This window comes from Neofelis nebulosa, chromosome 7 (genome assembly GCF_028018385.1).
Source record: "Neofelis nebulosa isolate mNeoNeb1 chromosome 7, mNeoNeb1.pri, whole genome shotgun sequence".
NCBI classification, from domain to species: domain Eukaryota; kingdom Metazoa; phylum Chordata; class Mammalia; order Carnivora; family Felidae; genus Neofelis; species Neofelis nebulosa.
Window position 1 is genome coordinate 97290096 of NC_080788.1, and position 288358 is coordinate 97578453.

Here is a 288358-nt window from a genome sequence, read left to right on the forward strand (position 1 = left end):
CCTCATCAAGTGGTCGCCCTGCCGTGGGGTGACAGCCACAATGATGAGGAACTCATAGTTTACCTTTTCATAGCTGAAGTCAAGAGCAAGTAAAAGAATTGAAGTTGGGCTTTAAGACTACACAAGTATTGGCTGTGATATAGATGAAAACTTCTGCGGTGTGAAAATTTTATAAACTTGCCCATGATAAAAATTAAGTTAAATAGAATAAAAAGGAGAATAATTATTATTATAAACTGTTTCGGTTCATTTCCAATATTCCTTGCTTTACTAATCTATAAAAAATGGACTAAGGATATGATGGTAAAATTACTGACTCGCTACACACGCTTTAATGTCTAACATGTGCACTGATTTCTTTTTATTAACACTCCTCCAAACTCATCCAAAATATAGTAGTTTGCTTGTATAATTATAATAACTTCTCTATTTGTTGCCCCACTTCTCTCTCTATTGTTAACAATCAAACAAAATTTCTCAAAAATAAGTTTGAAATGATGAGGGAGAAAAGCCGCTCATTTCAGATAGGAGAAATACACTAAAAAAGAAAAAAAAATCAAAGTCTCCCACGCAGAAAGAGCCAATGATGGTACCTATAGGTCTAGTCATTTCAAGGCTGTCAGCAATTCTGATTGAACACAGTTTGGGTCAGTGTTTTTATTTTTAAGGAAAAAAAATACCCATATTCAATTGCAAAATACAGGAACATTCTTATTTTATGCTGGTTTCAAGAAGCAAAGCTTTAAGAATGCTTCTTAAAGGGGCACCTGGGGAGCTCTGTTGGTTAAGTGTCTGACTCTTGATTTTGGGTCAGGTCATGATCTCTTGGTTTCTCAAGTGGAGCCCTGCATGGGATTCTGTGCTGACAGCAGGGAGCCTGTTTGGGATTCCCTGTCTCTCTCTCTCTCTCTTTCTCTCTCTCTCTCCCCACACACTGTCCCTCCCCTTCCCTCTCTCTTTCTCAAAATAAATAAACATTAAAAAAAAGAGAGAGATTGCTTCTTAAAAACACATGATTCCTATTTATGAAGCATTTTCTATTTCTTTGTAATTCAAGGTTGCTTTTAGGAGGATCTGCCACTCTGGGCTCATCTTAAAATGTAGGCCTTTGAGAAATATAACCCTTTTCTTTTGAGAAATATGAAACTCTCATAGTTTGAGAAACTTGATGTGTTCAACCTAGTATAGAACTAGACTGAAGGCAAAATGTCACCTTTGTTTCCTTTTTCACTCTCTGAACCATTCTCTACCCAAAAGCTAGAATGATATTTACAGAATGCAAGCAGGATCATATTCTCATTAAGACACAGCAATGATGATTTTGTGCACTGGGCATGTATTCCTTCTGCTCTAATGGGTATTAAATAGAATCTGGCCCTTTTTTTAGTATACATGCTATTGAAGCAAGCACTAGAATCTGGTCTTTTTATTCTTACAACTTTAACTCATACTGAAAATTTAAATTATCTACATTAGAGCCACACATTTTAAAAGGACAAAAAAATGAAAACTGGCTCCCTAAACATGATTTACTGTCCATAAATTCTTGCCCAGGGGGAAAAAAAAATCTTAGGTTTCAAAAAGTTCTAGAACTGAAAAACAGGTTACTTAGCTTGGCCTTATCAAGGTAAAAGACTCTTTTATCAGAATGATAGTTCACTCAACTAGATTTATCAAACAACTGTTTATTCTTCTGAGTGCATTTTAAAACCTCAACTCTGTTTCCATCAACCTTAAAATTTTTATATAAGGAAGTTTGTCCATGAAAATAAGCTCTACATTGAAACCTCTGCCTTAAATTGGACGGCAGCAATATAAAAAATATCTTGTCCTTAACCTGACCTTAGGTATCTGTCAAGACCGATATCTCTCTTTATACTGTAATTGATCAACAAGGCTCTGCTTAATCAACAGATTATTTTGGTGATTTTTTTTAGGAGGTAACTCCTTAAGCTGCATCATAGTATCCTTCATCTCTGGCTTCTCTCCTTGTATTTTTATCTGGTTGAATTATTCCCTTTCTTCAGAAGTCTGTATAAGTATTCCCTCCTCAGAGGGACATAGGACCTGCAATTTCCTACTTTTCTCTATTACAGTCCACTCTCCATTATATTTATAACTATTTGTAACATGAAATGATGTGATTGCTTACTCAATGGTGCTTTGCTTGTTTTCTCTCTACTGATATATTCATGAGGAGCTCAGGAACTACTAAGTTATTCTACATAACTATATCCTGAATAAATGTGGAAAGAAAGAAAGAGACACTGAGGATACAAAACAATGAGATACAATTCTTATTCAAACACTTCTTGGGGGGTCAAATAAAGAAAATACAGAATTTAATATCTGTTTAGTCCCGTGTACATAAGTGCTCCAAAAGTAGTGCGAACTACAGCAATAAATGCTGATATTAAGAAATTAACTTGACAAATCACCTGCAGTTAGAAAAATGACGTGTCTTGAGTGATTGAAAAGGGAAATTACTGGCCAGGAAAAAAAAATCTGCTAAAAAGGAGTCTGACCTTACAGTGATGCTGTCAACAACAACAACAAAACAGACAAGTAGTTTCTAAATATTCAGTGCTGAATGAAAAAGTGTTACTGTCAGGCATGAAACCTGATCCCGCACAGTGCCTGACTAGGCACTCAGGGGTGAGGTTTGAAGGACAAGTAATATTGCCAGACCTTTACAACTAAAAGGCACTTACTACGTTTATCCCCTATTAGGAAAGCAAAGTCTCTAATTAATGTTAATTGAGTGGTGATATATGGGTTTATTGGCACTGGACCGTTATCAATTGATGCATAACAAATTACTCCAAAATTAAGTGACTTATAACAATAAATATTTACTAACTCAAACAATTTATTTTTTAATAGTCTAATATTTGAATAACTCTGTATGGCAGCAGATGGTGACTACACTTATTGTGGTCAGCAATGAGTAATATATACAATTGTCAAATCACTATGTTGTACTCCTAAAACTAAAATAACATTGTATGCCAACTGTGCGTCAATAAAAAAAAAAAAAAAAAGTCAAAACATTTTTTTTTTAATTTTTAAATTTTATTTAAATCCAAGTTAATTAACACATGGGGTAGTAATGATTTCAGGAGTAGAATTTAATGACATCAGTTACATATAACACCCAGTGCTCATCTCAAAAAGTGCCCTCCTTGATGCCCATCACCCATTTAGCCCATCCCCCCACCCAATACCCTCCAGCAACCCTCAGGTTCTCTGTATTTAAGAGTCTCCGATGGTTTGCCTCCCTCTCTTTTTACCTTAACAATTTCTAAAAGCTGGATTTCCGGACTGACTCAGCTGAGTGGTTATTAAGGGGTCTTTTATGGTGTTTGCCAGGACTGAATGAAAGTTTGACTAGGACTAGGGAATTCACTGCCAGGATATATGTGTGCACACATACATAGATACCTCCATACATATCCATATACAATCAAGCAGTCAAATAGCATTTATTTGATTGGTTGTTTGCTGGAAAATCTTAGCCAATACCAAGCTTCCATAAATTTTGTCAACTCATAAAACCTTAGGAGGAGTTCAAGCCTGATAAGTTTTCTGTGAAAATGTATGCTAAATTATCAGTTTGCTGGAGTAGTTTGCAAGGAGATTTGCCAGGGAGAGCCACAAGGGACAATATTTCTGTTACTCAGGATATTTGGATCCTAAGAGAAGTATTTCCATAAACCTCAGGGTGTTCTGCTGTGAAGGTCTTCCTGTTCAGGGCACTCACGAATTATGTGTGAACTCAATTCACACAGGTCTGCTTGCTGGAGGAACAGTGAGACTATGTGAAGAAAAACAGTATTTTTTACTGTTTTAAAAAGATAGCTCTGTAGAAATTCATGAGAGGCCTAGTACTGAAAGGGAGGTCAAGTATGTTAACTGTCGGAATCAGAATCCATGTGAATATACATGTACACACATATATGTACACACATGTACATGCACTCATGTATAACACATATTTGCATGCATAAATACATAGATGGAAAAATATATAAATGAGTGTATATATCCAATGCAAGATAGAAAACTAAGAAGTTCACTTGCTTGTCTTACCTCCTATTTAGGGGGAGAAAAGATACTGAGGATGCAGAGACAGTAAAATAGAACAAAGAAAACGTAATTGGAAATGCTGTGATTGGGAAAATTCATCAGTAAGCACATACCTATATGGCTTTCTGGGTTACTGAAAGTAAAATAATCAAAAGCATATCAGATAAATTTTTTCTCATTTTATTTTTTACTGTTAATATTTTTATTATTGATATTGTTTATCTCTTTTTTTTTTAAGTTTATTTATATTTGATAGACACAGAGTATGAGCATGAGCTGGGGAGGGGCAGAGAGAGAGAGGGAGACACAGAATCGGAAGCAGGCTCCAGGCTCCAAGCTGTCAGCACAGAGCCTGATGTGGGGCCTGAACCCACGAACTGTGAGATCATGACCTGGGCCCAAGTCAGATGCTTAACCGACTGAGCCACCTAGTCGCCCAGATAGTGTTCATCTCTTACTTCTGGCATTTCCATTTGAGTCATCGTTTCTCTTTGTCCTCAGACATGATGTCTTTTTCCACTAAGTCCATTAATATATTAATAATAGTTATTTTAATGCTCCTTTGCAATTATTCCAGCATCTGAATCAGCTCCAAATCTGTTGGTTTCTTTATTGTTCAATAAGAGGTTTTTGTTTTCATTTTTGTTTTAGGTGTATCCCATAATTTTGACTTCCTGCTGGACATTGAACACAGAACAGTAAAGAATGAGATAAATAGCACTTCTATCTCCTCTCCTCTTATGCTCTCAGGGCAGGCACTCGGGCCAAGCTAGTTGGAAGATGATCTGGGTTTGGGTACCATTATTGCTTCTATCACCTTCAGTGCAGTACAGTTTCAGAGTCTTTTAGTGATGAGCTTCTCTTACCTTCTGCTTTGAGCAGGAACTGGTTGCCTGCAAGTTTTCCTAATCTAATGCTCATGCTCTGTTCTCAACTTTCTGGGGTCTACACCTGACAGAGAGAGCTCCCAACACCACACTCTTGCCCCTCCCCAGTAGCGAAATATCATTGCTTGTTTGTTGGTGCTAGGCAACTTCAGTTCTTTGATGGTCACCAAAACAGTTAAGATTTTGGAGTTTATTTGCATTTTTCTTCTTATTATTTAGGAATGATATACTTTGCAATGCTTTACATTATGAACAAGGGTAGAAAAGCTTACCTTTCTTTTTGAAACAATTTTCCGGGGTATATATTCTTATTTAAAAAGGTTTTCTTACTTAATCCTTTAATATGGCACTCCACTGTGTTTTAGCTTGCATTGTTGGCAAGAAGACTGATATCACTCTTATCTTTGCTTTTTTGTATATAATGTCTTTTCTCTTGCTGCTTTTAATACTTCCACTTTATCACTTTTTTTTTAACAATTAGAGAATGATATATACTTTAGTATGGGTTTCTTGTTATTCTTCAGTCTAGAAATGATCTATCAGAAGAGAGAGAGCTCACTGGGCTCACCTTGACAGCTTGCCTTCTTTCTTGGATACTGTCTTGCCTTGCAGGTGACCCAAGTGCATATATTTTGAAATTTGCTGTTTCATATATTTTGTTTAAGTTACACTTTGTTTAAGGAAGAAGGGTAAAGTTAGTCTTTTTAATCTCATCTTGACCGTCACAAGTTTCGTTACACATTTGATTGACACAATTTTTAAAATTTGATTTGTTTTAACAATTAAGTAAAATTTTCCTTATTGAGAACTGTAGATTGAGAAATTATATTTATATTTTTGTATTTTGTAAATTCTTTTATTTCACTATTCTTAAACAATTTGGATTTCAATATGCAGGTTAATGGGATTAGTGGAGCTCCTTGTAGTTCTTGTAGTTTTAGATCAGGTACACAATCACATATTATATGTAAAAATAATAAAATAGTGTAAAACCACATACTCACCACTTTGCCTATGAGGCCCACTAAGTGTATAACGAACTAGGTTATTAAATGAACTTCCAGGTATTGAGACACATGCTACCTTATAGGCAACAACATATAAAGAGAGGAATAAAAAAAAACATGAAGTAACTTACACAAAAATTTTTGCAATGATAAGGTAATTTCTCTGGATAATTATTAATTATCAAGGCTAAACCATATATACATTTTAAATATACCATATGCAGTGAGGCACAAAATGAGAATTAACCGCCGTTCACTGATTTTTAAATTTTTTTTCATATGATTGAGACTCAGTTGGAATAAAGACATTAGTGTTTTCTTCAATGCATTTTTATTCATATATATGTTACCACAAATACATCATTCAAAGACACAATGTGACCAGATTCAAAGACATACTATAACGTTATAGACTTCAAATTTATGTAAGTTTGAAGCCTTTGACTGAATTATGTGATGAAAAAAATACAAGAATGGAGGAACTTCTGGTTTCCAGTTTGACATGAGAGGATCTTGGAAGTCAGCACTCCATCCTAACACCAAGAAAAAAAGCTGAACAAATTAAAAATCAACAACTCGTCTTAGATCCATGAGGGAATTGAGGTCATAGGCCAAACCACTGCCTCCAAAATTATAGAGACAGACAGGTAGGTCATGAGAATCACAACTTGCCAAGAGGAGAAACCTCAATGGGAATCAGTACCCAGGTACAAATACCTAGGCTGTAATTGATAAGTTGCTGGAGGTTCATATGGATAAGTAAGATTAAAAACTCCAGGAAGGGCCAGTCTCACATGGGTCCCCCACACTTTTGTCAGTTTTAACTATAAGAGTCCTATCAGATTCTCAATTTGTTCAAAATAATAGTAGAATCCATGTATTCAATGATTATAGCTTATGTGTAAGTGAAATGAATAAATAAACAAATGGTAAATAATAGGATTAATAAAACAAGCTCTTTGAATATGCGCATGCTTTCCTTTCTTCTCAAAGCTTTTTTAAAAGACTTAAAATTATACAAAGTAATAAACATACCAATGCATTATTGGATTTGTGACATTTATAAATGTAATATGTATAACAGTTATAGCATAAAAAGGGGAAAGAGAAAATAGAGCTGTATGGAAATAACATTTTAAAATCTCAGTGGAATTAAGTTTATTTATACATTTAATACAAATACTGATAAGGTAAGATATATATGTAAACCTAGGGCAACCGCTAAGAAAATAAAAAAAAAAATACAATGAAGCGCTGCTGGGTGGCTCAGTTGGTTAAGCGGCCAACTCTTGATTTCGGCTTAGGTCATGATCTCACAGTTCATGAGTTCGAATCCCACATTGGGCTCTGTGCTATCAGTTTGAGATTTCCTCCCTCCTTCTCTCTCTGCCCCTCCCCCCCCCACATGCTTTCTCTCTTAAAATAAATAAATGTTAAAAAAATACAGTCAAAAAAATCATCAAAGAAATTAATATGTTACCCTAGGCAATACTCACTCAATGAAAAATGAAACAATTGGGGAGGAATAGAGGAGTAAAACAAACAGGATGTAAATATAAATCCAACTATATCCATTTTAACACTGTGAATGGATTAAAAACCCAATTGAAAGACAACTGTTTTTACATAGGAGTAAACAAACAAACAAACAAACATTGTTTAACTATGTATTGTCTATAGGAGGCACATTTTAGATGCAAATACACAAACAGATTGAAAGTAATGGATGGAAATGACAAATTATGCAAATAGCAACTATAAAAAAGTTAGAATGCTGATAGTATTATAAGAAGAAACTAGACTTTAAAACAGAAAGTGCTGCAAGGTATAAAGAGGAACTTTTTAAACATTACAAGTGTTAACCCATTAGAAAATATGACAATTATAAACACACAGAACCTGACAAGAGAGCCCCAAAGTACATACAGCAAAAGCTGACAGTATAGAAAGAAAAAATTGGTAATTCAAAAATAATACAGATTCAATATTACACTTTCAATAATGTGTAGAACTGGGCAAAACATCAACGAATATGTCCATATCAGTTACTATCTTCATCCAATCTATTTATTCTTTTCTCTCTTGTCTATCGCTGCCATAACCTCACATATATTCTTCAGGCTTCTGATAATAATTAGCAAAATCTAGATATTCTCCTTCAGTTCAGACTTCAAAATTGTTTGCTAGGGCATTAGAGATCCAGCTCTGATTTAGGACTGGATGCAGAAACATGTGGTAAAAATGTGTAAGGTATAGGGCATGTTCTTTTGTAAGGAAAATACTTAAGGTAAAGTAATTGCGAGGTCATCATAGAAGATAGGATTAGTCTTAATGGACACGGGAAAAGCAGAAACATCTGTATCCAAGATGTGCACACTCATTTCAATTCATCAAGATGTCTTTACTACAATTATGTAGGTCTCAGTCTTTCTGATAAATAAGGGAAATTTTACTTAGTACATCTGGAATGGTTGTGAATTTAACTTACATTGTAATACAGTGCTTGCCATATCATATCAGAATTCATTGTCTGTCTTTTTTTTTTTTCTGCAAGATTTTCAAGATGTAAGATCTTGTACAGTAGTCATAAGAATAGAAATTTGAGGAGCGCCTGGGTGGCGCAGTCGGTTAAGCGTCCGACTTCAGCCAGGTCACGATCTCGCGGTCCGTGAGTTCGAGCCCCGCGTCAGGCTCTGGGCTGATGGCTCGGAGCCTGGAGCCTGTTTCTGATTCTGTGTCTCCCTCTCTCTGCCCCTCCCTGTTCATGCTCTGTCTCTCTCTGTCCCAAAAATAAATAAAAAACGTTGAAAAAAAAATTAAAAAAAAAAAAAAAAAAAAAAGAATAGAAATTTGGTCCACAGAATTTGCCTTGAGCTGAGAAGCTAAAACTTACAACTTGTCATTTACCTTTTTAAATCAAATTCCATTACAAGGAGCCATCCTATCTCAATTCTGTTACGAAATACTGCATCATTCATAGATCAACGTCAGAAGCACAAACGACTCCAGTTATTTTAAATAGGAAAGGAATTAAAACAGGCATGTTGGTGTTTACAATATTAGTGGGAGTTCTGAGGGAGAAAGTTCTAGATTGGATCATCTAAGAATGATTCACAAAATAATGCTGGATTGCTCCACAGAGGCTTGCATTAGTGTGTGCCTACGGCGAGAAGCGGCAGTCATTCATAATAGAACTACTTCTCCCATCTGGGAAGCTAGAGAATGGACACTGGAAAGACTTTTGCTACAGAATGACTTCATGTCTCCCCTGTATTACTTACCAGACCTAACAGCAAGAAGTTGTAGGAAATAGTCTTGGGGCTCATTCCATCCTTCAAATCTCAAGAGTACATCTCTTTGCTAAAAATGTACTTTATTTCCAATCTCTTCTAATAGGTAAAAGTTAGAATGGGGGGTAACTTTACACTTAATCCAGACTGTCCAGAAAATAAATAGAGTCAATATCATAGTAATTCTATTCCCATGTAAAAATACACATGAATTGCAACTTATTTAATGGCCATTTCTTTTTCTCCTTGGACTCATATTTCCAGGCAGTTTCCTCCCAGATTTTGGTAATATATACATTTATAAGTTAAAAGTTTGTAGTAAGTATACATTTATATTTCTCTGCAAAAAATTTACGCATATAAAATGAATTTAAAATGTATGCAATTACCATGTTGCTTTAGAGTGTCATCTTGAATAATTATTCTGAATTATGTTATTATTACAGTTGTTACTGAGATCATATTTAATCCAAGCAACAAAATATATCTTGATTTTGAAATATAACTATCAAGTCATGTAAAATTACATAGGGGAAGCATTATAATGGGTGGGTACGTCTTATTAACAACTTTTAATGTATCCATAATTTAGTATTTTTTTTTTTTTAATTTTTTTTTTTTCAACATTTTTTATTTATTTTTGGGACAGAGAGAGACAGAGCATGAACGGGGAAGGGGCAGAGAGAGAGGGAGACACAGAATCGGAAACAGGCTCCAGGCTCCGAGCCATCAGCCCAGAGCCTGACGCGGGGCTCGAACTCACGGACCGCGAGATCGTGACCTGGCTGAAGTCGGACGCTTAACCGACTGCGCCACCCAGGCGCCCCAATAATTTAGTATTTTTTAAATGTTAGAATGAAACATTATTTCGTGTTCCTTAATAACAAAATGAAAAGAGAGGGTATGGGCACTATTATGAGTGGGGCTTATGGAAGGTGCATTAATGATTGTTGCTAAGTCCATTATCTCAGTAGAATACACAATGGTAAACTCCAGCATATTCCTATTAAATTAATCTAAGTCCAACACACTTATGGTGGGAATGAATAAATACAAAGATAAATAGTTGAGGAATGACAATGACAAGGTGTCTTATTCCAAAGAGAAAACAAATTTATATTTCCATAAACTTGTCAAAAGAGGCATGAAAATGTGTCTTCTGGGACTCATAAAAATGTTAAAATATATTACTACCTATTTGAAAATGCAAAGATAATATTTTGGATTTAAATATGGATTTTTTAACCACTTCCTCCTTGAAATATGTAGCAGGTAAATGAAAGTTTTCACCAAACTTTTCCTCATTACTCAGAATTGTGAAAATTAATAAAGGATATGTGTTAGCACACTTTTTACAAATTTGGAATATTTAGGTACTAAGATGGAGAGACACTGTCTTAATAAGCATCACTCATTTGTTATCTGATTGACATAGTTGCTGACGCCTGCAATTTTAGTGGATACACTCATTGCTTTGTCTCACAGGAGCAATGAATTGTTTTGCAACAGAGAAGTTCATTGACATAAAAAAGTCTCTTCTCATGACTATGGAGAGTGGAAGAGTGTCTTTAAAATAAGCGAATGGATTTATGCTGATTTTCACAGCAAAGCCCTTTTCATTTTATGGCTTACTGTCATATTGTACCCAGGAAAGCATTTGTAGAAGATAGAATAGATTGAATTCATGTCAAGAGCAGTAGATGATACATACTTCTCACAGCAAATGACTTTAAAGGAAAAAATCTCATTAAGCATGTTTTTCATCAGAGATTAATGGATATCGAGGTTTTCAATATACCTCTTAATCTCAAGAAAATCACTAGACAAAATTCTATTTTGTTTTAGTGTTAGGATTTGCTGCCAGTTCCTAGGTTACATCAGGAAATTCTTATCTCTAAACGGTAATAGTTTTAATATTTTGATCATTCTATATAAGTGAGAACAAAATTTAATTCAGAAATTAAAGAAACAACACTTTCTGTTTTGATATACCTATAAAGTTTCCCTTGTTTATAAGTGTACTGCTATTTTTGGCAGTACAAATAAATTTTTATATTTGAACAAATAAATTTCAGTTCTATAGCCTTTTAATCTTGAAAATGGACTTTCAAAACATGTAGCAGCTGAAAGCTTCATTGTGCAGCCTCATAAATAATCACATAATCCACTGGCAGAGACATAGAAATGGAATTGGAATAGCATTTTGTAGGGTTAATTTAGTTTCTGGTAAATGCTGAAAATTTTAATTGGGTTTTTTTATGACTATTTTGAGAATACAGTTGTATACGGTTGAAACAAATTCATTCCCCTGTGAACAATGCAGATACCTTAGTATCCCAATGAAAGAGAAGGTCACGTCTTCTTATTTAGAATAACAAATTCATTTTATTCCCCAGATTCAGAAAGGAATTTTAGTGTTATTGGTTTTTAATCACACAGTATCAATGTACTCAAGTGCATACGCAAGAGTCAGAGAGAAGCTATTTCCATCTATTGCTTTTTATTTTCATTTCCTTGCCTCTCTGTCTCTCTGTCTCTTTTGATCTTTCACTCTGTGTCCGTCTCTTTCTCTCTCTGCCTTCATAATTTTTTTCTTTTAAAAAAAATTAATGTTTATTTATTTTTGAGAGAGAGACAGACAGAGCATGAGCAGATAAGGGACAGAGAGAGCGGGAAACACAGAATTTGAAGCAGGCTCCAGGCTCTGAGCTGTCAGCACAGAGACCGATGTGGGGCTTGAACTCACAAACCACAAGATCATGACCTGAGCCGAAGTCGGACACTTGACTGAGCCACCCAGGGCCCCCATGATTTTCTTATATGATTTATGGGAAAGTATATTTGCTCAATTTTGAAATAGAATTAGCAGAGTATATGTGACTATGACATATGACATTTTAAAAATATGAAAAGTATGTATGCTAAAAAAGTCTCCCCATCCCAGACACCAAATTTGAGCCTTGACTCATCACTTTCAGGTGGTTCTTTCCTTCCAAGAAGTAACCACTGATAAACATCTGTCATATAAAGTTCCAAAAGTTTTACTTGTGAATACCAATATACACAAGAAAAAATTGCCTATTATTCTATTTCATGTTCATAACCACTATTAACATTTGGATGAATATCTGTCCAGAAATTTTGCAGAGAAAATGTTTACTGACATATCATAGAAATTTACTGAAGGTAACGTTAGCTGAAATGAGGAATTTATTATGTGAATACAAGGTTTTCATTGCATTAAACTTAAGACTACAGCTAGGGCTAGGGCTCCTGGGTGGCTCAGTTGGTTTAAGTGTCTGTCCAATTTCAGCTCAGCTCATTATTCCTGGCTGGTGAGATTGAGCCCCGCATCTGGCTCTGTGCTGACAGCTTGGAGCCTGGAGCCTGCTTCGGATTCTGTGTCTCCCTCTCTCTCTATCCCTCATCCACTCATATTCTGTCTCTCTCTCTCTCAAAAAAAAAAAAAAAAAAAAAAAAAAAAACATTAAAAATTAAAAAAAATAAAAATAAAAGACTGCAGCTAGGACTGAGACATGAGCTGGATTCACAGACCAGAATGCTCTGGGTTTTTTTTTTTGTTTTTTGGGGGTTTTTTTGTTTGTTTGTTTGTTTGTTTGTTTATTCAGCCTCTGATATTTTCTTCTCCCTGAGTGTTAACATTGTCAATCCCTTTTCCTGAGATCATCTTTCTCTGTTTTCCAGACATGGAAACAGAGGTTTTTTCTGACATCCCACAAGTTTACACATTACAGACAAAATTATATAATACATTCTCAGAAGACATTTTGAGAAAGATGTAATTGGTCCAGACTGGCCAAATGGTCATGGTTGCCTGGATTTATCAGGCATGGTCGAGATAAGAGTAAGGTTCCATGATCTATAAACAATGCATCCTTACAATGAATCCTGAGGATCTGGAGAGAGTGATACCTAAATAGAGCAGTTAATTTTCTGCTAAGAAATAATTCAATATATGCCTTCTCTAATTATTAATTTTTACATTAACCTCAAAAATATGGGGATAAATAATGGTTTTTTTTTTCAATTAACAATATGTCCTTAATATATTTCTATCTCAATACATTGTACATCATTTTATTAACCACACAGTAGTTTACTATATGAATATATCACATTACTTAACTAGTTCTATATTTGGCATTTGGGGTACTTAAAATTTTCACTCTTCTAGGTAATGTTTTATATATAGTCATGATTATTTTCTTAAGATAAATGTTCAGAGGTAAAATTGATTGATTAGCGTACATATATTTTTACAGATTATATGTTATATCTCCCCTCCACCAGAAATGTGACAATTTGTTTTCTCACCAATATCTATTCCTTCCCCATACATTGACATTATTGTTATTTTAAAAAATCCCTTGATCCTGGGGTGCCTGGGTGGCACATTAAACGTCGGACTCTTGGTTTCTGCTCAGGTCATGATCTCAAGGTTCGTGGGTTTCAGCCCTGCATCAGATTCTGCTGACAGCACAAAGTCTGCTTGGGATTCTCTCTCTTTGCCCCTGCCCCGTTCATGCACGCCCACGGTCTCTCTCTCTCAAAAGAAATAAGTGAATTAAAAAAAAAAATCCCTTGATCTTAATGTAATATATATTTGGCAATACCTATTTGAAGCAAACATTTTCCTTATTATTTGGCCTTGAAAAACCTGTGTGATTTTTCTCAGAATCTAGAGAAAAGGTATTTTTCCTTGGCTGTTTTATTCCTTCAGCCCAATAGCAGGTAGCTTTTTGGACACAATATGTGCCCATTCAAATAATTGGACTTCCTCTCGTGGTACTGTCGAAGATGGTAGAAATACAGAAATAAACTTTCTCCCTGCTTTACTCTGTTAGAGACCAAATGACTTTTACAAGCTTCTTCAATTGTTAAACATCTTTGTTTAAATAAGCAAAAGCAATTAGGCATTCATGTATGCCTTACTGGTCTCAGAGATAACTTTTGTAGCAAGGATATAATCAGATTTATTTACTCTTGTCATCGTTTGCATTTATCTGGAGATGTGCTCTTTCAAACTATTGATTTAACAACTTGGTACATTTAGTTCTGGAATTGGTTTAGGAAAGGGGGTGAGAAATGGAAATTTTGATAGATTGACTTAATGCTATTTGATATTTTCCCTACTTTTTGTGAAATATTGCTATTTCAAGTTCACCAGTAAGAGTAGCAATGTAATAATTCATTTACCTTTATAACATGTATTTAAAAATATTTGTCATCAATATTTACATGAGAGATAATTTCATCTGAAAAAATCATTTATCTTTTAAAAATCCATGATCACTTCTTAATAGCAAAAGTAACATGCTTAGTAATTTTTTATTAAAATAGCTTTTTTAAGATTTAAAACTGAATATGACATAGAATTTTGAATATTAAGATTCACAATGAAATAGCAGACATACTCTACATTTCCATTATTCCATTTCTAAAGATTTTAAATCTAAATTAATTTACAAGTTAATTTTCTATGTAACTTTGAGATTCTAATTTTTATTGTTTTGGCATTGTGAAAAATTCTTTATTTGAAAGAGTTTCTTCAAAGTCTTGTGAACTTAAACCTCCTTTCAGAATTCCAAAAACAATTAATTCCAGACTTTTCTGGAGATTTCATAAAGGTGGTAGGCATTCATCTATATGGTAGCATTTTGAGAGTTCCCAAGAAGGCTCCCCTGTACCATGTAGTGCTCTGAAATGCATTTTTAAAAGAATTTGATTTGCTGTAAGTCAGAATTTTTACTTTATGTAAGGTCTGAAAAAATTGCTTGAAACTGCAAAACACACCTTAAGCCCAAAAACTCTGTTAACGCTTTTGGGTCAGGCCTCATATTAGTGAAGAAGATAGACCATTACATGAATTCAGAAGAAATTGTAATACTAGGACTCGGTTGGGTATGGTAGAAATCTTGGTAGCTTGGCATTTCTTTTCATTTCCACCCCAGCTTTAAAAAGTGTGTCTTTATAGCATGGGCATTTGCCTTCTTGCTGTATCTTGAGTGTGTTGATTGTTGGTGGGTATGTATGAATGTGTATGTGCGGATGTTAGCAGTGAAACTAGCCATGCCATTGGAAAATTTAGGCTTTATCACCCATGCTTCTTTGGAAGACCAGAATGTTCACACTTATACTTTAGCCTTTTTTTTTTTGCTTTTCCAGGAAGGAAAAATGAATGGTAACATGTTGACTAATTTATATGATCTTGCATGGCATGTGACTCATCCCCACAGAGGCCATTACAAAGAGGGCTGGGCTCACCACCAGATAGTTATTTTACCTCTTTGCCAAATAGCAAGGAAAAGAAGCTGAGAATTAGGATGAAGTCAAAGTTGTTTAATCAATGCAATTTATTTTTGTGCATAAAAAATCAGGAAATGGTCAGATATCTGGATGAAGGGGACTTTGACAATTTGTGAGTTCATTAATGATCATAATTTGGTGATTCTGAGTCATAGTGCCTGTCCTGTGTCACTCATGGCAAAGAATTAGTAATAACAATGTAGTGTATAATATTTATATTTCACTGCACTATCATGCAAGCATCTAAAAATAGACATGGTCCATTACTAATATATTCTGAAATTGGATGGAAATAAATGAATGTTTATTTAATTATCTACTATTTGTGAGTTATAGTGCTATGTAATAGAGATCATCACCCCACATCTTATGTAGCACACACATTTTATATAAACCTATTTTTAAAAATTACATTCTCACTAGGACGCCTGGGTGGCTCAGTCAGTTAAGTGTCTGACTCTTGGTTTTGGCTCAGATCATGATATCCCAGCTTGCGAGTTCAAGCCCCGTATCAGGCTCTGCCCTGCAGAGCCCACTTAGGATTCTCTCTCTCTCTCCCTCTCTCTCTGCCTCTCCCCTGCTTGTGTGCATGCACTCTCTCTCTCTCTTTCTCTCAAAATAAATAAAGTTTAAAAAAATCACATTCTCACTACATTATTTCCTGATACTTTTAACAGGTACAACTTTTTGATTAGACAGACATGATTTTTCCCATTTGCTATACATGCATGTTTGTGCCCTGGAAATAAATAAGAAAGAAATGCCATTTTAAGGTCCTTTTGAATAACCAGCATGGGCAGGGGAGTGAAGTGAATCAAAAGCCCTCCTACTACTGAAGTAAAATTTTGGTTAAAGTAAAATCACAGTAATATCACATTCAAGCTTTTAATGCCTGTATTTGTACATGATTCAATCATTTTCTGAAATACATATTACAGCCAAATATTAGTTTTAATCATATTCTTTTGGGGGCATGTTGTGTTTAATTGCCCATTTTATCAAAGACACTTTTCCTGTGGCAGCCTCTTTCCTTTCCAGTGGGTTTGAACTTCAAAGTTTTACACTGCTGAAATTACAAGGCATCTTTTAATTAGACAACTGTCTTTGTTCTCTATTGGTGCATATGTGTTTCGCCTGCTAATTTTGTTAATGATTCTTCATATGATATTGAAATTATTAATGCAGGTCCTGGGGGGCAACTACTAATTGGTTTTCTATACTATAGATTGGTTTACTTTTTATAGACTTTGTAAAAATAAAAGTTTTTATCTGTAACATCTGGTTTATTTTACTCCGGATAATTATTTTGAAATCCATTTATTTTGATGCATGTACCCCTAGTTCATTCCTTTGTATTGCTGAGTAGTGTTATACACAACAGGGTGTTTAACCACTTGCCTGTTGATGACATTAGAAACTTTACAATTTGGGAGTATTACAAGGAAGATTCTATGAACACTCCTGTATGTCTTTGTGTGGATGTACATGTTCCTTCTGTTGAATAAATACCTAGAAATGTAATGGGTTAAACATTTAAAAAACTTCCATTTACAGTGCTCTCCATTCCTTTGTGTTGACCCATATTTCCTTCTGCCAGACAAGTAATTCCTAACATTATTATTTTTGTTAATGTTTATTTGTTTTTGAGGAAGAGAGAGAGCATGAGCAAGGGAAGGGCAGAGAGAGGGGGAGGCAGAGAATCTGAAGCAGGCTCCAGGCTCTGAACTGTCAGACACAGGCTCAGAACTGAACACAGTTCAGGCTCCAACCCACAAGATCATGGCCTGAGCCAAAGTCGGATGCTTAACTGACTGAGCCATCCAGACGCCCCAACATTATTTTTTGTAGTGAGGGTATGTTTTTGATGAATTATTTAAGTTTTTATAGGTCTCAAATGTCTGTATTTCATTTTAATTTTTGGAAGATATTAAAAAGGGTATAAATTTTAGATTGTCAGGTTTTTTTTCCTTTCAATACTTTAAACATGTTGTTGTATGATTTTCTCTCTTCCATTGTTTGTGGAAAAAATTTGCTTATCATCCTTGTCTTTTTCCTATACAAATATGTCTTTTTTGCTCTGACTGCCTTTATGATTTTCTTTGTAAAATTGTTTTGAGAAATTTTAATTTGATGTGTCTTGGTGTAGTTTTTATGTGTTTTGTTCTTGAGATACATAGAGCATGGTTTTGTTTCAATGCATGGAAATCTTTGCCCCTCTTTCCTTCACTAAAATTCTTCTTCCAAGATCATCAATGTCTTTTTATTCCGATGGCCACTACATAGGTCATCACTTTTCATACATCTTGCCCTCTAAGCGGTGTTTGAGAAATGTATAACTTTTTCCTTCTTGATATCCTATTCTCCTGATTTTTTTTCCTTTGTGTCTCTGGCGATTCCCACTCTATCTCCTTTATGGGTGGTTCTTTCTCCCCTTTTCTTCTTTTACATATTGGTATTTTGTGTACATAACTACTCTTCTCTTTCCATGCTGATTATTCTTGCTGATTTCCCTTGTCTCCTCTTGCTTCAGTAATCATTTAAATACTGATGACTATTTCAAAAACCTTTGCTGAATTCCAGGTACACAGATCCGGTTGTTTACTGCACATTTCCTCTCGGATGTTTTGCAACAGGCTCCTCAAACTTTGCCAGTATCACATTGAGCACACTATCATCCTACTAATTTTGCTATTTCTCCAGTGTTTTCTGTTTCTGAGTGTTGAGTAAATGTGCAAAATTACCATCTGCCCTTAATTATCCTCTTTGGACTTGTCCGTCGAACTACTTGATTGAATGTACCTACAAAACCCTTTTATATTTGGCCTAATTCCCAGCTCCAGTTTTTGTTGGCTAGTACTGTGTGTGGCCATCCATAGTCTATAAGTGACCATGAATAAATTGCTATGTTGCTACCTAAATCTATTATTAACTTTGCATAAGATAAGAGACAATATGCTTTTTTTTTCCAATTTATCATCCTTATCAGAGCAAAGGTTTATAAAATTATAATCTGAGATTCAATTTGTTGAATTGAATTTGTTAAGAATTCAGTAATTATTTCTAGACAGTGTTATTTATAGGCACACAGAGTTATACATGGCTTAAAGTTTTTAGGCTATGTGTATTTTATCAAATTCACCAAGTATTGTGTAGCTTTTTCAAGATTCTAGCATTTATTTACCTTTTAGCTGGACTTTGCTATTTTTTTTTTGAAGTAAAAGTTTATTTTCCATTTAATGTCATTAACCCTACATTAACATAAATGACATTGCTTGCCTTTCAAATTCTATTAATTTAATCATGTTCAAAAGAACATTTTATGACATTTAAAGAATATTAAAGTTGTGCATAAATTCTCTCTGCATAATCGTGTTTATGTTGCAACAAATAGACTTGAATTATTATTCCAATTTGAGTGTTAATGGATTTTAACACTTTCATATTGCTATATAAGCATTTATGTCATATATTTTATGGTTCAAAAAAATCTTTTTTCGTAGTCAAACTGTTGTCAAGAATAAGTTAATGTCTTCTTTCTTTGACTCTCATTTTTTTATTTACTTCTTACAAACAAATTCTATAGTAATGGCAAAAATGATAAATATATCTACACTATTTCTACCACTCAAATAGTTAATTAGCCTGGAATAAATGTAATAAGAAATCTTTTATGGTAGTGTTAATGGACTATGTTAAGCAATGGAAACGTACTTTAATACCACTTTTTCCCAAAGGAAACTCACTGTGAACATTAAGGACTTGTTTATTCTACAATGATTTGGCCAGTGTATGTAAGATTTGGTATATTCTTTACAGCAACAAAAGATTGAAACAAAAATCATATAAATACCTTTCATTCAAATAACTTATAACCTAGAAGTCAGGTTGGATGAGAGAAGAAACATTGATATTTATAATACATGATATTAGGGTTAACTTGGACTCATATATTTGGTATAACATAAGGAAATTAAAGTTAAATGATAAAAAGTAAAAAAGAAAAAGACTTGCATGGACCATTAATATCCTATGGCATACAAGGGCTGTGTGAACAGGTGACACAGAAAAATCCAGAATGGATCACCTCCAATTTAGAGTCATAACAAAATAAATCTTATGGAATAACAGTTAAATCTTCATTAGGATTTTGTTAGATAAAAGTTTGGGAATAGGGCAAAAATATATTTGTATAAACTGAGGTATGATCACAGCTCAGGAGAAACAGTTATATTTTTAAAATATGTAGGTTTTGAATTATTAAATAAATAGAAATCAAGATAGAAGAGCAATTTAGAGAGATGTTAAGATGGAAACCTCAAATGAGATTTTCAATTTGTTGGACAGTAGAGAATCTACCACTTAGTCTTTCCAAACGTGGAGTAAACACAGTCAAAGTGATACTTTTGGAGTCTAACTGATAACATTGTGCTAAATTCACCAAAGCACGTGAGAGTAGGAAATAAGGAGAATCTGAATTGAGAGTATCAAAATAGCTTGCACATTAATTACAAACATGGTCTTCAGGATGGATGTCCACCAACAAATGATTTGTGTGAGAGTACCATTGAATCAAACCTATATGGCATTGAATTTATTTCCTTCTAGGTATTACCTGATATCTGAGCTAACCCCAAATGTTTTGTTCCTCTAGATTTTGACCAAACAGGCATGCACCCTACCCAGCTACCCATGTATATCTTTAATTAGGCCATATCTCCTTAGTGTATATCAGGCCTGAATTTTTTCCCATGAAGCCATAGTTTTAAGTTAAGGAAGAGCAGCAGATGTAACAAATCTCTGAACCAACTGTTCGTGTGATTTTTCTGGGCCCTCTGTAAGTGCTTGGGTTCAATTCTGACAACACAATTTTTATCATATAATGGAATGTTGATGCTCCTGCCCAAAATGATGAGTTGGTGAATTGCACAATACCCATTTCATGATAAGTAGCTGTGGTCATTTGGCCATTAATTTCAGTTTCAGTTACTGCTCAGTAGCATGCCAGAAAGTGAAACGTTTCAAATAGTGAGCTCTTTCATCGTGACATCTTGGCCTTTTCCTAGAACCTAGAAGTTCTGTGTTGTGACTCTCTAATTGAGTTTTGCCAGAGATTACATACAGAATCCTTATTAAACATGGATATTAACTATAACATTAAATGTGATCTTGGACTACAGCTTGGACCTAACTGGATAAGGCCTCCAGACTTTATTGGGGTCTCATACAAAATTCTCAAGCTTCCAATTCACCTGGAAAATTGATGGAAAGAATACTCCCACATGTAATATATGCTTTCACAACTTATAGAGGCCCACACACTGTTATGCCTTTTAAAGGTCAATAGAGCAAGGTACAATAATTTAACGTAAGGAGTTCAGACTAAAATAGTCTTACTAAAACATTTGCAAAAAACTTGTCCAAAGTGCTTTTTAGTACCTAATTAAAGAGAACAGATACAATATTTGAAAAAGACTTCCAAAATTTCTTTCCTTTCCCTGATTAAAAAAAAAAGGTTCAAAGTATGGTTTTGGTGTAACATGATTTATATCCAGTTACCATCCCTTAATTTCCTTTATGTTTACTAACCTTAATATATTATTTTTATACTCGTGATAGAAAATTTCAACTATTATCAGATAACTTCAGGTAGGTTGGCTGAAGAAACACAACTCAGTCAAGAGAAAGTATAGATGGTGTAGTACTATTTGCTGAAAACAAAACAAAAACAAAAAACCCGAGAAAACCCACTTCAATAAAAACTCAGTAGAGCATCAAGTTTATCAGTGATTAAATTAGCTGTTAAGAACTTCTAGATAATGTTATCTTTAGAAGCCCAGTATGAGATATCATTAGATTACCCAAGCTGCAAAGACAACCAGACTCCCAGCATTCCTCTAGCAATATAGAGCAGCAATTATTCCCAAGTGCTAACGAGGGTTAGACTTTACTGCTTTCAATATGCTTATAGGAGCTTACTCTCTTGACTATCCCCTCAGTTATATTAGGCATGTGACAGTAATTTGAAAAGACAAAGTGAATATCTTATAAAATGTAATATAGTGTTTTAACTGTTAAAGTGGTTTTATAAAGTGGCCAGATGGCAGGATTTTCTTAAAATGATAGGTAAGTAACTGGAATAATTATAAAAATGAATGAAAGTAAGTTTCAGGTGTGATGAAAGGAATCAGATTGGTTAGGCATATTCAAGGTCATGTGCACTGTAGCTAAGATACAACTATATTTAATGAAGGCCATAGCAAGATGAGTAAAAGTTTAGGCAAAATGACTTTAAAGGAGGCTACATTTCAGTAGGTTTCCATAGGCTCATATCAAGATGTAGCAATGGCTTTAGAAAGGTTCCTGGATGACTGAAGAACATTTTCCTAAGTGACACTGAATACTAAAAGGACTGTAAAAGCGGTAAAGCAGAAGTAGGATTGCCAGGATAAGAGAAATTACTGCCATTTACCTGGAAAATTTCTCCTGAGTGTTAGGTTTATCAAAAGTTGTTCACACCTGAAGAATGCTAAACTCTGTTTATACAAGGCATGGGACTCTAAGATGATTTTCTCTACTAAGGTAGTAGTGAAGGTCAAGTCCTATAGGCAAAACTGAGGACCTTGGTAGTAATAAATAAGCAAAGAGAAAACATTGGAGATGTTAATTAAGCTAATCAAATTCATTATTTTACTCCAAGAAGAATACAGAGCCTTTTCTCTGTCTCACCCTCTCTCCTTCCTCCAGAAAACCTTTGAAAAGGAGATAGATCTTCATGACTCAGGGAAATAGCTATTTTAGCCATTTTGTACATTGTCTTTTCCCCATATATTTACGTTGTTTGGAGTTCAGACCAGGAGTTAGTAAACTTTTTCTGTACATCATCAGATAGTAAATATTTTAGATTTAACAGGCCAAAGGTTCTGTTAAAACTACTCAACTCTGCACCTGTCACATAAAAATAGGCATGACAGGGGCGCCTGGGTGGCGCAGTCGGTTAAGCGTCCGACTTCAGCCAGGTCACGATCTCACGGTCCGTGAGTTCGAGCCCCGCGTCAGGCTCTGGGCTGATGGCTCAGAGCCTGGAGCCTGTTTCCAATTCTGTGTCTCCCTCTCTCTCTGTCCCTCCCCCGTTCATGCTCTGTCTCTCTCTGTCCCAAAAAATAAAATAAACGTTGAAAAAAAAAAAAAATTTAAAAAAAAAATAGGCATGACAGTATGTAAATGTAAATGAATGGGCATGGCTGTGTTCTAATAAAACTTTTTTTTTTTAAATATGTGACAGTTTGGATTTAGCCTATAGGCCAGAGTTTGTAGACCCTTGGTTTAAAACACAGACTAAACTACCGTAATAAAGAGATTCCCCAAATATAGTAACTTGGCAAGATACACATCCACTTACCTTGAAGATAATGTTCCAGAGTTAAGCAGTTTAGGACTGGTTAAGAAGCCATGCTATCCTCATTCTGAGTCACTCACAGCCTCTCCTTTAGGTCTGGATTTGACGCTTCCTGGTCCAGTGATTAATAAATTAATATTTTGGGTACCGCATTGCTAATACATGATGGTGGAGAAGAAACAAGATAACCATAAAAACAATCAGAGAAGCAAGACAAAAAGGAAATAAAAATAAAACAATATTTTCCCCTTTAGAAAATGGAAAAATTTGAGGTGTAATTGGCTGATAACATACAGGGTAAAATCATGAGGCATTTTTTTCCATAGACATGGAGTTAAGTTCCTTCTTGAGACTTAAGTCCTCCTGTCAGGGGGGAGCTTTCTTGCTTATTGTCCTTTGTAAACCTAAACTTTCCATTGGAATAAATCTTCCTTTTGTATTATTCCACATATCCACATATGAGTTAGACACAGTACTGTCTCCTTTGCCATATTACACGTTTCACACTTCCTTTCTTTGGGTTTGGGCCCTGATGTTATCTTAGAGGTGGAACCATTGGGTTTTATAAGCCAAATTTCTGGTATGGTTAACAATATAATTCTTTTGAAAACTCAGAAACTTTCCAGTTTATTTGTTTTTAATCAGTTCTTTGTGAATGTAGACATAGCTCAAGATATATTTGGACATAGGTTTTAGGCCAACATTCCCACAATCTCTGTCTTCAACATTAAGAGTGTTAAGCACACAGTTAAAGATGATATTGTGTGGCCACATGTGTCTATGTAAGTCCTGGTCTTTAGAATATCTGTGAAGTGACATGTGCCAAATATGGAAGTTGCCTTCAGAACCGAATGTGTTCTCTTCTGGTTCTTTCTTCCTCCTTCTGAGTATGAGATTAACACCTGGTCCGGGATGCCTACTTCCTAGTGATTGCATGATGCACAAATAAATGGTTCTTTTGTTTAAACCACTGGCTTTTTAGGTCTATTTTTATAGCCACCTGGCCTCTACTTTAGCAGCAAGGCCATAGTGCCTTCAGAGGTTGCTTTTGTTGTTTTATGATTTCTTAGCCAACCAATTCATTCACAATCTGTTCACTTAATATAAATAGAACTCAAAACTGTATTAGTAATAATGCAGGGTATAGATGCCAAGGGCATAAAGTAAGAAATATGGAGAAAACAACTATTTTACTATATTTGCTTATAATGTTTATAGCATAAGCAATAATGTAGTTCTGTTCCAAATGGCTTTTTATATATGTAGCACTCTTAATTTTCCACAAAATTCTTCTGAAGCAATGTAATGAGTCAGAAGTTTATGCAAAATATGAGTAATTCATTCCTCCTCTTTATAATAATGGGAAGACTTGTATCCATCTTCCTCTAATAGTCTCCGAAAATGGATTAAAGCCACAAACCACCTATGCAGGCACGGCATGAAGAAAACTATACTCAGGTTGTATGCCTATGCATATCAGTATCTTTAAAATCATATCTTATTGATGATGACCATATTAATATTAACAACTGATTTTCTTGGACGTTTTCTATGCACCATATTCTGCAGTAAACAATTAGAAGGTATTTTAAAAGGAAATGAGACTAAGTTTGAGCTCAGCTAGAAAGAGAGCTGAGATTTAAATTTTTAACATCTGAGATATGGAAAAATTAAACGGACTCAGTCAAGGTTTTGACAGCTGAAATGCATAGACAGACTTTCATCTTACAATAAAGATTACTTATCTCTACGTTCAGATCTGATAATTACAAGTTTATTATTATAGCTGATCTAGCTTGAAAGAGTTTTTCCTCACTCAGATTGTTTTGTAGGTTGTCTAGGTAGCCAGTTTTAATTAATAATAAAAAGTTCCTCCTAAAATCTTTCTAGGTTGAAGATAGTATCTTTCTTTATATTTTCCTTGTAATATTTAGATTTAAACGCTGCATGAGAAATCCTGTGTTGATTAAAGAAGCAGTCAACGGTCAATATATCCTATTCTCCCATAGGGACCAGTGAGTTATTTTATATTCAAAGAATGTTCTGTGAAAACAGCAAGCGGTGAGTCTCAGTGAGATAGTGAGCAGGAGCTGTACGTACACAGTGTCAGATTGTGTAACACTAGCATGAGAATGCAACAGAATCTGCCTCTGAAAGTCATCAAGTGTAACTGAAAGTAAGTCAATGGGTAAGGTCCCTGCAATAGGAGGCCTAATATTCCAAGACAGGTCAGAGACCAAATACTTGGTCTGGTTGGGAGGAAGGTAGGGGTCTAGAAAACTAAAAGAGGAAATTGTTTACCTCCTGGTTTAAGATTTAAGACATGGAATTTTGCCATGCATGCCTCAGTAAATGATCTGTGTCTCATTCATACTCTCCTTTCTGAATCTTTCAACTTGGAGAAAGAATTTTGGAACAGCTGTGAAAAATTGGGAAACTGAAAGTATATTCTGTGGCTTTAAAGCCAAAGTAGTGAGTTCCATCCCAAATCTGTCTCTAGGTGAGTAAAGGAGAAGGCTGGCTCTTTTCTTAGAGGAGGCTTAACTCTTGAGGGTCTAAATATAATTTGTTTTTTCAGATAACTATCTCCAACTATATTCTAATGAATCCTCCTCTCATGCTGGGAAGACATCAAGGTATCTTGGCTCCATTTCAGTATCTCTGTCACCTTGTGTTAATAGAACAGCTTCATTTCTGTAGTTATTTGTTAATTTTCATGTAAAAATTTACATATAAAATTTGGTTATTTTCATTTTTAAAAATTATTCTCAACTCAGTTCAAAGTTTGATCTTTTCTTGTACCTGAGGTCAGATCACCTCCCTGGCTGTGGCTCCCTGAAATAAAAAAGGATCTGACATGGCTTTAGAACACTTCTTCCTTGTCTCTTTTCTATGCATGGGCTCCAGGGTGGTGCTCAAGTTGCAAGAATAGGGATTAGGCCAAGGCAAGGTCTTCTGACTCCCAATGAAGGTCTGACTCTGATTTAGTCTGTTCTTATTGATCTTTATCAATAAGATAAATTGATTTTTTATTGATCTTTATCAATAAGATAAATTGATCTTTATCAACACAGTCTTCACATGAGTATGCTCTCGGTATATGCCAGCAAGTTGAGCCTGCCTTTATCAGTAGCTGCCCACAGCCCCTTCTCCTCAGCTAAGCCCACTGCTCTTCATTGTGAAGTCACAGACACAGCTGAAGTTTTTGTTTCCCTCATCCTGGGCCCCAGACACAAGAGAAATGACCCTCCACGTCCTTCTCAGGCATACCAAAGCCACTTCCCCCTTTATCTTTGTGGCACACACTGGCTCAACAGTTCATCCGTATTCAGAAAGCAGAGATGGACACTACCATTCAGTTCGAATATCACACTTTTCTTTCCCTTGGTAGAGGAGAAGAATTAATAAGTCATAAAAGCCATAAGGCCAAGCTCCCAAAATGTTCTGGGGAGCATTTTCTCCACCTTTTGCTCTTATCTGGATGCCAGAGGCATCAGCAGGTTCTAAAGCTCCGCAAGCATGAAGATGGAGAATACGATTACTGACTCCACTGTTTGCAAGTATAGTCTTTGCTCGCAAGTGATTTGGGGGGCCATTTGGCTTTAGGCCTCTCATCCCTGGGCCCTGTACTTTATAAGAGGTGGATAACATTCTCAACCATCTTCTTATGCTAGCTTGAGGGTAGAGTTAGGAGCAAGGAGCTGAGTTATTAAACTTCTTAATTAACCTCAAGGAAAATTGTCTGCTCTCACCTGCTCATAGCATTTTCACCTAAGACTATTGGGTACATAGTAATTTTGTCCTCAGCTTTAGACTCTAGGACAATAGGCTAAATCCCGTTCCATACTCTGGAAGACCTCATTAGTCACTTCAAGATAGAATCCTGATGTGACTCACTTGTTCAACTAGCTATTATAGATGGCCAGAGGAAATTGATATTTATTCTCCCATACTAACACCACAAAAATAAAACCCTCTTGTTCTCCTACAGAGCATGTAGATCTCCTTTTGATTGGGAGTGCAGACTTCTGTTCTTCAAATATAAATAATGGAAGGAGGGTAGCAGTAGAAATCACTTTAATGAGTACAAAAGGAATGTGCAATTCTTTTGACAACTGAGAGAGACTGAATTCTTAAAATGAAGTCATTAAATTTCAACACTAGAAGAGACTTCAGAGACTATGAGTCCAGCCTGATTTTTCCATCAGAGAAAACCAAAGTCCAGAATGGAGAAGGATGTGCTCAAGGTTTCCCAGCTATATTGGAAAGACGAGAACTAGAAACAGACGACAAATGATTTCCACAGAAATTCTAAAGTTGTTTTGTCAAACTGCACACACAATGAGCCATCATGTATGCGTCACTGGAATAGCACACTCATAGTTATGACAGGAGAAATAGTAAAGCACTTGCCAGCATCAGTATTGAATACCATGCAGTCAGGAGAATTCCTTCATTGCCTCTGCCAGGATGAAATAAGCATCAGTGTCCATCACCTGCCTGGCTTTTCAGGCTTATGGATGGAGCCTCATAGAATCACTCAAGGGTAGGTGTCATGTATATTCCAGAGGGTAAACAATATGAGATTTTCACTTCCTGAGTATATGTGTCTGATACTACTCATCCTCACTAAGCTCTAATAGTCAAGATATCGAAAGAATTTCAGTGAGGGAAAACAGCTGCCAAATTGAAATACTACCCAGCTCCAGCAAAACTTCAAATGACATAGATCAGGGTGAAAGAGAACTGATGGTCTTTGTAAAATGAAGGCATATGTTAATTTTTCTTAAAGTATGAATTTCAAATCATCCTATTAAACACTTTGACATAACTTAAGTCTACTTTCTCTTCTTACCCTTCACATTGTCCCTGTAAGAAATAAAGCTCATCCAGAATTAGTCTCAATGTATATTTAAGGGATTAGAAATAATAATTTAATCATCTATCCTGTCATGCAAAATGGCTAACTTTAAGATGGCATCTTTTATATTGGTTGTAGTCTGCTTCAAATAATAAAAACTGTGTTCTAATGAGCTGACATTTCCATCGCCCTGAAGAGGTTCTGTAATTAGGCATCTAAAAACAGTGGCACAGTTATGCAGTTGTAGTTATTTTTAATTGCTTTATTCCTAATGAGGAAGCATTTTGGATTAACTTGCAACATTTGTAGTGGGTGAAGTAAACATCTTGATAAAAATGATGTTCTCAAATATTTCCCTCTATCCCCAGATAAGTAAAAGGTCATTTTTCTTCCTTTTTATTTTGTTAACCAAAGGTAGTCTTCAGCCTTCACTTGGCTATTCAATAAAATTAGCTAAAAGTGGAAACTGCTGAATCTTTTTCACTATGTGGAAGCATTTTGGATGACTGCATCATTGACAGATAACAAGCACGAGGCCACACATATTTTGGGTAAAATGGGATAGGCAATTAGTCGTACAAGTTCATTGTATATAATGGTTATGTCTGAAAAAGGTACACTTAAGACCTATTTACATTGATATTAAAATTATTATAAAATGCTGAAATTACACATAGATTTGGGTAGCCTTCTAAGTGCTTTCTGGTTATTAGTGAGTCCCTGAATTTATATCTCAGTAACAATCCCACTTAGATTCTCCTTAGCATGCCTCCTTAAGCTATCAGATTTCTCATGTTCCCTCCAATGTGTCTGTTAGAATACCTACTTGAATGCCAAGGGTAAGTCTCTCAATTCCTCTAAGACCACCACTAACATGAATGCCACAGTGGTGGTAAGCTTTGTGAAAATGTAGGAGAATGGGTCTCTTGCCAGTTTTGTCACCTGAGATCCAGAAATAGTACTCCTATGCAAGGGATTTTGTATTAGTCAGGATTCTCCAGAGAAACAGAATCAATAGGAGGTGTGTGTGTGTGTGTGTGTGTGTGTGTGTGTGTAAAGAGATTTATTTTAAAGGATTGGGCTCACATGATTGTGGAAGTGAAGAAGTCCCCCAAATCTACTGTCTAAGGCCTGAGAATCAGGAAAGCTGATGATGTAAATTCTAATCTGAGTCTGAAAGCATGACAAGACTGATGTCCCAACCCGAAGACCCTTAAATAAAAAGGATTCATTCTCTCTTTTTCCATCTTGTGATCTATTCAGGCCTTCAGTGGATTGGGTGAAACCTGTCCACATTGGAGAGGGAAGTCTGCTTTACTCACTTTATAGATTCAAATGTTAATATCACCCAGAAAAGTTTTCACAGATGCAACCAGAATGATATTTAACCAAATATCTGGGCACCCTGTGATCCAGGCAAGTTGACACATAAAATTAACCATCACTCTTTCCTTGAGTTGCTGGCTTTTGCTTCCATTATCATGTCAGTAACTTCTCAGACTTCAACCTCCCATGACTCCATGAGAACAAGAAACTTCTTTCTTTCTAACTAGGCCCAGAGACATCTTCCTGTTTTTATTATATAGAATTTTTTTTCTTTCCTTAAAAAGCACTCACTAAAAGGATAAAAATCTGCTTATAACATAACTATGTGATCACATACCATAGAGGCACTTCGACCCTAAAACCCAGATCTATCAAACTTAACTTCTTATCTCTAAAAGACCCAACATATTTTTTCCAGAAGAAAAAAAAAAAGTGCACCTGAAGTTGTAATAATGTCTCATTGTCTCTTTGGAGTAGATTTGCAATGAGACTCTTTACCTCTTGGAGCCTACTTATTCTTAGACCCAGAATTCTGTTGTTTAGACACAAGGACTTCATATAAATACAGTTTCTTCAAGAAGAAAGTTCATCATACTATGTCCTAGGAGGGGAAACTCTGCCCTGAAACAAGAACAGGGGAAAATTTATTTCCCTCCTAAAAAATTGATACAGAGGTTCATGATATCATCCTCCTAAAATATCTTCAGATTATGACTTCTATGTATATCACATTTTAATTCTGAATTCTCTGGTGTCCTGAAATTCATACATAAATTTTTAAGAGTAGAATGAAATAATTAAGAAAGTGAAACATAAAAGGATTTGCTTTCCCTTGGTAATGCCTCTCGTCTTTGCTAATCAACTCCAGAGACAAAGATGGAATCCAGTCTTTATTTCTAGGCAGTCCATTTCTTAGATTATTTGTTAATGTCTTATTGTCTCTCCCTATGGTTTCAATTTTAAATTAAGGTATGCTTCCCTAGATAGCTTTGCTTGAAGAATTTTCTTTATATAATCACAGATACTCATAAAACCAGCCCAATGCTGATTAAACCATAATAAATTTCTTCAAAATGCTATTGAAAAAATTATGTTACACTTGCCAAACTACTTCCTTAAACTTTGGAAAGATGTACACAAGAAAAGAACCTAATAAATCACTTAGGTTCTTCATTTTATAAATCAGAAAACTATAACATAGGGAGGCTGAAACATGCCCAAGCCCCCGAGAGATTGGAGAATTGTGGCTAAACCTCAAGAGTTCAGTTTCCCAGAACCACAGTCTTCCACATGAAATATCATAATTGAGTATACAGAGTTTCTGAAACTTGCCAGGATAAAAATGTTATAGTTAAAGGAATGTGATGTAGATTGGATTACAAAAGATAAAATCACCCCTTTCACTTTTTAAAAAATATATATAAAAAGACTAAGTCCTAGCTCATTTTAAGTAGAGAAACAATTGAATTTTAAATATTTCTTAAACATTGCTAAAACATTTTAAAAACATGATTTCCATCAACGTGGCATGCCTAACTAGAGAAGTAAAATGGATTATTCAATGATAAACATTTAAATATATATATATATTAAAAACTTTAATCTTTGGCATATTTCACTTAGCATAATGCCCTCTATGTCCATCCATGTTGTCACAAATGGCAAGATCTCATTCTTTTTTAAGACTGGTAATGTTCCATTATATATGTTATATATATAATTCCATTATATATAAATATGTGTGTGTGTGGGGGGGGGTAAACCATATCTGCTTTTTTCCATTCTTCTATTGATGGATACTTGGGTTGCTTCCATATCTTGGTCATTGTAAATAATGCTTCAATAAACATGGGGTGGATATACATCTTTTCAAATTGGTATTGTTTTCTTTGAGTAAAGACTCAGTAGTGGAATTACTGGATCATATGTAATTCTATCTTTAGTTTTTTGAGGAAATTCCATATGTTTTCACTTTTATGTGGAATCTAATTAACAAAATAAATGAACAAACAAAAAACCATATTCCTAAAGATAGAAAACAAATTGGTGATTCCAGAGGGGAAGTGGGCAAGTGGATAGACGAAATAGATGAAGAGAATTAGGAGGCACAAATTTCCAGTTATAAAATAAGTAAAGGATATGAAAAGTATTGCATAGGGAATGTAGTGAATAATATTGCAATAACCTTGCATGGTGACAGATGGTGACTACACTTATCCTGGTGAGAGTTGAGAAATGTAAAGAATTGTCAGATTAATATGTTGTGCACCTGACACTAATAGAACAAAGTATGTTAATTATACTTAAAAAACTCCTTCACTCCCTCTAATACATATCGGTTTCATTTGCTGCAAATAACTGCAAATTCAGACATATAAAAAAGGGATATGCTTTAGAGAATAAGGAACAGAGCCATAGTTTATTTTTAATAGCTGGGAAATTGACAAACAGAATTGCTTCCCATCATCTCATCTCTTTGGAATAAAAGTTAACAAACCCAAGACAAAATAAATCTCTTGTGGTGAGGAGAATGAGAAGGTTTTATGTAAATAAACTAAATTTTTAAGCAAATTTGTGGAAAATATCAAGTTGATGGAAGCTAGTTAACAAAGTGAAGGAAGAATAGCCCTAGGCTAGATTATGGTAGAAAGACTGTAGAGCAAGTAAGGAACAGTTGAGCACACACTCACAACCACATAGAATCACACACATATACATAGACACACCACATTTATCTAAGATTATGTCTCTTCATTATTTCTATACTTTATATGTTTTCATTCTTTGTGCCTAGTCTTTTTTAGCCCTTACATTCCACTATTGAGTTTCCTGTTTAGATTCATCTTTCTGGAATCTAATAATATACAAGGAATCAAATATTTTATTCAGAAAAATCATTAGTTTTCTGATTACTTGCATATCTGAAAATGCCTTTTTGTTTGTTCACAGATAAACTATAACGTGGCTTGCACACTAACCAAAGCTTTTTAAATGTTAGAGGTTACTCCATTTTCTTCTGGCATTTAATGTCATAAAACAGTCTTGAGTCAGTTTGACTTTTATTTCTTTCTAGGTTTGGTACATTTGCATGTTCATTTTTCTTTTCCATGCTTGAAAGATTATTGGATTAGTTCTTTGTTTTTGAAGGTTAAACATGTGTATAAACATGGATCTCTTTCTATAAAATTTATTTGTAATGTTGTATGCTGGTTTCAGAAATGTTTTGTTTTGTTTTATTTTGTTTTAGATAAGGAAAGATTTGTCCTATCATGTCTTAAATGGTTTCATTTGTTTTATTCTGTCTTCCAGAGACATTAAATATTCTAAGTTGTAAAATACACAATTTTTAAAATATTATCTCTTTTCCTATAAATTCCACCGATTTAAGCTTTTTCTCTCTTTCTTGGGAGTGTTTATCAAGTCTCTTCTCTGCTTACCTATTTTGTTTTTTGCTATGTGAAGTACTATATTTATTTTACCATAATGCAGGCTATATTAATCTTGGCATTTCATATGCTCATAATGTGTTCTCCTTTTTTTGGACAAACACTATTAGATCATATTTAGAACTACAGGTTATATTTTTTCACTATCATTATTTTTTAGACTTCTCTAGTATCAGTACAAAAGAAAGACCAAGGAGAATTTGTTCTTCAAAAAACCATTGAAAATGGTCTAATAAAAAAGAAGAAACATTTCTTTGAACACATCCATCATTTAGGGTCCCTAGTAGAGAGTTAAGGAGTTGGTATAAGAAAAGAAAGAAGATACAGGAGAATAAAAAATGGTAGGTGGAAAGTTCTAGCCCTCTGTTTGGTGTAGGAATCCCCGTGAAGAGTCAACTTCCATATACAGAAATAAAAAGGAATCTACGTGAAGGTTTTTTGAGGGTTCAGACTCACCCTCCTCCATTCCCTCTTCACCACACACTTATCTTCTATGTTATAGAACTTTATCATCTCCAATCCAGAAGCCATAAGTTATAGCCTAGAGTTTTTCCCAACTGCTTTCTTAATCCTGCAATTTTCATTCCCTGTGTAGAGAATTCATGTAAGTCATGGGAAAATTAGGAGAAAAGGTGTTAAGTACTTTTTCTCATGTTCTCATCTTATCTAGAATTTGCTTATTTTAAGACAAATGATGAGGGACACCTGGCTGCCTCAGTGGGTAGAGTGTGTGACTCTTGATCTCAGAGTTGTAAATCTGAGCCCCACATTGGATGTAGAGATTACTTAAAAAAATAAAATATTAAAAAAAAAAAAAACAAGAAAGAAAGACAAATAATAGACTAGGTGGGGTTTTGTTGTTGGGGACATCACACAAAAACTGTGCTAACAATTCAAGTTTAGGTGTCTCAAAATCTGTAGTGCAATATACAAGAGTGTGGCAAAGTTTGTATTCATCTTCCCTTGTATGGAGGCTATTTATTATCATCACTGTGTGAGTACAATGAGCAATCAGCTTCTGTGATGGTGGGCTACGTATGAGATGACTCATTGCTAAATACTCTAAGCAATTGTTAGAACACTGGCAAAGTCACATTGGCCCTTCTTACCAGTCAAGTCTATAAATATCCCTGGCATTCTGGGGAATGAGTCTCCTGAACATATATCATCATGGAATATTGACAGAAAATCCAGATTGCTACCCAAACTGTAAGGAATACAAATGAAGGATTTCCTACCTGGTTGTGTGGAAAGAAAAGAGTGTGTCGTATAATGTGTATCAATGAATCAGAAGACTGAAAACATAAAATAATTTGAACTAGTTTAGTGCTGAATCAGATTGTAGCAACACAAAATGCAGTGAGACAAGCATGTTTAATTAGAAAATGAATGTCATGAATTTGAGGCTGGAGGCAACAATCATACTACTTGAAAATTCTTGGATTCCATTGCAGGTATGTGGGTGGCCTGGCAATTCATATTTATATAGGCATAAACATTTACATTCTCAACATTTACTATTATCACTGACTATTTCCTATTTAATTTCTATTAAAATATGTATTTGACTAAAATTAGTGCTATTCCATTTGTGGAGATGTACTATAAATATTCTAACGCCAATATAAAATTTGCTTATTTACAAAAATGCAGGTATGTGGCTTTGAGGATTTACCATTATTTCTGGCTTTGTGAAGACATTACTCAGTGTTCAGGGCTTATGCTTTAAAAGCTGTGTTAATCAGAGTTCTCTAGAGAAACAGAACAATAGACTATGTGTAGATATATAAAGATTCATTATGGGGATTGGCTCATGTGATTATGGAAGCTGAGAAGTCTCATGATCTGCCATCTGCAAACTAGAGGCCCAGGAAAGCTGGTTCCAGCCCAAATCTAAAGTCCTGAGAGCAAGGGGACCAATGATGTAAGAAGAAGTCTGAATCCAAAGGCCCAAGAATCAGGAGTGCCATTGTCTAAGGTCAGGAGATGGATTTCCCAGCTCAACAGAGAAAGCAAATTTGTCTTTTCCTTCTCTTTGGCCCGGGGGGGGGGGGGGGTTGAATTATATTCATTCCTACTGGTGAAGGTGATCTTTAAAGTCTTTGTGTGCAAAGGCAAGTCTGGAGACATCATCACAAACACACCCAGAGATAATGTTTTACCAGCTGTCTGGGCATCCCTTAGCCCAGTCAGGTTGACATATAAAATCAACTGTAACAGTGGTTAACAAGTTTAAAAAGTCTGTGATCTTGTTTTTACTCATACTAAAGCACATCATTTTTACTTTATCCTTCTCATTTTTAAGTTTCTAACTCTCTGTCATCGAGCAGCGCAGGTGAAAGGAGAGGGAAGAGGAGGAAAAGCAGTCATGGCAATAGAAATAACATTGGTAATACATTAATTGACCACTCCTGAGGTGTTAGAGCATATGCTGGATGCTGTTTATTGACTGTCTTCTTTAGTCTTCAGAAAACCCTACTATCAATGAGCCCTAAATCCAGAGTTTCATTTTTAGCCACCTTGCCATCCTACTGGGTAGACTTTCCCCATTGAGTCACTTGGAATGAAAAATTATATATATTATTGGTTTGTCTACTTATTTAATATATTTATCGAATTACACCCATGTGTCAGACCTGTGATAGGCCCAATGGATACAATTATCCAGATAAGATAGTATCTATTTTCACAGAGCTTAAAGGCCATTACATTTCATTTCAAATTACTCATTTGTTTATCTTCTCTTTTCTATGTTTACTAATTATTCAAAACTATATCATTAAACATTTATAACATTTCAAGTACTGTGCTAGAGAAATAAAATGTAAAGCAAAGTTCCCTTTGCTCAAGGATTTCAAAATTGAATGATGCAGATAGACAAACTGGCAATTATAAAAAAAAAAAATGATGTGTGCTATAATAGAGGAATTCTAAGGCTATTAGAGGACTTTTACAGGGCTCAGAGGCTCAGAGGAGATTGCTAAATAGAAAAGATAAGAGAACCAGGCTTCACTGGTGATCAGGAATTAGTCACACAAATCTGAGAGAGGTAAGAACCGGTAAGATATTTCGGGCAGAATAAATAATAGGTGCAGATACATATACCGAAAGAGGGAGAGCAGGGGTCACTAGGATGATATGGCTTAAAGTAGGACGCATGAGGAAGAGAGGTTCAAGTCTTGAGGAGATTTTGCAGCACAATGAGGAATTTGTCCTTGGAATGACAGAGTCAATTGATTTATATCACTAAAGGGAAAGATAGGATCAGCTCTGCATTATTGAAGTCACAGAGAAGATTGGATTATACTCAAGGAATGAGGTGTGTTTTGGGAGAAATCTGGAGTTCAAGAAGAGGAGAGGATCTATTGCAGTTAGACCAAAAGAAAGAGGAAGAGAGTGTAAGGACGCTTCAATTAATTTATCATTCATGCCTTCTTACAAGCCCTAGAAGAGGCATGGATAAACAGTCTGACTTAGAAATAAATCAAGCAAATGTTCAAACTGCATCTGGCAGTGCTCATTACATTTATCTAGTTGAATATATATGTGCATAGTATTACCCTGTTATTTTCTGCTTTAAAAAACAAAACCACTAGATCAGTCACTTATTTTATTAGCCATTTTAAATGCAATAAATAGTACCTTACTGGTTTCTTTTACAATCAGGGGGGAAAAATAAGTAAAACTTTTTGAAATAATTCTAAAATATGTGTAGATAAATTTATAATAGCTAAAGCTTTTTGTTGAGTTAAAATAGCAGGGGATAATTTGTAGACTAGTCTGAAACACATTGAAATATCATAGTTTGTTTGAAAAGATTTATGGAAAATTACATATTTATCATAGCATTATGAAATAATTCCATTATTCTGCTGTATTTAACAATTTTATTTCTATGACTTTCTTTACTCAAAAATAAGAAACTCTTATTCAACTCTGTTCCAGGGTATATCAAATATGTACATGATCCAATCTCTGCCTCATCATTAATTGAGGGTTCACTCTGTGACAACCCTGTAGTAAACAAATAAGCAAAATCTTTCCCTCATGGAGCTCACATGTGGAGCTGAAAGTGTAGGAAATCAGACAACTAACAAATAAATTAAAAAAAAAAAAAACTCTCAGGAACAAATGCTATTTAAAAAAAAATAAAGCAAGTTTATATTTACCCAGTGGCTGGGTTTGGGGGATTTTTAGATAAGGCATGCAGAAGAAGGTTTCTTGTAGGGAGTGCTATTGAAGCTAAAAAGTGAATGACAGGGAGGTGGCCATGACAGGTGGAGAGAATGACTATGGATGGCCCTTTTGAAGAAAGAAAAGCCAATGTGGCTGGAGCAGAGAAAGCAGGAGAGAACATAGGGCAGTGTGAAGCAGGAAAGAGGGGCAAGTGCAGACTGGAGAGGACAGGACCATGTAGGACCTTCTGAACTGATTTTATTCTAATTGCAGAGGGAAGCCCTTAGGAAAAACATGATTAAATATGGTCATAGCAATTTTTCTGGATCTAGACACTAGTCTTACAATGCCAGCCTTCAGATCCAACTGGTATGAAGTAGCGAACCAATCCCTGAAGAGCTAAATCACAGTCATGATCAAAGTGTATTTACTGACATCTGGAAGTTTGGGCAGCTCACAGCTTGGAGAGATACAAGTATAATTTCTGCCAAACTTATTTTGCTCCCAAGAATTCAGTTCACACACACTTCCAATCATTTTTAACATGGTTATTTTTATCCTTGTTTTATTCCTAAAACAACTCTCAAAAGCTTTTATTCATATATATTTTGATTCATCTCCTCATAAACTCAGGATACCACAAAAGATCTCTTTAGGTGGAAAGGAGAAGGAAATTCTTTGTGCTTCCCTTTCATATTCTTACCTACAGCGATGTTTGTCATCTGTCAAAATACAGTATCATTTTACCTTTTAGCAGCCCAAGGAGCTCAGACGAGTAACAGACAAATCCCATTCAGGTCCTCTCCATGCTGAGGGTGGTTCTTGTCCCTACTCCCAGGACACCCTCCCACACATACAATTTTAGATTTGACACATATAATAATACATCTGCAGTTGTGCCTTAGGCAGCAAACCTTTTGAAAACATGCAAGGACATCAAATCATTCTTTCTACCATCAAGGGTGCAGATGGTCACTTATGTTTCTCTTTATGGCATCTGCTACCCATCCCTGAGAGTTCTGTCGGCCCTACCTCAGATTATATTCTTACCCACAGAATGGCAGCAGCATGGGGAAGGAGTAGTCAATATCCACTTTCACTTTGCATTTGTGCTGCTCATTTTCTCATGTACAAAATGGTAGAGTGTATTCTGGCCTGAATGTGGATGGGTGTCCTTGTTTAAAAAAAAAAAAAAATAGTTCAAGGATGTTGCACCCTTCTAATAAAGGTTGTTGTATCATTCCTCTGCAAGTTCAATCAAAAAATAACAATGGTCATGAAATTAAACACTCCTAACTACCTTTTGTTATTGTAAGGTGACGATTTAACATTTAACCTTGTGACTCTTAGCTGAACAGTAATTGATCCATTTTCCACAGTCTTCTTTCAGCAACTTGAAAAATGCTAAGGAAAAGGAAACTAACTTAAAAAATTAGCTGTGCAAGCATGTTTTACCCGTTATTTCCTGCCATATTTGCAAAATAAAAAAATCCAAAAACAAAAGAAAAAGGCAGATAGTTTATCATCATTATTATTACTATGATCAGTATTTTAAAGTATAAATTGTTACTTCATTTAAAAATTTAAAATATGAAATATCTTTTTAATTTATAAAATACACTTATCCAGCAAATCCTGCTATTTTTTATGTATAAAAAATAAATGAAAAGAGCTACTGATGTGACCTTTTACTCATTCAGTAAATAGTGGATGATTTTCAGAATACTTCTTATAAATTTAAATATTAAGGTTGTTTTTGTTTTGTTTTTGTATTTTCATGTAAGTTAGGTGAACTATATAGTTATTTCCTTTCTTAGAAATCATAAGAGGGTGGAAATTCAACAAAATCATAACTAAGGCAAGAAAACCACAGTGGTTATTTTCCACTCCCCACTTTGATTTCTGCCTAGGGGCCCCTGGGTGGCTCAGTAGGCTAAACTTCTGACTCTTGATTTTGGCTTAGGTCATGATCTCATGGTTCATGGGATCGAGCCCCATGTTGGGCTTTGCACTGACAGCAGGAAACCTGCTTCAAATTCTCTCTCTTCATCTCTCTCTCTCCCCCACCCCCCTTCATGCTCTCTCTCTCTCAAAAAATAAATTTTAAAAACTTAAAAAAAAAAAAAAAGAATCCTGGGATGCCTGGGTGGCTCAGTCATTTAAGCGTCCGACTTTGGCTCAGGTCATGATCTCGCGGTCCGTGAGTTAGAGCCCCGCGTCGGGCTCTGTGCTGACAGCTCAGAGCCTGGAGCCTGTTTTAGATTCTGTGTCTCCCTCTCTCTATGACCCTCCCCCATTCATGCTCTGTCTCTCTCTGTCTCAAAAATAAATAAACGTTAAAAAAAAATAAAAAAATTAAAAAAAAAAATGATTCCTCCCTAAAAGTGAGTTTCAGGAAATACAATAAGTTTGAAGATGTATGTGGTATAGTGTTAGTCTAGATCAAATAAATCATAACTTATTCTTTCCCTAGAAAGTAAGTGATAGGATTTATGGAGTATAGAAGGGAATTTTGTTTTCATATTGCATTTCACTGTTTAATATAAGAATAATACTTTTGAGAAAAATATGAAAGTAAAAATTTTAAGTTATCAACATCACAATAATGATTGGTCTTTTTAAGCTTAATAAAATTGAGCTTACTTTTGATTTTACCTTGAAAGTATGAAAATAAAGTGTACGAATCTGGAAATTTTGGGCAAATATGGCCTGGTCCAAAGAAAGCCATGACTATCAAGTCTAGTCAGTAAGAATGTCTTGGTCAAGAAGATATTCCTAGGCATATGAGACATCAAAGGTTATCAGAATGTTTCTTCACATGTTCAATTATAAGGGGGATGAACCAAGAACATAATACCCCATCGACATAGGCGACGGTGCCTTGACAAGCCCTGCACTTCGCATAGCCATTCTTGATTATCTGGATAGTGTTGCCCTCCCCCCATGTCAGTAACATTTTTTAATGAGAAACATCCTCACAGAAGTGAAGAAAAGAGTAACCAGAGGTGAAGCAGCACATTGTCTTGGCAGCTTCACCTGAAAAAAAAAGTCCGGGTAGGAGTTAGCACATCAGATGGGAGTTGAGATTGATGATAAACAGATTTTAGGTTATGGATGAAATTGGTAACTGATAAAAACTGGTTTTTATTCTACTGGCTTAGTAGTTCTGAGTGCCCATAAGTCAATTGTTCCAAAGCCACATTGCTGTGGTTCCTCTAGTGCCTGTTATATCTATTGGAGGAGGGAGATACAAATGGGAAAAGAAAGAACTGGGGGTGTGTGAGTGTGCTTGAAATTCTAGTCATTATAGTAGCTTGCACCTTAGATGTAGCTCCCTACCTCTTACTATGGTCCAAGAAGTCTGAGTCCATCTGGTGGGACTGTATACAGGGATCAATACGTTGAACCTCAAAGTTGTTATCACAGGAAACCTAAGACCATACTTGGATGATACATTATTAAAAGTTAATGAACGATGACGAATACCTCCAAAATGGAAATTGAAAGCTATTTCATTTATTGTTACATTTTTATGTTCATAGAATATTTGGAAATGCCTATTTCTGATTTAAGGATATAAAGGTGTTTCTCCATAAATTTTGAAAGAAAAGGCATCATTAAGCCTTTTTGCTCAAGGTGAGATGTCTTATTGTCGAAAACACACAGAATTTTAAACAGTCGTGATGTAGTTTGCTGCTGTTGGGCTATTAAAGGAAGAATTGTAAAAAAATGATTTCTACATCAGTAGAAATTATAGGGGAACTCCCATGTTTTGATGCTCCGTATTCAATTAGAACCATGAAAGCATGTTCTCTCCCCATTTTTACCAGGAAGTAACAAATATATTTCTTCATACACAAGCTAAGTTCTTGATGAGGTTAATTTCCTTCACTACATTAAATCCTCTGTAAATGATTTGAAGTCACTGCTCTCTGACAGCAGTTCAGTAGTTTATGTTCGTGATCACAACCCAGTTCCTAGTATTAATGTGTCCACATCATGAAAGCTGTCAGGAAAATTGGTATTAATGAGGGCTTTTCTGGAAAACTCAGAACAAAGGCCAAGTGTAAAATTCTATGGACAATGAACTCTGTCTTAACTTCCATAGGCTATGCCTTTTTACCAGAATTAAAATGCACCAGCAGAAAGACTTCACTATGAACATACATTGCACTTTTGGAAAACTAGAGGGTTTAAATCTATAGTGGTGGAGGCTTTCATCTTTCATGGTGCATGCTTCATGCAATGCAAACATGCTTCAGTATACACTTGGTCAAATTATTTAAACTTTACTGGCTTCAGAAATAAAGAACAATTGAGCACACTTTGTAACACAGGTAGTTTATGATGTAAACGATGAGGTGGCCTCTGAAACCCACCTCACAGACATGGACAGTCTAAGACTCCAAGGAGTGCATAGTAGCTTGCCTCTTGCTATACAAATGTTAAGGAAACAAGTTACCAGGCACAGAAATAATACATACATACATACATACATACATACATACATACATACAAATATATATAGATGATAGATTGATAGATCTAAATCCTCTACAACCTACTCTTTACACATCTACCAAAAGAGATTAGTCATTCTTTTGCAGGGGGTGAAGGTATTTCCATCCCCTCAAGTGGGATTTTTAGAAATAAATTGTCCTTGGGGCGCCTGGGTGGCTCAGTGGTTAAGCGTCCAACTTTGGTTCAGGTCATGATCTCATGGTTTGTGAGTTCGAGCCCCATGTTGGGCTCTGTGCTGATAGCTTGGAGCTTGGAGCCTGCTTTAGACTCTGTGTCTCCCTCTCTCTCTGCCCTTTCCCAACTTGCACTCTGTCTCTCTTTCTCTCTCTCTCAAAAATAAATAAATGAAAGAAAGAAGGAAAGGGAACAGAGGGGAAGGGAAGGGAAGGGAAAGGAAGGGAAGGGAAGGGAAGGGAAGGAAAGGAAAGGAAAGGAAAGGAAAGGAAAGGAAAGGAAAGGAAAGGAAAGGAAAGGAAAGGAAAGGAAAGGAAAGGAATTAAAAAATTATCCTGGGGGCACCTGGGTGGCGCAGTCGGTTAAGCGTCTGACTTCAGCCAGGTCAAGATCTCGCGGTCCGTGAGTTCGAGCCCCGCGTCAGGCTCTGGGCTGATGGCCCGGAGCCTGGAGCCTGTTTCCGATTCTGTGTCTCCCTCTCTCTCTGCCCCTCCCCAGTTCATGCTCTGTCTCTCTCTGTTCCAAAAATTAAAAAAAAAAAAAAAAAAAAAAAAGTTGAAAAATTATCCTGGGGCACCTGGATGGCTTAGTTGGTTAAAGCTTCTGACTCCTGATTTTGGCTCAGGTCATGATCTCAAGGTTTGTGAGTTCCAGCCCCACATTGTTTGGGCTCTGCACTGACAGTGCGGCGCTTGCTTGGGTTTCTGTCTTCCTCTGTCTCTGCCCCTGCCCCGCTTGTTCTCTCTCTCTCTCTCTCAAAATAAATTTAAAAAGAAAAAAAAAAAAAAAGAAAAAAACAATTGTCCTGGAGTTATATAAGTTATATAAGTGATTGTCTCTATGATAACTTAACCACTGTTGTTTCTATGAAAAGATGATCTTCAATTTCTAAAGTATTTTAAAATGTACTTTAAGAAAACAATACCCTTATAAAGACTACCTGTACTCATTCTGCCTCTCAATATTTTAAAGTGTAAACAACCTGTTTTCCATCAGTAACTTATTGACCATCTGTTTGTAATATCTTATATTCATCCATACTGCTTCTAAGACAGTGTTCTTGCTGCTGAGCCATAACTTGTGGATATGCAGGTATATAGTTCATGTGGGAGTGTTAGGGTGGCTTGACCATTGCAAAGTTGTTAAAAAGAGCCCTCAAATTCTTATCTGCACCAGCCATCATCATTAGAAAAAAATTATCATAGTTTACATGGAATTCCTTTACTATTTTCCAGGTATAATTCAGGTTAATTCAATACAAACTCATCCAACAATGGTCAGATTTTTACGGATGTTTTACTGTTACTGAATGGTCTAGTAATGAAGCTAGTTTTATGTGAGATCTACAAAACATTTTAATACTATTCATGTTTTAAGACATTTTGGGAACTTCTGCCCTATGTTATTCCAAACTGTGCCTTCTAGAATGTACTCCATGGTCTCTAACTTGGTATTCCATAAAAATAAACAATCTACGTATGACCAATTTCACTATTTGAGCATCCCTTCAAAAGTATCTGGTTTGGGATTTACTGTTAGGTATTCTGGTGATTGTCCAAATCTTATTTTGAGGGTTTATATTCATTTAGGGTAAGAATTCATTATACCAGGTTCTCTTTTAAAAAGCATATGCCTTTAGGAATATTCTTATAATAAGATCCTTACCATAAGTGGATTCAACAGTTAGTTTCCTTTCTTCCTAGACATTAACAGGCAGAATATGAAAGCAAGATGCCCTTAAAATGAAGGGATACCATACAGAAAGTAGAGATAACACTCCTGAAGTATTGAGAATGCTATTTTGGAAAAATTTTTTAAAAGCCTCTACAAAGTTGAAAGAAACTCCAAATCTTCAGTCTTGAAAATTACAGAAGTTGTCTCAGGGGAAAAAAGCCACTGGTTTTGCCCACAAGTTTCTTAGTCTTTTGAAGATAACTAAAACTTTGGGTGCCTGTGTGGCTCATTCAGTTGAGCATCTGACTTCAGTTCAGGTCATGACCTCAAGGTTCGTGAGTTTGATCCCTGCATCTGGCTCTGTGTTGTCATCTCAGAGTCCACTTCAGATCCTCTGTCTCTTGGTCCCTCCCTGCATGCATGGACTCTCTTTCTCTCTCTCAAAAATAAATAAACATCAAAAAAATAACTAAAACTTTCACTTTTGATTTCTCTATTGACAGAGGGGATATATACTTTACATTGGGTATAAAAATATCCCAGCCTTTCAGAATACATAGTTGATTATTATAAAAATTAATGGATAATACATATGAAGACACATTTTTGGAGTGATGAATTGCTCTCTGAAAGGACAAGTACAAATGACAAGTGTCTTCAAATTTAAAAATAAGTCAGCTTTCTCTCGTTTATTTGCTATACTCAATCTGTGTCACAGTGACTCAAGTTTAGTTTCCACTTAAATAACATTTCAGGAAACAAATCACATTAACTTGATGAGATTTCTTTTTACTTCATACTACTGTTTTTCAAAATTACGAATTGCCTGTCTTGACACAAAGGCATCTATGATGATTAACTTGGCTGTTTACTCAATTATTTCTTTCTAAAATTAGAAATTTCAAAGTGCTTTTATATTTAAATGACTAGCACTCCAGCAACACTGCTGATCAATCATTTGAAGCTAATGATTAAAAACAGTAAATGTTCTTCTCCTCTCCAGAGCTACTCTAAATAGTGTGTCAAACTCAGCAGGTTCTATTTATCGTCACTGCGTTTTAACAAGAGCCACCAAGTATGAGGCAGCATAGATGAAACAATGTTCTGGGTGATTATATTCTTCACTTACTATCTGCTTTAAGTGGTTTTAGAAAATGTCGATTTCTCAGTTAGCATATTTTATTTAGCAAGCTGTGTTCTTTTAGGATTTGTTATTCCCTAAAAAAAGTTTTGTACTTTGAAAAGCTGCTTGTTCATGTTTCAGTACAGCAGAGAGAAGATAATAATTTCCTAAATGGTCCCAAAAGGTACTTAATTATTTATAGAGAATAATGTGTGTAAAACAAAGAGTGAACAGTTGATACATCTCCTTGTAGAAGCTGTAATTTGGATATACACAAATTAATTTGCTTTTATTAAATTTTTAAATCATTAATTCAATCCAAAAATGATAATGGTTTGTCTATATGATACAAAATAACAATGAGCTGACTGGCTTGAACAGCAAATTTTCACTAGATTTTTTGTTGTTGTTGTTGTTGTTATATTAGCAGCTTCTTGTAGTTTAATAGGAGTCACTTCTGAGCCATTTCTTGATATTACGATGGAAAAAGAACATAAGAGGCACACAATTTGTTCATCAACTGGCTGCTTGTTTTCAATTCCTTTTCATCATTCCTTTCCCTCTTCTCACCATGTTTGTTCTTGAGTACTCCAGGGCTCAGTCATCCTAGGTCTCCTCTCTGCAGTCTTTTCCAAGGTGACCTTGGTTCATTTTATAGATTTATATTCCAACCAGCTCTCGCTTTACAACACCTCTATCCAATTTACTACTCAATATGGTGTTTTTGGTACTTTGTCCTTCAACTTTTAAGAGTTCTTTATATAGTAAAAATATTAGCCCTTTGTTTGAGGATATGATCTACTAGTTTGTCAAAGTCTTCTGATTTTGTTTATGATTAATTTTGCCATGCATTTTAATGTAATCAAACTGATCACTTTCTTTATATATGTCCCTATACCATGGTAAAAGAATAATTGACTCAGGTTTCTTCTGGTACTTGTATGGTTTTATGTTTTTCTTTGAGATCCTTAATTCATTTAGTTTATTTTCTCCTATGATATGAGATATGGGTTAAATTTTATCTAGATGGCTGCTCAAATGTCCCAGCATTAGTTCTTAAAAAGTTCATCATTATCCCAGTGTTTTAAAATACCTCCTGTATCATATTGCTAAATATCTGTATGTCCTGAGGTTTATTTCTGGGCTTTCTATTTTATTCCACTGATGTAATGTTTATTTGTAAGCCAGTACCTCAGGGCTTTAATTTTAGGGACAGAATAGTATGTTTTAATGTAGAGCAGAGGAAGCTCCCTTCATAGATTTATTTTTCAACTTTTCTTGACTTTCTTTCTTTTTTTTTAATGATTTTTAGGGATACTTTATTTTAATTATTTAATTTAAAATGTTTGGGTCAGAAGGTCAGGTCTTTTGTTTGCCCCCACACCAGGTTGATTGAGATATAATTGACATATAACATTATATAAGTTTAGTGACACAAGGAAATGATTTGATATATGCATATATATTGTGAAAAGATTATCAGAGTAAGGTTAATGAACACATCCATTACTTTGCATAGTTATTGGTTTGGGGAAGTGAGAATTTTTGAGATCTCTCTTAGCAATTTGCAAGTATATATTACAGTATAATTTAGCCACTATGCTGTATATTAGATCACCAGAACTTATTCATTTATCACTGAAAGTTTTTCCCTTTGACAACCTTCACCCATTTCCCCCCACCCCACCTACACCCCTACCCCTAGCAACCATCACTGCACGCTATGCTCCTATGAGTTCCTTTTTTGAGAGTCCACATATGAGTGAGATTAAACAGTATTTGTCTTCCTTTGACTTATCTCAATTAGTACAATGCCCTCAAGATCCATCCATATTGTTGCAAATGTCAAAATTTCCTTCCTTTTGTATAGCTGAATAATATCCCATTATATATATGCGTACATCTATTCATATTTACATATGCTATATCTTCTTTATTCATTCATCCATAAATGGGTACTGAGAGTGTTTCCATACTTTGGCTATTGCAAATCATGCTGCAGTGAACATGGTAGGGCCCATATATCTTTGATATTCCTTTTTTTTAAATTATTTTCTTCTTATATATACCCAGAGGTATATATAAGAAGGATTGCTGGATCATATGGCAGTTAAATTCTTAATTTTTTGAAGAACCCTCATACTGTTTTCCACAGTTAGCTGTAACAATTTACATTACTACCAAGAATGCACATTTTCTTTTCTCTATGCCTTAGCCAACACTTGTTATTTCTTGTTTTTTTGAAGCCATGAAAACATTGGTGTGAAGGTCATATCTCATTGTGGTTTTGATTTGCATTATCCTGGTGATCAGTGATGCTGAGTACCTTTTCATGTAACTGTTGGCCATTTGTATTTTTGCAAACATTTCGATTCAGTTTCTCTGCCGGTTTTTTAATAAGATTATTATTATTATTATCATTATTATTATTTTTGCTATTGTGTAGTATGAGTCACTCATGTTTTGGTTATTTTTTTGCATAAATAAATGTATTTATTACACAGTTTATTTTTATTTTATTTTTTAAGTTTTTATTTAAATTCCAGTTTGTGAACATCCAGTATATTATTTTCAGGGGTACACTATTGTGATTCAGCACTTCATTCAACACCCAGTGCTTATCACAGCAAGTGCTCTCCTTGATCTTCATCACCCGTCACCTATTTTACCCATCCCCCATGCACCTCCCCTCTGACAACTACCAGTTTATTCACTACAGTTAAGAGTCTGTTTCTTGGTTTGCCCCCTCCTCCCTCTCTTTTTTTCCTTTTGCTCATTTGTTTTGTTTCTTAAATTCCACATATGAGTGAAGTCATATAATATTTGCCTTTCTCTGACTTATTTTGATTACCATAATGCTCTCCAGCTCCATCCAAGTCATTGCAAATGGCAAGATTTCATTCATTTTTATGGCTGAGTAATATTCCATTGCATATATATACTACCTCTTCTTTACCCGTTCATCCGTTGATGGATGCTTGGGCTGTTTTCATAATTTGGCTATTGTAGATAATGCTGCTCTAAACATCAGAAACCATGTATCCCTTTGCATGAGTATATTTGTATTCTTTGCCTCGATACCTAGTAGGGCAATTACTGGATTTTAGGGTAGTTCTATTTGTAACTTTTTAAGGAAACTCCATACTGTTTTCCAGAGTTGCTGCATTGGTTTGCATTCCACCAACAGTGCTAGAGGGTTTTCCTTTCTCCACATCCTCACCGACACCTGTTGTTTCTTTTATTGTTGGTTTTAGCCATTCTGACAGGTTTGAGGTGATATCTCATTATAGTTTTGATTTGCATTTCCCTAATGATGAATGATATTGAGCATCTCTTCATGTGTCTGTTGGCCATGTGGATGTCTTCTTTAAAAAAATGTCTCTGGTGCCTTGGTGGCTCAGTTGGTTAAGTGTTGGACTTTGGCTCAGGTCATGATCTTGCAGTTTGTGAGTTTGAGCCCTGTGTCAGATTCTGTTTTGACAGCTGAAGCCTGGAGGCTTCTTTGGATTCTGTGTCCCCCTGTTTCTCTCTGGCCCTCCCCTTCTTGCACTCTCTCTCTTAAAAATAAACATTTTTGTAAAAAAATTGGAAAAAGGTCTCTTCATATCATCTGTTTATTTTTTAAATGGATTATTTGTTTTTGGGTATTGAGTTTTATAAGTTCTTTATATATTTTGGATACTAACCTTTTGTCATATAGGTCATTTGCAAATATTTTCTCTCATTCTGTAGGTTGCCTTTTAGTTTTATCGATTGTGTCCTTAGCTATGCAGAAGCTTTTTATTTTGATGAAGTCCCAATAGTTTGTTTTTGCTTTTATTTCCCTTGCCTCAGGAGACATATCTAGAGAGAAGTTGCTATGGCCATTGTCAAAGAACTTACTGCCTGTGTTCTTCCCTAGAATTTTGATGTCTTCTGATCCCACATTTAGATCTTTAACCCATTTTGAATTTATTTTTGTGTACCGTGTAAGAAAGTGGTCCAGTTTCATTATTTTGCATGCTGTTGTCTAGTTTTCCCAACACCATTTGTTGAAGAGACTGTCTCTTTCCCATTTGATATTCTTTCCTACTTTGTCAAACATTAATTGATCGTATAATCATGAGTTCATTTCTGGGTTTTCTATTTTGTTCCATTGTTCTATGTGTCTACTTATGTGCCAGTACCATACTGTCTTGATTACAACAGCTTTATAATATAACTTGAAGTTCAAAAGTGTGATACCTCCACCTTTGCTTTTCTTTTTCAAGGTTGCTTTGGCTATTCAAGGTTTTGTGGTTCCATACAAATTTTTAGGATTGTTTGTTCTAGCTCTGTGAAAAATATGGCATTTGAATAAGGATTGCATTAAATGTGTAGATTGCTTTGGGTAGTATAGACCTTTTAACACTACTGGTTCCTCCAATCCATGAACATGGAATGTTTTTTCATTTCTTTGTGTCATCTTCAGTTTATTTCATCAGTGTGTTATAGTTCAGAGTGTAGGTCTTTCACCTTTTTGGTTAGGTTTATTCCTAGATATCTTATTGTTTTGGGTTCAGTTGTAAACAGGATCTATTCCTTGGTTTCTCCTTCTGCTCCTTCATGTTTTCTATATAGACTATAATGCAATCTACAAACAGTGCAAGTTTTACTTCTTCCTTACCAATTTGGACGCTATTTATTTATTTTCCTTGTCTGAATGCTGTGACTAGTACTCATAGTACTATGTTCGAGTGGACATCCCTGTCTTGCTCAACACCATAGAAGAAAAGGTCTCAGTTGTTCTCCATTAAGTATGATGTTAGTTATGTTTTTCATAGATGGCCTTTATTATGTAATGGTATGTTCCCTCTAACCCTGCTTTGTTGAGTGTTTTTATCATGAATGGATGTTGTATTTTGTCAAATATTTTTTCTGCATCTATTGCAATGAACTTATTCTTTCATTAATGTGGTATATCACATTGATTTGCAAATATTGAACCTTTGCAACACAGGAATAAATCCCACTTGATCATGGTGAATGATTTTTTTTAAATGTATTTTTGGATCTGGTTTGCTAGTATTTTATTAAGAATTTTTGCATCCATGTACATCAGAAATATTGGACTGTAGTTCTCTTTTTTAGTAGAGTTTTTATCTGGTTTTGGTAGTAGGGTAATGCTGGCCTCCTAGAATGAATTTGGAAGCTCTCCTTCTTTTTCTATTTTTTGGAATAGTTTGATAATACACATTACCTCTTCTTAAGTGTTTGATAGAATTCACCTGTGAAGCCATCTGGCCCTGGATTTTTGTTTCTTGGGAGTTTTTTAAAGTACTTATTCAATTTCTTTGCTGGTTATCAGTTCAAGCTTTTATTTCTTCCTTTTTCAGTTTTGGTAGTTTATGTCTAGAAATTTGAATTATATATGTCTAGAAATTTGTCCATTTTTTCCAGTTTGTTCAATTTGTTGGATTATAGTTTTTCATATTATTCTTTTCTATTTTTATTTCTGTGCTGTTGGTTGTGTTTTTTTCCTCTTTCATTTGTGATTAATTTATTATTTATTGGGGCCCTTTCTCTTTTCTTTTTGTTAAGCCTAGCTAGAGGTTGATCAGTTTTATTAATTTTTCCAAGAACTGGCTCCTGGTGTCATTGATCTGTTCTGTTGTGGTTTTTTTGTTAGTTAGTTTTGTTTTGTTTTAGATTCTATATCATTTATATTTCTGCTCTGATCTTTATTATTTCCTTCCTTTGGCTAACCCCTTGTCAGATAACTTGTTTGTAAATATGTTCTTCCATTGCATAGGTTTTCTTTTCTTTTGTTGATTATTTTGCTGTGCAGAAAATTTGTAATTTGATGTAGTCCCACTTATTTATTTTTACTTTTTTGCTTTTGTTTTAATGTCCAAAAAATTATTGCCAAAACCAATGTCAAGTAGCTTTTCACCATGTGGTTTCAGGTCTTATATTTAAGTCTTTAACCCATTTTATACTCATTTTTATGTATGGTGTAAGATAGGATTTTAGTTTCATTATTTTGCATGTGTTTGTCCAGTTTTCCTGGAACTACTTATTGAAGAGACTGTCCTTTCTCCATTTTGTGTTCTTGGTTCCCTTATCAGATATTGACCATATACGCATAGATTTACTTCTGTACTCTACATTCTGTTCCACTGATCCATGTGTCTTTTTATACCAGTACTATATTGCTTTCATTACTGCAGCTTTATGGTATGGTTTGGAATCAAAAACTGTGATGCCTCATCTTTGTTCTTCTTTTTCAGGATTGCTTTGGCTATGTGGGGTCTTTGTGATTATAAATTTTAAGATTTTTTTAAAATTTATCGGAAAAATAATTAAAATCTTTATAGGGAATGCATTAAATACATAGGTTTTGGTAGTATAAACCTTTAACAATATTAATTCTTTCAATCCATGGACATGAGATATCTTTCCATTTGTTTTTGTATTCAATTTCTTTCATCAATGGCTTGTAGTTTTCAGTGGACAGATTTCACCCCTTACGTTAAATACAATAAATATTTTATTATATATGATGCTATTGTAAATGGCATTGTTTTCATTATTTTTTTCAGATAATTTGTTGTCAGTGTATAGAAACTACTGATTTTTGGTTTATTTGGTATCGTGCAACTTTACTGAATTTATTAGTGATAGAAGTTGTTTGGTGGAATCTTCAGAGTTTGTTATGTATACAATCATGTCTTCTGCAAACAATTTCACTTCTTCCTTTCTGATTTTGATGCTTTTTATTTTTATTTTCTTACCTGATTGCTCTGGTTGTCTCGCACATATTGAATAGGAGTGATGAGAATGGGCACCCTTGTTACATTCCCAAACTCAGAGGCAAAGTTTCAGCCTTTCATTATTGAGTATGATATTAGCTATGAGCTTGTTATGTATTTATATATTTTATACGCCTTTATATTTTGAAGTATTCCTTCCATACCCAAGTTACTGAGAGTTTTTATCGTAAAAGCATGTTGAAATTTGTCAAAATGTTTTTTCTGTGTCTATTGAAATGACCATATGATTTTTATCTTTCATTCTGTGATGTGAATCACACTTATTGATTTGGGCATTTTGAACCATCCTTGCATCGTAGAGTTAAATCCCCCCTTGATTATCGTGTGTGATCCTTTTAATGTGGTGTTGATTTCACTTTGCTAGCATTTTTTTTTGAGAACTTTTATGTATATATTCATCATGGATATTGGCTAATAGTTTTGTTTTTCTTGTATCTTTCTGTAACTTTGGTATCCGAGCAATACTGGAGGTAAGAGGTATTTATGGATCATGCTCTGATGTCATGGACAAGGAGTTTTGATTAACACTAGGTCACAAATATTTTCCCCTATGTTTTTTAAAAATTTTATAATTGTTGAGGTTGAGTTTTTGTTTACCTGCATATGGTTATCATCAAATAGTTTCACCTTGTTTTCTGTCGGGTGGTGGAGGAAAACACCTTCTTTTCCTCCTTTTATTTCATTTGCAAAAATTGAATAATGTAAAACTATATTTATAACACGATTTGAAGACCAAGAATGCTGACACTGTAAACAATTGTAAGCAAAAAGAGGACAAAAACCATACCAAATTCCACTGCAGGACATCTTAGGCCACCATACTACTCTTGCCCAGGCACAAGGATTTGTGGTCAGCAAAGACAAAATGAGAAAATCTCTGACAAAGACATAAAAGGGAGACTAGTCAGAGGAGCCTAAAGATGATTTTTGGTGAATACCAAAGTTTTTAAATTCAATGTGAAAATACTGGAAAATTATCTGGGAAGATCAGGGCATAATCTACAGAGAAGAGACTTTTTAAATCTATGATTTAAAGGAGGAGGCATTACTGAAAGGGGCAAGTGTGATTTAAAAGTACAAATGCCATTTACATGGATAGGAGAGACTTAAAAGAGACTTTCAAAATACACAGCTTCTGGGGAAGAAAAGAGGCAAAAGGAAGGGAGAGGCACCCTTCTTTTTGGTATGGAGGAAAAGAAGACTAGGAATGCAATTTGGGGGTTCTACAGGGCAAAAGAGAACTGTGAAACTGGAAGGCTAACAGTACTTCTTCTATAAACAAACAAGCAAACTCCTGGATTGCTATACTGTATACTTTTATTTGGAGAGAAAAGTTTTGGAGATGATAGTTGTATTACAGCCATTGTCCTTAGCTACTAAAGAATATTTCTGAATTCAATTTCTCGATATGTTGTGAAGAATTTTTTCATGTATATTCATAGCAGAGATTAACCTCTAATTTTACTTTCTAAAAATGTACTTATCATATTATGATGTCAGATTTGTTCTGGTTTCATAAAATTTCTTGATTCCAAAGCTGGTCATGATGGGGCCAACATAAGTTTGAAAACTTTGTTATTCGGGAAAGTAAGGAAATGCTAAAATAATAACAATAAAAAAATAAATATATGGGGCATATTACAAGGACACAGGAGGCAGTTGTAAGTGACATCTATTGGCCAAATCTTGGATAATTTGAGCAACAAAATAGGAATCCATGAGTATATAGCTATCATAAATAAACAGATAAATAGATTTTTTAAAAAGGAGAAAAAGGGCTTTTGCTCATAGTAGGATGCCCATTGAGAGCCTCTACGTGTGAAGGGATTGCAGGAGGTGGAAAAACGTTTTATAACTATCATACTGAAAATTGGCTTGGGCAAGAATCATTAACAATGGCCAAAGCTAGAAGGGTATTTTTTTAATGAGACATAGACTATTTGCATGCCCCGAAAATGTCTTCCCACAAATCTGTATTCGTTGAAAGGAAAAAATATATATATATATAAAGTGGAGAAATAGGACACCACCTTAACAGGGTGAAAAAAATTAATGTCTGCTGTGAGAGGAAGATTCACATCATATGCTTCTTGATATGATTTTCTTTGAGGAACACGACATCATTTAGGTCATTCATCAACCTGGAATGAAACATGTGAATCTAATCATGATAAACATCAGACAGATCCAAAATGAGGGTACTTTTATTTACAAAAATGCAACTAAATCTGGAGCCAGAAATATACGACATAATCATAAACATAAGATCATGCAACATGAGGGGCGCCTGGGTGGCTCAGTCGGTTAAGCAGCCGACTTCGGCTCAGGTCATGATCTCGCGGTCCGTGAGTTCGAGCCCCGTGTCGGGCTCTGTGCTGACAGCTCAGAGCCTGGAGCTTGTTTCACATTCGGTGTCTCCCTTTCTCTGACCCTCCCCTGTTCATGCTCTCTCTCTGTCTCAAAAATAAATAAATGTTAAAAAAAAAATCATGCAACATGATCATAAAACATCTTAGAACATAAAAAAGGGCCAGAAAGCTATCAAAGGCCACTTGAATTGTGTCAGAAGTTCTAGGGGGCCAACCTAGCTCACTCTAGCAAAGATAGAGCAATTTCTACATTAAGGAAAATAGTTGTAACAAGTTGAAACAGATCAAATATGTTTAAATCCATGGTTTCCTAACAATTAAAAAACACCTGTTCACAGTTGGAGGATGCTAGTAAAGCAAAATGTTATTTTGCAAATAGGCAATTTAAGAGAAAAATCAAGTATCTGTCTTGGTTTACCTACAAAAACTACCACTATAAAACTTAACAGTAAATAAAAGAGTGTTTCTTCCTAGAGAAGTACTCCACCTAATAAATGGAAGGTTAGAGTTAGAATGTTTCACAGCTTCTGGTAACAAAGGATCCAGGCACTGGGCACCAAAGACTGTTAACCAAAATGGAAGACAGCTAGATATTGTGTGCTGGCAGATGGAAGAATACACTGTCCACTTATAAGGTATCCTCACCACACCAAGAGACTTGTATCTTATCCAGCTTCTAGATCAAACTACAGATGATAGAGAAACATTTTGAAATGCACCATGACATGCAATCAGCCAAATCTGTACAGTGTGGAAACTCTATGGGACAAAAATCTTGTTTTCTTCAACAAATAAACTGAAAGGAAGGAGCACCTGAGTGGCTCAGTCCATTAAGCATCCGACTTTGGCTCAGCTCATGATCTCGTGGTCCGTGGGTTCGATCCCCGTGTGGGGCTCTGTGCTGACAGCTCAGAGCCTGGAGCCTGCTTCGGATTCTGTGTCTCCCTCCCTCTCTGCTCCTCCCCCACTCATGCTCTGTCTCTCTCAAAAATAAATACACATTAAAAAAATTAAAAAATAAAAAAAAAATAACTGAAAGGAAAAGAGAAACAGGATGAAAGTAGAGTCTATAGAGTTAAAGACACTGAGGAGCCATATCAAACAGCAGTGTACAAACTGTATTTGGATCATGTGTAAAGTCCTTTAAGTTTGATTTTATGACATTTGAATGATAATAGAAATTTGAGCACTGACTGGGTGTTTGATATTAAAAGATTGTCAAAAAATTTTAACTGTGATAATGGTAAAGTGGTGTTGTGAAACAAACAAGAACAAAGCAAAACAAAAACCAAGACCAAAACAAAAAACTACCATAAAGAACACTTGTATTTTACAGATAATTAGTGAATTACTTATTGATGAAATGATATGAAGTGTGGGATTTGATTCAAAATAACATGGGGGCTAGAGAAGTGGGAGCGGGAATAGGTGAAGTAAGATAGGCTATCGGTGATTTGTTGAAGCTTGGTTTTGTGTTCACAAAAATTCTTTACCCTCTTCGTGTACTTTCGTACATGTTTACAAAATTTTATGATTAAGCATTACGAAAACTCATTGTGATCAATGAGCTACTCTGATACACTATAGAAAGAAGTAGTGACATAACACCTTGCTGAGCACCTTGCTCACATGGCTGATCAACAAATATGTATTTAATAAATTAATAAATTTATATTAACACAAGAGAAAACTGGAATATAATATCAGTGTGTAAATTTTCTTTCTATGTCTCATTACTTATCCAAATCTAATCATTAAAGTGAGATCCTGTTAGATCATTATTAATTGTGGGTTTGTTTCCATATGAGATAAACTGATGAATTAAACATGAATTTGGTTTCACCTAAGGAACTTAGTCTTATGTGACCACATATCCTTTTAACACAATTTTTAATTGTTAATAGAGAGTCATGTAACTTGTACTTTCTAGTCTTTTCTTCCACAAATATCCTTTTTACATCGAAAAAGTCTTTAATAAGAGAGGAAGCCCTGTTATCCATTTCCCTCGTGACGCCATGTTAACGACAGGATTTCAAACTTCCACACTGAATTCTTCTCCCTGTAAAGTGTTTTAAGGTCCACGTCTTATCTCAAATGTTTTCCATCTCTTGAGGAAATGTTTCACATCGTTAGCAGCAATCGTGATACAATAGTGTATTTAATTAGGTGTGGAGTGTTTTGAGAAATCTTTTTTTTTTTAATTTTTTTAATATTTATTTATTTTTGAGACAGAGACAGAGCTTGAGTGGGGGAGGGACAGAGAGAGGGAGACATAGAATCCAAAGCAGGCTGCAGGCTCTGAGCTGACAGCACACATCCCGATATAGGGTTCGAACTCACTAACCATGAGATCATAACCTGAGCCAATACGGACACTTAACTGATTGAGCCACCCAGGCGCCCGGAGTGTATCAAGAAATCTTAAAGAAAAAGTATTTTTAAGAAAATGAAAACATAATTTCCCCAAAATGAATTAGGTTTATTTCCCCGAAACTGAGAGTGGCCAGAATTTCCAGACTCAACCTGGAAAGACACCATGCCTGAATGGGTATGGATGGAACAGTGTGGAAACCAGTGGTTCCACTGACAGGTGTGTGTGTGTGTGTGTGTGTGTGTGTGTGTGTGTGTGTTTCCTTTGACAGGTAGAAATACTGTAGCCTTATGGGCCCCTAATTCACTTTGAGTTTAACTCCTCAATATTACTGCTATTTGTAGCAGACAGATTTAAGTGCTCCATTATTGGTCATGGAAGCATCAAGTGGAACAATTTGAACAAGACCTTGTTTCCTAGCATCAGGTTGTAGAAACTGCTTTAAGGTCTGCAAACTTGTTCCTTTTCTCTTCGACAAGATTGATAGGTCAGCCAACCGTGATGGTTCTCTCCAGAAAAGTATGCCTTTATCTTCTGAAATCAGATATATACTTTAAGCCTCCTGACCAAGACAGTAAAAATCAGTTCATTTCCCAAAATTTAAAGAGATTATCTATCTTGCCAATAGTGGAGTCTGATTTCTCAGTGTCCATTCTTTCTCATCACCATTTTATAGGTTGTAATAAAATGCTCTAGAACATACACGTGTAGAGGAGCATACCTAAGTTCAAGTGCTTTACTCGTAGCTTTAAACCATGTGTGTGTGTGTGTATATATATATATATATTTATTGATTTGTGGTGGGCCACCCACCTGGGCAGCTTAGAAGCTTAGTAAGACTCATCTGCCAAGTACCAAAAAAGAAGAAAAAAAAAGTTGTATGTGTCATATGGTTACACTTCAGATATCAAATCTTCCTGACCTTGTGTATTTTAAAGAAAATAAATCTAAAATAAGAAACTGCTAGTTTGAGATATATATATTTTATCATATTTAGCTTGACCTATGAGTTCAGTAACATTTTTCCAGTATATTATTTTTGAGCTTCAATTACAAGTGAATTTTGCAATGAAATATTCAGCAACTGATGTATCAATAAAATATGGAAAAAAAGATTTGATAAAATATTATTCAACCTCTAAAATTACCATGAGGTTTACAAAGAAATCTGAGAAAGTATTTTGCATATCCTTCCTTATGTTTATATTTATTTTCATATATATGTATGTCTATAAAGAGAAACATTTTTTTTATAAAAACAAATTTAAGTGCAGCAAATTTTAAAAGGAGCAATTTGAAATGTCAGTTCTTTAGTTATTCTTCCTAATACAGATAATGAGAAGAAAATGTGTAGGGAAGTGGGAGGTATATATAACTTTGTGATTCAGTTAGGTACCTATTCTCAGATAATAGAAGTAGGTATTATCATAAGAATGAATAGAGGTTTAAGTGTATGCCTATAATTATGAGCATACGTGAATACAGATCCGATTCCGAACCTACATTTTGTAAACTTGGTAATCCTTTTATGGCCAGTCCTTAGGTCACATTTAATCTCACCTCACCCATTAGCCCGTCACAATGCTGCTAATCAGGAAGAAGAAGGAAGATGTAGCTGGTAATAAACAATTCTTACAAATCTGAGGAACCAGCTTGCGATTTGAAATCTTATCCTAGTTAGGCACATAAGTACCATGCCAGACTATCTGGGTTTGATTTCCAGTGTTGACACATCACAGTAATTTGATACCTCTGTGCTTTAGTTTTCTCATCTTTAAATAAGTAAAAAACTACAACCTCATGTCATCATAGCGAGGGAAAATGTGTGGATATTTGTAAAAGAGTAAGAGCAGTGTCTTAGAGTAAGTCTTTATTTTGTCGGTTAGCATTGTGTGAATGGGTCCACCTTGGCTTTGACTTTTTTCTTGCAGAAACCGCTATTCTACTTTTTCAGCCTAAGCTTCCCATTCACACCAGGGCAGTTTCAATTAGTCAAACACAAGATTTAAGGCTTGTATTTATCTTCCTAAAAGATATGCTTAAGCCCTAACTCTTGGTGGCTGTGAATATGAAGTTATTTGAAAACAGAATCTTCGCAGCTATAATTAAGATACAAGTTAAGAAGGGGTCATACAGGAATATGGTGGACCTTGAATCCATTATGGCTAGTTTCTTTATAAGAAGAGGAGAAGAGGCACGGAGACAGACACACACAGGGAAAAGATGACCATGTGATGATGGAGGCAGAGACAGAAGCACTGCCCCTGCAAGCAAAGGACTATTAGGGTTACGGACGAGCCAGCAGAAGCTAGGAAAAGGCCAAGGAAAGATTGTCAGGTTTCAAAGGGAATATGGCCCTGCCAGTTTCTTGATTTTGGAATTCTAGCCTCCAGAACTATAAGACGATACATTTCTGTTGTTTTTTTTTTTTTAATTTTTTTTTAACGTTTATTTATTTTTGAGACAGAGAGAGACAGAGCATGAACGGGGGAGGGTCAGAGAGAGGGAGACACAGAATCTGAAACAAGCTCCAGGCTCTGAGCAGTCAGCACAGAGCCCGACACGGGGCTCGAACTCACGGACCATGAGATCATGACCTGAGCCGAAGTCGGCTGCTTAACGACTGAGCCACCCAGGCGCCCCTATATTTCTGTTGTTTTAAGCAGCTCAGTTTGCGGTTCTTTGTTACAGCAACCCTAGGAAATGAATGCACATGGCATTATATTATCTAAATAACCTTGCAAAGAACATCACTCTTGTCAGGCTTGGAATCCGCATGCCCTCTCTATCTTAAGATATGGCGAGGCGGGAGCCATGAGTTCTTAACAGATCAGTCCAGGTTGCCTGGACCACTTCTAGGAGATGTTGATTTCTCTCATTTTGATTCTTATTTGTTTTTCTTTTTAATGTTTTTTTTTTTTTTATTTTTGAGAGAGAGAGTGTGCGTACACAAGTGGGGGAGGGGCAGAGAGAGAGGGAGAGATAGAGAATGCCCCACGCAGGGTTCATGATCTGAGCCTAACCAAGAGTCAGAGGTTTAACTGACTGAGCCACTCAGGGATCCCTGATTCTTATTTGTTTTTTTTATCAGTGCCCATGTTCTGTTTCTTGTGCATCACTTATAGTCAGATTTGTGGACTCTCCTCTTTTTTTTTTAATATTTCAGAACATCTAACTTTTTAAAATGTTAGGGGGGAGAGGGAGAGAAGGAGGAAGAGGGGGACACAGAAGGAGACAGAGAATCACAAGCAGGCTCCATGCTGTCAGCACAGAGCCAGAAGTGGGGCTCAGACCCATGAACTGCGAGATCATTACCCAAGCCAAGATCGAGAGTTGGACACTTAACCAACTAAGCCACCCAGGTGTCCCAGAATATCTAATGTTTTTTTTTTAAGTTTTTAATTTTAATTCCAGTATGATTAACATATAGTGTTATATTAGTTTCAGGCAGATGATTACCAGAACGGAGGTTGGTGGGGTGATGGGTGAAATAGGTAATGGGGATGAAGGAGTGCACTTGTGATGAGTACCAGCTGATGTATGGAATTATTAAATCACTATATTGTACACGTGGACTCTTTTTAATGGAGTTATTTGTTTTAGTTTGGAGACTTTGTTTGGCATTGAGTATGTCCTGTTTAAGTTTTGATCACTAATGGAAAATTTTCTGCATGTGCCTCTCCTGCCTATACTCTCCATAGCGTATGACCAATTTACTTCCAAACCTCTTCCTGGCCTTTGCTTCAACCCATATACAACCTTGATGTTCCTTTGACTGTTGGAACTGACTTTCAGAGTGATTTCTGACCATTGTGAAAAATATTTACCTAAGTTTTCTAGCTAGTTAAATTTCAAATGTTCAATGGACTGATGTCTGTACAGTCTATTTAAATGTCATCTTACCTGTACATATGGAGGATATTATTCAAGTATTCTTCACCTTATAATTTATAACACTGGTAACTTAAGGAATCTCTACTTGTCTCTGTTTGCAATACTTTAAACTGTACCTTTCATGGCGTGATATAAAATTACCACTATATACAATGATTTATGTAGAGGCACCTGTATATACAATTGGAGTATTTGGGGACCAGGGACTGTGTGTTCTCCCTGCCCTTTGTGCATTAATTTAACAAATTGTTTTTATGTTCTTATGATAGTCCAGGAACTGTGTTAAATATGGGAAATATTTATGCCTAAAAATGCAACCTGCAGGGGCATGTCTGGGTGGCTCAGTCGGTTAAACATCCATCTCTGGCTCAGGTCATGATTTTGTGGTTCATGAGTTCAAGCCCACATCGGGCTCTGCACTCTCAGTGTGGACCCTGCTTCAGATCCTCTGTCTCCCTCTCTCTCTGCCCCTCCCTTCCTTGCCCACTCTCTCTGTTTCTCAAAAATAAACAAACATTAAAAACAATGCAGCCTGCAGGGATTCTGTATTCAGCAAATACTCAATAATTGTTCAGCTTCCAATTCATATCCCAATATATCAGATTAATTAATTAAATATATGAGAATATAAATTCTGGATTCAAACATATTATTGTTTTTACCTCTTTAGTCCACTCCTCCAAGTGGTGACCTTCAGAATGAGTGATGAAACTACTTGCCCTGAATACACAACCATTGTCTGTGTTGTGATCCTTCTAATAGTGTTCACATATCAAAGCAGAGCTCATTTGAAAGTCCATTTTGAATTAAATATTTGAGGCACTACAAGAAAAGCCCTCCTAAAAATAATCTATGCTTAACTGAATCCTTTTTATCTAATGCCCTGTTCTGACAAAAAGGTAATTGGGGTTTTTGCATGAGATTTCCCTCTTGTATTCATGCTATCTTATTGGTTATGGCTCTGCCAGAGTCTGGCTGCCACTCTTCTCCATTTTTCATTTTATTAGTTGAAACAGAATTTTATACAAGTAACTATTAACACTGGTACATAAGTCAGACCTTATAATTAGGTTCCCATTATATCATTCAGTAAGTATATATTTTACAAAGGACATAGTATTAGGGTGCAAAGTAAAGAATGAAGGAAAAGCCTACATAAAAAATCATAAGTTCATTTTTAATATATCTGAGAATAAATATTAAAATATGTCCTAGGGGCACCTGGGTGGCTCAGTTGGTTAAGCATTTGACTTCAGCTTGAGTCATGATCTCGTGGTTCATGAGTTTGAGTCCCACATCGGGCTCTCTGCTATCAGTGCAGATCCCACTTCAGATCCTCTGTCTCCTTCTCTCTCTCTCACACACACTCAAAAATAAATAAACGTTTGAAATATGTTCTAATAAATCATATTTTTGCATAATCAAAACCTACAGTAGTTATTTCAGTTGTTGGATATGTCTCCCCCAACTGCAGTGTCATTTTGTTAGTGACCAGGGGTAACCATGAAAACTCTAGCACCATGTAAAGGTTTGCTGTGGGTCAGAATTAAAGAGCCTGTCAGGTAAAATTTCCAGTGACTAATGGAACATTTCTAGTCTCTGATGGAAAACAACACCAATGGAAAAGATCCATGTCCTGTTGACTGAATATCATCATCATCCTTATACAAGCCATCATTCTCCATGATATTTATACATTTTAAAAATTCAACAGAATCATATCTATGAATACTACTTTGAAGGAGTGTCTTTGACACTATTTAAAACACCATAAGTTAAAGATGGGGACACATTAGTAGGCTAACAATTACCTATGAATGAAAGCCCCAAAAATATTTCTGATTATGAAAATTATGTTTATTAAACATAAAGCCTTGCATATAAATATTTGCATTATAAATATATAACATACAAAATGTTTGTATTATCTATGTATGTGTGTGCATGATATATAAAATTGTTACTCTCTGTTCCACTTATTTAATGTTTTGATGATTTCAGGGAGAAATTCATACCTAATATTTTTAGCAAACAAAGCCATGTCTCATCAAGACCATATTGCAGCTAGTTCTAAGTCAGCTCTAGAAATCTAATCTCTTAAGTCTGTTACCTTAATTCTAATAGCTATGTCTTTAATTTAAAATTAGTACCTATTAAGAAGCACTGCAATAGTTTAATTTGCTTTCTCTTTAAATATATCTTCTGTTTTCCATTGATGGTTTAGAAAGTTTGGGAAATTCAGTTCTATCTTACTTCCTTCTTTTGAAAATGAAGTTAAATTATATTTGCCTTATCAAGATTGTCCGCATACTAATGGCCTGAAGGTTCTGAGCATGCACATGATTCATGGGTAAACATCTGCATTTTGGCCACTAGAGTTAATGCCAAAAACTGTTCTACAGATATTAAGATTAAACCTGTAATAGGCTGGGAATTAAAAGGCATGCCATGTTCTTGATCTGAGGTGAATAAATAATGACTTTACCTTTTACAGAAGCGTCAGTATGGAACTTGCCATGGCAGTAAATTAAAGGTGGCAGGGAATATGCACTTTGAATGCCAAGTATCCTTCTATCAATTAAAATCTTACTTGTGTCACTAAATGCTAATTTTAAATGATTTGGGGGTCTTGTATATTTTTATTGATGACGGTGTCAAAAGGATGTAAGTTCTGAATAATTGTACAAACTTCACTGTGTTACAAACAAAAGCTAGTAAAGAGAACTTACAAAGCAGAGAGATTAAATATCAACCTTGCCTCAATGTCCCATCGAGAATGGATCCCTGGTGTGAATACGTACGATATCTAAGTATTGTGACCCAAGTCACAGCCTTTACTCTTATTTACTTATTTGGTTTATTTGGTGTATTAGACATTTTTTTAAATGTTTATTTATTTTTGAGAGACAGAGTGTGAGCGGGGGAGGGGCAGAGAAAGAGAGAAAGACACAGAAGCTGAAGATGCTCAGGCTCTGAGCTGTCAGCACAGAGCCCAACGCAGGGCTCGAACTCACAAGCCATGAGATCATGACCTGAGCCAAAGTCGGATGCTTAACTGACTGAGCCACCCAGGTGCCCCATATTATACATTTTTAAATTAAAAAAAAAAAATCACTTGGGAAACAAGCAAAAAACAACCATTCCCTCCTGGTTGCTGATGATGACATTTATGCTGTTTTGTTGTTGTAGGTGCTTTTGTTTACCTTTTTTTTGTTCGTTTACATTTTTGCCTCTAGGAAAAGGCAAATTTTGAAATTTTTCTGCACTCCACTGTCATCATCCAGAAGTTATTTGTTGATGAAAATGGATGCAAATATTTGTCATAATATGATAGCTTTAGTTTTAAATATATAACCAGCACTAGTAAAAAGTGTGTCTTCATAAGAATAGCTCCTGTAACGTATTTTTCCTGTATCTACTATAATTACTTCTTATATAAATTGTTATAGACTTATGTTATATTGTTACCTATAGACACTTCATGACATTCTACTATTATTTGAAATATCTGATATAAAATGGTTTTTAAAAATGTATATTTATTTATTTTGAAGGGGGAGGGGCAGAGAGAGAGAGACAGATATGGGGAGGGGCAGATAGAAAGAATCCCAATCAGACTCCCCATCATCAATGCAGAATTCAAAGTGGGGCTCTGTCTCATGAACCCTGAGATCATGACCTGAGCTGAAATCAAAAGTCGGAAGCTTAGCTGACTGAGCCACCCAGGCATCCCTGATGTAAAATGTCTTTAAAACTCAAATATTGAAGTTAGTCATATGCAATATTTTCAATGCTAATTAGACTTTTACCATCAAGAATTACAGTAAAGCTTTGGTTTGAGAGCACAATTTGTTCCAGAAACACACTTGTAATCCAAACTTGTATATCAAAGCATATTTCAAGAACCATTGGCTCAGTTGTGATCATGTGATGTTTGGCATCAGGTACTACTCATTTTGCAAGACATCACTTATTTATCAAGTTAAAATTTTTTATCTTGCAGAACACTGACAGAACAAGTTACTCATAATCTACGGTTTTACTGTATATTGTTTTTCTAAGTCATTACCTGAAAGGCTGCAAGTGTTTTTTGTAGACTTGAATGTCATCCATTCTCCACTTTATTTTTTTTTCATATTGAAGCAAGAATGCTGTTTGACAAACTCAGATATGAACCAACTATTCCCCTACTTGAAATGATTCAATGGCTTTGCTATTTCTTAGGACACAGGCCAAAAATCAACATATACATTGGGTCTTTCACAATCACGTTCTGTTCACTTTGTTTTGTCAAGTCTTCTACGTTCTAGCTACATTAGCCTTGAAAATCATTGCCGTAGTCCTTTCTTACTCAGGTGATTACCAGAACTATGGAGCTTCTGGTCTGGCAGTCCTCAGCTATCCTTTACTAATTGAACATCTCTCACTCCTCTGTCAGATCTTAGAGGTTAGTTTCTAAAGAAGCCTTCACTCATTCTGCCATCCGCACCTCCCCACCCTCTGTCTACACTAAGTCTCTGACATATGCTCTTATCATCCTGCAATTTTCTTCTTGGCACTTAAGACCATGTATTTTTATTAAATATTTATTTGTAGTTTTACTCTTACTTCTACCTCCAGTATCTACTACAGTGTTATAATACATGGTAAATATTTAATAGATGTGTTGGCAAATGTTTTGAAAATATAAATGAGTGGATTGAAATTACTCAAATATCCCATATGCCCTGATGAGGTTGACAGAATCATTACAAATAAATGTTTTTTTTTCTCATTTCATTCCATCTTACTTTTACTCAACTAATGTGTCTTTGTTTTTTTTAAGAATATAACTTATTGTCAACTTATCTTACATACAACACCCAGTGCTCATCCCAAAAAGTGCCCTTAATGCCCATCACCCATTTTTCCCTCTCCCACACCCTTCCATCCACCGTTAGTTTGTTCTCTGTATTTAAGAGTCTTTTATGGTTTGCCTCCCTCCCTCTCTGTTTGTAACTATTTTTTCCCCTTTCCTTCCCCCATGGCCTTCTGTTAAGTTTCTCAAGATCCACATATGAGTGAAAACATATGATATCTGTCCTTATCTGACTGACTTATTTCGCTCAGCTTAATACATTCCAGTTCCATCCACGTTGCTGAAAATAACATGATTTCATTCTTTCCCATTGCCAAGTAGTATTCCATTGAATGTATGAACCGCACTTCTTTATCCATTGATCAGTTGATGGACATTTAGGCTATTCCATAATTTGGCTATTGTTGAAAGTACTGCTATAAACATTGGAGTACAAGTGCCCCTGTGCATCAGCACTCCTATATCCTTGGTAATCTCCTAGTAGTGCTATTGCTGGGTCATAGGGTAGTTCTGTTTTTAATTTTTTTGAGGAACCTCCACACTGTTTTCCAGAGCGGCTGCACCAGTTAACATTCCCACCAACAGTGCAAGAGGATTCCCATCTCTCCACATCCTCACCATCATCTGTAGTTTCCTGATTTGTTCATTTTAGCCACTCTGCCCTGTGTGAGGTGGTATCTCAGTGTGGCTTTGATTTGTATTTCCCTGATGACCAATGACATTGAGCATCATTTCATGTGTCTGTTGACCATCTGGATGTCTTCTTTGGAAAAGTGTCTATTCATGTCTTCTGCCCATTTTATTCACTGGAATATTTGTTTTTTGGGTTTTGAGTTTGGTAAGTTTGTTATAGGTTTTGGATACTAGCCCTTTTTCTGATATGTCATTTGCAAATATCTTTTCCCACTCCATCAGTTGCCTTTTACTTTTATTGATTGTTTCCTTTGCAGTGCAGAAGACTTTTATCTTCATGAGGTCCCAATAGTTCATTTTTGCTTTTAATTTCCTTGCCTTTGGAGATATGTTGAGTAAGAAATTGCTGTGGCTGAGGTCAAAGAGGTTTTTTTCCTTCTTTCCCCTGTAGGATTTTGATGGTTTCCTGTCTCACATTTTGCTCTTTCATCCATTTTGTTTATTTTCGTGTATGGTATAACAAAGTGGTCTAGCTTCATTCTTCTGCATGTTGCTGGCCAGTTCTGCCAGCACCATTTGTTAAAGAGACTGTCTTTTATCCATTGGATATTCTTTCCTGCTTTGTCAAAGATTAGTTGGCCATACGTTTGTGGGTCTAGTTCTGGGGTTTCTATTCTATTCCATTGGTCTATGTGTCTGTTTTTGTGCCAATACCATGCTGTCTTGATGATTACAGCTTTGTAGTAGAGGCTAAAGTCTGGGATTGTGATGCCTCCTGCTTTGGTTTTCTTCTTCAATATTAATTTGGCTATTCAGGGTATTTTGTGGTTCCATACAAATTTTAAGATTGTTTGTTCTAGCTTTGAGAAGAATGCCGGTGCAATTTTGATTGGGATTGCATTGAATGTGTAGATTGCTTTGAGTAGTATTGACATTTTAACAATATTTATTCTTCCAATCCATGAGCATGGGATGTTTTTCCATTTCTTTGTGTCTTCCTTAATTTCCTTCATTAGCTTCCTATTTTTTTCAGCATACAGGTATTTTACTTTATATCTTTGGTTAGGTTTATTCCTAGGTATTTTATGGTTCTTGGTGCAATTGTAAATGGGATTAGTTTCTTTATTTCTCTTTCTGTTGCTTCATTATTGGTGTATAAAAATGCAAACGATTTCTGTACATTGATTTTGTATCCTGTGACTTTGCTGAATTCATGTATCAGTTCTAGAAGTCTTTTGGTAGAGTCTTTTGGGTTTTCCATGTAAAGTATAATGTCGTCTGCGAAAAGTGAAAGTTTGACTTCTTCTTAGCCAATTTTGATGCCTTTGATTTCATTTTGTTGACTGATTGCTGATGCTAGGACTTCCAACACTGTTAAACAGCGGTAGTGACAGTGGACATCCCTGTCATGTTCCTGATTTCAGGGGGAAAGCTTTCAGATTTTCCCTATTGAGGATGATATTAGCTGTGGGCTTTCATAAATGGCTTTTATGATGTTTAAGTATGTTCCTTCTATCCCGACTTTCTCAAGGGTTTTTATTAAGAAAGGATGTTGTATTTTGTCACATGCTTTTTCTGCATCTATTGACAGGATCATATGGTTCTTATCCTTTTTTTTTATTAATGTGACGTATAACATTGATTGATTTGCAAATACTGAACCAGCCCTGCAGCCCCCGGAATGAATACCACTTGATCATGGTGAATAATTCTTTTTATATGCTGTTGACTTTGATTTGCTAGGATTTGTTGAGAATTTTTGCATCCATGTTAATCAGGGATATTGGCCTGTAGTTCTCCTTTTTTTGTGGGGTCTCTCTATGGCTTAGGAATCAAGGTAATGCTAGCTTCATAGAATGAGTCCAGAAGTTTTCCTTCCATTTCTATTTTTTGGAATAGTTTGAGAAGGATAGATATAACTCTGCTTTAAATGTCTACTAAAATTCCCCAGGGAAGCCATCTGGTCCAGGACTCTTATTTGTTGGGAGATTTTTGATAATTGATTCAATTTCTTCACTAGTTATGGGTTTGTTCAAAATTTCTATTTCTTCTCATTTGAGTTTTGGTAGTGTGTGTGTGTGTGTGTGTGTGTGTGTGTGTGTGTGTGTGTCTAGGCAATTGTCCATTTCTTCCAGGTCGTCCTGTTTGTTGGCATATAGTTTTTCATAGTGTTCTCTGATAATTGCTTGTATTTCTGAGGGATTGGTTGTGATAAATCTATTTTCATTTGGGATTTTATCTATTTGGGTCCTCTGTCTTTTCTTTTTGAGAAGTCTGGCTAGGGGTGTATTAATTTTGTTTATTTTTTCAAAAAACCAACTCTTAGTTTCATTGATCTGTTCTACTGTGTTTTTTTGTTTTTTGTTTTTTTTTGGATACTATATTGTTTCTTTCTGCTCTGATCTTTATTTCTCTTCTTCTGCTGTTTTGGGGTTTCTTTGCTGTTCTGCTTCTAGTTCCTTTGGGTGTGCTGTTAGATTTTGTATCTGGGATTTTTTGTTTCTCAAGATAGGCCTGGATTGCAATGTATTTTCCTCTTAGGACTGCCTTTGCTGCATCCCAGAGGGTTTGGATTGTTGTGTTTTTGTTTTCATTTGTTTCCATATATTTTTTTAATTTCTTCTTTAATTGCCTGGTTGACCCATTGGTTCTGTATTAGGATGTTCTTTAACCTCGCATGCATTTGGAGGTTTTCCAAACTTTTTCCTGTGGTCAATTTCAAGGTTTAGAGCATTGTGATCTGAAAGTGTGCGTGGTATGATCTCAACTCTTTTACATTTATTGACAGCTGTTTTGTGACCCAGTATGTGATCTATCTTGGAGAATGTTCCATGTGCACTTGAGAATATTGTATATTCTGCTACTTTAGGATGAAAAGTTCTAAATATATCTGTCAAGACCATCTGGTCCAGTGTATCATTTAGGGCCATTGTTTCTTTATTGATTTTCTGTCTAGATGATCTGTCCATTGTTGTAAGTGGAGTATTAAAGTCTCCTGCAATTACCACATTCTTACCAATAGGATTGCTTGTGTCTGTGATTAATTGTTTTATATATTTGGGTGCTCTGTATTCAGTGCATAAACATTTATAATTGTTAGCTCTTCTTGATGGATAGACCCTGAAATTATTATATAATGCCCTTCTTCATCTCTTGTTACAGTCTCTAGTTTGAAATGTAGTTTGTCTGATGTAAGTATGGTTACTCCAGCTTTCTTTTGACTTCCAATAGCATGATAGATGGTTCTCCATCCCCTCACTTTCAATCTGAAGGTATCCTCAGGTCTAAAATGGGTCTCTTATAGACAGCAAGTAGATGGGTCTTATTTTTTTTTAATCCATTCTGATACCCTATGTTTTTTGATTGAGGCATTTAGCCCATTTACATTCAGTGTTATTATTGAAAGATATGGGTTTAGAGTCATTGTGTTATCTGTAGGTTTCATGCTTATAGTGATGTCTCTGGTCCTTTGTGGTCTTTGCAACACTCAGAGTCCCCCTTAGGATCTCTGGTAGGTCTGGTTTAGTGGTGATGAATTCCTTCAGTTTTTGTTTGTTTAGGGAAACCTTCTAATCTGAATGACAGGCTTGCTGGATAAAGGATTCCTGGCTGCATATTTTTCCTATTCATCACATTGAAAATTTCCTGCGACTCCTTTCTAGCCTGCCAAGTTTCACTACCTAGGTCTGCTACTACCCTTACATGTCTACCCTTGTAGGTTAAGACCCATTTATCTGTAGCTGCTTTCAGAATTCTATCTTTATCTTTGTATTTTGCCAGTTTCACAATGATATGTTGTGCAGAAGATCGATTCATGTTGTCTGAAGGGAGTTATCTGTGCCTCCTGGATTTCAATGTCTGTTTCCTTCCCCATATTGGGGAAATTCTCAGCTATGATTTGTTCAACCACACCTTTGGCCTCTTTCTCTCTCTTCTTCTTTTTCTGGAACTCTTATGATGCAGATATTGTTCTGTTTCATTGAATCGCTTAGTTCTCTAATTCTCCCCTCATGATCCAGAATTTTTGTATCTCTCTTTTACTCAGTTTCATCTTTTTCTATAATTTTATCTTCTATTTCACCTGTTCTCCTCTCTGCCTCTTCAGTTTTCACTGTCACCCCCTCTATTTTATTTTGCACTTCATTTATAGCATTTTTTTAATTCATCATGACTATTTTTTAGTTCCTTGATCTCTGCAGCAATAGATTCTCTCCTGTCTTCTATGCTTTTTTTTTTCAAGTCCAGTGATTAATCTTATGACTATTATTCTAAATTCTTGTTCAGTTATATTGTTTATATCTGTTTTGTGCAATTTTTTAGCTGTCATCTCTTCCTGGAATTTCTTTTGAGGAGAATTCTGTTTTGTCATTTTGGCTAGTTTTCTTTCCCTTATGTGTTTGAAAAGCCTGTTAGGTGCCCTGCACCTGTCAGCACTACTATATTAAGAAGCGGCCATACACTGTCCAGGGCCCAACCCTTCAAGAGGTGTTTTTGATTTCCATTGTTGTGACTTTGGTTACTTTATCTCCCTACTTGTAGTGATATATTAAACCCTCCACTAGGTGTGCTTTGATTTGTTCCTTGAAGTATCCCTGGAAAGGAAAACAAACAAACAGAAAACAAAAACACACAAACACACAAACAAAAAAAAAAAAAAAACCAAGTAACAAAAAACACCAGCTACATGTAAAAAACAAGGTGGAAGCAGTGCTGATGGAAGAGTCCTTATCCCATACAAAGAGAGAAATGATAGGCAGGGAAAAATAAAAATACATAAATTGACCAGACAGAGAACTAAATGGCTTAATCCAGAGAGAGAGAAAGGAGAATAAAGAAGGAGATGTGGAACATGTATCAAGAGAATAGATTAAATATGTCTGCTTAAACCAAATCAACAACCAGAATAACCAGACTAGAGGAGGGAAGAGATAAGAAGGAGGAAAGAAAGAACATATCTGTATAATAAGAATTGTCCAAGAATTAAACCAGGCAATACAACAGCACTGGTCTAGAGCAGGGGCTTCCTTGTTTGTCAGCGTCAATCCTTCTCCAGTAGATAGCAGTTACCAAGTATGGAGGAGTGCGGTTTGGTGTAGGCGGGTCCTGCCTCCACTGTAGGCCCTACTGTCCAATCCCTGAGGTCCCACCTTGGTGGTGGTGGGGAGAAAATGGCAACACCCCAGTCTCTCCTCCGCAGACCTGGTGTCCCACTCTTTTGGAGCAGTCCTCACTATGCTGCAGGTGCAAACGAGGCTGTTTGTCCCACTCTACCTACTCCCATGCCCCAGTGCTTGGCTGGGATTCAAACTCTCACTCTGCGTGCCCCAATACTGGTGAAGCACCGCTCCACGCCACCTGATATGTGGTACCCAGTTGGAGGAGGCAGGAAGGCTTTGTTCTGTCCCACAGCACTCCAGGGAGGGGATTGCTTTCTCCTACTGCGGACTGTGCCCCTGGCCTAGTCAATGAGCCCAGGGATGGCTGCCTACCCCCATATGCACAATCAGAACAGCCGGCTCCAGTCTGGAAAAGGCCCTCAGAGATTGGATCTTTCTCTGTCCTGGTCCATGGTTTTTCTCTTGTCCAGGTACAGTGCTGTGCTTCCCCAGCCTCTCTTTCTCTTTCTTTTGTCTCTTCACACAAGGGGATCCCTCCCCTCTGTTCATTTTATCTTTCCCAGTTCACAGTCACGCACCTATGGCCCATCAGGTTGTCTCTGTAGGTCCCTGGGAGCCACTGTCTCTTTGTCTCCCAGACTCTCGGAGTTTAAAGTCCTTTAGCTTCAGCACTGCTTTGTTTGAGAGATGAGCGAACTTTGGATCCCCTACTTCTCCGCCATGTTGGCCCCTAACTTGTCTTCTTCAAGATACTATTTTTCATTCAAAGTTGCAGTGATAGGATGTTTAATAAAAATTATATACAATGCTTTGATTCAGAAGAAAAATCATCATAGTTTTTTGGGACACTTGGGTGGTTCCAACTTTGGCTCAGGTCATGATCTCATGGTTCACAAGTACCAGTCCTATGTTGGGCTCTATGCTGACAGCTCAGAGCCTGGAGCCTGCTTCAGATTCTGGGTCTCCCTCTCTCTCTTTCTGCCCCTCCCCCACTCATGTTCTGTCTCTGTCTCTCTCTGTCTCTCTCTTTCTCTCTCAAAAATAAATAAAACCATTAAAAATTTTTAAAAAATAGCATAATTTTTTTTTTATAAAAAGAGAAAAAGGAAATGGTTATCTCTTCACTGCAGGTTAGAACATTAATTCCTCTTTGTTACCAATTAAATATTTTCAGTTAATGCATGCAGAGGGGACAATTTGTGCAATACACAGGTAATTCTCAAGCTGAAATAGGTGCTGCCTCATGAATCTTTTGCCCTGCTCAGCCTAAGGTTAACCTTGCTTGTTGACGAAAATCACTATTACCATGGAAATAATACCATTTTTACCCTTGCTGCTACAGGTGCTGCCTATACTATTGCAGTGAGGTTTTCTAAGTAGAGCAAAAAGTAGCTACTCAGAATTAGATTGAACTATTTAGGCGAGTAAGCCCTCAGTTGAAGTCTCCCTCCCATTTAAATGCATAAATTAAAAAGCATGAAAATAGATATTTTCAAAAGAAATCAGACAGCTGTCAGAAATATTTTATGCCAAATAATACATTCAGTGATTTTTCTATTTGCAGGTACCACTGCAGTGCTTTCCCCCAAATAGGAAGAAGGTCTAGAATCTATTTCATTTCGCCACAAAAGGCCATTTTATCTGTGATATAATGACAATTATTTCTTAATACTGGTGGACATAATTTAGCTGGTCATGCTTTAATAAGGTTTCTATCCCTTGATATCATCCATTTTCACTAATGTCCTTGGCACATGAGTTTTTTTAGAGTTTTCACCAACCTCTCGTCTATCAGTGATACATGATGCGATTTATGTGCAAAAATTCTATTAATATTAATGAGATTATCTCTCATAAATCTGATGTTATTGCTGTTAGAGAAGATTCTGGAAACAGTAAAATTCTTTACATTAATTAGAGAGCAAATCATGTTACTTTGTCAAGTATATACATAAAATAGTTAAGTAATTAACACGAGTAATTAGTCAAAGTCATGAAAATTCTAATCATTCTGATGATAAAGAAGGCCAGGTGTGCCTGGGGGCTCAGTGAGGTAAGCTCCTGACTCTTGATTTTGTCTCAGGACATGATCTCTTGGTTCGTGAGTTGGAGTTCCGCATCGGGCTTGGTGCTGATGGTGCAGAGTCAGCTTGTAATTCTCTCTTTTCTCTCTCTCCACCCCTCCCCTGTTCCCTCTCTCTCTCTCTCTCTCCCTCAAAATAAATAAATAAACATTAAAAAAAACAAAAAAAAGTTCAAGCCATTACCATTAAATTCCGAAAACTCTTCCTTTCAAGTCACTTGCTCTGAACAGTGTGTGAACAGTACCAACAATATGGCCTGGCTGGATTCTGTGTGGAGGACTGGTTATTGCTGAAAGTCTTTATTTGCATGTTATTGGACTGAATGGAAGGCACATGCTACTGTTTCCTATCATGCCTGCTGTTTCTTCTTCATGTGAAATCTTCTTTGGCCACATGTCATTCTCAATTCAGAATTTAAAATTTTATATATACATTATTGGATATTGGCATTTTTCTCCTTGTACAATTAAAATGATTTTTTCTGAGAATATAATCAATATGGAAATGGCCATTACAATAGTTGTCATTCATTCATCATTTATCATATTTTTATTTATTTCTTTTTTCAGAGAAAGAGCACAAGCAGAGGAGAGGGACAGAGGAAGAGAAAGAGAATTTTTTTCTTTTTTAATTTAAGTAATTGATTTATTTTGAGAGAGAAAGAGAGTGTGGAGGGGCAAAGAGAGAGAGAGAATCCCTGTCAGCTCACAGCCCAACATGGGGCTCAATTCCACAAACCATGAGTTCATGATCTGAGCTGACATGAAGAATCAAATGCTTAACTGACTGAGCCACCCAGGGACCCCTATCATATTTCCAATAAATGTTCATTGAGCAGCATTTGTTATTTACTAGTAAATGATGGGGATATAAAGTGATTTCTCTGTTCCAAAGGAATCACAGTCTACCAATAAGCATAGACATGCAAAGTAGCAATGCCAATATGTAGTGCTGATTGTGCACCACGAATTATGGAAGTACAGAGGGAAGTAACTTCCTGAACTTTTGGAGCAGACAACATAAATGACCTGGAGAGAGTAGCAATGGCTGAAAAGGGAATCTCTGCATATTCTTATATTCTGGTGTATTTTGGGGGCAGTAAGGATTTCAAAATCCAGATATGGGAATTTAATTAATAAGATTTAAAAATCAAAAATGTTGCTATTGTTCTTTTAACATGCAGCATTTTAATTACTGACTTCTTGCATGGATAAGGGAAGTTGGACAGATTGAGCAGAACAGAGATAAAAAAAATTACTGGGCCTGTTTAGGGAGACTGGAAGATGGATCTGGCAAGTCAGGTTAAGGTCCCACTACCTCCACCTTCTAACTGGCCTTCCTACTGTCAGGATTATCCCCATTCCACATTCCCAACTCTTGCCTCTCACACTGTCTTTCCACTAGTCTTCTGATAAATGCCTCTCCAAGCATGACATTTCTGCTTCAAACCTTCCCCTTACTCCTCCCAACAAAACTCAAGTAACTTGCAAGGCCTACCAGATACTCAAATTCCACACTTGGCAGGATTCATTCCTTTACCTGTTATTCATCCCTTACTGTCCATCAATTGCAGGTGGTTACTGAACCTGACATTCTTTTTCATGCTCATGTCTGTGCCATGAAAATTGCTTTCTTTAACTCGTTTGTTTTACTTGTGAAAGTCAATTCTGCCTTCCAAAGTCAGTTCAAAGGCCACTGTATTAGTTTCTTATTGCTGATGTAACATGTGACCACAGACTCAGTGTTTTAAAACAAATCAAATTTATTATCTTGCCATTCTGGAGGTCAGAAGTCTGAACTGAAATGGGTCTTTTGAGACTAAAATCAAAGTTTTAGCAAGACTATATTCCACTTGGAGATTCTAGGGGACAATCTATTCCCATGCCTTCTCCATTTTTGCAGTACAACCTGTATTCCTTGCTACTTGACTCCTTCCTCCATCTTTAAAACAAGCAGTGCAGCATCTTCAAATCGGGCCCAATGGGATAATCTAAATTAACCTTCCCATCTCTAGATATTTGACTTGATCTTATCAGCTCAATCCCCTTTGCCATATAAAGTAACATTCTCAAGTTTCAAGAACGAGATGCAAATACCTTTGGGCATTATTTTACCTACCATAGTCACCTACTGTGTAGTTTCATATCATGTCCATTCCTCCACCCAGGGTTAACTTTTCTTATTCTGTGTATATTAGTCAGCCTAATCTGCCAAAATAAAATAACACTGACTGGCTGGCTCAAATAATAGAATTTATTTTCTCAGAGTTCTGGATGGTGGAAGTTAGAGGTCATGGTGACAACAGAGTCATGTTCTCTTCATGGTTTGTAGATGGTCACCTCCACATGACAGAGAGGGACCTCTAGTGTCTTTTCCTCTTAAATTTTTTTTTTCTTAATGTATATTCATTTTTCAGAGAGAGAGACATGGAGCAAGCAGGGTAGAGGCAGAGAGAGAGGGAGTCACAGAATCTGAAGCAGGCTCTAGACTCTGAGCTCTCAGCACAGAGCCCGACGTGGGGCTTGAACTCACAAACTGCGAGATCATGACCTGAACCAAAGTCACATGCTTAACCAACTAAGCCACCCAGGCACGCCTCTCTTCCTCTTCTTGTAAGGGCACCAGATCCACTAGATGATGGTTCCAACCTTATGACCTCATTTAACCTTAATCAGCTCCTTAAAGTCCCTATCTTCAACACAATCACATGGGGGAGGGGAATTAGGGCTCCCAGAATCATGTACATATGAATCTTTCCTGTACTGTAATTAACTGATTTCATATCTCCCTTAATTAAACTCTGAGATTCTTAAGGGTAGGGTACATGCCTTTTTAATACTCTAAGTCTAGTGCCTGAAAAATGACAAATGTTTGTCTCACCAAAAATTTTTGATTAAGTGTAGAAAAATCATCTCAGCTATCCTTAAGAAGATAAAGGTAACTGCAAGTAAAATTAACTGTAATGAGAAATCACCATCACAGACCACAGGACAGGCTATGATCTCAAATAGCCTTGGTAGTGGGAAAACCACTAGTGGTACATGTACTTGATTAAAATTTACTCATGCCTATTGCCCCAAATATCTCTGCTATTTCTAAAAAACCTCTTCCATTTATCAAAATAACAAATGGCAAAATAATAGAGAACCGTGCCATAAAAGAGCAAAGGGAAAAGTCTTATGATCCAAATGAATAAGCTTTTAACTCACCTTCCAGATTATGGTAATTGCATTTATCAGAAACCATTTGGAATTACAAACCTTCACATCTTGATCTCAATTATGCTTTCCCCTCTGAATTCACTTTAGAACTTTAGAGTGTATGATAAATTCAGCATCATAGGTACTTCAGTGCCTTAATAAATAATAATTTAATGAGCAATTTCAGGAATACATTAAAGTATTTTTTACTTGATTTTATGAACCAATGTATAAATAGAAATGAAATTATAGCACTAAATTGCTATTGAGAGTAATTACTTCTTATTTATATCTGCTAGTAGCCAGAAGGTGTTTTATATCTCTTATTAACTTCTTTCAGTGGACTAAATTTAAATCAGAATTAGAATCAGAAATAAGAAGACTGTCTTTTTATTTTCATCTTATTCAGAACTAGAAGTAGAAATAGTCATATAAGTAGAGAGATTTTCTGTGAGAGATTTGTAGTATAATACTATAGTCTTCTTTATTTGTGATATTTGAGATAAGTAAAGCTTTTCATTCTACCAATTCATTATCCATTATCCTATTTCATACAAGATAAAATTTATATCAGTGTAAACATTGACATAGCATTCATTGTAGAAATAATCAATATAGTTGTCACGTTACATATATATAAAATATTTATTATAATACAGGTTAAATATGATTGCCCCATAGAAACTGTATTTTAATAAATGTTTAAGAAATAAATTTAATAAACTATAATTTAATAAATGTTTAAGAAATAAATTTAGCAAATTAAACTATAATTTAATATATATAAAATTTACTAAGGGAATTTGTTTGCTTTATGAAACAGAAATTTAGTTAAAGAAAGATAATAAAAGTGTATTTATCTTAATAACTGAACACTTCATAACACACAACAGGAACACATTTGGCCAAACTTTAATGGAAGACCTATCCAGTTACCTATAACTCTTAAAATGAGGACTTTTGAGAGAATGTTGTTGGCTCAGCAAACTAGATATGGATCCAATCTCAAGTCAATCACGTAGGGAAAGGGCCAAAAATTGCAAATATGACTACCTAGGCCCAACTCTACAGTAGAGATCATGGATGTGGGAGGTAGGAGTCCTTTGGGAGGGCCAGTAGGGAGGAAATATTGGTTAAGTACAATACACAGAACAGTGGCCAGATACCTAAAACCCAATAAAAATAACCATAAATTCCCACAATCTCATCAGTTCTAAAGTACATGTCTATGGGCATTTATTGATTATATTACATGTAAACATAATTTTTTCAGGTGATTGTACAGATTGTAGATGAGGTTATTGTGGCCTAGAAAGTGTGTTTGTTTGTAGCTTAGACTAGTTAATAAATGGCTTATAAATGGTGGGTCCCAGGGTCCAATAATGGAAGACATTATCACCATTGTCCAGCAGGATGTATTCAATGCTCAACAAGGATCTGAAAGTCAGGTTCTACTGGTGATGTGAATCTTCCCCACTCCCATCCCAAATTTCCAAAAATATGTAGATTCCTGATCAGTTCACTAACTTTAGGCAGAATATTTAACTTTGATTATTCATAAATGACCATTGATTGTTTTGGACACTGAGCACAGACAGCAAGTACATCCTTTAGCAAAATTATAGAACTGTGGTGCTTTTCCCTATTTACTTCCAGTTGGTCCAGCTGGGCTTGAAGTTGTCTTTTTCTTATAGTACATTAATGAAGGACTTGCCAAGTAGAAAAGGCACTCAGTATTCTAGCATTTTATGGCCATAACTCAGAGGACAGAGCCTCACTGGACATGTGGTCTGAGCCAGGAGAGAGCCAGAGACAGTGTAACAAGAAGCTTTTCTACTGCATAACAGGGACTGCAGATGGCCCTAAGGTGCCATTGTTTTCACTTTCCTCTGCACAACCTAGATTCAAAGGGCTCCATATTTTTGTTTTCAACAATTGCACCACCATTATACCAGTCCAATATTTACATATTTGTTAAGACTCGCAGTCTTAGAGAAACCCAATCTAAACAAAATTGAATTAAAAGAGAAACCCATTAGAAATTTATCTACAGGGGTGCCTGGGTGGCTCAGTCAGTTAAGCGTCTGACTTGTGATTTCAGCTCAGGTCATGATCTCGTGGTTCATGGGTTCAAGCCCCATGTTGGGCTGTGAGCGGACAGGGCTTTTTCTCTCTCTCTCTCTGCTCCTCCACACACTCTTTTTCTACCCCTCCCCTGCTTGCTCTCTATCTCTTTCTGTCTCAAATAAATAAACATTAAAAAAAATTATCTACAAAATCTCTGACAAAACAGGAAGCCTTTTCATAAAACATTCCAACCCATCAGGAAATCTATCAGTTTCTCTTACATGTCTTTGCTCTTGCCGCCCCTCCTGGAAGTTATCCCTCCCCTGAGGGATATGCCTCCCCTGATCCAGCATGGTTTGCTAGCTCCAGGTCCTGTTGCCCAGCCTGTATATTGGCATCTTCCTTTCTGATGGTCTAGAATTGCCTTTCATTTCTTTCTATATAAGAGCCTCTTAGATTCCTGGATGTCATGGTTTTCCTTTTTCTTGTTTTACGATAGCTTTTGTATGGAGCACATCCTCTAGAGGCTTTCTGCCAAATGGTACACAGAACACAGTTTTTTGAGTCCTCTCATGTCTGAAAATATTATAATAGACTCAGTCGTACAGCTTGATGATTAAACAGTAACTAAGTTTGAAATATTTTTTTCCTCGGAAACTGAGGACTTGCCTTTTAGCTTCTTTTGCAGATGTTAAGAAATCTGATAACACTCATCTTTTCTTTGTTCTTTCTCATGTTTTGTTTTGGTTTGGCTTGGTTTCTTTGGTTTCAGGATGTTGGGAGTGTGTGTGTATGTGCACTTCATTTATTATTCTGGGCACTTAGAGAAACTTTTAATTTTGAAACTCTTGGCTTTTGGCCTGAAAAAAAAAATTACTTCTTCGATAATAAGGAGATCCCAGTTTTCATCTTCTCTCTTTTCAGAAACCATTGTGAATCAGATGTGGAATCCTTTAGATTAATCTTCTAAATCAGCTTACATTTTTCCTATTTCATCTTTGTCGATTTGTTTCAATTTTGTGGCATTTTTCTCAACTTAATTTGCAACCTTTCTATTGTTTCTTTTATATAAACACCTATTATCATTTTTTTTTTTTTTACATTCCAAGAGTTCTTTCTCGTTTTATGATTGTTTGTTTTACGGCTTTCAGTTTTTATTTTGAGTCCAATCTCTTCCTCTGAAAACATTAAACATTCCTCTGAAAACATTAAATTCCTTCATGTCCGAATTTACTTCTGCTTCCTCCTTGCAACGTTTCCAGCTCAGTTTTTTCAGGCCCTACTTTTATTACTATATGATTTGATTTCTTTCTGCCAGTTTGGGTACTTTCCTCAAATATCACCAATCTTTGGCATTCAACAAGCATACCAGAAACTCCATCTGTGGGTGTAGCTTGAAAACAAAAGACCTTGCTGTAAGATCCCCAGTTACAGGTTTCTGTACATTTTTTTCCTGGGTCTTGTCAGGTTTCCTGAGATGAATTTCCCAACCTCTTCTCTGGGAGTAGAAGTCTAGCTGTCTACCTTTCTGAAGCAGTATGGGGGGAGAGAGAAGGCCAGGTAGATTTTCACATATACAGAACCCCTCCATTCTCCCAAGTGTCTCTTGGTTCAGAGTACCCAATGTCCTCCTTGAAATGGGATAGGAAAGTATCTAGGAGCCCAGCTGTTCTTCATAAAAACTTTTAGCCATTTTCAGCTTTACGTCTTTGATTCCTGAGAAGTTTGGGAGTTCTTTAGTCTGTATCACCTTGAGTCTAACTGAATGTATACTTTAGAGCTTTAGGTGTCAACAGTTTCCAGTGTCCTAAGTCACATAGTCATCTTTCATCTACTTTCAATGTTCCAAAATTCTGTTGTCATGTCTAGTCTCCTTTATCTACTGTTGGTCCTCTCTCTCTCCTTTTTGTTCTAGTATGCTTAGCCCTTTGTTTAGGTTTACCCTCATTTTAGGATGCTTTCTAAGCGTGAGCAAAAAGCACATTACCAATGTGCATTTTAACTGACATGCATTCAACTTTTTAAACTATGTTTATGTATTAGTTTGATAAAAGAAAAAATTGAAGTAAGAAAATGTCCTTCCTTAAATGATGATCCTAGTATAGCAAGTACTAAGCTATTATGATAACAAATATGCCTTTGAAAATGGGAACCAATCTTTTTAAAAAATTTGTCCCTGGATTTCCCATATTGGTTATTCAAGTATTTTTTCTTCACAGTGTAAAAAAAGACTCAATTATCTTCCTTGAATGGTAATCAACATCAAAGACACAAACTACCAAATTTTAACCTTCCTCTAAAAAACGTTTAACCTTGCTCTAAAAAACTTTTCTAAAAACCTTCTCTCTTAGCCCATAGCTCAGCATATTTCTTCATTATTACAGGATCCAGCTCTTTGCCGTTGTCAGCTTTTTATTAGGATTAAATATTCCTCTTTTGACCATCTCTTTCATACACACACACATACACACATTATCTCTCTCATATGCAGAAATATGCCAACTCATTATGCACACAAAAATACTCATTTTCAAAGTATCTGAAGGAGTACTTTATCCCCAAACTCCTTTCTCCTTTCCAAATATTTGTATAACCCCTCTTTTATGACTGCAAATTCAGCAGAACATGTAAGAGAAATAATGTTGTTGTCTAATAATTATAATAATTCTTGGCTCATTAACTTTTCCTATTTTGGTTTTAACCACCTCTTTGTAGTAGGTTGAATTGTGGCCCTCCAAAAGATATGCCCACATTCTAAACACCGGCGCCTATGAATGTTACCTTGAATTGAAAGGATTATCCTAGATTATATATGTGGCCACTATGCCCAATGACAAATTTCCTTATGAGAGAAAGGCAAATTTCAGACAGAAGAGGGGACGACATAGAAGTAGAGAAGAGAAAGCAATGTAAAGACTGAGGCACTGATTGGAGTCATGTGGCTATATACCAGTAACGCCAAGGATTGCCAGAAACCATAGAAACTAGAAGGGAGCCATGGGATGGATTCTCTAAGCCTAAGGATCTAAGCCTCCAGAAGGAACAGACTCTGTTGACACCTTGATTTCAGACTTCTGACTTCTGGCTTCCAGAACCGTGAGAGAAAAAATTATATTATTTAAAGCCACTCATTTTCTGGTCATTTGCTATGGAAGCCCTAGGAAATTGACTATACCCTTTTTTTACTTTTTGCTACTCGAATAAACAAACTGAAGATCCCCACATACCAAATCCTATTCCCCTGCTGTCTGGTAGTTAGATCTTGCAGGATGAGGGAGCCAAGGTAAGGTGGCATGGGTGTTAGGAGCACTTACTGAAACTCTACAAGTGATGTACTACACTGAAGGAAGTGGCCTGGGTGATTTGAGAAACTTTAACTTCAGAAACTGGTGTTACTGGCTGAGGATAATACAAGTGGAGGTTCACCAGGATACCATATCATTATAGCTTACTATTAACTTGACCTCAGATTAAACCTCCCTTGTGTCGAAAGCATAAAGGTGAATTTTCAAGCATCTATCAAATATCAGTTCCATGGTCAATATGCGAGTCACTTTTATTAGGTCACGTTGTAATTCACACCACATTGAACAAATTATATCATTAGTCTGTTAAATAGATCGCCGTGAATTTCTTTGGAAATTGTTGATTTAGCAAAAGGAAATACCCTAATGCATTCTATTTAGTGTCATATTCTTCTTCAGATATATTTGCTGCAAATTTCTGACAATCAGCTAACTAGATAAAAAACCTCCTTCACATTTATACCAGGTAAATAGTGTTCTGATGTTTAGTTTAACAATAAACGATACCTAGGATGGTAGTATATTTTAGTAATTTTTCTCACCTTTCATTGCAGCTATGAAGGCATAAAAAATAAAATGTCCATTAGTATTATTCAGGTTTAAAAACATATCCCAGGAGACCTTTTCTGCTTTTTTCTATAATGTCAGGAAGGTTTTGGTTTCATCGATATTTCCTGTAACTGTACTAAGAAAAATTTGCGTAAAAATCTAGAGCAATTCATTCAACAAATAACTATTAAACATCTTTTCTGGGCTTGGTTTAGTGCCGAATGCTGGAAATCTATCTTAATAGTAGTTTTTTTTTCTTTTTTTTTGGTACTTTCTTATGAATCAATCTCCAAACATTGATATGAAAATACACACACACACACACACACACATGCACACATGGAAAGTTAACATAAATCAGTTTTAAGTTAATGGAGGATCTATATCTCTTTTTTTAACGTTTGTTCCTTTGTTTGTTTGTTTGTTTGCTTGTTTTTAAGAAAGAGAGCACTAGCATGAGAAGGGGAGGGGCATAGAGAGAGAGGGAGACAGAATCTGAAGCAGACTCCTTACTGTCAGTGCAGAATCTGACACAGAGCTTGAATTCATGAACCATGGGATCGTGACCTAAGCTGAAGTCAGGCATTTAACCAACTGAGCCACCCAGGGGCCTCATACATCTCTTTTCTAAGAGCAAAGTCAGGAGAGAGGACTGCAATGAGATTTAAATGTTGAGGAGTGTTAATTTTGCCTGGTTTTTATCCATTGTGATATCCAAATGTATTGGACTAATGTAACGACATCTGAATTCAAGTAAGTAAGGCTTTAATTCCTCGTGTATGGTAGTAAAAGTACCATAACATGGAGATATGTATATGACAGGGTGCAGTCCCTTTAAAAAAATGATAAGGGATAGAATATATTTTTTCCTCTAGGAATTTATCTTTAATTGTAGACATAATTGGTATTCTATGTATGTGTGATGCATGAGAAAGAAATAGTCATTGTGTTGTGTATATCACTTTTCTTTGGGTATCCCAATCCATACTTGCCCAAATTATATTTAGCTTCCTTGTATCACTTCTCTACCAAAGGTTCTGCTACTTTGTTTTCTGCAGTTTCTTGTTTTTTAATGTTTATTTACTTATTTTTGAGAGAGAGGACAAGCAGGGGAGGGGCAGAGAGAGAGGAGACACAGTATCTGAACCAGGCTCCCAGGCTTTGAGCTGTCAACACAGAGCCTGATGCAGGGCTCGGACTCATGAACCACAAGATCATGACCTGAGCCAAAGTCAGATGCCTAACCAACTGAGCCACCCAGGTGCCCCTGTTTCCTGCACTTTCTTAAAAGCTAGATATATGGAGAATATTTACTCTTCCCCAAATAAGCCAGATATTAAACAAAAACTCCAAAACCTTCCCTTATGAATATTCTAAATTCTCAACACGTTTGAAGTGTCAATAGGAAATCTTATTTCCAGTTTTGTTTGAATGCAGAGATAATAGCAGGTAGGCAGAAAATGCCACCTATTGTCTACGGAGACAGAATCACCAATTCCGTTGATCACAAGAGAGTCCATTGCTTGAAATAACATTTAATTGATTTTAATTAGTATTTTTGAGAGCTCATTATGTGCTAAGTACTCTGTCAGTTACTGAGACTAATGCAAAGAGGTTGACAAAAATAGTCCTTTTCTGGCTTACACTTTGAGAAAATCCCAGTTTAAAAAGATGGCAAAAAAAATTTAATATTTTAATCTGAGGGCAATGGCAGTACAGGTAGAGAAGAACAAACTTTGGGGGCATGAAGAAAAGTTTACAGCATAAATGTAGCAGATGCTTCATTGCCATATGCTCACATCCCTAGAGTCATACTACTTCAGTGAGCTATAACTTAATCCTAATCAACCAGACTTGCCTTTGTTTTTGTTTTTGTTTTGCCCAGAAGACATGAAATGGCACACAGCCTTCATGGGCAGCAAGCCCAGGAAATAATCCTTAATCAAAGGCTGGAGGGCAGGGGTAGTGGATTGTATAAAGACCCAAGGCCGCTTGCCTCTAGGGTCAATTAATGCTGAGATGTGTGTCATCCTCCGTTTCTCAAGTTTCTCCATGTGTTAAGCTCCAATCATCCCTTGATAATGAACCTTTCACTAGCTGCCTTTCCTCCCCAGCTTTCCTACAAGGCTTCCCTCTACCTCTCAAACAAACTTCTTGTACTTAAATCCTGTTACAGGGTTTGCTTCTGATGGACATTGATAATAGAAGCGGTCTAAGGGAGCAAATTCTATAAACAGGACGCTAAAGTTGGAACACTAGTCAGACAAATGTCAAAAACCCCCTTTGGAGGTAGTTCTTAGGGGAATGATAATTCTTGGCATGCTAGAGTATCACATTAATAAGATTCCCACATGAAGTGAATTGGGGTGAGATGCAGGTAGAGAGAAAGCATTCACTTATGCAGTATCTCTAGCATTTGAGATGTGTTGGTGATGGGAAGTCTGAGGACTTGGAGTTGATTGGTGGCTGGGAAGGAAGGTAATCAAATTGATGAGAGATAACAGTAGAATAATATTCCCTTCTTCTAATGGAAATCACAATCACATTACCATGATCTATAAGGTGTCATTTTGTTTTGTGAAGTAAGTCGTACAAATAAAACCTTTTGGGTTCCTTGGTAGACTGAATAGTGTCCCCCAAAAAGATATATCTAAATCACAATCCCTGGCACCTGTGAATGTAATTCACTGCAGATGTAAGTTTTAGAATGGGATCATACTGGATTAAAATGGACCCTAAATCCAATATGAATGTCCTTATATGGGACAGGAAAGGGCACACAGAGTCACAGGAAAGAAGCCATGTGAGGACAGAAGCAGACAGAGTTTTGCTGCTGCAGACTAGGCAACCATCAGAGGCTGGAGGAGATGAGGAGGATCCTTGCTAGAGCTAGCTGATGGACTGTGGTCCTGCTGACCTCTTGACTTTGAACTTCTGGACTCCCAGAGTTCCGTTGTTTTAAGCCAATATAGAGACTTTTAAACCCTAGAATGAAAGCACTTCCTCTGACTTCACTGAAATCTCAGATTATTTTTGTGAATGTCCCAAGGAAACTGAAAATTGTCAGTGCATGTGCATGTGGAGGGCTTGAGATGAGCATGCGTGGAAAGAGCAGGGGCGTGGCACGTGTCCCAGCCTACAACTGCAACTTGGAATGATAATTTGTCTTTCATACATTTGTTAAAAATTAGGATTCTTGGAATTCATATTGATTTCTTATTTAGTTTTAGAACTTAGTACTTCTGACACAAAGCAGTTATTTAGAGGGAAATTAACTTACTTTCCTTGAGCCTTAGTTTCTTCATACGCAAAACAAGAAATATCAAGTTGGTAAAAAAAAATTCTAGAAGAATCTTATTCTAATTTTCTGATAAATTTTAAACATAAATCAATTAATTTTATCATAAAAATATTAAACCGATCATTAAATTGACATAAAAATTCATGAGTTAGTTGCCTGCATTTTAATTGTATTCAATTCATTTCTTTTCATTTTTGAGGTAGTACAATGATTCGAACACATGGATTTTGTCAGCAGTGACAAAAATTGAGTGTTGGTAGAAGTCTTCCTCCTCAGTGGTACAACTGAATTATGTTCAATACCATTGATTCTGTGAACTATTTTACATAATCACTTATAATATTAACAACTCATTATCACTGTGTAGCCTTAATGTTGAGATGAAAAACTTGCTTCTAATAACTAAAGTTTTATTGAGGATCATTAAAATCTCATTGATTTTTTCTTATTATTAATGGAGTAAAACAAGTTTGCATTTGTATTTGAATACAAAAGCTAACACACACTAAATAAATTGAGAATAACTCAATTGGAGATTCAGTGGATGGAACAAACACACATTCAGTATTTTTAAAATTTTTGCTCTCCATTTCATATATAAGAAGCTTTTCATCTTCGGGGGGCCTGGGTGGTTCAGTCGGTTAAGCGTCCGACTTCGGCTAAGGTCATGATCTCACGGTTCGTGAGTTCGAGCCCCGCATCGGCTCTGTGCTGACAGCTCAGAGCCTGGAGCCTGTTTAGGATTCTGTCTCCCTCTCTCTGCCCCTCCCCCGTTCATGCTCTGTCTCTCTCTGTCTCAAAAATAAATAAACATTAAAAAAAGGAAAGAAGCTTTTCATCTTCAGGTGTGTACCCAATCTTCCTTTTGCCAGTTCTAACTCATCAAAGAGCATTTTGTTTCTCTATTGCGTTTATAATTAGGAAGTTTTTACTTGGAGTATTTTAGCTATTGGCTTGCAAATATTCAAGGTGTCAAAAAAAATCAGCATTCTTTTGCTTCAAATAAAGTTTAGGGGTATAGACTGCACGGCCTAACAAGTAGTCACTAGCCATATATGACTATCGAGACTCAAATGTTTCTAGTCCAAATTGAGACGGTTATATGTATAAAATGCAGAGCAATTTTGAAAATTTAATATATAAAAACTGAAAATTATCTCAATGGTTTTATATTGACTTCATGTTGAAATGATAACATTTTGACTATATAAGGTTAAATTTTAAAAGATATTATGTAATTTCATCCTGTTATTATTTTCTTTTAATGTGGATACCAGCATACTGAAATATACTCCCAGTTTGGGCTTGCATGATTTTTCCACTGGACAGTGTTAATCAATTTTATATACTTATTAAAGCTCCTGTAGGACTACAAACTAGCATATAAGAAAGAAGTTATAGGAAAGGGACAATAACACCTGTTAAACACATATAGTGCACAGGGCTTTATACTATGGCTTGATCAATTCTCACAATAATCTTCTGAGAATGATGGCATTATTTTCCCTATTTTGCTAGTAAGACATCTAAAGCTTAGAGTGATTAATTAACTTACTTTTTATTTATTTTTAATTTTTTAAATGTTTATTTATTTTTGAGAGAGAGAGAGCACAAATGTGAGAGGGGCAGAGAGAGAGAGAGATACACACAGAATCCGAAGGAGGCTCCAGGCTCTGAGCTGTCAGCACACAGCTGGATGCGGGGCTCAAACTCCTGAACCACGAGATCATGATGTGAGTTGAAGTCGGATGCCTAACTGACTGAGCCACCCAGGGGTCCCTTAACTTACCTTTTAAATAGGACTAGTTAAAAGTAGAGTCAGAAACCAGAGCATTTATTACCTGCCACTTGCAAGTTTCTTAGTTTAAAAAAAATTAATTTCCAGTAGAAGATATCAGAGACTGCTTGTTGTCTCCAAAATCTTTTTTACCCTTTATCATAGCAATAGAATTCCCAATTTTGGTTGGGCCTTGCATGTCTCAACCACCTGCAGTCACATATACTATATGACTAAGGTGTGGCCAAATGGGATGCAAGCAGATGGGAATCTTCCTCAGAAAGATGATGTGTGTCCTTTGCTCCTTCTACTTCCCCCACTCTCTCCTTGAACATGTGTGATGTCTGGAATCAGAGTAACTCTTTTAGGCTGTAAGACTTTAGGGATACAAACCACTCCTAGGAGAACAACAAGATAAACTAACCTGACTTTCTGGAGATTTCACCCAGGAGACTGGCATAAACATAGTTGGATGGCTTGCTACCTCAAGACTTCTACATGTGAGAAAAAGAAAAGCAGATGTTGATTAAGCTCTGTGATTTTTATTTTTATTTTTATTTATTTATTTATTTTTTTTTAAATTTTTTTTTCAACGTTTTTTTTTTTTAATTTATTTTTGGGACAGAGAGAGACAGAGCATGAACGGGGGAGGGGCAGAGAGAGAGGGAGACACAGAATCGGAAACAGGCTCCAGACTCCGAGCCATTAGCCCAGAGCCTGACGCGGGGCTCGAACTCACGGACCGCGAGATCGTGACCTGGCTGAAGTCGGACGCTTAACCGACTGCGCCACCCAGGCGCCCCTATTTTTATTTATTTTTTAAAAAAAATTATTTATTTTTGAGAGAGGGAGACAGAGTAAGAGGGGGAGGGGCAGAGAGAGAGCTAGAGAGAGAATACTAAGCAGGCTCTGTGCTGTCAGCACGGAGCCCGATGTGGGACTTGAACTCATAAGCCGTGAGATCATGACCCAAGCCGAAACCAAAGTCAGATGCTTAACCGACTGAGCCACCGACTGAGCTCCAATGATTTTTAAATAAACATAGTCCTAACTTGATATCAATAGTAGTTAAATCGCCCTTAAAATGGAATAGAAAATGTTTTTGTAGGTGGTTTCCAATTTTTGGATAAATAGTAACTGAAAAGCCTAAAGGATGATGATAACTTGGCAGCAAGGAATAGGAACATTCTAACCAAGGGATTTGTAGGGCTTTTCTGGCAAAGATAAAAAAACAGAAGGGGAAGGAGAGGGATAATAGAACTTAACCAAACATAAATTACAAGCAAGAAGACACAACCTGACCTAGTTTCTCTGTAATTGTGCATAAAACCTTTGTGTCTTGGGACACCTTTCACTCTTAATTCATACCATTTGGTGCTCAGATCTCTTTCCTAGCATTGTCTTGAGATCAGACATGGCATAAACATGCCTTTACATTGGTAGACATCTGCTATACGCAGTAACAAGATCACTAGTTTCTCTATTAGCCTAAAATCATCAGAATGGTAAAAGAAGCAGAGAAAAATGCCCATTCCTGATCTGTCTCAACCATAAAATCAGGGAGAATGTACAAGACATGTGGGAGAAGGCTCCTCTTACACACCACTGCCATACAAAAGTGTAGAGCTGAAAACCAATACAAAAATGCCAATAAAAATTGATGCCTCCAAATGCAAAGAGGACAACTAGAACCAAATGGGGAAGCTATTTATTTTATTTTGCTACATGCTCAAGGCTTGATTTTCATTTTCCCCACCCTCAGGTTGTCATTTTGCCCATGACGTTTTTCATTAAACTTTCAGCTGACAAGCAAGTGATAGTCTTCAAACCTGAGATTAGTTCACTAATAGGAATTCTTGCTTGAGGCTCTGTCTGCATCTCGGAGGCGGGATGGTGTCCAAGAGTTCTGCCAATGGGAACTTTTAGAGGTGGGAGCAGATTTGAGATTAAGGACTCCCTCCTTGTACTTTCCCTCCACCCAACCCTTCCATTCATATTATTGAATTTATTTAAGCAGTCTTGCCCTCTTGGAATTCAAGCTGAGGAAGAAAAATAGGCAGGCATGGAACTGACCATGAGAGACAATATCGTCTCTCATGACTTTGTTAAAAATACAAACCAGTGTTTACTAAACCTGTTTACCGAGTTAAATTTACAAGTTACTAACAATAACTCTCAATGGCCTGCTAAAATTGTTTTCTTTACTTAATTTTTTCTTTACTTAGTATTCTAATTACATTATTTTCTTAAATTTATATATATATATATATATTATGTACTGAAATAAAATTTCCCCTTTGAAAAAGTTGGAAACTAAAAGCAGATAAAACTTGGGTTGTTTTTCTACACTAAATAATGTGTTCAAGGCTAACATATTTAAGAAATGGGATTTTTGCTTTAGAAGAGTAAAAAACCCACATAAAGCGTTAATCTCTAACTTAGGAAAACTGGGTTAAGGCTTTAAAACTAAGGATCAGAGAAAATACACACAATAATTTTTGTAAATGTTCTCTTTTTCTCCAATTATTTTAAAGTTTTAAAAGCATTGCCTCTGCACTGAGGGTGCTACTGAAAGAATCCAGTCAGTTTAAGGATTTAAAATAATTGTCAAATTTCAGCATTCCTGGGATGCAGCTATATTTCTCAGAAAGCCTATAAATATTTCTCAGATGACTTTGAATATATGAAGTGACTCTAAGCTAATGAAAATTGAATGGGGGCTGGAGTTTTTCCCCAAAGCCTAATGTTTAGAATTTTAATCTACCATATTCAGTCAGCCCTAATTAGAGGACTTCAGCACTACCCAGACATCTATCACCATGATGTGACTCTGGGGAGGCATGTGAGTGCAATTAATCAGTTTGAATACCTGCCGTTCTCTCTTTTCCCTTGTGAAGATTAGAAGAGAGAGAGATGACTAGAGTCACCATGTTGTGTAAACAACTCCATACCTTACCAGTTCAAATTATTTTACTTTTGTAGAAGAGCCCATGTTTTTAAAAGTTGCCAATCTCCATTTTTCATTCCTTTTAATGTATACATTCATAAGCATTTTCTTCTCCTCACCTGAAAATAACAAAGTGGCTTTACTGGACGGGCCGGGGAGGCAGGGATTTACTGTCTTATCAAGAATGTGCTGCTCTGTCTCAAAGGGCAGAGTTGCTCCATGTGAATCCCTAGTGCTTTATCCATGAACACCTGGCTTTTCTTTGGAGATTTCCATCCAAGTATTGAGAGTCTGACCTTTCTTAACTCATGAGATAATGACAAGGCTGCCAAACATGTGTTGTCTCATAATTGCTTTTACAGATCTGTGCCATAAGCTATGATTAAGTACTAGGAGAAAGGTCATTAAAAGATTTTAAAAAGATGAATAAAATGGCTTATTAAGGGAAATTAATGAATTGAGAATTCTGTAGTACCTTTGTATTAACAACAAAGATGGAGAGACAGTAAGCATTAATGAATGTTAAATGTTCAAGAATATTTTTCTGGTGGGCCATCACAGTTTGGGTATGAGTGGCGGCTTTTACATGTTAGATGCTCTTATGTGTACTCTATAAGACAGTTATGAGAAAAAGGTGGTAGTTGTCTTTCAGTGGAGTGAAGAATAAAGGAGGTTAGTCTCTATTTTCCCAAAGGAATTACATACTTTGAGCTATTCAGCTTAGATGTGTGCCTCATTCAAAATTTGAGATTCAGAATTTTTTCCATTCTCAATGCCCATCACCCATTTTCCCCTCTCCCCTGCCACTTTAGTTTGATGGGTACTCCCCTGCCCCTTCAGTTTGATGGGCACTGAGAAGGGCACTTGTTGGGGTGCACACTGGGTGTTGTATGTAAGTGATGAATCATAGGAATCTACTCCTGAATCCAAGAGCACATTGTATACACTGCATGTTAGCTAACTTGACAATAAATTATATTTAAAAACAAATAAATAAATTTCCAGCACACACACACACACACACACACACACAATTTTTTTTTTCCATCAGCAAATCAGAGTAGGCAGAAACAACATAGGTCACTGGACCTAAGGTTCAAAAACCACTGGAGTATCAGAGTAGACCATAAAAGATAGTCAGAATGAAGCTTCTACTGGACTTTGGCCAAAATTTGCTTTCATGGCAACTCTTCTTTGTAGATAAAGCAATGTATCTTAAATATATCATGTTGGGGTACCTGGGTGGCTCATTCAGTTAAGCGTCTAACTTTGGTTCAGGTTATGATCTTGTGGTTTATGAGTTTGAGCCCCACATCAGGCTCTGTGCTGACAGCTCAGAGCCTTCAGCCGGGTTCAGATTGTGTGTGTTTCTCTGCCCCTCCCCCGCTCATACCCTGTCTCTCTCTCTCTCAAAAATAAACATTAGAAAAAAAATTTTTAAAAAGATATCATGTCTAATTTTGGGGGCCTTTGGTCTGAAGACAAGTCAAGAGTTTCTTAGAGTTCTCTGGAGGAGTTGGTAAAGGAGACAGCTTATATTTCTAATAGAAACAAAAGACCTCCAATTAAAAAGCCCCAAAATAAATGCAACCAGTGGAAATGTAAAGCAGAAATTGTTCCAGGACCAAAGTTATGGTAGCAGAGACTGAGTAGTGGAACTTGAGTTGTGTTCTAGAATTTGGACTTAAATAAACAAAGAATTAAATGAGACTTCCCTATCGGGGGGCGGGGGGGAAACAGCAAACAGAATTTTAGAAAATAATTTAAAAATCAGACCATGGAAAGCTAATATTTTGCTTATGTTTATAGGAAGCTTGGGTAATTCCTGAATTCTTAAAGCATATCCATGTTGCCAAGACTCTTGACTACAATTTTGGCCATTTAGGATCCAAGGAAAAAGTCCAGAAGGAAATACTAGTCATGCAGTCTTATATAGTCTTAATTTTATATAAGTCTTGACTCCAGTCCTTATCAGGGAAGCAGATTATGACCAATCCAAAGTCTGTCTCACAGAGGAAAGTAATTTGGATGATTGTTATCTATTTTTATAGATGTTATTATACCTTCTTCTAACACATCATCCCAATATACCCCTGCACAACTCCTACCACATACTGACCAGTCAAAAAATATTGGTAAGAGAGTTTGTATTTTGGAGTCTTTGTTTTGTTTTCATCTGGTTATACTATTCTTGAAATTGCTCCAGACACTCAAGGGTCCTGATGCCCTTCCTGCTGTGTTACCTATCAAAGATTTCATATTATGTAAACGTTTTTCCAATAATCAATGATCCAAGAGCTCCACTGAAGAAGTTTTTAACCAAATTAAAGAAGTGAAGTACATTAAAAAAATTAAAAAAAAAGAAGTACAGTTTGATTCATCAGGCAAAGCAAAAGACCAAAGGAAAACTACGAAAAAAAAAAAAAAAGAAACAAGCAAAACAAATACAACAAAAACTGTCTGATTACTAAACTGGGTTAGATAAGTTATCATTGCTTCTGTTTTTAAGGTTACAAATGAAAGAAATCCATTTGTATGTAGTCAAAAATGTCACCCCCAGGTGAAAATTTCACTGCGACTGAGAGTGAAGCCATTTGCTAATATAGTCATTCTGTATAAAACTAGCCTGTGTACTGGATTTTCTCTGACTTGAGTATTTTCAAGTTTATTTTATAATTCTCATATTTTTTTTCTTGCTCTACCCTGTATGAGAGAACAGGCAAGAAGTAACATTTTCCTGACAGTGGTGCTCTAAATGAAAACATGCACCTTCAGAGCAGGTCAATAAGTAACATCAAGTAATGAGCATAGTCATTCTAGAACCCTGGGTTTATATCACTAAAATTTAAATAGAGTAATTTCAGATCATATTAGCAAAGAAAGTTCGCAGATGATATTTTGCTATTTAAAGCATAATTTGAATTCAGGTATATGTTAATTACTAGCAGAAAAAGGGATGATTAAATTTGTGTAAATCATGAAAATGAATGCATGTGCTGATAATATTTTATGATCGAACATAAAGTACTTTCCCGCCTGAATTTTAAGATTTAGAAAGCAGTCCATTCCTAAAAAATGTTTTTATAAAATTTTATGATTATCAATTTTTTTCTTTGGAAACAAAGGAAGAGTTCAATTAACCCTCTTCTTTGTAGAAATGTACTACATTTATGATTTCTAAGGCATCAACAGAAGAATAAAGTTAAATAGCAAGAATAATACTAGCAGTGCTAAGAGAGCATTTTATGAAGTCAGGCAAGGCAAAGACAATGTCTGATTGCGAGCACCCCAAAGACAAAAGTAATGAAAAGGAGAATGAATAATCTTGGCTAAAAGCTTTTTCTTCCCCACCTCCCCCTTTGTAGAGTACTCACGTTTTAGGTCATCCTTTCATCCAACAGTGCTGATTCATCAGCTTTGAAGAAAATGTCATGTTCTTTGTGGGAGCTTAGTAAACAATCAAGAGAGCTGATAAGAATTTACAAAGCAGAAAAACGGTATCATCCACCTATTTGTTACATGCTATAGACATTGTACTGGCTCTGTATAGTTCCTTTTTAAGTTAGAAAAATGAAAAGAGAAACTAACGTACCAACAGTGGTCTATCCAGATTGTCAAAGAACCATTTTTAGCATCTTTCTAAATAATAAAGATGGTATTGGTAACAGGTACAGAAGTTGACTGGATCTGAGGATTTTACGTATTCATAACTATACATTTTTGTAATTCAATAGATAAGTATTTAGAAAACTCACTGTGAGCCAAGCTATCAAATATTGATGCCATATTTGTCAATTATTAAAGTTGTCATTATGACTAGGCTGATGGTGGTGGGATAAAGGGGAGAAGTGGGGGGGGGGCATAGGTCCAATGAGAAGAAATGCAAGAAAGGAAAGTAATGTTGATTCTGTAGATACTTTCCTATATACCTCTTTTCCTTAGTCTTTAACTTTTACATTACCCTAACAATACAGGAGTGATCATCGATGTTCCCTATATTTTTATTATTTTTTTCTTAGCAAATGAAAACTCCTTGGCTTAACGTCATGTGATTCTCATAGCAATTAAGCTACATACTTAGAATTTGAAACTATGCCTATTTTACTTCTGATTGTATAGTTTTAAAAACTTGCCTCAGGACCTAGGGGGAAACTTGGGCTACTACATTCCTCCTCAACAGTGTTATATGATTTTGCGCTATAAAACAGACTAATGGTTCCAGGAACCCATAATAACAAGTTTGAATTAATGGCCCCCTTTGCCCAATGACACAACCATTTCAAATCCCACTGTTTACTGTTATTTATTGTGTAAATATAAATATGAATATGAATATGAATATTTATAATTTCCAGAAACCACTATCCCGGTTTATACATTATCACCTGAACTCTAATTTCCTTACCATCTTGGACATGTTCTAATTAGGTCTTATCTTCATCCCCTTTGTGAGGATCAGGTTTAAAACACTGCACCCGTGGAAGCCCTGAATCAGTTAATTAGCAGTCCATAAATCTTCAGTCTTTTACTTCTGTTCACCTCTTGACCTTATCTAAAATGTAACTGTCTGTCCAGGCTAATGCTTTGCCTCTATCCCACAGATCTAGGGGGGTATACAGATTGTGTTCTACTTTCAAAAGGTTTATTTTAAACATTTTTCTTTCCAACCACCACTTCTTATTTACTGTCCCAACTTATTTATTCTACTTGTATTCATTTTCTCCATTTATCGGTCGGTACCCTCTTACCTGCACTTCCATTTTCACTCAGTCTGTATAAATTGAGATATTATTAAAGTGACCTCATTGAAAACATTCAGAAGTCTCTTGTCCACTCAACCACTCTCATCCTTGAATGCAGGGTTTTCATCTCTGCACCTGCTATCAAACTGCTGGATGTAGCTATGGGAAAGTATCGGTTTCACTGTTAATTCACAATGGCAAGCACAAATAAATAGCACTGCCAAGGAAACCTACTATTTTTCTGTTGGTGCCTTTTCCTTTATCTTCCAAATTCTAACCATCTCCCTTTCCTACCATCATGTACTTTCAGATAATGATTTCACTTCATATTTCATTGAGAAAATAGAATCCAACACAGAAAAAGAACTATTTTTCCACCAATACATCTATAATCCAACGCAAATTTGTATCCTTCATTTGTCTTTGCTCTTGTTCCCTTACTCCTATCAGTCAACCTTTCTTTTCCTTGGTTCTGAATAATATCTATTTGATATTATTTTGCTCAAAATTTTGCTCAAAATTTTAGCATACTGTATTCATCACTTTCTTCAGAATTATTGATTTACCCTGCTACACTGGATTATTACCATTAGTTGATTGGCTCCTACTAAATGAATTATAATTCCACTCTCCAACAAACTAATAAACACATTCCTTCTTGATGACATAACTATCAGACAGGCCATTTTCAATTCCTCTTTATAGAAAAAATATCCAAAGCATCTTCTATAATTTTTGTCGGATTTTCTCACTTTCCATTTATTTGTCAACCAATTTTCATTGGACTTTGTAGCGCCACTCTCCAGACTTAAGATATTAAGATGATGAAAAACCATCATGTTCCTCACTTATCAATATTTCTTTAGCCTCATCTTACTTGAAATTTCATCATCATCCCCTTCTTTTTTGGATTCCTTGAAATCACATATCCCTGGATTTCCTTTCCTCTTTCTCCTTTGCTTCTTTCTAGAAACCCATCCCAGGATATACCAATTCAAAATTTTAATTTTTTTTTAACGTTTATTTATTTTTGAGACAGAGAGAGACAGAGCATGAACGGGGGAGGGTCAGAGAGAGAGGGAGACACAGAATCTGAAACAGGCTCCAGGCTCTGAGCAGTCAGCACAGAGCCCAACGTGGGACTCGAACTCAGGGACCGCGAGATCGTGACCTGAGCCGAAATCGGACGCCCAACCGACTGAGCCACCCAGGCGCCCCTCAAAATTTTAAATATGGGTATGTCCCAGAGGTCAAGTTAGAGTAACTTTTTTTTTTCCATTTGACCTCCACCCTGAATGATTGAATCTAATAAATACCATAGCTGTAAAAAATATTTATATGCGATGATTACTCAATTTGTATGTTCAGATGGTTAATCTAATATTTTATTATACATCTTCAGTTGCACGTCTAATAGGCATCTCTAATTAGTGTGTCCTTACACACTACAACTTGTATCCCTTCCCAGGAGTCCCTTCTCAGTAATAGCATTGCAGAGTCCATAACCAAAGCATTCCGTAGTTTCCCCACTCATGTTTTCCTCATTCAACCTATCATCATGTGCTTTTTGGAATAACTCAAATATGTCAAAATATGCCAACTTTGCTGCTTCAGTATCTGGTCCCTATTCAATCACCAGTTCATGTAACATTCAGAATGACAGTTTTGTTTTTTTTAATCCAATAAAAAAATGTCTCTTGGCGTGCCTGGGTGGCTTAGTTGGTTAGCACCTGACTCTTGATTTCAGCTCAGGTCAGGATATCACAGTTCATGAGATCCAGCCCAGTGTCAGGCTCTGTGCTGACAGTGTAGAGCCTACTTGGGATTCTCTCTCTCCCTCTCTCTCTGCCCCTCCCCCATTCATATTCATTCTCTCTCTCTCTCTCTCAAAAATAAATAAATGAATTTAAAAAATGTCCCTTTCCAGCTGTAAAAAAAAAATTAATGGCTTGGCATTAAAAAATAAATAAAATCCAAACTTCTTACTGTAGCCTTCAGGACTCCTAGCTGTCTCATCCTGTCATTCTCAGCTCTCCTGTAATCACACAGGCAGACTTGCTGTTTGTTCCACTCCCTCACTTCAGCACCCTAGCACCTGTCCTTCCCATTCTTTGCCTGAATTGCTTTTTCTTAGGGACTTCACATTACTGATTCCTTTGTGATTCTTGTTTCTCATCTGCAGAAAAGCTCTTCATTTTCACACTATGAAAATTTCCCCCATTATTCCATCGAGTCATCTTGATTATTTCAAAATATATTATTTTCCTTTCCATTAAATTTTTTTTTTTGTTTCAGGTTTTTATTTCAATTCTGGCTAGTTAACATACAGAGTAATATTGTTTCAGGAGTAGAATTTAGTGATTCATCACTTACATATAACACCCAGTGCCCATCCCAACAAGTGCCCTCCTTAATACCCTTCACCCATCTAGCCCATCCCTCCACCCAACACCCCTACATCAACCCTCAGTTTGTCTCTATCATTAAGAGTATCTTATGGTTTGCTTCCCTCTCTTTTTCCCCCTTCCCCTCTATTCACCTGTTTTATTTCTTAAATTCCACATCTGAGTGGAATCATGATATTTGTCTTTCTCTATTTTGCTTAGCATAATACACTGTAGCTCCATCCACATCTTTGCAGCAAGATTTCATTCTTTTTGATGGCTGAATATGGGTACTCAGCCATCAAAAAGAATTAAATCTTGCCATTTGCAAATATTTGAAGACATATATATATATATATAATATATATATATACACACACACATATGTATGTATATATGTATATATGTATATATACACATATATGTATGTATATATGTATATATATACACACATATATACGTATATGTATGTATGTGTATACACACACACACACACACACACACACACACACACACACTGCTTCTGTATTCATCAGCTGATGGACATTTGAGCTCATTCCATAATTTGGCTATTGTTGATGGTGCTGCTATAAACATCAGCGTGCATGTGTCCCTTCGAATCAGTATTTTTGTATCCTTTGGGTAAATACCTAGTAGTGCAATTGCTGGGTCTAGGGTAGTTATATTTTTAACTTATTGAGGAACCTCCATACTGTTTTCCAGAGTGGCTACCAGACACATGAAAAGATATTCCACAGCACTCATCATCAGGAAATACAAATCAAGGGTCACAGTGTATACACTAAATCTATTTTGATTGAATAGGTACACAGGACATGCGATGGGGATAGAGATGGTTACATTAATGAACTTTATGTTTCCTTTTGGAATTAGTTAAATACATATCAGAAATGCTACTATGATTTTAACTCTAAATCCATCAATCTCCTTTTACTTCTTTTAGACATTCCTTTCTTGATGTCTAAACCCTTTAAATTCTGTTGTTTTTTTTAATTTTTTTTAAACAAAACCATCACTCTAGAGAATGGATGGAGGCCCTGTTAAAACAATTCTCAGGGGAAAATGGAGCTCCAGAAATGGGTAGGTATGTTACACAGTGGTCATCCTTCACTACCCACAAGTGTAAGTGCTGGTTTATTGATTATTCCATAATCTAAACCGATTGTTAAGATGGGTGTTATATGTAAGTGATGAAACCAGCTACATTGTATATTAACTAACTTAAATTAAATTAATTGATTAAACAAACAAACAAAGATGCCCAATGGTGATCCTTGTTCAATTACTCTAAAGACCATTGTTGAGAGGGTCGCCTGGGTGACTCAGTTGGTTGAGCATCCGACTTCAGCTCAGGTCATGATCTTGCAGTTTGTGAGTTCGAGCCCCGTGTCAGGCTTTGTGCTGACAGCTCGGAGCCTGGAGCCTACTTCGGATTCTGTGTGTGTCTCTCTCTCTGCCCTCCCCCACTCACGCTCTGTCTCTCTCTCTCAAAAATAAATAAACATTTAAAAAATTAAAAAAAAAGACCATGTTGACAAACAATTCTTCATAGATCTCTCATATTTCTGCATGTCTTCCTAGCAAGACACTAACTGCCCTTTTGTCCAGAATCACTTTTCAAGGATGTCTGTATAACAAACAACCTTGAGGAATAGAGCCAGTGTAGCAAAGGTTGGGAATGCTTACTGTCCATGATAAAAGACTGGGGTTACCTATGCCCAGGGTTACTCTACTGTAATCAAATACATTGCTTGTTTAGTTATCTTAGGCCATATTTACATTGCCATGTGAGAATTGGGGCTTGGAAACTGATACATAGTGATATATTAAAAAATATATATTTTAATTTAAGTATAATTGACATACAATGTTACATGACTTTCATGTCTACAATTCCCTATACATTATGCTGTGCTCACCACAAGTGTAAATACCATTTGTCACCATACAATGCTATCACAGTATCATTGACTATATTCCCTATACTGTGCCTTTTATTCCCATGACTTAACAATCCATAACTGGAAACCTGTCTCTCCCTCTCCCCTTCACCCATTATGCCCATACCTGTGCCCCTTCCTCTGGCATCCTTCAGTTTGTTGTCTGTATTTATAGTTCTGATTCTGCTTTTCATTTATTTATTTATTCATTTATGTTTTTTAGATCCACACGAGTGAAGTCATATTTTATTTGTCTTTCTCAGTCTGACTTACTAAAGTGATATACTGCTATTACTCTGAGTAATCAACCCTCCTTTGTCTCTGGCCTAGATGTTGTCTGCCTTCTATAAGCATTTCTGCAATGATAGCAGGCTAAATTGTTTGCTCACGAGTAGGTTAGAAGTCCATAGTTCTTGACCGTCATTGGTATTTATCTGTCGTCTATGGGCTAATCAATGCCTTTAGTTTCCTATGTGACAGTATCTTTGTATCTCCAGTTATTAAATATTTGCTTTGCATTATGGTACTTTTTGTACTGTATATATCCAATAATAATAATATTAAAATGAAAGTCCATAGATATATAAATATCTATCATTCTCTATTTTCAATCTTTTAATAATTAACCTTGACTTTTTAATTTTATTTACTCTAATCTTAGAAACATGTAACAATAAATATATGTGTTTTGATTCAAGTTTTGCAATTATTGTATTGAAGATGTGTTCTCACAGGAATGCTAAGATGTTTTCTATGATAAAAATCACTTTGGGGAAATCTGAGCATTTACTATACAGAGTACTCTACATTTGAGAGATTCTGTGCATTTAGAGTTCAGAAAAAACTCAGAATGAGTTAGTTTAATGAAAAATCACTCTCTGGGGCGCCTGGGTGGCGCAGTCGGTTAAGCGTCCGACTTCAGCCAGGTCACGATCTCGCGGTCCGTGAGTTCGAGCCCCGCGTCGGGCTCTGGGCTGATGTCTCGGAGCCTGGAGCCTGTTTCCGATTCTGTGTCTCCCTCTCTCTGTGCCCCTCCCCCGTTCATGCTCTGTCTCTCTCTGTCCCAAAAATAAATAAAAAACGTTGAAAAAAAAAAAAAGAAAAAAAGAAAAATCACTCTCTGTTACATAACCAACTCACTTGGAAACATATGAGTTGAAATACACCACAAACCAAATTGTTATTACATTAAGAAATCTTCATAGCTTTATGAGGTATGGATATTCAAATAACTACATTGACTGAAACATCACTTCCTGGTTGGTTGGCTGGGTGGTTTGTATGTTTATTTATTCATTTATCTTGGAGAATTCTAACTGAATGAGATACTGAATGGCCTTGTACTTTTAAACTTCCAGATAGAAAAATAGATTCTTATTTGTCTAGAAATACATACATATCCTTTTATGTATAACTTCCTATGTAAACTCACTAGATGTTTTGACATGCATAATTAGGTGACTAAAAATATATTCCAACAACTCATTAAATTTAAACAATTTTTAAAAAGAACTATTGTAAGAGTGTGCATGCACTCACAAACTGTGAGATCATGACCTGAGCTGAAATCAGGAGTTGCATGCTTCACCAACTGAGGCACCCGGGCATCCCTAAGTTTATTTTTTTAATGTTTATTCAGTTTTGAGAGAAAGAGAGACAGAGAGACAGAGAGAGTGTGTGTGTGTGTGTGGAGGGGGGGGGGTGGTTGGTGACGTGCAGAGAGAGAGGGAGACACAGAATCTGAACCAGTCTCCAAGCTCTGAGCACAAAGCCTGATGGGGCTGGAACTCATGAGCCTCGAGATTTTGACCTGAACCGAAGTCAGAAGCTTAACTGACTGAGCCACCCAAGGACTCCCAAATCGCAGTATTCTTAAGAGAGTGGTATTTGGGAAGACAAATTTGAATTTAATAAATCAAAATTTGTTCAAGCATATATCAAACTGTGTTAGTCCATTAGGATTGCTATAACAGAATACCATAGAATGGATAGCTTATGAACAGCAGAAATTTATTCCTCACAGTTCTAAAGGCTGGAAGTCCAAGATCAAGGCAATAGAATGGCAAAGGCCCTCTTCCAGTTCATAGACAGTGCCTTCTTAGTGAAGCTCTATAGGGTCTCTTTTATAAGTACACTAGTCCTAATCATGAGACTCCACCCTCATGACCTAATCATTACCTTTCAAAGGACCTACCTCCTCCTACCATAACGTTGGACTGTAGGAATTCAATATATGAGTGGGGAGATATGTGACTCATTCAGACCATAGCACAAGGCCAGCTTAGAGACTGAAGCTTGTCATTAGTAACATGCAAAATATGCCAAATGCTTACTGTGTGTAAAGCATTGTGTATAATATAATGATCAAAATAGATACAAGTCCTAATTTCCTGGAGCTTGCAGTTCAGTAGACATTGACTAACTACTTATTTAAATTCAAGATTTTGCCAAATGCTATGAAGTAACCACTCCAGTGTTATAAAAGAAACATAATTTAATTTCACACCCATGAAAGCCTCCTAAGGATGTGCTGTACACATTGGGTTGGAATATCAGTAGAAGTAAGCACAGCAGAGTCTCTGTGAGGTGGTTATGGAGATGGGGCATGTATATAGGCAGATTCCAACACTCACACTCCTTTATCAAAGCTTCCCAAAGTGAAAGATAATTTTTGTTGCTAGCTAGCTAAAAGAGACTTCTTAATATCTGCTAATTCCTTTGTTCTGCTTTCCTGGTCACCACACTTTTAATAATGTGGTGCTTGATTTAACTTAGCTTTGCTGTGAGAGAATCAGTCACAGTTCACATGATTGTGCATTTTATAACATATTATTTGAATTATAATATGACTTTATGGTTAGTAGTCTGCAGAAAGAAAAAACACTAACCAGCATTCTTGGCACATTTGCAACTTTAGTACAAATTAGCATATTAACATTTGGGCATTTCTCAATCAGTCTATATGAACCTAGTTAATGTATGTCCAGCTCGGAGATATAGACACCTTTAAAATGTGCCCCTCAAATTAGTCTGTGTATATCTAAGTCTTTACCAGATTTTAGACAGTGATGGATTCATTAAATAGCATTTATTAATGGATGCAGGGACCAGTTTGGGTAACCAGAAATTAGCACATTCTTCTTTGTTAAATGAGAACTGTTTATCCCTTTAGAACTGATTTATAGGGGCACCTGGGTGGCTCAGTCTGTTAAGCGTCTGACTTCAGCTCAGGTCATGATCTCGCGGTCCGTGAGTTCAAGGCCCGCATCGGGCTCTGTGCTGACCGCTCAGAGCCTGGAGCCTGTTTCCATTCTGTGTCTCCCTCTCTCTCTGACCCTCCCCCATTCATGCTTTGTCTCTCTCTGTCTCAAAAGTAAATAAACGTTAAAAAAATTTAAAAAAAGAACTGATTTATAAACAATTGGGAAACATGTTCTTATTCTTGCCTATTCAATTATTAGAAGTGACTAGGAAGATAACTTGAGTGGAAGTTATACTAGGTAATTAAAGACCATAATTGATAATCAATATTACTTGTTTCCTCTCTTCAATGGAGATAACATGCATCTAGTTAAAGCATGATGAAAAATAAATTTAAAAATATACAAATAGACTGTAATCAGTTTTAACATTCAGAGATGACAATTACCAAATGCAATAGATTATTAAAAATAAAATTATTTTAGAAAATCATTAATAGCAATAGAAAGTATAAAGACAAACCAAAATCATTGCAATAAATAAGTGCAAAAGAGATTATACAGATAAAAACTGATCAGGAAATGATTTAATTTCTTTGCCTACTAACTGTTAGGAAAACATTTAGACTGAATTTTCATTGCTGTTATATTAGTGTGTATGTTTGCATATATGTATTTGTGTGTTTTCTTAACTAGTATGACCTTTACCACATAGACTATATTTTCCATAATACAAGTGATTTAGCTGCATATTAACATGTCCTGTCTTACATTATTTATAGTAATGCACTCTACTTTCAAACTGACATCTCTCAATGACAAAGAACAATCAGTGAAAATGGAAGTCAGCTAAACCACAAATCAGTAACCAATGAACTTGCCTCATTTAAAATTCTTAAAGTCCCTAAGGATCTTTAGGTCATGAGGTTGGAAAGTTTTGACAAAGCTAAATGTGGTAGTTGATATTCTTCCTTCTTAGAATAAATTTGGTAAGGTTATTAATTGGGAAATTTAATTACAATTATTTAGTATTAGTATTCTCTGTGTAATAGGCAACAATTACATGAGCTTACAAATTATTTGATCTTAAATACATAAACATTTTACCTTTAATATTCTAAGAAGACTTTAAATATTGCATAAATTATGATATATGCTCTTAAATGTTAACTTGCCTTATAGATGTTAGAGAGATATATAAAGAAAAACATCCTGCAGGATAGAGTTCAAATATACAAATATAAATTCCTATAAGCTGTATGAAAAGGCTTTCCTTAAAATTTTCACATTTAATACACAGGGCTAAAATTTCCCAAATTGGTTATTTCTACCATATTATGTTTTTGGATTATATGGCTATATAGACAGATTAACAATCATCCTGGTGAATAAAAAACATTATTTCCTCAAATTTCTAGTTAGGGCTTTTCACCTACTCTTCCTTTGGCTTATATTTCTAAATTCATACTTTTAGTCTTTTATAACATAATCTCTTGGATATATCTCTTGTACTATCATTGGATATACAGAGACTCTGTTGGAGAAATTTCACTGCACTTGAAACTATTTAAAAATTATCTCTGAAAAAAAAATAAAAGTAAAATAAAAATTACCTCTGATGTGAAACCACTGTTTCAAATAGTAGCATGATTAAGACTTTCCTAAAGAGAAAGCAAACTAATAGATTTTTTTCCATGGAGACTCCACTGAGTTTACTAACCTTAATAAAAGCCAAAAAAAAAAAAAAAACAAAAAACAAAAAAAAACAAAAAAAACCAAAAAACACTTACTCTCTTTTTTCAGTCATGATTATTTTGGTTACAAGTGACAAAACAGCTCAATCTATCCTTAGCACAAAAAGCACTTAATGACTCCAAGGATCACACTATCTTCAGGAATTCAGTCGGTGGGAACTCTTTATTTCTCCCTTTCTCTGCTTTGTTTGACTTCATTCTCGGAAAGATGCTGTTCAAGTAAAGCAACAAGTTGCCCCAGGCAACAGCCAATTTGTATGTTCCTTGGAGGTTGGCATGCCAGAGAGAAAAATAAAAAGCATGTGTTTTTCCAGATATCTTCAGTGAAAATCCCAACAACGATTCTTATTAGCCCAGCTTGGGCCCTAGATTGCTTTTGGACTAATTATTTGCCCATGGAAGAAAGAACCAAAAAGTCAGAAGCAGATATATACCTACCACTGGGGCTTGGAAGTTATGTTCACCCCCCAAAAAACTGCTCATTGATCAAATTAATGGTAAAATAGACCTTTAAAGACAGACATCCTGAGCAAACAGAAATGAATGTTTTTCACTCTTCCTAAGCCTGAATCCACGCATTAACTATTTTAAGCAAATTCAGATAATGCACTTTTATAATTTCATGTTAAAATGATACCTAAATAACACTTTGGAAGTTTCTTCAACATTTAGTCATTACCAGTAAAGTAAAACATATTTCTCAAAATATTCTACTTTTTTTAATGAATGAAACATGCATAATATTCTGAATGTGAGTAGCACTTTGTCCCAAGTAGATAGCAATGATTATATTTATGGATTGGGGAATAATTGAAATTGGTGTTAAAATAATCAGCTTAAGATTATTTGTAGGACAAAAAATGAGTTTGTGGCTATCCTGATCTGTTTGTTTCTTCTTTATTCTCTTGTTATCCACCCCTGAATTCTACATTCCTACTAATTTTGCGGTATCATGACAGATATATGATGAAGTAGCTAAGAATATAAACTTTGAGATCAGGATGAATTGAGGTTTATGAGTGCAATATTGCCTTTTCCTACTAGCTGTGTTCGGCATATGTCTCAACTTCTTTTAGCAGCAGATAAAAATGGATTTAGAACTCATGGCCAATCCCTGTAGCCATCATCTTGCCAATAGTATAATTTACTTTGCCCTGACACTTCACCTAAAAATCAATCCAACCCTCTGACTTTTCTGAATCTGAACTTCTGAGCAATTATAAATAAAATCACACATCTAAGCAGCTGCATGCTGATCTATATGGGTGGCCTTCCATCTCTACAAAGGCCTTCAACACTTCCTAGAAATACTCTACATTTTCCAAGGCTTTTTTCTAATCCAGTCTTCAAGTTGCTTCAAACCTCTATTTCTCTTCACAAACCTCCCACATGACCACTTTCCCTCTTCTTGTTTGTTCAAGAAGTCCGCCCACTGCCAGCCTCTTAAAGCCCAGGCTTCTCTGCACCCTCACCCTCTGGTTCCTCCTTTCCAGGTTCAACTCTTCCAACTGGCTTCAGATTCCATCTCCTCCTGCTTCTCAGGACTATGCTGCTATTGATTTCCCCTCTTCTCCTATATTTTACAGTTTTCCCCCTCTGTACTAATACCTTCTGCATTATTTTCTTATTGTTGCTGTAACAAATTACTAAAAACTTAGTGGTTTTAGAAAAAGACAAATTTATTATCTCACAGTTCTGGAGCTCAGAAGTCTGAAATTGGTCTTAAGAGGACTGAAATCAAAGTGTCATCAGAGTTATGTTCCTCATAGAGGATTTGTGGGAGAATCTGTTTCCTTGCCTTTTCCAAATTCTAGAGACTTCCTGGATTTCTTTGTATGTGGCCCCCAGCAGCAATCATCTGATTCCAATCTCTGCCTTCATCCCCACATCTTCTGTTCTGGCTTTGTCACTCCTGCCTTCCTCTTATAAGAACCTTTATGATTCTGTTGAACCCACCCAGATAATCTAGGAGTATCTTTACATCTCAAGATAGTAAACTTAATCACATCTGCAAAAACACTTTTGCTATGTAAGGTGATATATTCACAGTTTTCAGAATTAGGATATAAACATCTTTGGGAAACCATCATTCTGTCCACTATCCTTTCCTATCACCACTACCCAGTGCTCATTCCTATCCTTTCTTCTTAGCCCTGCTTTGTAATTACCTCATTTCTGACCTCTTCGGGGTGAATCTTCTTGAATTGTCTACTCACATTTTTTTCTTCTTCATCACCCTACTTACATGCACGTTCTTGGAACCCAATTCCATCAAGGCCACTGTGAAATTTTTATCACAAAATCCTTTTCCGTTCTTACCTTACTTGACCTTTCAACAACATTTATACCATTGAAAACACATTGCTTCTTTTTTTATTTTGTTTTTTAATGTTTATTTATTTTTGAGAGACAGAGGTCAAGCAGGGGAGGGGCAGAGAGAGAAGGAGACACAGAATCCAAAGGGCTCCAGGCTCTGAGCTGCCAGCACAGAGCCCGATGCGGGGCTTAAACCCACAAACGATGAGATCATGACCTGAGCTAAAGTTGGAGGCTTAACCAACTGAGCCACCCAGGCACCCCTAGGAAAATAATTTAATTAAGATGTTTGTAAATAGCATAACATAGACACTAGTAGAATATCTTACAAATTATGAAAGGATAAAATAGAAAAGAAAGTTAATACGTATAGTCAGAGAAGAAATGAAAGAAAATTAAAAAGTCAAATACTAGAAAAAAACTGTGAGATCATGACCTGAACCAAAGTTGGTCACTCAACCAACTGAGCCACCCAGTCTCCCCGAACAACACATTGCTTCTTGGAAAACATTTTCATTGGCTTCTATGACACCTGCCTTTCTAGTTTTTCACCTATGTTTTTCTTTTTCTCTTTTCCTTTCTTTTCTTTTCTTTTCTTTTCTTTTCTTTCCTTTCCTTTCCTTATTTCTTTCTCTCTTTTGTTTCAGGATTTTTCTACATTTTTCATGTTAGTTTTCTCTGGGTTCTATTCATAGCCCTACCCTCTACTCACTGTACGTGGTCTCTGTAAATTGTCTCAAAAATACCACCATTCAAATTCTTTTAGGAATGCCAATGCTTTCTAGTTTCTATTTTTAGTATATATCTCTTTTTTATTTCACAGCATATATACGACTGATAACTGTAATTTCCAATTAAATGAGGATAGCACTTTATGCCCTAATACTTTTCTATTTCTTATATTTCTTTTACTCAAACATATGTCTTGAAATCCAATCTTGAATTTGCCTACTTCTCCATCAATCTCTTAAAATTTGTCTCCTTCATTCTAAATCCTACATCCTAAAATTTTGTAATTCACTCCATTTTTATGGCCTTTACCATAGTTTATGCCAATATTGTCGATCATCTGAATCATTTTTTAGCCATCAGGCAAGTCTCCCTTCTTCAAATATGGCTTCCCTTCCAAGCTATACTCTGATAGAAGCAGAGGGATATTTCTAAAACTAAAATGACCTTTTAGTATTCTCATACTTAAAACCTTTTATAGTCTCCTATTAATCTTAAATGGAGCCAGCTTCATGGGCATGTGACACGAGCATGCACAAGGTCCTGCTTTTAGAAGGGCCCCATACTTGATTTAATGGTCTGCTCTATGTTCTTGAAATTCTTAATCTTTGAAAAAAGAGCCCTGTACTCTCATTCTGCAAATTAGAGAGCCAGTCCTACTCATAGATAAAATTTTCATGTCTTAATATAGCTTATAAGATGTTCATAACTAGGTGACTCTCCTCTGTCCCTTCATCTGCTCCTATTTCTCTTTTTGCCTGAACCCCCCACACCACACCACACAGCGCGCACACACACACACACACACACACACACACCCCTCAGGCATTTACCCTCTATCTCCAACCCTCTATTAAACTACTTTTCGATCTGTAGATCAGCTTCAAAATTACTTTCTCTGACAAGCCTTGCCACATACCATTCCATAACTAGCCCCAATTACAGACTGTCTCTGCTTCTCTCATACGGCACTCATCTCTCTATGGTAGCTGTTATTTGCTTCTTTTTATATCTTCCAGATGATGCTAAGGTCCGTGACACTGTTTACTTTATCCATAGTATGTTATATAGATATTTATATGTACTTAATACTTAATTGCGAATGGGTAACAAACAGTTTTCTTTTCTTTCTTTTTTTAATAAAAATAAACAGATAAATGCTAAAACTGTCTATTTATTATGGACCTGTACCAGCAAATGAAATATAGTTATTATACTTCCACTGATCAGATTTGCATATCTACCAAATTCAGAGAGACACCAGCATCTTGGTTTTTTACTTCTACAAGTATCATAAGAAAAGAGAATATTTTTTCAAACCAGAGCACAAGTCTTAAAATGATAGCATTTATCATTGACTTCTCTCTCTCTCTCTCTCTCTTTTTACTTTTATGGGGATGTTTTTTTATGGTTATACAAGTATTATTATTATTATTCTGAAAAAGCAGTCTATTGCTAGCTAAACCCTATGATGAAGACCAAAAGAAGTGAAAAATTTAAGGTCAATTTTCCTGTTACTATGATTTTTAAAATAACCCTATTTGTTCCATGTAAAATAAAAGACAATGGGAGAAATGGTATTTTATAAATGCATAGAAGACAGAGATATCCCAATGTTTTTGTTTTGTTTTGTTTGTAAAAGAACGAGCACCATGGTACACAGTGCTTGAAAGGCATTGCAAAGTAAGCGTCTGCAAATGTCTGGAGTGGATGGGGGTAAGAAATACCTCTCCACCACACAGTTTTATCCTAATGCCTATCTTCATCGAGCTCCTCAGAGGTGTTAGGCAGTAAGATAAACCTGAATTGGCTACAGCTTTGCCAAATTATCTAGACTTTATTATCATCACTCACTGAATGATGATCATCATTCTCATGAGCTAATATTTACTAAAGAATCCACAAAGCTCAAGTTGCTAAAGGAATTGCAATCGATAAGAATCAATACAGTATCTTAACTTGATTAATTTACAACTTTTAAATTTTATTTTAAACTGTGTCAAAGAAGGGTTCAGGACCCTCTTCCTTGGTATGCAAACGAAAATGTGATTTTACTTCCTTAAGACTCGTCATTTATGCTTCTGCAAAGTGATTTTGCCATATGTCCATGTAGTTCCATTAACCTCAGAGCATTTCTCATATAGTTAAAGAAGTGAGCAGGAAGATGAAGTTAGGTAAAAACTTGCAGACACTATAAGCTTTTGTGAAACCAGTGCAAAACAATAAAACATAGGATGAATTGCAAAATAATGCAGTGAGAAATCCAAGAAAAATCATGTGATCGTATGTACGACTAGCACCCAGGAAGGAAGGATCTGTATGCTGGGCACAGATATGGCACCAGCACAAAAGACAGATGTTCTCCTTCCCACTATTCTATAACCTTATTTGGGTACACCTTGGGGGCAGGGGTGGGGGTGGGAGAGGGATTGCCAGTCAGATCCAGGCAGTGTTCATTAGAGAAGCAGTGACAAGTGATAACAGAAACTCGTTTTTCCCTTCCAAGAACTATCTGCTAAAGGAGAGTTGTCAGTCAGCCTTTGGGAATCTTTGCCTGTGTGCAGATGCTACTGTTCTCTCAGTGCATAATCAGGTCTGTCATTAACACCTCCACAGTTTCCTATATTCGGCAGAGAAGAGAGTGTTTCCCTCTTAAGGGGCATCTAAGTGTCTTGCTAGGCCATAGTCAAAAATGAAATGGTAATTCTTTCTGGGATCTCATTTATGCTTTTCTCGTGTGAAAATTTAGGTTCCTCCTCAATATTTTGGCAAGTGTTTCAAATTGTCTAAACATATACCTGCCTAAGAAAATGGTAGGCTAATTAGCTAGGCAATGGACGTTTCCTCACCCTGTGCTCACTTTCACGACTTATTTTTAATGCTGTTCTACCCTTGGCTATGAGAGCTCACTATTTGCTGAATGTTTTCCTTCAAAGTTTAAAAAGGAAAGAAAAAAAAATAACCTCAAAGTCCTATTGATTCTTCAAGCATGTTCTAGTTTTGCAAGTTAGAGATGGAATGGCTAATTAATTTAAGGTTGAAGGTTGATTTCCTGTTCTCCTCAAAAGCAAGGATAATATGTTATACTTATTTGGTAATAAATAACTTAGAAATTATTAGACATAGGGGTGCCGGGGTGACTCAGTCCCTTAAGCATCAGACTCTTGATATCAGCTCGGGTCATGATTTCAAAGTTGGTGAAATCAAGACCCGTGTTGGACTCTGCACGGAGCGTGGAGCCTGCTTAATTAAGATTCCCTCTCTCCCTTTTTCTCAGCCCCTTCCCTGCTCTCTCACGTGCATATGTGCATGTGCTCTCTTTCTCTCTCTCTCTCTCTCTCAAAATAAGTAAATAAACTTAAGAAAAAAAGAAATTGTTAGACATAGAATACGTACTTGGGATATACCTTTAGAATCTAAAAGCTGCAAAGCCAGGGCTGATATGGGTAAATATGATGTGGTTTTTATCCCCTTGATGACAAAGCGATAGTCACAAACGCCTGGTTCTTCCACTGGGCACAGTTGGACTATACTCTTAATACTCCGGTTTGAGTCAGGTGTTTTCAGGTGACTGGCCTCAGCTTATGAAATATGTGCAGAGGTAATCTGTTGTCTTTTGAGTGGAAGCCTAAAGAGCCAGGATTGCATGCTGTATTGCATTTCCTTCCCTATTAATTGTCATATCTCAATCCTGAAAGAATGAGATAGGACTCTGCCAGCCTTCAGGGCTTACAATTAACAGAACCTCCTGCCAGCCTATATCAAACATATGACATGGATGAAAAATAAACATTTGATGTTTGTAGCCATTAAATTTGGGGATTATTTGTCACTTCAGTATAACAGCCATCCCAACTTAGGTGAAGTGAGATCAAAATTGATCTAAAAGAAGGAAAAGGAGTTAATTAGAAGAATGGAAGGGGAAGAGTGTTCTAAACATAGAGGGGTATCATAGGTAAAGGGACAAATAGATTTCAAAGTCCATTACTGGGGGAGAAAACACAAAATTAATCACTTGTGTTTGAGCAAATCAGCAGAGAAATCTCTAAGGGTAGGTTTTTAACCACACATTGGAGGCATTGAACAGCACTGGTGAAGTTTTCAGTGGAATATGGTATGATAAGACACATCAAGCATATATTGGAAAGAATCAAATTCTATTTTCCTAGAAAGCATATGCTTCCTGGAAATCTTCTCTCTGTTACCCTCCCTACTCCTTTCTGTTGCTTCTGACAATTACAATCTGTGAGAACTCCTCAAACTCAGTTCTTGACCTCTCAGAAAATCTGTAGACTTTTTTGGGTACCTTTTATAGCCTACATGTATTTAAAAAGGCGAACAGGAAAATTAAGCCATAAAATGATGTGAAAAGTTTTAACAAAATTTAGGATCTTTTCCCAATTACAAAGCAACACAAATAAGGTTGAAACTTCATGGAATAAAAGTTGTAACACACTGTATTTCTTTAATATTAACTGAAATGCTTTTGAAATATTATATTTGAATTGTAAATATCACATGGTGCTTTTTATTTTCAAGCTGAACTTTTGTTTAAAATGTAAAAGAAATGGTTCTTGAAAATACTGATGAATCAGGCAAAAGGATGTAGTGTTCTCCTCTTGCTGGTCAGTCACCCATCCATGGACAGGATGATAGTACTTATGTGCTCATAGAATTTTACAGTAGTTAGATCACGTAGATCAGTGCATGTAGTTAGATCAGTGCATAATCTTAGTTCTGGGTTTACACCTTTAGTGAGCATGAACAAGGGTTCTGTTCCTTGGCCAGAGCCTGTCTCTCGGGCCTAAAGTTCTTTGCATGGTATCCTTTACAATAGGTCTCATCTTCTTTCTTAGAGTTGCTGATTCAAGACCCTTCCCACACTTGGCACATAGGAAACAGTTTCTGTGCTAGGGTTTTCCAGTTCCAGTTATCTTCTCAGCAGCATATACAGAATCCCCACATCTGGAACACTTCTCGGTACCTCTGTATTTCTGAGCAAATTTAGAAGCGTCAGACATTTCTGGGGCACCTGGGTGGCTCAGTAGGCTGAGCATCTGATTCAGCTGGGGTCATGATCTCACAGTTCCTGAGTTCGAGCCCCGTGTCGGGCTCTGTGCTGACAGCTCAAGACCCTGGAGCCTGCTTCGGATTCTGTGCCTCCCTCTCTCTGTCCCTCTCTCACTCTCTCTCTCAAAAATAAATAAATAGTTTAAAAAAATAAAATAAAAAGTTGTCAGACATTTCTAAATTGGCTGTGGTCATGTGAGGTTGAACATACTTGGTTTTGATGCCCACCAGCCTCTCCCCACTATCCATGTTGAGTGTACCAGTGTCCCTGCTGTAACCATAGCCTTTCGGCCCATCCTTTCCATAGCAAGATTTGCAAGTAGATCTTTGCATCGTGCATCACTGCTCCTGTGCCATCTAATTTTTTCCTGCAACCCATGCACAGAAGGCAGCAGCTGTGGAAGCTTCTCCCATCACCCTGTACCTTTTCTACAGAGTCCCACATTTGGTTCCAGCTCCCTAGACAAGCATTTGAGTTGGAGGTAGGACCACACACCACAGAGGGTAGCTAGGGAGGCAGGGGAGAAGGAGCATTTGTGGAGTCAGGGAACCCAGAGAAGTCTTTACAAGTTTGGATCTCTACACAGCTATTTCACCGAGACTTTATATTTTTACTTTTTCCTAATATTTCTGTATTATCTCAATACTGATTAATTTCTATATTCAATTGTTGGATATTGGTGCTTTAAAAAGCACCAGTTATTTTGGGGGCACCTGGGTACCTCAGTTGGTTAAGCATCAGATGGTTGATTTCAGATGAGGTCATGATCTCACGGTGTGTGAGTTCGAGCCCTGCATCAGGCTCACAGTAAGAGCTGCTGGCTTGGAATTCTTTCTCTTTCCCTCACTCTCTGCCTCTCCCTCATTGTGCTCACTCTAAATAAATAAATAAATAAATAAATAAATAAATAAATAAAATAAAGTTTTAAAAAAATAAAAATTAAAAATAAGAATAAAAACCACTAGTTACTTTTAAATTCTCTGTTGTTATTTGAAATTTTTCTTCTTCCTTAAGAACCATTATTTATTTGTTAATACTATGCATCTTCAATTATTTTTCTCTAGATTCTTAAAAAATAATAACTTTATTGGGAAAAAACAATTTAAACAAAATGTGCAAACTAATTCGGTTACAAATCTTCAAAATAACAGTCAAATTTCATTGACTGGTTGTTGTATGGTTAGTATGGAAATAAATGGGCTATAAATAATCAGGCTGTGGAGTATAAATCTAAACTTGTCAAGCTTAGCTAGTTAGAAACAGCTTTTTTTTTTTTTTGTATTTCCATTAGTTATGAAAGATACACAGAATTGCTTCCATGTCACTTTTAAGTAGCTGAACATTTCTATATATGCATATTGCCTGGGGATATTGGAAATCGAAATTCCCCCAAATTAAGTACCAGATTGTTGAGAAGCATAAACACAAGGGGTAAAATTTTACCTTTAGCTATGTTAATGCAAATCTAGACACAGTCATGAATATATTATTTTTATTCTTCTGGATCTGAGATTGCTGTATCAGAAATGGTATTTTAGCCCATTTATCCTGTGGATATAACATATTACATATGTACCAGAGAGCACATCTTTTTTTTGTTGTTGTTCCTTTTTTTTCTGGTAATACAGATAGAGCTGGTAGCTCATTTGCTTATAGAATCTGTGAACTCTCTTCAACTCTGAAATGCCTATGCTACCAACAGATTATCATTCCATTGTAAACCAGGGCAGTGCCTAAAGCTATCTGACCCTGGCAGGCTCCCTCTCCAGGGTTACCAGATCACATAAGTTGATTGAATTGATCAGTGAGATCAGTGAACCACTGGCTAATTCCATGAAGCAACCCTACCTCTTATGAAACTGATGAGTTGTTTTTCAGTCTTTATCAAATTGAAGAGTCTTGTTAAATTTGACAGAGTTCAAATTTATCAGACTTTGCTCAGGATACTTTATAGATGGTCATATTCCCATAAATACATCTTGAAATGTGTAGTATACTGTGTGTGTGTGTGTGTGTGTGTGTGTGTGTGTGTGACAGAGAGAGAGAAAGAGAGAGAGGGAGAGGGAGAGAGGGAGAGAGAGAGACTGTGTAGAGGAAATGGGAGTTTGTAATTCTTAGATATCATGTAAGAAAATGGAAACACACCAAGATAATTTGAAACTACATCTCCATTAATATTTTAGCTTTTATTAATATTGCTGACATACATATCAGAAGTATTATTTTTTCCTGTCATTTATTTTACTCGTTTTCATGAACTCCACAGCATAATTACAGATGGGCTTGCTGGGATGGTGAGATGCCCATCCCATATACACACTGGACAATCTATAAATTACAGTGTAAAACTTGTCTAGGAGCTGGTCTTTAAGAGAGATCATGAATCATAAAAATCAAAGTGCTGGGTCCCAAAATATACAGGTAGCTAGTATTTACTGAGTAGTTGCATAGGCCAGGCACAATCCAAGGGTTTTACCTGAATTATTTCACTTAATCCTCTCAACAGCCCTGTGAGATATGCATTGGGCAGACTAACAACATTACCTAGGCTTATCACATGGCTACACTTGAAATATCAAATAATGGAGTGTTTAAAGAATCAGAGCTAATAGGTCGATTCATTTCTTTACATAGGTGCTCTTATTCTTTTCAGATATAATTTAGCCCAATCGTATTAAATATCACACACTGTGTGTAGAGTTGGGTAATGATCTCCATCGAATAATGAGTGCAGAGGGTACACTTCACTTTGGGCTCCTTCTGTTCCAGCTGTTGCTACTTATCTTAATTTTCTTAATTGGGTTACGATTAGGCTGTGAATGAGATGTTAGCATGGGAATTGGAGCTCTCCAACAAAAGGGTTTACTTCTTTATTGTTTTGTGGTTCTTAACTTCCAGAGGCCTATTTCTTGCTACATGTTAATTAAAAATATGTTACAAAGTGTTTAAGACAAGCTTATGGCATGTAAAGGATCGCCCATTTACATCTTCACAGATCTAACAACTTGCCTGCAAGAAAACCATGGTTTTGGGTAAAATTCTTCAATTTCTTTAGGGTATAAGATAATGTTTATTTTATTTATTTATTTTTTTTATTTATTTTTGGGACAGAGAGAGACAGAGCATGAACGGGGGAGGGGCAGAGAGAGAGGGAGACACAGAATCGGAAACAGGCTCCAGGCTCTGAGCCATCAGCCCAGAGCCTGACGCGGGGCTCGAACTCACGGACCGCGAGATCGTGACCTGGCTGAAGTCGGACGCTTAACCGACTGCGCCACCCAGGCGCCCCAAGATAATGTGTATTTAAAGATGATTGTAATCGCTCATTTGTTTCTGATATTGTCTCCAGGCCTGACTTCACTTACTAATATGAAAGCTATCAGGTGGACAAGGTTAGAACTGGAATGGTAAAAGTGAAGTCTAAGTTCTTGCTACTCGAGGTACGATCCTTGCCTCAACAGCATCAGCAGCACCTGAAAAATTGTTGGAGATGCAGAATCTTAGACCCAGTTTAGCTTCCATGCTATTGAAACAGAATCTGCATTTTAACAAGATCCCCATGTAATTTATATGCACATTAAAGTTGAAAAACCTTGTTACAGTCTAATTATAGCAACAAATGAGAGGCAACTCCAAATTAAAAAAAAAATTAACTGTCTCATCCTGCATTCTGATCATATATTAAGAACATATGAAACCTCAACTAGGTAACGTAGTCTTATGACAATTAGATTTAAATTTTTAATAACACCACTGCTTTAGATTAAAAAACATAGGCTGAAAGATTTTAAAAGGATTAGGTAAGAAAAGTATAGAGCCAAAGTTGAGTTGGAAAGCTCTATTATGTTGGTTTTTTAGGCTGATGTTCTCTAAGGAAGCTAGACAATCCAATTTTCTTATCCTCTGTGGGTCAGTGGACTGTATGTTTGCAGACTGATGTAATGCTCAAGAGCCTATGGAAAGTATTTCATTCCATCCATAATTTCCCCCACTGTTTTCTTATTCATTTTAACAACTGTAGGCCTTTTATTTATCATGTAACTTCACTTTACCCAATTAAGTGTACTTTCCCCTTAAAAAATTAATCAGTAATATATTTTCAAAAATTCTCTTCCAAAGGAGCAGATTTTTGAGGAATCCTGTTTAACTATTTATTTGAGTTGCCAACCCTTGATGTCAAAGGGTCTTGGCTGAAGTTTTTGCAGTTATCCTATGAGAAGCAGAACACGCCTGTGTGGCTTTACATCCTGTCGTGGTCACTGTTCTCTTTCTTCACCTGTGTCTTTGCTGTCCTGAGACTTAAAAATGTCATCCATAAATTTTATCTGTGCTTTAATTATTGGACTTCCCAGTTCCTGGCTGAAGAGGGGTTTTAGAATTTCTGTAACTGGTTTGATGGCTAGGACTGGAACTGTTTGGAACAAATCATTGGAGGGACAATTTACCCAGGCTTCGTGATTATTTTTGCTGCAATTTACCAGGCACTTCATTTTATCCACATTATAATTGGCATTCAGAATGTGAGTATGTCCCTGGCCTATCTTTTCCTTCACTGTCATCATCAAGTATTAGCACTCCAAAGAGCTCAAGGATGCAGGGGCTGGGCTTCTTGCTGTTTCCATAACAACTGTAGTACCTAAATATATCTCCTGAGCTATAGCTCTATTCTGAGATAACAATAGGATTGCCATCTTTTGCATTCTGTTCACCTGCTCCATATTGATTAAGGCAGCAAACACTGGTTCCATATATTGCCAGCCAAATATGTCATTCCTTTTTTCTTTTTTTTTTAATGTTTATTTATTTTTGAGAGAGAGAGACAGACAGAGAGACAGAGAGACAGAGAGACAGAGCTCGAGAGAGGAAGGGCCAGAGAGAGAGGGAGACACAGAATCTGAAGCAGGCTCCAGGCTCCGAGCTGTCAGCATAGAGCCCGATGCCGGACTGGAACTCACGAACCGCGAGATCATGACCTGAGCCGAAGTTGGACGCTTAACCAACTGAGCCGAAGTCGGACGCTTAACCAACTGAGCCACCCAGGCACCCCTGTCGTGCCTTATTTCTATTTGGTATCTTCACTGGAAGAAGTTTGTATACTCCTGATCAACTAAATCCTTTTCCATACTCCTGTAGGTGCTCGCTGGACATTTCTCCCAGTAGATCTCTGTGACTTCTGTACTGTTTACTTCCTGAGCACCACTTTGGTTTTATAAGGATGTACTTTGACTGTTTATATCTCAACCTATCATCAGAGAATATGGCAACATTTGTATCTTTGTTCTTTGCTAGATCTGTGCCTTTGTGGATTACCTGTGTAGCAAGTTGAATTTCCAGAAACTTCAAGCTCTTTTTTATAGTGTTCCCTCCCTGATGCTTTGTCTTTTCACCATGGGAACTCTTTTCATGCTGATGCTAGATGGGGTATTTTCTGCGCACTGCTGGATCTTTTGTGTGCTGGTAACCACATTCACATTCTCCATGCTGGCATCAGCCAACAATTTGGCTCATACTATCCTCATACTATCATACAACATCCTCATGCTATTTTCTGTTACTTCCAATAATAAACCCTAAATAATACAGGTACACAAATGTCTTCATTGTCCCTGTGATGCTTCTTAGAAGGTTGGAGGAGGGTCGGTATTCTCCAAACTGACAAGGTTCTTTGAAACCAAAGTACAACGCAAGCCACAACATACTGTTTACACAGAGTTTTATTCGAGGTAACTTACAGACAGAGGGGAAGCGGGGCTGACAATCCAGGTGGTACGTGGCCATTCTCTGCCCCATTCTCTGCCCCATTCTCTGAAGCTATTCTCCACCAGGTCTGGACCTTAATTCCCAGCTTCTATAGAGAGATGGACATGATGGTGAGGTCACAGGGTAGTTAGCTACAGCGGGGCCATCTGTGTGCCAGTCATCTCTCCTAGTTCTCTAAAGTGGAGACTTCTATGTTTTCACTTTAGGAAAAATCAGAACAAGCTTTTCTTCATTCTGGTCAGGGCTTGAATTAACCTCAAGGGAGCCTAGAACTCGTAGCTCCGAGGGAGGTCATTGGGCATCAGCAAGATGGAGGGCCAAAGATGGACTCAGTGTTGTCCACACTCCTACAGATGCTTGACTTCCTCAAAAGAATTTTGGAAAATGTGGCAAAAAATTTAAGATTAGATTTAAGGGGTGTCTGGGTAGCTCAGTCAGTTGAGAGTCCAGCTTTCGCTCAGGTCATGATCTCACAGTTTGTGAGTTTGAGCCCCGTGTCGGGATTCTCTTGGGATTCTCTCTCTGCCCCTCCCCGACTTGCGCATGTAGTCTCTCTCTTTCTCTCTCTCTCTCTCTCTCTCTCTCTCTCTCTCTCTCTCTCTCTCTCAAAATAATAAATTTAACTAAAAGAGTAAATTTGAGCATAGGTGGTGTGCAAATATGTTTGGCATATTCTGTTTACTGTTTTGAAGGTTTACGTTGCTTCACAATAGCAGTTCTAAATTTAATTGTGTTATATTAAAACAATTTTAAATGTTTAAAATGAAGAAAACTGCAAATCTTCCATGAACCACTTTGTCAAGCTTTTATTGGTTGTTATACTATTGCTGACTCGGGCAGAGCAGTGATGCCAGGGAAATTTAAGCTTTAAACTAAACAAAGCTGTCTTGTGGTTCCTCTGTCCGAATCCTCTTCTCTCCCCCAAACACAAATCTTGGTGCCCACTGTCCAGATGTTTGGCTAATTTTAACCTCAAAAGAGCCTTTCCTGCTCAATAACTAATAATCTCTCATCTCAGTCCTTCCTATTCATCTTCTCAACTTTATTTTTCTGTACAATAGGTGACATATTTTGTACTTTTACATGTATTGTTTAAGTGAATGTCTCCCACCACTAGAATATAAGCTCCATGACGACACTGTATATCCACTACCTAGGGGAGGGCCCGCCACGTGGTAAGCAGCAAAAATAAATATTTGCTGAAGGCGCAAATGAACAAGCAAGTAAGAAACTTAATGTCTGATCATATGCCCTTACCCCCTTAGGATGTCTTAGTGTGGGAGTTGGATTCTTATTTATTGAAAATCTCATTGAATCCTTGAAGTTTCTCTTTCTTTGGCATCTTTGCTTCTCATGTTCTGCTACCTCCTGACATCAGGATCCAGGCAGATAAACCCATTTGAACCGTTTGATGGTTCAAGTGCATGAGAGCATCTATTAAGACTTACTCAACAGGAATAGAAAATGTGACTTACCAGAGTTATCCAAGATAATTGAACCCTGAATACAGCAGACAGTGGAGAAGATCTTATTTTTAGGATTCTTTACTCCTCTTAGCCACTCCGCTGTGAGTTAACTGAAAGAGATTGGGATTCTTTCCTCAAGATCTACAATACCCAGAAGAAGGGTAAATAAATGTTATGTTCTTTACCCTCCTCCGTATTGAGAACTAATAACAGGAAGTGGGAAATAAAAGAAATGATAAGCTCTCAAAACACTTACAGGGAAAGTAGTAAACTGGACTTCAGAAAGCCCAGAGAAAGAGGAATAGCATTGTAACAAGTACCTACTTGAAAGGTCAGCTTTCTGATTTCTTTACATACTTTGAATGTAGCTTTCAGACAGGAGTTTAAGGAAGATGTCGATACCAAATGAGTGATAAGCAAGCTACTTCTGTTCTATAATGAGGTGCTTTCAATTAAGAGTGATAACTCACATCAGTTATTCCAATTTGTGTGAAAATGACTTCATACGAGATGCATATCAGGCTGAGCCATCTCCCAGAGCAAAGGTATATGGTTGCCCCCCAGCAGGACCATCATGTGATGATGCATATGTCTCAAGATGATAAAGAAGATATTTTAATTCAACTAAGAAACAAAAGTGAAAGACAATATTTTATATTTAGAATTAATGTCTTTCCTAGTCTTAGAGTAACCATACATTTTCTTTTCAGTTTTTTTCTCAAGGAATTCTGTAGACTCTGACCCAGAAAACTGGCCACAGTAAGTGCATTTCTTTGTCTGTGAAGTTGATATCAAGAACACATAAGACTCCAGTTTTTGAAAACAGGAGATGAATTATTTTATGTTGGAAGCACATGGTGTTCTTTGGTAATGAAAAATGAAGAAGTAAGTAGCCATTGACGGGGACTGGAAGGATATTTTTTCTACTAGGTTGAAATAATTGCCATAGGGATTATTCATTTACAATTAGCAAATATTTTGTTTCCTTTATACCATGATTTTGCCTATGATATTTTTCTCTTTGATAAGATTTAGAATCCAATTAGGGAGCGGCTAGGTGGCTCAGTCAGTTTAGCATCCAAGTCTTGATTTCAGCTCAGGTCATGATCTCATAGCCCCAAGTCAGGCTCTGTGCTGACAGCAAGGATCCTGCTTGGGAATCTCTCTCTCCCTCTCTCTCTCTACCCCTCCCCTGCTTGTGCAGGGGTGGGCTCTCTCTTGCTCTCAAAATAAATAAACTGAAAAAAATACATGATGTTTAAAAAAGAGAATCCAATTAGGCTAATAAGATCTAAAATTCATAAACCGCCCTCCCCTGACACACACACACACACACACACACACACACACACACACAAGAATTGTCTATTTAGTAAGTACATGTATAAACACTATATCCTGTTAAACTGGAAGATCTACACAGGAGAGTACTATTGTAAACTGAGATTTCCACTCTTGTTTGAGCCTCAGTGAAAGTTATCCTGGTGTTTTTCTGATAACTCATATTTCTACCTTTAGTAAATCGTTTCTGAAATTTATGAGATTGTGTCTCATTTTGACATGGATGTATTTGGGGAGATTGCCAAAGACAAAAATCTTTTACCATGTGTTTACAATTTTTCATAGATTAGATTTTTCTTCCTCTTTTCCTTTCCCTGTCTCCCTCCATCTCCACCTCTCTCCCCCTCTCTCTTCTTTCCTCTCCTTTTCCTTCTTGCTTTTTTTTGCTTCTTTGTTCATGTCTGAAATCACTGTGTGATCACTCAGTGCTCCCAGAGAGAATGGAAAAAGCACAAAGTCCCTCACTCTTTGCAAATATTTTTCACTCTAGCCTAAAGAATACTAAATGTACAGGCTGTTTAATTCTAACTGAATGTAAATATCAAACTTCTGTTCTATGAGGTTGTTTGTTCCACTAGAAGATTCAGGGCTAAGTGTCAATGAATGGATACCAATTCTAACTCTTTTTTAATTTTTTTTTTAAATTTTATTTTGTATTTTTTTTAAATTTCTATCCAACTTAGCATAGTGCAACAGTGATTTCAGGAGTAGATTCCTTAGTGCCCCTTACCCATTTAGCCCATCCTCCCTCCCACAACCCTTCCAGTAACCCTCAGTTTGTTCTCCATATTTATGGGTCTCTTCTGTTTTGTCCCCCTCCCTGTTTTTATATTATTTTTGTTTCCCTTCCATTATGTTCGTCTGTTTTGTCTCTTAAAGTCCTCATATGAGTGAAGTCATATGATTTTTGTCTTTCTCTGACTAATTTCACTTAGCATAATACCCTCCAGTTCCATCCACATAGTTGCAAATAGCAAGATTTCATTCTTTTTCATTGCCAAGTAATACTTCATTTTGTGTGTGTGTGTGTGTGTGTGTGTGTGTGTGTATACCACATCTTCTTTATCCATTCATACATCAGTGGACATTTGGGCTCTTTCCATATTTTGGCTATTGTTGATAGTGATGCTATAAACATGGGGGTGCACGTGTCCCTTCGAAACAGCACACCTGTATCCCGTGGATAAATGCCTAGTAGTGCAATTGCTGGGTCATGGGGTAGTTCTATTTTTAGTTTTTTGAGGAATCTCCATACTGTTTTCCAGAGTGGCTGCACCAGCTTGCATTACCACCAACAATGCAAAAGAGATCCTCTTTCTCCACATCCTTGCCAACATCTGTTGTTGCCTGGGTTGCTAATGTTAGCCATTCTGACAGGTGTAAGGTGGTATCTCATTGTGGTTTTGATTTGTATTTCCCTGATGATGAGTGATGTGGAGCATTTTTACATGTGTCAGCTGGCCATCTGAATGTTTTCTTGGAGAAGTGTATATTCATGTCTTTTGCCCATTTCTTCACCGGATTATTTGTTTTTTGGGTGTTGAGTTTGATAAGTTCTTTATAGATTTTGATACTAACCCTTTATCTGACATGTCATTTGCAAATATCTTCTTCCATTCTGCCAGTTGCCTTTTAGTTCTGTTGATTGTTTCCTTCACTGTGCAGAAGCTTTTTATTTTGATGAGGTCCCAGTAGTTCATTTTTGCTTTTGGTTCCCTTGTCTCCAGAGACTTGTTGAGTAAGAAGTTGCTGTGGCCAAGATCAAAGAGGTTTTTCCTTGCTTTCTCCTTGAGTATTTTGATGGCATCCTGTCTTACATTGAGGTCTTTCATCCATTTTGAGTTTATTTTTGTGTATGGTGTAATAAAGTGGTCCAGGTTCATTCTTCTGCACGTCCCTATCCAGTTTTCTCAGCACCACTTGCTGAAGAGACTGTCTTTATTCCATTGGATAGTCTTTCCTTCTTTGTCAAAGATTAGTTGGCCATATGTTTGTGGGGCCATTTCTGGGTTCTCTACTCTGTTCCATTGATCTGAGTGTCTGTTCTTGTTGTCAGTACCATACTGTCTTGATAATTACAGCTTTGTAATATAGATTGAAGTCTGGGATTGTGATGCCTCCTGCTTAGGTTTTCTTTTTCAAGATCGCTTTGGCTATTCAGGGTCTTTTCTGATTCCATACAAATTTTAGGATTATTTGTTCTAGCTCTGTGCAGAATGCTGGTGTTATTTTGGTAGGGATTGCACTGAATATGTAGATTGCTTAGGGTAGTATCGACATTTTAACAATATTTGTTCTTCCTATCCAGAAGCATGGAATATTTTTTCCATTTTTTTGTGTTTTCTTCAATTTCTTTCATAAGCTTTCTATAGTTTTCAGTGTATAGATTTTTCATGTCTTTGGTTAGATTTATTCCTAGGTATTTTATGTTTTTTTTGTGGAACTGTAAATGGGATCGATTCCTTGATTTCTCTTTCTGTCGCTTCATTGTTGGTGTATAGCAATGCATCCGATTTCTGTGCATTGATTTATATCCTGGAACTTTGCTGAATTCATGAATAAATTCTAGCAGGTTTTTTGGGTTTTCCATATAGAGTATCATGTCATCTGCGAAGAGTGAAAGTTTGACCTCCTCCTGGCCATTTGAATGCCTTTTATTTCTTTGTGTTGTCTGATTGCAGAGGCTAAGACTTCCAATACCATGTTGAATAACAGTGGTGAGAGTGGACACTCCTGTCGCGTTCCTGACCTTAGGGGGAAGCTCTCAATTTTTCCCCATTGAGGATGATATTAGCATTGGGTAGTTCATATATGGCTTTTATGATCTCGAGGTATGCTCCTTCTATCCCTACTTTCTTGAGAGTTTTTATCAAGAAAGGATGCTGTATTTTGTCAAATGCTTTCTCTGCATCTACTAAGAGGATCATATGGTTCTTGTCCTGTCTTTTATTGATGTGATGAATCACGTTAAATGTTTTGTGGATATTGAACCAGACTTGCATCCCAGATATAAATCCCACTTGGTCGTGGTGAATAATTTTTTTAATGTATTGTTGGATCCAGTTGGCTAATATCTTCTTGAGGATTTTTGCATCCATGCTCATCAGGGAAATTGTTCTGGGTGTTGAAAGTGGTTTGACAGATTAGAGAAAAAAAAGGGGGGGAAGAAAAGGAAAAAAAAGGAAATCATTTGAGAATTTGAAAAAATGAATACACTGAAGTAGACTAAAATGAGATGATGGGAGTAAAATAGAATTTGAAAAAATATACACAAAAGTAAAGAATATAGTAGAAAAAAATAAAGAAATATATTTTTAATAAAAATTAAAAATTAAAATGAATTTTTTTCTTTTTCTGTATTCAAGAAAAAGAAAAGAAATGAAAAAGAGAAAAAAGATTTAAAAAAAGAAAAAAGGAAATCTTTTGAAAATTTGAAAAGGTGAATACACTGAAGTAGACTAAAATAAAATGATGGAAGTAAAATAGAAGTTGAAAAAATTTACATAAAAGCAAAAAATATAGTAAAAATTTAAAGAAAAATATTTTTAATAGAAATTGGAAGTATTAAGAAGTTTTTCTCTTTCTGCTTTCAAGAAAAGGAAAAACAAAAAAAGAGAAAAAAGAAAAAGAAATAAAAAGGAAATCGTTTGAAAATTTGAAAAGGTCAATACACTGAAGTAGACTAAAATAAAATGATGGAAATAAAATAGAATTTGAAAAAATTTGCCCAAAAGTAAAAAATATAGTAATAAAAATTAAAGAAAAATATTTTAAATAAAAATTGAAAATAAAAATGAATTTTTTCTCTTTCTGTATTCAAGAAAGAGAAAAGTGTAAAAGAGAAAAAAAAAGAAAGAAAATTGAATAGATGGACCTGCTAACAGATTGAAGTAGGACTGAATTTACTTCATTTTCCCCTAGAAGTAAGACTATATAGCACTTCATAGTCCATAGACTAAGCAGAAGGTGAGATTTGTGTTCTTGAAGAGTGAAGTTGGCCCATTTGGGTGGGGCTCAGTGTAATGGCTCAGCTCTCCACTAGATGGCACTGCTAGCCTACTGGGGTGGAGTGCTGTGGCGCTCGTAGGTGTGTATGCGCATGAGCGGGAGTGGTGAAAATGGTGTCACCCAGCTACCCAGTCTCTAATACTGGAACTCTGTTCTCCCAGATCAGCAATGGCACACCCGTCCTCTGTCTTCAGCTTTCGTCCACTCCCTGCTTTTTCACTCTCCGTGACCGGGCCCCAGGCAGGACCTCTCTGCCCAGTTTTGTCTCAGATGTGGCTGTTTTACCCAGCCCCTTACTTCTGAAGGACTGCGGCTTTGACCCGTTCTGCCCCTCTGAGGGAGGGTCTTACTGAGCAATGGCTGAATGAGCAATGGCCAAATGTTGGCTGCACCCAGGAATGCTTGCTGGACCCTGCTACTGCTGGTGCCCTGAGACTGCGGCCAGGTGCCAGTCCGCCCCAGAAAAGGTTTGTGAGATAGTGTAGCAGCAGTTCTTCAGGGATTATGGAAAATCACAACACATATCTGGCACCAGGCTTCACCCTTAATGACCTTGCCCCAGCACCAGCGAATGTGGCCGCCTTCTGGGGTCTGATGGGACCAGGTGGCTTCAACAGTCTCTACCAAATGTCCTTCCAGCAGTGGAACCGCTTTTCCCTGTGGGGCTCAAGAACCTCCTGGACCCCACTCTGCTCCTGGGGATTCGCCCTTCCCACCAGAGCACTGCCAGGTATCGAGCTGCAGAGTTGCAGCCTTTGCGTTCCCCTTGTTTACAGTCTTAATGGAATTTAAACCCTCTCCTTTCTCCTTTCTGCCTTTTTAGTTTAGTCCCTGTGGCTGTTTCCAATTTTCCACTTTCTCTCCAGCTGCTTTTGGGGAGGGGTGCTTTTCCTGTATTCTCCCCCCACCCCGGCCAGTCTCCGTCCTCTCTCTGCTTGCAAAAGCAGCTCCCTTCCTGCTCTTTCTTGCTCCCCAAGTTCACCTCTCCACACACCTGCTGAATTCTGTGATTCAGGTTGTACAGATTGTTGTGTTAATCCTCCAGTTTTCTAGGTGTGTAGGATGGCTCAGTGTTGGTCTGGCTGTATTTCATGGACAAGAGACACACAAAAAACTTCCATGCTCTTCCGTCATCTTGGCTCCTCCCCAATTCTAACTCTTTCAACAATAAACTTGAGAGAACTGATGCCTAGAAATCTGGGGCCAACATTGGCTAATAACGAAGATGTGTTAGTTATTGATAAGATACAATTTATAGTTTGAAATTCCCCTATAGATGCCCTGTGCCAAATTGCCCACATTGCTTAGGGATGGATTGATGGCTTATACTTGGTTCAACCTGTACAGCCTGGCTTTTACAACAAAAGGCATAAAAAAAATTCTATGGGTGCCTGGGTGACTCAGTTGGTTGAACGTTCAACTTCATCTCAGGTCACGAACTCATGGTTCATGATTTCCAGCCCTGCATCGGGCTCTCTGCTGTCAGCACAGAGCCTGCTTCAGATCCTCTATCTCCCTCTCTCTCTCCATCTGTCCCCCACTGGTTCTCTCTCTCAAGATAAATAAATAAACTTAAAAAATAATTCTATAAACTTTTGACTGGACAGCCTTGAAAACAAGATGCCTTACACATGTCTTGTTGATTTATAATCTAATGACAAAGAACATCTGCAATTGAGAATGAATATGGGGCTGTACCTGGAAATATAAGACCCTCTATGATAGTATGTTCTTTATTTATCCTGATGTACTCTACTCTTCACTTTTATTAAAACTTTTTGTCAGTACACCCTGCGAAGGCTCAGAGTCCTATTAATTATCAGGCCCTTCGGAACTGATACACTTGAACTTTTTCTGATACAGTTGAGAGGCCGATTTACATTTTTTCTTCTTCTTTGCACACACTCTGAGTAAACATATTTGCAAAATGGAAATAGGGAATAGTAATAAAGGATTTGTTCTTATCTCCAAAGCCATTTAGCATGTAAACCATTTTAGAGAAATATCAGATTATAAAATATAAGGATACATAATTTCCCAAGGAATTTTGGGGAAAAAAAAACACTAGGAAGTAGCACTTGACAGTTATTTTGACACAATAGATTTTTTTGCCCATAATATATTGAGGATGTTTTTGCTTAGTGTTATATTATTGTTTTTCCTGAAAATCAACAAAAATAAGGCCTTCTAAAATGAATTGACCAGTAGGTGTTCACAATTCACAGATAGTAATTTAGGTTCCCACCTTAGGGATGGTGCATTTAAGAGTCTACAAGTGCCTATTTGGCATCGCTTAACTAAAATTTTAACCAATTTAAGGAGAATACTACTTAAGGCAGTCTTAGCTTATAGTTATGTTATAATAATTCTTATTAGAGCATTTTACAATAATGTTTTATCTTATTGTTTATTTTCCATGGTGTCCAAATGAATTATTGTTAGATGTCCCTACCACATTTCTATAAAAGCTAAAATCATTAAAGGATGCATTTAAGCATTTGAAATCCTCAGTAACATTCATAAAACGAATATTAAAAGACACTCTATATTTTATTATCCTGAATAAAAGAGAATATTATGACTTTCATGCCAATTGTCAAATGTCACTTTAGTAAAAAATATGCATTTATATATATATATATATATATATATATATATATATATATACACAGAATAATATATATATATACAGAATACAGAATAAAATATATCATACTACACACACAAGCACACACTGTGTTAGTTTTTAATGTCATGTTTTTCAGACTGGGCAACAAATACTAATAGATTATTGCCTACTTTAAACTTTTCCCTACATCTTTAATTTCAATCATGAATCTCTTTTTTAAAAAACGCTAACATATACATCCACATTAAAGCTGCATTGATACCATTTCTTTTAGAATACAGTGATTTCTAGCCCCCAGGGCTCAGGATGCAGAAGAGGTTTTAACACATTTCTTTCAGTTTTTACTATCTTACCCCCCTCCCACTTCATATTTTCTATTCCTAAGATTGCCTGAATAGCAATACTGGTATTTTTCTTTTGAAAGAACATTATCATATCCTATCTTCTGAGATAATTCTGCAACTTTTTCTCTTTTTTAAAGTTTATTTATTTTGAGAGACAGGGAATGTTGCATGTGAACAGGGAGGGGGCTGAGAGAGAAGGAGAGAGAGAACCCGAAGCAGGCTCTGAACTGTCAGCTTGGAGCCAGAAGCAGGGCTCGATGTCACAAACTGAGATCATCACCTGAGCTGAAATTAAGAGTCAGAAACAACCTACTGAGCTACCCAGGTGCCCTAATACTACAATGTTTTCAAAGTGATATTCATCTATGCTCTCTTGATCTCTCAAATTAAACAGTTTTTACCTTTTTTACCTTTAAAATCAACTATACTTTAAAAATTATCCCAAGGAAGTTCAAGCACAGAAAAACTCAGCTGTGATAAATCAGTTTCTGATAATAAGCAAAGAAGTTTTAGTCCTTTTATAAATGAACATTTCAGTTGTAGTTTGACTAGATTTATCAATCTAAAGAAACAAAAAATTTTCCTTTTCTCATCTTCATTAGATCATAGTTTTTATCAGGCTTGGATGTTGAATGCCGGTGCATTCAATGAAAACAAGATTGATTTATCATATTCATTGTAAAGCAGTGATATTTGGTAAGAACACAAGGTAAATGTTTTGCCTTTAAAATAAATTAAGGAAATTGTAGTCAATATGTTCTCTAGAAACTTGGAGGAAACTTCAAGGCTATGCTGAGAAAGACCAGATATTGGACACAGTAACTGGAGGAACAAAGAATAACAGTATCCTTCTTACCTAGTTAGAAGAACAGGGAAAGATAAGCTTCAAAATAGTCTTGAAGCCCATGAAATTTTATCATGGAAACAAAGCAAAGCAACAATCAAGTATTTTTAACTTCTACTAAATGAAGTTCTAAATGAATGAACTATAAGGGCTTATGTCATAGCGTAAATATATGAGATCTCCACTATCCTGAACATGAAAAATGATTTAAATTTTAATGGTCTATTCAGTATATTGTCAAATTATAGCTGAGTGTGTATGGATTTGATGATTTTCAAAAAATCCTCCCAGCTCCACGAGTTGCTGAGTCTATCAAAGTATCGCCTTTCACTGTTTGATGTGGTTATAACCACAAAACATCTTTCCATCATGTACAATAAAACAGACTTCAAAAAACCAGATGAAGCTAGGGATGTTTAATCTAAATTCTTTTTACGGAAATGGAGAAAAAAAAAGCCTAAGATTTTGCAGTGCTTGGTTTTTTTTTTTCTCTCTATAAAAGTAATTTCATTTTTAAAATAAAAACTGTCATTAGATAATTTTTTACATCTCAGTGGTTTTGTGTAGCTTTGAGCAATGTACAATATGTTCTCCTTTCCTTGAGGTTGTCTGATATAAGTGAATTTGTGGTGGTATAAATATATTAAAGGAAACGGATGTTTCACTGTTTAAAAATCGCTAACGTCGACACTTCCCTAAAAGTAGAGGACGAAAAAAGAAGTTTATCTTATGTGTAAATTGTCTTCTTTATGCAATCAAAGGCACCCCAAAGTAAACACCTTCATTTTCACAATAGTCCTATTTAACCAAAACATAACACAAAATAGCAGACAATTAGAAAATTTTAAGTCTTCCGTACATATGTATATATAGCAATACATAAAATATACATGCATCTATAGCAATGCATAAAATCATTACATATTTGCAAAGCAGGAGCAATCTCCTCAATGTGGGCTAATTCACTTTGAAATGCCCATAACCAAATGGTTTAAAAGTTATCAACTTTTTCATATTTATCTCCCATATACAGAGTCATGCTTCATCTTTTAAAATTAGATTATTATAAACATCCCTTTAAAAAAATGCCACCAGTCTATACAAATAATCCAAGGCTAAAAATTTATACCAGTTCTTTCAGGTATAACACTGAAACCAAAAGAGCTGTGTTTATATAAGACATCATATAAAACCTAAATTGGATGCTACAGTGCTCTCAGAATAGTAATAGCACAAATAGCAAATAATAAATATTGTAACAATAATAAGGAAGCTATACATGGGACTTACTCTGTGCCAGGTTCTACTGATTGTAATAGCAGATGCATTTATTTGGTCTAATTTTGAGGTACAATTATTATTTCATCGCCTATAAAAATGAGAAAATGGCACCACAGATATTAAGCAATTTGTTAGGGTTACCCACCTAGAATATGGGAAAGCTAGGATCTAACACAAAGTAGGTTATTTCTAGAGACCTTCTGAACTCTTATGCTGTCCTACCTACCTGTCTACAGAATTAATGTTTTTAAAGGCATAACTAATTTCTGGTATTTTTGTAATTTATTTGACCTTGGTAATATGAGTCTTTGAATATTTTATTTTATTCTATTTATTTCCTACTGCTGCTAGGAAATTACCACAAATTTAGCAGCTTAAAAAAAACCACATTATATTATTTCTGGAGCTTAGAAATCTGAGATGGCCTCACTGGGCTAAAATCAAATTATCAGGACTGCATTCCTTTCTGGAGGCTCTAGGAGAGTATCCATATCCATTGTCTTGCCTTTTCCAGCTTCTGGAGGCTGCTCTCATTCCTTGACTTTTGGCACTTTTACATCTTCAAAGTGAGGAATGACCCAGAGAGTCTGATGATATCACATCTCAAGTTCTAACTCTTTTCTCTCCTTTTTCCCCATTGATGAACCCTTGTGATTGCCCTGGGCCCACCGAATAATCCAGGATAATCTCATTTTAAGGTCAGTTCACTAACAACCTCAGTTTCATCTGCAACCTTAATTCCCCCTTGTCATGTAATATAGTCACAGGTTCAGGGGATTATAACATATGCATCTTCCGGGACAATTATTCTGCCTAGCATACTCGTTATGTATTTATACTGGGAATTTGGTACTCAGGCTTGTGAGTGAATTGTGTGTGTGCAAAACATCATCATATATAACGGGAAGTGAATTTAATGACCCACTTAATTGACTACCTTAGATATTTTTTTTTTATTAAAATTTAGAAAAGGTTACCGGTACCAACTACTGATAAATTTGTTTTGGTTGGAAATTGCCATTTGGTCAGTGAAACTATAGCAAGGCATGGCAGGCTTATCCACTTTCCCAGAATTTTGGGAACCAACTGGTAATAACCATAATTTGAATACTTAACCTGTTTCTCTGCTGTAAAGTATAAAATCCTCAAGAATAGAATTCTGAAAGCATTTGTGAAAACTGATTGCATTTTGATGACAAGTCTGTTATTATCCTGGGTCGCTTGCTTACATTTACTTTGCTTTCTTCTTTAAAATTTTCATCATAAAAAGCAGACAGAAACTGGGGCACCTGGGTGGCTCAGTCTGTTAAGCGTCCAACTTTGGCTCAGGTCATGATCTCAGGGTTCGTGAGTTCGAGCTCCCTGTCACGCTCTGCGCTGACATCTCAGAGCCTGTAGCCTGCTTCAGATTCTGTGTCTCCCCTCTCTCTCCCTGCCCTCCCTTGCTCATTCTCTGTCTCGCTCTCTGTCTCAAAAATAAACATTAAAAAAAAAAAGCAGAGGGAGATTTAAAAAAAAGGTGGTAGATATACTTAAATGAACACATATGCTTGTTGTGTTTCCAAAATGTTGAATTCAAATACGATAAGAAAGAGCATTCCTTATAGTAGTATACTTTGTATCTAACATTAAAAAGTAGAAGAAAGTTTCCTAAATATTTATTTGGGTAGTAAATTGAATTATGCTTGAATTTTTGCTCCATTTTAAAATCATGCCTTGTAATTCAGAACTAACAAAGCCAATAATTCTCAGCATAGAGGGAATATTTATTTTCAAACTAGAAAATTTTCTCTACATTGTGTAAATTTATTCCTGAGGGAAATTTTATTTAAGGTTCAAGTCCTATCTTGGAAATAATGACCTAAAAACATAGGCTGGAAAGCAATAAAGAATGTATACAGTCAACCAAACACTGGACAAAAATTAATCACTGTAAACACCTATATGTATGACCTACATTATCTGGTGATTATAGGACTAGATGGTGTCAGTGAAAAAAGGATTAAAACGAATTGTACAAATGATTTTAGCCTGGGCCCATGGAATAAGGTGCATAAATGCATGGAATAGTGTTTCTAAACTTTTGTTGTTGTTGTTGTTGTTGTTGTTGTTGTTGTTGTTGTTAATGATCATTTCCTAAGGAACCTTTCTAGATATACTGTTCTTAATCACTTTTTTCCTTTCCTGGATTTTTAAAACCATGATTTACTGTTTATAAGTTTATATATGGTGGCCCTTTGGAAGGTCACACACTATTATAATATCTAGGACGCCACCTTCCCCCAAGACAATTTTCATATATATCCGCGGGGGATAATATCCTCCCCATCCTGAATACATAAACATAGAGTGACAGCAGTAGAAGGAAGCTCAACAGCTGTATTCAAAACCCTTTATTTTACTGACAGGAAGCTGGGACACAGAGAAGGGAACTTATTTACCTAAATAGATACATACTTAACAGGTAGTATGGATAAAATAAAATAAACATAAAGCTTGAAATTTTGTCAATTTGCTTTCATATACAAGTAATATTGATCAAAACAAGAAGCACTACAGGAAGGGAAAAAAAAATCCATAAGTACCTACAGGATAACTAAGTGATGTAACTGTCAGGACCCTGAAGGCATTACCTCTTAGTCTGATATTTTGAAACAAACAGAATGTAACATTATTTGAAAATTCAAAAACCAAGTACTTGTATGATAATTTATAATAGGGAAAAAAAAAAAAACTCCTTTGAGAGCAGCTCAAGCACAGAGACTTCCAAATTCCAATAGAAGGCAAGGCTTGTTTAAAGGTCAATCACATGTATACTCTTGGTATTTTCACTGAGTTAGAGCTTGTTCAACAAAGTAAGGAGTTCACAACTGTCAGACGCTGGCATTTCAAAGGGTTAAAGACATCTTTATGAAATAATCAGGACAAAAATCTCTTCATGTACAATAATGTATTAAATATCACCTGGAAAAGATATTAAAATTTCTTCTTCTACCTATTTGTGAAAAAGTATCTCCTCTCTTAGAGTATAAAAATAAATAAAAATAAATCGCAGTCGGAAAGGAAAGCTGCCATTTGAGGTTAATGCCTTCATATTCCTGATATAAGTGATTGTAAAATATTTTGCAAAAGATTATCGTCCAGATTAGAGCAATAAACAATGTGACATGATTAAATTGCATCAAGTAGAAAGAAACAATAAGCCATGTTCCTTGGTCTTCAGCAAAAATGGTGTCTGGTGGACCACTACACACATTTCTAGTTGGGGCCCTGGACCACTAATTAAAACTAGCGGGATTCTCCTAGTCTAAGAAAGTATTCTAAATTGCTTCATGCTACTTGCTTTACTCTTAATTCATTGCTTAATGGTTTAGGAATACCTGTTGTAAAGTAATACAAATAGAGTGGATCTTGTGGAGAACACATAATAGATGCAGTGGGTGGTAATATGTAACATAGCAGGTATTTAAAGTTTGAAGAAAAAAATAAGTAGTTATATGCTTGCCTTGGGCCATAACTTTGATCATGGTAACATATGTTTTCCTTGAAACCAACTCTGTTCAGCTCACCTATCCTGCATGTGTCTCTAGGCCAGTAAATTCAAGCAAACCTCTCTTCAATTTCATTCATATGAATTTCCTAGGATTTGGTCAGTTTTTTTATTAGCCCTGCTCCTAAATTTTGTTTTTCCTGGCCCCAGACTCCTGATTAATATCACATTGTGGTTTTCCTCTTACCCTTCACCTGCTATACTTTTAAACCTAATAGACTTTTGGTCTAATATTTCATTCCTAGGAGTCAACTAGAATATAACACCCAAGCCCCAAATCCAGGTACCATATTGCCCAAACTGTCATCATTGGCTGATACAACAGCTGAAATTGTCCTATAGAAATCAGACAATAAATTTATTTCTTCATTTACTCATCTCAAAAGTATTTATTGAACAGTTCAATAGGCAGGGAACTCAGTCTTGGAGACACAATGGTAGATAGGAAAAAGTGGTTCTTTATCATGGATATTACATTCTCTTTGAAGAGACAGATATGAAAAAATGATTGCATAATTATATAATTAATTATCTCATTATAATTTTGATCAATTCTGTAAATAAGCTCAGAGAGCATTCACATTATATAACTAGAAACTTGCCCTAAGCTGGAAAGTCTGTAAAGATTTCATTGGATAAATGACATTTAATCTGAGGATCGAAAACTACAGTTTACTTTTCATAGAATGAGGAGAAAAACAAAAGAGAATGAAAAGCACAGACAAAGGACCTAAAATAAGGAGGAGTCTGGTTCATAGAGGATGTATGAGAAAAATCAGTGTGGTAGAGAATAAGGGGTAAAAGGAAATGTATAAAGATGTTGGAGATTGATGCCAGATTATATAGCATAATTTTAAGCATTTTGAATTTTTAACTTGAGAGCTTTGGGAAGACATAAGATTTTGAATGACATGATAATATTTAGGCTTAATAGCCATTTTTTGAGAGGGACTATGGATAATGAATTGGAGGCTTGTAAAAAGAGGCTACTAAAGGTAAGATCAAAGGACACAACAGTGAAAAGACAAGTAAAGAATGGGAGAAACTACTTACAAATCTGTATCTATAAGGGGTCAGTATCTGAAATACATAACTCCTACAACTCAACAACTGAAAAGTTAAATAACCTTATTTAAAAACGGGCAAAGGACTTGAATAGACATTACTTTAAAGATTATATGCAAATATGTACAAAATTATATACACAAATTATATACAACAAGCATATGAAAATGTGATTAACGTCACTAATCATCAAAGAAGTATAACTCAACACCACAATGAGATATTACCTCACTCCCATTAGGATGGCTACCAGTAAGAAAAAAAAAAAAGAAAAGAAAGGAAAAGAAAAGAGAAAAGAAAAGAAAAGAAAAAGAAAACAAAAGAAGAGAATAAATGCTGGTGAGGTTGTAGACAAATCGAAACCCTTGTTCACTGTTAGTGGGAATGTAAAATCTTGCAACTGCTGTGGGAAACAGTAGGACAGTGCCTCAAAAAATTTAAAAAAATAGAGCTACAATATGATCCAGAAATCCCACTGCTGGGTATATATACAAAATAATTGAAAGCAAGGTCTTTAAGAAATATTTGTGCACCCATGTTTGTAGCAGCGCTATCCATAGTAACCAAGAGGTGGAAACAACTTAAATGTCCATTAACAGATAAATAAACAAAACATAGTACATACATACAATAGATTATTCAGTCTTAGAAAGGAAGGCAATCCTGTCACATGCTGCAACATGGATGATCTTTGAGGACATTAGGCTAAATGAAATATTTAGCCAATCACAAAGGAGCAAATACTGTATGATGCTACTAATATGAGGTATCTAAAGTAGTCAAAATCTTAAAAACAGAAAATGGAATGTTAGTTACTATGTTCTTAGGGGAAGGAGGGGAAGAGGTGTTGCTCAAAAGCACAGAGTTTTAGACTTGTAAGATGAAAAGGTGAAAAAGTTCTGGAGATCTGTTTTACAATAGTGTGAATGAATATACTTAGATACTACTGAACAGTATATTTAAAAATGGTTAAGATGATAAATCTTATGTATCTTAACTGAAATAAAATCATTTAGGAGTTATTGCTACAGTTAAAAAAATATGAATGGTAGTTTGGATTAGAATTGTAGCAGTGGAGAGCAAGAGACAGGGACAAATTTGTGAGGGATTTAAAGTAGAATTAACATGTATATTACCTTAAATATGTGGGACAAGGGAGAAGTAGTCAATGAAGTACTGAGATTTTTTTTTTTGAATTGTAAAACTGTATTCGTGGCACTATTGTGCCTGAGATACATGTTTAAAATTTGTCAGCATACAGACAGTAAGAAAAGTTATGGCATGAGATGAGATTATGAAGGGAGTAAAAGGCTGACAGTAAAGAAAGAATGAAGTGAGACATAAAGGGAATCTAGAGTTTTATCTGAACATATCCAGTTTATAAGGGAAGGGAATGAGTCAAGAGAAATGAGTTGAGGGGGAAAAACAAAAGGCTGAGAAGAAAGTACATTACTAGGTGTACTTCAAATCAATTAATCACCTAGACTCACATTTACAAATTCTTTGTTCATAATGGAGCACCTGGCTGGCTCAGTGGGTTAGGCGTCCAACTTTGGCTCAGGTCATGATCTTGTGGTTCGTGAGTTCAAGCCCCGCATCGGGCTCTGTGCTGACAGCTCGGAGCCTGGAGACTGCTTCAGAATCTGTGACTCCCTCTCTCTCTGTCTCCTCCCCTTCTCATGTTCTATGTCTCTCAAAAATAAATAAATAAATAAATAAATAAATAAATAAATAAATAAATGTTAAAAAATTTAAAAAAAACACTAATTCTTTGTTCATTACCTATTAATATTGACAAAAAAAAGAGATTACCATAAGGAAGGAATTCGCTCTCTAGTCTAATCCTACACTCTATGATGATCAGTAAAAGAAAGTACAACATTTCAATTCTTTTTTTGCTTTGATTTCTGTAAAGATATGTTGATATGATTATGTTGTAGGTCAAGATGAAGTTTCTAAATAAGCAACTTGATTTGTAGCTTCACAATCATATTCAAATCCATAGGTGTTTTAAATGCATCTGTAAATTTTTAATTGTTAAAGGGCTGAGGAAACAGAAACTAAATCTTTTCCAAGCTCAAGATTACAAACATCAGCAATGATGTATGTAAAAACTACTATCAAAAAATAGCGACAAATTGCCCTTATTTAGAGTGACACACAAAGAAAGTTTAATCAGAATGTGCTTATCTTCTTTCTTCAACAAAATTGCAAGAAAAATTGGAAATTTTATTTCTGTTCACATGAGATGGCATATTAAATATGCTTGGGATTCATATGTTTGTAGTTTATTTGGTGGCAGGAAGAGTAAGATTATATAGAAGTTATTTGAGGTGTGTTAATATAATAATCCCTTTAAAGGATAGGCAAAGTCAACTAATTATGCATATTTACTGTTAGCCGATTTATTGTGTAGATTAGCCCGTGAGTTCAGAATATTTTGTTATATAATAAAAAATTGCGAGTGTCTGGAGATAACCAGCCCTTATGTGCATAGTTCATGGACAACTTTCAGTACATGATTATATCATACCACCTGTTATTCAGCACTATCTGAGCACACTGAAAACACTCAAAACAGCATCTAATTCTTAAAATTAATTATTAAATTATGGATACATTAACATATTAATGTTTAACTCATTCTTGTAAAGAAACTAAAAAGGGAGGGTGACTGGGTGGCTCAGTTAGTTAATCCTTTGACTCTTGGTTTCGGCTCAGGTCATGATCTCATGGTTCCTGAGTTTAAGCCCTGGGTCAGGCTCTGTGCTGATGGTGTGGAGCCTGCTTAGGACTCTGTCTTTCCTTCTCTCTGCCCCTCACCTGCTTGTTCTCTCTCTCTCAAAGCCAATAAATAAACTTAAAAAAAATTAAAATGCGATGTATCCAAATATATTTCCACTGTACTGCTAGTCACATTATAGATAATATTATTGAACAGAGATAGATACCTTATTAATAAAGAAATTTTAAATCTTATCCTTAAATCTCTACTTTATGAAATAGTGAGTCTTTTAGGCATAGTAAATCGCATAAATTTTTATTATTTTGTGCTCTGCTGTTAATATGAACTGATCGTAGTTTCTCTATATTTCAATTTACACAAATTAGTGTAAGCCACATATTTATAAATCTACGCAGTGAAAAATTTGGGATATAGGGCAAGTACCTACTTTAGTAAAATTGTTCTTAATTTTAAGACACTACTAAGTAAAATATTTCTTAAAATTTGTTTCTGCCGATTTTGTGCTGAGTTTTTGTGAGGGGGAGGTGGAATTGAAATCAGGCTATCCATCCAATAAAATTTATTGCAAAAACATTTTAAAAATACTACTCTTTTAGAAACTAAAATAAACTTTCTCATTCTAATCATCTTGCTTTATTGAAATGTAATTTTCAATATGTTAAAGTCATTCAATATGTTAGCATTGATGTTTACTTTGGCATGAATCTTGCTTTTTGCAATTTTGTTTATCCCTGGGGTAATTTGTAGACATTTGAATTTACTTTTTTCTTTTGCCTTTTCTAAAAAGATTCTATCGGTTACTCTGATATAATTATTATGACTATATTGAAAGCTGACAGTGACATACTATTTCCATTTTATTATGAAAAATTTTTCATTGAGAAGAACTGCAAACATATAAATAATTACTTTGATATTTTTATAGACTGTAAACGTAGGACTGTGGAATAGAAAATATAATCTGAAAATGAAGCTCAATTATAAGAATAAAACACAAGAACATGAAGGCATTTTAAAAATAATCCTTTTGGGGCACCTGGGTAGCTCAGTCGGTTGAACATCCAACTTCGGCTCAGGTTGGTGGGTTTGAGCCCCACCATCGGACTCTGTGCTGACAGCTCAGAGCCTGGAGCCTGGATCCTGCTTCCAATTCTATCTCCCTCTGTCTCTCTCTGCCCCTCCCCTGCTAGTGCTCTGTCCCTCTCTCTATATCTCTCAAAAAATATATATATAAATAAACATTAAAAACAATAAGAACAAAAAAAGTAATTACCTTTCATTTCAACAGGCACAGTGGATCATTGCAGGGAATTATTATGTAGCTTTAGTGAATTCTCAGGAAAAATATTATTATGATAAAGTAGTTTTTAATAAAATAGTTCTAAAACAAAGGAAATACAAAAATATTGATGGGATCCTAAACATAAATATTTGCTTATATATCAGATATATGTACATGTGTATGATTTATAAAAATTATATATGTTATACATTATTTATAAAAATATAACCAGTAATAGTTTACTCTTTAGATGAATACACAATAATTATATTGAAGATGATAAAGAATAAATGAATACTCCTTACATATATTTTATAGGCTCTAATGTTTAAAGTATGGTTTTAAAATCATCCATTGAAGGGGCACCTGGGTGGCTCATTTGGTTAAGTATCTGACTCTTGATTTCCGTTCAGGTCATGATCTCACAGTTATGAGAACGAGCCCCCACATCCAGCTCTGTATCCAGCCCCACAACCAGCCCCATGTCAAGATCCATGCTGAGCATGGAGCCTACTTGGGATTCTCTCTCTCCCTTTCTCTCTGCCCCTCCTCCACTCACTCATGTGCAAGTGTGCTCTCTCTCTCTCAAAATAAATAAATAAATGTTTAAAAAATAAATTAATAAAATCATCCATTGAAAATGAAGTTTAAAAAATGAAGTTAATGGTGAAATACATACATATATATATATATATATATATATATATATATATATATACACACACTATACACACTATATACACATACACACATATATGACACACTATTATATATAAAATCCTGGTGCTTTCTACCTAAAAAAACTTATTTCCAGAATTTGAGAATTGTATAGATATTTGAAATAGTTCTTATTCCTATTAAGCTGGGGCACCTTTCCTTTTTTGGAATAAGTTAATACTAATATTTAATTAAAGTCAGTACTTCAGTAAGTGTCCATTTGCTCTTGGAGAGACAAGTCACTGGCTCAGGGGAGAGAAACAGAGAGTACACAAACTTAACCTTCTATTTAGAGAAATACAGAGTGACTATATTGTGACATACATCTCTATCGCTGACCTCTGAAGGCACTGGTAGGAGAGTTTTAACAAAGAAAGAAAAGAATCATTAAATTGTTAAATATATTGAATAAAGAAAGCTAGTAGAAGCAAATATAAGATAAGCTAACCTAGATATTGAAAAAAAGATTAAGAAAACTTTTAATCATTACTATGTGGTTTTAAACATTGTTCAAATGAATATGTTTTGTATAAATTTTTGCCCACAACATGAAAGAGTTAAGTTACCATAATTATTCCACATCATAAAGATTCATTGGAGTGTTAAAGCTAGTTTTTCTCCTGTGGTCCCATATCACAACCAAATTTAAATAGAGATGACTCATTTTAATCCAATGACAGGACATTCTTTGTATACTGAATTCATGATGAAAGCTATGCCACTGGAGGAAAATGGAAATAATAAAATAGATAAGCTTCTAGGAGGAAGAATCGAGATTGTAAAATTATGTTGATACTGAAAACATAGGGTGCACATATGCTGCTTAATGATGAATACTTACCTACAAGTTAACAACTCCCATCACTTCCTCCCATCACTTTCTTATATAACAAGGAATTGCATATTGGGCCACAAGACAGTTATGTCTAGTGACACTTCCCTGCCCCTAGATAACTAATGGTGCAACAGATATTTTCCATTTAACAACTCAAAGGGCAAAGGGAAAATCATATTATTTAATTTTTTCCCAACCATCACTCCATTTCATTCTTCTTCTTACCAAATCCTGATAGCCTTTGTAGTTATGAATGACAAGCAGTTCACTATTGCTTTAAACAAAAAATGGAAATGAACATGGAAGGAAGAAAGAGGGCAACTTGTTTATCAGTGATTTTTCTCCTGAGAACACAAGATTTTAACTTTATTAAAAGCTAATAGACTCCTGGTTTCCAGTCTGGCATAAAAGAGCTTGAGAATCATCACTCCTTCCTAACAACAAATAAAGAGCTACATGAGCTGAAAAAGCAAAAACTCTTCTTAGATTCATCAGAGAATCTGAAGGTGGTCACAGGGCAAACTGCTGATTCAATAATGGAGAGACAGACAGGTGGATAAATATAATTTAATTTCTCTTAGTAATGCTTTGTACTATTTGTTTTGTAAAGATCTTTCAGATCATTCGTAGATTTACTGCAAGTATTACATTGTTTTTGATGTTACTGCAGGTTACATCAATTTTAATTTTTTTTTATTAATTCAGTCTTTCAAAGATATTGAACTATGATTAGTTTTGAATACTGATTTTGTATTGTTGATATCACTTACATTTACTTTCATATGTATATTTTTGTTTTTCTTCATTCCTTTCTACAATTTTTTAAATCTGTTTTTCTTCCTCTGTCTAAAAAAAATTCTGTAGCATTTGTGTCGATGTGATTTACTGGTTATCTTGTCTTTTAGTTTTTGCTTATTTAAAAGTTCTTTTTTCACTTTTTATATTTACATTTGTTCTGCTGGATTTAGAATTACTGATTGGTGGCTGTTTTATTTGAACACTAAAATATATCATCAAATTTTATTCTGTCCTCTATATTTTTGTTCAAAAAGTCAGATGTCAGATTTATATTTGCCCCCTAGAGGGTGTGTGTGTGTGTGTGTGTGTGTGTGTGTGTGTGTGTTTCACTATTTGAATTCATAGGAGTTCTGGAATCTAAGGCTTAATGTCATCCATTATTTTACAAAAATTCTCAAAGTATCTCTTGACTCCTTTGTCTCTGTTAGTCCCCAAATTAACTATTTTGGTTTCTCACTATGCCCCATTTATCTATTATGCTCTTTTCTTACTTTATTTTTTTTCTTTATACTTCAGTCAAAAATTTTGTGTTTTTCATTTTCCACTTCACCAATCCTGACTTCAGCTATGCCTAATCTACTGTTAAATTTAACAATTGTATTTTTAATTTCATTCATTGTATTTTTTCATTATAGAATTTCCATTTGACTGTCTTTTCTCAGACTACAGTATCTGGAGAAATTACTCATCATTATCTTGAATGATTATCAAGATACTTAAAGTCTTTATCTGATTAGTTTCAAGATCACTTATATATCCTTTTTTTTGTTTTTGTTTTCTCACTTAGAACTTGGTCATTTACTTGGTGTAAAATTATTGACAGGACTGGGGTGCCTGGGTGGCCCAGTTGGTTAAGCTTCCAACTTCAGCTCAGGTCATGATCTTGCGATTCACATGTTCAAGCTCCAAATCAGGCTCTGTGCTGACAGCTCAGAGCTTGGAGCCTGCTTTGGATTCTGTGTCTCCCTCTCTCTCTGCCCCTCCCTTGCTCATGCTCTCTCTCTCTCTCAAAAGTAAAGAAAAACATTTAAAAAAACTAATAAAATTAACGACAGGACTAATTTCAAGATTTGTTTGTTCTCTGTGATAGAAAGTTAGAATAGTTGCATATTAATTTAATATATTATGGGATTTAGGTAGTTTGAAACTGAGTTTCTTTCTTTGTAAGAGCTAGCCAATCTCTGCTTTTGCACCTTCTTTGGTAATAGAACTAATGTCCTTACTACAAATATGCACGGTATAAGGGTCCCTCTTTGTCAGTCTCTGAATCCAAATTTTGTCACCCAGTTTTATAGAATTACTTAAATCTATACTTACTTTCTGGTGTCTTAGTTATTTTGTTGGTTTGTTTATTTGACTATAACTCTCTGGACACATTACCAGTAACAAACCAGTAAATGCCTCAAAGTGAAAAACAATTGACAAAATTTCAAGCTCATCTAGAGGCATGTAGCTTTCATTGGGATTGAGTCCCTCATGTCTGAATAGCTTGATAGTTCATATTACTTGAAACAAGTGTTGTGTATTCATTTGTTTTAGAATTTGCGTGGCTTTCCTAGCTTTTTTTGGTAGATGAATTGGTTCCACAACAAATAACTCTGCCATTTCTATAAGTGGTAATTTGTATACACAAAATACCATAAATGGAAAATAGGTATATTTTATGTTAATTATCAAGAGGAGGCCTATTTATGTGATTATAAAATTATTGAAGGAAGCTTGATTGTAAATATAATAAGGTTTGAAATAGGCTAATATTTTAAAAGCAAAGTCTTATGAACTGATTCATCTACAAAGAATCACACATTTCTTAATTTTCAGAAAGTCAACTAGAAGATAGATTTTCTGTTTCCAGACACAGGCTCTTAAATAGTCAAACAGTTTGATAACACAAGTTCAAGTTTACAAAATGTTTTCTGTGTACCTCTTGGTTAATTGTGCAACTATTCTTTTCTATCTAGGAAGCCATAGCAACATTACCTGGCTGATAGTATGAAAAATCAATGTTCCAATATTGTTATATACATGTATATGACAGCATAATGTTTCAGTGGCCTGATCACTGAAAAGCAATTAAGAAATAAAGTCCTCTTTCAACAATATTTATGTCATTTTACCTTCTCTTCTTGCCAGAAGTATGTAGTTTTAGTCCTGTAGCCAAACTTTTGAATTTCTGCCTTTATGTATGAAAACTTCCAAACTGATTTGGAGCTGAATTCACTAACCTACACACACATACACTCAGAGATGTACCATAAAGCACACTCCTGGCCAATATTAAAGCTATTTCTAAGTCTCCTCCATTCCCCCATCCCACCATCATTGCCACTTCAGGAAAGCATGTGTGTGGTGAGTTTGTCATGGATCTGTGACCCAGAAATAATACACATGACATAATTTTCCCTTTATTGCTGTGTCCCAGAATTTATTATCAATTACCTTCAGATTGCAAACACAGGTGCTCAAATCTGAGCAATTCAAGATGTTTAACAGGACAAGTCATCCACGGGCACCTGGGTGGCTTAATCTGACTCTTGAGTGAAGCTCAGGTCATGATCCCAGGGTTGTGGGATTGATCCCCACATCGGGCTTTGCTGAGCAGTGAGCCTGCTTAAGACTCTCTCTGCCCCTCTCTTCCACTCACATGTGCATGCTCTCTCTCTCTCTCTAAAAAAGAGGAAAAAAAACAGAAAAAATAAAAGTCATACAGTATGTAGGAATAATTTACTTTTAAACAAAGCTTTCATAGAAAATAAATAACAGGGATATATTTCTGTTTCATGTGTAAAAGACTTTGAAAGTGAAAGTATGGGGAAAAAGAATAACTGATTATGCAATATGTCTTTTGTTTTTTATACTCTATTGAACATTGAGAAACTTTCTTATACATGTTTATTAAAGGGATTTTTTATCTTCTCTTTGTATTATATAGAATGTCAATTACATATTCCTCTTTTGCCTTCAAAATATAAAGCTAATCAAATCTCTTATTTCAAATAATCTCTAAAAGTGTATGGAATGATTATAACAGGGAAGAAATTTAACTTTATGAGCATGATATATTTATTCCAGATGTCTAATTCTGTAAAAACTGTAAATACACTAAAATAAAAAAGAGAAAAACTTTGATAAGCAGTTATGATTTCCTCTAAACTATTTAGACAATTTTACTTTTTAAAAACTGATGTAGATTTTATTCTCTTTCATATTTGTTGAGATTAAAGTTTAATTAATTCTTGTTGCTTAGAGGAAGCCTCTCTTTACAAAAAATCAAGCTGGAATATCTTGAAGAACATTAATAATTAAAATATTTTTTAAAAAGCACCCTTTCTAAAACTGAAAATTAGAAGCGAAAAACACTTCAAAAAAATAAAGCTCTAAATATATATATCATTGCATGAAACAATGAGTAAATGCAGAAAACCTTATAAGCAACAGTGTGTGATTTACAAAATATACATTTGCAATCAAAATGCAGTATCATTCAGCCATTTATTAACTAGGAATTAACACCAGGGCACTGCTAGCATTTTAATGAAGAACCACTATCAAATACTCATTTACCTGTATTTCTGATTCTTTCTGTGATTCGCTATTATACTAACTAAAACATTATTCAGTTTTAAGATGCCAGCTGCTTGAGTGTCTTTCCTATGGAAGATATTTGCATTTTAAGGAAACGACATACAATTATGCTCCAACTGGGTTAGAACCAACCCTGTGCTATAATATAACCATATTGAAGCCTGTTTTCTTCTTACCAGGCTTTTCTATGCTAGGAAACGTGTCTCTGTATTTTAATCACCATACTTAAGCTGCACTTTAACAGTATTAATGAAGTCATTTAATATTAACCGGAATTTAGAGAATGCAGAACAAAAACTGATTTTAAATATTTGAAACAGCAAGGTAGATAATTAGTTCTCACTGAAGCCATTAATTGTCACAGTACTATTAAAGCATTTATTAAACATTTTTTTTACATTTTATATACTTGCTTATTTAAATGATTTCTAATTACAAAATGATATGAGAAAATTATTCCACTTATCTATTTTCCCTCTCCAGTGCCTTGACTGATGAAATTTCCTTACCACCTCAGGACTATAGTTAATATTAGCACATTTTTAAAATTTTAAAGGATATTTGACCATTTTACTTTGTGATTTATATACATATACGTATATATTTATGTAAAAGAAGTTTTCATTAAAGTAACTTCTAATGCAATTTTAATTGTACTTGTAGTTTAGTTTGGTATTTACCAAGAATACCTTCACAATTTAAACAGGACAGGAAACTATTCACATTCAGATCAAATTCTTTCTTACTGAGAGTGGAGACTCAGGAAGGAAATCTAACAGGTGTCAAGCTCTCTAAGCAAATAAAACTAATGAGGCAAATTTTCATTTTGCATAGAATAAAAGGAAAGAGTAAGACACATAGCATCAATTAAGGAATATATGATAAACCATCTGGCTTGATGATGTAAATAGATAAAAAGTTCCATATGCAGTTCTCAATATTGGCACAAATGCAAGAATACTAAATGAGCACCAAATCCACTTAAACATCTGCCAGGACTCTCATGCAGGTAAAGCAAACTTACCTAGCTGATACCTGATTAATCTTGTTGACCAGTACATTCTCCATTCGCAAGGCAAACATTAAGGGAATCTGATAAACTAGATCATACTATGACCAAGACAATTATCGGGCCAAATGTAACTACCAAGTGGGTCCCTAGGAGTAAGTGACCGTGAAACTGACAAGAGCACAGGATGCAGAAAGCAATACTTTCAGCTTGTAGAAAAGTGTTCTATAGAATTTAAAGAAACAATGTGTCACCTTTCATGTACAAATACTTAAAAGGGAAAATAGAATCAAAGAACCTGGAAGCTGAAAAATAGGTAACGCTGACTTGCCAGTCACATATTGTACTGATTCATTAATTTATTTAACAAAGACTATTTCCTTCCAGGTTTTAGGCACCATTTTTTCTGAGGAGAAAGTTAAAAAAAAAAAAAAAGAGAGAGAAAGTGATGTTTAAATAAATCAGTGTTTTTTTTAAACAGAATATTCTCCGCATAGTTCAGATTTTTGTTTAATGCATACAATGGAAAACAAAGTTAAGTAACCCCTGAGAAAATGTATTGAATCACAAGAAAGATATTAAGAGGAATTTAATTACCCAATTAATTTATTTTTATTATATTCATAATAAAAAATATGTACATTGGAAAGGACAATGCTTGCTTCTGTTTTATCTATTAAAAAGCAATCCCAGAGAAGAATGCAGCAAGTTGTACTTTCTTAGCAGCAGTTCTCCAATTTGAGATCCTTACCAGTGCACAGTTAAGACTTTTTTTATTAAGAGATAGGAAATATTTGAAATTATAACCATAATTATTGGTTATCTGATGATATTGGCAATATATTCTTAGCAGACAATAAAACGATGGCTACTGTGGTTGCAGTGGACTATAATATTTTTTTACTTCTTATAGGCAAAATAAATTCTTGCATAATTAGCATTGCTACTGATTTTATATATTCTTGTTTATTAGGTATGTGAACTGAGTGGTATATATGGATAATATAAGTATTTTCATCCATATATTCATTAAACAAATATTGTGAAGCACCTACTATTTCTAGCCACTGGTATATCACTTGTAAATTCTCAGAGACTCAACCAGAGCTGTTGACTTGTGGGTACATTTTGAAGGGAGAACCATCAGAATTCCCTGACAGATTGAATGTAGGTTGTGAGAGAAAAAAAAAAAAATCAAAACTGACTCCAAAATGTTTTTCTGGAGCCAAATTATTCTATGGATTTATAAGAACAAATTTAAGGAAAAAAATGATTTGAGGGGAAAAGAGGTACTATAAATCAAATTTAATTAAGAATGCTAAAGCAGGGGCACCTGGGTTGCTCAGTTGGTTAGGCGTCCAACTTTGGCTCAGGTCATGATGTCACAGTTCGTGGGTTCAAGCCCTGCGTTGGGCTCTGTGCTGACAGTTCAGAGCCTGGAGCCTGCTTCGGATTCTGTGTCTCCCTCTCTCTCTGCTCCTCCCCCTCTCATGCTGCCTCTCTCTATCTCTCAAAAATAAAATAAAACATTAAAAAAAAATTTAAAAAAAAGAATGCTAAAGCAGAGCCATCCTCCATAGGACACAATAATTAAAATTTTGGGACAACCTTCAATGATTCACACAGGAAAAAAAAATAAGTATCTAGAAAAAAAAATAAAATTGTATTTAAAATCTGTAAAAATTGAGAGGAAGGTGTTAGTACCATTAAGGGAACAATTAAGTTAACAGCAAGCCTCATGGGTAGGAAAAGAGAAGGTAAGATAAAATAACTCTTCCAGTCAATAAAAGGTATCATAGTTCAGTCTTGTATATATCACAGACTAAGTGCCTTAATGATGTCAGATTTGAAGCAAAGACTGTCCCAAAATCATATGGTTCCACTGTGTTCACAGCTAGAGGAATAGGATCAGTGAGAATGATAGAGGAATCCGATTTAGAAGCTAAGCCCTGGGAATAATGTCACTAAAACGGAAGAAAGGAGTACAGAGAGAAGAGACAGATTTTGTAACCCCATGATAATAGGTATGAACTAATGCATAGTAGTATTCTGAGGCAATATGCTCCATGTGCTATGGGAGAAGCATGTCAATGAGGAAAATCATTTTGACACCCTAGTTACTTCCAAAAATAATTTAAATGTTCTGTATTTTTCCCATCAAAACAGAAGACTGAACCTGTAAGGACAATAGATACATGTGACAGAATACTATTTTTTTTTATTTTTGAGATATTGATTTTTTTCTTGAAATGGCCTCCCTTTTTTCTCCCCCCTCTATCATGTCACTCAGTGAAACAGATTTAGAAATATTATCTTGGGGTAAGGGATATTAGTTTGATGGAAAACAGAAAATATTTGCTAAGTCTTTGCTTTTTGTCCAAAAATACTATAGCCCTTGAAAAACTTCAGGGTACTTCTAGCATGTTTTAAATATTTTGGAGAGTGACGTTTGAGGATTGAGTATCATTTTGCTGGAGCAGTGCTGTTTATCTGGGAGTGATTTTGTGCCCCTCCCGCTGCCCACCAGAAAACATTTGGCAAAATCTGGAGACATTTCTGAATGTCATCAGGAAAATGGGGTGGGCATTTTGGAATCTGGAATCTGGAATCCCTAGAGATCAGGGTGCTGATAAGCATCTTACAGTGCACAAGACATCTCCTCCACCCCTAGCCCAGTCCAATATGTCAGGAGTGCTGAGACTGAGGGGCTCCTTACTCTAGGCAGACTGGAGAATATTCTTTTAGTTTTGTAGGAAGACAGAGAATATGGGTGAGTCCAAAAAGTAGAGGCAGCAGGGGATGTTAAAGGAAGGAATCCATTGATCTGGTAGATCCCTGGATGCTATGAGGACATCTTGTCCCACAAGCTGACACCTAGAGGTGCCACAATAAAGGAAGGACAGTGCATTGTGTTCAAGCTATTCTGGTCTGAGCCTGGCAGAAATGATGGCACTTTTGTAAGTGAGGGAAGCTATAGAATGATCCCATGTCTCGGGACACAGAAAAGGTGGAGAAAATGCTATGCAAAGGACGGGCAGGAGCAGCTCAGTGAAGAACCCGAGACAGAGGCCCAGGGGTAGCCCTTTAATCTACTAACTCTGCGACAAAGCTATGGCTTGAGATGGATACAGGAAACTGAGCCCTAGAAGAGAAGAAACTCTGTGACAGCTCAAAGAGAGTGCCGTCTGGCAACAGGGGAAAATATTTTCCAAAGAGCCAGTAAAGTTTAGGAAAGCATTCCACATGAAGAAAAGTTTTCATAGATGTAAGTTTAAAATCATTCAGTTTTAGGTGGTTATACTTGAACTTTGGTTGTGCAAACCAAATATTATTTTTTTTTTAATTTTTAATGTTTATTTTTGAGACAGAGAGTGTGAGAGAGAAAGAGAGAGAGGGAAGAACAGAAAGAGAGGGAGACACGGAATCCCAAGCAGGCTCCAGGCTCTGAGCTGTCAGCACAGAGCCCGACGTGGGGTTCAAAGCCACAAAACAAGATCATGACCTGAGCCAAAGCTGGACACTTAACCAACTGAGCCATCCAGGTGCCCCCAAACATTAAAATTTCTAAAGCTTAATTTAAATACATCACATTAGACAACAGAAAAATTCTTCACTTTTCCCAAGTACAGAGTTTTTAAGATGAGGCTATGGATGGTTTAAAAATCTGGATGAAGCTTGTTGATACTGTTTTTTGCTTTGTTTTTGATTAGTTGTGTGTGTGTGTGTGTGTGTGTGTGTGTGTGTGCGTGTGTGTGTGTTTAAACTTAGACATTCTAACTAAAATGGGTGGGATTGAAAACACCAAAGAATGCCATTTTGCAAACTTGCAGGCTTTTATTATTATTCTGCTGCAAAGATTTCTGGCAGAGCTTAGCGGGGTGACAGGAAAATAGAAGGTTTTTTGTCTGAATAACCTGATCTCTTTATATCATGTATCTGTGAGGATATTAGTGTTATAGTTCTTTTAAAGGCTTCACTATTTAAGCAACTTTTTAAAATATCTAATTTATCAAAAGCTAATAGCGTGTCTTTATAGTACAATAACTACATTTACTAAGCACTACCTATGTGCCAACCATTCAAACCTAAGCAGTCTGATTTCAAAGTTTATTGCAGTGGCTTATATCTACCCTCCATCCCAGGAGAGAAAGTTCCCAGAACGTACCAAATAATACTTCTACTTCTAAGACTTAATGCTAGCTGCAAGAAGTCTGGGAAATGAAATTTTTATTTTGGATATTCATGTGGCCAGTTGAATTACTAACGCTATGAAAGAGCAGAAATCAGGTTTAGGAGACAACTAGAAGATTGTGCCCCTGGCTAATTAGAACAAATGAGCATCGTATCTCCATCTTTCTCTCCTAGTATAAGCATCAATATTGATAAACTTTTCTAAATGTTCTATCCTACACCAGATTCTCTATAGGCTACTTGATCAATGCTAAAATAATTTGTCTACTAAAATTATTTTAATATCAAAATAAAATCGAATTTTATTATCAAAAAGTACCCTGCATTATTTTTAAGAGTTACCTCTGTGGCAATGCCTGACGAGTGTTTCCAAGATAAGCATTTAGGTCATACAGCCTTTGGGTAAAATTAGCAACTAAAGTACTGTGTAGGATTTGTGCAAATACTTTCCTTGTCTTATGAAACCTAATATATTTTACGATTTTCAAAGAATGCTGTGTCTAGTGGCTTGAACTCAAGACTGCTTGATGGCAGTGTTCACGGCCTTCACCACCGTTTCTGGCTATTGCTGCTAGTGGGAAAGTCTTTAAGTATCTTATGAAATGCTACTTTTATAAACTGCCAAGTGTTTCCTACTAGGTTTTCAGGAGGTACTGCTCTTCTCCTTCTTCTTTTTCGGTAGACAACCAAGATATAATATTGAAAATTGAGACTCTTTTCTTCCCTTCCCTTCCCTTCCTTACCCTCTCCTCACCCCCCCTCCCCTCCCTTTCTTTTCTTTTCTCCTCTTTTCTTTACTTGGTGGACACCCTTTTCTAATAGATATAGAATTTAATTCCTTTTTTTTTTTCATTGAATATTTTTAGAAGAGTATTTGAGCTGATGTTAACGAGGTACTAACGTTACCAGTGGGAGAGTATGTGTTGTGTAAACGGAGGTCTCGGTCCTTGGATTCCCCACAAGAAGCTTGATGTGGGGATCCAGGCTTGACTAAAGACAGCCAGAAGGAAAGTAGTAAGCATAAAGCAGTTTTTTAAAACGAAAGTACACTCTCAAGGTGGGAGCACTGACAGTTTCTACGAGGTGGAACTGGTCCTAGGTTGCTTGGGATCGGCTGTTTGTTGTATCTTTCTGGGCTGGGAGGAGCCATGAGGTGTATTGGGGTGGTCTCTACTGGCGGCTGCTTTCAATCCTTTGGGGGACTCCTCCCACAGGTTGGGAGGAAGAGTTTTTGACCTACAAGATTGGCACCTCAATAGTCATGGCAGCCTTTCTCCATGGGGTGGGGTTATAACCACAATGCAATTACACTATCATGAGAACAAAGGTTATCATGGGGCAGAGGTGGAAGAGGAGAACACATGCTCCCCACCCGTGGCTCTTGATCTGTCAGCCCCAAGGTCTTGGAAGCCACAAGGTCAGGATGTTGTGCCCCTGGGCTTTTAATGTATAGTTTATTTATTACCATCCTTGCCTCCAGCTCATGTCTCCATCATTACCCTTCAAGGACTTGGGACTTTGCCTTCTGGTGTTCCTTCCTCTGCTCATGTCTAGCTTCTACCTAATACTAAGTGATATTATTGCCCGTTTCTAATTTTAGTGAGATGGAATCAAGAGTTTAACTATTAACTTTAAAACTGACCATGAACAATGTACCTCTGAAATTATATTTGAAATCTGAAGATTTAGAGACAGAGTCTTGGAGCTTTTTGGAATTAGTATATTAGCATTAATATCAGGAAGAAGCTGTCCAGGATCAAGAAGCAAAATAATGTTTGTCAAGGCAGGCACAAGATTCACCAAATTGGAGTGAAGGAAAAGAGGTTTAACACTAGAGAAGGACTGGATGAACACACATTCCTAGGCAAGCTAAGACATGATGGGTTGCCATTAAACATGAATTAGCACTAAAACTACACACAAGTTAGAATAGATTATCATTAGTCTTTTTTTTCGCTGTGTTTAAATTCAAAGTGTTAATATATAATAAATAAAATTCTTTGTCTCTACCCTATATTGCTGTCTACTGTAAAGAATCAGATTTAATAATAAATGCCTCTTTTAATTCTTTTTAATGTTTTCTTTTTTATTTTCCAAGAGACAGAGTGCAAGTGGGGGAGGGTCAGAGAGAGAGGGAGACACAGAATTTGAAGCAGGCTACAGGGTCTGAGCTATCAGCACAGAGCCTGATGTAGGGCTCAAACTCACGAACCTGATTATGACCTGAGCTGAAGTCCATGGTCAATTGACTGAGCCACCCAGGTGCCCCAATAATAAATGCATTTTTAAGAGAGAACTCTTAGATCAAGTCACCAATGTGACATTGTATCATTCTGGTGCATTTGTTTATAAAGTGAAGTGATAGGACTTTACAGGATTGTTTCCAGGAATTCTGTCACGATTACTGCAGCACACAGGCCCCACAAGTACACCAGGATATAGAGTTTACTGTCTTGTAGCTCTGTCTGAAAATTATACCACATCATCTTATTACTATATTTGTTTGTGAAATATTTATAATGTCATTCTCATGGGAACATTGAATATTGTGTACTTTAAAAATAACATGATTTGCAAGCAGTTTCAGAGTTGTTTATTCTTAATCCAAAAACATAATTTCCATATTATGGAAATTCACTACGTGCAATTTCGGATTTTTATTTTTGCAGATAATCACGGATAGTTAAGAATAAACAGATTTTTGCCTTCCAAATGACCATGTTGGTAATATATCTGAAAATATATATTCCAGAGTACCATTTTCTTCTTCAACATAGATTTTCAGCAAATCTGTCAACCTGAAATTCCTATTTCACTTTTGAGTACAATTTTCATTCTTTTATATTTGGATCAAAAATTAAATTTTGGAGTAGTGGGGGCAGTGGCAAAATGTTGGCTGCCAGAGCGTTTAGCCTAATTGGCAGGCAAGCAATTCCCACCTCAGTGTGTACGAGCACACATGGAAGTGTCCGGAAGAGTGAAGACTATGCTTTCCCCCGAGCTATGCCCACCAGCTATCCTCTGCCTGACACACCTGCATCAAGAACCTCTCTGCCAGCCAGTGAAAGGGTGGGCGTACGCTGGCCGACTCCATCTTGTTCTGTGTCCTCCACCTTGAGTGACCATGTCCCCAACATGGCCCCTTTTCCGGGAAAATCGCAGAACCCTCAGACCACGCCTCCTCCCCTTGAGTAACCTCCCGCTCACCAGTTCAAACTTCCTGATCAAAACACGCCCAGCGACCTGCGTAACAGGACTCCGACCCTTCCCCAGCCAATCAGCTGAGGCCACAGCCATTACGTCACCAACTGCCCCTAGACCCCTATAAAACCTTTGTGCTTTTGAAACTCGCTCTCTCTCCCCAGTATCTCACCGCTGCGTCGGTGCAGGTAGGGGATTGAGCTCGAGCTAGCTCGAATAAAGGCTCTTTTGCTTTTGCATCGGACTCGGCTCCCTGGTGGTCTTTGGGGATCACGATTTCTGGGCATAACACCAGAAGGCCTTGAATGAGAAGAGGGCTCCCTGGAGCAGCCTCTCCCTTAATGAAAAAGTTGAATTGTATCACATTCAGTTCAACGTGAGATTTGCTGAAATGAACAGGAGCAGGAAGGAGCTGAAGACCACCATGGGCACCGCCATGTTCTTCAAAGGCTTTGACTGATCTCATTCCCATCTGGGAGAAGCACTATGTTGTAGGATATCATCCACACACCTTTGAAGAGGAGTGGGTGGCCAAACAGACCAAGAGGATACCCGACATGAAGGTCAGGCTGATGCAGGGCTTCTCAGCTGAGTGGGACAACAACAAGAATCAGTGGAAGAAATAGGAGCCTGTCACTCACCCATATGAGCTTCACCATGTTCTGCCACCTCTGTGCAGCTCAGTGTATTTACTGGAAACTGTTACATTGCAGAACCACTGCTGATAAGTGAGCAGTTCATGTGGGGGAAAAATTGCACTTTGATTTCTGTGTAACTCTGAATAAATGTCTCTCTTGGGTAACAGACCAGACTACATATGTTTGATCCACTCATCTTTTCTAGAAAACACATATCACTTCTCCATATGGATGTTGTAAGGAAGTTGATGTTTCCATAACTTTTACTAGTTTTCTCATTTGTTGATCTTGTTTCCTGTGAAAACCGTCTGGTGTGGTCTTTTCTTTTTCAACACCCTCCTAAAATTTATTTATTTGGTATTTAATTTTCACTTTCATGCATTCCTGTATCTATTTTAATATTACTTTACTCTTATGTCTGCATATACAGGATGCTTTTATGTTTGAAGCATCCTTTAAAAAATCATTTATTAAGGGGCGCCTGGGTGGCTCAGTCAGTTGAGCGTCTGACTTCAGCTTAGGTCATGATCTCACAGTTTGTGAGTCTGGGCCCACGTGGGGCTCTGTGCTGGCAGCTCAGAGCCTGGAGCCTCCTCTGGATTCTTCCGCCGCTCATGCTCTCTCTCTCCTTCGAAAATAAATAACCATTAAAAATTAAAAAAAAAAATTAAAAATCATTTATTCAGGGGCGCCTGGGTGGAGCAGTCGGTTAAGCGTCCGACTTCAGCCAGGTCACGATCTCGCGGTCCGTGAGTTCGAGCCCCGCATTGGGCTCTGGGCTGATGGCTCGGAGCCTGGAGCCTGTTTCCGATTCTGTGTCTCCCTCTCTCTCTGCCCCTCCCCCGTTCATGCTCTGTCTCTCTCTGTCCCAAAAATAAATTAAAAAAAAAAAATCATTTATTCAGACAGAACTGGAAGGGCAAGAGAAATTTGAGCCTACCATAGGACTTACTTTCTGATATCCACAGTGGCTTTGAATAACAGTTCCACAGTGGCTTTCATGTTATTTCTTTTTATTCTCTGTTGCTACAACTGATGTTTTAGAATAACTGTTATTTCTCTTAGGTCTCTGATAGGATTCAGCTGCACTAATTTACAAATACAAAAAAAAAAAAAAGGACATTTTTAGGGATTTTCAGTGCAGATTCCAAACATGTCTGGAGTTGAACACGGGAAAGTATGTGAAAGGCCCTAGATAAGATGGAATCTGAAATAACTTTACTTACCTTTTTTATATGAATCAACTTTAATGATCATAGCTCATTAATAGGAGGGAATAACATTATAATAGTTCAGCATATAAGTGTCTGTCAGATTTTCCTCTTTTCAACTGGACCTTCTGATATGGTAAGCATACATTCTCTTAGATTCTGTCTTAAGATCAATAAAAGGTAGCCTCTCTGTTCCTAGGTTCACAAAATGATTAGATGTCCTTAATGTGAATGTCCTCAGCAATTGGACCTCCTCCAACTTGATACTAACTCCAAGCATTTCTTGCACTTACTCTCCATTTATTCCCAACACTTAAACCAAGTTAATTCCATCCATAGGAAGTTCTTGCTTCAAAAACAGCTAAGAAGATGTACACATGGCAAACAAGCATGTGAAAAGATGATCAGCAATTTAAATAATGACATACCGCTGAGTACCTATTAGATTGGCTGAAATCCAAAACACTGACAATAGCAACCGCTGATGAGATTGGGGAAAACAGGGACTCACATTCACAGTTGGTAGGAATGTAAGATGATACAGCCACTTTGGAAAACAGTGTGGCAGTTTCTATAAAACTAAACATACGGTTACCATATGATCCACCATCATGCTCCTTGTTATTTACCCAAAGGGGATAAAACCTTACATCTACAAAAAAACACGCACATGGATGTTTGTAGCAGCTTTATTCATAGTTGCCAAAACTTGAAAGCAAACCAAGTTGTCTTTCAGTAGGCGAATGGATAAACTGGTGTATCCAGACAATGGAATATTATTCAGCACTAAAAAGAAATGAGCTATCAAGCCACAAAAAGCCATGGTGAAAATTTAACTGCATATTACTAAGTAAAAGAAGTCAATCTGAAAAGACTACTCTCTTTAAGATTCTAACTATATAAACAACTATATATATAGTATTACAATATAATAATATATATTATATATAATATATATAAATAACTATAACTATATCAATACATCTTGTAAAACCTAATTATATTATATATAAATATATTTAAAGTTTCTTTATTTTGAGAGAAAGAGAGAGAGAGAGCAAGCAGGGGAGGGTCAGAGAGAGAGGGTGAGAGAGAGAATCCCAAGCAGGCTCCACACTGACAGTGCAGACTGCTATACGGGGCTCGATCTCACAAAACGTGAGATCATGACCTGAGCCGAGATCAAGGGATGCCTAACCAACTGAACCACCTAGACCCCAAACCTGATACATTTTAAATCATCACAAGGCATTGTAAAATTTTTAAAAATCAAAGTTAATTTTGGTTAAATTAAATTTAACATTTAATTATTTCACCTAGAACATCTGGTTGGAAGTCTGATTGCTTGACTGCACCCAGTTTCAGTTTTTTGTTTTTGTTTTTGTTTTTTTACCATCAGCAGTGTTTTATTATCTGCGATGTTAGGGGTTTTTTTTGTCAGCAGAGACTAGAGCATGAAACTGCTTCAAACCCTTCTCTCCATTTATCTCTAATGTATTCTAGGTACTGTGTTAATTGGTAGGTGTTCCTTGTTTTGGAAAAGATGGGTTTGGGATGAGAATGGGATGCTTGAGGAGTTTAGCTCACATTGGCTGAAGACAGAACCACTTCCTGTCCCATGAATGCTTCAATTACTTTTCATCTTGATCCCTACAGGTCTTCAAATTTTGCAAAAGATTTTTCTTTTCAAATTTTTCTCCACTGTTGAAGAAATGATAAGCTAGCTTATCCCAGTGGGAGATGTGGACACAGAAAACCTTGTGTCACTGATGTCTTTTGAGTGAGAAAGGGTCTTAAAAATCAAGTCGTGCAGGGAATGGTGAGATCACATTTCAACCCTCTGCTGTCCCGCCTCCCACCTATGTAATTTTTATTTTTTTTAATTTAATTTATTTTTTAAATTTACATCCAAGTTAACATAGAGTGCAATAGTGATTTCAGGAGTAGATTCCTTAGTGGCCCTTACCCATTTAGCCCATCCCCCCTCCCACAACCCCTCCAGTAACACTCTGTTTGTTCTCCATATTTAAGAGTCCCATGTTTTGTCCCCCTCCCTGTTTTTATATAATTTTTGCTTCCCTTCCCTTATGTTCATCTGTTTTGTATCTTAAAGTCTTCATATGAGTGAAGTCATATGATATTTGTCTTTGTCTGACTGACTAATTTCACTTAGCATAATAACCTCCAGCTCCATCCACGTAGATGCAAATGGCAAGATTTCATTCTTTTTGATTGCCAAATAATACTCTATTTTGTGTGTATACATACCTATATATATGTATATATATGTATGTATATATATGTACATATAGATGTATGTACATATATATATGTATATATATATATATATATATATATATATATATATATACACATACATACACCACATCTTCTTTATCCATTCATGCATCGATGGACATTTGGGCTCTTTCCATACTTTGGCTATTGTTGATAGTGATGCTATAAACATAGGGTGCATGTGCCTCTTCGAAACAGCACACCTGTATCCCATAGATAAATACCTAGTAGTGCAATTGCTGGGTCATAGGGTAGTTCTATTTTTAATTTTTTGAGGAATCTCCATACTGTTTTCCAGAGTGGCTGCACCAGTTTGCATTCCCACCTGCAGTGCAAAAGAGATCCTCTTTCTCAGCATCCTCACCAACATCTGTTGTTGCCTGAGTTGTTAGTGTTAGCCATTGTGACAGGTGTAAGGTGGTATCTCATTTTGGTTTTGATTTGTTTTTCCTGGATGATGAGTGATGTTGAGCATTTTTTCATGTGTCAGTTGGCCATCTGGATGTCTTCTTTGGAGAAGTGTCTATTCAAGTCTTTTGCCCATTTCTTCACTGGATTATTTGTTTTTCCAGTGTTGAGTTTGATAAGTTCTTTATAGATTTTGGATCCTAACCCTTTATCTGACATGTCATTTGCAAATATCTTCTCCCATTCTGTCAGTTGCCTTTTAGTTTTATTGATTGTTTGCTGTGCAGAAGCTTTTTATTTTGATGAGGTCCCAATAGTTCATTTTTGCTTTTGCTTTCCTTGCCTCTGGAGACATGTAGAGTAAGAAGTTGCTGCAGCCAAGGTCAAAGAGGTTTTTGCCTGCTTTCTACTTCAGGATTTTGATGGCTTCCTGTCTTACACTGAGGCCTTTCATCCATTTTGAGTTTATTTTTGTGTATGGTTTAAGAAAATTGTCCAAGTTCATTTTTCTGCATGTCACTGTCCAGTTTTGCCAGCACCACTTGCAGGAAAGACTGTCTTTATTCCATTGGATATTCTTTCCTGCTTTGTCAAAGATTAGTTGGCCATACTATTGCGGATTCATTTCTGGGTTCTATTTTTTGTTCCATTGATCTGAGTGTCTGTTTTTGTGCCAGTACCTTACTGTCTTGATGATTACAGCTTTGTAATACATCTTGAAGTCTGGAATTGTAATGCCTTCAAGTATGGTTTTCTTCTTCAGGATTGCGTTGACTCTTCGTAGTCTTTTCTGGTTCCATACAAATGTTAGGATTGTTTGTTATAGCTCTGCGAAGAATGATGGTGTTATTTTGATAGGGATTGCAATGAATATGTAGGTTTCTTTGGGTAGTAGTGACATTTTAACAATATTTGTTCTTCCTGTCCAGAAGCATGGAATATTTTTCCATTTTTTTGTGTTTTCTTCAGTTTCTTTCATAAGGTTTCTACAGTTTTCAGTGTATAGATTTTTCACCTCTTTGGTTAGATTTATTCCTAGGTATTTTATGGTTTTTGGTGCAATTGTAAACGGAATCAATTCCTTGATTTCTTTTTCTGTTGCTTCATTGTTGATATAGAGGAATGCAATTGATTTCTGTGCACTAATTTTATATCCGGCAACTTTGCTGATTTCATGGGTCAGTTCTAGCAGTTTTTTGGTGGAATCTTTTGGGTTTTCCATATAGAGTATCATGTCATCTGTGAAGAATGAAAGTTTGACCTCCTCCTGGCCACTTTGGATGCCTTTTATTTTTTGCATTGTCTGATTGCAGAGGCTAGGACTTCCAATACTATGTTGAATAAAAGTGGTGAGAGTGGATATCCCTGTCTTGTTTCTGACCTTAGGGGGAAAGCTCTCATTTTTTCCCCGTTGAGGGTGATATTAGTGTTGGGTCATTCATATACGGCTTTTATGATCTTAAGGTATGCCCCTTCTATCCCTACTTTCTTGAGGGTTTTTATCAAGAAAGGATGCTGTATTTTGTCAAATGCTTTCTCTGCATCTTTTGAGAGGATCATGTGGTCCTTGTCCTTTCTTTTATTGATTTGATGAGTCACATTGATTGTTTTGCAGATATTGAACCAGCCCTGCATCCCAGATATAAATCCCACTTGGTCATGGTGAATAATTTTTTTAATGTATTGTTAGATCCATTTGGCTAATATCTTGTTGAGGATTTTGGCATCCATGTTCATCAGAGAAATTGGTCTATAGTACTCCTTTTTAGTAGGGTCTCTGGTTTTGGAATCAAGGTAATGCTGGCTTCATAGAAGGAGTTTGGAACTTTTACTTCCATTTCTATTTTTTGGAACACCTTCAAGAGAATAAGTGTTAACTCTTCTTTAAATGTTTAGTATAATTTGCGTGGAAAGTCATCTGGTCCTGGACGCTGGTTTTTAGGGAGATTTTTGATTACTAATTCAATTTCTTTACTGGTTATGAGTCTGTTCAAATTTTATATTTCTTCATGTTTCAGTTTTGGTAGTGTATATGTTTCTAGGAATTTGTCCATTTCTTCCAGATTGCCAATTTTATTGACATATAATTGCTTATAATATTCTCTTATTATTATATTTTTATTTCTGCTGTGTTGGGTGTGATCTCTCCTGTTTCATTATTGACTTTATTTATTTGGGTCCTTTCCTTTTCCTTTTGATCAAACTGGCTAGTGGTTTATCAATTTTGTTAATTCTTTCAGAGAACCAGCTTCTGGTTTCATTGATCTGTTCTACTGTTTGTTTTTTTGTTTTGTTTTGGTTTGGTTTGGTTTTGATAGCATTAATTTCTGCTCTAACCTTTATTATTTCCTGTCTTCTGCTGGTTTGGGGTTTTATTTGCTGTTCTTTTTCCAGTTCTTTAAGGTGTAAGTTTAGGTTGTATATCTGAGACATTTCATCCTTCTTTAGGAAGGCCTGGATTGCTATATACTTTCCTCTTATGACTCCCTTTGCTGCATCCCAGAGGTTTGGGCTGTGGTATTACCATTTTCATTGGCTTCCATATACTTTTTAATTTCCTCTTTAACTTCTTGGTTACCCTATTCATTCTTTAGTAGGAAGTTCTTTAGTCTCCTAGTATTTGTTGCCTTTCCAAATTTTTTCTTGTGGTTGATTTTCAGTTTCATAGCGTTGTGGTCTGAAAATATGCATGGTATGATCTCAAACTTTTTGTACTTGTTGAGGGCTGATTTGTTTCCCACTATGTGGCCTATTCTGGAGAATGTTCCATGTGCACTGGAGAAGAATGTATATTCTGCTGCTTTAGGATGTTCTGTGGGAGGGCAGCACAGCTTCTACCAAATGTCCTCCCTGCAGGGGAACTAACTCTGCTCGTGTGGCCCGAGGACTGCTGGGACCTCACTCTGTCCTGGGGATTCGCTCTTCACATAGGGCACTGCCAGGCATTGAGCTGCAGAGTTTCAGACTCTTCACTCCCCCTGTTTACAGAGACTTAATGGAATTTAAACCCTCTCCTTTCTCCTTTCTCCCTTTTTAGTTCAGTCCCTGCAGCTGTTTCCACTTTTCTACTTTCTCTCTGGCTGCTTTTTTTTTTGTGTGTGTGTGGGGGGGGACTTTTCCTGTATTCCCTCCCCACCCCCGTCTCCATCCTCTCTCCACAAGCAAAAACAGCTCCCTGCACTCCGCTGCTTCTCTCTCCCCCAGTTCACTTCTCCACACAGCATACCTTCTGAGTTCTGTGGTTCAGTTTGTTTAAGTTGTTGTATTAATCCTCAAATCATTTTTCTAGGTGCACAGGATGGTTTAGTGTTGATCGGTGTTTCGTGGACGCGAGATGAAAAAAATCTTCCACGCTGTTCTGCCATCTTGGCTTCTCCCCAGTTTCAGGTTTATTGGAAGAACAAACTTCCTCTGAACTGCTGAATACAAGCTTTGAGATCCTTTAATCCTACCACTCAGTCTCCTTCGGGTTCATAGTAACAGGGACATTTTACTATTTCTGTCATGTCAAGACAGTACAATATTGGAGTAATGCCCCAGTACCTGGAGCTGATTCATACTGCCTTATGGGAGTTGATCTGTTGCTTTTTTCTAATTCAATGATACCATGTTGGTTGCTTGAATTTGGTCATGGTGGAGTATTTATACAAATGCTGCAAATCAGTTAATTTCTGTTTTGGTTTAGTTTAGAGAACTGGCTTACCAATATACCAATATATTAATGCAATATCTTAAATTTATTATAAAACCTTCTCCCCCCAAAAGACAAAAAGAGGACATTTATGATATCAATATCTTACAGGAAAAAAAGCTTTTTTTCTGCATATATTTATCCTCTTGATTTTCTAGAACCATACTAGTAGTTTATTTTGAAGTTTCTAAGTTGCATTGTTATAGCCAAAATGAAATCTAAGGGATCATAAAGCCTATATGCAATACAGATTGCAGATTAGCAGAGATGTCCATAAATATTTAATTGGAAGAATAGAAGGAACTGAAGGAGAGTCTAGATGCACACGCCTGAAGCACTGAAACAATTCTGCCTTAAGGTAATTGTCAAAACCTGGTGATGAAAAGATGATGGGGGAGAATACAAAAGGGTATTTTTTTTTTTTTCTTGCATGCCTGGTGGACTCCATGTTCTTTCATACTAAGCCTAAATAACATTAATGCATGTTGAAAGAATTATAGCACCAGGTTGTGAAATTCTAAGTAGCAAGATGAAAGTTAATGATGGTAAGTTGAGAACAAGAACTACATAGGGATGGAATGCAAAATGACTAGCACATATGTAACTTTGATTATTGAAAGAAATTAATGCATTAATTTAAAATGAACAAGAAATAATGTGCCAGGCAATATACTAGGCATAAGAAATGCAAAAATGTTTCCTGGAAAAATTAACTCAGAGCTGGTAAGAGTTCTTAAGTGATGGAATATAACAATAAAGAGACTATAAAAGTCCTCTGGAAACAGTAACAATGTGTTCTGTGACAGTTACTCTGCTTGTTTGTCAAGATCTTGATGCTTTTGAAAACCATATGTGCAGTAGCTTGTAAAATGTCCTTTAATTTGGGTTTGAATGATGCTTTCTCATGGATGGACTGGAGTTATGGATTTTGGAGAAGAATACTACAGAGGGGAGTTTGCCTTCTTATCACATCGGCTATCAACATGCCTATTACTGGTGATAGTAACCTTGATCACTTGATGAAGGGGATGTTGTCAGACTTCTCCACTGTAAAGTTACTCTTTTTTTTTTTCCTTTCTGTTCTCTATTCTTTGGAAATTAGTAAGTCCAGCCAACACTCACAGGGCAGAGACATAAATTCTACCTTTTAGTGGTAGAAATATCTGCATACATTATTTGGTATTCTTTAAGGAAAATTTGTTCTTTCTCTGCCATTATTTATTTTCTTAATCATTTATGTATATCAGTATGGACTCATTGATATTTATTTAGTGACGAGTTATCATCCAATACTATGTTATTTATTTTGATGCTCAGCTCTTCCAACTTTGGCCATTGGGAGCTCTTTCACATTGCTTCTGTGTCCTGATATAATCTATTTCTTTAAACATTTTTTTTCCTGTTTCAGCACTTACTCACTTCTAATACTGTAAAGTGCTTGACCTCATCATACCTGCTCTGGGCTTGAGATCAGTTATTTCTTTGGGAATATCTAGTTCCTTCTCCTGGAGAATGGGTATTTATAATCTAAAACCTGAGTGCTGAGTGTGCTTATTTCTACTAAGATATCACTACTTCTACATGCTGTCTAATATATGCCATATTTGTATCAGTCTGTATTTCATTCCGGGGTTCTCCAACATCCTGGTCAATTTTTAAAATTTTCTTACATTAAATTTCACTCTTTTTTATACAGATGTTGACAAATACGAAAGTCATGGATACACCAATCCAGTGCCATACAGAGGAGTTATTACATAACCCTCAACATTTCCTTGCGCATTCCTTTTTTTTTATGGAAGCATCGTCAACCAGACATTGTTATATTAGTTTCAGGTGTACAACATAGCTTTTAGACAACACACTACCCAATGCTCACCACCGTAAGTGTAGTTACCATATGTCACCATACAGCATTATTACAATGTTGTTGACTATATTCTTTATGCTGTACTTTTCATACCCTTGACTTGTTTATTTTATAATTGCAAGTTTGTACTTCTTAATCTCCTTCACCTATTTTTCTATCCTCCCAACCACCTTTCCTCTAGCAACCACTAGTTTGTTCTCTGAATTAATTAGTCTGTATCTGTTTTTTGTTTGTTTGTTTTTTAGATTCTACATATAATGAAATCATGTGGTATTTGCCTTTCTCTGTCTGACTTATTTCACTTAGAATATACTTTCTAGACAGATTCATGTTGTCACAAATGGCAAGATTTTATTCTTTTTTTTTTTTATACCTGAGTAACATTCGATTACCACGTCTTCTTTATCCATTCATCTACATATGGGTACTTAGGTTGCTTCCATATGTAAATTTCTTTTGTAGTAAACTCTTTGCTGTCTTCAAAATCCAGAAAAAATCATTGAACTGTTTTGTTTCCCAATAGTTTTACCTTTTCCAGAATGTCACATACATGGAATTATACAAATATGCTTTGGGTATGGCTTTTTATTTTACGTGAGTGTGTTTAAGATTCATCCATATTTGTTATCTGTATCAATATCTTATTCTTTTTATCAGTGAATAGTACAGAATACTATCCCACATATCAGTCACATGTTGAAGGAAATCTTAGTTACTTCCGGGTTTTGGAGCTTATTCAATAAGACTTCTATAATCATCCATGCACAGTATTTTGTGTTAACATAAGTTTTAAATTTATATATGTAAATACCTAGGAGAGTGGTTATTAAGATTGTAGATTACAACTTCAAGTAAAATGCAGATACCTTATCACTATTTGCATTTCTTTAACCTCCTTCCTTTACGATATAGTTATCTGAAATATCTCTTCACACATTGAGAGTCAGATTTAAACATTTTATAATTGGTTTTGCTTTTGACAGTCAAATGTAATTTTAAACACTCAAGAGTGTTATTTTTACTTATATGTTTATGCTTCCCATTACTCTTAATTACTGATGTTTCATATTTCCTCCCATTGTAATTTATTTCCTGCATGGCCTTCCCCAGTAGATTCTCTAAATTCCACATCCATTAGTAATGAGATGGCAACCAACCCACATTTGAAATATAACCCACAGAAATGAGCCAGGAAATGCATTCTGAATCTAAGCAAATTAGCTAACGACTAAAACAGAAGATTTATAGAGATGCCTGGGTGGCTCAGTCAGTTGAACGTCAACTCTTGATTTCACCTCAGGTCATGATCCCAGAGTCATGGTACGGAGCCCCGTGTGAGGCTCTGTGCTGAGCATGGAGCCTGCTTGGGATTCTCTTTCTTTCTCCCTATGCACCTCTCCCTTGCTCACATTCTCTTTTCTCTCTCTCTCTCTCTCTCAAAAACAAAATTAAAGTTAAAAAATAAAAATTTAAAAAATAAAAATGAAGATTTACAAAGGAAACATATAGTCTTCTGACACAAAATATTTTCATGGTGTAGTGCAAGGTATTTGATATTCTATGAATAGCTATATCAGGCAAGATTTAACCAGACAAGAACCTGTAGAATATTTATATTAAGAAGTTTGTTGCAAAAAATTTGGCTTCCCTGATTGTGGAGGCTAGCTAGATGAGTCTAAAAGTCAAAGGACAGGCTGTCAGGAGGAATATACTGGAACTACTGGGGATGGGCTGAAACTGCAATCTTCAGGGGAATTTTTTTTTTTCTATTCTCAACTACACTTTTGAGGCTTTTCAACTGATTGAATCACACCCACCTAGATTATCTAAAATAATCTCCCTTACTTAAAAGTTAACTGATCGTGGACTTTGATCACAACTATAAAATACATTCACTGCAACACTTAGATTTTTGTTTTGTTGAGTAACTAGGAAATATCCCCTAGTCAATGAACACATCGTAGTAAACAAGATCTCAACTTGAATTAGAAAAGATGATGGACACTAACACCAAGATGACACAGGTATTGAACTTCTCTGGCAAGGATTTTAAAGCAGCTGTCACTTGAAATACTCTAATGAGCAATAACACTCTTGAAACATACTTAAACTATTAAAACTTTCAGCAAAAAATAATAGAAGACATAAAAAAGAATCAAATGAAAAATTTTAAATTAAAAACACTATAACAGAAATTCTAAAAAATCATTGAATGGGCTCAATATCAGAATGGAAACAACAGATAAAACAATCAAATAATTTCAAGATAAAGCAATAGTTATAAATCTGTACACCAAAGAGAAAATATATTGGAAAAGAGTAAATTGATCTACAGGGAGTTGTGAGACAATAACAAAATGAAGGAATATTTATCAGAGTCCCAGAGAAAGAAGAAAAGAAATTGTGGAACTGAAAAAAAAAAAAAAGAAAAGAAAAGAAAAGAAAATATTTGGGGCTACAGATCCCTGTTTGGCAGGAAAAAAAGATAACATAATCCCTATAGATTCAACAAGTTGACAAACTGAAAACAAGATAACATCAAAGAAATCTATGCCTAGCCACTTCTTGATAAATTTCTGAAAATTAAAGACAAGAATCTCAAAAGCAGACAGGGTGAAACTATGCATTGCCTGTGAGAAATGACAATTCTAAAGGCAACAGATTTCTGATCAGAAACTGTGGAGACAGTAAGAAGGTGGCACATTATGTAAGTACTGAAAGAAAAGAACTGTCTTCCCAGTATCTACATCTGTGAAAGTATACTTCGGTATGAATGTGTGAGAAAATCATTCCCAGATGAAAGAAATCTAAAAGAACTTGTCATCGCAGATCTGCTCTAAAAATCATCTATAGGAAACCCTTTAAAGTCCAAACTTTTACCAGTTTTTATTTCTGAGAATTAGAAGAGAGAGGGAATTAAAGCACATAGCAATTATTTTATTTTAAATGCATGCATTATTCTATGATTAGTAGTTTAATAAGATATATTTCACATTTTGAAACTTTGACATATAAATTGTGAAATGATCCAAAACAAGAGTAAGATAATAGTCTAGATATAATATCTTCAGGTAAAGCAAAGCTTGACCTTATAAATTAATAACCAAAAGAAAAATACTAAAATAAAAAAGAACAAAGAATACAAATAGACAATTCGTAGGAAATTAAATCCAAATGTTATTAAATATATGAAAATATTCTCAATTTCCCACTCAGAAAAACATAAATTACATAACAGTTAATCGTTTTATACTCATCAGATTAAAAAAATTTTAAAGGAATAATTTCAGTCATAAAGATGTTTACTGAAGCATTGTTTGTTGAGATAGATACTAGAAACAAAAAGAATACCATCAGTAAGTGAAGAGTTGAATAAACCAGAAATGACACCAATATCCAAAAGCAGAATACAGTACTGACATTTATTTTTTTTTAATTTTTATTTAAATTCCAGTTAGTTAACATACGGTTTAATATTAGTTTCAGCTGTACAATATAGTGATTCAACACTTCCACACATTACCTGGTGTTAATCACTAGTGCCCTCCTTAATACCCACCACCTATTCAATCCATCCCCTCACCCACCTCCCATCTGAGAACCACCAGCTTGCTGCCTATAGTCAATAGTCTGAGGTGCCTCTGAGGCTCTGTTAGTTAAGCATCTGACCCTTCACTTCAGCTGAGGTCATGATCTCATGGTTTGTGAGATCAAGCCCCCATCAGACTGCACCGACAGTGTGGACCCAGCGTGGAGCCTGATTGGGATTCTTTCTCTCCCCTCCCTCTGCTCCACTCGTTCTGCCCTCTCTCTCTCTCTCTCAAAATAAATAAACTTAAAAAAGAAGAGTCTGTTTCTTGGTTTTCCTCCCTCTTTTCCCCCCGTTGCTTGTTTTTGTACTGTCATTTAAAAGTGTATGTCAGATGTAAAACAATTGACTTAAAGATATTTTTTATGATATACCAAAAAATTAAAAAAGCAAGATGCAGAAAAACATGTGTAATATAGACCTACTTTAAAAAAAAAAAAAGAAAACAAAAACATATAGGTGTGTAACTGCATGCATATGTGTATGTGTGCATATGAATGTATTTGCATGTAGTTATGACTATGGATCCACTATGCAAGGAGACACATCATAGAGTTAATTTGTTATCTGTGATAGTGTGGGTGGGGCACACATGAGACAGCAATAGAAAGGATTGTATGTAAAATAAAGTGACTCAGTATATTTTGATGAATTCAATACTAAAGACTCTGAAATACTAAGACAAGTAAGCACAAACTGGGAGGAAAAAATATCCAGTGTGGAAAATACTGTAAAAGTTGCAAACCTGTCCTCCTACTGAATATCTTAACGAAACATATGGTACCTTCAACCATACTGGTTCAAGGTTATTAACAGCTCCTTAGAGATGAACATTTTAAACTTAATTTCAGAATATATTTCATGTTGTACATATTAGTTTGTATAGAAATATGTGTAGTACATTATATTTTCACTTAATAATGAAAATGAAATAAAACTACAAGGAAGCTTATTTTTCTTTTGCACTTGCCAAATTTATACCTTTGAGCACAATGCATTCAGGAGTGGTGGAGAGGGAGTGCAGCAAAACAATGTGAAATTCTCCCATGAAAGCATGTAATTACTTCTGAAATTGTCAAACTTCCAAACTTGCCAGATTTGCATTTAGTTTAAAATGTTTCACAGATTTTATACTCTAGATAGGACAAACCACCTTCTGAATAAAAATTGTACAGAGAAAGCCATGAAACAAAATATGAATCTGTATCAAAGCTAATTACTCTTATAAATGTGTTGAGTGAATGGGGACTCCAGTCAGTTCTTAGCTGATAGAATTACATCTGAAGTGATTTCCCTGCCAAAATACATTGGTCTGAAATCCAATGAAATCTGAATTAGATGTGTTCTCTGCTGATTCCATAAATTAATTAATTAATTAATTAATTACAATACCATACAATACAATAATGATCTCACTGCTCAAAATGAAAATTCCTAGTTTTACTGGTGGAAAATAAGGGCAACTTATATCACTAAAAAGGAAATTTGAAAGGTTTCTATTATCATTATGGACCTTTAAAATGAGTTACAATTAAACTTACTTTAGGGATAAATGAAAACACACACTAAGGTATCAGTTTTATGCAAAAAAATAAGGACATAGGATGATATCTTAAAACTGAATCCTTCCTGGGATGTAAATTTTAAAAATCCTCCATTAAAATAAAAATTTCCCAGGTGCCTGGGTGGCTCAGTCAGTTAAGCATCCTCTCTTGATTTCGTCTCAGGTCATATCTCACAGTTTGTGAGTTTGAGCTCCTCATCTGGCTCTGTGCTGACAGTATTGAGCCTGCTTGATATTCTCTCTCTCCCTCTCTCTCTGCCCCTCCCCCACTCATACACTCATGCTCTTTCTCTCAAAAAAATGAATAAAAACAAATTTAAAAATAAAATAATAAAAGAAAATAAAAATTCCTTACCATTGGTTATAAAAATACTCACATTAAATTTATATTTGTTCTATCTAGGACTATTTGAAAAAATTTTATATAAATGTCACACAGAATGCATTTAAATAACTTTTAGTATAGAGACAATTGGGATACTGAGACTATAGTATGATGATTCACATACACTATTAAGGTTAAGACTAATAAACAGTGTTATTTTACGAGTAAATAGAATTTCTTTTTTTAAAATTTTTGACAACTTGCACCCCAAATTTAACTGGATAAGCTACATACTGAGAACATATTTGCAAATATGAATGGAAAATTCTGAGATTTTACTTACACACTGTCAATCTTTTGGACTTACAAACCTAATTATCATGAGAACTGTTTGGCAAATCAATCATTAACTAAGCAAAAACTTACTGTTTTCAGTAGTTTTTAATTAATTCCTCCTCAGAGAGAAAGACTAGATTGATCCACCAGGAGTACACTTCCCAAGGATCTGAAATGGGAAATTTCATGAAAACATTGTATACCTAGAACTAGTCCAATTTGTATGAAGAGCTGAGAAGCTCACAGAACAGGTTAGGGTTAGAGGATTACAAGAAACTGACCAAAATGGCCATAACCACAAGGAAGTCACAGAACTATAATAAAAACAGTCCAGGATTTGGAGGGTGGGGGGAACAATTGAGGAGATAAGACATTATCAGATTGGCAGGCTAAGTGGAAGTTTGATGTTAGAAAAAATGAGAGAGCCATTACTCATAATCTCTGTGCTTAATCATTTAATAGGCATATTCCTGAAAAATAACTACAGTTGACTCTTGAAAAATATGGGTGTTAGGGGTGCTGACCCCCATGCAGTTGAAAATCCACATATTAACTTTTGACTTCCCCCAAATCTAACTACTAATAGCTTACTGTTGACCTGAAGCTTTACTGATAACATAAACAGCCTATTGGCACATATCTTGTATTTTATATGTATTATATACTGTATTCTTGTATATATACAAGCTTGTATATAGAGTAAGCTAGACAAAATGTGTTTAAAAATAATAAGGAAGAGAAAATATATTTACTATACTGTACTGTATTTAGTGAAAAAAATCCACATTTAAGTCGACCTGCACATTTGGAATCACTATGTTGTTCACCTGAAAATAATGTAACATTGTGTGCTAACTATACTCAAATAAGGTGATAAAAAAAATAAGTGGAACTGTATAATTCAAATCATGTTATTCAAGGGTCAACTGTATAGTGAATTTCATTAAAATATTTCCTATCATAATTTCAGTCAGTAATTGTATCCAATAAAGATTCTTTTTAAAAAGGTGGAATTTCAAATCATGTTAAGAATAAAAACTCAGATATTTTTGTTTTGTACATCAAGGATAAAATGCCAGGAGAGCAGAACATATGAATGAGAGAAGCAAATATTTACATGATGGGTTTTTGATGTTTCAATTATAAAATGAGATTTCAAATTCTATTTATTCACAAAATAAATATCTGCTGAATGTTTATAATGTGGATTACATTCTGGCTGGCACTGTGCAAGACCAATTAAATGGCAGTAACGACAAATGATCTCTAAACATCAAAAGTGCATTATAATACACTATATCATAATTCTGATGCCAGTGACATATCATAAAAAAATGTGAGAATTTCATATTAGGAGTAAAATTTTCTTGCAGTACTGTAGTGGCAGAATGTATTTTCATTAGCAAGATAGAAAAAAATTACATATGATAATTAAATAAAAATCAATATTTTGTTTTATTTCTAATACCAAAACATGGACTTTTGTAAAAATATTATAAGTACTTAAAAATCATACCTTTTTATAACCTTTCAACTCTAAAATAAGGATTTTTTTCACTAGAATCAATAAAACCATAGGACAAATATTCAATAAGAAAGTGGTTAGCCTATTTTACACTTCAGCAATTTTTTTTTTTTTTTGAGAGCACGAGAGCAAGCAGTGGGGCAGAAGGAGAAAACAAAAATCTCAAGTAGGCTTATAGATTCCGACATGGGCTCAATCCCTGACCATGAGATCATGACCTGAGCTGAAATCAAGAGTCGGATGCTTAACTGATTGAGCCACCCAGGCGCCCCAATACACCAACATTTTTATGAGAGAAGTTATGTTGCCTTTATAACAAATGTAACAAGGGCATCTGGGTGGCTCATTTGGTTACTTACCCAGCTTTGGCTCAGGTCATGATCTCTTGGTTTGTGAGTTCAAGCCCCACATCAGGCTTTCTGCTATCAGTGCAGAGCCTGCTTCACGTCCTCTGTCTTCCACTCTTTCTTTTGTCCCCTCCCTTGTTCAAGCTCTCTCTCTCTTTCCCTCTCTCTCTCTCAAAAATAAACATTTAAAAAAATGTAACAGGGGACACAAAACTCACTAGGTACAAAGTTGTGTTTGTTGAAAAAAATTACATTTAAATCATTCAAACTGAGAAAAACAGCAAATATAAACATGACAAAGATGTTTAAAGAAAAAAAATTTAGGGGAAAGTTTTTTCATTGACTTTTCATGATAAAAATAGAAATCACAAAGCAGAGAATAATGAAACAATTGATTACAACAGAATTAGGTGTAGAATTAGTATTGCTGTAATATTTTTTAACACATATTCTCTTCAGTATGAAATTGAGCTATAAAAGAAATTCCTGGAATATTGTTAAGAAAATATTTGGTGTTGTGTTTGAATTCAACATATAGTCTCTCTTAGATGGACAAGGGTAACTACCAATTCCTTCTGAGGAGTATTTGATCTTTTGTTGTCATGATAATGGTCTCAATAATTTCATCTTAGTACCTTACCACTAACTCAACTAGGACACAGTAGTCCACTTAGATTAGGGCTATAGTCTGTAAATTTAAGGATAAAATATTTCATGTAAAAAACTAAAAGCACAATTGACAAATTAAAATCATAAGCTAAAACTCCAATGACATCGTGTCACATTTATCATGTATTTGAATTTAAACTACACTTTAGCCTAAAATTGTGCAACTTAAACTTATCATATTAGTGTTCTCCAAAGGCAGCACTCCTCATTATTTTATTATTATTATCAATTGTATTTTTTCAGTTAAGTGAAACTAAAATTAATTCTCAGAACCTCCATAACAAACTAAAATGTTCACAAGGAAGTGATAAATAGCAAATGTGTGAGATTACAATAGGTATAAGACAAAATGATACTGATCCCAAATCTTTTTAAGATTTTGGCATACACAGAAAATTCTATTTATAAACTACATTGAAAAATGAATGGGCTGTCCTTAGCTGGATGCAAGCCCACCCCAAAGTTTACCCTTCTATTTTCTGACTACTCTATGCCTGAGTAGATCAGTAACTGCATAACTCTTATATATTACATAGGGAATGCTTGGATTGTGGCCATCTAGAAAATGCATGCTCAAGCTAAGGTTAATCAGGCTCACTATTTAGAACAATTTTGATAATTTAAAAACCAATGTTCCATAATTTTAATTTTGATGTTCTTTTACCAATTGTTTAACAAGATTAAATTAGCTTCATAAATTACAGTGTAAAATTTTTCTCATATTCTCTGAAACACCTTGAAGAAGATACAGGATATATCTATCTGTCTTGAAGGTTTGGTTAACTTTGTAAAACTATCTGGGCCTGATGCCTTTTTGAAAGGTATTCTGGAACTTAATTCGCTTTCTTCAAAAGCTACAGTTTTTTGCAGGTTTTTCTGGAGTCAGTTTTGCTAGTTTAAATACTCTTAGGATATTTTGCTTCAATTTATTTAAACATACTTGGTATAAAATGTCTCCTATATATATCATTGCAATTTCTTCATGCTTTGTTGCTTGTGAAAATTAGTCCCTTTTAAAAATCTTAATATTCTAAGTTGCATATTATTTTCTTTTTCCTTGGACAATCTTTCTTGAGATTTAGCTATTTTATTAGACTTTCAATGACTGTTTTGACTTTCTCATTCTAATTTCTTTTTTTTTTATTTGTTTTAATCTTTATTTTTGAGAGAGAGAAGGAGAGGGAGAGGGACAGAATGGGAGCTGGGGAGGAACAGAGAGGGAGGGAGATACAGAACCCAAAGCAGACTCCAGGCTCTGAGCTGTCAGCACAGAGCCCAATATGGGGCTCAAACTCACGAACCATGAATTCATGACCTGAGCCAAAGTCAGATGCTTAACTGACTGAGCCACTCAGGCACCCCCAATTCTAATTTCTTAAATTTAGCGATGCCTGTACTGGCTACAGTACTCTATATTATACCTATCAGTTACAAAATCTTGGCAAAATACACATAAAAATTTTTGTCATTCATACTGCATGTCAGTGTTGTCTGACAAGGTATCTTCTCATATTTCTTCAGCAATCAGGCTGATGAAGGCCTTACCTTGACATGCATTTTTACAATTGCTGCAGCAGTAGAGAAAGGATATAGTGTCTCAAGATAACTGGCACTTGGAATTTCTGCCCAAACATGACACATTGAATTGTGACCCTCAAAATTCATTGGCCAAAATATGTCAAATATATGTTAAATTCAAGAAGAAAAAAAGTAAAATTCTATCATTGCCCAGAAAGGGACAAAAACCCAACATATTTGATAAGCTGTACTAATGGCGTTTGTAGTATAATGCTTCTGAGTGATTCTCTTTTTTTTTTTTTTTTAATTTTTTTTTAACGTTTATTTATTTTTGAGACAGAGCATGAACGGGGAGGGTCAGAGAGAGGGAGACACAGAATCTGAAACAGGCTCCAGGCTCTGAGCTGTCCGCACAGAGCCCAATGCGGGGCTTGAACTCACGGACTGTGAGATCATGACCTGAGCCGAAGTCGGCCGCTCAACCGACTGAGCCACCCAGGCGCCCCTGATTCTCTTTTGAAATATGCATTTTAAAATTAATTTATAGACACCATTTTCCAGATTTCAAATAGGTTTTTTTTTTTTTTTTAATTTTTTTTTTTTTTCAACATTTTTTATTTTATTTTTGGGACAGAGAGAGACAGAGCATGAACGGGGCAGGGGCAGAGAGAGAGGGAGACACAGAATCGGAAACAGGCTCCAGGCTCCGAGCCATCAGCCCAGAGCCTGACGCGGGGCTCGAACTCACGGACCGCGAGATCGTGACCTGGCTGAAGTCGGACGCTTAACCGACTGCGCCACCCAGGCGCCCCTCAAATAGGTTTTGATTTATAGTGACAATGTTGCCATTCAGTTTCAAACATTACCATAGTCATTTCTTCTTTGAACATATTAAGAATCTTTTTTGGGTTTTATTAATTATTTTTGTTTTATTTTAATTAAGAATTTCTTAGCCCTTTTTTGTAATTGATTTCTAATTTTATCATATTTTGGTCATATACTATATTTCATAGCATCATAATTCTTTTTATTTGTAGATATTTGCTTTGTGGCCTACTACATGATCAGATTTTATACATATATATATATATATATATATATGTATTATGGTACTAAAAAAAGTGTTTACTTTTGCAGTGCAGAGTTCTAGGTATATGTATTAATTGTGTTGTTAATTTACATTATCCTTACTAATACTTATATCCTTAGTAATAAGGATCGTGTTATCAATTTTTTTCATAAGGCTTAATTAAAACTGACCACCTGATTTTGTGTACATTCATTTCTATCCATTTACATTTACATTTTTTACCATATTAATACTGATTATTATAGATAGTTAAATTTTCACTTTAGGATTAAACCATTTATAGTTAATTTTAATTTTTGTCTTAAAAATAATTCTCTGACATTTATATTGCTATGCAGACTATTTCATTATCATTTTCTTGGCATATTATTTTTTAGCTTTTTCAGCTTTCTATGTTATTCAACAAAATCATTGTAACTTTACCGAAGGAAAATGGTCTAGAACAGCAGAAATTATCAAAAGGTAAATCTTTTTTGAACAGCACATGGAAAAATATTTTTAATCAAACCTGAAAGTATCTATCTCCAGATAAATTTAATATATTTAACATATTTTGTGTATATTTATAAACATTGATGTTTATTTATTATTTTATTGACCATGTATTTTATTTACATCTTATTTTTCTAAAAATGTTTATTTATTTTGAGAGACAGCATGAGTAAGGGATGCGCAGAGAGAGATGTTAGAGAGAGGCAAGCATGGAGCCCAACCTGGAACTTGATCTCATGAACACGAGCCAAAATCAAGAGTCAGATGTTTAACCAACTGAACCACTCAGGTGCCCCTATATCTTCTTTTTACATAATTTATTGCATTTATTGATTTTCTTTTCTTCTTGTATGTGTTTCTTTGGAGCTATATATTCTATTTCCATTCTTTTAGAAATTTTTGATGATTACCTGGCTTAACTGTGTCTAAGATAAATCAATATGTACAAATTTCTTTTTTAATTCTTAAAATTCTCTTAATTTACCAAATATTTAATTTATATCTTGTTTTTAAACCTCCCTATGTAAATAATTATTTTATTTATCTAAATGTTTATAGATTTCTATGGTCATTCTTCTTGATCCTTAATTTTCACTCTTCACTTTTTACTGAAGTTTGTTCTTTGGTTGATGTTTTAATGAGGGTATGTGTAGGATACTGTCTTTTGTTTATGTTTTGTGTCATGGTATTTGCATTTTGCAATACATTTTGAATAATAGCTTAGCTGGGTATAGAATTATTCTTGTGTGTACAATTATTCTTTAGTGTTTCTGTGATATTAATCTGGTGTCTATAGGCATTCATTACTGTTGATGAGATCTTTGTTTTCAAGCTAATTTTTGTACATTTTATACTTTTTCTTATGTCACTTTTAAGAATGTTTTGTATATTTTATGATTTATAGATTCAAAATAGTGTATCTAGGCCTAGATTTTTCTCTTGTTCAGAATCTTCTGTTGCTTTTTGTAAAAATTATTTTTTTTATTTTTTTAATTTATTTTTGAGGAGAGACAGAGCATGAGTGGGGGAGGGGTAGAGAGAAAGAGGGAGACACAGAATCCAAAGCAGACTCCAGGGTCCAGGCTCCAAGCTGTCAGCACAGAGCCCGCCATGAGGCTCAAATTCACAGGCTGTGAGATCATGACCTGAGCTGAAGCTGGAAGCCCAACCAACTGAGCCACCCAGGCACCCCTCTTTTCTGTTGCTTTTATCTGAACACTCAATATTTTTTTCAGTTCTGAAAATTTTATGATGAATGCCTCTTCAAATACAACTTGTCTTCCTTTTACTCCATTGTATGCTGCCAAGAGTACAATTAGAGTTTCTACTCTTCTCATGTTACTCCAGTGTTTCTGAAAATCTGTCTAGTATTTTCTATTTCTTTATTTCTCTTATGTTCTCGGTTATTTGCTCAAATATATTACTTTTGCTATCAATTCTTCCTTCAGATATACCCAATATTTTGTTTAGAATTTTTATTGTATTTTTTTTAATTTTAATGACTATACTTCTAAAATGTCAATTGCTACTTATTTATTTATCTGGTTTTTATTATTTTCTTCCCTTCACATATTTCCTTGCTGATTCTCCAGACTAGAGGGTGGAAATTTCTCAGTTCCTCATTCCACTGGTAGGAGGGGCCCCTTGTAGTATTCTAGATTGTGTAGGAAGCTCCATTCCAGCTTTCTGGCTGCCTTTGCATCCACACTAAACTCTGTCAACCTTGGTGTCCTTGATTCCTCTGGGAATACCCTTAAAGATTAAGTCCCTTGAAACCATTTTCAGACTTTAATTATCTTTGTCATTTATTGCATCTAGGGATTTCTCTTTCTTTATTATTTGGTTGGTGATATTTACCGTTTTTTAATATTCCAAATTTCTTTGTGTGATGGGAGAAGTATTAGTTCTCGATATCCATTTAAATTACCTTATTATTTAAAGTTCAGCATATACAATACCAATATCCATTTTCTTGTATTGTTATTCTAATCTCCATTGCTTCTAGAATTCCTATATTATATGAATAATATATAACTCCTTTTACACATATAGAAGAATGTGTAGAATTGCAGATATAGGCCAGAGGCTTTGAAACAACGCATTTTTTGTTTGGAAGAAATAAGGGAATTAATCTGTATATAAAATTCTTATTTTTATATTTTACTTGAAAAATGTTTACATTTAGCCTATAAACTTTTAATAACCTTAGCTATAGTAGATTTTGGTGGACCAAAATCTATGCCAATAGTATATACTGGTTTATATAGAGAAAATGAGCAACACTTCTTATGGGAAATCACTAATCAATCACCAAACCCTTTCCCACTGAATCTGGATGTAGCACTGAAACGTTTTCAATATAATCCTCCTGGAAGCCACAACCAATCCATCAACATTAGCATGTGAATTGAAACATATTAGTCATCTTGATTTAATACATCAGACCTAAATTGGTAATAATTTTAGTTAAGTGATATCAGATCTGAACTCAGACCATCAATCTTGGTGCTAAATTGGTGATAGCAATTTTAGACAGGAGAATTATATTTTACAAGACTGCTATGCAGTATATCTTTGTAGTTCTCTCATTTGGCCCTCACAACAAACCTGTGGAACTCAAAGCACATTAATTGAGGAAAAAAGATATATGTTAATTTCCTCGAAGATACAAAACAATAATTTAGCAAATCTAGAATAAGAACCAAGATTTTGCTCTTGAAAGCCTATACTTTTTAGATATTCATTCCAATGCCAAAACAAATCACTGAGAATATTTTTTTTCAACGTTTTTTATTTATTTTTGGGACAGAGACAGAGCATGAACGGGGGAGGGGCAGAGAGAGAGGGAGACACAGAATCGGAAACAGGCTCCAGGCTCCGAGCCATCAGCCCAGAGCCCGACGCGGGGCTCCAACTCACGGACCGCGAGATCGTGACCTGGCTGAAGTCCGACGCTTAACCGACTGCGCCACCCAGGTGCCCCACTGAGAATATTTTAAATCACACATATTACTACTTCCTGTTAGAGTGAATAACAGTGGCAATTTAAACGGTTTTGAAAATATACATAATATTACAAACAATTTACAAATATTAAAGAAGAAAAAGATTTGGCAAATGCTTAAATGTTAAACATTTAACATTTAAATGTTAAAATGTTTGTGTTGCTTATTGTCTAATTTTTCCTCCATTTGACATATAAGTTTTATGACTGTATTATTTGACAAATGCATTATACACAATCAGTAGATTTTAAGACTTAAATGCGCATCAATAATGTGTCATATTCCAATTCTTTTAATAAAAAACCTAAGGTGAAGGAAATAATTAATATATAATTGGACAATAAACTTCTTCACCTGAGTAATCATACATCTTTAAGTAACTCCATTACTAATATTACAGGTTTCCCTTGCTATCTGAAAGAGCACTTGTATGTATGAAAACTTGCAGAAACTAAAACAAATAGCCTCTTAGGCTTTTCTGATACTTTAGGACCTATTTTGCTTACCCGTGCGCAAAATAAATTGAGATAAAGCAGATACTCATAGACACAGTTCAAAGTTTTGGTGGTTTGATGCTGAGATGCTGAGCATATTTCCCAGGGAAGGAGCTTAGTGGAGCTACTCTCCCTGCTCAGGATACCACTGCCTCTATAGCAGCTCAGGTACCAGATTGACCTTCCTACTTGAAACATCTAAGTATCCCCACAAAATATATGAAACAACAGTTTTGAAGACTGAAGGCATAAAACAACGAAGAATAGCAATCCTCAGAGATAGGGAATAAGTGAGGTGAGCCCTGTAACTTCCCTACCGTATGATTTGAGAGAGATTCCTAATGACATTAGCGAGGTGGAGCCCAACCCTGATGTAAGGCAGTGCGGTTGAAAGCCTGGGAGATGAAGGCAGCTAGGATTTGCAGTAGAGAATAGTGGAGAGGAGAGGGCTGCAGAGAAAAAGGACTCTGGAGACCTGTAGGGAGTCTACCTGATCAATGCATATGGGTGAGGAAACTGCTTGAACTTGGGAGAAAAACACCACCACCACATGAAAATACTTGAGGGAACAGAATTGAGAGAATGCACAGGGCCAAAAAGAGTGTTCCCACCAAGAAGACTAGAAAATGTCATCATCCACAGGGCATTGACTAAAATAATCAGAACTATTTTGTCTATATAGTCAGAAAGATTTGTCCTTAAAATAATACTTCTCTGCTCTGCCAAATAACTATTAAAAGCAAGTGTCAGAGGATTAAATTATTTTCAGAGAAAGTTGTTTTAAAACAAAATTCAAGGATAATTATAAGAAAAACTTAAAAAGAAGACTAACTGTAAGAATATAAAAATATCTAATACTCAGCAAGATAAAATGAAAAATGTCTAGCATCCAATAAAATCTTATTAACATGCAAAGAAATACGACACCTAAAGGGATTAAAATTCCATCAATCAAAATTGATGCAGAAATATAACATGTTAGAATTAGTAAAGAAGTACAGTAAATATTATTATAGCTGTATTTCATGTATTGAAAAAGCCAGAGGGATGATGAGCATGGTATAGTAGTGATGAGAAGAAGCCAAGTTAAACATTCCAAAATAAAAATTGTACTTTGTAGGATGAAAAATTCACTGGAAAAAAAAGAAAAATTATTGAATAACATTAACAGCATATTATCCACTGCGGAAGAAAACAATAAATATGAAGATTTCTCAACATAAATAATCCAAACCAAAAATAGATTTTTTAAAAATAACAAATAATTGTTGTATTGCTTAGCAACGTTAAGCATGCTTTACAAGTAATTTTAGTTTCCGAAGATAAGACAGGATAAGAGAAGAATATTTGAATAAATTATGAATGATAATTTCCCAAAGTTGATCACACATACAAGGGCTCCATCAAACCTAAAATACAAAAAGGAAAAAAAAAAAAAAAAACTCAAGGGACAAAAGATCAATTCCTTGAAGCCAGTGATAAAAAGAAAACCTTAAAGCAGTCAGGGAAAAGTAATATGAGAAAACAAGATGTAAAAAGGAACAAATCAAGTTAAAAAAAAGTTTCAAATGATCTGCACATGTTCTTTCCTGCTACTTTGGCTTTATACCTTCATAATGACGTATACAGTAAAACATGCATAGTGATAATTTGTATGTGTTGGAAAGTTTGTCATAATGCCAATGATAACTGAATTTATTGCTGGCCATGCCTAGGTATTTGGAGAGTGATCTAATGATGGTTGGATATGTAATAACATAAAAACAAACACAAATCAGAAATCATTATTTATTTTACTCCATAAATTTCTTTGAACTTTTTAGTATGAAAATGGTTTATGAATTAAGTTTTATGAATTGAATATAAAGCAGGCCACTAAAAATACCTAGAATCTAATCCTTAATATTATTTCCATAGAGCTAGCAGGAATGACCAAACAGATAAACAGATGTTCTTTAGACCTTCCTCCTATTTCATGTAACCAATAGTTAGAATGAATTTGTAAGTTGGTGTCATAATTGTGTAAATAGGTATAGTCCCTAGACTATAGAATATATAGAATATATTCTATGCCTTGTTTACTTTATTGGCAATGTCCATCTAATTATCTAATGTAATTGGTGATATAATCTTTTTTTAAAAAATTTTTAATGTTTATTTTTGAGAGAAAGAGACAGAGACAAAGACAGAGCGTGAGTCGAGGAGGGGCAGAGAGAGAGGGAGACCCAGAATCCAAAGTAGGCTCCAGGCTCTGAGCTGTCAGCATAGACCCAGACATGGGCTCAAAATCATGAGCCATGAGATCATGACCTGAGTCAAAATCAGACACTCAACCAACTGAATCATCCAGGTCCCCCAGTTTGGTCATATAATCTAATTCCTACTCACTCTCTGCCCCAAATAATTGATGATAAGCTATTTTAAAATCAAAATTATCATTGACAGAAAAATATTTCTAAGACTGAGATATATTATAGATATACTGTTCACATCACTTTACTGTAGACTAGATTATGGTCCTGTTCTATTAACTCTTTTTTTTTTTTATTTATTTTTTATTTTTTTTAATTTTTTTTCAACGTTTTTTATTTATTTTTGGGACAGAGAGAGACAGAGCATGAACGGGGGAGGGTCAGAGAGAGAGGGAGACACAGAATCGGAAACAGGCTCCAGGCTCCGAGCCATCAGCCCAGAGCCTGACGCGGGGGCTCGAACTCACGGACTGCGAGATCGTGACCTGGCTGAAGTCGGACGCTTAACCGACTGCGCCACTCAGGCGCCCCACCTGTTCTATTAACTCTTGCTGCATACTGTAAATTACTTTCTTAACACTTATTATAAAATTAATTATTCATGTAAGTTATTGTTTTTGTTTTGCTTTCTTCTTAACATTTATGTATTTATTTTTGAGAGAGAGAGGGCAAGTGAGGGAAGGGGCAGAGGGAGTGGGGAAGACAGAGAATCTGAAGCAGGATCCAGGCTCTGAGCTGTCATCACAGAGCCCAATGTGGGGCTGAAACCCAGGAGCTATGAGATCATGACCTGAGCTGGAGTCAGGCGCTTAACTGACTGAGCCACCCAGGCTCTCCCATGTAATTTATTGTTTAATATCTATCTCTTCATATGAACTATGACTTCTTTTGCTCATGGTAGTAATTCTAGTACTTAATGTGGAGTTTCATTGGATGAATGAATGAAAAAAAAAACATAATGTCAACCCCAAATTAACTCATTGTATTATCTACACACACATTTTGTGATTGGCCAATATTAGGCACTATTTAAAAACAGACAAGTGAAATAGATTTCCGAATTTACTATAATGTAGCTAATTATAATGTAGCTGCCTTTAGATCTCACAGAAAAACCTTTTCTCTCAGCTCTCAATCTCAGGCATATATGTTGTCTTTCTAAATTACTGGACTTATACGTTAAGAACTTTATTTATTGTACAACTTATTTTTCTCTGTTTTGGCTTTTAGAAAGCATAGATACAGAATTTCAGCCTGCAATAAAAAATTTTACACATTTTTTTAGTGCTCATTATGGCTACTAGCTGTATTCCCAGCTTTATCTTAACTCATTCAAGAGTTTGCTCATTTTTCATCTATTCTGGACCTCTGTACCTACTTTAGTTTCTGTTGTGTGTGTAGTCTTCCAACCCGCTTACACAATTAGTGTTGTAGAATTAGTACTTTTATGAGAGATAGATGTAAATAACATAATAAGAAAACAATGATCAAATGATCATCTGGATGTTTAGTTTTTAAAGAATTTTGAAGAATTAAGTGCATTAGGAATATAGATGAAGAAAATTAACAAGAAAAATCATTCCAAGACAAATAGAAGATGGGAAGAATCATTAAGCCCACCACTATCAGATCAATATTACACATCCATTCTTTTAAATTTACCATTGAAGGGGCGCCTGGGTGGCGCAGTCGGTTAAGCGGCCGACTTCAGCCAGGTCACGATCTCGCGGTCCGTGAGTTGGAGCCCCGCGTCGGGCTCTGGGCTGATGGCTCGGAGCCTGGAGCCTGTTTCCGATTCTGTGTCTCCCTCTCTCTCTGCCCCTCCCCCGTTCATGCTTTGTCTCTCTCTGTCCCAAAAATAAATAAAAAACGTTGAAAATAAATAAATAAATAAATAAATTTACCATTGAAAATTAAACAATGATAGCCAGTGAGGAGAAATAATTCAGAAGTATCTAATCTAATTCAGTTTCCTAAGACACAGCGCCCTGGTTTATAAGAAAATAGACAAAGGATGGGCACAAGGGAAATGTTTGTTTTGTTTGTTTTTTGTTTTTATTTTGCTTTTTAAAATTTTTGTTTACATATTTTAAGATGTAGACAAACAATTTTGAAGCAAGTCTGATTTTTTTTTAAATAAGGAGTCTTTCCCAATGAAAGTAAGATTTTCAAGACAAATCTTCAGTCTGAAAAAAATATTACTGAGCTGATGGGAAAAATCTAAGGAGTTTTGTTTAAATCAATGAAGGTTTAGGCTCTGCCTATGTTTCTAAAAAATCAAGTACCAGTTCTCAAGGTACCAGTGCTAAAAGTTTCAGTCGAAATTGGCTTCTCAACACTTTTTTATTCTATAGCTGAAACTATCCATCTGTGATATTATTAATGGTTTCTTTTTAATGGGTGAAATATCATACAATGCATCATCTTTGTAAAAGTGCTACCCTTTTACACTCTTTAAAAATCTCAAAATTGAAGTTTAAAATGGAATCCTCAGTATTAATACTTATGAAGATAAACAAGAAATAGCTTTAAACTAGCATTGCTTTTTTAAGCATGTTCTGATTTTTCAAATTCAAATTTTCTTTATTAAAAACTCTCATATACAAAGCAATAGACAAATGTTGCAGCAAAACCCATAAAAATTCTCCTAATTGATTACTTCCTACATCAAGCATTTTGATAACCCAGTATTTGAAAGACACTGTTCTAAGTACTGGGAATACAATAAATACTTAGTAACAAAGCAGATAAAAATTTCCCTGTCCTCACAAGTCTATATTTTACTGGACTATATAAACAGTAAACAAAATATATAGGGGCGTATGTATATAATTTAATACACTGATAATTTCTAAAAAGAAAAGTAAGGGAGAGAAGTAGGATAAAGCAGGTTTTTAGGGATGTGCACAATACTGGGGATGGAAGGCCTCCCTGTGAAGTTTGCATCTGAGAAGAAACTTGAGTGAAGGAATCATATGGGTCTCCGGGAGAAATGTACTTCAGGAAAGGGAATAACACATGCAAAGTCCCTGAGACAGGAGTAGGCTTGGTTTGTTTAACAGTTAAAAAAGCTAACATGGTTCAGAGTAGAGTGAGCCGAGGGGAGAGTAACTAAAAGAAAAGATTAGTTAGAATTGTGCCTATCATATTTAGGGGATGATATGTTGGCTTTTTTTGTTTGTTTCATTTTTGTTTTTATCAGGACTTTAGTTTTTTAGAGCACTTTCAGGTTCACAGAAAAATTGAGGGGAAGTTTCAAGGCTTCCCATATTCCCCTGTCCCCACACATGCATAGCCTTCCCTCATTATCAATATCCCATACCAGAGTGGTACATTTGTGACAACGGATGAATCTAAATGCACACATAATTATCACCCCAATCCAACACCCATAGTTCATTTTTATATTTCCTGGATTTGGACAAATGTATGATGACATATATCCATCATTTTGGTATCATGCAGAGTATTTTCGCTGTCCTAAAAATTTTCTGTGATAATTGGAGTTTTATATGAACAAATTGGAATACTATAACAGCACACTGAATTGTTTAGACTCTCCCATCCCAGTCTTAGCCAGAAACACACAGTTATATAAGGCATACTTTTCTAACATTTGAAATAGATTATCATGATGTTTCTATGAATATCAGAATTTCTAAGAAAGTTAAGAATTTGAATAGATGTTACCAACATTGGTCACTGTAACTGAAAATATGTGACTTTTTCCACATATGCTGAATGTGAGTCTGAAGAACATGGGATTTGGGGTAGCAGAGTGTGAAAAAAATACTCATGACCATCAATAGAATAACCTGTCATTGTATCTATAAGTTTAGGTAAAAAATTGACTAAAATAATATTTGTTTCATTGAAATATTATCCATAAGAACTACAATACTATTTAGGATTAGACATAGATTGTCTGCATTCACTGCAACTATTGTAGAAGCTATTGTCTAACAAAAAAGGGACCTGTTAAAGATAGTGTATGTGGTGATTTATTTCAACATTTATCAAAAATATACCTAATAGAGTACTTAGTGATTCTTTTACAGCATAAATTCTTATTGGCAAATCTTTGAAGTAGTGATCACATGATTAAACAAAATTATCCAACAATTTCAACAAGAAGCATATTATTTTGCTCTTGTGGAATAATACTAAGAACTAATGCAAATGAAACATACTAGTTAAGTAGTTACTTTTTCTATCAGTAAGGGAAATATATTTTTCCTATGTCTCTATTAGCCTCTAGAAAATATGTTATTGCAAACAAGGTACATGAAATATTATTTGAAGGAAAATGTGTATTTCATTCCTCTTGAATTTTGAGAAATATGGAGGTGAAAATAGATATGAAATGTGGAGAAGATAATTTATTATTAGTGAAATATTCTCCAAGGGACTTAAGACAATGAAGCATATATCCTATCCTTTTCTCTGGCAGGTCAATTTGGAATCTACCTTAAGATAAGATAATTATTTGAAAATAATACTAAAAATATATGGAATACTGAACATAAATGGTAAATGAAATGAATCGAATAAGAACCATATCAAAGGACCACACAAACATTTTGGGCTGAACACCTGGTGCAAAATCAGAGAAACACAGATGAGGAGGTGATTTATAAAGCTACATTCAAAATGAATTCTTCAAAAAAATAAATTCACATATGAAAGTGTAAATTATTCTATTCACTTATATCCCTGGTGAAGTGATTATTGTTCTAGTAGTCTAATCACAACCTCTGCTGCTCTTCAGTGTTGAAAATTAATTAAAAAAACTTTCTGCAGGGGTGCCTGGGTGGTTCAGTCGGTTGAGTGTCTGACTTCGGCTAGGGTCATGATCTCGCAGTTCACGAGTTTGAGTCCTGCGTCCGGCTCTCTGCTGACAGCTCAGAGCCTGGAGCCTGCTTCAGACTCTGCGTCTCCCTCTGTCTCTCTCTGCGCTCCTCCACTCACACTCTGCCTCTTTCTTTCTCTCAAAAATAAAGAAACATTAAAAATTTTTAAATTAAAAAAATCAAAACAAAAAATCTTACTACCCAGGAGTGCCTGCGTGGCTCAGTCGGTTTAGCCTATGACTCTTGGTTTTGGCTCAGGTCATGATCTCACAGTTCGGAGCTTGAGTCCCATTTCATTGACCATGTAGAGCCTGCTTGGGGTTGTCTCTCTCCTTCTCTCTCTGCTCCTCCCCTGCTCATGCTTTCACCCTTTCAAAATAAATTAATAAACCTTTAAAACAACACTTTCGGCAGAAATCCAACTTCTATGAGTTCAGTTCTGATTCTGAGTCTCTTTATAGATTTTTGAGCATTGTTCTTTTCAATATAAAGCATTTATACTTGGGAATATTACACCACCATTTTGTCCGTTGTCTGACAGGTTCTTTTTGAATTTTTGTGTTTCTTCTGCACCTGTTTTTCATCATAGTCATTCCTCCTTTCCTTTGGCCATTTTTTTCCTCAACTTACTGTTAAAATCTGTCAACTTAAAACCACTATGTGTATAGAAAAGGATGTAATTCTATTGAGTTTATTTATTTATTTCTATTTTTTTAATGTTCGTATATTTTGAGAGAGGGAGCATGCTAGTGGGGGGGGGGGCGGCGGGCAGAGAGAGAATCCCAAGCAGGCTCCATGCTATTAGTGCAGAGCCTGATGTGGGGCTGGATCCCACGAACCATGAGATCAAGACAAAGAGTTAGACGCTTAACTGACTGAGCCACCCAGTCATTCCTTGACCTACTTACACAAAAATATAAAAATATCGCCTAAAATTGGCAAACACAGAATAAGCCTAACTTTAAGAAAAATGAGGAGACTCATAACTGGTATACAAGAAACATCCTGTTTTTAGAGGCAAGTGAGACCTTTGGAGTAAAAGCTACCACTTATGAACCCTTTATGGCCATGCTGTAGATTTAGTCTGTTAACTTGTAGTATGTACTTATTGGTCCAATAGAGTTGAGGCAAGAAGTCCAAGGATCTGAGAAGCAATCATTTTTATGCTAAAAATACTTGGAAATTTTGAGTTAGATTCAAGGTCTTTAATTTCTAAACTCTTTTTTGGAGGTTCTCTCTCTCCCTTTCTCTCTCTCTGCCCCTCCCCTGCTTGTGGTCTCTCTCTCTCTCTCTCTCAACATAAGTAAACATTAATATATATATATATATATATATATATATATATATATATATATTAAAACACTTTAAAGTCTTTTTAAAAAATATTTATTTATATTTGAGAGAGAGAGAGAGCGCAAGTGGGAGAGGAGCAGAAAGAGAGAATCCCAAGCAGTCTCTGTAACACAGAGCCTGATGCTGGGCTCAAACTCATAAACCATGAAATCATGACCTTAACTGAAATCAAGAGTTGGGGGCTTAACTGACTGAGCCACCCAGACAACCCTTATTTCTAGAGTAAACTTAATGATCTGTAAAGGATCTTAACGATTCCTCTACAAGGAAGCTTAGAATCAGTTAAATCCAACTCTTCATAAGATTCATTTAATCCTAAACAAGTGATCAAAGTAATGTTCAACGATACTCCCGTCTGTCTCCTTCTCAAGGAGCAATAGTCTACATAACCTAATTATTTCTTCATCTCATTTGTGGACATCTAGCTAGATTTCAAAAGCAACAGCTATGTGCACCTGGCATCTTCCTAATAGATGATACATTTATTCTCTAAAACCCTTACTGAACACTGTACTAAGGGATGGGTTGCAACAAAGATAAAAAAAAACACTCCAGTTTTTGGGCATATACTCTGCACTATTCTGCATCTTAGTAACTTACCTTACATTATCTCTACTTCTTACAACAATGTTTTAGTGTAGGTACTATCAGTCCCAGTTTATGGGTGGGAAAAGAAGTGAATGATTAGCTTGTGGCTATACAGTTAGTTAATAATAGAGCTTGGATCCAAAGTGTTTATTATTTTTTTTAAATAATATGGCCTCTTCCTACCACTTCTCAGCATCCCACTTTCTCAGAGTTCTTAGGCTTCAGTATCTTTATACATAAATTTGAGCAACATAATGACAATACCTAATGTTTCTGTAATGTGAGATGCAAAAATATTTTAACTTTGAAGTATTATTTGTATTCTGAGTTTTACCAGGAGCAGCTGTTACTCCAATGTGTGTTCCTAATTTAAAAATGTTTAAGGGGGTGGTGCCTGGGTGTCTCAGTCAGTTAAGCATCCAGATCTTGGTTTTGGCTCAGGTTATGAACTAACGGTTTGTGGGTGTGAGCCCTGCATTGGGCTCTGTGCTGACAGCGTGAAGCCTGTTTGGGATTCTCTTTCTCTCTCCTTCCCCCTCTCTCTTTCTCTCCCCACTTACTATCTCTTCCTCTCTCTCTCAAAATGCATAAACTTAAAAAAAATGTGTATGAGGGGTTTCTGGGTGGCTTAGTTGATTAAGTGTCCAACTCTTGATTTCAGCTCAGGTCATGATCTCCCTGGTTTGTGAGATCCAGCTCCGAGTTGGGCTCTGTATTGACAGCACAGGGCTTGGTCAGGACTCTCTCTCCCTTTCTTTCTGCCTCTCTCTATCTCTCTCTCAAAATAAATAAATAAACATTTTTAAAAAGTAGTTTATGATGTTACTTTTTGTCTCTGGATCACTAAGAAATTCTCCTTCTTTCTCTTCTAAGTTCATATTTTTATCTTTCACATTTAGGTGTTTAATCTACATAAAGTCTACCTTTCTAAATAGTGCTAGGTAGAAATTCAGATTTTTTTTTCTCCTCATATAATATAGCCAATTTTCAAAAAAATGTCCAATAAACATTCTTTCCTTTTTCAACCCATTGGTAATTTTTATCAGGTAAATTTTATCAGCATAGGTTCTCCCTCTGCTGACTATTGTATTGCATTGGTCTAAATGTTTCCTTTTTGTGATTAATGTATGGTGGTTGTTTATTTAACTATGTTCCTGGAAAGCCAAGTTCTCTTTCCTTAGGTCCTCAATTTAAATCTCAGTAAGCTCTTTGTGGACCTTCAGTGTCCACACATTCTTTTTGAATAAATTTCTCTGTCAAAAAAAATCAATGCACTTTTAATAGGATTGTTTTGAATGTATGGATAAAATGAAAGAAAACAGACATCTATGCTATGATGCCATCCCATGTGCAGGTATAGAATATCCCTTAATTTATTCAGATTATCCTCTATGTTCCTTACGAGAGTTTTACTTTTCTCTATAGTCTTCTATTTCTGGAATATTTTTTCCTAAACTTTTAGTTTTATTCACTTTCACATTTTATAGTCGTTTATTTATAACAGAAAAATACTGAGTTTTGTTGATGAATTTTTGTGTATATACATAGCAAAAATGGAAGCTCAAATTCACTAGAGTTCGCCAGGGTTCAGTAAACACGCTCTGCGTGAATATCAGCTTTGAAGTTTTTTAGCTTGGCTGGGTTACCACATTCACTTTATTGTCACCCTCTTGGGATGCCTCTTCTATCTGCTTAGTGATATAATTAGGAAATTATTTTTATTCTTTATTATTCTGTATTTTTAATTGTTTTCCAGTCATGCTTTTCAGAATGCTTAATTCACCATATTGTCTGCAATGGAAATTCAGGAAATTTTCTTTAAATTATGTTAAATTCTGTTTTTGTGTGTGTTTTTTTTCTATTCATAAGTTTCTTCTCCTTTTAAAATATTATTTCCTTCTTTTTATATTCTTTCATATTTTTCCATTAAATACTAACCTCCTTTATTTCTAACCTTTTTAAAAACATGTGTACTAAAATTTTGAAGTTTTCCTTTCTCAGTTTACACAACTCTCAATTTTAATATAGAGTATTTTATTTGTACTTTAGTTAAAAATATCCAAAATACTTGTTTCACCTATAATTTAAAAATTTTTACTTCACAATATAAATGCATGTATTTGGAGATTGTATCCTATATTTTATTAACTCGTTAGACTTTTAAATTTTTTTTGTGCTAATAAGCAATTAATTAACGGAAATGATCATTTGTGATAACTTTGCGGGATAATGATTCCATATACTCATTGTGTACTATATACTGGTCACTGTTTCAGCCTAGGAACTCAGTATGAAACAAAATAATGACTAAACTTACAAGGAGATTATATTCTAGTGAGGGAGAGACAGTAAGGAAGTAAGCAAATAGCTAAGATCAAAGTGATGCATGCATTGAAGAAAATGAAGCACGATAAACAAGATAGCCATGGAGTCTATTCATATATTCAAGGAATAATATTGCATTACGTTAGAAAATTCTCCCATTTTTGATGATCTGACAAATTTTTCATTATTTTTATATTCAAGGTGATACATTTGTTAGGTTCATATGTGTTTACATATTTCTATCACATATTCCTAGTGGGTTAACCTGTTTAATATTATGTGATCCCTGTAAATGATTTTTCGCAACACTATTTGTCAGATATTAGTATTTACTTAGTTAAGTATTTTCCTGGAATAACATTTTTATTCTTTTTCTCCAACACTTATTTTTTATTTGATTTTATGGTCAGCGTATAACTATCTTGTTTTGGCTTTTGAAATTTAATTGGATAAGCTTTGCCTGAAAGAAATTTAATTTCTCCATGTTTATTGGGTAGTAAATTCTGAAATCTTATTTTGCAATTTATCATTATAATGTTTTCCTTGAGAATCAATTTTCCCCCATTTTTCCTTTGGATTGATAAGTTTTTAAATTCTTTTTCTACCACACCACTCCTGCAATTGTGATTAAAATAATATGTTTTATGATATCTTAACAGTTGCTTTTACATCGTTAATACATATTTTATTTTATTTTATTTTTTTAATTTTGTTTTTAACGTTTTTATTTATTTTTGAGACAGAGAGAGACAGAGCATGAACAGGGGAGGGGCAGAGAGAGAGGGAAACACAGAATCAGAAGCAGGCTCCAGGCTCTGAGCCATCAGCCCAGAGCCCAACGCGGGGCTTGAACTCACCGACCGTGAGATCGTGACCTGAGCTGAAGTCGGACGCTCAACCGACTGAGCCACCCAGGCGCCCCACATCGTTAATACATATTTTAATGTCTAAATTCAATTAATATTTATATTATTCTCATAAATTATAATCACTGACCTTTTCTTCTTACATGTTATTTTTATCTAATATTTTAGGCTCAACTAATTTTTAAAACATCCTTACATTTGTTTTTTTCTTGTTTTTTTTTTATTTTTTTTATTTAAAAAAAATTTTTAACGTTTATTTTTGAGACAGAGAGAGACAGAGCATGAACGGGGGAGGGTCAGAGAGAGGGAGACACAGAATCTGAAATAGGCTCCAGGCTCTGAGCGGTCAGCACAGAGCCCACGGGGGGCTCGAACTCACGGACCACAAGATCATGACCTGAGCCGAAGTCGGCCGCTTAACTGACTGAGCCACCCAGGCGCCCCAAAACATCCTTACATTTGAATTTATGAAAATGACAATTGATTTGCCAAAACATTTTTCTGTTATTTTGCTCACTGTGACTTTTTCCAGTACTCTTTTCTGTATATGATTTCCTGCTTACTGAAGTTTATGTTTCTGTGTTTCTTTCAGAGAGTATTTATGAATACTAAACTTGCAGTCTTATAATGTCTTCAAGTATTTTTTTTGCCCTCAGTCTTGGAGAGTGGCTTACTTTGATCTGGGACTCTTCAGTAATAGTTATTTCCCATCAGGATTTTGACGATACAAGCCCATTTTTGTCTGGCCACTAGTTTTGCCGCTCAGAAGTTTGCTGTGGAAAATGGCAAATTAGCATGGGCTTCTGGGTTCTTTTCCCAGTCATTAAATCTAAGAGAATTCTTTAAGGAAAAGGGAGCTATTGGTTCCGTTTTATGTATGTGTGGGGGTGTGTAAGGATAGGAATGGATGTTGCAGACAAAGTGAAAAACAGCCATGTATCATAAAGGTAGAATAGGCTGTGGATAGTAGTGCACATTTTCCTCAGCAAATAATTCCTTGCTCAACTTCTTGCTAAACAGAAGACTCAACCTAGTATTAGCTAGTGGTGGTGATGATAGGGACAAGAGAGGTAGTTAGAGGTAATGCCTTGTATGACTGGCATGAAAACCCTTACCCTCCAGCTATGCTGAATTCTAGAAGCTAGGCAAGCTCTGGAAGAAATTATTGCCCTTGCCAGTGGTGTGGAAATATTCTCTAAGAGGCAAGTACTGGGCCAACAGGAAGTAATTAGCCCCAGGTTGCCACTCTAGAATTTTTATCTTTAAGTGTGAGTCTCTGCTCCCTAATTCACCCTGATAAGCAAAGAACTGCCCTTTCCTGTGCTTTCCTGTCTTCCTTCTAGTACACATTGAAAGACAAGTCAGCAGATAATTCGATGTGAAAGTTAACTTTTTATTCATATCAAAAAATGTTTAACGAAAATATACTGTGGGCTAGGCATTCTTCTCAGGTGCGTGGAACACATTAGTGAGTAGAATATCAAAAGTTTATGTCCTACTAGAGCTTCTACGTTAGAAAGGAGGAATAAAGTAAGCAGTTTATATATATACATGTAATATATATTACATATATGTGTACATACATACATGCATGTATGTATATCACATACATGCATGCATGTATGTATATCACATACATACATGTATGTATATCACATACATGCATGTAATACACGTGTACATGTATGTATATTACATACATACATGTGTGTATATTACATACATATATATACATATATTATATGTATTACATACATATATGTATGTAATACATATATATACATATATTATATGTATTACATACATATATGTATGTAATACATATATATATATTATATGTATTACATACATATAATTACATATAGAATATGTAATATACAATTACAATATATTACATATATATAAACTGCCTACTTTATAATATAATATAATAATATAATATATAATAATATATATAATAATTCAGTGAATTCAATAGTTTGCTAGAAGATGAAAGAAGTAAAAATAGAACAGAGCAGGAAGATAGCAAATCTGGGATTCCAGGTAGGAATTAAAAAGAGGAAGCAGGCATTAATGTATCCCAGGCACAAGGAGATAATAGAATAATGCCGCAAAGTCTACTAAAATTTAGAAATGTTCATCACAAGTTTATATATATTTAACAGTAAATAAAATTTTAACACAGAATGAGCTTTATTGAAGATCTCTTGGCATAAGTCATTCAGCAAGAAGGGAAACTGTTATGAATTGAATTGTGTTCTCCTCCCCAAAATTCATATGTTGGAGCCTGAATCCCCAAAGTGACTGTATATGGAAATAGTCCTACTCCAGGAGGACTGATGCCTTTATAAGAAAAGAAACAGGCACTAGATATTGTGTACATGCACAAAGAACAGAGGTTGTGTTAGGACACAGAAAGAAGGCAGCAAATTACTAGCCAGTAAGAGAAGCCACACTGGAAATCAAGTCTAATGACAACTTCATTTCAGACTTCTAGCCTCCAGAACTGTGAGAAAATAAATTTCTGTTATTTAAGCCACCTGTCTGTGGTATTTTCTTATGGTAGCCCTGGCACACTAATACTGAAGTGTACCCAGGAGGAAAGTACATACGGGAGATAATTGTGAGTATTCTTGTTAAATTTATTGTTATTTTAAATACACAGTGATTGAAACATTAAAAATATATCAACCAACAAGAATGGCTAAAATAAAACAGATGGAAACCACCAAAGGTTGGCAAGAATTTGAAGTAACTGAAATTCTCATACGAGGCTGTAAGATTATTATTAGTGCCACACTGGAAAACTGTCAGAATCTACTGAAGCTGAATATGTGCATATGTTCAGATCCAGCAATTCACACCTAGTTAAATTCCTAGAAAAATGGGTGTATATTCACCAAAGACCTATGTAAGAATGCCCATAGAAGCTTTATTCATAACAGCTACAAGCTGGGAAAAAAGAACCCAAATGTCCATTTGTATTAGAATGGATAAATTAGTAAATTAACATGGTAGAATTGTAATTGTATGTATCAGTTGAGAATGAGTTTCAACAACCACATGGGAGAATGGATGAATCTCACAAAGTTAATTTGGAACCAAAGAAATCAGACACAGAAGAGCATAAAGCCTATTATCACATTAGTATAAAAAATAAAAAACAGGCAACACTAAATGAATTCTTAGAAGTTATTAAAGAAATGCAAACAGTTGTAGTTACTGGATGAAAACCTAGCATATGGCTTTGGGAGCTGGTAATGCTGTCTCTTGATGAAAACTTGTTACACAAATATATTGTTAAAATTCATTAAGGGAGCACCAGGGTGGCTCAGTCAGTTAAGTGTCCGACTTTGGCTCAAGTCATGATGTCAATTGCCCATGATTTCGAGCCTGGCATTGGACTCTGTGCTGACAGCTCTGAGCTCAAAGCCTGGAGCCTCCTTCTGATTTTGCACCTCTCTCTCTCTCTCTCTCTCTCTCTGCCCCTCCCCTGCTCATGCTCTGTCTCTGTCTCTCTCTCTCTCAAAAATAAACATTAAAATAAATAAATAAAATAAAATAATAAAATAAAATAAAATAAAATAAAATAAAATAAAATTCATTAAGCACCTATGATATATAAGTCCTTCCATAGGTATATTATACTTAATAAAATGTTTAAAAATATCAATATAACTTAAAACAAAAATGTCTACATTGTCATAAGATGAGAGAAATTCATGGACATTAATAAACTGAAGACTCTTATAGGTAAAAGTAAACAAAATATATCTTATGAATTAAGGGTAATCAATACATAAATAAAAATAGAATGGTCATTTAAAACATCAGAAGAAAATTATATTTTTCTAATAGAATTTGTATATGAAGAAAGAGAAGGAAAAATCAATTTCTTTATATTTTCACCTTGTGTCCTCTGTCACCTTCAAATAGATATATTTGTCAATTTTGTTTTGTTTGTTTTACTTCATAAGCTGGAATTTCCAAAACAATTTTGATTGAGGGACACATTTTTTGCTTATCCCCGATATTAAGAGAAACTCATTTAGTCATTACCTATGTGTTTTTTTTAATAGATATCATCTATTAACTGAGGAAAATTCCATTCATTCTTAATTTGGTAAGTTTTTTTTAGTCACAAATAGATATTATCTTTTATTAATATGTTGCATTACATTGATTAACTTTCAAATGCTAAACTCAACTTGCATTCATATGATAAATCCTGCATGGTCATGAGGTATTAGTGTGTTTGTATTAATGAATTGCTATTATTATTTTGAGGATATTTCCATCTATATCATGAAGGATATTTGTCTATATTTTTCCTGCAATCATGTGTGAAATTTGTGGTGTCAGAAGCATACTGATCTCATAAAATTAAGTGGCAATATACAAAAATGTATACAAATGTTGAATTGCTATGTTACACACCTAAAACTAATATAATATTGCATGTAAATTATACCTGAATTTAAAAAAAATAAGTGGAAAGCACTAGCTTCAATTTCTTAATTTCTTAAAGAGGAAGCATAATAGTATAATTTCTGCTTTAAATGTTTGATAGATTTTATTTCCCTTGTAATTTTCTTTTTGATTCATGAACTCATACTATAGTTAATAAATATTTAGGGATTTCCAAATACCTTATTTTTATTGATTTCTAATTTAACTTGGAGAACTGAAATTTTTATTTACTATAAAAATTATAGTCTATTTTGGTGAATGTTCGACATGTATATGAAAGAATGCATATTTTCAATCATTGGTTTAGATAGAATATTTTCAATATATTATTGATGTTCAATGGTAGTGTTCAGATTTTTATTACAGTCAACAATTATTTTTTGTCTCTTTGTTCAATATCATAAAATACAGTTAAAATTACTGTTAAAAGTAAGTTAAAATCTCTCACTATGTTTTAAATTGTCTATTTCTTCCTTCAGCTCTGTCAGTTTGTGCCTTATGACTTTTGAAGCTCTGTTATTAGAGGCATACATATTAAAGATTATATTACCTTTATAATTAATTTCTTCATTTACCATTGCTCTTGTAATGCTTGTCTTGAAATCTACTTTTTCTGATACGAATATAGCCACAGCAGCCCTCTTATGTGTACTTTTTGCCTAGTGTATTTTTACATCCTTTTACATTCAACCTGTCTCTTTATATTTATATTTTGTTTTTTTATAAATAGCATGATTTTAATATATATCAAGCAGGTATATCTTATTATATTATTTTTATTTTTAGTGGTAGCTCTATAAATAATAATAGACATCCCTAAAAATATCAATGACTTTTAGACTTAATAGTATACTATTTCACTCCTCACACCTGACATGTATCACTTCCTACTCTACACTTCCAAGTTCTCACTTCATATTTGATGATTTGTCCATTCCACATTACAGTGCATAAATGTAATGCCCTTATAATAGTATTATGCCATTTATTTCTTATTCTCATTCTTGTGTTAATCTTTTTCTTCTATCTATATTGTCAATTGCAATTTATAGTGTTATTTTTTAAGTAGTCATCTTTCAAACATATTATGAGAATAAAAGATTAATCTAGTTTTTTTATATTTAAAATTACCATCACTTATCATTTCTTCTTGAAGATCCAGATCTCCATCTTATTATATTTCCTTTTACCCCAAAGAATCCCCGTTAGTGTTATTGTAAGCCTAATGGTTATAGTTGCCTCAACTTTTGATTAATTACAAATACCTCTGGGACTCCTGAGTGGCTCAGTGGGCTAAGCATCCAACTTTGACACAGGTCATGATCTCGTGGTTCATGAGTTCAAGCCCAGAGAATAAAATGCAAATACCTCCATTTCAGCCACCAGGCTTCTAGAATCTCTAAGTTGTTTTTTCATTAAATTTGGAATGTTTTCAGCCATCGTTTATTCAACTATTTTCTGCACTACTATCTCTTCTTCTGGATCTTAAATTTTATACATGCTAGACTATTTGATATTGTTCTACAGGCCCATAAGTTTCTGTTATTTTTTTCTTCAATCTGTACTTTCTCTTTTTCAGAGTGGAAAATTTCTAATGATCTGTCCTCAATATCATTGTCTTTCTATGCTATCTGCAATTGGATGTGAAAATCATCCAGCATACTTTAAGGTTTCATTATTATAGTTTTAGTTCTAGAAATTCCATTTTTATAGTTTTCACTTACCTTGTGAAACTCTCTACTTGTTCATTCATCATGCTCATATTTTGTTTTTCATCATGCTCATATTTTATTTTAATCATTGAAAAAATGTCTGTTAATTCTTTATCATGTTTATAATACTGCTTTATTTTGTGTTTAATGTCTACTGAATCCAATACCTGCATCATCTCAAGATGACTTTGATTGGCTGCGTTTTCTCTTGACAATTCTTTATTGCATTTGTGGCAAATGGCAACTCCAAGGATGTTCTTCACCCCTTCAGTCAATATTTGTTGTGATTAATAAATGGACAGATATGTGCATAGTTTTGAAGATATGAGTTTGTAGATATTTTTCATTGTAGGGTGAAATCTAGTTCCTGATTAGTATCATAAATTTCTTAGAAGGGGAGATCCTATAGAAATCCAGGCAAGTCTCATAACAGTTAGACAAACAAGAGGAATAAAATTCACAGCTTATATGTAGATATCTATCTATTTTGCTTACATTTGCTCAAATTTCTACCAAAAATTTAGAGAAATGGAAGAGAATCATCATGTGTTCCTCTTTGTCTGAATAAAGCAGTAGGTTGTGTTTGATGTTTAGCCTTTGTGTGTGCATGTAGTATACAAACAGTACTAAATAAAGCAAATAATTTTTATTTACTTTTAAGTATAAAAGCTTTATTTAATCATGTCTCACTCTACCAAACAGATGGCCAAAACACTCATTATTCCAGCTTGTTCTTTGTTGTTTTTGCACTCAGTGTCCCAGAACATTATTTATCTTCCTAAGAACAACCAGAGAGCTACTCTTTCCTTGCTCACTCTTTATTATCAAACTCCCTCCTCATTATATCATTTCTCTTCCCTTTGGAATAGAAGCAAATGTTGGTATTTTGGCTTTTTCATCTCTTTTTATGTAGCTCTATCATGTTTCAAGAAAATCATGTAATAGAAGTGAGCTTCCTTCTGTTCAAAAGACATGATATATCATAACACAGCTTTAATATGTATTAATCAAAAATAACCCATCATTATTAAAAATACACAGTAAATGAATCTACTCATATTTTTATTGTACATCCCATCAACAATTTCATAGTGTCAATTAGTTAATCTTTTGAAATTGTGCCCAAGGAAATGTTCAATATGAACATAATGAAAATTAAGTAATATTCTTGTCTTTGCTGCCAATTTAAAGACTAAAGGTTTACACTGAATGTAGAAGTTTCTTTTTTATTTTTAATGGAGGGAAAAGACCAGAATCCACAACCACTTGGAACTGCATCCACTAGTTTACATAATACTAGCTATTTAGTTTTTAGATTACTGAATTTTTTTCTATAGTTTTCCCTTTAGTGGTCTCCACTTAAGGTAGAACAAATATTAAGAATGTGCTTTCTTTAATGAAAATGGTATGATGGGTGCATTTCTAATCAAAACTGGTAATGAACTTTATATTCAACAATGGTGAATCGGTGTTTCTAATGAGCCACCAATAATGTCTTCTGACTACAGTTTTTTTTAAGTTTATTTATTTATTTATTTTTGAGACATAGAGACCATGTGGGGGCACATGGGCATGCACACAGGGAAGAGACAGAGAGAGAGAGGGAGGAAGAGAATCCCAAGTAGCCTCTACTCTGCCACCGCAGAGCTTAAGGAATGTTAAGCTTGATCTCACAAAACCATGAAATCATGACCTGAGCCAAGATCGAGAAGTGAATGCTTAACCTACTGAGTCACCCAGACACCTCTTTCTGACTACAATTTAAAAAAAAAAACAATTTAAAGGCATGCTTAGTAAAAATTTGTAAGAAGGACACAAAGTGCTCTATTCAGGGATCAAAACTATGATTGCCACTCTTTAGCACCCTGTTCTATGCCTATATTTGGCTAAATATCTACTAAATAGGAGGCTTGCTTAAGTGGTGGTTACAAAAACCTCTGTTTTCAAATCTTGCTAACTAAATCTTGTGTTAATGTCATTGAAGCCATATGCTACCTGATAAATGGCTTTGTGATTCTCAAGGTAAACAATAAATAAATTCTAAGCATACAGAGAATAATTAAAGTGACCCATTACAAAATTGCAAACTTAGATATGTATGGCTCTCATTTTTAAAAATATATGTGCACAGCCTTGAATGATCATCAGTGAGTGCATCATTGCGACTTACTATTGCTGTTATTGAATAGACACTCAGTAGGGCTTACCCAGTCCTCAGTCCATAAATCATGCTATAAAATAGCCTTAAGAGGGAGTCATCTGAGTCTCCTCAGTTTTTCATTTCTCTATCATAGTCAACTGTTTCTAGCCTTAGGTGGTTTCCGTGTCAAGAAATTCAGAATGTTGTTTTATTAGTCTGTCCTGGTGTGTACAAGTGTTATTTTATCTTTTAGGCTCTGTGCACTTCCTTTAGGATGGATGATACAATTTGGTAGGGGAAATACAAGGAAAGAATTTATTTGTAAACTACTTTTGAAGGGTGAAGGAAATAAATATGAATTTTTTCTCCAGCATTAGTATAACCTCTGGACACTAGAAAATACAGTAGAATATTTTTCCATTTCTAGTCATTGCAACACAGTTGTGTTTAGAGAATAGGTTTGAGAGCATGACTTCATCTATAGATCTCAGAATTAAGACTTGAGCAGCAGCCTGAACCCCTGATTTCAACTCTGATTATGGACATGAAGCTATTCCAGAATATACAGTGGTGCCCAGTAATAACCTTAAGTCTTCCCAATGTCTCTAACTCTATCTCCATTGCTTACCAAACAACTCATTACTCTAAACAGATCGTTTTGGGTTTTGCTACTTCCTTATTCATAGAGAAAACAGTCTTGATCTCTACTATCTCTAACTCAACAAAAGTCCTTTGTTTGTAAGGTGTCACTGACATGCAGAATAAATTTAAACATTTGTTATATTGGAATGCTAATAAATCTTCAGTTTCAGCCATGTGTTAATTATATAAGCCAGAGAAGATAAATATTACTTTAATGCCTACACACACACACACACACACACTTATAAATGAGCTTGTGTATGCCATTTTTCTCAAATTCTAAGGGTAGTTTACATAATATTTTTGGATGGTTTATTCCTTAATCCAAGAAGCTTCATAAATATCTAAAACACAATACAAGAATCTTATATTGAGATTATATTGAGATTATTTTTATATTCCTATATTGAGAAATTTAATTATATATTTATGAAGTCTGGATAAAAATTGTCCATGAACAAAGCAAAAAGAAATCATCCATGAAAATATCAAGCTCTTCTCAGCATTTGAATGCCCATTCACTTCATTCATTAAAAACCCTTGAGATGTGTCTGGTTCTGTTGTTCAAACATGGAAGTTCTTGATTATCCCACAATCCTCTCTGAATCCAAACTATTGACTTTTCTTTGAAGGTTGGATCCTTGCTTCTTTTCATCACATAATATACATTGCCTCTTGGAGGGGTTAGAAAACACATTTAATCCCAAACTCTTCTCTGTCATTAAATCATGGTCTGTATTTCTTCTCATAAACTTCTTTGGTCATCCTATAGCAGATGGATTCAATATTCCCTTGGACAACTCTAAAGTTATTAGTCATGTAATAAAATGCCAAGGCAGTACAACATGACATGAGAGGTGAAATATCGGACACCCTCCAATGACAACCATGTCCTAATCCTTAACACCTGTGAGTGTATTCTGTTACATACAGATAAGAATTATGGTTGTATATGGAATTGATGTTGCTAATTAGCTGACTTTCAGATAAAGAGACCACCCTAGATTATACAGATAAACTCAATATTGTTACAAGAGTCCTTTAAATGTGGAAGAGAGAGAAGCAGGAGGTTAGAGTCAGAGAGAGATTTAAAGATGCTATGCTCTAACTTTGAAGAGGGAAGAGGAGACTGCAAGCCAAGGAAAATGGGAGGCCTCTGAAGCTGGAAAAGCCAACAAAACAAATTATCCCCTGGAGCCTCCAGGAAGGAATATAACCCTGTTGACAGTTCAGTTTTTGCCCACTGACACCCATTTCAGACTTCTGACCTTCAGAATCTAAGATAATGACATCTGTGTTCTATTAAGCCATTAAGTTTGTGGCAATATGTTACAATAGCAATAGGAAACTAATATGCCTAGCCAAGGAGACAAAGGGTAAACAGTTCGCTTTTGGACCCTTCAGGCTTACATATATTTGCTCTGGAGAGCTGTAACACTTTTATCCTTTTATATGTGTTACAAGAACAACTATAGATTCCATAAGGTAGTACACAATGTGCAGAAATTACCTCACTATCCTGGGTCATGAAGGCTTCAAGTGCATAACAAGGACAAAAGTCCATGTTCAATTAGCTACACCTCCACTTTACATGAAGCAAGAGGTGAAGATATTTGTAGTTATGATCTTCACCACACACACACACACACACACACACACACACACCTTTGCTGTGTATTTTTTTCTTTTTAATTTTTTTAAGTTTATTTATTTTGAGAGAGAGAGAGAGTGAGTGAGCAGGGGAGGGGCAGAAAAGGGCAGAGACAGGTAGGGAGAGAGAATCCCAAGATCATAACCTAAGCCCAAACCAAGAGTTGGACACTTAACCGACTGAGCCACTCAGGCACCCCTATTTTTCTTGATGATATATATTTATTTAAAAATACATTCCTGGGACACCTGGGTGGTTCATTCAGTTGAGCATCCGACTTCGGCTCAGGTCATGATCTCATGGTTCATGAGTTTGAGCCCCGCGGTGCTGACAGCTTGGAGCCTGGAGCCTGCTTCAAATTCTGTCTCCCTCTCTCTGCCCCTCCCTGATAGTGCTCTGTCTCTCTGTGTGTCTCAAAAATAAGTAAAACATTACAAACAAACAAACAAAAAAACACATAAATAAGTAAAAATACATTCCCAATTTGGAGAAAGACAAAGTTCTTCTGTAAACAAGTCCAATCCAATAACTACCATTAAGGATTTTTTTCTTTTTTTTCTTTCCTCCCCACCCTTCTTTCTTTTTCATTCCTTCTATGGATCTATCTATCTAATTTATTTTTTCCTACCAGGCTGATTTATGTTTTTCTACCAATCAGGTGATCAAGTACTCTATTTAAAATTTCCCAGGGCACCTGGGTGGGTCAGTTGGTTGAACGTCCAACTTCAGCTCAGGTCATGATCTCCCAGTCAGTGGGTTCCAGCCCCCCACCGCCTCTGTGCTGACAGCTCAGAGCCTGGAGCCTGCTTCAGGCTCTCCCTCTCTCTCTGCCCCTCCCCCACTCATGCTCTGTTTCTCTCCATCTCTCAAAAATGAATAAACGTTAAAAAAATAAATATTTTCCTTATATTTTCACTTACCAAAATCAAACATGTAAGTATATTTCCAAAGTCTTCAGAACTATTATTTTAAAACTAAGATTATTATTTTAATACTAAGCGTACCAAGAGGTCATTTATTGTACCCATTTACTTGTAAATCCCAGGAATGGGGAAAAGGTATATATCTTTACTCCCAAGATGAAGAAAAATAACTTATGTTATCGTCGTATAATTTACAGCATTTTCCATATGAACACTAATACAATGCTTACTTGGAGAACTGGACTCCAAAGTTCCATTAAAGTAAGCCATTAAATTAACTTGCTGACACTAATTAGATTCAGAGAAACACTACAATAAAAAATTATGCAAATAACCGATATGAATAGAATAGAAAATAAAATGTGAAAATGTTTGTTTCACAGTAGAATTCTCTTGGAAAGGACCTTATAATTACCTTTGTGCTTGAAAATAAATCTTAAGGTTAACAATAAAATACATATATAAAATTAGTTCTTCAAGTCATGTAAGTATAAACATTCTCTATGACAGGTTAATAAATTCCTCTAGGATAGAACCTTAAAAATGAATGTTTTATTCTCAACTTGGGTTTCCTATATATATTTATTATATATTATATATTGAATGGTTTTTATTTTCTCATGAATGGATGTAAAGAGTGAAACATGCAAATTTGCTTTTGTTTCATGTAATTTTTTTCAGAGAAGGCTACAATAAATTCCCATGTTGCATAATTTGCTTCAAAGCTACTATTTTATAAGCATTTGCATAGTCACATAAATTCAAATATGTATCATTTAAATTATAATAACCAGCAAAACAAGGGAACTATTAAATAAATGCTGAAAAAGTTAATTAAGTGAAAAAAAATCCCCATATGATATTATGTCTAATTTTATACTACCTTGGGAAAAAAATCTTCAATTATTACACATTATTTTAGACAAATCTCTGATACTCTGAATAATAAATCTACTGGTAACACATTTGATAATTAAGAACTTTAGCAATAAATATATCTTTTATTCACATATACTTATTAACGTTTTAAAACAATATTCCCCAAATCAGTTAATTTGAACGACTTAACACTGAGAAAATTGGTGAGTTTTCTGTATTTCACAATTTTTAATTTAGCTTGATTTCAACTAATTTTAGTTGAGAATATTTAACTATAATTCAAAGTTTATAACATTGTTTTTAATTTTGCTTATCAAAGGTAACAGATGTCTCCTTAGCCAATGTTTGATATCTTAAGAAACTAGATCATCATTAAAAAGATTTTTCTCTCACTATAAAATATTTTCTCACATTGGATTTCAAATTATATACATTTTAAAATAACATGTGTATCAGAAATAGTAGTCAGTAGACTAAAAGGAGTTACAAAATTTATCTAAAAATTGAGTGGCTTGTTTAATAGCAGCAGGGTCAATAATGAAAGCCACCAACTTCTCTTAGTGTTATTCCCACAAAATGTTAAGCCTACCTGAATTGAACAAATGATTGCTTGAGAGAATGGGCATTTGGAATTTAGTTCTGGTACAAATTCTGTGTATATTTTCAACAAGTTATTAAAATTATCTGAACTTAACTGTATACCCAATAAAATACTGATATGAGGCATGTAGGATGTATTTTGTGATTAATAGTTACTGTGAAAATATTCTAAACAGTAGAGTAGAAAGTATATATAAAAAGAAGTTAACAAGAGTACCTCAGGTAGAATAGACAATTAACTTAGAGGAAACTTTAAAAATATTCAAGGATTAATCTCCAAAAAAAAAAAAAGAAGTTACCAGGTCTAGGGCGCCTGGGTGGCTCAGTCGGTTGAGTGTCTGACTTTGGCTCAGGTCATGATTTCGCAGTTCATGAGTTTGGTGGAGTCCAGCTCTGTGCTGACAGCTCAGAGCCTGGAGCCTGCTTTGGAATCTGTGTCTCCCTCTCTCTCTCTGTGCCTCCCCTGCTTGCTCTCTCTCTCTCACTCTCTCTCTCAAAAATAAACATTAAAAAAAAATGTCTTTAAAAAAAGTTACCAGGTCTAGACTCTTTGACCTCTGAGAGCTATAAAACCGTCTATTAAGTGGATACAGATATACTTTATGAACTGTACAGAACATTGAAACTTTTGGGTCATTTTCTAAATCATTTAGTGGATTAGGATAACTCTCCTACTAAACTAAACCATAATAAAATGTTTTAAGATACAAATCTTGATAATTTTATTTACAAACATGTAGGAATTTATAATTCTTAAATATTTAAATGTGTATCTAAAGAATGACTCATTACCATCTAAGATCTTGTCCAGAAATACAAGAATGGTTCCACATTAGAAAATGTTAATTTAGGGGCGCCTGGGTGGCGCAGTCGGTTAAGCGTCCGACTTCAGCCAGGTCACGATCTCGCGGTCCGCGAGTTTGAGCCCCGCGTCAGGCTCTGGGCTGATGGCTCGGAGCCTGGAGCCTGTTTCTGATTCTGTGTCTCCCTCTCTCTGCACCTCCCCCGTTCATGCTCTGTCTCTCTCTGTCCCAAAAATAAATAAAAAACGTTGAAAAAAAAAAAAAAAAAGAAAAAGAAAATGTTAATTTAATCTAGACTATTAATTACTTGATGGAATAAAATGGTAGTGGTAATCTTGCTTAAGAAGCATGTGATAAAACTAAACTCCCCAAATTCATAAAAGCTCTGAGCAAAGTTGGAAGAGAAGAAAATAAATTTAATTTTTTAATTAAGTATATATCTTGGAAACTTGAAACACCAATAATTCTTATTGGTGAAATTTTGGAAACAACACCATATAAGATAACAATGAAATAATTTCCTATAATCAAATAGGGAGAAGCTGGAGGGGCACGTGGGTCGCTTGGTCAGTTGAGCGTCTAACTTTGGTTCAGGTCATGATCTTGCGGTTTGTGAGTTTGAGCCCCATGTTGGTTTCTGTGCTGACAGCTTGGAGCCTGGAGCCTGCTTCGGATTCTGTGTCTCCCTCTCTCTCTGCCCCTCTCCCACTTGTACTTGATTTCTCTCTCTCTCTCACTCTCTCTCTTTCCCTCTCTCAAAAATAAATAAACATAAGAAAAGGAAGGAGAAGCTGGTACCAAGTGTAATGTGCTCATTACATGAAGCAAGTGGATCTGAGTGGCAGAAAGGGTAGAGAATACCGTATGCCGTTACATACTACCCAGATGCCACTTTCTAGATTCAAGGCACTCAGTCCCAGTGGCCAGGAGTGCTGTCAAATGAGAGTTCATATCTGACTCCTTTCCCAGCAATTGCCTTTAACCAAGGTGGCTGCTTCATCCAAGGTTATGCCCCTACTTGAGTGTATCTTGTTTCCAATTGCTAGTAGATATGGGAATTATAAAACCCTAGTTCTTTTGTATCAGTTGGTTTCATCTCATAAAGGGCCAGATCGAATCCAGTATTTTCTGTGGGATTGTCTAAGGCCTTTGTTGCAACTGCATATTGGTCCAAATTCTTCCTCTGCCCAATCATATTGCCACCACACTTCTTTAAGATTTGTTCCTGAGGCTATTGCCCGATAATTTATCTGTGAATGATTTGTGTCAGAATCTTTTTCCTATAAAAAGAGAAAACTGACTGCAACAGAGTATAAATTGGTAGAATCTATTTTGGGAGGGCAATTTAATAGTATTAAAATGTAAATGCATTCATCCATGGTCTGGCAATATCACTTAATGAATGTATTCTACACACATACTCCTTTTATATGTATACAAAGATATGAAAATAAATATACTTGCTAAAACATTAAATTTAATACTTTAAAACAGAAATTCTTAATGACTAGCAATAAGGGAAGATATAAATAATGGTATGCTGTATTATAGAATGCTGGTACGGGAACCATTAGAAACTGAATTTCACCTATACTTATTAACGTATATTTATAACACATCTTCATTGAAAAGAAAATTTCAGAGCAATGTACATAGAATAACACATCAATTTCTAAAAGGTACAATTAGAAAGACTCCTTGGCAATTATTCTGAGCCTTTGTTTTTCCCCTCAATCAAATCTTGGTAATTAGTACATATCCTAATTCCCAGAAGACTTTTTATGTAGGGAAATAGGGAATAAGCTTAAGGAGAAATCTTTAAATAATATAACAACTCATACTTTGATTTTTTTAAACGTTTCATTATTAAACATTTCAAAAGTTTAATTCAAACTGGTATAATAGTCCCACTGTTGGAGGGGCTGATCAAATATGGATAAGAAATGGTTGTGCAATCAGCGCTCTGGCCAGGAAGAACTAGTTCTATGGCTGTGGACCAGGATACCCGATTCTAAATAGTTTTATTTATTACATATTTAAGTTTTTTTGTGTTTTTTTTCCTTAAGTAATTTTTTATTAAGTAGTTGTCACAGGCTCCTGGATGTCAGGATATTATATATATATATATATTATATATATATATTGTATATTAATATATATATTATTATATATTTATTACTTATATTTATAAATTATATATTATATATTATATTATGTATCTTAATTATATATATTTATATTACATTATTATTATTATATTACATTATTATATATTATATATTACATTATATATTTATATATAAATATATTTATATTATATTATAATATAAATATACTATATAATATATATTACATTGTATATTAATAATATATATTAATATTATATAATAATAATAATATGAAAACAAGCAGTAGCCACTGCTTTCAATATGCAAGGGCCTCTACTAAGTGCCTTACTCGTATCACTTCATTTTAATCTTTACAAGCAGCTCATGTGTGGTTATGGCACCCATTTTAAACATGAGTAAACTGAGGTCAGGAGGGGCAAGGTGACTCTCTGTCAGCTAGATTTACCAAAGGACACAGGTACAGGCTGACCCAGAAACAGAGCCCAGGCTCAGAGGCCCCGTGGAAGACTGTCTCAGAGGGGTTAGTGTGGGAGTCCTCGCAGACAGGAGACCCACAGCCAGTCCCGGCTAAGGTGTGCAGAGGCTGGCCAGGTCTCACGCAGGACAAAGCCTGCTGGGGCAGCCACCGCTAGCCCCTGGCAAGCTGAGGGCAGAGTTGCTATTCCTTGCTGAGCAGACCTGTCTGGAGCTCTCTGTCCCCCCAAGCCAAGGTTGTGACTCTTGGGGTGGCACTCTCACTCAGATCCCCCCTTGGCCTGCCTGGCTTGGTCTCTCACCCCAGGCCCCCAGTTTCTCGGCCTGCCAGGTTGAACAGATGCCCGACAGCAAACCCGGAGTTCCTGCCTCACCCAGTTTTCTGGCCTAAGAGTTCCTTTATTTTTTCCAGGATTCTTAGTTGCCTCTAGTGGGAGTGTCATATTTCTAACATTAATTAGTTGATAACTTCAAACACATCATATAAAGTACATTTTAAAAATTTATTTTCAAAGAAACATGGATGGGCTTGAGGTTACATTAATACAATATGATGTTGACTGCAGTAATAATGACCTACTCTTGTACTTGAAATGTCACAGTTATGGTTTATTAGAGCGTATTAGTTAACAAATATTAATTATTCAAAAATTGTCCCAAACAAACCTCCCAGTGTGGCAGGTTATTAAATGTTTTTTTTCTGCTGATTTTTAAACACGACTGAAATGTCACTGTAGTTATGATTTCTTCTGTCCGATTTAAGTGGCATATGACATCTCACATTTTCAAGTTATTTATGTTATTATATTATGTTGTATGTAAACATTATTTATAGCTGCAGAGAAATGTTTAAATTCTTTTATGTCTCCCAGAAAAAAAAAGTCATACTGTGTGTTTCTTAAAAACTCTATTTGCAGCTTTGCTATTTTCAAAAATAAATGCCATAATAAGGTTAGAATGAATGGTTGATAAATGAATACAGTTTCTATTAAGGCCATGATAAGCGATGTATCAATATATTTTAAAGTCATTATTTTTAAATCATTATTCCTACACAGTACTGGGCTTGATTAATGCAAATGTGGACAAGATCTACATTTTCAACAACAACAAAATAAAATAAAATAAACATTAAAAGATTACCACAAACCTGAAATAAAGAAATGTCAAATAACTATAATAAGTCAATGATTAAATCTAATAGTGGGCACACAGAAGTTGCTACAGGAAGATTTGTGGGGGGTTAAAATAGAACTAAGGTGTGGAGTGGCAGAAAATATGTTTATCCCAGACCAGAATTAATTTCCCTACAGCCTCTGCTTTATTAAAGCATATAGTACATTTAATACTTAAGGTTTTTTTTAATCAAACACGGCCAAATATATATTGTTTTATCACATTTTTAAATAAAATAACAAACACAAAAATTATTTCTTAGCCATACTCAACAATTATTTCACTAAAAAAAATAAGCATTCGTGGTGCTCAACAGCAATTTCACTGTAGGAAGTTCAACACAAACAACTGCTGATTTCTCTATCAAAAGATGCAACTGGTCATTAGAAGGCAGTAAATTCCACAACATAGTCCAACGCATCAGCATTACAGTGGCCTTCAGCTCCTCTTTCTCAAATGAACATGAAAATGTCGTTCAAAATAAATACATAAATAAGTAAGTTACAAAGTTATATTGGAAGATTTAAAAAATTATCAGTAGAGTTGAGTTTATCTATGAAAACTACAGTTGGTTGGTCCAGGCTTGGAAGGATGTAAATAATCGTAATCACTTTCTGTCTAGACGAGGAATCTGAGTTCTTTTGTAAGTAAGGGAAGAAGGGAGATTTAAGGAAAAGACAAGCTTTAGAATTAGTTATAGCTAAATTTGAATCCAAGCTAAGATGTGTGTCATCCAATAAATGAGTAACTTTTATGAGCTTCCTTTTCTTCTGTCAAATAAGAATGCCTGTGAGTATTGTTTCACTGTTTGAGTTGTGTACGACAAGGTAGAACTTTACCTAAGTGCTATACTTCTAGAAAATCATAAGGGGTTGAGAAAGATTGTCTTCACTTGTCTATGCTCCCTCTATTCTCATTTACTCATCTATCCTGTAGAATAATGTCATCCATGTCACTCTCTGGAAAGTGCTCTCATCAAGGAAGTAAGAGTGTCCTTATTTTTTTTGAAGTTTATTTATTAATTTTGAGAGACAGTGAGCAAGCATAAGCGGGGGAAGGGCAGAGGGAGAAGGAGAGAGAGAATCCCAAGCAGGCCGGGTGCCGTCAGTACAGAGTCTGATGCAGGAGTCGAACTCCTGAACCGTGAGGTCATGACCTGAGCAGAAACCATGAGTCGAATACTCAACCGACTTAGCCACCCAGGCACCCCAAAATTGTCCTTCTTATTAACTCTAATGGATCATTATGTTTTCTTTTTGTTTAGTATTTTAAGGAAGTTTCATTTTCTTTTCTATATTATAGATATTTCCTATTTTTACCCTCCCCATCTACTTTTATTATTTTTCCTAGATCCACAGAACCATCAAATAAGTTTCAAGGGTAAATTTAAGTGCCCCCAAAGGTTTATATCTACCTAAGGAAAAAATAACCAAAAGACATTATGAAAGCACAAAGGTACAAGGATGAACAAATATATTACTTATGTAAACAGTCCTTAAAATGCAAGTGTCTGCCCTACTATAGTAAAGACAAAAAATAAGAAAAGACAGGGAATATTTTGGCAGAAGAGATTTTATGCTAGGCAATTGTGGTTAATTATATTATTGATTCCCATGCCATACTTTCCTGTAGAAAGAGCATATTTTTCTTTTGACCTTTCGTTTGGCCATGTGACTTCCTTTGGTCAATGAAAAATGACTTGAACTGATGTATGCATTATCCACGCAGAAATTTTCCATGCATTTGCATGGTTTGTTTCTGTCCCCTTACTTTGACTTTTCACCATGTGAAAGAACATGCCCCATGGTGCCTATTCCTTTAGCCTGCGTTTCAAATTGAGGAGACATGGAAGTGAGCTTCACTAAGTATAGTTGAGCAACTCAGCACAACCACAGCCAAACAATAACCCTCGCATAACATTAAAAAAGAAATGTTTGCTGTTGTAACACATTGAGTGACTTAGTTCAGGATGGTGTAACAAATTACCATACATTGGTAAATAAACATTATTTCTCACAGTTCTAGAGTCTGGGAATTCCAAGATTAAGGTGCCAGTATATATGGCGTCTGGTGAGAGCCCTCTTCCTGGTTTGCAGATGACCATCTTTTCTTTGTATCCTCACATAGTGGGGAGGGCGTGGTGAGGGAGAGGAAGACAGGGAGGGAAAGAGAGAGAGAATGAGAGAGGGAGAGGAGAGAGAGAAGGAGAGAGTTGTCTCGTGTGAGAGTTCTTATAAGGGCACTAATTTCATTCAGAGGGCTCCCCTTCCTGACCAGATTATCTCCCAAAGACCCCACCTCCTAATATCATCACATTAGAGGTTAGGATTTCAACATGTGTCCTGGTGAGGGGTGGAGCAAACATTTAGTCTGTAATACTGAGATACTGGAAATGTTTACTATTAATGTGAAGACAGACTAATAAAACATTAAAACAATTAAGCATAGTTAATGTAAATGGTTGTGTTGCTCAAACATAATGCACATTTTAAAATAGCAAGGTCTTTTGTATGCCTACCGTGCACTGACTGCATTAAGAATTTAAGATGTATTTTCTCAATGTTTATGAGATTATGGGGTAGGTACTATTAGTAAGGCCGTTTTCAATTTTGGTTTACAAGACGTAAGTCTAAAACAAAATGGCTATGATCATTTAAACAAGAAAAATATAAACAAATATATAAACTAGTAGGAGGAGCAGAATTAATTTAATGCTCACAAAACAATGCAAAAATCATAAAAACAAAAGAGTATCATTCTCTGTTAATAAACTATATGGCATATAGTGAAGATTATTGTATCTGTTATTGATATAATGCTAGAATACATAAAACTGAAAAACAGAAAATGTCAGAAGGAAGTGATAAAAATGCAATATTAGTGGAAGACTCTAAAGCAGTCTTACTCTGTAACAGAGAGAAAAACAATAATATATTTAGTAAGCATTTTTAGGATATAAAATTTATACTTTGCAGAATATAGGCTCATTTTTAGAAATGAGTCTAGAAAATCAAAAGAATCTAAAAACTAGATTTGAAGAAATGAATTCTGAAATGTAGCATCACATAGACCACAGTCTCAACATATTCTTATGACCCTAGAAATTATAATCAAATGTCAATATTTAAACCTCACCCCCTTAGTATCTGTAAAATAGTAATGTTTTAAACAAGAAATACTAAATCCAATTATAGATAATTTTAAGATAATGACATATAGAACCTGACCTATATGCTTATTTGGATGCAAATTATTAATACAATAAAAATTACATGTACAATTGAACATATATGAGCATATATATGAGTATATATGGAATATATATGAGTATATATGGAATATATATGATATATATGTAATCTATATGGCCAAACATATATATATACATATATACATATACATATATATATATATATACATGCAAACACAGACTAATAGACATACATATGTGAATGTGTATATGTATTTTGTATGTATATATAATTGTATATATAGACATAGAAGAGATAGATAGAGATATAAATTGGTCCAGTTCATTTTGTCCAGTTTAGGGCTTATCTCACTTGAGTCAAATGCTTCCTTAGAGCATTAGCTGTGGATAGCAGAGAATATGGTTACTTTGAAGGCAGGCCAACTTCTTTTTGAAAATAGTAGGCAAATATTATAATAAATATCTATTTCTAAATCCTACATGTTAAAAATTATAGGATATGACCTTAAAATATCTGTAAGTAAAATTCCTAGCATTGAAATATTGTTATTAATAGGAAAAAATAAAATACATGGAAAGAAGTCAATTTATAAAGTTTGACAAATAAAACAAAACCAATATAAAGAAGGGATAAAAGCAAATACCAGTGAACTAAAACCAGAGATGCTTAAGAATTGATAAGAAGCTTAAAGATTATTTTTTCAGAATAATAATAAGTAAATATCAACTGGCCTGGAAATTTTAATTAAAAAAAAGAAAAAAAGGAAATGAACATAACTAGATTTTTTTTTAAAGTGCTGTGTAATTTGACTTCTTCCTTGCTGGTGTGGATGCCTTTTATTTCTTTTTGTTGTCTTATTGCTGAGGCTAGGACTTGCAGCACTATGTTGAACAATGGTGAGAGTGGGAATCCCTATTGTGTTCCTGGCCTCAGGGGAAAAGCTGTTCGTATTTCCCCATTGAGGATGAGATAGCTGTGAGTCTTTTGTATGTGGCCTTTATGATGTTGAGGTATGTTCCTTCTGTCCCTACTTTCATTAGGGTTTTTACTAAGAAAGGAGGCTATATCCCGTCAAATACTTTTTCTGCATCTATTAAGAGGATCATAGGATTCTATGCTTTCTTTTAGTAATGTGTCATATTATATTGATTGATTTGTGGATAGTAAGTCACGTAGCCCTGGAATAAACCCACTTGATTATGGTGAATAATTCTTTTAATATACTGTTGGATTTGATTTGCTGCTGTCTTGCTGAGAGTTTTTGCACTGATGTTCATGTGGGATACTGTTCTGTAATTCATTTTAGTGGGGTCTTTGTCTGGTTTTGGAATCAAGGTAATGCTGGCCTCATAGAATGAGAAGTTAAACTTTCACCCTTCATAGATGACATGATAATCTATGTGGAAAACCTGAAAGACTCCACCGAAAAATTGCTAGAACAGATAAATAAAATCAGTAAAGTCACAGGATATAAAATCAATATACAGAAAATTGTTGTATTTCTATACACCCATAATGAAACAGCAGGAAGAGAAATCAAGGAACCAATCCATTTACAATTGTATCAAAACCATAAGATACCTAGGAGTAAACCTAATCAAAGAGGTAAAAGATCTGTACTCTGAAAACTATAGAACACTTATGAAAGAAATTGAAAACACAAAGAAATGAAAACACGTTCCATCTCATGGATTGGAAGAAAAAACATTATTAAAATGTCTATACTACCCAAAGCAAACTACACATTCAGTGCAATCTCTATCAAAATAACACCAGGATTTTCCAGAGATTTAGAACAAACAATTCTAAAATTTGTATGGAACCAGAAAAAAACCCAAATAGCCAAAGTAATGTTGAAAAAGAAGACAAAAGTGAGAGGCATTACAATACCAGACTTCAAGCTGTATTACAAAACTGTAATCATCAAAACAGTAAGGTAGTGGTACAAAAACAGACTCATCGATCAATGGACAGAATAGAGAACCCAGAAATGGACCCACAGATATATGATCAACTAATCTTTAACAAAGCAAGAAAGAATATCCAATGGCAAAAAAAGACAGTCTCTTCACCAAATGGTGTTGGGGAAATTGGACAGTAACATGCAGAAGAATGAAACTGGACCACTTTCTTACACTATACACAAAAATAAATTCAAAATGGATGAAAGACCAAAATGTGATACAGGTGAATTACACCCATGAAGTTTCTGGAACCAAATAATTTTAGGAGAGTTATTTGAAGCTTTTATGAAATAGCTAATCGTCATTTCGTATAACCTATTCTGAAGCATAGAAGATGCAATCAACTATATTCATTTGGTGAAAGTAGCATATCTTTTATACTTAAAAATTAGAACACAAAAAGAAAATCGTAAAAGACAAATCACAGTTAAGGAGATAGAGAAAAATATAAATAGGAACTCCCAAACTATGCTGTCTAACAAGGAATTTCAATTAAGTAAGTTTTATCTCTATAATATAGGACAGTTAATTAAGTCTAATAAATCTCATACCTCACTAGATCCCATAAAAAAGGTGTTTCTTATAATATGCTAAAAATGATCAGTAAAATTGAGCAAACACTACTATTATATATTCTTAGAACTCTTAGAGAAAACAAAATATTTTAAAATATATTTTAAAAGGTACTTATCAAAAATAGCAGAATATCTCAAGCGCATGTGGAATACTCACCAATACAGAAGACATTCTAAGAAATGTATCATTTGGGAAGTTTACACAGTATAAAAATAAAAATACAAAATAATAATTTCTATAAATAAAATTAAATTATGCATACAATTATTGTGTTCATTCTATGAGATACTTCAGATCAGAATGAGTAGTTTTCATTGCATTACTAGGCAGTTTTTGCCTGATGAGAACAGGGTGTACTATAAGGCTAAAGGAAATTCTAGCAATTAAAGCAATGAGCTCACTTCATTTTATCCACTGAACCTAACATTTTGAAAGACAAACTGAAATATTGGTAAAAATGAAAAATATGTAGCTGACCTGATATTTGATATACAACAGGCATGTATTTCTATTGCTTATGTATGTTTCTACCACAAATTGCCTACAATAACAAGGAACAATGATCCTAAATAATATTTTGAATATTTCTTGGTGGTGATGTAGGAAGAACCACCAAAATGAAGTAGAGAGAGGCAAGCAGAGGAAGTGGACAGATCATTCCATAAACTGTCACTTATGGAAACTCATGGTAGGAAAAGATAGAAAGTTATTTTGACAAGTAAATCATATGAATACCACTGTCTTCACATAGATAAACGCCCCTTTACTCTTTAACCATTCATTCTCTCCATTTTATCTTTCTTTGATATTTTCTTCTTGACATTTTAAAAGTCATAATAAACAGAAGGAGAAAATATGGAAATCCTCCAGTGGCAAGGAAAGTAGTATTGCTTATAATCATTAATAAAATACATAATAACAGTAATATCACTTTTTGAGATGCCTGGGTGGCTCAGTCAGCTAAGCATCTGACTCTTGATTTGGGCTCAGGTCATGATCTCACATCATGAGATTGAACCTCACCTTAGGCTTTGTGCTAAGTGTGGAGCTTGCTTGGGATTCTCTCTCTCCCTCTCTCTCTCTCCCCCCCACCCCCAAATAAATTAAAACATAAAAAAAATATCACTTTTTGAGTTCTTAAAATGTGCCAGGAACTAAGCTGGGTGTGTTACATGTGTTATCATACTCAATCTTCATAAGCAATTCTTGGAAGTAGCATTAGCATTCCCATTTTATCAAGGAAGTCGTTTTCAGAGACCCAAGAGTAGTAATCCTGTTAAGTGCTCCTTCCCCTTCACTCTAATTGTCTCAAATCGCTAATTGTCTTCTGCTGTGCATGCTCTACCTTTCCACACCTGGGACAGATGTCTAAAGAACCCCATATAATGATTATTAGTTCATGGTCTACATTTTAACTTATTTGGAATGACAACTCGTAGACTGGCTTGCTCATATATGGAAGTGGAAGAATTCCCTGTGTCAGGGTGGTGGGCATCATTCCTTCCAGAGTACCATTTAGGTTTTGGGAAACAACTAGGCTAATTAGTTCCCTAGGCGCTTCACATCACCTTAATTGCTCGATTTACCTAATACTGAATTAGGAATTATGGAAGATGAAAAGCATCTTCGATTGGCTCTGACCCAGAAAATTTGTTCAATGTTTTCCCTATTTCACCTCAAATATTTCATTATACAAAGAGCATCTGAATCGGCAAATAATACATTTCTGGGTTTATTTACCTAACTTTTGGTATATGTTCATTGTCACACTTTAAATAGCTGTGTAGTATTTGTCTTCTAGTAGGACTATATCTCTTACAACCAGGGAGGATACTCAGCATATTTAACAATTACGTAAAGAAAGCACCAACCAATCAGAACAGATACTAGACTAAGGTCCTAGCTTTTGGTGTCTTAGAAATTCCCCCTGGATAGTAGCATGGTCTTCAAAGTCTTTAAGAAGGAGTGATAGTGAGCATATAGTATAAGGTACCCTCAGGGACTGGGGACAAGAGCTTTGCGCCAATCCATAGAAAATCATTTCAGTAGTTAAGAGCTGACATAGGAGAAGATCGGCCCTGCCTTGAAACTACAAACTCTCTTGATTTACGTAGCTGATTTTCTCTAAAGTTCCTATGTAAAGATTATTTTATTATTTTGCTATATTGGAGATAGAAAAAGACACAGAGCGCTCATTTGAATAATTGGGTTTGTAGTTTTAGCAAGTTGGTGTCAATCTCTTTTTGTGGTTGCATCTTGAAAATGTACCTGCTTCAGGCCAGCATGCCATCAAATACAAATGTCTAGAACAAATGGCTAACATGAAAAGGAGAGAAATACATGTGAATAGAATTTCAAGTGTGTGCTGAGTAGGAAGGCTGTAGTTTGTATTACTCTGAAGGCAACGGGAAGGAATCCCTCCAGATTAGAAAACTCAGCTGACACCTCACAGCACCTCACCTCAAAGCTGTGTCGAGGTAAATTGCATTTTTTGAATATGTTTGTTTTTTGTGCTTTCCGAAATTTTCACCTTTTTTCAATGTAAAGTAGGTAAAGAACTAAGATGCATTTTATTGTTACATAATTTGCAACACAAATGTTCTGCTTGAGGATAACTAAACTGCCTATCGTTAGATGTAAAATATATGACACACAAAAAATTTAAGATATCTTTTATTACTCCATTCATCTTACATGATTTCATGCTTTATATTGTGAAGTAAACAATTGTGTAGTACATTCTCTTAAAGAGAGTTCAATATAACCGTGCTGTAGTTCTCATGAAATGTGAAGTGTGGGCAGGCACAGTAACATTTCACAAGAGAAAAAAAGACTGGATAAAAAGTAAAAGAAACCAAAATCTAACTTAATCATTACTTAAACAAAAATAAATATGCCTGGTATCTAGGGTAGGGATAAAATTATATATGATCTTTCATTAAACCTCAATAGTGATATGCCTAGAAAAACTCCAATTCCACTCAAATAGCAAAGGGTGAATGTCAGTAGGTATAACATTAGTATTCACAACAAAATCTAAAGATAGTGTTTCTGAAAGTGTTCAAATTAATATGGCTGGGGTGCTATAGTGAGACTGTTATGACACTACCCCTATAAGTTTTCCAATAATTTATTGCATTTTAATTTTACAGCATCTTACTGCTGAAGAGATATTTCCTATAATTATTTTTTTAATTTATGCTTTTGGAAACTATGAAATTATTTATGGGATGGCAGCACTGAAATTAAATTATTTAATTAAGCCTTTTTAACTGCTTGGAGTTGATCCTACAGTTAAAAAGTAGTAGGGTGTAATTAATAATTAAATTAACAGCACAGTAATTGTGTGGGTTTTTTTGTTTGCCGGTTCCCAAAGTATAAACAATTTTGAAGATATAAGTAAAAACTTTACATACTAACACCTTCTCGGAGAAAGGCAAGAAAATCTAAGTCTAGTATCTGTGGGGTCTCATTTAGTTGACTATTTTCAGACTCCTGCTGCATGAATGCCAGATTGGTTTTATATCAAATTATCATTGATATGATGAAATAATTGATTTATTAACAAGTTAGGACAGCAAATCTTAAATAAGACATGTTAAATAGTATATTCTTTGATATATTCCATGAATTACCTGTTAATAAAATTTTTCAAAAAGATTTTTTTTCATATTTATTTATTTTTGAGAGAGAGAGAGAGACAAAGTGTGAATGGGGGAGGGCTGAGAGAGAGGGAGACACAGAATCCCAAGGAGATTCCAGGCTCTGAGCTGTCAGCAGAGAGCCCTATGCGGGGCTTGAACTCACAAACTGGGACATCATGACCTGAGCTGAAGTCAGACACTTAACCAACTGAGCCACCAGGCACCTCTCAAAAAGATATTTTTGGTAATTGGATAACTAAAATTTCTTCAGTCATTAAAATGTTTATTAATGATAATGAAAATTTTTTATTTAAAATTTTTATTTAAACATTTTTCTTATCATCTAAATAGAAACTAAGCTATTATTTTATGTTAGTTATATTTGTCTTTTCAAAAAAAATATATCATTTGAGAAGTTTCCTCAGAATGATTGTAAGATATAAAATATTAACTTCTACAAGATTTCAACTCTATATAAACATTTTATTCATACTATGAGATCTATAAATTATATAAGTTTATTCCTCACCACTATAAGCCCAGGACTTAGAAATATGTGGATGCTCCTGAAATATTTCTTGAATAATTTAATAAATAAAAAGAATACAATTCTTCATCTATGTACATGTACTCTAAATTTGGAAGCATTTGAAAAATATTGGGACTCACAAAACACTTTCCTTGGCCCTTCTATAAATTTCATTTTATCATTCTTCATAAAATGAAAATCAAAAATTGTCTTGCAAATTATGTCAACTATAAAAAGAAAAGTAAATATTTTTTATATATCCACATGGATATACACAATTTATTAGTACCTTGAGTTGGAATATGCAAAGGTTGTTTCCATTATAATGTCTCTGACATTTCTCCTTATATGCAAAATAGATATTATTAAATGCTTTGTTCAGAATTGGCTATCTAATAGCCAATTATCTAAATAGGGAAATTAAATGTAATGGAAAGATATTAATGTCCATTTCTAATATTACTGTGAAATAGATGTCCTGAAATGAATTCAAACCTAGCTTTTTTGTTCTAAATAATAATCACACATTTTCTAAATGGCCAGGAATCAAAAATAAGAGGATATAGAAAAATAAAAGGGCAAGTAGATCCTGAAATACTGATTTCCTGATGTTGTCAGTTTTAAGAACCTAGAGCCTTGAGTTTTAAAGGATACTTGAGAAACAGACATAAGGTGGGGAGTGAAAAGTGAGACCATTGTAAACCTAGGACACCGGGAAGGACTATATATTCACGAAATGCTGTGCTTTTGTCTACTGGAACAAAAGACGATAAGAAAATCTCCTAAGATTTAGGTGCAAAAATTAAAGCATCTCCTTTAATAATCTGTAGCCAAAGGTTGTGCCCTATGTCACCTTTACTATTGGCAGGTTCCATGACATTCGAAGTTAAGAAATTGACTTAACACATATCCTGGGTTGATAGGACCAAAAAACACCTGACAAGAGGGAAAAGAGAAAAAGCAAAAACAAATATTCTTTTTTAAAAAAGCAAGTGTAAAAGGAAACTAAATATTAATAGTTTAATTATTTAAATAAAGGGCATGCTCTGTTTTTGATGTTTGATGACAGCTTTTAAGCTTTACTCCTTCTTCTTCCCTCTGCCCTATCTGGGCAAGCATAGAAGAAAGCCTTTCTCCTTTTGCACTGGCAAGTTCAAGCCATAGGTTTACTCTCTCACTCCATCCTACTTCCTCACCAGCATAAGAACCTCAAGCCAAAAACATTTCTTTCTCTCTCAAGACATTTTTGACATCTGTTTTGACATCTGCCCCGTTCTCCCCAGAAAGCCTCATTACGCTAGTAATAAACCTTTTCATAATCTTTTGGGGTGTGTGTGTGTGTGTGTGTGTGTGTGTATGTGATCATTAGTCTCAATATCAAAACCAAGTTTAGGTAGAGGTCTATTCTGAGGCTACAAAAAAAATTAAAGAAATTAAATATGACATGTTTTTCACTGTGACAGCCTTTCTCTCTCTCTCTCTTTTTTTAATGTATTTTGAGAGAGAGAGCATGAGTGGAGGAGAGGGGTAAAGCAAGAGGGAGAGAGAGAATCCCAAACAGGTTCCATGATTAGGACTGGGCCTGATGTGGGGCTCAATCTCAATACTGCAAGATCATGACCTGAGCTGAAATCAAGAGTAGGATGCTTAACTGACTGAGCCACCAAGGTGGCCTACCCAGGCTTTCTCTTGATGAGCAAATAACTGATTAAAAATTGCTTTTGTATTGTTATTAAAGTTAGTTTCACCAGTCTATACTTCATTACATCCATCTATCTTCCTGTGAGAAACTGAAATATTTTTACATTTTCCAGACTTGAAGGACCTTCGTATTCTATATGATAAATTAAAGATGACCAAAATTTATTCCTTAAATACCACCACATATTTTCCTACTGTGCTTATAGGTAATGAGTTTAAGACATGTGAGTTTCACTCAGATTAGCCAGAAGTTCTCCTGTATCTTCTCATGTAACAGGAGCTTTTATCTTATCATAGGTGCTCCTAGGCTCTAAAACTCTGAAGGCTATATAGGTAGCCATTAACAACAATGCCTTTGCAGTACACTAGGCATTTTAGATGCTTTATCATTGGTTGGTAAACTTGAACACTTTTCTTATCTTTTTGATCTTGAGTTTGTCTATGAAATTGATGTTTGATGCATGTCTTACAGGGATATTTTACAAATCGGCTTTTAAAGTTTCTGGGAAACACTGAAGTTGACATAGCAATAATAAAGTCCAAACCCAGCTTATCCCATAAATAGCTTAAATTAATCTCCTGCATTTACAGCCTGAAATGAGATATACCCACTGTTAGGCATAAATTCTATTTAGCTTTCTCTCTCCTGTCCTACACAGGATACTTAGCATTCAATCAAAAATTATAAGACAAACAGGAAAAGCAACAAAAACAAAATAATAAATAGAACTAGAATCAGAGGATACTCAAGTGTAGGAACCGTCATATAGAGATTTAATATGTCACTGATTAACATGTTAGTGATCTACTGGAAAAGGTAAATAACATGCATGAAGAGATAGAGAATTTCAGGAGATATAAACTATAAGACTCAAAAGGAAATGCTAAAAAATATATCAGAGAGATGAATAATTTTTTAGATATACTTATCAGTAAACTTACTACAAAAATAAAAGAATCAATAAACTTGAGAATAAATGACTAGATATTACCCAAAATGAAACACAAACAAAAAGAATAGAAAAGAAAGAAAAGCGATCTCAAGAACTGTTGGCACAATATCATATGATCCATATATTGGAATCCCAGAAAGGCAAGAGTAAAAGAACAGAGCATAAGAAATATCTGGTATATAATAGCTGGGTATTTCATGAAAATAATGAAATAATAGAATATTACAAATCCAGAAAAACACAGAGAAGCTAAGTGGGGTAAGTGAAACACACACACACACACACACACACACACACACACACACATCATATTCAAACTGTTTAAGAGAAAGATCAAAGGAAAATTGCTAAAGCAGTCAGAGAAAAAGACATATTCCACACAGTGAGGCAAGGATACAAGTCAAAGCAGACTTTTCTTCAGAAACAAGTTAGAAACAATGAAGCAATATCTTTAAAGTACTGAGGATACCTATGTTTAGGGTAGGTACTGGATTAAGAAAACTTTAGGGTTAAAATCCCATCCTCGGTTTTCAGCTGTCCCTGCCAGTTAGTGCTTCACAAGGAGTCTTATCTCTCTTCTAGAGTCAGAGTGATGTTGCTAATTTTTCAGTGGTTGCTAACCTTGTTGTGGGGATCTAGGGAGTTCTCTATTGTCCTGGCCCAACCTCAGTTTTATGCAGGGCACATGTGCCCAGGTCTCAATGTTGGGGATTTCTTAATGTTCCTGTCCTTCTTGGTAGCCAAATCCTACCTTTTATCTGTAATAGTCATTGTGTGGAAGAGTTTCCTGTCCTTCCCACAGAGGAAAGAGATCTCTAATTATACTATTTTAGAAACCTGGGCTCAGGAATGTTTCCAGTCCCTCTTATAGAAGTAGTATTTTTTTGTATTTTCTGTTCTTGTCACAGCAATTAAGGATGTTCACTGCTCTGCAATAGAGACTTAAGGCTTTTGAAAGAGAAGCCCAAGTGGGAGGAGGGGGAGAACTTTGTGTCCTTTTTACCGCAGCAGCCATTTCTTCTTCCTGCACTGACAAAGGGAGTTTTCTTCAAATATTCCTTAAATATTGTTTTTCGTGAGTATTCAGTGGAAAGTATAAGGAAACAAATGTGTGAATGGGTGCAAACTCTCGTTGTGTCTGTATCTCCCAGAAATTCTACACCATCACAGTAACTTGTAGTTGCTCTTTAGCAATTCATTAAAAAATTTGTTGATTTCTTCTTGCTCATTATTACTGGAGTCATGCAGTGATGACTGACCTCTACCTACCAGATGCCATTAACATTTCTCTGGTTGTGATGCTCATAATGTCTCCAGATATTGCCAAATGTCCCTTTAAAGGGAAAAACAACCTTGGTGATAACCACTGCTCTAAATGAATAAGTATGAGCAAGGTATCGCTCCTCCTCTTCACTTGTTTTTGGCATATTTATCCTAAAAATAGGTATTCAACAACATTAACCAATACATGGACTGTTTTGAGAGGAGTGAAGGAGGCTTCCTTAATCCAAATCGGTGTCCAAAATTTCATTCTCAGTAAATCCTTCTTTGGGACTCCACAGTCTTTTCTGCCTTTAGGGGCTCCCCAATAGTGCACCAAAACCCATTACATATCCTATGTATACCATAAGAGAAGATGGGAGCTAGGATGGCAAGTCATTCATAACAACAACAACAACAACAACATCATTCACTATTCTTACAAAAACTTAGTAGTATTTATCAGCCACCATGCTAAGAACTGTGAGCACAGTGTTGAACATGGAGGCATAGCACCTGGCCTCATTGAGTTTACCATCTAGTTGGGGAGTAATGGGAAACACGTTAAACAATTAATTTCATAATGTTTGTAAATAGAGTTGAATCAAGTGCATATGTGTAAATAATTCAAGCAATTACACACTCTCTTGCATGTAAGGAGAAGAGTCTTGCCTTATTTTTAGTTTCTGATGGCCTTTAGTAACATGACATTCTATCACATGGAGTGCAATTCTAGTCTAAATATACATATTTTTTTAATTTATATGGCAGCTAAATACAAGACAATTACTTCATATAAGGCATATTAGAAGTAACAGTAATCTGTTCCAATCTTGGAGGAATTGGCTCACTTGGGCTCACCTCCAATATTACACTTTTCAAAGGGATTTCAAAGCACACATTTTCTCTTAAAAGCTGACTCTATAAACAGATACCACAGAAATATATAATTATTGTATCAGTGATATAAAGAAATGTATAGTGTTTCACAAAGTAATATCAGAGAGAACATACTCTACTCAAGGGGCTACATGAGACAAAAGGTAAGTCCTTCCTAAAGAAATAATACATGGATGGAAACTTGCATATTGATAAGTAGGACTAAATCAAGCAAAATAAGATGTAGTTATATGTGGAGGAGGAAGCAGGGAATGAGGACAGCAGAACAGCACAACGACGTCTCTGAGAGTGGGAAAGAAGAAACACATTGAGGAAGCAGAGAAAAATGTAATTATGTATGGCAGAAATATAATAGGAAGGATAGTGCCTGGAGATAGAAGTTGGGATCTATCACACAGCGTTCTGTATGTCTTATTAATAATTTTGAATTTCATATTATAAATAGTTAGAAGCATAATAAAATTTTCTCCAAGCATTTCTGTGGCCAGACGTATATTTGCAGTTACTCCAGATAAGAGATATGATGGTGACTTAGGGTGCCATAAGGAGACATCAGGAAAACCTTTAAAATGACAGAATGTGAGTTGATGTTATGAAATACATGTATTTTCCCAGAAATTCATGTGTTGAAATCATATACCCCAAGGGGATGGTATTTGGAAGTGGGATCTTTGAGAAGTAATGTGGTTAGGAGGGTGGAGACCTTATGATGGGATTTGTGGTGTTATGAAGAGACACAGGAGAGCTTGTTTCTGTCTGCCTCTACCATGTAAGGAAACAAGGGGAAGATGGGCCATCTGAAAACCAGAAAGAGAGCATTCACTAGACACTGACCTGCTCGTGCCTTGATCTTGGACTTCCAGCCTCCATAACTGTGAGGAAAAAAATGTTTGTTGTTTAAACCATGTCATATTCTACTATGAGTAACACTAAAAACAATAGATCAGCTATTGGAAATGAAAACAAGAAAATGGAGATGCCAATGTGACACAAGTGAAAATGTCAAAAAGCAAGTGAAAGATCAAAAATATTTCTATATAGATCTGAGGCTTAGAAGATATGGCTGGCCTGGTGATAATAATTAGGGAATTGTCAAGTTATAGAAAGTTTTTAAAGCTATGGAAAATAGATTCAATCATGTATGAAAAGATAGAACGTGAGAAAAGAAGATGGGCTCTGAGTGAGCCTTGAGGAACTCAGTGCCATTAGAGAAGTTATTTACACAAGTTTGCAAGCTTACACAAGTTTGAGCTCTATGGCACATCCAAATCCAAACTTAACACCTACCCAGAAATTGTATCTCATATATACAGACCGTGTGTTGCCCATTCATAAGTCATAGTAAAACTGGTTCTAGGTAGTTTTACCATAAATATCTTTGCTGCAACCATTTTTGCTGTATAACTAATCGACTGCAAGGCAGTTTTGATGTAAAAGAGAAAATCATGAACAATAAAAAGGGGCATTCATTAAAAAGACAATGAAACACAAAAAATGAAAAATGAAATTAAAGACTTTATTTAAATGAAGACTTTATTTAATAATGACTTTGTTATATTTGAATACATTTAAAATATGTGTAGATTCACGTCAAGGCAGCATAAATAATGGATTTTATATTGTGGGTTGTACCTTAGCATTTGTCTTCAAAGTCTTTCATCCATGGTATTATGTATATTTTTTGCTTGTTTATTAGTCTCCTCATTTGGCATCACACTTTTTCTTTTTTCACCAGAATGTATTCCTTCAATAAGAGAGGTATCAGTTACCAAACCCTAGGATGCATATTTTTATTTGAGCTTCGGATTGGGATGTGAAAGCCTACCCTGTTATTTGTTCTTGACATATTGCCACATCTGTTGATAGACACGCCAAAGTTCTGCGGGGCATGTGGGTTCAAAACCATTGTATAGATGATTACAAAAGCTAAGATTTATATCATATAAAAATGGGAGTATTGAATCAATAGAGAAATGAAACCAAAACATCAACCAGTTCACGAAACCATCAAACTGTCAATCGGTTTCTTTTTTATCTTTTATGGCAAAATTGCCTTACAGCCGATTAGTTGTATAGTAAAAATATTTGCAGTAAAACGCTTGTGGTATAGATGCTTATCGTGAAAACACCATACGTGAGTAAAACGGAACAAGGAGTTAAGTTTTCTAAGAGACAAACAAGAGTCTATGCTTTGAAAAGAAGAAACATTTAGGGACTGGGAGGTTGTCCTAATGCCACGTTTAAGAAATTAGAGTATGGAGTGCAGGCAGTCTAAAATTGGAAATACAATGCAACGTCCATGTTTCTTATGAGAATGTCTCATTCTCCTTTTTAAATTTAATTTCTGAGAGTAGAAAAAAAATTAAAAAGTTTAATTTTTCCCTATTGCCACATGTCCGAAAACTTAAATTTAAAGTATGTTACTTATGGTCACGAACAATACTATATATACAGTAACGCTTCCACTAATGTTCACTACTCTCCAGGAATCTCCAGAAAATATATAAATTATTTCAAATTCTATTAACTTCACAAAGCTTTCAGAGTCACTAGTACAATGGCAAAATATAGTGGGTAAAGATATTTCTGCCAAGTGATTTGGCCTTGATTTCTATGAAAGCATACGTAAATATGCAGACTACAGACAAGGAACAATATTTCAGGCCAAACCATTTCTGAACTAGAATCAATTCAATTATTCGAAAGCTTATTGGGCAATTTATGGATTATCTAGCCCCGTTCCATTTCTTTTTTCATCCTGATCCTTGGATTTTGCCAATTTTCCTGCTTATTATAATTCTTCCATAAAGTGATCCAGGGAAAAGAAAAAAGAAAAAAATCTGGATCAAAATATGGCTATTTATGGAAAGCTATCTTGCTTATGGAAAAAAAAGATGTTCAGCAGAATGGAAGGCTGGATATATTTGCTAAAATTAAATTGAAAGATTATATGTGGATTGAAAGTGTATATGTCCCTAATTATTTTAGACAAGTAGGTCTAAATGATTTCGGGCTGTTTGCCGAACTCCTTTTACATTCTTAATCTTTCTCTAACATTATTTTTCCATATATAAACTTATAAGGAGCTTTAAAAACAAAACAGCTAATTACAGTAATTACAGCTCCTGTAGCTGAAGCAAGAAATGGGGACCTGAAGCTACACTCCTTTAAACCCCTCTCACATATAAGTGCATAAACATACACATACACTTTCATAAATATATTCTGATCCATACATGTGCACACATGCACTCATATACGCTCATACACACATCCATACACAAGTATACATAGGCACACACATACACACACTAGCCCCTTAAGAAAGCCCTTGGGGAACCTGGGTAGCTCAGTCCAGTAAGTTTTGATTTCAGCTCAGGTCATGATCAGTTTGAGTTCTAGCTCTGCATCAGGCTCTGGGCTGACAGCATGGAGCCTGTTTAGGATTCTCTCTCTCTCTCTCTCTCTCTCTCTGCCCCTCCTCAGCTCAGTCTCTCTCTCTCTTTCTCTCTCTCTCTTAAGCCCTTTGACCATCTCTGCAGAACTCTAGAACTGTGTGCAGTTTGGAAATTACTACTAAAAATCACAAGGATTATGTCATGAAACAATAGTTCTTTAACTTTGTAAGCCAGCAGGGAAGTGCACATGGTAGGAACCTACACAAAAAGAATGGGTATCATAATCAGCTGAGGTAGAGGTTAAATGTAGTATATTATGTGTAATGAAATGCTTATTTATAATTATCACACAAATAAGTGGACAGAAAGGGAAATTGTTGTTTACACAAATATTATTAGTATTTTGTGCATAACTTGATTACACATAGTAGGATGGACATCTAGAAAGACAGAAATGCTCCACTGCTTTCAGAAGAACCCAGGATCAATAACATATCCAGACCCAGACCTTTCTACTTCATCTGTAGCAGATGCGTTTGAGCAGGTCTTGGAGGAACACTCCCGCTCCATCTTCCTCTTCGTTCTAGTATTACACTTCGGTGGAATGTGAATGTGACTTAAATTAAACCTTGTTACCTTTATCAAATTTTTTTCCCTTTGAGGACAGGGTACTATATTAAAACAGACTTTTCAGACACTAACTCTGTCAATTGCCGATAAACTTTTTATATCAGTAAGGATGGTTCACCTGTAGGAAAACATCCAAATGAAAGTAGCCGTTAAAAAACAGGGATTGTAATGAGAAATTCAGAGTGTGAGAGTTTTACTCTTTGTCATGAAGATAAGTGTGTAACTTCACCCTTTTTAGTTTTGCAATTCACCCCCACCTTCAGTCCTGATGGTTACATGAAAGTTCTGTGATTCCACATTTGCAGAAAATAATCAGTATGAGGAAAGGAATACAGGGCCTAACACATTCAAACTGTGTTCCTTTTGTCACCTCTGTAATCTACCTTCAGAAGTGGGCATGTGAGCCTTTCTGGTATAAATTTCCAGAAAGTGCCTGATATTTCTTTTCTCCCCAACCCCACCCCAATTCCCCAGAGCTGGCTTAATTCTTAGCTATTCTGCGGTTTGCTATGCCATTCTAAATTCTTCTGTCCTCTTTGTAATTTCCAGTAGGCTATTATCTCTTCTTTCCCCCGATTTCTTATTGGTGTAAGACTTTCCTTTGTTTTGTATTACGATTTTTTGTGGAGTTTGGGGAAGGAGAAAGGAAAAACTACATAAAATCAATATGCTACATTAACTGCAGGTAATGTTTAGGTCAAAATGGCATAGAATTTATAGGCATAAATACCTATAACATTACAAAAAACAACTACAAATAAAATACTAATGTTATTTTAACTCACTTAGGCTGTACTGCTATCAACTTCGACAATACTGCCGCTGATGTTTGTTGAGAACAAGCAGTGATTTATGTGAGGCTATTGAGGTAAAATAAGTTAGTGTTCATTAACTGGCAAAACTATAGGATAAGGCAGGCTGACAAAACAATTTGTGCTGATAAATTGTTGTGTACTTATTTGCAAGGCTGGCATAAATAATCTTATTTCTCAAGGTGCAAACAATAGATAGCAGGAGACCATTAGATGTCATGCCAAGTGGAGGCCCACTAGAGCAATACGGCATTCTCAGAGCTTCTTGCATGAGGACGATTAATTTCCATTTTCTCGTATGTGGGCTCATTTCTAAGAAAAGTCCAAAAGTCCAGTTCCAATAATTTCAATGATAAAGTAGTAATTGTCAAAACAGGTCTAATTGTCTTTGTGCTATTATTTAGGAGAAAACCCTCTACATTCATAAAATTAATGTATTTTCATCTGAATTCTAATTTAAATCAAGAGCAGCAATCATTTTTTGAGAAGATATTTGCTCAGTCATCACTGTTTTGAATTGGTTGGCCCTAATTTTCGAATAGGTTCTTTTAGATGGTAAATTCATTATTTGTCGAGTTCAAGTTTTAAAACTGCTCAGTTAAGTAACTCTCTCTGCCATAATCAGAAGGAGTGGTGCATGCATCTGTTAAAACATTACAATATTTGAAACACAAAGATACTATTACTGTGATTGAATGTGCTAATGAAACTATAAGAATTAAAGTAATTCCCCTATATGTTAGTTAATACATTATCACAGCATCATAGTAGAGTTTGAACTTTATAATTAATTACAAAATGAATACAGAACCTATTGCAGATTAGATAAAAGGAAACTACTCAAACTTGAATGTAAAGTGTCCTTAATTTAATTTCATGCTGTAAAATAGTTCCATCATTCTGAACAAGTTATTGATTAAAACGTTTTAAATAAAAATAAAAATTGCCACTTTATTTCTCAATCCTTTGATACAAAAAAAAAAAAAGATGAGACATCTGGGTGGGTATGAAATACAGAACATTGGATGTCACACCCACTGATTTTCATATTGAGATTTATGGGCTCTGTCTTGATTCTGTTGGAAGGTTGAATTCTATTCTAGTATTCTACTCTATGATTAATTCTTCATATATGCTCTCTAGCCTACTTTTTCTCCACGATTTCCAAGCATCCCCAATAGGTCCCATTCAAGTCATGTAGGCTGTTCTTTGTTCTTTTAGCAGTTGGCATCTGCTTCTATTTAAAACATAGTAAGTTCAACTGTCATTTTTCAAAGTACAACCAATAATATGCTCCGAAATAATGATTGAAGATGTCCAACAGTGACTTCCTAATTTAGACACTTTTCACATACAGTGAATATTTTTTTTCATAAGGCAATATTAATGCCTTGATGATTTCAAAATACCAGCTGTAGATTAATACAAAAGGAGACAATACAATATTGTAAGCAAGTTATTATGTAATTTAGGTAATTTTGATAGACTAGAAATACTTACCTACTTTTGGTGTTATTAATAATCCATTTGGTGACCCTAGAAAATTATCTCATAAATCTAGATCTTGAAATATTTCTCTGTAAAATCACGGGAGGAAAATATATGTTGTTTTGTTTTTTTTTTCAGTTTTGCCTGATAATATCACAGTGAAAAAAAGTTGAGAATTTATCAGGTTTACCAGATGTCTAATCAAATTTTATTTACTTTGCCAGTTCTAGGTAAATGTTATTTTAAATTATGAATTTACATCAATTCAAAAGAATGTGCATGATTTGTTGTTAAAAATATGAATACACAAGGGAAAGAAGAAAATTCTTGAGACACACAACAAAAGAGTGTACTTTCACAATCTAACAAATCATTAGGTAAAATGGCTCAGAATCCCCATATTCATAAAATGTAATTTCTGCTTCTATTCATTTCAAAGCTTTTCTCTTTGAATAGACGACTAATTTTATTCTTCAATGTATGTTCATCATTAAATCCTTCCTTTAGTTAAATATGTATATGAATATGACAAGAAAGTTTAGTGCTAAAAAAATCATATTGGGAGAGAGTAAGATGAAATCTGTTCATTACTAACCGTTTATCAAAATTGTGTAGTTTATGTTTAATCTTCCAAAAATAGATCAACTTTTCATCATGACATAAATCTGTAGTAAAAATTATGGCACTTCACTTACTGATTTTTTAAAGGAAAAATAACCCTTATAAATCAAGTGGCTAGGCTGTAAAAATTTGGTACAGCAAAGTGGTTTTTAAAATCCTGATTTGCTACACGAATTTAAAACACAACCCCCTCTTAAACTCTGATAATTACATTTCACATGCTCCTTTTCCATAATATATTCTCCAGTCTTGGTAGCAAGGTTGAGGAGACCTAGATATGCTATATTAAACACTTATGTATTGGTCTGCTATTATATCCAAAGCATTGGAATTGATTAAATATAGGTATTAAACTTAATACAACATTATTTTTGGCCTCTATTTTCACATACTGGAAGAAATGAGATTTCTTTAATTTAGAATTTTATTGTTTGGTATAAAAAGCAAACATCTTTGAATGTTCCTTTTAAGGTATCAATATATTCCTTTAATATTAAAAAAGAGCTCAATTATGCGCTTATAAGGATTTTTTTTGCTTTTTTTTATATTCTAAAAATGCATCATAATTTATTTCAGCTCAATTTCACAAGCAACCATTGAATATGTACTACTGTATGTTAGTTCAAAAGAGACTCACTTTAAAACTTTACAAAATGATGGGGCGCCTGGGTGGCTCGGTCGGTTAAGCGTCCGACTTCAGCCAGGTCACGATCTCGCGGTCCGTGAGTTTGAGCCCCGCGTCAGGCTCTGTGCTGATAGCTCAGAGCCTGGATCCTGCTTCGGATTCTGTGTCTCCCTCTCGCTCTGAGCCTCCCCTATTCATGCTCTGTCTCTGTCTCAAAAATAAATAAACGTTAAAAAAAAAAAAAAAAAACTTTACAAAATGTTTTACATTCCTTTGTATTAATTAGGGAAAATGCTGTTTATTCACATCTGGGAAACCAAGACCAACAGTGATATTGTAGTCTCTTTTTTTTTTTAACTTTTTTTTAATATGAAATTTATTGTCATAGATGGATACTATTTCTAGGGACATACACCCTAAACTGTATTTGGTGTATGGTGTTTGCCTGTGGGCTGGAGAAAGACCTACTTTTCATTAATTTCATTATGTTTTGGCTTTGTTCTATTTGAATGATTTTGTTCAGGGCATGTGCTACATTCTAAATCCATTCTACTTGGGTGTAATTTACCTACTGTAAAGCACAACCAAGTAAAATGTGTAGATCCAGATTAATTTTTCACAAACAACATGAAACCTCATGAACACAACCTCATTCCTCAATCAAGCAACTTCTGATCTTATTTACATCACTGTAGATTATTTTTGTCTTTTTTAAAACTTTATATAATAGAATCATACCATATGTGCTTTATTGTACTTCATTCACTCTACATTTTTGAGATTCATTCGTTTTGTTACATGTTTAAGTAGTGTGTTCTTTTCTAATGCTTGCTGTGTTGTATTCCATTGAATAAATGTACCACAATCAGTTTATCTATTCACCTGTTGATGGATATATGGGCTGTCTCTAGTTTGTGGCTCTTATGAGCAAACTTATATAAACATGAGAAGTTATTGCAGTTGTATGTTTTTATTTCTCTTGGTAAAATACCTTGATGTAGGATTGTATGATAAGTGTATTTTAATGTTATAAGACATTGGAAACCAATTTTAAAAGTGACAATACCATTTTACATTCCCATCTGAAATGTATGAGAATTCCATTTGCTCCATATCTTCACCAATACTTGGTATTGTCATTTTTTTTTCAATTTTAGCTTTTCAGGTATGTGTGAAGTAATATATATTATTGTGTTTTATTTTTCATTTCTTGATAACTAAAATATTGAATCTTTCATCCATTTTTGTTTTGTCATTTGTCTTCTAATTATCATAAGAGATTTTTATACATTTTGACAATAAGCCCTTTGCATAATTAGATAATGTAAATGTATTCTGTCATTTGGCTTTCTTTTTCACTTTTTAATGTGGTCTTTTGAAAATTATTTTTAAACCCTTGTCTTAGAGGCTTTTTATATTTTGTTTGTTTTACAATTTATGAGGATTTTTGTCTTAAGAAATCTTGTCCGACATCCTGTTCACAATTAATTTTTTGTTATGTTTTCTTCTAGAATTTTATAGTTTTAGGTTTTTATTTAGGCCTATGGTCCATTTTGAGTTAATTTTTCATATTTTATGAGGTAGGGGCTGAAGCTCATTTCTTTTTAAAAGATATATCCAGGTGCTCTAGGATAGCATATGGAAAACACAATCTTCCCAAACTGAATTACATTGGCACCCTCATTAAATCATTGATCACTTACACATGTATCTATTTATGCATTCTATTCTGTGATATTGATTTTTGTTTCTGGGCTTATGCCAGTATGATATGCTGTTTACTTCTGTATCATCACAGTATGTCTTGAAACAAAATGCTGTACACCCTTCAACTTGGTTCTTTTGTTTTAAAATTGTCTTGGCTGTTCGGAGATCTATACATTTTCACAAAAATGTTAGAATTAGTTATGTAGACAAGCATTTTTGCAAATAAGGACAGTTTTATTTCTTCATGTCCAATCTATACTCCTTTCACTATATTGTTTGCTTTCTTGTATTGACTAGGAATTTCAGTACAATATTGAATAAAAGTAATGGGAGCAGATTTGTTTTTACATTTCCTGATTTTCCTGATGTTAGCAGTTAGAAGTCAGTCTTTCTTCATTAAATATAATGTGATTTGTGTCTTATAAGAAAAGTTTACATTTCACTAAGTTTTAAAGTTTATTTGATAAATTGTTTATGATACTCCCCTATTATCTATTCAATGTCTGAGGATTAGAGGGTCAACAGTGATGCACCTTCACCTTGATTGATTATTTTTTTCACAGGTCAGTCATACATTGACTATTATAGCAAGTGTGAATATACCTGTTTGTCAACTTTTCTAGCTGTCATTATAGAAAGACAAGCCTAGTACAAATTACTCCCTTATGACTTAAGGTGGAAGTATATAAGAAGGTTTTGTGTGTGTGTGTGTGTGAGAGAGAAGGTTTTTAATTGTGAATATACCTTTTTAAAATAAATGCAGGATAGTGCAGATAGTCTGTGGCATATTGTTTGTTTTGATAGCTTGTTTTAAGTCATTAAAATTATTAGCATTAAGTGTGTTATTATCCTTATTTGTATCCTCCATTATTCTTACCCTTCTTTTTCTCTAAGATCTGTAATATTGCCTCATACATTCCTGATATTATTGACTACTGTTTTCTCTTTTTCTTATTATCAGTCTAGCTAGAGGTTCACGGCTTCACTTCTACTTTTCAAGGATGCAAGTGTTTTCCAATAATTTTATCTATCATTTCTTATCATATTGATGTTCATTCTCTGTTCATAATTATCTACCTTCTAATTTGGCTTTAATTTGCTCTTTTATCTAGTTTCTTAATTTGGTAGCTTAGATCATTGACTTTAACCATTCTCCTTTTATAATAAAATGTTAAAATATAAATTTTTATCTAAGCATTGCTTGAGTTGTATTCCTCAAATTTCATTATGTTATACTTCATAGTTAACCCTATTCAATTTTCAAAATTTTTCTGACATCTTTTCTGATTTCTTCTTTGACCCATCGGTTATTCAGAGTATGTTATTTAATTTACAAATATCTGAGAATATTACAAATATATTTTGGTTATTGATTCATAATTAAATTTTATCTCTTCAAAGAATACATTTTTAATGAATCCAATCCTTATAGGTTCACTAAGACTTGATTTATGGCCCAAAATATTGTCTACTTTGCGAATATTCCATTTTCACTTTAAACTAATACGTAGCCTGAAATTATTAAATGTAATGTCTATTAATATTAATTAGTTACAAATATTTCATAATAATTTTAATTTTTATATTCTTACCAATTTTCTGTGTATTTGTTCTGTCACGTATGACAAGAGAAAGGTTGAAATATCCAACTATATTGTGAATTGGACAGTTTATTTTTTCCAACTGTTTATTGTCTTTTAATGTACTTTGAAATTCTATTGTTAGATGAACAGACATTAGATTTGCTTGTCTTCTTGTTTATTTGACCTTTTTATCAAAATAAATACCTTTCCTTGTCTGTTAATATTCCTTTAACTGAAGCATACTTTGTCTGGTATTCATAGAGCCACTTCAGTTTTGTAATAATTAGTGTATTCATGCTCCAACTTTTCCACATTCTTTTACTTTCTACTTATCTATGTCTTTATATTTAAAGTCAGGATATTTTTTTAAATTTTGTATTGTTGAGTCTTCCTTTGTGTTTATATTTTAGTATGCATTTACCTTATTTGTAACTCTACATTCACTTGAGTAGGTATATTTTCTAATTAGAATCATTTTCCTTCAGCCTAAAGTACTTATTTTATTATTTTAGAGTACAGGTATGCTTTAAATAATATATTTTTCTCCTTTTCCTTATGCACTGCTTATTCACATCATATTTATATGCAATGGAGAATCATGGTAAAAGAATAAAAATATTGTGTGCCCACCACAACCAATACTAACATTTTAAAATGATACTATATTTTGTGGCTAGAACACAGAAGTAAAAGAACACTTTTTCCATTTATCCACTTATCTATTTATTCCATTTACCCATAAACACATTTTCATTCACCCATCCTCTAGCTGGTAGACATTTAAGTTGCTTCTTTCTTTCCCTATTCTCTCTCCAGCAAATATTGATATAATGAACATTCGGTGAATAATTCTTTGTACAGGTGGTTTTAGGCTTCTCTAAAGTATATAATAGAACTGTAGAACCAAGGCTTAGATACATCTTCAAAACTACCATTCATTGCCTAGCTGATTATAAGGCAGTTATACCAATTCTAGGCATCCTTGGGGTGGAATTAAGGATCAGTATACAGAGTTGCTACAATATATTACATAAAATGTCAAGTTTCCAACAAAGTTTAGGTAACATAGAAAGAAATAGAAAAGTGTGACCCATTGACAGAAAATAAAAGGCAGTAGAAACTTCTTTTAAGGGGGCCCAGGTGATGGGCTTAGCAAGAAAGACTTCTAAGAAGTTATTTTAAGTAATTAAAGGCAACCATACCAAAAGAAAATAAAAGGAGATATGATGAAAATGTTCTGTCAAATAGAGAACATCAATAAACAGATCAAAATTATTAATTATTAAATAAAAATTATGATATTAAAATTTTATATCCAAATGGTTTTAAAAAATGACTAAAGCTAACAACTATATATTTGATATAGTAGAAAGAAAAAAAATAAATTTGAAAATATATCAAGATATTATGCAATCTAAACAGAAGAATAAAAATAATGAAAAAGTAAACAATACTTCAGAAAAATGTGGGAGACCATCAAGCACAACATTGTACATATGCCAGAAGGAGAAGAGAATGATAAGGAGAAAAGAGAGAGAGAAAAGAATGAAAAAAATGTTGACTATGTAAAAATAAAAAGGAATATAGAGGACTGATATGAATACTTCTATCCTAACATATTAGAAATCCTAGATGAAATGGACAAATTTTTGAAAAGTCACAAACTATTAAAGATTATTCAAGAAGAAATAGAGATTCTAAATAGACTTATAACAGTTAAATACCTTTATTGATATTTTTAAAGACTTCCCACAAAGAAAAGAACAAGCCCAGATGACTTTACTAGTGAATGCTACCAAACATTTAAAAACCAAACTGTAACCTTAACAAGTTTCTCCAAAACCAAAAAATAGATGAAGAGGGAGTGCATTACTTACCTCAACTCTTAGCTTGTCAGGAACAGTCATCAGGACCCAATGTCTGTATGCTCCTATAACCATAGCCATAATGTGTGAGCACATCTCCATCTCCATTGGCCAGGCTGGTGTCCAGATTGGCAATGCCTGCTGGGAACTCTACTGCCTGGAATACAACATCCAGCCTGATAGCCAGATGCCAAGTGACAAGATCACTAGGGGAGGAGATGACTCCTTCAACACCTTCTTCAGTGAAACAGGTTCTGGCAAGCATGTGCCCAGGGCAATGTTTTTAAATTTGGAACCCATAGTCATTGGTACCTACCGCTAGCTCTTCCACCCTGAGAAGCTCAGCACAGGCAAGGAAGATGCTGCCAATAACTGTGGCCCAGGGCACTATACCATTGGCAAGGAGATCCTTGACTTGGTCTTGGACCAAATTTGAAAACTGGCTGACCAGTGCACAGGTCTTCAGGGTGACTCAATTTTCCACAGCTTTGGAGAAGAAACTGGTTCTGAGTTCACTTCCCTAATGATGGAACGTCTCTCTGTTGATTATGGCAAGAAGTCCAAGCTTGAGTTCTCCATTTACCCAGTCCCCCAGATTTCCAGTTTTTGGTGAACCCCAAGCTCCATCCTCACTACCCACATCACCCTGGAGCACTCTGTGCCTTCATGGTAGACAATGAAGCCATCTATGACATCTGTCGTAAAAGTTTCAATATTGAATCCCCAACCTACACTAATCTTAGCTGCCTTACTAGCCAGGTTGTGTCTTCCATCATTGCTTCCCTCAGATTTGATGGAGCCCTGAATATTGGTCTGACAGAATTCCACATCAACCTGGTATCCTATCCCTGCATCCACTTCCCCCTGGCCACATGTGCTCTTCTCATCTCTGCTGTGAAAACCTACCATGAACATCTTTCTGCAGCAGAGATCACTAATGCATGGTTTTAACCAACCAACCAGATGGTGAAATGCGACCCCCATCATGGTAAATACGTGGCTTTCTGCCTGTTGTACCATGACGATGTGGTTCTCAAAGATGTCAATGTTGCCATTGCCACCATGAAGACCAAACACAACGTCCAGTTTGTGGACTGGTGCCCCATTGGCTTCAAAGTTGGCATTAATTACTAGCCTCCCACTGGTACCTGGTGGAGACCTAGCCACAGTACAGCAAACTGTGTGCATGCTGAGCAACACCATCACCATTCCTGCAGCCTAGGCTTGCCTGGACCACAAGTTTGACTTGATGTATGTTCAGCATGCTTTTATTCACTGGTATGTGGGTGAGGATGCGGAGGAAGGAGAGTTTTCTGAGGACTGGGAGGGCATGGCCTAAGAAATCCTTTATGAGATTCCATAAACTTGAGAAGGATTATGAGGAGGTTGGTGTGTATTTTGTTTAAGGAGAGAGTGAAGAAGAAGGAGAGAAATACTAATTACCATTCCTTTCAGCCCTGCAACTTATCACACTCAGAAATTCAACTTCTGCATTAGGTGACAGGCATCAAAGCTCTCTAGTTAGATTGTCTTCACTTTTAACTGTGATCACATCTTACTTTTCCATGTGTACCTGTAAGATTTTTCCATTATGTCTTAAAGGGTTTAAGAAAGAAAAAAAAAAAAAAAACAGATGAAGAGGGTCCATTTTTCAACTCAATCTATGAGTTCAATATTACTCTGATGTCAAAACATCATCCCCCCCAAAGAAAAACTAAAAATTAATGTTTCTTAAGAGTACATATGTGAAAAAAATCCTCAGAGTACTATAAAACTAAATCTAGCAAAAAACTAAAATCTAATATAAAAGAATTATAAACCATGATCCAGCAGGAGTCAACCCAATAATCAAAGGTTGGCTTAATATCCAACTATAAATGAATGTAATACACATTTTAGTAAAGTAATGGCCTTATGAAGAGGTCCTATGATGCCCTGTAGTACAGGGTCCTCAGTTTACCAGAACCTGGGCCTTTAGGGGGTCTCTTCTGAGTGTGTTGCATATGTCCTACTATTGTGGTTGAGGCATGTTTGCCTTCGGTCCAATTGTCTCCAATGGCTCCCTTTGCCTGTTGCAGGCGGGGCTTGATTTCTGTGTTGCTCGTGGGTGAGTCTGGGGCCACCCTGAGCTTGAGTTGAATCAGATCAGACATTTGGCAGGGCTACAGAAGCACTGAACTAGAGGCACTCTCCTCTTGGCATCCCCTGAGAAACTTTCATTGGTGGGTAAGGCCTGAAGTCAGACCAGTTGTCTGCCGCAGCCCACTGCTGGGCTATCTTCCCCTCTCCCCAAGGCAGGAATCCCTTTGGTGTGGTGCTGGCCCCAATCAGGGCTGCTTGCACATGATCAGGCTTATGGCATCATGTTGGATTTGCCAAAGGTGTATTAGAAGCCATGTCCACAGGAGATCACAGGGGTAGAGTGTGCAGTGCCAGCAAGTTACTTGCAGGTCCCCTGTGCAAGGGAATCTGTAGCCTCCTCAGAAAACTCCTGATAAGGCCTTGTTGGAGCAGACAGATTCACAGAAGCACCAGGGGGCTGGGTGCCATTAGCAAGCTAGGCGGAGAGTGTTGGCGCTGTGCTGGTTCCCAAAAGTGTCCATGTATCTAGGCTGGGGCAGAGGCTGGTGGGAGGAGGGAGGCAGAGGTAGGAAATTATACCCACGAGCTCTTGTGTTCTTTGAGAAGTCTCTTCTCACACTCTAAGATTAGTAAATAAATCTGCTCCCTGAATATCCTAGGTATTTCTCAAACAGCTGCTTCTATGCTGTATCTCAGCTAGGCTATTTGTTGTGTTGGCTCTTTAAAGGTGGGGACTTAGTTTCCTATAGCCCTTTGGTTCTCCCAGAATTGAGCCTGCTGATTTTTAAAGTTCCACGTGTTGAGCACCACTGAATATAAAAACTCATGAAGCCAGGCCCCTCTGGCCTTAAAAGACAAATGTTGTGGGGATTCATCTTCCCAGTGTGGGCCCTCCCATGCCTGGGGAGCCCCGTACGGGGGTCCACTTGTCTTCCATCTCCATGTCTCTGGTGACCCTCCCTCCTATGGATATACCCATGGGTATGTTTGTCTCTTGACCATCTCTGCCTTTCCTACTCTTCAATGTGGTCTCTTCTCTACATTTAACCATGTAAAGTCTGTTCTGCCACTCTTTATGTTGTTTTCTGGTTTATTTACATTGATGTGGGTGTTATCTAATGATATCCAAGGGCCTAGGTGAGCCCAGATTCCTCCTACACTGCCATCTTGCCCAGAACTCCTAGTTAGTACTCTTTTTATTAAATATAAATGGAACACTATGGGAAACTTGTGTATTAGTTTTCTGTTGTAACAAATTACTACCTAAGTAGTGACTTAAACAACACAAATGTATCATCTTAAAGTTTGTAGGTCAGAAGCCCAATGTGGGTCTCACTGGGCTAAAATCACTGTGAACAGGGCTCCATTTCTTTCTGGAGGCTCTAGGGAAGGATCCATTTCCTTGACTATTTGGTTTATTGGAAGAACACAATTCCTTGTATTTGTAGTTCTGAGGCCCCATTTTCTTACTGTCAGCAGAGGTCCATTTCCAGCTCCTAAAGGCCAGCCACATTCCTTGGGTGAATCCCGCATACTGCTCCTTCATAACCAGCAATGGTAAACCAAATGGCTCACACTTCAGATCTCCCCTCCTTCTATCATCACACCTCTCTGGTCCACTCCTCTTTTTTCATCTTCCACTGTTAAGGACATGCATGATTAGATTAGTCCCACCCAGATAATCCTGAATAATCTCTCCATCTCAAATTTTTTAACCTTAATCACGTCTGCAACGTTTCTTTTGCCATGTGACACTACATATACACACATTCTGGGGGTTGGGAGATAGAAAAATGTAGGGAACAACTTTCTGACCGTCATAACCTAACTGACATGGATGTGGGAAAAGAAGCACCAGACCATGATCGTCTCTGAGAGAAAAGCTTCAGTGCCTCAAGAGAGAGTATAGTAGGTAAATTCGAAAGAGAGGAGAGTACAGGAAACAGGGTCCTACCTCAGATGGAAAGCAAAGGTAGAGAAGAAAGTTGCCACAGGGACTTTTAGTAGCACAGTCCTCAGAAAGAAGTGTCCAAGGCTAATTGTGTCTTCCCTGGAAACCTACATTAGAGATGCATGTGCATTCTTATAAAAATAAACCTTGAACTGGAACCCCCTTCACAGAAACAGTAAGCTTTGAGAAAGTTTATGAAGGCACATGTGTTTTAAATTGTCCCATCCCTACCCCTCACGGGAACACCTAGCATAATCTCACTTAATATCACTGTCTTGACAATTGTTCACATAGGCCTCTGGAAACGAGGAGTTGAAACTGGAAAATGCCTTACAATGGACATAAAATAGCACATTGAAATCCCCCCCTAAAGATTACAGTTTACCTAAAATTTGCAGACTGCATTTCTAAACTGTAACTTTGAATAATTGTCAAGTCTCTATAATTATAATAGTAATGTAGTTGTAGGCACATTTCTTCCCACTCAGAAGTGGATGTGAAAGGATTTTTTGTGCACTTGTTTCTCATTTATATAGATTTCAAATTTCACACCAGTACAAGGATGGAATTTCTAGTTTTTTGGGTTTTTTTTAAATTTTTTTAACGTTTATTTATTTTTGAGACAGAGACAAAGCATGAACGGGGGAGGGTCAGAGAGAGCTCCCTCTCTCACAGAATCTGAAACAGGCTCCAGGCTCCAAGCTGTCAGCACAGAGCCCGAAGTGGGGCTCGAACTCATGGACCACGAGATCATGACCTGAGCTAAAGTCGAACGCCTAACTGACTGAGCCACCCAGGCGCCCTGGAATTGATATGCCCTGATTCGAGAGACCCCCTGAAAACAAACCACCAGAGTCCAGAGTCAAAGCCAAGCGGCAAGGGTCATTTATTGCAGGTTCGAACCCGGTCCTCCGCGCACTCGTTGCCGGTGACGCAAGAGGCCCTGAGCAAGGATCTTACAGCTTCTTTTACAGACAGGCACAAACAAGTTAGGGATTTTTTTGAGGTTACAGAGCTGTTATAGGTTGACATTTAAATTTGAACGCTTAGCAGAACTTGATTGGTTCCTGCCTTTATTTCAAACCATTCAGCAGAACTTGATTGGTTCCCGCCTTTATGTCAGACTACCACCGGGCGCACCCTGGCTGGTTTCAGAAATGGCCGGGGGGGGGGGGAAGGGAAAGATCATTTCTTTGCAGTTGTGAGTACACCTGGTAATTTTTCTCTTAGCCTCTCAGAATTTCTAGTTTTAACTGGATCATATTCCATTCTTCTAAAATCCTCAAACTCAATTCTGCAGCCAGTTACAAGCAAAATATCTTACCGGTATAAAGATTTTAAGTGCTTACAACTCCAAATTTAAGCTTCAGGCCTCTAGTGTTAAATGTCTGTAATTTATGCCAAGTGTCAGAATCATTGTAATGAGAAACAGGGAACAGTGAGACATAGTGCCATTGTTACATGTCATCTGTAGAGTATCAAAAATATCTTCAATGTCAGTGTTAATGCTATAATTGTAGGGGCCATTGGTGACATGTTAGAGTCAATACTTTAATCTGAAGAGGCCATCATCATTAATCAGTTGTACTCACTGGCTGAGAAATGGCTCCATTTTTGTAGCTTATAAATTCAAAGTGGTTTTGTGGTCTTTGTGTAAGTTCTAAGCCTTTCTTTTCAAAGCTATTGACTAAGCCTTATTTTCATGATGAGTTCAGCATGAAAGCAGAAGCAAGAGTAATTTCATACTCTTAATGACTTTTTTCTTTAATACTTAAACAGGAATTATTGCTTTTTAAAGGACCCTTTGGTTTTATATTAAAATTTGTTAAGCTCAAACATTAGTACTTCATTAAACTGTTTTTGAGTTTTCTAATATAATAAGGTCTAATGGCTTAATTTAATTAAGCAAACATAACATTTAGCAGGCATGCTGTATTTTCTCCAAACTACCGATTTTCAATCTTTAAATTCTTGAGGGATAAGAGTGTTCTGCATTCAGATCTTTTACCACATAAGATCTTGAACCATGTAATTAAAACATTTGCATTTGTTTCCAGATAAACTACCTGATTTAGGCCTACCTTTTTCCCATGATAATAGAGATGTAAATTGAAAGAAAGCATTCAAGAACTAGTGAAAATCTGAAATAGCCCCTATGGAGATTTGAAAAGGGGATCAATTAGGAATAAATAAAAGGATTTGCAATTAGAGAACAGGTTGCAAAAGTTACAACTCCTACAATTGTAGCAGACCCAATAGGTAAGACTGTGGGATATATTTTCCCCCTCAAAGCAGTGCTCAATATTACAATAACATGATAAAAACAAGGGGATAGATGCAAGGGGTATATGAATAAACAGTACTTGATGATCTGTTGGAGTAAGAATCAGGGCTCTCTAAGATGACTCCACGGTTTCGAGCCTGGGAAATTGTGGATAGTAATGCTTTCTTCACACAGAAATCACAAAACACGATGAAACTGTGGTAAGATGGAGAAGAGAGTTCGCTTTCAGTCTCTTGAGGTCATGTTACTTGAGAGACTTCCAGGTGGAGAGACTATGAAATGCAGGCATTCAAAATCAAAATAAAATGAAATTTATTCAGTTTTGTTTTCTAGTTGTCGAGTAAACTGGGCCTTGGCAAAGAACCTTTGTTTCTTTAGGAATCATATGGTTCATCCTAGATGAGGAAAAATAAAAGAAAATTATCTTATAGTTCAGTTATGACACATTCTCAAGGGAATGGTGTTGACAGTTCTGTAATCACACGGTCTGAAGCAATTTCCAGAAGATTATTAAATATACAGGGTTTGATGGAGGATCTAGACTGTTTCCTGTCTAACTCCCAAAAATATATGATATATGGAACTCACTCAACTGTGTTCAACTGTGGAGACTGTTAACAGTTACTTAACATATTTTTATTTTTCTAATGGGGAGGAAAAACATACATGAAGAAGAGGTATGTCTTCCTATTGGCCAACTCAATTATTCCTCGTTTTTTAAACATTTGTCCTATTGTTTTTTAAACATTTGAATAGGTTGTCACCTGTGAAATCAGGTGGAGAAAAGGTTTATAATACTAATAGAGATTATACTAATATTTTTTGCAATGCTAGTATACCAAATACATTCAAATTCTGTATATTTTAGGCTTTAAGGGTGATAATTTTACCTGAAAATATCAGACAAAAGCAAAAACTATCTATAAAACCATTCTTTCTGAGAAAGATATAGAGTAAGAAGTTTATCTGCAGTTCCTTTCCCAGAAGTGACCACAAATAACAATTCTTGTTATTGTTTCACTTCTTGGAAACAAACTCAGTAAGGTGAAGGAAAGTGATCCTCTGCAGAATAATGGAAGTACTGTGTAAGAAGTAACAAGCAAATGTAGGAAAAGTGAATATGAAAGACTACCAACTGTTTAAAGCAACAATGTTAACAAAGCACTGTGGTGTGGATAATATATCTGACGGTAAAATATGTAACAAAAAGGAAAATCTGCTAGAGGAGTGAAATAGAGTTAAAAAAATGTTTTACATTATTCTGGACTTAGTCTAATTTAAGGTACATGGTAATAAGTTATGGATGCCTTTTGTAATTTCTGAAGGAACCAGGAAAAGAATGATAATTAAAGCCATAACAAGTCAAGGGCACCTGGATGGCTCAGTCAATTGAGCCTCTGACTCTTGGTTTTAGCTCATGTCATGATCCCAGTGTCATAATTAAGATTAGCCCTCTCTCACTCTCTGCCCCTCCCTGACTTGTGTGTGTGTGTGTGTTTTCTTTCTAAAAACAACAACAACAAAAAGCCATAACAAATCAGATAACAAGAGATACACTAAAATAAGTAAAAATATGCAATTAATCAATACAAAAATCAAGAAAAGGTAAATAAAAGGGCAAATAAAAGATACTGTAAATGGGAAAAAAATAAGCAAGATTTTATACTCCAACCCATATATATACACACATATACACACATAGACATATATGTGTCTATGTAAACATGCTATGCAAGCAAAAAAAAAGCTAGTTTGGCTATCCTAATATACTATAGATTATTATATTTTTAATTTATATTAACATGTAATATTACTATAGCACAAATAGACTTAAGGATAAAAGTAACAGAGATAAATAGGGATATTTCATAATGATAGTTAACTTAGCAGGAATATATAACATTAATAAATTTATATAAGCTTAATAATATAGCTTTAAAATACATAAACCAAAAGTGACACACCTAAAATAAGAAATCAGTAAATCCACAACATAAGTGGGAGATTTTTAAACATTTCTCTTAGTAAGTTATAGAAAAAGGAGACAGTTACAGCACATTTAAACATCATAATTAACCAATTTGACCTGATTGAGAGTATATCCAACAAATTGCAGAAGTGTACATAAAACATTTATCAAAAACATTTATCAAAAATATTTATCAAAAATATTTATTAAAAACATAAAACATTTATCAAAATATCCTGGACTATTAATCATGTCTCAACACATTCCAGAGGTTGAAAATAGGACAGTGTATGTTCTGTGAATACTGTGGTATTAAATCAGGGCTCAATAAGGAAAAAATAACTAGAAAATATCCACATTTGTGTAAATGAATCAGAACACTTCGGTTTTTTTATACACGATACATCTTTTAATATAGTCATATATGTATATATTATATATGTAATTTAAACAATTGTTTAATGTTTATTTATTTATTTTTATTTTTTTAATATGAAATTTATTGTCACATTGGTTTCCATACAACACCCAGTGCTCATCCCAAAAGGTGCCCTCCTCAATACCCATCACCCACCATCCCCTCCCTCCCACCCCCCATCAACCCTCAGTTTGTTCTCAGTTTTTAAGTCTCTTATGCTTTGGCTCTCTCCCTCTCTAACCTCTTTTTTTTTTTTTCTTCCCATCCCCCATGGACTTCTGTTAAGTTTCTCAGGATCCACATAAGAGTGAAAACATATGGTATCTGTCTTTCTCTGTATGACTTATTTCACTTAACATAATACTCTCCAGTTCCATCCACATTGCTACAAAGGGCCGTATTTCATTCTTTCTCATGGCCATGTAGTATTCCACTGTCTATATAAACCACAATTTCTTTATCCATTCGTCAGCTGACAGACATTTAGGCTCTTTCCATAATTTGGCTATTGTTGAGAGTGCTACTATAAACATTGGGTACAAGTGCCCCTGTGCATCAGCACTCCTATATCCCTTGGGTAAATTCCTAGCAGTGCTATTGGTGGGTCATAGGGTAGGTCTATTTTTAATTTTTTGAGGAAACTCCACACTGTTTTCCAGAGCGGCTGCACCAGTTTGTGTTCCCACCAACAGTGCAAGAGGGTTCCCATTTCTCCACATCCTCTAGCATCTATAGTCTCCTGATTTGTTCATTTTAGCCATTCTGACTGGCATGAGGTGGTATCTCAGTGTGGTTTTGATTTGTATTTCCCTGATGAGGAGCAACATTGAGCATCTTTTCATGTGCCTTTTGGCCATCTGGATGTCTTTTTTAGAGAAGTGTCTATTCATGTTTTCTGCCCATTTCTTCACTGAATTATTGTTTTTTCGGGTATGGAGTTTGGTGAACTCTTTATAGATTTTGGATACTAGCCCTTTGTCCAATGTGTCATTTGCAAATATCTTTTCCCATTCCGTTGGTTGCCTTTTAGTTTGTTGGTTGTTTCCTTTGCTGTGCAGAAGCTTTTTACCTTCATGAGGTCCCAATAGTTCATTTTTGCTTTTAATTCCCTTGCCCTTAGGGATGTGTCAAGTAAGAAATTGCTGCGGCTGAGGACAGAGAAGTTTTTTCCCTGCTTTCTCCTCTAGGGTTTTGATGGTTTCCTGTCTCACATTCAGGTCCTTTATCTATTTTGAGTTTATCTTTGTGAATGGTGTAAGAAAGTGGTCTAGTTGTATTCTTCTGCATGTTGCTGTCCAGTTCTCCCAGCACCATTTGTTAAAGAGACTGTCTTCTTTCCATTGGATATTCTTTCCTGCTTTGTCAATGATTAGTTGGCCATACTTTTGTGGGTCTAGTTCTGGGGTTTCTATTCTATTCCATTGGTCTATGTGTCTGTTTTTGTGCCAACACCATGCTGTCTTGATGATCACAGCTTTGTAGTAGAGGCTAAAGTCTGGGATTGTGATGCCTCCTGCTTTGGACTTCTTCTTCAAAATTACTTTGGCTATCAGGGCCTTTTGTGGTTACATACAAATTTTAGGATTGCTTGTTCTAGCTTCGAGAAGAATGCTGGTGCAATTTTGATTTGGATTGCGTTGAATGTATAGATAGCTTTGGGTAGTATTGACATTTTGACAATATTTATTCTTCCAATCCATGAGCATGGAATGTTTTTCCATTTCTTTATATCTTCTTCAATTTCCTTCATAAGCTTTCTATAGTTTTCAGCATACAGATCTTTTACATCTTTGGTTAGATTTATCCCTAGGTATTTTATGCTTCTTGGTGCAATTGTGAATGGGATCAGTTTCTTTATTTGTCTTTCTGTTGCTTCATTGTTAGTGTATAAGAATGCAACTGATTTCTGTACATTGATTTTGTATCCTGCGACTTTGCTGAATTCATGTATCAGTTCTAGCAGACTTTTGGTGGAGTCTATCGGATTTTCCATGTATAATATCATGTCATCTGCAAAAAGTGAAAGCTTGACTTCGTCTTTGCCAATTTGGATGCCTTTGATTTCTTTTTGTTGTCTGATTGCTGATGCTAGAACTTCCAACACTACATTAAACAACAGCGGTGAGAGTGGACATCCCTGTCGTGTTCCTGATCTCAGGGAAAAAGCTCTCAGTTTTTCCCCATTGAGGATGATGTTAGCTGTGGGCTTTTCATAAATGGCTTTCATGATCTTTAAGTATGTTCCTTCTATCCCGACTTTCTCGAGGGTTTTTATTAAGAAAGGTTGCTGAATTTTGTCAAAGGCCTTTTCTGCATCGATTGACAGGATCATATGGTTCTTATCTTTTCTTTTATTAATGTGATGTATCACATTGATTGATTTGCGAATGTTGAACCAGCCCTGCATCCCAGGAATGAATCCCACTTGATCATGGTGAATAATTCTTTTTATATGCTGTTGAATTTGATTTGCTAGTATCTTATTGAGAATTTTTGCATCCATATTCATCAGGGATATTGGCCTGTAGTTCTCTTTTTTTACTGGGTCTCTGTCTGGTTTAGGAATCAAAGTAATGCTGGCTTCATAGAATGGGTCTGGAAGTTTTCCTTCCCTTTCTATTTCTTGGAATAGCTTGAGAAGGATAGGTATTATCTCTGCTTTAAACGCCTGGTAGAAGTCCCCTGGGAAACGATCTGGTCCTGGACTCTTATTTGTTGGGAGATTTTTGATGACTGATTCAATTTCTTTGCTGGTTATGGGTCTGTTCAAGCTTTCTATTTCCTCCTGATTGAGTTTTGGAAGTGTGTGGGTGTTTAGGAATTTGTCCATTTCTTCCAGGTTGTCCAGTTTGTTGGCATATAATTTTTCATAGTATTCCCTGATAATTGCTTGTATCTCTGAGGCATTGGTTGTAATAATTCCATTTTCATTCATGATTTTATCTATTTGGGTCATCTCCCTTTTCTTTTTGAGAAGCCTGGCTAGAGGTTTGTCAATTTTGTTTATTTTTTCAAAAAACCAACTCTTGGTTTCGTTGATCTGCTCTACAGTTTTTTTAGATTCTATATTGTTTATTTCTGCTCTGATCTTTATTATTTCTCTTCTTCTGCTGGGTTTAGGCTGTCTTTGCTGTTCTGCTTCTATTCCCTTTAGGTGTGCTGTTAGATTTTGTATTTGGGATTTTTCTTGTTTCTTGAGATAGGCCTGGACTGCAATGTATTTTCCTCTCAGGACTGCCTTCGCTGCGTCCCAAAGCGTTTGGATTGTTGTATTTTCATTTTCATTTGTTTCCATATATTTCTTAATTTCTTCTCTAATTGCCTGGTTGACCCATTCATTCTTTAGTAGGGTGTTCTTTAACCTCCATGCTTTTGGAGGTTTTCCAGACTTTTTCTTGTGGTTGATTTCAAGCTTCATAGCACTGTGGTCTGAAAGTATGCATGGTATGAATCAGAACACGTCTAACTAACCTAAGCTTGAAATGAAAAGTCAATCATGAGGGCATGAGAAAATACTTCCAAGTCAATGGTAATGAAAATATAGCTTATCAAACTGTTCAGTATGCAGCCAAAGCTATAAAAAAATGGGAAACTCCCGTTGATAGAAACTACCATTCTATAGTACTGGGATGCACTAGTACAAGATGCACTTCAAGATAAGAATGTGACAGATGACGTGCCTTCAGGCACCGTTTAAAATTTTTATTTGTTTATGTATTTATCTATTTATTTATTTTTATAGAGAAAGAGCCAGAGAGAGAAAGAAAGTCCATGCCCATGGGGGGTGGGGTAAAGAGGGAGAAGAGTGAGAATCCCAAGCAGGCTCTGTGGTCAGTGCAGAGCCCAACACAGGGCTCGATTCCATGACCCTGAGATCATAACCTGAGCCGAAATCATGAGTCAGATGTTTAACCGACTGAGCCACCCAGGTGCCACCAGACACCTTTTGGTGCCAGCTTGGAGGCAAGAATCTTGAGGAAATATTCCTCAGATCCCCTTTAGAGGAAAAATTAATATCATTTCCCCTTTGTTTCATGGTGAAGACCGTTTTCTGGCATTTGGCTGAGTCTTCCACCTTACCTTCCCATCAGGTTATTAACTTTGTCACAAGAAATTGAATTATAAAATTTAGAACCTTGTCTAATACGTATTTTGCAACATAAAATCAAATCACCTATATCAACAGAATAAAAGTCAATACTAAATTTCAGATGCCTACAGTTTGAAGACTGAAATAGATATGATTTCAAACAGAGACAATAATATGTAAAGCTGACCTCCAATCATAGTGCTTAGACGGCTCTCTGAAGATTTCCAATCCCCTCTCTGGACAGATGCTGGGTGCTCTGGAGAATTAATCAGCCAAGAACCAAATGTATTGGTCATTTGAGTCAAGCTGCCTCATAGATTGCTGGCATTTGAACAAAAGAAGTAGCTGGCAAGATTAACAAAATTACTCTGTTCCATTTTTATAAATTTAGCCAGAAAGGCTCACTGGCTTTTAAAGAAGTAAGAAGATTAAGATATTTCAAGACACACAGAAATCAAGTGAGAAACGTGGAAAAAAATTCTCTATGTTCAACCAGGAATAAAAAACATCACAATTAGTACAAGCATGCTAAATTATCCTTAATCATTAAAATTAACTTATATGATGCATTCTTTCCATTTTGTGTCTTTCAAATTACTTTAACTTTAATTAGCACCAGTATTATTTTTCTCTTAATCACTTTCATGAAAATGAGAGTTATCTCTAAAAGTCTGTTACATTGGGTTCTCTTAAATCCCCAATCATATTTCATTTGTTAGGCAAATATTAACTTGATTGATAAACATCAGATAATCCTTGTTTTCCTCTGCATTTTAGAGGATTTCAGAGAGTTTCCAGATACTGGTGTTTTCTTCTTAATATGAGTTTATATTTCAATAATTTGGAAATTAATGTGTGTATTTCATATCCACACATGGGTTTGTTGTCCCCAAATATTCATGCTATCTAAATTGCATATCTTAGGTGTGGCAATATTTTCTGGATAGCAAATGCCAGGTTATCTCCTCACATACAAAAGAAATATCATGCTTAAACTAGTGTTTTTCTGAAGCTGGTTCTGAATCCACTTGCACTTGGTACAAATACTGGCACTTAGATTCTACCCCAGGCCTCCTGAACAAAAAGCAGGTGGAGAAGCAGGAACCCGTATTTTTAATAAGCTCCACAGGTGAATTTTCATGTACACTCGAGTGTGTAAGAATACTGGGGACAGAAATAAAGAATACAACATTTTAATTTTTTATAAATTATTTCCTTTTAAAAAATAGAGTGAACTGACAAATTCAGTGTCTAGAGGGGGAATTTTTTTTTTAATGGAATCTATTTATAAAAAATTTGGAACACCATCTAAGCTCTCTCATAGAGCCAGAATGGGTTTAATTAATAATATTCTGATAAACAGTGTAGGTTGCTCAGAATTTGGGGAGAGAGAGAAAAATAAGAGAGTAAATGGACAGAATTGCAGAATGATTAGTATTCTTGTCATTTCAAGAAAAAAAAATAGCTTCTAGGCCATTATGAGAATTAAAAATTAAAGCTGTTCTGCGCATACACCATTCCTGGTTACTCTGGAAATAGGACCTTCACCTTATTAAAATAACCTAATAATAAAACCGCGTGCAAAGATAGTAAATGAAATTGAAAGGAGGAACCTCACTTCTTCTAGGTAGGCTGTTTGAAAAACAGTGATGAGGCCAGGCCAAAATGAGGGCTTGTGAGGAAGAGTAGGAGTGATATACAAAACAGTTAACTTGAGTCTGCATACCTAAGAAAGAGAGAGACTTTCATTCCATGTATTACTGAGTTGTTATTTAACGATGATCTAGTAGGTTTTGGCATTAAGTAATCCATTATGTCCCAATATATTCATGCTCTCTTTCTTGGTTAATTCACTGGCCTCTCAACTTGAGAGAGCTAAGATCAGAGACAACAGACTCAGAAAAGATGAGTTTCAGTAGCCCAGGCACCTTGTTGCTTTAAATGGTTCTTCTCCCTACTCTTAGGACCCAGGAGTAAGGAGCTGTCCAAAATATAAACACTAGTCCTTTCATTCAGGTGGATAGCCTTTATTACCATATTTTATTTTCTGCACAGATTTTAAAAAGCAAAATAATACATGTACATTTTAAAAGTCTATAGCAAAAAACAATTGACACTTTCCTCACTTCTTCCTATTCCCAAATCCCTCTCCCCTAAATTTTGCAGCTACTTTTTCTGATACCTATCTATGTAGTTATAAATAAGAGGGTTATTCTCCAACTTTTTGAATTAACAATTTAAGACATTAACAATTCCCTTGTATTATGTAAGAAGAGGCTTTAGACTTTCCCTTATTTGTTCTTTTAAATGCCAGCCTCTCTTCCTCTTCTGCTATGCCTTGGGTGTCCTTGTGTATAGAGCCTCTAGTTCAATTCCGTCACCAAATAAACCTTTATTCTCTTTCAGGGAGTGAGAGAGACAGCTGTATGGCTGTAAAAGATTGGGACGGAGCCCTGAGATTCTTACAAAGACTTGTAGTTTATCTTTTCCGTTTTTTACCTTTACCATACCTGGTCCTCTAGTGCAAGAACCCTTCCACTGAGAACTCTCTTGCTTGCCTTTGGCCTTCCTTTCCATCACTTATCTACTTTCCAACTTCTAAAACCATGTTGGCATCTCCTGTCTGACTTTTTTATTTTATTTTTTTGTTTAAACCATATTTATTTATTTTTTTACTCCCACTTGGCTAGGTTTCAGAAAGAAGCAAAGATAAATGCATATGTACAGTGCCCTATGTTTAACCCCAAATCTCCTGAATGGATCATATAAACCCTTTCTTGCTTCCCTGGATCACTTCTGTATAAACAAAGTCATCAGCCTTTGTTTTGTGCTGGTTTAGTTTAATTTTGTGGACAATATTCTTACCACTTTAATTCTGACAATACAATGAGAGTACAGTAAAATAGGCACTCTCCTCCATTGGTCATGATCACTCATACAACCTTTTGGAAAACAATTTAGTGGTATATATTTAAAAGCCTTTATAATTTTAAAGCTCTTGGGCCCAGTAAAATTCAATCTATTCTAAGGAAACAATCTTAAGTGCAGGAATAAGAAAATTATACAAGAAGATACTTATGGTGCACTCATTATAAGAGAATAAAACATAATAATCTATTAGTAAGAAAACGGCTAAGTAAGGAAAGGTATAAATACCTAAGAGAATGGTATACAGATATTTAAGCAATAAAGATGGAAATGGGGCTGACGGCCCACTCAAAAAAGTTGTAGGCTCAGAGAGAAAGGACTTTTTAGAGATAGAACAAAACCTGGTAAAAATGCTCACTGAGGATATATTTATACATTGTTAGTATGTTGGAGTTGAAAAATCAGCTATCAGTGGTCAGTAAGTCTTGGACAACACTTATTAAGCATTTAAAATACCTTCTAATTCTAAGAATTGATTATTAGAAAATTATAAGCTGTGATTTACAAAACAGAATCCAAATATTTGAAGAAACACAAGTCAGTTTCGTTCAAAAGGACTTAGGATATATTGAAATCAGCATAACTTATGTTTATAGCAGTACTAAATAGCTTCTGAATGTCTAGTTTGATAATGATGCATGAATATTCTTACTCCAGGGGCCAGTGCAACTAATTGCTTTGAAAGATTGGTGTTTTAAATTTATGCCAGGATTCTCTTTCTTGAGGAGTACAAACCACCTCATAAAAATTCAACCCATTTGTTCACATTATTTCCAGTTGATACAGGTATGAAGCAAATTGTTTCCCAAACTTATAACTGGTCAGCTATAAAGAATATTTGGCATTGTGTTGAAATCTATACTGTAGAATCCAACTCTCCTGTACCCTAAGTCAACTGTTCTTTGTACTCGCCTTCACTGTCATTTCGTTAGATTGAAGAAGCTTCCCTCAAGGATGACCAACTATAATGCAGAGGAGATTAACCTCTCACTTCCTGATGATTATTTTGAAGTATTAAAAAGCTACAGTGAGCCTGAAGCAAGTGAGAACATTAATGATCAATTATGTTTGAACAAAGTTTATGATTGAAATTCAATGACTGAAACAATTGTGACAACATTACTCTAATAATCAGAATGGCTTAATGGCCTATGTCGAAATGGAGTATCACTATATATAATTTATATCATAAGCACTGAGAAAATAACTAACTTGAGATATTTTATGCTATTTGCAAGGATTGTTTATTTAAAATGTGTTAAAAGGAAATCCATCCCTCTAGATTCTACTGAGTACTTTAGTCAAACTAATCACATGTAGTTCACTGCCTTAGATGAAAATTTGACCCATAATTAATATTGTGTCTTTACTGATTCTCCAATGTAGACAGAATTCCATCTTAATGACTATTATCATAGCCTTTCATTCTATGCAATGACTATTTCCATTTTCTCAATAAAAGACTCTAGTAATGCTACTTTGGTGCTATAAATATAATACAGTCTATTAAAAGAAAGCCTTATAGGGGCACCTGGGTGGCTCAGTCAATTGAGCATCCAACTCTTGATTTCTACTCAGGTCATGATCCCAGGTCATGGGATTGAGCCCCGCCTCAGACTCCATGCTGAGCACAAGGCTTGCTTGAGATTCGCTCTCTCTCTCTTCCTCTCTCCTCTGCTCATCCTCTCTCTCTCTCCCTAAAAAAACCAAAAAACAAAAAACCTTATAAACCTTATAAATATATATATGTATGATTTTAAGTCCCTATCTATGAATCCATTTAAAATACTATCCTTTTTGTTCATTGCATGTCAGGGTAATGACTTTCTATGAATTTATGTTTAAGTGCATTTAATATTAATATTTAATGTTAAAGTGCATTATGATTTTTTAAGTAGCAAGTGTTACTGTACCATGAGGGATAGAGATGGAATTATACTAGGAACTTGGGCCGTGAATAGATTCTCTTCCTTTAGTCATGCATGCTAGTGGCAATATGACAGTCATCTTCCTTAGACCCTGTCATGTAGTGATTTGGGAAAAAAAAAAAAAAAAAGGAAAGAATTGTGTAACCTTGGATAACCCCAAGGCTTACCAGAAATGAGTCATGTACCTTAATGAAATGTCAGGTCCTTGTGATAAGGTGGAGAAATGGAAACAAAACTGCACTGAGAATAAGATTTAAGTCAGTAATTCTACCGTGCTACTAGCTGTCAAATTTCCATAGGAAGAGCTCTTCTTAACAGGAAAAATAAGATGTCTGTACTCACAAATCATCAATACAGCATTTTGAATACACCAATTTTATTGGAAATATATTCAAATACATTTGCTCTCTTCCTTCAAGACTGTAATCAAATAATCAACTCTTGGTTAGATTTTTTTTCTTGATATATTACTTCTCCCCAATAGATTGTTGCTCAGATTTCAGGATCCCGTAGTATTTTGTACTTAATTAATTTTCAGCAAGTAGTTCACTATTGTGTATTATTTAAAAAAAAATTAATGTTTATTCATTGTTAAGAGGCAGAGAGAGACAGAGTATAAGTGGGGGAGGGGCAGAGAGAGAGGGAGACACAGAATCCGAAGCAGGCTCCAGGCTCTGAGCTGTCAGCACAGACCTCAATGCAGGGCTGGAACTCTTGGATGGCGAGATCATGACCTGAGCTGAAGTTGGATGCTTAACGGACTAAGCCACCCAAGCATCCCACTATTGTGTAATAATTTGTGCTCATGTCTATTTCTTCCACTAAACCAGGAGTTTTTTAATGTCTGGAACTATCTAACTTATCTTTAGATTCCAAGTAAGAATCACAGTGCTATATACACAGTTCTAAATAAATGTTTAAAGATAATAATTTTGGAGGGTGACTGTATGGGTCAGTCTGTTAAGTGTCTGACTCTTGATTTTGGCTCAGGTCATGACCTCACAGTTTGTGAGTTCAAGCCCCGCATCGGTCTCCATGCTGGCAGTGCAGAGCCTGCTTGGGATTCATTCTCTCTCTCTCTCTCTCTCTCTGCCCCTCCCCTGCTCACTCTCTGTCTCAAAATAAATAAATAAAAAATAAAATCAACATTTAAAAGAAAGTTTAAAATGATAATTTTTTTATCAGCAAATATTTACCAAGTCATGTGCCAAGAACAATGGTAGGCATGGGGGGATTCTAAGTACAAAATTTAAAGCCCTTTATGGAATTTACATATTAATGTAAGATGAAATACAATACATAAATATATATTCATATATGCTATGTATAATCTTTTTATATTATATCGGTAGAATTTACTGTTTCTTCCAACCACAACCTGGTGATAGGAAGTTAAGCCTGGAACTCCTTCTCAAAGCAGTTACTTTAGAAAGCTTGCAACTATAAATCCTTTCTCTGCCTCCTAGAGATGTAAATCTCCTACCACCCAGAACTGTATTCTTAAGGATCTGAGAACTAGTGTCTCTTTGAAGTGCAAACATTCCAGGAGGTAATTCTCCACATTCTGCTCCTAGTCTTTGCGGGAGGGAAAGGACCCAACTTTGGTAGATGCCTGGCTTTAACTTGCAACACTTGCCTCCAGTTATGAAGGTACGGCCATTTGTGTCTCCTCTGGATAAACTCCAACTAACAAAGCCATATGGCTTAGTCACAGGGACCCAACACCTTTTGTTACCCTGAGTGCCTTTGCCTCAGCATACCTCAGCCTTTAAAAAGTCTCCTGCCTTTTGTTTCATGAAGCTGAGCTCAGTTCACACTGGACCCTCTTCCCTATAGCAATAGTCATCACTGAATAGCATCTATCCTCAGAACTATTGTGTCTGGCTTTATCTTTGACAAATGGAGAATGATCTGTTAGGCAGAGGGACAAGGTCTCAGGTTGAAATTTGCTTGCTACTTTTGAGGAACACAAGGGAGTCAGGGACGCTAAATCAAAGTGAAAGAGGGGAAGTGGTGGGAATGAGCTCAGAGTTGTCCTGGGCCATATGCTGTGGGTAGAACTTCGGACCATACATGAGTGCGATAGAAAGCCATTGGAGGAAATTAAACAGGGAATATTATGATCTAACTTACTTTACAAAAATTACTCTGGCTGAAGAATGGAGAGAAGACTGGTGGCAAGCTGAGGACAAAAATGGAGGAAGTAAGGCCAATTAGGAGGTGGTAGCAAAGTCCAGAAGAGAAATAGCGTGGATTGGACCAGGTTGGTGACGGTGATGGAGGTGTTGAGAAGTAGTTGGCCTCTGTATAGAATCTGGAAGAAAAGCTGACAGAATTTGCTATTGGATTGGATTTGGGAGGTTAGAGAAAAAAAAAATCATTCCTACATGAATAATAAGCAATTGATTGAGCAGGAAAAATAAATATGCATATTCTCCCAGTTAAATTATTAAAGGTCACTCTTTTAGAAGTAGCAAAATCTCACCTTTCATGCAATCTCTAATTTGTAATATTTGGCAAATAAAGTATCTACCAAAATTTATCAGAAGATTTTGAATTTCAGTGCATGTCCTCTACTATTTTCAGAACAGTTAGATTTAATGTTCATCTACTAGACAGCCAGGTTTTTGTAAGCATGTCTACCTGGTCAGGTTTGGAAAGTGTTCCATGCCTGTCTTTCATACTTTTTTGATAAAGATGAAATCAAGACATGTCATCCACCGGCCATACCTGTGGTCCTTTTGGTGCCAGCTGGGCTAATTGCCATCATCTTACTAATGATTTATGCATGAGTATTTTTTACACCTTTCAGGCATTTTAATTCTGCATTAGAGGTAACTTGATGTGCATGCTTTTGACCCATATTCAAAAAATAGTCCATAGTAAAAACAGCTATTCTGCTGTACTTAATTTGGGGAAAAAAATTATAACTTCTTAAAACCATGGGGGAAATTTCTCTGATAGCAATAAACAAGTGCCTCACTCAATGATTTTGCTCACCTTCACTAGTCATTACAGATGATAATTTGAATATTGAAGGCTTACACAATTCGAAAAGAATAATACTAAATATACCCAGGAGAGACCACTTAAAAGCATTTCTACAAGCAAGAATTTTGTAAAGCCTTTGTATTGAATATGGAAAATGTAAACTTTAGAAAAAGGCTTAAAAAAGATCTTGGGGTTCAAATGAAATCCCTTGTCTAAAATATTATCCCAAATAAAACCATTTAAAAAGCAATAATCTGGGAACCTATTTGAGCTTCATTTGGGATCCAGGATAGTACCATTCATTCATACATTCACTGAACTTGTACGGAGATCCTACTATATGCCGTCCCTAGTGTTGCACACTGGATAAATCGGTTTGTTCCCTAAAGTGTTCATAACTACTGTCCTAGCTCCCCATAGAAACCTCATCCTCTCAGCCTACTGACAAAACCTGGCCTTAGCTTAATTACTTTCTCTATAGTGCTTATTTTTACTGTCTGAAGCAATTCACATTTACATTGAATCTAGACCCTGACCTCAGATTACTTTTGTGAACTAACAAATTCTTGATTTACTGCCGTGTAAATAGATTGTAGAAGAAATGATACTCAAATCTCATGTCTGCATTCCTCTCTCAGAGTGGACTAATATTTTAGTTAATTTAGAATAATTTTTAAAGATCATATGTATTTGTCTCTAGCTGATTAGTCATTTCAGAGATAGTGTATGTCATCTGCAAATGACTGTGGGACCACAGAAGGAGTATGGCTTCCAGGAATTTTTTTCAAAGCTATTTTAGAAGAATTTTGAAACCGCACTAAATCACTCTAAAATTAGTATGTCATAATATCCTTTAAAGGTTTAAGTAGTTCTCAAAAGTTGAAACTTCATCAGCACAGTACAGGATAAACTATTATGATCTCCCCTGAGTAAAAGAACTCTCTTATACATCAACTTTTTATCCTTCCGATTCAGACACTGTGGAAATTTCTCATTCACTTTGAATCATACTTCTTTCAGAAGCAAATGTGAAGATTAAGATATAGAATTCCACTTGTCCTTATGTATATGATCCATCCAGAGTTATTTCAGGGTTAACATCCAGCGTGGACTAAATTGTTTCCCAAACTGGAAAACACAGAGTCTCAGTTGTAGTCTTATTTATTATTGTCATGTCTTTGCTTTGACACAGGAATTTCTTCTCCTTCTCCCTCTTTCTTTTCCTCCTTCTTCCTCTTCTTCTTCCACTTTATTCATCAATTCTAGGCTCCTGGGAGTATTGCTTTATAAAGTTGTACATAAAAGCTGAAATGAGTGGCTCAGTCACTTAAGCATTCAACTCTTGATTTCAGCTCAGGTTATAATCTCACGGTTCATGAGTTCAAGACCTGCATTGGGCTGACAGCACAGAGCCTGCCTGTGATTCTCTGTCTCTGTCTCTGTCTCTGTCTCTCTCTCTCTTTCTGCCCCTCCCCCACTTACTCTCTCTCTCTCTCTCTCTCAAAATAAATGAATAAACTTTAAAAAAGAAAACCTGAAATGAGAAGAAATAAGATATTGGAGGCAAAATGTATCTTTTATTCATTTCCCTATCTTCCTTGTAAGGAATGTTAGTAGTATCATTAAAATAATTGTGAACATTTTTTTTCAGGTCTTTATGAGATATTAAACATTTTGGTTTATAAATATTGAGAAAAAAGTTAAAGATAACTTTAATTCAAATTATTGTCAAAATATCTTAACATAGATATGTTACATTTATAAAGTGTTTACTTGGTCAAACTACAATTACATATTGACTGTTTTTACCCAAAAAAATCCTATATAAGTTTTTACCTAATTTTTAAAATCAAAAATCCTATATAAGAAACTTATTTTTTTCCAATTAAACTTAAGCAAAAAGCAGCTGTAGAAAAGTGGTTACTGAAGGTAATGTCCATTTTTCTGTTTTCTTTCCATAACAGAAGATGTCATAAGTGCAACTAAGTGCAGGGTTTTAAGCAACCTCAATCCTTGAATGCATTAGTATGAACAACTTCTGTTTTAACTGTCTAAAAAGCACCAAAGAAAATGCTGCCACGAAAAAAAAATCTAGATACTCATTATTACCTTTGCATTTTTATATGTAGCAACCAACCTTATAAAATTGACAAAAGAGGAAAAAAGGAGAGGAAATAGACAACAGAAACTGACACAACAACCAAATAACAGTAGTGCACACACATACACACACACAAAATGATAATTAATTTTATCATGAACTTAAAGGACAAAAACGGATAATTTTCAGACAAGGACTGGAAACTATGTCAAGAATAAAATGGATATTCTCAAGTAACCACATTATATACATTGAAGATAATTAGAGAATTGGAAGGTAGACCAAAGGAAAGTACCCACACTCAATAACAGAAAGACAGCATGATGGAAAATAATAGAAAAGGTTCTGGAAAACATTCGCTTTGTGAAATGGTAGAACGAGTTAACACACAAGTATAATTAGAGTGCAAAAGGAACAAAGAAAGTGGTAACACTTGAAAGATAATTGCTGAGCTTTCAGAACTGTTGAAAGACATCTAGTTGGAGCCTCAAGAAATGCTGCAAATTCCAAGCAGGACAAACACAAATAGTGACACATAGAAAGATCATAAAGCTGAAGAATTAAAGACCAAGAGAAAATGTTAAAAGGCATGTTGCTTTCAAAGGAGTCTTACAGATTGCATATCAATAAAAATAATAGAAATCAGAAAACAATAAAATGATATCTTCAAATGGTAAAAGTAATTGACTGCAAAATTAGAATTTTATACCAAGCAAAAATATTGCTTAAAAACAAAGACGAATTTAAATTTTTAGACAAACAAAAACTCAGATAATTCAGCATGACCTGATTAACATGAAAATATCGCAAAATGTTTTTAATGCAAAGGAAATGATAACAAGTTGTAGTAGAGAATTCAGGAAAGAATAAATGTAAACCCAAAGGGCAGATATGTGACAAAATATAAATTCAAATTGAGTATATTTTTTAAAACAGTAGAGAAAGTTAAAATAAACATAAAATTAAAATCCTCTGCAACAATGCGCAAAAGTTGGGAAAGGAATAAGTAGAGTTATTGTTCTAAAGACCATTCTTTGTCTGGGATGTAGGGCTGCCAACATTTCCTCAGAAAGTGATAAAGAATCGACAATCAGAGGAGAAAACTGGGATCATTTTCCAATTTTTGGAATGAGACTAATTCCAATTGGATTCAAAGGAAGGAAGGAAAGTAAAAGGAAAATAAAAGTGGAACAAATGGGAACCGAATTTAAAATGATATATATCAGTAACTGTGTTAAAATTACATTGAATAAATAATTCAAATTAAAGGGCAGCAATTGTCAAGCAAGAAATAGACAAAATCTATTCCAAACATATGCTGCTTACAGGAAGCACACCTTAAATCTAAGTACACTTGGAGTGCCTGGGTAGCTCAGCTGGTTATGTGTCTGACTCTTGATACTAGCTCAGGTGATGACTTCATTGGTTGTGGGATCAAGCCCCTCCAGGCTCTGCGCTGAGTACGGAGCCTGTTTGGGATTCTCTCTCTCTCTCTCTCTCTCTCTCTCTCTCTCTCAAAATAAATAAATAAATTTAAATATATATATGTATATATATATACGCACACACATATGTATACTAAAAGGTTAAAAGTAAACAGATGGAAAAGTCATACCATTTAAGTGTTAACTAAATAAAATGGATAAAAGCTATACTACTATAACAAAAATTGTAATTTAAAGAAATTACTTGTAGGTAGAGAGAGCTATTTCATAATCAGAAAAGAGTCATCTACCAGGATGATATGACAATTGTAATGTGACACATCATATCAAGTATCCATCCAGTTGATATGTACCATATAATACAGTTTCAGAATATATAAAGGAAAAAATGCACAGAAAATCAAGGACAAATAAAAATGCAGAAGTATACTGAAAGATTTTAAATATATATATATTTTTAGTAACTAATCAAACTAAAATTAACATTACAAAGAGGCTAAACAGAATTTATAAATTAAACTAATTACATATATAGACTACTATAATCAACATCTCCAAATTAAATAATTTTAATAAATTTTATTTTTACAGCATATTTAGTTTCATAGCAAAACTGAGCAGAAGGTACTGAAGTTTCTCATTTACTCCCTGCCCATATGTGCATAGCCTCCCTCATTATCAACATCCCCCCACCAGAGTGGTACATTTGTTCCAACTGATGAACCTACATTGATTCATCATTATCACCCAAATTCCATAGTTTACATCATGGCTACTCTTGGTGGTATACATTCTATGGGTTTGGAGAATTGTATAGTGACATGTATCCACCATTATAGTATCATATAGACTAATTTCACTGCCCTAAAAAACCTCTGTGCTCCACCTATTCATCACCTTCTCCCTTCCGGTCCCTGGAAACCAGATCTTTTTAATGTCTACATAGTTTTGCCATTTTTCAGAGTATCATATAGCTAGAATCCTATAGTATATAGTCTTTCAGACTGGCTGTTTTCAGTTAGTCTTATGCGTTAAATTTCCCCCATGTCTTTTTGTGACTTGATAGCTCAGTTCTCTTTTAGTACTAAATAATATTTCTTTATATTGATGTCCTACATTTTATTTATCCATATATCTACTGAAGAACATCTTAGCTGCTTTCAGCTTTGGGCAGTTATGAACAAAACTGCTATAAATACCCATATGCAGGTTTTTGTATGGCCACAATCTTCAACTCCTGTGTGTATATATCAAGGAGCGCTATAGCTAAATTGTATGATAAGAATATGTTCAGTTTTGTAAGAAACCACCAAACTATCTTCCATAATGTCTGTACTATTTTGCATTCCCATCAGGAGTAAATGAGAGCTCTGTTGCTCCACATCTGTCCCAGCATTTGGTATTGTCAGGGTCCTGGAATATGGCCATTCTATTAGGTGTGTGGTAGTATCTCATGGTTGTTTTCACTTGCATATTCCAATAACGTATGAGATGAAGCATCTTTTCATATGCTTATTTGCTATCTGTATATCCTCTTCAATGGGGTGTCTATTAAGGTCTTTGACCTGTTTTTTCATTGTATTGTCTGTTTTCTCATTGTTGACTTCTAAGATTTCTTTGTAATTTTTGGATAACAGTCCCTTTTCAAATGTGTATTTTGCAAATATTTCTCCCAGTCTATGGCTTGTACTTCTATTCTCTTGACAGTGTCTTTTGCAAAGCAGATATTTTAAATAAAATTTTGACAATAGAGCAAAGACAGTCTTTTAACATATGGCACTGGAACAACTAGACATCCACATGCAGAAAATGAATTTAGACAGAGACCTTACAACCTTCACAGAAATTAACTCAAAATGTATCATAAGCTTAAGTGTAAAATTCTTCATTCATAAGCCTAAGTGTAAATTCATAAGCCTAAGTGTAAAACTCTTCATTGAAAAGATAACAAAGGAAAAATCTAGATGTCCTTGGTTTGATGATGACTTTTTAAATACCATACCAAAGGCATGATCCATGAAAGAAGAATTGATAAGCTGAACTCATTAAAACCTTTATCTCTCTTCACTTTTCAGATTTTCTTTAAACAATATTATTCACAGTAGTTGTTTCAACTCTCACTTTTTTGTTTAAACTATAAAACATATCTTTAATATAGACTCCACTCTTGAGTTCCAGATCTTTCTTCCTTTCTTTTCTTTCTTTCTTTCTTTCTTTCTTTCTTTCTTTCTTTCTTTCATTATTTTTTAATGTTTATTTATTTTTGAAAGAGAGAGAGAGAGTGAGTGTGAGCAGGTGAGGGGCAGAGAGAGACGGAGACAGAAAATCCAAAGCAGGCTCTGTGCTGTCAGCACAAAGACTGACACGGGGTTCAAACAACCATGAGATTATGACTTGAGCTGAAGTCAGGCGCTCAAGGGACTGAGCCACCCAGGTGCCCCAGATCCTTATTTACTAATACCCCTTGGTATTTCCACACAGATGTGCCACAGTCATTGTAAGTACAACTTGTACGAAGCCAAAAGTCCATCTTCCTTTTCCAAACATGATCTTTATACTTTATTCTCTAAGTTGATTATTTTTATCACCAATCATTCCATGCCTAAGTTACAAATCAACTATGTCATTCTAGACCTCTTCTTCTTTATCATTGATTAGATATCCTTTGTATCACTTACTACTTTATCGCCTATTGTCTATTCTATTCCATGTATACTTTCAAAATATTTATTAAGTTAGTCTCTTTCTCATCTCTACAGTGTTGATGTTAGTCACTCAGAATTTTCTCACTAGGACAATTGTGTTAGCCTGCTTCTCTGTCCTTCTAAAATTCATTCTCCAGAGTGCCTCAACTGTATAAAACAGAAAATATGAATCTGACCATGACACTCATCCTCTTGCTTGTAATCCAGTAATAACTATCTATAGCATTGAGGATAAAATATAAATTTTATAAGATGATGTATAACTTTCTGTATTTTCAGCCACTTCTCCATCTTTCCAACATTATCTCCTACATTCCTTTCCATTCAGTCAGTGCTGTGTTCATACTGAACCACCTCATTTTCTACAACTCTCCATTCTCTGTCTCAGATCAAGATTTTGTTATGTATTGCTGTCTCTACTGGGAATGGAGTCCCTTGTCCTTAACATCTGGCTAATTTCTCTTCATCCTTCTTAATTTTAACATTACTTCTTCCTAGAACCTCCATTTCCTCTAGGCTATGTTTGGATCGCTTTCTCTGTGCTTGTTTCCATTATCACTTTGTGCAAACATCAATTTGACTACTTAGCACATTGCATTTTGATCATTTGTGTGTGTACACAACCCTACGAATGGCCATATTACTTCAAAACCATACTATATGGCTAGTGTTCTTTTTCCAAGCAAGTATTTCTAGAAGGGATTGCAAAATCTATGGTAGTATAAGTTTAATAATATGTGAATTACATTATTTATATCTGAAAAACCTAGGTTCAAGTTAGGTTTTGCCACTGATCTTCCTGGCTGCTGAATTTGGGAGTGTTAAAACACTAAATTGTCAGCTCCTAGGGGCGCCTGGGTGGCGCAGTCGGTTAAGCGTCCGACTTCAGCCAGGTCACGATCTCGCGGTCCGTGAGTTCGAGCCCCGCGTCAGGCTCTGGGCTGATGGCTCAGAGCCTGGAGCCTGTTTCCACTTCTGTGCCTCCCTCTCTCTCTGCCCCTCCCCCGTTCATGCTCTGTCTCTCTCTGTCCCAAAAATAAATAAAAAACGTTGAAAAAAAAAAAATTTAAATTGTCAGCTCCTCAAGACCAGGAACATTGCCATTATTGGCCACATAGTAATTATTAGGTGATATCAGTTCGTAAATGTTCCTGAACTGATAATTGTCTGATGAATCTTTGGAAGAAATTGTTGATAGTGATGGGTGGGTCAGCACCACTGCTCCAAGGTGATGATGGGGTGTGTAACAGATCTAGTCTCAGAGCCAGGATATCTTGGCCTGATCTTCACCCCATTCTGGAAGGCTGTGTCTGCCTCTCCAGCCTCCTTAAGCTGACAGCTCAAGCAGTGTTTGCTGGAGGGTATTCTCAGCCAAAGACTTTTTTTTTTGAAAACCTTTTTTATTGTTGCCCCTATGCCTTCCTTAAGTTGATGGAAATTGGACATGTTTATTTTATTGGGAATTTTTCTTAAATGTTTCTGCAAAGTATATAATTCTATAATGAATGGGACTTAAATCATTGAAAAGCGTTTAATTACTCTGCTTTCCTGAAATTTACATTTCTCCTTAAATAACTAAACATGTCCTGTTCTTCAAGGATGTTTTTCTATAAACCTGACAAACGGCCGTGGGTGTTCTTCTCTGTAGTCTCTCTTTTGCTAGAAAATGAAGTTAAAAGTTAATCACAAATCAGAGCACCATAATTTTTCATGGTCACAGCACAAAACAACATCACAAATACATGTAAAACCCTTAACTCTGGCCTAGAAATGAATTATCTAAAATTTGCTTTATGCTGAGAGGATAAAGGTAATGATATGTGTGTTTTCTAGGCCAGGGAATGACAATATGCTGTGGAATACATGAGTATTCTCAGGACAAAAACTGTGCTTCAGACTCAGAAAAAAGCTCAGAGATTTTAAGCCTTTGTAGCAAGGCTGATATGTTAAAAGTTCAAAGAGTTTCCAAAGTCCAAACTTTGGAGCTTGTATTAAACTTGTAAATAAAAAGTAATGCCTTATTGTATCCTTTATTCCTCTTAAACTAGATGTTTGGAGATTTTTTTTCAAAAAAAATTGTTTTCAAGTAAATATTTTCAGATGTGATTATTAATTGTATCACTTTAACATTAAATAAGTTACATTATTTAGATTTGGAAAAATCTGTATTCAATTTAGTCTTTGCCCCTGAACTCCCTGGCTACTGAATTTCCAGGAGATTTGCAATCTCTCAGAACCTCTATCATCTAATCTCTAAAATGGTGATTGCAAATAATACACAAGTCACATATCATAGGATTTTGGGAATATATAAAAACATTGTTATTAGAGAGTTATGTATGCTATAAAATACCCTACATCAGTATTATACTTTTTTATCAATATCCTTTCTCCTCAAATTAATAGATTATATAGTATATAGATTATAGGACCCAAGCATCATATCTGCATCTAACAGAGGTATTTAAACATTATACACTAATTGATTCAGATAATAAGTACTAGCTTGTTTTGTTTGGTGGATCTTAAATAGTAGAATGAGAGTTTGTAGATGTCAGTCAATTGAAATGGCATATGGTCCCTGAAAAATAAATCATGCAGCTCCTGGTCTCCATTCATTCCTTTTTGGCCTGACTTTTTGAATTATTGCAGTTCATTTATCCATTCTCTTTATCATCCATACAGCAAATTATTATTAAAACTCATGTCATGTTCCAGGCATTGGATTATGTGAATAGGACTAAATCCTTAAATTCAAAACAGTCATAATATTGGAGAGAGAGACAAGCAAACAACAACTCAAATGCTATATACCAGCGCTAGGATACGTGTATGCAGAGGGTATTATGGGAGGATGGCTTCCCAGGGCATGTGACTCCAGAGTTGAGCTTTTAAAAGTGAGTGGCAGATGTAATTAGCTACCCAAAACAGTACAGTGAGGGTAGGGTGTGGTGGTGGTAAGGAGATGTTGACAAATCAGGAAAGAGCATGTGTTTTCCAGAGGGAGGAACATATGTAACAGTAGAAATGGAAACGGAGTTGATTTCAGCAAAATTACTGCAATGCTTACCTGCAAGGGCCTCTTCCCTGCTCTGCAGAGACAGAGAAGAACACATTCAGGAACTCTAAGAGATTCAGTGTGGTGGGAGCACAAGACAGAAATCACAACATGGCTGGAGTGAGACTGGGAAGAGAAGCAGAAGACAGATCATGAAGCACACACAATATGAGCTGTACCTGAGGAGTCATTATTGAAGGCTGTGATAGCTGTGCAACAATTTTTGGCAGGGTTGGGCTTGATTGGGTTTGGATTTCATGTGTGTTAAAATCTGATGGTGGTGTGGAGTGTGGATTGACTCAGCTAACCCTGGACACTGATGCAATGACCTGGAGAAAAAAGGTGTGAATTGAGAACTTGTCGGTGGAGAGGAAATTTGGAGCATCTCAGAGAATAACACTTGTGTCCCTTATTAAGAACCATCAGCATCTTTTCAATTCCAGTAAAAATAAAATCCAAATTCCTTATCATGCACTTGAAGTCTCTGCAAAATCTGGCTCCTAAGTGACAATAGATGGCAATGTAACACAGTGTCAAAAGAGTGAGCTTGTCTAATGTTTCAGTCTCAGTTCACCAATTAGTATGTGCGTACGTGACTTAACCTCCTTGTGACTCAGTTTCCTAATTCCCAAAATAAGGATAAAAATCATAAAGTAAATATGAGTGTAAAATGTGATAATCCACTTCAAATTCTAGCACAATAATTAGGTTACACAAAGCACTCAATGAATGCCAGCTAATAAACACATCTCAAGCCACTTATTCAATATACTTCAACTTCACTGGCTTTCCAACAGACTACAGAATGAATTTACCATTTTTGAGGGATTGAAACTTTCTGTCCTAAATTTAACCTGGAACACTCTTTTTCCAATGGACTTATTCCCTTATATCCTTCAGCTCCTGGCTTGAAGAAACCTTCCTCGTACACTGTGTAAAATATGTATCCTCCATTATTCTTTATCTTGTCAGCCTGGTTATAGTCTTCATAGTATCTAACATGAGCTCTGATTTAAATAATCAGAATTAAATAATAAACTTAATGTTTATTTATTTGCTTTCTTGTTAACTGTGTGTCTCCCAGCTAGATTAACAACTTCATGAGAATTCCTTACTCTCTTGTGTGACTCTATATCCATCGATCCTGGGTCAGCATCTGGTGCAAAATAGGTTTTAATAAAAGTTTTTTTTTAATGTTTCATTGAAATGAGAGTCTAATATTCTTAAATATCTGCCAAAAGTAGGTTATAATGCAAGAAGATCACACAAAATGAATTTCACTTCTAAGCATTACAAACATTTGGAATAGAAAAACACCAGGGATAGATATTATAAGAAATGTAAAAAAGAAGTTTGCTTTAAAACAAAGTTTTAAAATTGAGTTTTTCCCCTAAAGTCCAAATAATTGTGGTCTAGGTAACCATTAGGGTAAACATTTCATATGCTCCTTCCTTTGATAAGAATAAATTCATGCAGAACTGTATATCCAAGTGTGTGTGCAAGAGATACATGCATCACGAACACAAACACATACACTCACAGGGACAGACACACCGCTGAGTTTTTGGTATTCTAGGCACTTCGTATCCACACTAAGACTGACACCTTCCCATTACATTGAATGAATTACTTCTTTGGAGGCAGGACATTTTCTTCAAAGAAGCCCTGTTTGATGACATTCCCTGCTGGGAAGTATCCGGCCACCATGAAGGAAGACCCATCACTTGCAGATGCCTTCCTCATGCCCATCTTCTTTGTATTCTTCCATTCCATTATTGTGAAGTGTCCAATCCCAGAGGTGAAACCAGGCTGTTGGGAGTTGTAGTTCTTGATTTCACTGTGCCATTTATCAGCCACCTCCTTTCCTGCTATGTAATCCTGGGCAAGGCCTTCCCCTCTCTGGGCCTCTGTTAAATATAAGCAAATATAGTACAACACATAGACTTGAAGAGTGATCCAATGCAGAAAGCATGGACTCATGGCCAACGAGAGGGTATCAAGCATGATGAATATGAGGGGAGGAGCAATCTGGTGGTGAAGAGAGATGATTTCAGATTTAGACACATTTGTGAATGTAAATGAAGCTGTGAACAAGGCATTTGGACACCAGGGCTGAATCTTCAAAGAGATGTTTGAATTCAAGATAGGATCAAGAGATAATAGTAGTTATAACCTTGGAAATAGATGCATTCACCTGGAAAGGTCTTATTCAGTGAACAGAAACAGACACTTGGCAAGGAACCTAGGGGAGCACCACAATTCCACATGCAGATGGAGGAAGTGTGAAAGGGAGGAAGACTGATAGGGGAGCATAGAAAAACCACCAACCAAACAAAACAAATTTGAGTGGTATTATGGAAGCCATGGGAGAAGTTTTATTAGAAAAAAAATCGTTAAAGGTAGCCTCTTGGTCCAGGTTTTAACTCCTTCTATAAATGTCAGGGACTCAGGAGCTCTTCATGAAGCATCACTACTCTTCTCTGGTGTCACCCTGTCCTTAAGCTGGCACATTGTTCTGGGTTTTTGTCTGACTTACTCCCTAGTCCCCATCTTTCATTATTTTCCCTCTGTTTCATTAAGCAAAATTATTTTTTCTCCCGTCCTTCATATTATGCATATTTTAGTTACATGGTCCAGAGCCCTCACTTTTAGCTCTTGTTTCCTTCACTCTGAATTCAGTAGAGAGTCTCTAGACCACAGGATTGAAGGTGCCTGAGATGCCTTTACTCCACTGTAGTTCCTCAAGTGAGTATGAAAATTTGGTCCTGTTAGTGACATTCTTTACCTCACGACATAAGAGAACACAGACATGTACATATAGTGCATATACCTAGAAAGGACTTATTTGAGGGTCTGTATTTAGTGGACTATTCAATGGAATTCTACATGAGCTAGATAAATAAGTCAACCAGCATGGTAAACTGGACTGCTGATTATTTTGTTAGAAAAAAGGGAAAAAATGTTTTCTTAGGAAAAAAGCGAGATCCTCTCATTAGGAAACTTTCCTTATTGTATGGAAACCAATGTAGTTTTAAAATAAATTTGAAGCAGTTTGTGAGGAAAGAAGGGAGGGATATTCTCTGGCAGGTTATCTGCCTGTTTTGAATAAAGACATTCTTAGGAATCTGTGAATAGAGAATCTGGAATCCTAGTGGAATGGAAGATTATTAGTGAAAACAAAAACCCACACCGTCTTTTCTATTCCAAATGTGCTGGGTGTTCTGCCTAACTTCATCACTGGGATTGTGACATGACAACTCTTTGTCTTATGAGTGATTTTTGAGCATCACATCTATAAGAACTCTTGTCTGACAACAGTCCGAGACACTATGTGACGACTCAGGGGCTGATTCCAGTTGAAATTTGTCATCATCCGTAGAATTCCATTTGGATCTGCCTAATTAAGTGGCTGAAGGAATTCACCAGAGTACCTTGGGAAGAGGTGGCAGAAAAGAACTAAGTAACTAAAAAGCTTTACATAATCAAGATGATTCCTGCTCAAACCAAGCCTGTCATTATTTTTTTTTAATTTTTTGTTCCTGCGGATCTCCTCTTTTTTACCCCTAGCCCTTCGTGAATATTTGTGCAGAACGGCTTAATGCTAACAAAGCAAGTCTCAGGAAACGAGTATGGCATCCATAGAGAAAGAACAGAATTAGAGGAAAACGGATAGAGGCTAACGAAATCACGCATACGGATTTTAAAACGGACAAGATCAAGTAAAACACCTTACATTTATCATTCTATGAAACCTGGAGACAATTTTTGACTCAATAGGCAGGAAATTAGACACGAGATTCAGGCATTGTTAATGTGACTTTCATACTTGAGTCCTGACTCGTTGTAATGAAAGTCACCTCTCTGCCTCTCCTGGAATTCTAGCTTTTATGACATTTTTGCCAAGCTACCCCTCTATCCTTTAGTCATTCATCCTAATAGTCCACAGCAGCACAGAGTCCACATCACAAGGTACAGCCTTTCTACTTCTGTAAATGAGTTCAACCACTTCAAAAGCCACTCCCTTTGTTCCTTGATTTCTCTTTGAGCTCCTAGCAACCACCATTGTGCCAGAGTCTAAATTTAGATGCATTTCATGCATCTCTCTGAATCTCCAAATTATACTCCATCAGTGCACAACTGAGATTAAACCTTGGGCTCTTCGGTCCGTATAAAGCTAACTACTGCACACGTATTTCTTTTTGCATGGAAGCCTTACCAAAAGTAGGTGCACAGGAACAAAAAGGCAACGCTGAGATCTGTTACAAATGGTGGAGCTACCAGGTCAGTCATTTGTTACTTTCTGAACGTCCCTCTTTCTTCTCCTCTCTGTCATTATGAATTCCTCACAGTAAATTCCACACTTCATTTCTCAGCACCTCTCGTGCAAATAATAATTTCTAATTAGGTTGGCTCATGCAACCTGGTAATTTAAGTCAGGTAAACTCTCTTTAGGAAGTTAAGAAGGAGGCAATGGGTCTACACAGGGTGGTTGAAGAAGCACTCCTCAGCATTTAAATCTATAAAAGGATTATGCCAGCATATGATAGGCTTTACCTCCCTTATCGGAATTTTCAGTCCCATTAGAAGAGAGAGACAGGGATGCAATGTGACACGGAGTTAAAACCTGAGGGAATTGGTATGTTACAAACCAATCAAGGCATAAAATGCAGATGATGTAAAGGATGTGTTTCCAAACACTGGCTGGAATTCTGACGAAGACTACACCAGTGGTGCTCATTGTTATTCTAACTCCCCTTTTAAGAGTTATATACTAAAAAGGAATCTGCAAAGCCATTACCTTCATGTTTTTACATCCCGATCAACTTTTAGAATCTAAAATCTCTGTCAGGAATTTCTCCTGTTTTTAAAGATATTCAAGGAACAAACTGTTAGGCCTTTAGTAGGAATTAGTCCCAGCCTTTCCACATTTAGAGAAATAGAAAACTCAGAGGTCATTTCTTCGATCATCTAATTTGACAAAGACATGAAGCAAAGGTTAAGAATAAATTTTCTGGAAACCTGACAGGAGAGCCCTTAAAAATCAGCAACTACAACAGTGAAACACCTCCTTACCCAGTAGCAAGTACACATTTTGTTCTTGTTAGTTGCTCTGCAAATTCAAAATGTGTAGCACATAGTAAACCCCCAGTAAACGTGCTCATAAAATAAATAAATAAATAAATAAATAAGAATTAAATGCATATTGGTCACTAAGGCAGCCAGAGGTACATTACAAATGCACACAACCCGTGCTTCACTACCCATCTCTTAGCTGACTCAACTGATTTTTTTCTTTCAGGTTGGCATCTGACCCAGTGATTGCTCCTACCTTCAATGTCATCACTTTCATAAGATGTACGTTCGCAATGTAATGGCCAAAATGATTGTTTTCATAATTTTCATATTCAAAAACTAGTAACCCTGGACTCTGAGCATTCTTGGGTTTAACATTTATAGTTTGGGCTACTGGAAAGTGTTTCCTAAGCTCATGACTTGGAAATGGTCATTATTTCCGGAGCATTGGTTTAACCCTGAGCTTTACGATCCTGGCAGGCAGAAACTGGTGAGGTACTAAGTGTAGCTGGCACCGTCTGACATCTTCATCTGAACAGATCTTTGCTTATCATGGTGGGATCCTAAGTCTTTATATTTGCAAGAACTCTCTGAAATTGTGATCTTTGAAACTGAGGGTTGGGTGAGGGCTTTTGTCCAAGGGATCTCCGATGAACAAATGAAGGAGAAAAATCAATTCTGTAAGGGAAGCCTAGGGAAAGCTTTATAGTGGGGAAGATTGTTCGTTTGCGTGTCCAAAGATCAGTAGATCGTATCCAGGGGTACTTGATGAGGGAGAGATACTTAAGGGTCTGTGAAACTAGTATATGCAGACATGGAGGCACAAAACATCCCCATGGATGACATAGAAGTAGCTCAATATGGCTGAAGCATAGGGCATATGTAGGACATGTTCCTGGAGGATGTGCTTCATTTGGTACGTCGTGAGGGGCTCATTTGTTGAGCTTCAGGTTCAGAAATAACAGGATTGGATGAGCTTTTAATGTGTGTCATGTGATCAAAAACTGCATACATATAAGAATGCTTTTTATATTCTGTTTTTAAAGGAATTTTTCCATTTTGGGTCTCTCTGGAAGTTGACCCTAAAGAAAGCTTTGAGTAAAACAATTTTTTCTTAAAAAAATGTTTACACATTTATCTTTTTTAGGTAATCCCTATAGTATTGTGACAGTAATACAGATGAATTTATCAGGCTAGTTGTCTTTTTGCATGCCTGTAGGCTAATCCCACTGGGATCCCTGAGAGCCAGTGTCAAGTATACATTTAGGAGTTTCCCATCCTCCCCAAACCCATCTGCTCTGGCTTCCTGAGCAGTTGACAAAGCAGGTATTCTTGGTAAAAAAAAAAAACAAAAACGACAAAAAAAACCCTCCAGTGCAACTCAATGTGGGTTTAGGTGGATGTCCCTCAGGTGACAAGGGCAAAAGTGTGTATGCCAGGGCACCAATGTCGTCTACTATCAGAAGGATTCCAGGGATACATTGACAGTGAGAAAATACTGCTTATATTTGTACAAATCCATCACCACAACTAGAAAACTATTTTAAGATATATAGGAGAGGGGCATCAGGTTCAAATATCATGTTTCTCTACATACTCCTCTGCACTGTTGAACTCATAGAGTTTTTTTTAACTTATTTCAATTTTATTTGATTCTCCTATAACCTCTGGACATAGGTAAAGATGATGAAATTATTCTCGTGTTAGAGATGAAGAAATGGAGTTCAGAGGAATTAAAGATTTTGTGATTTAGCTATAGTAGAAGCCAAGTATTCTTCCTGCTGTTTTTTATCCTCCATTTAACTACCATAAAAGGAACATTTAGCTTGTCCATATCTATCTCAATGATGATTCATTTAAAAATTAAAATCATTTTTATTGGAATGCTGAAACAATTTGTTAGAAGGCGGTGGAGGGTTAGTAAAGTATCCTTCAGAGAAGGCACTCTAAGAGGGAAAATGAAGCAAGCTAGTGCATACTGCTTACAGTTTCATTCAGGCTAACTTACTGATGGAGAGATCAGGTGGACAAGTGATCTGGGGGCTATACAGCTATTCTCCACCCCTATTCTCTGCCAAGTCCAGACCTTAATCCTCAATTCTTACAGAGCAACTGCATGGCGAGGTCACAGGGTGGGTTATCTAAAGTGGCACCATCTGTATACCAGAAGATCTCTACTAGTCTTCTACAGTGGGGCCTGTGTGTGCCACTTTAGGGAACAGTGGAAGAAGCCTTACCTCATTGCGGTCAGGGCTTACATTAAACCTCCATGGAGCCTGGAATACGTAGCCTCAAAGGAGGTCGTTGAGCAGGCATGAACAAGATGAAGGGTCAAAGATAGGATCAACCTTGTCAGCACTCTTACACAATTCATATATTTGCCACTTATTTTTCTATTACGTAAGAAGATACAGTGTCTCCTTTTCTGACCAGGGCTGTAAAAAGTTATGGGCCATACATAAGGAACAGAGAGAATATGTGAAGGTGGGAGTTGGGAAGGTTGAATGGTAATTGGCAGGTCACCAACTTGAGAGAGGAGTCATGTTGCAGGACAGAAAGGTATTACAAAACCAAAGTTGAGTTTCAATTTTTACTCTGTGTGCTGAAGGGTTACTAAGTAGATCAGGGTAGATTATAACCAGACACTCAGAAATATTAAAAAGATCAGTTTAAATAATCAATGGGTCAGAAACTCGGCAGGCAAACTGAAACAAGAAGATGAATTACAAAGATTAGATGAGGTGATCAAAGATTTGGAGCATGAAAAATGAGTCTAAATATACCAAAAATGTATGACAAACTCGGAGGTCAGCCATTTAGATAATTGGTCTGGGAAGCAGGAAATGGGAAGACGTGGTAGGAAGGACAGAACTTGGACAGTTCATTGGCTGTAAAACAATAGAATTTAAGTTCCTAATGTTTCATGACCTTTGGGAAACTCTTAAAAAATGTTCCTGCTTCAGAGGAACCAATTCCATGAATTAGCATTTGGGAAGAAACTGTTCCATTAATGGTCTAAAACATTCTGTATATTTTTTCACTGAAAGTAGGTCATACACAGGCGTGCTTTATTTTACTGTGCTTCCTTCTATTGTAATTTACAGAGACTGTATTTTTTTTAATATTTTTTTAATGTTTATTTATTTTTGAGAGAGACAGAGACAGAATGTGAGTGGGTTAGGGGCAGAGAGAAAAGGAGACACAGAATCAGAAGCAGGGTCCAGGCTCCGAGATGTCGGCACAGAGCCTGATGCAGGGCTTGAACTCACGAGGCGTGAGATCATGACTTGAGCCAAAGTCAGATGTTCAACAGACTGAGACACCCAGGTGCCCCGAGACTATACTTTTTACACATGGGAAGTTTGTGGCAACCGTGCACTCAGCAAGTCTATTGGTGCCATTTTCCCAAAATTTGCTGATCTGTGTCTCTGTGTCATATTTTGGTAATTCTTGTGATATTTCCAGATTTTTCATTATTACTATATTTGTTGTGGTGATCTGTAATCAGTGATCTTTGATGTTAGCTTTGAAATTGTTTTGGCGTGCCACAAACTATGCCCATATGGCAAACTTAATCAATAAATGTTTATAACAAATGTTGTTCCACCAACTGTCAATTCCCTCATCACTCTCCTTGTTCTTGGGCCTCCCTATGCCTGAGAAATAACAATACTGAAATTAGGTCAATTAATAACCCTACAATGACCTCAAGAGTCACATGTTTCTCACTTTCAATCAAAAGATAAAAATGATTAAACTTAATGAGTAAGGCATGTTAGAAGCAGAGCCAGACTGGGACGCCTGGGTGGTTAAGCGTCGGTTAAGCGTCCGACTTCGGCTCAGGTCATGATCTCACAGTTCGTGGGTTCGAGCCCCACGTCGGGCTCTGTGCTGACAGCTGAGAGCCTGGAGCCTGTTTCAGATTCTGTCTCCCTCTTTCTCTCTGCCCCTCCCCTGTTCACGGTCTGTCTCTGTCTCAAGAATAAATAAACATTAAAAAAAAAAAGAAGAAGAAGAAGAAGAAGCAGAGCCAGACTAAAAGCTAAGACTCTTGTGCCAAACAATGAATCAAGATGTGGATGCAAAGGAAATTAAAAGTTCTATTCTGTGAACACACAAAAGATAAGAAGGCAAGGCAGCCTTATTGCTAATATGAGAAAGTTTTAGTGGTCTGGATAGAAGATCCCACCAGCTACAACATTCCCTTGAGCTGAAGCCTAATCTGCAGTAAGGCCTTACCTCTTTTCAATTCTATGAAGGTTGAGACAGGTGGGGAAACTGCAGAAGAAAAGTTTGCAGTTAGCAGAGGTTGGTTCATGAGATTTAAAGAAAGAAGCCATCTTTGTAACATAAAAATGCAAGTGCTGCTGTCAAAGGTGTGTAAGTTATCCAGAAGATGTAGCTCAGGTAATTAATGAAGATGGCTACACTCAACAATAGATTTTCAATGTAGTTGGAACAGCCTTCTATTGGAATAAGGTGCTATTAAGCACTTCATAGATAGAGAAAAGAAATCAATGCATGGCTTCAAATCTTCAAAGGACAGGCTGACTCTCTTGTTATGGGCTAATGCAGCTGATGACTTTCATTTGAACCCAATACTCATTACCTATTCCAAAAATCTTAGGGCCCTTAAGAATTATGCTAAATCTATTTTGTTTGTACTCTATAAATGGAACAAGAAAGCCTGGATGACAGCACATCTATTTATAACACAGTTTGCTGAGTGTTTTAAGCCCACTTTTGAGATCTACTACTCAGAAAAAAGATTCCTTTCAAAATATAAGTGCTCATTGACAATGCCCCTGGTCACTCAAGAGCTCTGATGGAGACTTACAATGAGATTGTTTTCATGCCTGCTAAGAAAATCCATTCTGCAGCCCAAGGATCAAGGAGTCCTTTAGACTTTCAACTCTTATTATTTAAGAGACACATTTCATAAGGCTATAGCTACCATAAATAGTGATTGCTCTGATGGTTCTGGGCAAAGCAAATTAAAAGCTTTCCAGAAAGGCTTACCATTTTACATACCATTAACAACATCTGTGATTCGTGGGAAGAGGTCAAAATATCAACACTAACAGGAGTTTAGGAGAAGTCGACACTCACGCGAGTCAACACTCACGGATGACTATGAGGGGTTCAAGACTTCACAGGAGGAGATCACTTCAGAGGTGGTGGAAACAGTGGGAGAACTAGAGTTAAAAGTGGGATCTGAGATTGGACTGAACTGCTGTGATCGCAGGATAAAACTTGAGTGGAAGAAGAGTTGCTTGTTACAGATAAGCAAAGAAAGTGGTTTCTTGTGATGGAATCTACTCCTGGTGAGATGCCGTGAAGACTGTGGAAATGCCAGTGAAGGATTTAGAATATGACACAAATTCAGTTGGTAAAGCAGTGGCAGCATTTGAGAAGATTCACTCTAATTTTGAAAGTTCTACTGTGGGTAAAATGCTATCACACAGCATCCCATGTTACAGAGAAATCCTTGGTGAAAGAAGGAAATCAATTAATGCAGCAAACTCATTGCCATTTCATTTTGAGAAATTGCCACAGTCTCCCCAACCTTCAGCAACCACCACCCTGATCAGTCAGCAGCCATCAGCATCAAGGCAAGACCCTCTACCAGCAAAGAGATTATAACTCAGTGAAAGTTCAGATGATGGTTAGCCTGTTTGAGCAATAAAGTATTTTTTAATTAAGGTATGCCCATTGTTTTCTTAGACACAATGCTATTGCAGACTTAATAGATGACAGTATAGTGTAGATGTAACTTTTATATGCACTGGGAAACCAATAAGTTTTTTTGACTTGCTTTATTGCAAAATCCACTTCCTTATAGTAGTCTGGAACCAAGCCTGCAATATCTCTAAGGTGTGCCTATATAGAGAAATAGGCTTAAAGTAATCATTGGTAGCTGTAAACACGCAATGCACTTTTAATGAGGAGAGAAGATACTGGCAGTGTTTTTCAGAGCTATTATGAGCAAAACCGCTCCGGGAAGACCTGAGCTCCAAGTGGCTTTTATCAATAGCATCCCCAGACAGTTGCAAGTCTTGAGAGGCAGGTGTTACTAACTCGTTCTGTCCATTCTGAATACTGTAGGAGTATTGTCTGCAACATGCTTCTGAGTCACTTCAGCTCAGATAGACCTACTGTTTTAACGGTGGAAGAGAGGGATCTTTAACTCAGAACTTAAAATGAGAACAAAAGATTTACTCAAAACCTGTTTAACCTACCTGAAAAATGAATTACTCATAATTCCTGTAACAGTTAGGTTACACATGCATAAACAATAATAAATTATAAAGGACACACAGTTTGATTCTGATGATAGTCTGCAAACCTGCCTACATCTGAGAATTGGTGAAAGCCTTAGGCAGCTTGTGGTAAATGTTCCCGTCTCTTTATTGGTCTAGTTTGACTGTCAACACTAGCTTTCTTTGGACTGGCTCTTGGTTATTCACTCATTCTTTTTTTTTTTTTTTTTTTTTTTTTGAGAGAGAGAGAGAAGGAGCATGAGCTGGGGAGAGGTAGAGAATCTGAAGCAAGCTCCAGGCTCGGAGCTATCAGCTGAGGGCCCTGATGCAGAAGTCGAACTCACCAACTGTGAGATCATGACCTGAGCCAAAGTCGGATGCTTAACCGACTGAGCCACTCAGGCGCCCCCCCCCCCATCACTAATCCTTTCTCTGTATCCCATAAACTCTGTGCCATCTGTGTTAGAATACTCATGTCATTTTGAATTTTGAGTTTTCAAACAAATTGCAGAGAGCTCTTGGTGACTATACGTAAATTGCTCAAAGATCAATATTAGGTATCTTTTCAGCCTCTATGTCTGGCCTGCCTTTTCTCTCTTGCTTCAGTTAGCTTGGTTTCACTGTTCCCTTCCCTTCTTCCTTTGTTCCTTCCTGCTGACCCTGGGGGTGGGGGTGGGGGCTGAGAGACCAGAAGGTGCACAGAAGGAAAGTTACTACCTGCTGTATTTTTAAGTTACTGGATTCTTTGTTTCTGATAAACTTTCAGGATGATTTACCTCCTACAAAAATGCATTCAGTATATATGTATAAAACACGTGTTCAATGTATGTTGCAAAAAGTGTGTGTCTCAGAGTTGCATAGGAGTTGGAAAAGGAGAAAAAGGCCTTAAGTTTTAGCACACAACTAGCACTTTCTGATTAGATACGATCTGATAATTTCCTACCTTGCTCATAAAGCATTGTAATCTAAGGGATCATATAGAAATTTCCACCCAATTAGCTCATGACTCTATTGTTTGGCCCAATTTGTGTAGGTCTCTGAACATAAGTTGGAAGACACGGAACTACACACTCTGTTGATTGCCAGATTCCTCCTGGTTAAAAAGATGTCTCACATAGAAAGAAAACAAACAAACAAAAAACAACAACCAAAAAACCCCTCTCCTTACTAGGCAAAAGTCGAAACTGAGTTTAGCTCCAAATCAGCAAAGCAGTTCTTCTTTAGTTACACAAGCTATTGTTTGAAAAGACAAACCTAAATGTACAGCTAAATGAAAGATTTTGTATTCATCAGGTGGCAAATTTCAGGTTTAGCGCTTAATGGTGTTAAACTACTGAAACTGACATAGGGTCACCGGACAGGAAAAATGCTTTTAGAAGCTGTAGTCCTTGATTAAGAGGTGACAATGTAGTACTTCCATCACACTGGAAATTTTTATGCTGTTTTTCAGCATAAAGTATTTAACATATTTGTTAACTCTAAAATAAACATGAATTGTTATACTGACTTTAAATTCGATTTCAAGTTACATGCTAAAGAGTAGGTGGCTCCGGATTTCTCTCCAGAGCCCTGGGAATATACCTCAGGAAGCTGAGTTCACTTTCTTAGTGATCTCTCTTTCGAAGATTATTTAGCCCCAGTCCACATCTCCTCTTTCCTTTCCCCAGGCCAAACTCGGTATAATGTCTTCTCCTAGGTTCCCCTGTCATGGACATGACACAAAAATAAATGACCTGTTCTTCCCTCCTTCACTTCTATTTCCTTGCCTAGATTTGTTGATCTTTGCTCCATTAGCTCACTCTCCTGTGGAGAGCGGTGGCAGAGTTAAAAGTAGTGAAAGGCGGGAATTTGGCTACAGAAGTCTCTCTTTCTTGTGTCTGGAAGTGCATTGGAGACTGACGGTCTAAGTCAAAGCTCTGTAATGATTTGATGTTGAATAACAAATTGGAAAGTGGTCAAAGGACAAAAAAAATCTGGAGTAAATAGATATGAGTTTATTTTGAAGGTATCAAACCATGAATGCATACTAGAACCAAAGTTAAAAGGCTAAGCTGTGATATGAATAAGAAGGTCATTCGAGGAAACGATCTTCCTTTCAAATGCAGCTAAAGGAACAACTGACAATAAAAGAAAATGTGGTAAAGAGGCAGCTGAGAGACACAGCTGAACCGGTCTCTCAAAAAGCCTTCAAGTAGCTCTGATGCCTTCCCGATGTCTCGAAAATACATCTGAAAGGAAAAATTTTGCATCCTAGTATCTTGACATAAATATCTTTAAATAATTCTAAGATTCATATTAAATGGTTCATCATTTAATACTTAAAGATAACAGAATGGTAATGAGATTGAAAGGGTTATAAACACATACTGTATTTTATTAAATGGTGTATGGACCATTTAATGTGCTATTGAATTCCCTTTGCTAGTATTCACTTTTGCTGGTATTTTGGTGCGGTGCTTGCCTGGGGGAGGGGCAAGGCATTTGAAGTGAAACTGATCCTCTCATTCTTCCAATGTGTCCTCTTTTGTTCCTCCAGATCCTTTTTTTCTGCCCTTCTCTACCCTGCTATCCACAGAGGTGGACCTATTTGGACTCATCAGATGTCTTCAATAGCCTCTGTCTTGTGGCCAGATTCTTGAATGTAGAGCACAGGGAGGAGTCTCCTGGGAGAGAGAAAACAGAAGCCAGGGCCCTTAATTCCCTACCCCATTCTTTCCCTCTGAGGAGTCACCACTGGCCAGCTGTTTCCTATAACAAAAGATCTCCACTCCTGCCAGCCTGCCTCTATAGGTCCCTTTTTACATACTGTTCTGATCATACTCTTCCTCCCTTTACTCATTAAGAGTAGTAACAGAAAGAACCTTTATACCAGTTTCCAGGTAAGGCATTATCCCTTAGAATTTCTCTATACCTGCCCACATGTTTTTAAGTGTAGTTTTATTGAGATATAATCGATATACAAAGAAGTGCACATATTTACTGTATACAATTTGATGAGTTTGGACATGTGCATACAGCCATGATACCATCACCACAATCAAGGTAATAGGCATAACCACCTTTCAGAATTTCCCTTTTATTTTGTAAGTACACTTAACATGAAATCTACCTTAGCAAATTTTGAAGTGCACAAAACCATATTGTTAACTCTAAGTACTCTGTTGTGTAGCAGACCTCTAGAACTTATTAATCAGTATAACTGAGACTTTATGTACATTGAATAATTACTCATTTTCCCCATCTCCCAGCCCCTGGAAACCACTATTGTATTCTTTGCTTCTATGAGTTCCATTGTTTTAGATACCTCCTATTTATCTTTCTGTGACTGGTTTATTCATTTAGCAAAATCTGTGTTTTTATACACTAACAATAAACCATCAGAAAGGAATTATTTATAATAGCCAAGGTACGGAAACAACCCGTGCCCAGTGACAGATGAATGGATTAAAAAAATGTGATAAATGAACCTGGCTAAATGAAAACAGCCACACTTTAAAAGTATTTTGTTATACTCTTCTTAAAATATCCAACTTAAACCTGCCATCTCTTTCCTGCCAGAACCCTGAGAGATACAGAAGATATCAGGCAGGCAAAGTGAGTAGAAGCACTCCCAATATTTTAACTTATTAGCTATGTAAATTAGGCAAATGGCATAGCTTCTTTGAGCCTCACTTTTTAAATGTGTTAATGAAGATAAGCATTCGTATTTTTACTAGGCAGAATAAATGACCCTTAAAGATATTTACTTCCTGGGGCGCCTGGATGGCTCAGTTGGTTAAACCTCTGAAATCAGCTCAGGTCATGATGTCACAGCTCCTGAGTTCCAGCCCCAGCCCCACATCGGGCTCTGTGCTGACAGCTCAGAGCCTGGAGCCTGCTTCAGATTCTGTGTCTCCTCTCTCTGCCCCTCCCCTGCTTGTGTTCTCTACGTCTCTCTCTCTCTCTCTCTCTCTCTCTCTCTCTCTCTCTCTCTCTCTCTCTCTCTCTCTCTCCCCCACCCCCCAAAAAAATAAACATTTTAAAAACAGAAATTTACCTCCTAATCCCCCCAAACCTTTGAATTGTTATGTTCTATGGTAAGAGTGAATTAAAGTTTCAGTTGGGATTAAAGATGCAATCAACTGTACTTAAGGAGATTAACCTGGATGATCCAGGTGAACCCAATGTAAGTACAAGCATACTTAAATGTGGGCTAGTATCGATGTGACCAGGTGTGAGAAGGACTTGAGTTTCCATTTTTAGCTTTGAGGTCGGAGGAAGGAGCCACAAGCCAAAAAATGTGAACAGCGAGGGAACAGATTCTCCTCAGAACTTCCAAAAGGAGCACAGCCCTGCCGATACGTGATTTTTAGCCCCATGAGACCCATTCTGGACTTGCGACCTCCAGAAATGTAAGCTAATGAATTTTTGTTGTTTTAAGCTGTAATGTTGTTTTAAGTTTTTGTAATTTGTGGTAGTTTGTTGTGGTGGCAATAGAAAAGTACTATTGTATGGGTTTGTCTTGAGAATTGGATCAAATAATGTAAAACCTAATGTTTCAAGGCTGAATGCTGGAGTTAGATATCTCTGTTTTGAGCTTCTCCCAAAATGGGAGCACCCAACATCAGCGACCCATTGCTCAAAAGGCTCAAGACAAGAGTTTTGATTGGAAAGGAATCCGAGCTTTATGCAAGAACCCACCACCTGGGGATAAGGCAGATTCTTGTCCAAAAGCCCCCTCTGAGGCTTCTGCCTGGTTCAGAGGGTTTTAAGAGAGTTTAGGGTAGTTAATCAGTGAGGAGTGTGCAGTGGCCTGTAACATTTCTTCATCACATGTAGACTGTACGGTGCCAGCTAAGGACATTATCTCCACGCTTGGGGTGGCATGAGGGGGTCCATTTTTTGTTTCGTGATGTGCAGGAACACTCTGTTCTATCTGCAAAGGAGGGCAAGGTCCTCAGATACACAGAGGAGGTTAGTAAAATCACTTGTGTGACCTAAAAGAAAAGAAGAAATCTTTTGCTCAAGAAATTACGAGGCTAATCAAAAAACTGAGGCAGCCACAAACAGACTCGTTGGCCTCTGTGGCCTGGGAGAGGTTTGGTTCCTCAATCCTCGAGGTGAGTGTTCTCTCTGCTACGGACCAAGGCACTTAGGTCAGCAAGATAGGAGAGTGTTAACTTGAAGCAAGTTAACCTTTCAGACCAGTTGGACTCCTGTTACAGTAACTGTTACTTTGGTTCAATTATTTAACATATCTCAGTGTCTTCATCTACATGTAGGGAGATAATGACTGGAAATACAAAATTTTTGCCAGTTTATTCTTCACACTTCTTTATACTTGGTAACCCCCCTAGATGGCCAGAATTATGTACATTTTCTCTAGAACTTATGATGTAATCCATAAGGAAAGAATCTTGATAATCAGAAGGGGAGAATTAAGGGAAGCCGGGAAGAGAATTTATGCCAGAGGGGTAATGTTGAAAAGTGAATAACGTTAGAGTCAGACAATATTGCCTCCACTCCTGAAGAGTTTAGAAATGGTCCACTGTCATATGTTGGGGTTTTGGGTGGGTGGGAAGGGGTAAGCAGAGATGCAGGAGTAGCAAAGGCTCCTGTTACCCATACTGGCCAGCTACATAGAGCTGGGGGAACACTACCAGCTGTAGCAGGCCTTCCTTCAGCATTCTGTGTAGACCGTGATTCAACAATGCAGAAGAAATGAGCTGTCTGCTGCTTTGGATTCTGTGGGATAAAAACCTCCCATTACAAATGACTGCACATGATGATCTAGGAGAATGACCAACTTATTGACTATAGTCTGTACAGAAACTTACGTAGATGGTGTGGACAATGCTTCCTCACTGCCAATCTCACTGACTCAAGATAAGCCCCTCGTTACCCAAACAGAGTAAGGTGTCTCTGACCTCTGAAGAAATGGGTTTTGAAGCTAATAGAAAACCCCCAGCTCCTGCCTTACTATTGAACAATTAAATAGCACGAGCCTATACTCGATAACCCCCTCACCATGTGAATGGAGAGTTAATCCAAATTTCAGAGGATTGAAGGAAGTAATGCTAAGACCCTGATAACAACAAACAATATAATTTTCCATTAACACTATAGTTTCATGGCATTAATAAGACTTCAATGTATTCTTACTTTTTTTTTTCTTATAATAAAAACACAAAATACAGAATACAATGGGTTCCAAAGAATGTACTCGTTCCCAGCCATGTGGTTTCCCCTCCAGGAGGCAACCACTTTCATAGATTCTTGGATTCTATCAAACTATTACATATACTTATAAATATTTACTATCGTTTCCTCAAAAATGACCGCATGTCAAGCAGTTTTTGCCCTTGGCTTTTCCACGTAACTATATATGCCAGAGTATTTTCCACATCAGTAAAATTTGGTACTACTGAACCAAAATTATGAAAGTGATTTGTAGACTATAAAGTGTTTACAGTGTGTATTAGTTTTCATAAAGTCAGTATTTACTTGGAAACTAAACCAGTTCTGAAAAGGATTTTTATTTCTAGCAGAACTGATTGCTACCCCAGATTAACACTTTGTTTCAACTTTAGGCTGATGAAGATGTGCTCCAAAGCATAGTTTGTGTAGTTTGACAGAAAAAAGATTGTGTGGTTTTGAACAGTTCTCTCTATACTGGTGCTTTTTTAATTCAGAAATATCCCCTTCATTGTAGAGTTGGCAACAGGTGAAAGTAGACAAAACCTGTTGTGTGTGTATCCTTGTGGTAACCGGCCCTCTTTAAAGTATCTACAGAAGACCATGTCCCTTCAAACACATTCTTTTTTTAACGTTTGTTTGTTTATTGTGAGAGAGAGAGAGTGAGAGAGCACTCACACAAGCAGGGAAGGGGCGGGGTGGGGCAGGGGGGCGCCGGTGGTTGTGGGCAGAGGATCTGAAGCAGGCTCTGAGCTGTCAGCACAGAACCTGATGCGGGGCTCAAACTCACAAACCATAGGATCATGACCTGAGCCAAAGTCAGACAATTAACTGCCTGAGCCACCCAGGCACTCCTCAAATGGACTCTTTAATTGCCAAGCAATGAATATAGACTAGAGGACCTATTTTCATCTGTGGCCAGAGATGGATGTGCAGTCAGCGTTTGGGTTTATAAATGCAGCCTTCCACAGTAAGCAGGGTGAGCAGACATGTGGGAGGTCTAACCAGCTGCTGCAAACATGGGCCCTTAGGGCCTGATTACAGAGGCTGGATGGACTGGCCTACTGCATGCGGGTCCAACTCCTGCTTGGCTCCCTGTGCTGAAGTCACTATCTTTTAGGCCGGAATCCAAGTTTGACATCATTTATCTACATGAACAGGTGCTCCCATAAAATGAACCACATAAAAAGCAAATGCTATGGCAGAGCTCAATGATTTCCCACTTGATGTTTTTCTAGAGGGTATGTTTGGAGGCAGACAGGGTTTCTCTACAGTCTCAAGAAGCTGAACCGAGAAAATATAGAGATCAACATTTTCCAGTGAAAAATAACTGAAAGTTCTAGAAGGCTCTATTTTAAATAAGTTCTTTAAAAACCTACCAATTCCTCAAATTCCTTTAATATGATTTCTCCTAGATTTCATGGTGTCAGAATTTGTATTAGCATATGGCTTATATTTGGTACAATGTTAGAACAAAAGAACAATTGGTGGAATGTATTTTAAAAAGCAAATGGGAAGCAACCTATTTAATTCCACTCAAATGTTTTTGGAGCTCTCGTCATTGCCAAAGTACTGAGGTCGCTACTGAAGATAAAATATCTCTGGAAAAAGTTCAGGAAACTGAACTGTGTCTTTGAAAAGAGATAAAATTATAGAATTTACCTAATAGTATAAAATGATAGTAATTTATATGTCTGGCCATCAGGACATCAGGTCTTCAACTTACACTTGTTTTAAAATGTCCTTCGGGGAGCACCTGGATGGCTTCGTCGGTTAAGCGTCCGATTTCGGCTCAGGTCATGATCTCACCATTCGTAAATTTGAGCCTTGCATCAGGCCCTGCGCTGAAGTTCAGAGCCTGGAGCCTGCTTCAGATTCTTTGTCTCTCTTTGTGTGTGTGCCTCCCCTGTTCACATGCTCTGTCTCTCTCTCTCTCAAAAATAAACATTAAAAATAAATAAATAAAATGTCTCTCTGGATTGAAATTTTAGAAGGGAGAGATCACTTTAAAGTGAGATTGCTTTAACCCTCTGTTAGAAATACCTGCTGAATTTCTGAGGACTGAATAATATGAGGACCTATCCAATCTGAATAAACATCAATTTTCTAAGGCATATTCTGTTCATCTTATTACATCAACTCAAAAGGCTAGATCCCCTCAAACTCTAAGAGGACAATGCAAGATTTGAGGGGTAGGGGACTCTTAGAATATCAGTATGATATTTTTATATCCTTTCTTCATTATATGTTATCACAAAATTAAAATATTACTGCTTAGCAGGGGGAAAACAAAAAAGAATTGACCAATCTCTTAGAAAGATATCCCAGAATTTTCTTATTTTGAAAAGTGTAGTTTTTAGATTAAAGAAAAACTATAAGATGAAACATAAAAAAATATCTCCACAACATTCACACAAATTGTCACTGTGCAAGTGAACTGTAGGCTATAAATGTTGGCTTTATTTTGAATTTTGTATTTGAGTTTTGATGTTTTGAGAAGTCTATTCTTAGCTATATGAAACATCATGTGGTTGGATTCTACTTTTTATCTGCTAATTAGAGTAAAAGAATCTGATTTTTTTAAAAAGAGATTTTATATAAATTGAACATCTAGAGTCAACCACCTCCCTCTCAGAATTGTTCAATAGATATTAGGATCACAAGTTTAAAAATTGCAAATCTTATCTTCAATATTTTTATCTTAAGATAGAGATACACATCCCCTTACAATTCATCTTTTCTCTTGAAGGAGTGTTAGCTAAATCTCTCTGACCATTTATCCCTACTTAAGAAAAAGACAAATTAAAGTTGTCCTATATTGTACAGTTAAAGTTAGTTTACAGTAGAAATAGTTCTGATGAAACACAAAACAATTATTTGCACAATGTTAAATATCTTCTGCTAGTAAATATGCTTACAATGAGGGTAAATGAAACTCAGAAATGCACAGTCTTAATGGAACTACTGTTTTAGTGATCTGTTAATATTAGCATTTTCATCTTATGAATTCCCGACGGTCTTCTTTAATCAACCTTAACTGGGACATTCTATTTTATATGTCATGTTATTCCATTCATAAAATGTGGTTATGGGAGGATAGAACTTCTGGAAAAATTAAGGTGTAGTTTAATGTCTGCTTTCTGGAAGCTGAAAATAGATTCTGCTTTAAAGATTTACCCAAGAGAGCAGACTGTTTCCATTCTCTTTGTGAATTCTTCCCGATAGTCTATATATTTTTTTTTTATTTGGGGAAAAACTGGCAAGTCTTGTGTTTATTTTTATGTCCAAGCAAGAAGCTCAGTTAGTGGTCTCATATGGGTACAGGTAAAGGCGACTTAATATGCTTGGGTGACAGGTGATAGGGTTGATCGGGAGGCGTTGTCACCAGGAAGGGAAAAGTCATATATTCAGTAAATATATTTTCATCATAGCCACCTTGGATGGACTAAAAGAGCAATGACATTGATTTACATGGGAGACCTCTCTCTGGTATACTATGATCTCCATGTGGTCACAGAACTGAAACTTTATAGTTTATATATCGAACTATGTTTGTTTCTTTTTCCAAGTCTGCAGTGCTTCCATGGGAACATGAAATTTATTAAAAATGTGATTATTAATATGAACAAAACAAAACAAAGAACATCTTCAAAATTAAAATTCACAGAGAAATTGAATCCCATAACAAAGTATTCATTTATATTCAAAGAATGCTAATAATCTTCAGTCTTTGTACATGAGATCTAAAATTCAATCAGTAAATCACCTTAACAGAATCCAAAAATGAAAAAAAGCAAAGTACATTTCTTCTAAGATAACCACTTGCTGCTATTGATCAAAGCTTGATCTAGGTTTATAAGCTATTGACAAGCTACAGATGGGATTTTATAGATTTGTCAATGTAAATGCATCATCACCAAATGTTTCAGTAATGTTTTCTGTTAGCTATCACTCTTGGGTGTAACATGAGCAAACACAATGACTGTTCTTTTTTCTGTTGTGCTAATCATGCTCCAAAGAATGAACAGCTTTAGGCAAGGAGGTGATTCATATCTTTATTTGCCATTCAAATGCAATTCATTTGCTAGTATGAATTGCATAGGTACTTCCTACCCTGCTGCTTACTTAAATCCAGCTTTGTTACTACCCATGTTCAGTGTGATTTCAGATTTGTGGATTTTAAGGCATTATTTCAGATACAAAGGTGTCAAAAATCAAATGATGCCAGAAAATATTACTTCTAATTGTTATTGTTGCAATGGACTTAATAAACCGTGTGGAAGAATTCTTATTTAGAGTTCATTACCCCTTCTGAATTTAGGGACTCAATGTTAAGGACATCTGTGAGCCTCAGAGCTGCAGAAAAATCTGGGGTGTTTGAGGTCAGAGAGATCTTCCATGCATGCAGGTGTCAACACAGAGAAAAGGCAGGAGCATCTTTCTCTTCCTGTGTAATTAAATTTTGCTATTGTTTTCCTGGAGTAAGCCATACAAATATTTCCAGGTGAATTAGAATACAGCACATTGTAAATGGAGACTCTAAGGGGCATCTGGTGGCTCAGTCAGTTAAGCGTCCAACTCTTGATTTCACCTCAGGCCATGATTTCAGGGTTGTGAGATCAAGCCCTGCATCGGACTCTATGCTGACTGTGGAGCCTGCTTGGGATTCATTCTCTCTCCCTCTACCACTTGTGTGCACCCCCTCCTCCTCTCTCTCTCAAACAAACAAACGAACAAACAAAAAAACAAAAAAAACAGGTTTAATTAATTACAAAATGGAAACCCACCATTTGCGAATCTGTTATTGTATTTGATGTTCCTCCTTTTCAAGGCTCTTATATTCTATCTTTCTTGAAAGGCCCACACTCAGTCCTCTCCCTTAGATTGCAGTGCTGGTTACTCTGGAAGATAACTATGGATGTCTTTAGCTCTAATGGCTCCCCAAAGCGAATTCCAAATATACACATAATCCACACTTTAAGACCTATCACCCCAGACATAATTCCCACATCTGGTTAAAATTCATCCTGTTTTCATATGCTAGGGGTTATAACAGATTTATATACATGATTATCTGTAACCATATTAAAATCTGAGCCTCCTTTAAAAAGTTAGACACTTAATTAGGCTGTTAAGTATCCTTATATGGTAGGAACATTATCCCAGAATTGGGAGGATAAAGTCCTAAATGTAACCTTCCCACTAGAGTCCTTCAGCACAGCTGGACCTGTTTCCTTTCCATCAGATTTCCTCTCTGTCAGATGGAGACATTGTCTAAGGCGTTCTTTTAAGCCCCCCCCCGCCAACCCCAGAACAATTTTTGCTGCGGATTTATTTGGCCAAGGAAAATACATTAACTACGTATGGCCCAATTTTGAAATAATGCTTAGAAGGTGAAGTGCATATGCATGTGAGTTTTAATTCTTAAGATCATTATAGCCATGGGAAATAGAGCCTAATTGAGAGAACTTCTTTTTCTGCCACATCACAAAAGGAAAAGAAAGTTTTAGAAAAATTTCTTGAGGTTTCCATTGCATTAATCAACTAATTTGTTCATGTGTTCATTTAAATATCAGACCTCATTATTGGCGTACTGCTCTAGCATTCCAAGAAGGTTTTGGGCTCCAAGGCAGGAGCTACCTTTTGGACTGCTAAATATCTAAGTAACTAAAATACTGTTTGTATATTACCATCCTTTGAGACTCTTAAACTGTGGAATTTCTACAATGTTTTCAGAATTGTTGTAAAATACCAGGGGCAGGTTTCAGATTGAGAAACATGTCAACTGTGGGTAACTTAATCAAATCCCATGGTGTGGTAGAGTTTTCTTCCTTATAACATTCCTTGATTAATTGATACTAAATGTAGATTATATTTATTGTTTAATGTAATGTAGTTTAAAACATTTAAAGAAGATACAATATTTATCAATTGTTTTCACTTAAAAAACAACAGAAATTAAAAAGGTCAACACAACCTCCTTGACAACTGGTCATTTTGCAGTATTAAATGTCACTTCAACCGTGGGGATTCTAACTTCCCAGAACTTACATGAAGAGATTACTGAGAATAAAAATCACTTTGATTTCTCTTGTCCAATATGTGTAACACTATTTTCCAAGTCGATTATTATTAATTTTTGAGGGGCACTTAAAAATAGACCT

General features: G+C 35.7%; 2 pseudogenes; one reads left to right on the top strand and one right to left on the bottom strand.

The window, feature by feature from the left end:
• Window positions 1-111386: 111386 nt before the first annotated feature.
• On the bottom strand, window positions 111387-112158 carry LOC131517979 (cysteine and glycine-rich protein 2-like; annotated as a pseudogene).
• A 122661-nt stretch (window positions 112159-234819) lies between these two features.
• LOC131517160 (tubulin alpha-1B chain-like) lies at window positions 234820-236176 on the top strand (annotated as a pseudogene).
• Window positions 236177-288358: the final 52182 nt, after the last annotated feature.